The sequence below is a fragment of the Strix aluco genome, chromosome 28 (assembly GCF_031877795.1).
Source record: "Strix aluco isolate bStrAlu1 chromosome 28, bStrAlu1.hap1, whole genome shotgun sequence".
In the NCBI taxonomy this organism is placed as follows: Eukaryota; Metazoa; Chordata; class Aves; order Strigiformes; family Strigidae; genus Strix; species Strix aluco.
Window position 1 is genome coordinate 1,552,959 of NC_133958.1, and position 242,797 is coordinate 1,795,755.

General features: G+C 47.1%; 5 protein-coding genes and 1 long non-coding RNA gene across 31 annotated transcripts; 3 read left to right on the top strand and 3 right to left on the bottom strand.

Annotated features, from left to right (window-relative positions):
* Positions 1–2,761: 2,761 nt before the first annotated feature.
* LOC141915973 (hexokinase-2) lies at positions 2,762–41,027 on the top strand. Of its 3 annotated transcripts, none has more exons than XM_074807961.1 (18): positions 2,762–2,891; positions 18,114–18,276; positions 25,339–25,487; positions 25,866–25,985; positions 27,886–27,981; positions 28,149–28,248; positions 28,494–28,677; positions 29,280–29,435; positions 29,596–29,829; positions 30,042–30,346; positions 31,373–31,521; positions 32,778–32,897; positions 33,237–33,332; positions 33,842–33,941; positions 34,090–34,273; positions 34,525–34,680; positions 35,434–35,667; positions 36,528–41,027. In XM_074807961.1, exons 1-18 carry the CDS (start codon positions 2,841–2,843, stop codon positions 36,670–36,672), a joined length of 2,742 nt encoding a protein of 913 aa, XP_074664062.1. In that variant the 5' UTR covers positions 2,762–2,840; the 3' UTR covers positions 36,673–41,027. The 3 variants fall into 3 exon arrangements, with proteins under 3 accessions (XP_074664062.1, XP_074664063.1, XP_074664060.1); XM_074807962.1 differs by lacking the exon at positions 2,762–2,891 and adding an exon at positions 7,289–7,482; XM_074807959.1 differs by lacking the exon at positions 2,762–2,891 and adding an exon at positions 9,013–9,194.
* Positions 6,845–9,103, bottom strand: LOC141915987 (uncharacterized). The gene is made up of 2 exons (XR_012621049.1): positions 8,965–9,103; positions 6,845–7,461 (listed from the first exon to the last, which is right to left on the bottom strand). It is a non-coding gene; the product is annotated as an uncharacterized LOC141915987 (long non-coding RNA).
* Positions 41,028–41,834: 807 nt separating the features above from the next.
* Positions 41,835–62,085, bottom strand: GMCL1 (germ cell-less 1, spermatogenesis associated). The gene is made up of 14 exons (XM_074807963.1): positions 61,789–62,085; positions 61,186–61,309; positions 58,298–58,394; positions 57,442–57,539; positions 56,853–56,965; positions 56,078–56,143; positions 55,815–55,899; positions 55,493–55,583; positions 54,829–54,969; positions 50,382–50,451; positions 45,653–45,728; positions 44,644–44,789; positions 44,357–44,444; positions 41,835–43,217 (listed from the first exon to the last, which is right to left on the bottom strand). Exons 1-14 carry the CDS (start codon positions 61,968–61,970, stop codon positions 43,089–43,091), a joined length of 1,506 nt encoding a protein of 501 aa, XP_074664064.1. The 5' UTR covers positions 61,971–62,085; the 3' UTR covers positions 41,835–43,088.
* Positions 62,086–63,299: 1,214 nt separating this feature from the next.
* ANXA4 (annexin A4) lies at positions 63,300–74,688 on the bottom strand. 2 transcript variants are annotated; one of them, XM_074808163.1, is made up of 14 exons: positions 74,477–74,688; positions 74,290–74,385; positions 70,358–70,414; positions 69,345–69,420; positions 68,841–68,935; positions 68,455–68,568; positions 68,188–68,278; positions 67,443–67,522; positions 66,984–67,040; positions 66,460–66,553; positions 65,862–65,957; positions 65,351–65,409; positions 64,936–65,058; positions 63,300–64,668 (listed from the first exon to the last, which is right to left on the bottom strand). In XM_074808163.1, the coding sequence occupies exons 3-14, from the start codon at positions 70,358–70,360 to the stop codon at positions 64,609–64,611; spliced, it is 948 nt and encodes a 315-aa protein (XP_074664264.1). In that variant the 5' UTR covers positions 70,361–70,414; positions 74,290–74,385; positions 74,477–74,688; the 3' UTR covers positions 63,300–64,608. The 2 variants fall into 2 exon arrangements, with proteins under 2 accessions (XP_074664264.1, XP_074664263.1); XM_074808162.1 differs by lacking the exons at positions 74,290–74,385; positions 74,477–74,688 and adding an exon at positions 73,770–74,102.
* An 8,328-nt stretch (positions 74,689–83,016) lies between these two features.
* Positions 83,017–185,368, top strand: LOC141915971 (NFU1 iron-sulfur cluster scaffold homolog, mitochondrial). Of its 20 annotated transcripts, XM_074807947.1 has the most exons (22): positions 83,178–83,855; positions 109,459–109,577; positions 111,640–111,748; positions 113,954–114,096; positions 119,403–119,524; positions 121,004–121,085; positions 123,057–123,189; positions 124,447–124,550; positions 125,549–125,628; positions 127,104–127,258; positions 127,366–127,649; positions 128,436–128,651; positions 131,553–131,782; positions 132,416–132,573; positions 132,968–133,084; positions 175,453–175,588; positions 178,168–178,234; positions 179,099–179,213; positions 180,377–180,440; positions 182,671–182,845; positions 183,596–183,684; positions 184,513–185,368. In XM_074807947.1, the coding sequence occupies exons 1-21, from the start codon at positions 83,693–83,695 to the stop codon at positions 183,641–183,643; spliced, it is 2,820 nt and encodes a 939-aa protein (XP_074664048.1). In that variant the 5' UTR covers positions 83,178–83,692; the 3' UTR covers positions 183,644–183,684; positions 184,513–185,368. The 20 variants fall into 20 exon arrangements, 19 of the variants coding, with proteins under 19 accessions (XP_074664042.1, XP_074664058.1, XP_074664041.1 ...); XM_074807958.1 differs by lacking the exons at positions 175,453–175,588; positions 178,168–178,234; positions 179,099–179,213; ... (2 more) ...; positions 183,596–183,684; positions 184,513–185,368 and adding exons at positions 134,882–134,977; positions 145,839–145,940; positions 147,612–147,713; ... (1 more) ...; positions 151,999–152,103; positions 153,336–155,546 and having other exon boundaries at positions 83,024–83,855; positions 127,372–127,649; XM_074807945.1 differs by lacking the exons at positions 175,453–175,588; positions 178,168–178,234; positions 179,099–179,213; ... (2 more) ...; positions 183,596–183,684; positions 184,513–185,368 and adding exons at positions 134,882–134,977; positions 145,839–145,940; positions 147,612–147,713; ... (1 more) ...; positions 151,999–152,103; positions 153,336–155,546 and having other exon boundaries at positions 83,169–83,855.
* A 3,340-nt stretch (positions 185,369–188,708) lies between these two features.
* GFPT1 (glutamine--fructose-6-phosphate transaminase 1) lies at positions 188,709–233,441 on the top strand. Of its 4 annotated transcripts, none has more exons than XM_074808295.1 (20): positions 188,709–188,787; positions 198,981–199,088; positions 199,505–199,612; positions 201,002–201,127; positions 201,750–201,808; positions 205,603–205,737; positions 206,772–206,833; positions 207,587–207,666; positions 208,574–208,627; positions 211,300–211,405; positions 212,664–212,827; positions 213,408–213,503; positions 213,824–213,921; positions 215,067–215,187; positions 216,743–216,900; positions 219,530–219,644; positions 219,949–220,076; positions 220,823–220,990; positions 221,321–221,482; positions 222,084–226,280. In XM_074808295.1, the coding sequence occupies exons 1-20, from the start codon at positions 188,781–188,783 to the stop codon at positions 222,126–222,128; spliced, it is 2,100 nt and encodes a 699-aa protein (XP_074664396.1). In that variant the 5' UTR covers positions 188,709–188,780; the 3' UTR covers positions 222,129–226,280. The 4 variants fall into 4 exon arrangements, with proteins under 4 accessions (XP_074664396.1, XP_074664393.1, XP_074664392.1 ...); XM_074808292.1 differs by lacking the exons at positions 188,709–188,787; positions 222,084–226,280 and adding exons at positions 197,808–197,889; positions 233,035–233,441; XM_074808291.1 differs by lacking the exon at positions 188,709–188,787 and adding an exon at positions 197,808–197,889.
* The last annotated feature ends 9,356 nt before the right edge of the window (positions 233,442–242,797 follow it).

Sequence of the window (242,797 nt, forward strand, 5' to 3'; positions counted from 1 at the left end):
AAACGGCCGGTGAGGCCTCTTTAAAAGCTTTTGTCCTGCCGTTAAAGCCATAAAATCATCTCTCCTGCTGTCACCAATGCTGCCGGTGATATCGGTATCTGTGTCTCCCGAAAGCCTTATCTTAGCAAAATATCACCGTGCTCTGGCAGGAGGCAGAGAGCTCCGTCTTGGCCAAAGTTTCCCGGCTTGCCTGGCTCTTCAAGCCAGAAATTTGAAGGTGTGTTTGCAAGGGAAAGTCCGGAGGCTGCGTTCGCACCCAGCCGTGGTGTTGACGTCGTGGGAGTTGTGGGCAGGCAGGTTCCCAGCGCAATGCCGGGGGGGCCGGGGGGCATCGCCGTCCTGCCCGCACCCCGCTCCTCCATCGCCTCTTTATCAAGAGGCTTAATGACAAGCAGGAGGTGCCATCCTGCTGGGGAGGTGGGGATGGTCCCTGGCCACCCATCAAGGTCCCCGGGGGGCGGGTCCCATGCTGGGAAGGGGCAAATCTCACCCCTGCCATGTGCTGGATTAATTATACATGAGGCAGGAGGGACAATAACAGGGTTTATCGGCCAGGTCTGGCGCCCGCCATGACGGGGATTTCGGCCGGGACGACGTGAGCGGGGTGGGAACGGCTCAGCACCGCTCGGCTCCCATGGACCCGACCCTTTATTACGGCAGGAGATGAAACGATCCCGACTTGTTTAAACAAAAATAATAATTAAAGCCCTGCTGGAACTGGCAGAGGGGGAACAAATAGCTGCTGGGACACCCAACAATGCCCCTGGCCCCCCAGCCCCCCCAGCTCCCCAGCCCCACGCGCTCCCTGGCACATCTTCCATCACCCAACGCTCGCAGGTCATTTTATTTCCCTTTCCTGGAGATTCCCAGAGTGGACGTGCCAGGAGGTGGATTGTAAAGCTGCCGGCGCCAAGGGCTCGGTGACGTTTCCTCCATGCCGGCAGCAATAGGAGCGGGGACGGAACAAAGGCGGCTCTGTCCTTCCTGGCTTGAAGAAGCCTTTTTGTAAAAGCCGGCGGCCGGCGGAGGGAGGATCCCAGCCTGGAGCAGCCAGAGTTTTCCCCGTCCAAGTGCAGAGGAATTTCTGGAAATAAAAGAAGTTTCCGTCAGCTGAAGGCATTGCCAAACCGCCCCCCCTGGCACGGGGCAGGTGGCTGCTGGGGGGAGCAGCTCTGGCACGGCTGGGAGCGCGGTGGGGTCGGGGTTGTGGCTGCCACTGGCCCCCGGCAGCCGTCCCGGGGTCTGGATTAGTCCTGGGCTGTCACCGTCAGCCACGTGCCCTGGGGATGGGGATGAGATGGGGACAGGATAGGGACAGGGACCAGGATGGGGATGGGGATGAAGGCAAGGATGGGATTGGGACAGGGACCAGGATGGGGATGGGGACGAGGATGGGCCTGGGGATGAGGACAGGGATGAGGATGGGGATGGGGATGAAGGCAAGGATGGGATTGGGACAGGGACCAGGATGGGGATGGGGATGGGACAGGGATGGGGATGGGGATGGGACAGGGATGGGGATGGGGATGAGGACAGGGATGGGACAGGGATGGGGATGGGACAGGGATGGGGATGGGGCCAGGGATGGGACTCAGCTCTGCCCCACTCTCCCCAACCAGTGTACCACCTTGCAAAGGTGCTGAGCTTAGAGGCTGGGCTAAGATTTAGGGCTGAGTTTAACCTTCAGCACATCCAAGTGGTGTCTGAGCCCAGGTGGGGAGCCTGCTTCCCCCAGGAATGAGCCTTGCCCCTTCTCTCGAGCCCCCATCACAGCCCAGCTGCCTGCGACAGGGAAACCTGGGGCTGCAGCCCCGTCCCCCTCCTCCCCGACAGCAGTTTCTGCTTTGCCCGTCCTGGATAACCACCCCAGCGCAGACTGCCAGTGCTGCCCAGCCCTCCAAGCCGGATAATCTCCATTTGATAGAATTAATAATTGCATCAACCTTAAACCTCTTTGGCAGTTCCTTCCCTGCAGTGGGGAGAGGGGACTCGCATGCCCACGGTCACGTAGGGATGGAGCCACGGGGCCACGGGGGTGGGGAGGCTGCCAGGCCACTGCAGCAGCTCTTCCCCCCTCCTTTCCCCCCCCCCCCCCCCATCTGGGTTTTTTGGGGTTCTTCAGGGCCCTCAGAGCTCTGCAGCGGAGGAGCCATTGTGCCAGATGCCCTCAGATCCCGATTAAAGCACTTTGCTGGGTAAGAGCCACATGTCCCTGCCCCACGTGCACACACACACACACGCAACATGCACACACGCAAGATCCCTGGTCTCCAGGGGTGTCACCAGGATTGAGGCCACACAGACCCAGCACAGCTTGGAGCTTCCAGCCCCTGCAAACGCCCCCCCGCAAACACCTCCATCCCGCCCCAGCATTAATTTCCATCATTTTATTTTCCCTCCCCAGGAGAAAGAGGAAAGGATTCATGAGTAAAACTACGCAGAAATTGGGCCAGCGAGTCACCCCTCCGTGGGGATGGGGCATCACGGGGGTCGCCCATGGGCTGGTCCATGATTTATTGCCACGCAAAGGGGGTACGGCACGGAGGGACGCGCTGCGGGGGGGTGTCTGCGGTGCGGGACAGGAGGAGCCCAAACCCCCCAGCACCATGCGCAAAGCACCACATCCCCGGCAGCTCCGTCGGGGTCATCCCACAGCTCCAGGATTACACCGGTGCTGCTAAAATCCCCTATTTATCCCCGCAGTGCCCAGCCAATGACTTCAGGGCTGACGTGCAGGACCTTCCTCCGCAGGGATCAGAGATGATAAAGCTCTCCCGGTCCCAGCTCGCTGCGGGGCACAAGGTTCCAGTCCCAGCAAACCGTTCTTGGATACTCCAAGGATGACGTCTGAGCATGCGGCAGACGGGATGGACGGCCAGGACTTCACCCAGGTAAGGGGATTTTCTCCCTGGATTTGGGATTTTGGGGCTTTTTTGCTCTTTGTACCTGGCTAAGGAGCGGTGATGGCCCTGGTGATGCAAGGCCAATTCACCCGGCTGCCACTCGTTGAAAGGGGAGTAACTGGATCGTGGGATGGGTGCTGGTGAAATAATTCATAGAAGGGTGTAGGAGAGCTGTTTCCCAAACCTCTGGCCCCCAGCCAGGCGGGGTGATGTCAAAGCAAGACAGGATGTAATATTTTTCTGCCTGGTGGAGTGAATTGAAGGAAAAGTATGTGAGCGGGGGCTTTGAGACATGGTCCTCCCTGCAGGGAGAGATGCAAGATGCTGCTTGTGGGTGAACAAGGGTCTAGGAAGAGCCCAGCTCTGCTCCTGCACCCTGGGAAGAGCCGGCCAGGCTGCGGGATGGGGTTAGAGAACACTTTTCTCACCCCAGAAGCGGCCAAGGGAGCAGCAGCAGCACTTGGCAGGATGCACTTGGTATGGGACTGCCCGGCAGTTTCTCCACCAGCAGCATTTAGGAATTTTCCCTGGAAAAGCAGCTTTTCCCCTGTGTCTCGGCAGCTGTTTGCTGTTTCAAAATCATCTTCACTTGAAAATGCACCAAAAAAAGCAGTGTTTTTCATTCCCAACCTCTCCCCATTTCACCCGAGCAGCGGGAAAGGCTGGGAGAAGCGGGAGCCCCTCGGCTGTGGGCTGGGGGTCCCGCCTCGTGCTCCGGTTTTGAAGAGGCTGCCCAGTTCCTGGCTCCCTTGGCGGCTCTGCCAGCACCTCGCCCACACACCGGGGATGGGGCGGGAGGTGCATCCACCCGCATGTGGTTTTGCCGTGGTGATGTGGATGCTGGTCCCTGCCCGCGCGATGGTTTTCCCACGAGCCCGGCTGGGCTAAAGGTGGGATCCTGCTGTAGCCGTGCACCAGGGTCTTCCTTGGCACTGAGTTTTGGCTTATTTCCTCCGATCGTCAGTGCTGGGTGGGATGGATTTTGCAGGAATCGGAGCATGTGGAGGTCCTGGGAGTGGTTTGCGTTTGGGATTTGACCCCAGCTCAGTCCCTGGGCTCCCCCTGAGCCTGCGACTTGCTGCTTCACCTCCGGCTGCTGCCTCCATGACCCTTCCCCCCGGTATCCCGGTGCAGCCGGAGACTTCCCACCTGCTCCCAGCTTCTGGCAGCTGCACTGAGCCTGGGCTGGACACGGCCGTGGCACAGGGGCATCTCGGGGGGATGGCAGGTCAAAAACCAGGGGATCCTTTGAGCATCCAAACTCCTTGGATCAGAAACAGAAACGACATCCACACGTTTAGCGCGGGACGCAAATCCCCCAGGGTTGCTCACACCCAGAGCTCTGGGAGAAAGCCCAGGGGATGCCATGAGGAGGCGAGGGAAAAGTCCTTGGCACCCAGCATCCTCCTGCCTGCTGCTGCCTGCTCCCCCAGCAGCCTGCCTGCTGCCGCTTGCCCCGCTTGTGCCCCAGCCCCAGTTCGGTGGCACTGGGGACGTGCGATTGCCCCACGCCGCGGGACGTGGCGGTGACCCAGCTCTGCCAGTGCCAGGAAAGCGCCTGGGGGACGCTGGAGAAATCTCCTCTTTCCGCTGCGATTGAGAAAGTGCCACATGCAGGAGTTATTCATCCCAGGGCAGCGTGACTCAAGGTCCCGTGTCCTGGCGGGGACTTTTGACCTCAAAGATGTGCCAGGCTTGCACAGTGCCCAGCACAGCCTTTGCCAGCCCTGGGACACCCCAGCTGTCCCTAAGTTTGGCCATGCCAGCTTTTGGGGGCACCATGCTCCTGCCAGCTCTGACACCCCCTTGGGGGTTTGGGGACCTTGCTGAGACTTTGGGGACGCTGCAGCTCACGGACAGGCAAAGGGTTCAGATGTCTCTCCCTGCTGCATCGCAGGGCCAATCCTGGGGCACTCTGGGCTGGTCCCATGGGGGATCCAATGTCCCCTTGGATCAGGAAATGTTTGACAGAGCTGGCAGGATCCTCGGCAGCTGGACAAGGCAAGAGCTTAGGGCTGGCACCGCGACGAGAGAGGTCAGGGCAGGCAGCAGAAAGCAAATGTCAACCTCACGTTGCAGTAATTCAGCAGGAGGCAGAGGGACAGGCGGTGGCAGAAGCTTGGGGTGGATGGGGGAAACTGGACCGGCCCAGTTTGAGAATCCCACTATGAGAATCCTCCTGGGCAGGGGAGTCTGTGCAGGGATGGAGACGCTCCCAAGGTTGAGGATGACCATCAGCAATTGAGGGTGGCCATCAGCAGTGGAGGGTGGCCACTACCAGTGGGGGATGGCCACCACCAGTGGAGGGTGGCCATCAGCAGTGGAGGGTGGCCATCAGCAGTGGAAGGTGGCCATCAGTAGTGGAGCATGGCCATCAGCAGTGGAAGATGGCCATCAGCAGTGGAAGGTGGCCATCAGCACTGGAAGGTGGCCATCAGCAGTGGAGGATGGCCATCAGCAGTGGAGGGTGGCCATCACCACCAGTCCCCTCTTGGGGTCCAGTGACCTCCAGCGCCCACTTGCCCATCACAGGCTCATACTGGCCGCTGGGTACCACTTTCTGGCCAAACCCTGTTTGATTTCCTCCTGTCCTGGCTGGTGGCCCCGTGACTTTGAGGGGAGCGAAGGGCTTGAGGAGAGCAAGGTAAGAGCCAGAGCAGGGCACCTGTGACATGTGAGGAAGCTAAAATTAGGCAGCTACATCTAATCTAATTTAATCTGCCCTTTTCCATCTGTATAACGGAGATTAGCCCGGCTGTTGGGGTGGGGAGGCAAGGCTGCAGAAGCTCGGGGTGGCCCAGCCCAGGGGCACCCCATTTCCCAGTCCCCACCCGACCCATGGGGAATCCCTCTGGCTCTTTTGGGGAGGGCTGGCTGCTTGGGGGAGGATGTTTTTTTGGGATGCAGCTGGACATTTTAGGATAGGTTGAAAGTCAACCGCAGGGTTACGAGCATCCGCAGAGGAACAGCAGTAGGACGGATGGACAGACAGATTCCCCCCAGCCCAGACAGGGCACAATCCTCCCCTCTCCTTCTTGGTGGGGCGGTTTGGGATGGGCGAACCTCATCCCTCGCTGCAGAGCTGGGGAAAGGCTGTTTCACCCAGCTCAGCCCCAAGGTCACGCGCTCCATCCCACAGCTGCTGAAGAAAGAAAAGTTCTCGAACCGGTTTTCTATTCCCAGCCCCGTGCAAGGGCTGGGTCTGGCCAAGTTCAAGGTTTCCGGTGCGTTGGGTGACCAGGCAAAGTAAATAAATGGTCACCGGTGTCATTCTTCTGCCGATGGGTTCGTTTGGGATGTGTGTATGTGTGTGTGTGTGTCAAATGAAACGTTGTTGGAAATTATGTAGAGCACCGATGGAGCGATGACTCACGGGGCAGGTGATCTAAGATGAATTAACGCCTCTCCTGGAGCGGCTCCAGCTCCGGGATCATCCCGGCTGCTCCGGGCCGCGCAGCGGCCTCAAAAAATCGGATGTGCCGGGTCTGGTTCCCAATTCCTCTCTCCCCACCCCAATCCCCGGTATAAAAAGGGGATATTACCCTCGCCCGGTCCGCAGCTCTTGGGGGTCCCCAAACCCCTGGGGCAGCAGCGGTCTGGGGGGCTCTGCCCTGTGCCATGGGGCAGGTTGGCCCCGCTTGCATGCGGAGCCGGTCCCAGGACTCTGGGATGTCCCATCCCTGCTCCGGCCGCTGGGCACGGCCCTTCCTTTCAAGGCCCGACGTTGTCATTACCACAGTCATTCGTCTTTAAAGAATCGCATTAGAGAAATTAGAGCTGGTTGTAACTTCAATCCCTGCAATCAGCCCATTTCCTTTTGCTAAGGAACGCGGCATTAAATGCCGATAGATTATTACAAGCCCATACGAAGCAGCTGGGAGGGACAGCTTGAAAAGATTTAGATTTTGAGGTTTATTACGTGAAAGGAATTACAAAACGTGTCAGGAAAAAACTCATTTTTAATAAAAAAAAAATCACTTTAAAAGCAAGCGCTATTTAGAGATCTGCTCCTCCTGCCGTTTCTGGGCTCGGGTGTCACCCAGCAAATAAATTGACTCTTGGGCAATATGAGTCCCTGAATAAACTGATTTTTCAGAGGTGAACTGAGCTCCCGAGCGGGACAGAAGGACAAGACAGACCCCTCATTTTGCACATACAGTTGCTTCCTTCATCTCCACCCGGGCAGGCAGCAGATGGGGAAGGTGAACAGATGTGCCCGGCTATTTTTAGGCTTAAACGCTGCTTTAATTTCATCTTAACCGCTGAGAATTTGGGTATTTAGCAAAAAAAAAAAAAAAAAGCTGGATGAGAGGGTGAATTGAAATGCAGGCGTACTGAAAAAGATTAAAAAGCATCAGCTCCCGATACGGGGCTTTAACCGAAAGCCTGGCCAAACTCGGGCTGGACGGGCAGGGTCCGGCAGGACTGGATCACCCAGGAAAAGGCGTCTGGCAGCGGGGTTGTCTCGGCTCCGTTTCTCTCCCTCTCTTTTTGTTGCTTCTTCTCCTCTCCTTTGAAATGGAGTTTCAATTCCTTGGAAAACTGATGTAAATGACCCCTTAGAAAGAAATATTACAAGGTAAAGCCGGGAAGAGTTTGAGCTGCTCAGAACTGGTTGGGAAAGCGTGGCGGGGAGCAGGCAGACGGGTTGGGTAACTCCTGCCCCAGGGCTGCTGAGACCGGCTCTTCTGGGAGCCCGGATCGGGGCAGCAGGAGCTGGTCTGGAGGCCCAGGCCGGCCTAGGACGTGCCACGGCCCTCGTAGGGCTCCTTGCAAGGCCTGGCTTTGCCCGGCTTCGGCCCCTGAATTCCCAGACGGAGGCAGGAGAAGGGAGCCGGGATGGAGGAAGGAGGGATGGCGGAGGCAGAGGCTTCCCAAAGCTCGCGGGTGCCCCCAGCACCCCGCGTCAGCCCTTCCCGGGGCGCGGGGAGCGGGTGCGCCCGCGCGGGACGGCCACGGGCTGCGGGCTGACGGGTGCCCACGGACGGATGCCCGCGGACGCGCACGTTAAACGTGCGTGGGATGGCGGGTGCGCGCACACGCGCTCCTGTGCACCGGTGGGGACACGCGCGGGTACGGACACGGGGCGACGCACACGCGTGTGCGCACACACGCGCACGCTGCTGGGTCGCCCCCCGGCGTGTCCCCCACCGTGCACCCCCCAGACCGTGCTATCCCCCCTCCCTGTGCACTTCCCCACGCACACCCCCTCCCAGTTCATGTGCCCCCCCCCCCAGTTCACCCACACTCATCTCCCTTGCACCCCCCCAGCGCCCACCCGAGATCCAGTTCACCCCCCCACCCAGCACCCCACACCAGTTCACCCCAGTACCCCCATTCACCCCCAGTGCATGCACCCCCCAGTGCACCCCCAGCCCCCCCAGTTCACCCACACTCATCTCCCTTACCCCCCCAGTGCTCACCCGAGATCCAGTTTACCCCCCCCACCGCCCAGTACCCCACACCAGTTCACCCCAGTACCACCCCAGTGCACCCCCAGTTCACCCACACTCATCTCCCCCGCACCTCCCAGTTCCCACCCAAGATCCTGTTCATCCCCCCCCACCCCACCCCAGTTCACCCCAGTACCCCCCAGTACCCCCCCAGTGCACGTACCCCTCCAGTGCACCCCCAGCCCCCCCAGTTCACCCACACTCATCTGCCCCGCACCTCCCAGTTCCCACCCGAGATCCCGTTCATCCCCCCCCCCACCCCAGTTCACCCCAGTACCCCCCCAGTGCACATACCCCCCCAGTGAACCCCCAGCCTCCCCAGTTCACCCACACTCATCTCCCTTACCCTCCCAGTGCCCACCCGAGATACTCTTCACCCCCCCACCCCACCTCAGTTCACCCCAGTACCCCCCAGTACCCTCCCAGTGCACCCCCAGCCTCCCCAGTTCACCCACACTCATCTCCCTTACCCCCCCCAGCGCCCACCCGAGATCCTGTTCACCCCCCCACCGCCCACCACCCCACCCCAGTTCACCCCAGTACCCCCCCATTGCCCCCTCCCTCGGGCGCCCCCTAGCGGCGCGCGCCCCGCACCGCCCCGCACACACCCTCGCGGCTCAGCCAATCAGAAGCCGCCGCGGCGCCGCGTCACTCGTGGGCAGGGGAACCTCCTCAATGAGCCACATTGTCGCGGGCGAGTACCGCGGCGCGCGCTGCTCCGGGGCCGCCTCCGCTCCGCTCCGCTCCGCTCCGCTCCGCACCCCTCCGCGCAGAGATGATCGCCTCCCACCTGCTCGCCTACTTCTTCACCGAGCTCAACCATGACCAGGCGCAGAAGGTGGGGGGGGGCGCCGGGGGAAGGGGGGGAGATGCGCGGGACAAAGGGGCCGGCGAGGAGAAATGGGGAGGGGGGGGGGGAAGGAAGAAAAAAAAAAGGAGGGGGAAAAGGAGAGGGGAGAAAGGAAAAGGAAAAAGGAAAAGGGGGGGAAAAGGGAAAAAAAGTAAAAAGGAGAAAGAAGGAAAAAAGTAAAAAGGAAAAAGAGGGGAAAAAAAGAAAAAAGGAAAAAGGGGGGAAAAAGAAAAAAGGAAAAAGGAGAAAAAAAGAAAAAAGAAAAATAGGAAAAAAGGAAAAAAGAAAGAAAAGAAAAAAGGAGAGGGGAAAAAGTAAAAAAAAAAAAAGAAAAAAGCAAAAGGAGAAAAGAGGAAAAGAAAACCCCAGGAAAAAAGGGGCAATGGGGGAAGGCGGCGGGCAGGGGAGGGGGCGGGCGGGAGGCGCCGTTGTCGCCCCGCGGGCCCGTGCGCTGCTCCGCCGGGGCCGCCGTGCGGTACGTGCCGCGGCGGGCGGCTGCGGGACCCCGCGTGGCCGGGCGCCCCCCGCGGGCCGGCGGCGCGGAGCAGGAGGAGGAGGAGGAGGAGGAGGAGGAGGAGGAAGGGGCTGCGTGTGTGTGTGTGTGTGTGTGTGTGTGTGTGTGTCTCCGCTCCCCTCCCCGGCCGCCCCCACCCCCCCCCGCGGGACCCCCGCCGCGGCCCGGCCGCCCCGCGCAGCACGTGTCGCCGCTTCCTGCCGCCCGCGCGGAGCATCCGCGGGCGCGGAGCATCCCCCGGAGGCGGGACACCCCCTTTCCCCCCCGCCCCCCACCCCTCCAACCTCCCCGGGGCGACGAGCCGAGGCCCCTGCGGGGAGCGGGGCCGAGCCCTCCGCTCCCGGTCAGCCCGGGGCACGGCGGGGGAGGCCCGGGGGGGTGGCTCCGAGCTGGGAGGCAAATGCAGCACCTCGGGCTCCCCTTCCCCAGGCTCTGCCCCTCCCCAGACTGTCCCCCCACGCCGGTCTCCTGCACTGACTGCGACGGAAAACATCTTCTTGCCTTCCCCCTCCCTTAATTTACGGGTCCTGAACGACCAGAGCCTGTTCCTGGACCGCAAATGCAAGTCGAAGCGTCCCGTTGGGATGCACGGAGGGTTTGTCACCAGTAATTCATGAGTTCAGGCACTTGAAAAATGCAAGTGTCTCTGCTCTCCTGTGGCTGGTGGAAAGCAGCCGGCCTTTGTTTGGCCAGGACAGCGCTTGGGCTCTAAACAGTGCGAAATAAATGATTCCTAGAAAAAAAATGCTGGCTGGGAGACTGGGTGTGAAGGCTCAGGCTCTTCCCTCAGCCCTCCGCCAGCGTTTGGGGCATCTAAGGATATGTCAGAGAGGGTTTTGGCTCCGAGTCCTGAGGTCGTGCAGCGGTTCCTATTCCTGGGGTTACAGTGCCCGGGTGTGGGTGGTCGGGATTTGCAAAAAAAAAAAAAAATGCAAAATGCACGGCTGCAGAGAGCCCCGGCTCGCTCCATCGGATAACGCTGGGGACGCTGACAGAGAAACAAAACTTGCCACGTTGGCCCTTCGCCTGCATTAAATAGGAAGTAAAACAAGAGAGAACATTGAAAAAAAAAAACCCAACAAAAACCCCAAACAAAGTGCATAGAAATATCTTCCCAATGCAAGGTGATCTGTAAGGAAATACGGGCTCAGCTTCTCCCTCCGCTCGCGAGTGTCCTGGGGTTGTGCAACAGCCAAATCCACGGGAAAGGGGTTGTGTAACCCGACGGCAGAAATAGGCCAGCGGCTCGGCCCGGCTTCTGCCTCTCGGGCTCCCAGCTCCTTATCGGGAGCTGGAAATAATGGAGAGGGCAGGTTTGGGTTTAAGGTATCCAACTTCATTACCCACCGGGAAAAGGGTGTGCGAAGCCCCGGGAACCGGCTCCGTTCTCCTCCCGGCTCCGAAGCCCAAACGAAAAAGCTTGCTGAGATGTGTGTGTGTGGGAAAAATATCCAGGAACCATCGGCCGGGGCTCCGGGTGGGAGATGGCTCTGCCCTCCCAGCCCCAAACAGCCGTCTCCACCACTGGATTTCTGTGGGTTATTTTTAAACAAATGCTTGTGAATGCTCCCGGTAAGGCAAAGCTGGTGTCGGCGCAGCACGGAGCTCGGCTTCGCTGCGGGGGAAGGGGGAGAAGGGGGGAAGCAGCCGCGTTCCCGAGCTGGATGCTTCCACCATGAATGCAAAAATTATTCCTGGCTTATAAATATTCCCAGGCAAAGAGTGGGGTGAAGTCCCCAGCACTGGGAGATGTAAGGGCTGAAATTCTTGGAAAGCTGTGATTTATTTTTTTGTCAAACCCAAAGACTTTACCCAGAATTTGAGGCTATATTTGGGTTTTAGGACAGTAGCCTGGGGTGTGTTCGAGTCATGCGCCTTTTTTGCTTTGGATCAGGCAGAAAAGGGGCTCTGCCGTGGGAAGAAAGTGCTCTTTCCCACAGCTCTGGTTTGTGTCCACATGAGGGCCTTGAAAATAGCCCCGAAAATAGGATTTTTCTCCCCATTCTTGACACGGAGCAGCTTTACCTGCTCTGCTGCTCATCTGGGGGGCTGTCACGTACATCCCCAAACTCCTCCTGCCCTTTGCTTTGCCCAGCTGGAAAGTGGGTTGCACTACTAACTTATCTAACCCCCAAGGGATTGTGCAAACTTTAATTAACCTCAGCAGCGTCCTTTGAGATCCTGGCTTGAAAGTTTGCCGCGGATGAACCACGTTCCCTTCGGATGTGCCGGCTCACGCTGGGTTTCCTGGTCCCCGAACCTCAGCCTCGTCATGCGACGGGAGGAGGGGGGAGGCGAACGAGCTAAATAACCGGGCTGGCAGCTCTTCTTCCCCATCACTCCTTTGAAAGGAGGAAAAACTAGTGATGGAGTTAATTTTCCTATATTTGTGGTGGTTCCCAGGCAGGGGCAGGTTTTCCTCTGGTTTTTTTTTTTATTTTATTTTTCCTTTGCTACGGGGATTAGTTTTATCTAGCTGGTTCCTCCCGGCTGCCTCTCACAGGCTCCGCTGTGGCTGTGGGAGGGACACCTGATTGCAAATTCCTGGAAACCAACTTAACAGCTTCTCTTAAGCCCGCCAAGGTCAGCGGCAGGACAGCTTCTCCCATCCTTGGCATCTTCGGGGAACCATCTCGTATCGCCTCGCTCCTCGACTTCTCATCAGAGCTGCCGTGGGGAGCCTGGCGCAGCCTCAGTTTCCCCGACCGTGGGGGGATGCTCCCAGCATCCGAGGGGGGGTCTCGGCGCCAGAGAGGCTTTCTGCTCATCCGAGGGGGGTGGTGCTGCCTCTAATATCTGCCCCAGAGACCTTCAGGGTTTAAAACGGGAGAGGAGGAGGAGGACGCGTGGGCAGGGAGGCGTCTCGAAGTCCGGCTGGGGCTGCTCAGGGCTGGTGGGAACTGGGAGCAGTTTGACGTCTCCGACTCCTGAGCTGGAAACCAGAAGGTTTTCCCGGTTGAATTGGGCTTTTTGTGGGGCCACGGAGCGCTGGGGTCACCCGAGGACGGGTCCCCGGCCTCCGCTGATGCTCTGCAGCGTGATTTTTTTGCAATGGGTGCCTGGCTCCACCTCCGGCGTGGGGTTCAGCTGCCGTCCCAGGGGGGGGCGAGGATGGGGAGGAACCGGCCGAGCAGGAAACCATCTGACTCACTCGGGTTCAGGATGACTCCGGGCGTGTGTCATCAGAGGCTTGGCTGTGGCGGGGAGGGCACGTGGGGTTTAATTCAGCGCGGAGCCCTCAATAGCAGCCAAGGACGTGGGTGCTGCCGGGGTCAGGGCTGGAGGAGGGTGGGTGCAGCCCAGCATCAGTCCTGTGTCACCGAAGGCGGGGAGGTTGGGGAAGGGGACGAGCCGGTTCCCCACGCTGACTCAGCCCACGCTGGGTAACGGCGCGGCGACACGGGGACGGGGAGCGCTGGTTTTCCGGGTGCTGAGGACGCGGCCCGGGGTCTGTCCCCTGCTGCGGTGCCCATCCCCGATCCGATAGTAAAAGTTGCAAAGTGCGTGCCAGGTCACGGTCCCGAGCCAGGAAATAAAACACTCTCGGTGCTGGATGTTTTCCCGGCTTCACCCTGCGACCTCGGTAACTGCTGCCGCTCCCTCTGCCTCGGTTTCCCCGGATCTGTCGCTGCCTGATCCGGGCACGGCTGCGGGCTCGCCCTGGCAGCTGCTGGGTGCTCGCACAGCATCATCCCCCTCTGAAAGAAGCAGGGAGAGGGTTGGTATTCTGAAAAACTTCAGTGATTTTTAAAACAGCATGTTTGAAGTTAAAAACCGGGAGAGGGAGGGAAGTAATTTAAAGAAAAAATAATTTCAGGCAGAGGCTACCCTGGAGGGAGGATTGACTACACACTTGTGGGTTAGGAGTGCTTAAACCTTCCCCAAATTTGAACATCTCTCTGTTGTTCTTGTACACAAATATTTGACTTTCTGTTGCCGAAAAGAATCCAGCCCAGAAGCCAGCTAACCTTCCCCAATGTTACGCTTTTTCCCAAAACGCTGCTGTAATTAGGCACATCCAGCTGAAAACCACAGTGGGGAGATACTGGGGGGCTGGAAACATTCACTCCCAGTCTGGTTCTCATCAGACACGTGGCTTTGGAGAGAGATCCGGAGCAAAACTAAAACTAAAGACGTGCAGCTTCCCCTTCCCAGAGCTTGGGATGGTTAATGGGAAAGATGTGGCCGAGACCTTATTGCACGAGAATAAACTGCCCCGAGTCCTTCCCCTTCCCCGCTGCCATTTGCTGGGCAGGAAACGGTTGCGCTTCGCCGGAAGCCGCTGTCACGCTGTAATTTCCATCACCGACAGCAATCCTGGCCCACGTCCCCAGCGAGCCAGGGGAAGAGCATCCTTCATCCTCTCTGCTTCAGACCTCTCGAGCCTCTCGTAGCACCGCCCGTGCATCCCCCCGCCGAGGGGCTCAGCGATACAGGGGAGAGCTGGCGGGGAGGGTTTTTCCACTCTTGCAAGTAGCTGCGTTGATGGGACCTTCCTGCAAACATACAAGCCAAGGAATTAATTTTTTTCGCCGTGGATGGTGACGCTGAATTGGAATGAAGTTATTTGCAGGCTAATATGTTTGTAGCACTGACCCCTTAGGGTCTACCTCGATGGGAGCATTAAGAGATGTCTTCAGGCAAAAGAACGTCTAGCTGTGGTGCTGGTACTAGAGCCATGAGTTATTACCATCATTGCAAAGAAAAACCTGGCTTTTGGGGTACTTTAAGCTGGGCTCAGCATGGCACAGGTCACCCAGCTTCCAGCTGGTGGCAAAAATTGGGCAGCTTGAGGTTTCTTCAGCCTTGGGGCGGATGGGCCTTGCCCAGCGGTGGCCTTGCAGCTGAGAAGGGCGATGCCAGGCACTTCCCCAGCACTCAGTAGAAATTAGCAGAGCAGTTGGAGACAGCCCTGAGCTAGGAGGTGGGGATTTGCTTGGTTTTCCTTCAAAAAAATTGCATCAAACTTGTTATGTTCTCAGTGGCTCCAATGATCCGGTTCTTTAACAAAGTGTCCTGCCCTGTGTGCGACTGTCCTGGGCTGGGAGCACGCCAGCACTTCCTAGCTTAAATCTGTGCCTCCTCCATTCAGTTTATTTAGATTTCCTCAGGGAAACACTATTATTTATGATGGAAGCTTTCCAGAAATTATATTGCCCCGTTCCGGATCCTAACCTAGTGACTTTATTTATTTAGAATTGGCAATGATCTTAAAAAAAAGGTTAAACAACTGAGAAGGTTGTTTGTCTTGAAAGATATTCGTGCTTTGGTGCTGCAGACTAATCCCCCTGTCTTACCCAATCTTTGCTACAACTCAAGGTGTGCTTGGGCGCAGGGGGCTTAATTGGAGTAACGAACCGGGCCGTGGGGCTGGGAAGTCTTGGCCCTTCCTTGGTGGGGGTCAAGTGCACGCCAAGGTGGTCTCGCTTGGGAGGGAGCTGAGCTGCTGCTGCCCTGGAGCCCGTCTGCAGGACGCCCTGACCTGCCTTAGCTGCCAAGTGGGACGACGTCTATGTCTGTAGGAGAAGATGATCCAGGTTTTAAAGGGCTTTGGAGATTAGAAGAAGGTCACCCTGTTTCTCATGCTGCTGATTATTCCTGGTGCAGCGGAGCCTGGAGGACATGGGGAACATGCTGAGCAGGGCCTGTCCTGGAGAAAGGAGATGAAACCTCCACGTTGTTTCCCCGTGCTGGGATTTTGGGGGCTGGTGGGTTGTGCAGGCAGTGTCTTCACTGCCCCGTGCCTCTGGCGGGAGTCAAGGCGCAAACAGCGATGGCTTCTTGTTCATCCCAGCTTCCAGAGCACCCACCTGCTCTGGGACGAGGTCTTCATCGTGCCAGTCTAGGAGGAAAAGCAAACAAAGTCAGGGTGGTGGACAGGAGAGAAACACCAGCAGCATGCGGTTCATGCAGTGGTGAAGCTCTGCTCTGATCCCTACTGGTGTGGTACCCCAGCACTGGGATGGGGATACCTTGTTGGGACCCCGTTCCCCACTCACTGTGGTCTCACCAGGCCCCCTTGACCACCGTAGGCTGCCAGAGAAGTCCAGCGGAGGAAGGTCTCAGGGGTGAGAGGCTGCTGGGAGGCAGAGCACCCAGTCTTGGCTGGGTTTGTCTCTAATTATCACCAACACCCCAGGTCAGATGCTGCTGGAGAGGAGAAGGAGTCTGGCTGAGGTTCTCTCCGTGGTTCCTGAGGAGGTTGTGAAAGGTCCCTGCCCGCCAGGATAACACTACCTTCCTGGCACACAGCTAAGAAATGGGGTTGGGCTGTCTGTCCTGGCTGGCGGCACTGACTGATAACCCTCGGGGCAGCAAAACGGGACGTTTCCTACCCTGGGGCTGGGGTGGAGGTGGGCTCCGGGCCCCTCTTGAAGCTGGAAGAGGAGGGAGAGGGTGGAGGTGAGCTGGGGCAGCAGCCACCTTCCCTGTGCCAGTAACTGGAGCCTGGGTACGTGGGTGGCAATTTTCAGCAAGCGAAAGCAAATAGGAGGGGAAGGAGGGGAGTGTTAGACTTCCTGCTGCTGGGGTGGGTAAACAGCCGGCACCAGGAAACCTCCAGTTTTCCTTATCCTCATCCTTATCCTTATCTTTTCCTCACACTTGCCTGGTCGCCCAGCTGGCGGGCGCTCGCTCTCCACTCCCAATTAATGGGAAACAGGTGATTAGTGACAGAACAAGAGGGAACGGCTTCAAGTTGCAACAGGGGAGGTTCAGACTGGACAGGAGGGAAAAATGTTTCGCCGCCAGAGTGGTCAGAGAGTGGAATAGGCTGCCCAGGGAGGGGGTGGAGTCCCCACCCCTGGGGGTGTTTAAGGGCCGTTTGGATGAGCTGTGGGGGGATGTGGGGTAGGGGAGAACTTTGTAGAGTCGGGTTGAGGGTTGGATCGATGATCCCGAGGGGCTTTTCCAACCTGAGTGATTCTGGGATTCTATTCTATGATTCTATGAAAGCACCAAGAGGAATCGGGAGGAGGTTTCACCCATCACACCGCTGAGGATGCCGCTGCCAGGGAATAAAGTGTCTCTCACGGAGGGTGCTCGTCCGGGCTTCCCTCCACCCTCCAACCCTCACAAGCAGAGCAACTGGGGACTTGGCTTCCAAGTTTCCAGCAGAGCTGGTGTGGGGGTGGAGGGAAGGATACGCCAGAGCATCCCCAGCCTGAAACGCACCAGCCAAAACCACAGCAGAGCTGTTTTGTTCAGCCCAGGGTCCGAGCGGCTGCATCCGTGAGCGAGGTCACGCTGGGGCGGATGGCTATTACTCGCCCACAAAATGCCCATTTCCTATAGCGTAGCCCTATAAAAAAAAAATTCATGCTTGATTTCTGATGACCTTATGTTACGTGCCTACAGACAGGTGAGCTAACTGGGTGGAGTTTTCCTCTTGACTTCGCAGGGCTTGCAGCTGCCCTTTAATTAATTTTAAGTGAAGTTAATTGAAACAGGGCATAGTTTGGGAGCTGGCAGTCTGTCCACCTCTCCGTTTCCCTTCCCTGCTCCGGCCAGGCTGCAGAGACATGCACGGTGCTAATGGATGGGTCGGGGAGGAGTTTTTCCCTGCCTTTCCCGGGGAGATGCTTTGATGCCACGTGTAGAAGGAGCTGAGCATCTTCATAGCCTCAGCAGAAGGGTATAAAGGGTTGCCAGGAGCAGGGGGGTGGATTTCTTTCCTTCCTGGCCACAGCACCCACTTGTGTCACACCAGCGTTGTTTGCTCAAGGGGGTTGAGTAGCTCTTGGCACCGTAACCTTTGTAGGGGTGATCTCAGCAGGGAAGAAATGAATGGGCAGTGGATTCCTGCCGAGCATCCTTCGTGTAGGAAGAGGCCCTGGGGGTCAAGGTCGAGGCACGTTGCCGCCTTGGCGTAGGAAGGGCTCTGCAGCTGGAAAACCTCCGGCACCGACCTCCTGACTCACAGCCCAGGCCGGGAAGGTTGTCGAGTTTAGGTCCTACTGCTGTCGCAACCTGTTTGGGTGCCCGTAGGTGAATGAGTGGAGAAGATGCTGCGGAGTGTCGGGAACTCCTCAGGGTTCAGCGTTCCCAAGCTGGGAACCGTCCGGGCAAGGGGATGATGCTGAGGAGGGCAGGGGGTGGCATTTGATGAGCTCCTTGGAAAGCGGCCCCGGATGCTCCGTAAGAGGTGGAACGGCGGTGGGGGTTATCAGCGTGCCTGGGGACAGGCTGTTGCGGCACTGCTGGCGCTGCCGTGTTGGTAACGTGCTGGCACAGCCCTGTCCTGCCCTTTGGGGTGGGTCACGACCTGCTCCTGCTTCTTGCATTAGCCCCAGGAGACATGAAGGGGGCTGAACGCTGTCCTGAACGTGTCACGGGGGTTGTGCCCATCTCCCCAACCCTCCCGCTGACTTTTTGGCCTTATGTCAACCTTTCAGATCGACAAGTACCTCTACCACATGCGGCTCTCCGAGGAGACCCTCCAGGAGGTGTCCCAGCGTTTCAGGAAGGAGATGGAGAAGGGGCTGGGAGCAGACACCAACCCCACTGCCTCGGTGAAGATGCTGCCCACCTTCGTGAGATCCACCCCGGATGGGACAGGTACCGTGAGACGGGAGAGTGTGGTGGGGAGGTCTCGGTAGGTGGGGAGGGCTGGGGCCACGCATCCTCTTGGCACTACCAAAACGGGGGTGGCACCCATGGCCACCTTCACTCCTGGTCCTTGCGGCTTCATCCTGCTTCTGTGTGGGGACAGGTCTTGTTCCCCTCTCTGTGCTGCGACTGGAGGGGCTCCCAGTTCCCGCTGGTGGAAGGGAGGGTGGGAACCAGCTCTCGCGTGCCCTTCCTGGCAGGACGGAGACAGTCACGGGTCCGGCTCATCAAATTTCATTAGCGCTGAAGCGGGCAGCGGTGCCAGCCACTGTCTGAATGCCATGAGGGCCACGGGAGGAGAAGGGGGCTCTCCAGACTCGGCTGCTCACAATGTGGCCTTTCTGCCTGCTCCGGCCAGACGCATCCCCATCACATCCCCGTTTCAGGCTCTGACTTGCTTCTCTCAACCCAAAAATCTGCTTCCTCAAGCATCCATACGGGAAATGTCCTTGTGCCTCCTTCTCCTAGCTTGATGTTTTGGGAAGGAGCTTTGTGATGGTCCCTGCAGCATCGCCCCTTGCCCGCCAGCACGCAGCGGGGTGCAGATGCACCCAGGACCTGCTGAGTGTCCCTGTGCTCAAAGCTGGTGGAGCAGACCTGGCTGCTGAAGGGCAGGGAGGGAGGCAGAGCCCCCAGCAGCTGGACCTGCCCCTGGCTCCACATCTGGGCTGGCAGCAGCTCCGGGGAAACTCCCTGGGCTGGTCGGTCCCACTGGCTGGAGTTGCTCAGAGTTGGGGTGGCTCCAGCGTCGGCACCTTCGTGAGGGTCCCTGCAAAACCTCGGTGGCAGAGATAGCCAGCAGGAAAGGTGGATAAAGGGGAAGGGAGCTGATGGAAGGACTTGTCTGCCCTTCCCTCCCCATCCCCATCTGTTTCTGCCACTGTTGTATTTTCAAACCTGACTTCTGGAGGGGAGCGGGTCCCAGCAGATGCTGTGGCTGGAATCTCAAGTGACCTGGCCTCAGTGGGCAGCCACTGGGTAGACTGGAGTTTCCTCTCCCGAGAAGCACACCAAGCCGGTGTGAGCCTGCTGGTTGAGTGATGGTGTTAAACAGGGGGTACCCGAGAGGGAGTCCTGCTCAAACAGCCAAAAAACCCCACCCCATGGCTGCTGTCCGGTCTCTTGAGGCAAGGACCAAGGTGATGAGCTGAAGTTCTGCATCACTGGCCAGCTTTGGGTGGGTGTTTGCTGGTAACATTTTGGTGAGGTCTGAGGGGACAAGTCCCTGGGGAGTCACAGGCATCACAGGGACCTTTAAATGACATCTAGTCCCTCTGCCATGAGCAGGGACATCATCAGCTAGATCAGGTTGCTCAGAGCCGTCCAACCTGGGCTCGAATGTTTCCAGGGATGGGGCATCTATCACCGCTCTGAGCAACCTGTGCCAGTGTCTCACCACTGAAAAATTTCTTCCTTCGTAGTCTGAGTCTACTCTGTTTTAGTTTAAAACCATTACCCCTTGTCCTACTGCTACAGGCCCTGCTAAAAAGTCGATCCCCATCTTTCTTATAAGCCCCCTTTAAGTGCTGAAGCACCCAGAGCCATCCTGCCTGCTGCACCCCTGCTCGCCCCCCCCAGTGCACGTACACCAAAAGCTGGACCTGGCTGCCTGCCCCGGGATTGAGATTTCAATCTATTTAAATGTTTAAGAATATTTTTAATTACAGGGATAGCCAGAATGCCGCCCCTGGGCATGGGAACTATTGCAGCCGAAGGTGCTGGGTGCTGGCGGAGCGTGTGTCAGAGCTCCCGAGAGGCAGGAGCAGAGCTCTCAGCACCCTGACCCATGTTGGGGAGAAGGTGTAATCCCTCTCCTTGCCCTTACAAGACCGAGCCTTGGCTTCCTTCACCGTATCCTCCCGGTCTGTAGCTTCTCCAGTGTCCCAGCTGGCATTTCTCACCCAAAGCAAGCTCAGAGCGGGGGGAGAAGGAGCACAGCAGCATGGAAAATGTTATGCAAAAGGGATGTTGGGGCAGTCACGGGGCTGCAGCCGCCCAGGGACTGGAAAGTGGGAGGTTTTCGAGCAAGTCCTGGGAAGCCAAGAGCTGGGATTCCCTGTACGGCTCCAGCTGGATCCAGGCTGTGAGCGGCATCGGTGTCTCTGCTCTGGGTTTTGGAGGCGGTGGCTGGAAGGTGGCACGTTGGGGCTGCGGGGGTGAGCCGAGGCCAGCCTGTGGTGGGGCTCACTGCCAGCTCCCCGGGCACGTCACTTCGTGTTGAGATGCTGTGACAGCAGCTCAGGAAGAGCTCAACGTCCAGGGGTGCGTCCTTTCTTCTTCCACGTTTGTTTTTTTTAAATTTCTGGGCAAAGTCTGACTTCAGCTGGGCACGAAGTCCTGCTCTCACCCATCCTGGGTGTCAGCAGCTGCCTCCCACCCGAAAGACACGTTATCCCTCTGCTCCGGCCCTGCTTGTGGCCGCGCTGTATCCACGTGCTGCGCCAGCTTCAGGGGCTCCACACCTTCCTCCTGCAAAGCATCCCTGCCCTTCCTGCCCCTCCTTGCTATAGCACGAGTTGTCTCTGCTTTCGGATTATGCCCTGTTTAATGCGCAGCCGGCAGCTCCCTGGGATCCAGGCGGATGAGAGGCGCTTAGAGAAATACAAGGTCACATCTGCGGGTTGAAGTCAAAACCCAGACCCGGCTCCCAACCGCTCCACCCTCCTCTGTGCCGCGTGGCTTTGGCTCTTGGTGGCTTCGGCTCTTGGTGGCTTCGCTGTTCCTAAGGCAGCGTGATAAGATAAGGGATTTCTGCTTCTGATATGGGATCTCTCCTAAAAGCAACTTTTCTTGCTTTGCCTGGCCCCAGCACCCACCAAAACGCCGCTGGGCTGCGCCTGCAGCGAGGGGGTGGGCGTCCCACTGCAGGCTGGCGGGGGGGGAAACCAGACCCCAGATAAGCTTTTCCTTGGCGCCCCAGTGACTCTGAACAAGGGCTCTCCTCGCTTTGTGCAATCACCACCTTTCTCCCTGCTCCTTTCCTGGTTTTCCAGGCTTTGCTGGCGTTACTGCGTTTCCTCCTCCGTGCTGATGTTGACACAAGGATCTTCTGGTGCATCCTCCGTTAAGCCCCAGCAGCTGATACCCACGGCCTGGGGTTTTCGGGATGCTGCTGCAGGACTTTGGTGATCAAATCCCTGGAAATTCAAAGGATGGTTCTTTGCAACACCCTTCCCTTGGCCCGTGGGCTCAGTTCCTGCCAATAACCAGCCGTTTCTCCAAGAAAACCAGCTTCCACGGCCTGTGGTCTTGAAAGGCTTTAAAGAAAATGCTGCATTCACACCCTTGCCCAGTGCTTTACCGCACTGCCCAGCAAGGAATCGTGTTGGGGAATTGCTGCCAGGGAACTCTCGCTGTGCTCAGGGTGAATTGCTCTTTGCTGGACCCGATTCTGTCCAAAACAGGCCACCAGGTTAATCCCGGATCTTTTGTTGCTGCAAACCCAGTATTTCATGCCCGATACATCATAAGCCCCTTTACTGCTCTCCAGCGCTAATTCGGTGGAGATACTGATGTGAGCATCGTGGCTTTTATATATATTCCTTCTGCTTGGAGCCTCTCAGCTGGCTGAAAGGAGGCAGGGTAGGGCTGGCAGGGGCGTCCGCAGACGGGGGTGGCAGTGGGAAACGCTGGGGTCTGTGCCTCCACCTTCTGCATCTCCCTGGGGGGCAAGAGCCTCGACCTGCTCCAGCTCTTTCTCTTCCTCTTATTTTTTATTAAGCCGATTTGACCGAGGATTCCTACAAAATGGGATTGTAGTTGGTTGGAAGCCTTGAGTCCTGAGGTGGGAGGTGTGGGGTGACTGACCTCTGAGATGCAGGGGCATGATCCTGCACACGATGCTCCGGCCCCCTGGTCCCGGCTGTATTTCTAAGGATGGCAGAGCTTTGCCCTGAGCTTTCATCCAGCGAGCACAGGCATTTTTAAAGGCACTAAACACTCACCCTTAGGTGGTTTGCTGAGAGCAGGCAGTCCCTTCAATCAGAGCTCTGTGTTTGCCCTTGCTGTGGTTTGTGAGCTCAGCGTTGCAGCCTCTATCTTATCACATAACGAGGGAGCCCTAATCAGAGGGAGGACCCAGACATGGTATCGGCCAGTGGAGCCCAGCATGCAACCAGAGTGCTTCAGCCTGGGAATTTTTCAAGAGAGATTATGCTGCCTTTTTGCTCCTGCAAAGCTGATCACCTGGGAATCTACCCCTTGACTTCAGCAGTCGCCACTCAAACCACTTGTACCTCTCCCGTGGCCGTTGAGCAGCTCATAAGGGGGATTTTTGGTTGTTAGGTTGGGTCCTGCTGCTGCTTCGTGCTGGGTCGGTGGGCAGCAGGTCAAGGGAAACCCTCACAGGGGTGGTTTAGGCGGAACACCGGGCGTGGGGAGGGCTGGGCAGGATGGGAGGACAGCCCTGTCCCCGGCTCCTTGGCCTTTTCTTTTTTGGGGATGTCTGTTCCTCCTGGGTTCCCCACGTTATCTCCAAAGAGCAGAGAAACCTGTGACCCTCTTGGCTCCAGCATCCTTAGCCCTGGTGTATTTATCAGCCCCCTGAGGTATTTTTCATGCTCTGCTAGCAAGCAGAATGGCATTGTGCCAACAACAAGGGAAGCAGGAGTACGGCTTGACCCGTGTTTGGGGCAGGACACGATGCCAGCGGTGCCCAACCAGGCACCGTGTCCAGCTCTGCCCATCCCTAGCTGAGGCTGAATCCCCATGGTGGGTTTACTGGTGACATCAGGACAGCGAGGAGCTTCGCTGAGGGTTTTCCTGGTGCATGTTCAGCATCCGTGTAAAGAGACCTGGCCAAGGCATGCCCTGTGGCTGGCAGACAGTGTGCAAAACGAGCTGCCAAACTGGTTTAAACCTCATCCCTGCGAAGGGTCAACGCGGGCATGAGGCGAGGAGGAGAAATGAATATTCCGGGCTTTGACTGCCCCAACGCATGAGCTCGGGCACTCTGGTGCTCCGCCAGCTCCCGCGCTGTTCTCTGAGCCTGTAAGCGCTGAATTGGACATCTCTTGGCTACGCTGCCTCACTCAGAGCTATGCCGAGGGTGCTATTTGAGGAGGGATGAGTTGCAAAGCGTTGGTGGGCTCCAGGTTTGAAGTGCTCCGTGGTTCTGGGTTAACGGCTCTTGCAGGGGGTGTGTGTGTAGCTCCAGAGATGACGTGAGGGTTGGCCAGAGCCTGTGCAGGGACTCGGCTGAACTTCAGCATTTGTTAAAATAATGGTGGAGCTGCCTTGTTCCGATGGGTGGTTGGTTTTGGGGTGTGACCTCAACGGGAGTGCAGCTGGAGCATCGCAGCCTGCGCAGGGGGGCTTGGCGTGGGCTGGTACCACCCAGAGCCGGGGCCCGACCTGCCCTGCATCACCCCTGGGGTGAGGCACAGACCCCCCTGGGGTGAGGCACAGACCTGCCCCTGGGGTGATGCACTGACCCCCCGGGGGTGATGCACTGACCCCTCTGGGGTGATGCACAGACCCCCCTGGGGTGATGCACAGACCCCCCTGGAGTGATGCACTGACCCCTCTGGGGTGATACACAGACCCCCCCGGGGGTGATGCACAGACCCCCCAGCGCTCCCCAAATTTTCCATCCCGAGCTGCAAGGCTGTGGAACGCTGCTCAAGACCTCTGAACCCCTCTTATTCCTCATCTCGTTTCCTCAGAGCACGAGGTTTTAATAGACCTTTTCAGCCACAGAGGGACTTTATAAAGCTGCTCTCAGCCCGGGCTGCCAGTCTGTCACCGTCCCCAGTTCCCTCGCCCCGAGTCCTCCGAGGGTCAGCCCCAGGAAAGACGCCAGGACAGATGGACGCCCCGCAGGCTTGGACGGCGAGCTGCCTTTTCAGCTGGAGTCACTGGAGATGCTGGCTGGCCTGGTGTCATTTGAATACTAATAAACCACACTTTTTGTTTCAACTGTAGCCCCTTTGTAAAAGCATCGGCGGGCACAATGCGGCCCCCGGGCGCTGTAATCTGCCCGGGGGAGCCAGCACAGCACATTTAATGCATTCAGAAATCAAACTGTGCTGATAGAGGGCTTTCCCCCATCCCTCTCCCCACACTGCTAGGTATTTAAAACAGCCAGCTTGGCGCTTTTCCCGCATCCCAGGTCTCAGTTGGTCCGAAATTCAGCGAGCTGCCTTGGTGCCTCGTACAATAAAAACAAACAGGAGGTGAAACCAAGCTTAGCCCTTGGGTCTTGGAGGCAGCAGGACCCGGGTCTCCTCTCGGCCAACACCAACGGAGAAACTCTGCTTCTCACGTCTGCCTGGGGAAGGCAGCAACGAGTCCCTGGAAGCTCTTTTGGATTTTTTTTTCCTCACTGGTTTCCTGCTTACACCTTTCAATCTTGCCTTCGGCGAGAAACCACATGCCAGGAGTGCGCGGGATTCCTGGAGCAGGGCAGGGGAGGTTGTCCTGGACTGCAGCAGCCAAGCCTGAACATGAGGGTTTTTTTTTTTTTTCCATATATCAAACGTTTAGTCAAACTCCGGTGTTTCGACAGCTGGCTAGCAGGGTTTTAACCTCCTGGGCTGGAGATTTAGGAGCTTTCACCAGCATCCTGTATCAAATAGGGTCAGAAACGGCTCTGCCGCCTTCTTCCTCATGGAGCATGAGGCTGGAACTCTTCTTCTCTGGGAGTGCCGTCGATTTGGGCACAGGCTCGTCTCTGAATGGGGCCAGTGGGATCCGTCCTTGGGCCAGCAGACGCGCTCCTAGCACAGCCACCGCCTCTGCACACCCAGGGCATCAGGATATGTCTCAAAGATGGGGCTTTGATCCCCCATCAGCTATGGGGGTGCCAGGCGTGCAGAGGAGGGGCAGGGAATACAGCCGCAGCTCTGATAAAATAGAAAAAAAAAAAAGATAAAATATTAAAAAAATCATACCTTACCCTCATACGTGGGCTGGTTACTTCCTCTCCTGCTCCTGGGCTGCCTGGTGCAGGCACTGATGCTGCCAGGAGGGACCCCCTGAGTTAAAGGGTTGTTCTTGTCTGGGCTCCCGCAGAGGACGGAGATTTCCTGGCGCTGGATCTCGGTGGCACCAATTTCCGCGTGCTGAGAGTGAAGGTGTCCGACAACGGCCTGCAGAAGGTCGAAATGGAGAATCAGATCTACGCCATCCCCGAGGAGCTAATGCGAGGCAGTGGGGTGCAGGTGGGTTCAACCCCTTTCTCCCCCCATCCCCGCTCTCCAGAAAGCCCCACAACCGCAGGGCTTCTCCCCATGGGGGCAGCTCTCCTGCCTGAAGGGAGGGCGGGTGTCACCCCAACACCCTGAGCTGTGGAATGGGGTTGGAGCAGCATCCTATTGCTGCCCTGCCCAGCAGGATCTGGGTAGATCCTTGCCTTCCTTTGCCTGGAGCTATTAATTCCTGGCACCAAGCACAGTGACAGGTGAGGACCACGGATGTGTGACATGGGTGACAGGCCACCGGTCCCTCTGGTAGGCAGGGATGCAGGTGCTGCTCTGGAGCATCATCTCGGTTGGGGCAGCCAGGCGAGGGCTCACTCCTCTTTGCCTTTTTTTTTCCAGCTCTTTGACCACATCGCTGAGTGCTTGGCCAACTTCATGGAGAAGCTGAAAATCAAAGACAAGAAGCTCCCCCTTGGGTTCACCTTCTCCTTCCCGTGTCACCAGACCAAGCTGGATGAGGTGAGTGAAGGTCTCACCTCCTCACCAGGGTTGTGGCTGAGCCTGGGATGCAGCGGGAGGGGGGTGAGATCTTGCTGGGAACAACAGCTGACCTGCACCAATTACCTGAGCGTGTCCAGAGAAGGGCAACGGAGCTGGTGCAGGGTCTGGAGCACAGGTCTGATGGGGAGCGGCTGAGGGAACTGGGGGGGTTTAGTGTGGAGAAGAGGAGGCTGAGGGGAGACCTCCTGGCCCTCTGCAACTCCCTGAAAGGAGGGTGCAGAGAGGGGGGATGAGTCTCTTGAGCCAAGGAACCAGCGCCAGGACAAGAGGGAATGGCCTCAAGCTGCACCAGGGCAGGGTCAGACTGGCTCTTAGGAAGGATTTCTTTGCAGAAGGGGCTGTTGGGCGTTGGAATGGGCTGCCCAGGGCAGGGGGGGAGTCCCCATCCCTGGAGGGGTTGAAGAGTCGGGTTGAGCCAGCGCTGAGGGATCTGGTGGAGTTGGGAACGGTCAGGGTGAGGTTCATGGTGGGACTGGAGGAGCTTCAAGGGCTTTTCCAACCCAGATGATTCTGGGATTCTGTGATTTAACTTGTGCTTTTAATTAGGCTCGTTGGGTTTGGGTAGTGTGTGAGGTCTTGGTGCTGATGGGAGCACAGGATACATCCTCGGGCTTGCAGGGGTCCGGGAGGTGATGTGGAACGTGCTGGCTGCTCCGCTCTGCACAGACGCCTCCCTGGAAAGCGGCTTTTCCCCCTCTGCAGCCAGAGCTCAAGGAGAGCAGCTGCGGCGGGGAGAGCAGCTCCAGCCGCCCGCAGCCAAAGGCAGCCCAGACGTGCCGAGCATCACATCCCCCGTCATGCAGCCGGCGCGGGGAGGGGGGGTCACCCACCCCGGCTGCTCGCCGTGCCCTGGGCAAGCTGGAATCGATGGCTGTCAGCTCCGCTCAGCCGCGCTGGCTCTCCGCTGGGAGCTGGTGACCTCGCTGGGAGACTAAACACCTCGGCGAGCAGAGCCTGGCCGAGGCACGTGGCCCCTCTCCTGCCACCCACGGCCTCTGCCGGGCTCTTGATCGTGGTGGGGGGGCAAGGGGGGGGGCTGGTGCTTTCCTTGCCCTTATCTCACCCAGCTTCGCAGGCAGGATTGGAAAGGAGGGCGGCTCCATGGCGCGCTGGCAATCCAGCACGTCCTCCCTAGGCGGGAACGCGGCGGCAACGACATTTTGTACCAGGGATGGGGCAAGTCGTGCTCTTGTGCCTGAGCGATTTGGCAAAAGTAATGAGGAAGAAGATTAACGCTTTCCTCGTGGTAGAAGTGGGGGCTGCAAAAAAAAAAAACCCACAAAAAAATGTAGCTGGGAGAGGAAGTGTCTGTCCCCAGTGACCTCGACCGGTTTGCTTCTCTCTCTGCCTCAGCTTCCCCATCTGTAAGGCAGGGCGGGTGTTTGCCTTGCGAAGGCATCCGGAGCTCTGGGGCTGGGGATTTCAGATGGAATTGAGTCCTTTGCCTTCCCCCAAGGCTCAGCTCAGCCTCCGTCAGGTGACTGGTGGCTGCCCTGGATGGGGACCCAGCTGGTGCCTCTGGCCACAGGGGACAGTGAGACCCCCCCATCCCGCAGGGGTGGGTCAAGGAGCTCTCCATGCACTTGGGAACAGGTTTTGCTCCGGGGCTCCATAAAACCCAGTCACGGGAATCACGGTCTCTCCTGCCGACAGAAGCAACGAGCGATTTGTGTGCTGTTTCGCAGCCATAAACTTTATCTGCGCAGAGATGCGGAAATCATTGGTGATACCACAAGCTGATAACAGGGAGGGACTTGCCTGTGTGTCCTTCCAGCCCTCGCCTTGCACCGAGGACCCTTGAGATACGTGGCTTGGTGGGTCTGTCCTCCAAGCATTCCTTCTTGCTGTTTCTCCGTAGAGCATCCTCGTTACATGGACGAAGGGATTCAAATGCAGCAGCGTGGAGGGGAAAGACGTGGTGTCGATGCTGCGCAAGTCCATCAAGAAAAGAGGGGTAAGAGCTTGGGCAGGTCTGTCACCTCCTTGGGTGGTGGGACAGGGCACACGGTTCCCTGGGACAGGATACTTAAGACTCCGTACCTTGGCTCCCCCGTGACAGCAGAGATGTTTTGGTTTGTTTTGGCCACGTTGACTCAATCTCTCTCCTCTCCACCATCTCAGGACTTTGACATTGACATTGTGGCCGTGGTGAACGACACCGTTGGGACCATGATGACCTGTGGCTACGATGATCATAACTGTGAAGTTGGCCTCATTGTTGGTGAGCTGCAGCAGGGGGGGAGAATTGGGGTCCATCTCTCCATGAACTCCAGAAGGAGATGTTTCTTGCAGGTTTCAGGGTCTTTTGGGTGAAAAAGAAAGGGGATAGTGACGTTAGAAAACCAGCGTTGTCCAGTGTTTGTTTTTTTCCATCTTCACTTTCTATGGTGCATTTCACTGTTGCTAATTGTGGGGAATAAGGGAGAGGCAGCATCCTCTCTCACCGTGTCCCCACGCTTGGTTCAGGTACTGGCACCAACGCCTGTTACATGGAGGAGATGAGGCACATTGACCTGGTGGAAGGGGACGAAGGTCGGATGTGCATCAACATGGAGTGGGGGGCCTTCGGCGACGACGGCGTGCTCAACGACATCCGGACGGAGTTCGACCAAGAGATAGACATGGGCTCGCTCAACCCTGGCAAACAATTGTAAGCAGATTCTTGGCTTTGGCTCAGGCTCGGGGTTTGCTCTGCATTGTCCGTCCTCCCATTGCGCTGGCGTTAGTGGGACTGAAGAGGTCGTTCTAGTTAACTAGGTCACCGCGTCCTCCACCGTGCCAGCTGCACCAACGCACATAGGGGCTGTATCACAAATTTGGGTTGATACACCCAACTGAACCACTCAACTCCCGCTTCCCTCTTGAGCCTTTCACTTGAAGGGGTTGATTTCTGTTTCTTTCCGTGGCCAGTGAAGTTTTCTGCCAGCCAGGGCAAACATCACCACCTAATGTCCACATCCAAGTCCTACAGACCTCCCATTCCCCAGATGGCTTCTGGCAGGATGGGTGGGATTTGGTGGGGGGTGCCTCAGCAAGCTAACAGATCCCCTTCAGGTAGCCATAAGTTCTCCTTGCAGAATGATGGTTATGTCAACATGGCTTTATTTTCTCAGTGATGGGATAAACTACTCTGGAAAGAGATTACCTAGATTGCATTTGGGCCTGGAAGGCTGCCAAGTGTTTTTAAGGTCAACCGGTGGCCACCTCGGAGCACGCGCAGCCAAACACATCTTGTGCTTCCCCTGTCGGCAGGTTCGAGAAGATGATCAGCGGGATGTACATGGGAGAGCTGGTCAGACTCATCCTGGTGAAGATGGCCAAGGAAGGGCTCTTGTTTGGAGGAAATCTCACACCAGATCTGCTCACTACCGGCCACTTTGAGACCAGATACGTCTCTGCTATTGAGAAGTAAGTAGGATCGGGATGGTTTCCTGGGGTCCCAGCCCATCTCCTGACATCTGTGCTGAGGGAGAACAGGACCCATCACAGGGCTGAGCAAACCAGGACACTTCAGATGGCAAAAGTTGGATTTCCGGGCATGAATCCTTTTTTGTTCTTTGATGTGCAGGGAGAAAGAAGGTCTGCAGAAAGCCCACGAGATCCTCACCAAGCTGGGCCTGGAGCCATCTCATGAAGACTGTGTGGCCACCCTCCGCATCTGCCAGATCGTCTCCACCCGCTCGGCCAACCTGTGCGGGGCCACCCTGGCAGCCGTGCTGCGACGCATCAAGGAGAACAAGGGGGTGGAGCGGCTGCGCTCCACGGTCGGCGTGGATGGCTCCGTCTACAAGAAGCATCCTCAGTGAGTCCATGAGGATAGGCAAGGCTGGGGGGGAGAGAGGGTGAGAGCACAAATCTGTTCCTGCCAGCAGCAAAGCTTGGCACAAGCAGAGCATCTCCAAATATTCCCCTGGGCCCCTCTGTTTGGATCCCAAAGGTGCCCCAGTCATTTACAACCCCGGAGGGTCCCATCACCTGTGGTGGCAGACTCAAGTCCTCTTTCTTCCTCCGTAGCTTTGCCCGGCGCCTCCATAAGACGGTGCGAAAGCTGCTGCCGGACTGCGAGATCCGTTTCACGAGGTCAGAAGATGGAAGCGGCAAAGGGGCAGCCATGGTGACAGCAGTGGCCTACAGACTGGCCGCCCAGCACAAGGCACGGCAGAAGATTCTGGAGGCCCTCAAGCTGAGCCACGAGCAGCTCCTGGAGGTGAAGCAAAGGATGAGGATAGAGATGGAGAACGGCCTGGGCAAGGAGACGCACGCAGAGGCAACGGTGAAAATGCTGCCCACCTACGTGTGCTCAACTCCAGATGGGACAGGTGATGTACCATGTGTGTTTTTGGTCCCCTCACTCCAAAAAGGCCATTGAATGACTCGAGCGTGTCCAGAGAAGGGCAACGGAGCTGGTGCAGGGTCTGGAGCACAGGTCTGATGGGGAGCGGCTGAGGGAACTGGGGGGGTTTAGTCTGGAGAAGAGGAGGCTGAGGGGAGACCTCCTGGCCCTCTGCAACTCCCTGAAAGGAGGGTGCAGAGAGGGGGGATGAGTCTCTTGAGCCAAGGAACCAGCGCCAGGACAAGAGGGAATGGCCTCAAGCTGCGCCAGGGCAGGGTCAGACTGGCTCTTAGGAAGGATTTCTTTGCAGAAGGGGCTGTTGGGCGTTGGAATGGGCTGCCCAGGGCAGGGGGGGAGTCCCCATCCCTGGAGGGGTTGAAGAGTCGGGTTGAGCCAGTGCTGAGGGATCTGGTGGAGTTGGGAACGGTCAGGGTGAGGTTCATGGTTGGACTGGAGGAGCTTCAAGGGCTTTTCGAACCCAGATGGTTCTGGGATTGATTCTGTGATAAGCCCACGTGTGTCCTGCACGGGGCAAAGAGCCACCGTCCCTGCTCCTGACACCTGCACCACTTAGGGAAGGGCTGGGGCCTTTGCCACGGCCAGTTGCCTCTTTGTGGTGGGAGTGGCACAAAGCTTTTTAACCTCCAGTATGATACTGGGAAAAGCAGCTGAGCCTCCAGGACGTTCTGCACTTGACTTAACACAAAGCCTGGCTTTCACTGTGGTTTTTGCTGCCGCAGGTTTCTCACCACCATTGTCCTGGGTTGTGCTCCCAGTTCTGTTGGTGGCTTGGGCGTGCCCCTGACCCTTGGCTCGAAGCCCTGTGACCTCCCTGAGTCTGGATCAAATGTCTCCATCACCTTCCTGCCTGCGCCTGCTGCTCTCCATTCCCAGCCACATCTTGGTTCCTGGTCCTCTCGCAGGAAGAGGGCAGATTCGGATCAGCTTTGTGCCACGTTCAGGATGCCCCTTGTCGGGATCTCTCTCTTAACGATTCTGTCTTGGGTTTCAGAAAAAGGAGATTTCCTCGCCCTGGACCTGGGAGGTACCAATTTCCGTGTGCTGCTGGTGCGTGTGAGGAACGGGATGAGGCGCGGTGTCGAGATGCACAACAAGATCTACTCCATCCCGGTGGAGATCATGCAGGGGACGGGAGAGGAGGTGAGGATGGGCAGCTGGAGCTGGAAAACTGAGGCGTCTTCGCTGGGGTGGCAGCAGAAGTGGCAGTTGTTAGTGGTGACCACGGGAGCTGGTTTTGCCTTGCTGTGCTTTTCAGCGTGCAAAACCAGGAGCGGAGGAGGCTGGTGCTCTCCTGCCTTTAGAGCAAGGCTCTGGAGTTTGAAATGTGCTTTAGGAAGCTTGAGGCTGGTTTTTAGGTTAGAAATTGTGTTATTCTCAGACATCGCTGAACCTCCCCGAATCCCACACACTCCACAAGGGCAGATAAGCATCATCCCCATTTCCCAGATGGAGAAACCACAACACAAGCAGTAAGCGACGTCTCCAGAGTCTTATTTGCAGATGGAAAGAGTTTTGCAAACCACTCCAGGCAGTGCTCGGGGACTGGGAGTATTTCTACAGGCGGACTCTGGGGATACCTTGCAGAGGGACCGGATCCCCGTGTCACCCCTGGGAAGCTGGTCACCTCCCCACTAGCTCCTCCATCCCTCCTGGGTGCAGTATGGGACCTGTAAGGATCACAGTGATACGACCACTGGGCACCTCGATACGAGAGAGATCTCGAGGGGCTGGAGCGAGGGCAGAGGAGGGCAACGAGGCTGGGGAAGGGCCTGGAGAATAAATCCTGTGAGGAGCGACTGAAGGAGCTGGGACTGTTCAGTGTGAGGAGGAGAAGGGGAGGGGAGACCTCATCACTCTCTGCAGCTCCCTGAAAGGACGTTGTGGAGAGGTTGGTGCTGGTCTCTGCTCCCAGGGAATTAGTGACAGAACGAGAGGGAACGGCTTTAAACTGCAACAGGGGAGGGTCAGACTGGACAGGAGGGAAAAATGTTTCCCTGACAGAGTGGTCAGAGAGTGGAATAGGCTGCCCAGGGAGGGGGTGGAGTCCCCACCCCTGGGGGTGTTTAAGGGCCGTTTGGATGAGCTGTGGGGGGATGTGGGGTAGGGGAGAACTTTGTAGAGTCGGGCTGAGGGTTGGACTCGATGATCCCGAGGGTCTTCTCCAACCTGAATGGTTCTGGGATTCTGTGACCACATTGTTGGTGGGGAAGAGGATGAAAGAGGAGCTGTTTTGGACTTGCTCACCTCACATAGCGCAGCTGAGCAGCATCCTGGTCTGTTCAAAGCCCTGTTGGCTTGGGAATGGATCAACATCTCCAGCGGGTCAGGCAGGCTGGCATCCAGCTGAGTTCCTTGCTGTGATGGTAACTTCTTCTTTTGGCTTTGCGCACTCACAGCTCTTTGACCACATTGTCCACTGCATCTCCGACTTCCTGGAATACATGGGAATGAAGGGCGTATCGCTCCCACTCGGATTCACATTCTCCTTCCCTTGCCAGCAAACCAACCTGGATGAGGTAACCCTAACCCACCTGGTAGCACACGTGTCCGGTACCCAGGGCTGGCTGGAAACTCTATGTACCAGCATCAGTGACCATGTGGCGGGTCAGATAGAGACCCAAGAGAGGGGGGAGGCAGGAGCTCAGAGCTGCCGGTGTTTCTGAAAAGGCCCTTTGCTGCCTCAAAGCAAATTCAGATCCCTTGAGCTCTGGAGACCACCCAGTTGAGGCATCCTCCATGCCTGAGGATCTGACCTCCACGTGCCGGGCAGTGCCCGCCGAGGGCTGGTGGTGTGGGGTTGCTGTCCCTCCTGCTCAGCCGCCTGGGTGATTCACCGTGGGCTATTTCCACAACAGGGGATTCTCCTGAAGTGGACAAAAGGTTTCAAGGCAACCGGCTGTGAAGGAGAAGATGTGGTGAACCTGCTGAAGGAGGCAATTCACAGGAGAGAGGTCAGTGTCCATGTAGCTGTGAGAAGCTGGCTGCTTGCTCCCACATCCCAGCTGTCTTTTCCATCTTTAATTGGCCTGTAAAGCAAATTAATGGGCTGAGCGCAGGGCTAATGAGTGTCTGAATTTTAACAGCCGCTCTTAGTCATCACTAGAGGTTGGATTTTCTGACCCCGGAGCTAAAAGTTGGCTTCTGGCCAGGGCTGGAGCAGACTTGTCTCGCCGTGAGTTAGGGAGACACCACGCTCGTTTCCTCACGCAGACCACCCAAAGCTCCCACCCTGGGAGCTGTTCCTGGCAGGGCTGTCCCAGCATGCCAGCTCCTCTGCAGTTGTCTAGCTGGAGGTGTTCTGAGGTTTGAGCATCCACCTGCAGACACGTGGGGCTGCAGGAAGTCTGTGCATGCCTGGAGGACTCCCACGCTCAGCAGACAGGTCCTTTCCCAGTGGTGGGAGCAGATGTAGCAAGCTGTGTCCTCCAGGAATAACCCACACGATCCTATTCCTCTGCAGGAATTCGACCTGGACGTGGTTGCGGTGGTAAATGACACAGTTGGCACCATGATGACCTGTGGGTACGAAGATCCCTATTGCGAAGTTGGGCTGATAGTTGGTGAGGACTGAAACTTTCTCATGGAGTTCCTCTGCCTGCGGTTCCAAACCTGCCCCCGTGGGGTGCAGGAGGTGTCCGAGGGCTTTTCTCTTGGGTAGGCGCCCAGTTTCTCTGAGAAGCCCGTTGAAAGATGCTTCTCTCTCTGCAGGCACAGGCAGCAACGCCTGTTACATGGAGGAGATGAGGAACGTGGAGCTGGTGGAAGGGGAGGAGGGCAGGATGTGCGTCAACATGGAGTGGGGGGCGTTTGGTGACAACGGGTGCTTGGATGACATTCGGACAGAGTTTGACTTGGCAGTGGATGAGCTGTCTCTCAACCCTGGGAAGCAAAGGTGCGTGGTGGCTCTGGGGGGCTGGCACCAGCCTCTTGGTGGAGCGTCAGGGGATGATGAGCAGGGTAGAGTCTGGCTTTGCAACGCACTGATGTGTCCCTTGTCCCCTGCCCGCGGGGTGGGGACCATGCTGCTGGACTTGCTCCAGGGTGTCAGGCCAGGGGTCAAAGGCATCTGGCAGACCTGGGATCCCGTTCCAGACCCTGTGTCCCTTCTTGTCCTGATGTCCAGCCTTGCCCTCTCCTTCCCAGGTTTGAGAAGATGATCAGCGGGATGTACCTGGGGGAGATTGTCCGAAACATCCTGATGGATTTCACCAAGCGAGGGCTGCTCTTCCGGGGACGGATCTCGGAGAGGCTGAAGACCAGAGGGATCTTTGAGACCAAGTTCCTGTCCCAGATAGAAAGGTGAGGTCCGACAGGCGGGGTGGGCACCAACTCTGGCCTTACAGCTGCAGATCAGACCAGAGATGTAGTTTGGGGAAAGCGTTCCCAGGGCTTGTAGGATCAGTCCCAAGCACTCAGTCTGGAGCCAGGATGATGTAGGGTGGTGCAATGCAGATAAGTCAGCCAAATCCACGTGGTTCTGACAGTGCCAGTGTTCACAGAATCATCTGGGTTGGAAAAGCTCTTGAAGCTCCTCCAGCCCCACCATGAACCTCACCCTGACCGTTCCCAACTCCACCAGATCCCTCAGCACTGGCTCAACCCGACTCTTCAACCCCTCCAGGGATGGGGACTCCCCCCCTGCCCTGGGCAGCCCATTCCAACGCCCAACAGCCCCTTCTGCAAAGAAATCCTTCCTAAGAGCCAGTCTAAAAGTGATAATAGGCAAGTGTTGAGCGACAAGGAAACTGTCTGGGGGTGGGAACACAAATGCCTCTTTACCCTCTGCCTAGATAGAGAGGGAGCACAGGTTAAATAGCTGTCATGCTCCAAGTCAATGGCTTTGTCCTGAGGAAGCCTCATGGATTAGGATGTGACCTCAGAGCCACACCCAGGTCTGGACGCTGAGGTTAGAGGGGAGCTGTAGAGTCCCTCCAGTCTGTGTCACCCAAGCCACGAGTCCCTGGGCTCTGCAGGATCCAGTTAAGAAAGGGGAAATCACACATCCAAGTTGCTCTTTCTCCTAATGCTGCCTGGCCCTCGTGTCCTCCCCAGTGACTGCCTGGCCCTGCTCCAAGTCCGCTCCATTCTCCAGCATCTCGGCCTGGAGTCCACGTGCGACGACAGCATCATCGTGAAGGAGGTGTGCGCGGTGGTGGCGCGGCGGGCAGCTCAGCTCTGCGGGGCCGGCATGGCAGCTGTGGTGGACAAGATCCGGGAGAACCGCGGGCTGGACTTCCTCAAGGTCACGGTCGGCGTGGATGGGACGCTCTACAAGCTGCACCCTCAGTGAGTTGCTCCGTGGTGTGCGGTTGTTCTCCAGGGGGGCTCGTGCTGGTGCATTTGCCTGTCTTGGGCAGACTGGGTGCTAAGTAAGAGCCAGTGTGGAAAGTTTCAGGGGGTGGTTGGAGAGGAGAGGAGGTGTTTCAGGGTCTCAAGGGCTGCCAGTAGCTCACAGATCTAAACTCTCAAGGCAGAGCAAAAACCAGCTGCTCCCTAAAGGTTGGGATGCCAAGACAGATCACACAGCAGGGACCACGCACCAGCCAGGAGCCAGTCCCACAGCACCTGAGGCCAGGTTGGCCCAGAGATAGTGACCAGGTTCAACCAGGAGTCCAGATCATCAGACAAAGTCATGGGGACGAGGCAGGTCTAAACCAAGAAGTCAGTCCATGACCTGGACCAAGAAGGCCCCTGGCCAACGAAAACGTGACTATGCCTGAGCTGAAGGCTGGTGCTCCTGGGACAGTGTTGCTGAGACAGGAACTAAAGGCGCTAGGCTGAGCTTGAATGGGACTTAGGAGCCCATGGGTGAGGGGAGGGCTCTGAAGATCCCCCCAGGGGAGGCTGGTCAGAGCTGTGAAGGTGCATTAGTGCTCTCAGGGCTTGGTGGGAGTGGAGAAGGGGCCAGATTTAGTCCTGAGTGGAGGGAGAGCACGGATATGTTGTGCTGACTGTGGAGGCTTGTGCTTTCCAGTGCCTCCTACCTGGCAGGTCTCTCTCCTTCCACCTTTCTCCTGTCTCTGTAGCACTGTTTGAGGCTCTGCTGAAGGCAGCTACGATGATAGGTGTGGTTTGTTCCTTGTGGGACTGGCACCTTCAGCCCCAGGCGAGTTAAACCAGCAGCTCTTCCTTCCTGTGCCCTACAGCTTCTCCACCATCATGCACGAAACAGTGAAGCAGTTGTCTCCGAAGTGCGAAGTGACCTTCCTCCAGTCGGAAGACGGCAGCGGCAAGGGCGCAGCGCTCATCACGGCGGTGGCCTGCCGGATCCGGGAGGCTGGCCAGCGGTAGAAGGAAGGAGGTTTGCCGAAGAGCTTGGTTTCAGCAAAACAAGACGTTTCCCCACCCGGTCCCTCCCTCCCTCCCTCCCTCCGTACACACACACACACACATACGTGGCCTCCCCTTGCAAGCAGACTCTTAGCTTTACTTGTTCTCTTGAGATACCACCAGTGGGACTGGAGATGCTGTGTGCTTTGTATAAAGTGTTGTCTTAGGAGTTCTATTGCATGCCATAAAACCGCGTATCAAGTAAAGCTAAAAGTGTCTTTTGGCTGTCTACCTACATTTCCAGTTAGAGCTGGACCTGTTCCTCTTGCAGCCTCCGTCAAACACCAGCTCTCCGCCCCACATCTCCTAACCGCTCTCACATCTTCCCTAACAGCAGAAAGGATAATGCTAGAATAATTAAGACACTGCATTGTCACTTTACAGTAACTGGTATCTATTTATGTATGTGAGTTGTAGCGTGTCCGTGCTGTAGAAAGCAAACCTCTTTAAGATTGGGCTAAAGACCTCCATTAGTCTTTTACCCTGATCAAGGCTGTATTATTTCCATGAAAGTCATGGTAACTCTTAAAGCACAGGGTGCAGAATCTCAACCGGGGTGTTCAGAGTCTGCACTGAGAGATACCAAGTATCTCTGTTGGTGAGCAATATTAAAGAACCTGCTGGAGCCACGTTAGAGGCGCCCTTTGACTGCTCCAGCAGAGCACGTGCCTGGAAATAATTGGGGACTCAGGGTCAAATCCCATTTCCCGACCTCTCACCCGCACCCCAAGTAGAGTGTAGGAACGTGGTGTGCTACGTACAGTTGTGTTACACCCCCTGGAAACCACTGGCACCCTTCCCTGGTGCATGTGCGGATACAAGGAACCACCACCCAGAGGGGTCGGTCCTTTGCCTGCAAATACCCGCCCCCCCCCCCCCCCCCCCCCCCCAAACGTCGTGGTTGTGTGTCTACACTTGGCGCGGTGAGTTTGGTTTGCTTTTTGTCTGTGAAATAGTTTTGTGTCTCAGCCTTTTAGGTGACACCTGGATTTATACACTGTATATTTATGTTTCAAGAGATCTTACGTCTTTTTATGTACATAGTCTCGGCGGGGGGTTATATTGCTTAGTTTTGACTTCACCTTTTAATGTCATTTAAGAACAGTCCAGAGTACTTATTTTTTTTTTTTCTTGTGTTGTTTTTTTAATTTAAAATTTTCTTGGGGTAGACTGGAGAAAGAGACCCAAATTCCTGAGGACAGGTGTACGAGAGGTTTGGGCATTCTGAATTTATCACCAGAACAAAAGGGAAACCCGAAAGCCGGGGACGCGATGCACGGGGAGCAGTGGGGCACTGCAGTGAAGCTGTCAGGATTAGGCTGGATTTAACCTAAGGAGAGGTTTTATTTTGTCCCCCGTGCCCTCCCCAGCCTGCTTCGCTCTGCGAGGTCCCATCGCTTCCTCTTGCAGCGCGTGGTGAGGTGACCCCGGATCCCTCACGCCCCTGTCCCGGCCCAACAAACTCTCGGCCCGGGCGCGCGCGGGCTCGCGGCGAGGCGCCGGCGAAGGCAATCTCGACTCGTTGGGTGAAGTTAGCAGCAATAATTGGCGTCACCTCCTTTCCATTCGGCATCCTCAGGGCTGTCTGCGAGCGTTCCCAGGGACGTGCGTGCCCGTAGCATCACTTTGTGTGCCATGGTGAAAAGCAGTGATTAATTTTTGCCTACGGATGAACTAAATGCTGCAGTTCTCTGCCTGAGCGAGCAGAGGCATACAGGTGGGGGTGGGTGTGTTTCTGTAAATATTTAGCAGAAGATAATGAAATTCCAGTGATGTACAAAAAAAAAAAAAGAATTAATAATTCCCACAAAGAGACCTTCGATTTGGAGGATAGAGTTTTTGTCTATTTTTATGTATATTTTTATACTGCTTGGGGTAACCTCATTACCAAAAGTATCTCTTCTATGTTGGGGGTCAAGTTCAGTAGCACAATTTTAAAGCAAAATTACACTTTGGGCATTTTAAATGCTTATTTTTTTATAAGCCTCAAGACAATTATAACAAAATCTGACTGTGTATAGAAATGATGTAAGAAACAAAGTTTAGTGGAAGTTTTAGAAGATGTTAAATAAATTTCTGAAAGATGATACAGAAATCCTCTAATACAGTACCAAGCAGTTGTGTGTGATTCTTTCCTGAGAAGACCAGCCTTTTGCCTACTGAAAAATTGAAAAGAGAAATGTTTTTACCTGCTGCACGGTGCAGAAGGTTGCATTAGTGGCTGTATTTTTAAACTCTTATCCAGCTGTACCCCTTTTGAAATATGTAGTGTTTTCATCAGTGAGCTAAATTTTATACAACTGTAGTTTGGGGGGGTGGGGGGAGAGTGGGAAAGATATGGACTATGGGGCAGCCCTGCTCTTGTAGCCGATTCAGGCTCCAGTTCAGCAAATTGTTGGCGAGGGCGACTGAAAGGGTGAGAAGAAAACGTGGGTAGTTAAGTACCTGGTTAGCAAGGACAGGCGGAGCAGGGTAACCTTGCTCCCCTTGCAGCAAAGGATGGGCTGTAGCTTTACAGCAACAGGAAGGATTAGCCCTGAGCCCGCAGGGTGGTGGTGAATTGCTGAGCACTTTCTCTTCTCCTGGAAGAGAGGAAGTAAAGGCAGGACAAGTTACCTGGAGCTACAGCTGCTTTCGGTCTGTCCTGCAGTATCTGGTCTGGGGGGAGCGGTAGCCGCAGCTCTGCGGGGCTGACAAATGGAGGGAGCCACGTGCTTGAGGGTACAGATCTAAACTTTCTGTGAGGTCAGGGAGGATTTTTGGCTGGGCTCGGACAGATGGATAGCCACCCGGATATCCACGAGGCTCCCGTAATGCTTGAAAGCTTTTGCTTCCCCTTTGACTCCGAATAAAGCAGGGTCTGAAATGTTCCCAGGTAAAAAGCAATACTTGAAGCGTTACAAGACACCTGTGTTAACCACAGATATGCCCTTGGCCCTGGCTGTAAGAAAGGTTTTTAATAAAAGGTGCTCCTTTTTGTCTCAAAAGGGGATGAGCACCAGAGATGTTTGCTGTACAGTCTGATTGGAACTTCAGCGGGACTGTAACCTCACACCAAAATGTTGCCATGGGATGTTACGTGAATGTCTTTAAAAATGAAGAAGGGAAGATTAAATTGTAACTATTGATATGAAGGGAAGATCAAATTATTCTGTGTAGGGAGAGATGGACAGACTGATCAACTGGAGTTGCCCAGTCTGGCTCTTTCCTCGAGTAAGAAGCGCTGCTCTGTGGATTTAGGATGGCTTTTGTTTTGCTTGCTTGTTCCCCTTAGGATGCATTTTCTTTGCACTCCTGGTGTTGTGCTGGCACCTTCTCTGGCCCTGCCAGCAGCAGAACAGGGTCTTCACTGTGTCAGCTGCTCCCTGGCAGTTCTCTCCTTGTTGGTACTTTAGACAGGGTTTTATTGTTACTGCTTTTTTCAAAATATATACACACACAAGCAGCAGATTATTGAGCCTTGCAAGAGGAATTTGCCTCTTCCCTTCTTGGACTCAAAGGCCGCGTAGCGAGAAGAATCATATCCAGCCCCCCAAAGTGTAGGAGGAGTACCTGAGACACACGCATCTCTGGCCTGGACGCAGCTCTGAGGTCGTTTGATCCGAGAGAACTTGGTGCCTGTGTGCTGCACTGTCTCTTATCAGGCAATCCAAGCGTGCCCAGGCTATCTGACAGAGATAAGAGGGTGAAAAGGTCAAGTGCACGGGAGGGAGCGGGGACAGGTGTAACAGTGACAAAAACCACAGGGCCCCATACAACCAGTGATGAGGTACAAGACAGCAACAAAAATCAATTAGGATGGGGGGTGCCTTGGTCCCCACCTCAGCACAATCTCCCAGCAGATAAAGAGAGGAAAATACCTGCTTTTGACAGATCATTTTGCTTGCTCTGGTAGAAGAGCAGTCACTGAAGGCAAAAGAGGCAATTCCTGGTCACAAGGTAATCTGGAGTAAGAGGGAGTCAAATTCTTGTGACACCCCTCACAAGTCTGGAGTCTTTCTGGTCTGAGGCAAAGAAAATGCATCTTAATGTGGGTGTTGGCTCCGTGTGGGGCAGGGGGAGTTAAATAAAGCCAAAGACTGTTCAGCTGCTAGCAGAAATGAGTGATTGTAGATTCACCTGATGTTGTTATTTCGTGTTTACAATATTTATTTTTAGTAATTGACTGCAATTATATTATATATAGGCTTCCTTATTTTTGTACTTTTCATACCGTTTTTCCCGAGTGTGGTGTTGTACTTCTCATCTCCCCTTTGCCACGATTGCTGCTCCTAGTCAGTGACAAATAAAAGAGAGAAAAAAAAAAAAAAAAACAACCAACCACCCATTTTCTGGGGTAAGTTGTGATGTGTTTGGGTTTCTGTGCTCCCCTCACTCCTGCCCCCTGCGCTGAGCCACTCCTTAGCAATCCCTCAGGAAGGGCACCTGCACCACTGCCCCATCCCAAATCCCTGATCCTGTCCACTGGGAAGAAGGACCAAAGCTGGGAAGGGATTTGTTTCATTGCACTGACAGTCCCTGCACAAGCAGGAGGGTGAGGGAGGGCACAGGTAGGACCAGGACACCCAGAGATCAAAGGAAGGAGCCCTTAATGTCTGGAAAAAAAAAAAATCATCAAGCTGAGGCTCCTGTCAGCTCTTTCTCCACATCCCACATCCTCACCACAGTGCAGGTGTCCTGGGTGAGCAGGGGCAGCCCTAGGAACCAGAGGGGTGCAAGGGCAGAGCAGGATCTGGACCTCAGCGGGCAGTGCTAAGCCCTCAGCACAAAGCAGGAGCCCTGTGGCAGCTCAACCCACCACCAAAGCTTAGACCTCAGCCCTGGCATTACAGAAACCCCAGGTTTTGATGTTTGTGTTCTCTTCTGCCCTTACCAAGCAGCCCACTTTTCTTTCCACTTAATCTATGACAGTTTTAAAGTCTTGGTACTTCTAAGTTAAAAAAAGAAAACCTGCTTTCTTAAGTATCTAAACACCAAGTTCGATGATGTAGCAGATGAACACCTCAAAATGCTTCTGCTTTCTGCTTCCAAAGAGGTATGACACAACGCAAGATTACAGAGGCACGTCCACGGGCTGAATCTGATAGCAAAAGCTATTCATGGCAGAAAAGGGTAGAGACTGGTGAGTATTCCACTTGAAATCATTTATTGACAATTTGCCACATCTTTCCATCTTGCCTAACATATTTTTATCCTTGTTATAAAGTACAAATGGTTTTATACTTTTCTGACAACATTAAAAAAATAGGCTACTAAAGAGGCAAAATTCCCACTTTGAATCCAAAAATCCTGCTGTAAGAATTCAAAATTGCAATAGACAAACATAAAACCCAACACATACAAAGAACAAGTATGGTGAACCTCTTAACGCTTGACTCAGTCGTCAAACCAACTGAAAAGGAATCTGTTGTTCCCAGCTCTTACTTTGGATCCTGTGACCTTGCTTAACTGATGTGAAGTTTGTGTTAACACATACAACTCAAAAGGCACTCAAAGGTCACAAGTTCCTGAGCTAATAGGGGATATATTCCCAATGTAACAGTTAAAACAAGTCACAAAAAAACAATGTTTAAAAACTGGTATTTGGTTCATGTGAGTAGAGTAAGCATTCAGTAGAATCCTAGCTGAAAGCTGCTGCTTGTAACAGACTCAAATGATGGCGAGTACATGAGAGCATTTTCAGTACGTGGAAAAAAAATAATTCACTTGTGAGCATCCTTATAGCAAAATTCACATGCTAAAAAAAGAGAAATATTTGCTGCAACGTTAAAAAAAGCCCAAGAACAAGAAAGAAATGTATGTATATGAGATGCAATAAAGGCTTAGAACCAAGCAGGTTTGAAAGTCTGTACAGTTAAATAACTAACAGAAGTTGACAGGCAAAATTTACACAGATGTATTTGGCCCTGGGGGAAAAGGACCACAAAAGAAAGCACACTATTGATCTGGTATTTACAGATCAGTTAAAAAAAAAAAACCAAACCAAAACACACACTAAAAAAATTCACACGTCCTACAATGTGTGCTCAGAATATGACAGGTAAGCTTGTAAGATGTTGTTCACACAAATTCCCTATTTCAAATTTGGCTCAGTTTTCGCCCAGGAAAAAAAAAAAAAAAAAAGTAACATTTCTCAAAAGACGGAATGGCTACTGTCTGAAGATGCAGAACAGAAATAAAAAAATATGGGATAACTAGTTTTGGCCTGTATAATTTCTGATCTTCTCTTCAGAGATGCATAGGAGTATACTAAGGCCATATATATTTGCTACAGTGTAAGGCCTTTTGTTGTCAAAGCTCTGTGCGTCAGCAGGGCATTTAAGTTAAAGCAGGCATACGGAGTTCCAGAAGTGCTGCTGTATCCCACGGAAGAGGTCTCAGCTTTCCAAATTATCCAGCAGTGCCTCACTCTCAGCCTTCTTCTCTGGCGATGTGTACAAGAAGTTACAGCAGATATAGAGCGGGAAGATCAGGAATCTACTGTCCAAATTCATCACCACCTGCTCCTGCAAAGCAAACACAGCGGACGCTTGCAGAGGAAGCGATGCCATCAGAGGGAAGTACAGCTAAAAGCACCCAAGACTGATACTAACAGCCATTCCATACATTTTAATTATTATGTACTAAAAAGCAGAAGATAAAAAAACAAGATTCACCTTCACCTTACGCAGATGTTTTATAATATTAACACAGATAAGACACTCTCAGAATGCTCACAAGCCTTTGACCCAGTGCTGCCAACCCTTCTGCATCAAAGATAACAGAACCGTAAGAAAAGCCTGAGCAGAGTTGACCTTCATTTGTGCTGGGAGACTTTTCTGCCACTATCAGTTTCAGGAGATTTAATCAACCAGGCAATCCGTAACAGCCTACGCCTCAAAGCAAATTACAGTTTGTTGGTAGGAATGTTTTGCTTTTACTCTAGGAACTGGTTTTGGGGTAGCAAAAGTGAAACTTTATCCTAAGAGTAAGGAGGGCATTTACAAGGAAGTTTTCTATGTACTCACCATCTACATATCACTGCTGATTAGGATTTAAGAAACTTGATGATCAAGTCACATTCCTTACTAAATTCTGCTGTCACAGATGGGTGGAAATGGGCACATTCTCTTAAGAAAACAACACTCCTCTCTCAGGCTTTTATTTATTTTTTTTAATACACTCCTCTCTCAGGCTTTTACTTATTTTTTTAACAGACTAATAAATACCACCCTCGAACAATATGCAGACATGCTTTTAACACTTCAGCTTACAATACAAGAGAGTCTTCAAACAAACTCCAAATCTGGCTCTAAATAAGCAGGAGGCTGTTGGCCATATTATTCAGACAGGTAATCTCACCAGGGCTGGGAGTTTGGGGAAGCAAGCAGTCGTCCAGCAGAACGCTACACGAACAGCTTCAGCAGCACCACGGGAACTATTTTCACTATTATCAACACTAATGAGATCCACACTATCCTACCCTAGTTACACTTCACAAATTAGCTTAATCTTCCACTACCTATAAAAGGAACGCTTGAAATTCCACATAAGCAATGACAACAAGAACAGCTCCTCTTCAAAAGCACTGTTGACCTCTCAGCATTTTTTTCATGCCTTGGACTCCACAATTCAAGTTCAACTGCTCAAAAATCCACAAACATACCTGGTCCTTCTCAAGGGTCAGGATCTGATATCCCGTCGTTCGACTGCAAATAATTTTCCCACTGCTGTCAAAGGAGGCCAGACGTAACCTAGGGATATAACAACAGTTAAACTACTTAGTGTCCCATAACTTAGTTTTTCCAGCACAAAGAGTTTCTCCCAAGAATAACATTTTCAAATGTAAATAATTTGGTGGCAACAAAATTTAATGCAAGCACAGATGGAAAGACAGTTACAGTGAACATTTTAGCATACACCACAGGGTCTGCCTTCTTGGTTAGTGTTTACCTGAAGGCTATGTTCCTCCGAGGCTGCAGACTGACTGATCCACTGCACGGCTGATTCAACGTATTCCGTTTGAAAATGATGTAACGATTGGTGTAAGTAACAAGAAGGTCAAAGCCAAAGTTGAACCCCGTCCACCGCCAGCAGTACTGAAGAACATAAGTGAAAAAACCAAACAAACCAGTCTGAGTAGTGGCTACAACACGAAAGATAAGTGCCAACAAATCGAACTCGGGAATGGAATTCTTGGCTACAGAGATGGATGGTGGATTCAAGGATCCTTCCCAACACCTGTCTGAAACATAAGACATCTTGGTAGGCAACCACTTGCTTTAGTGGCCAACCCCTGCCGACAGATGACTGCACGAGACAAGCTCAGTATCAGCTGCCTTCCAAACAAAACTACATTTAACACAAGTAGAACTAAAATCCTTTTGCATTCTGGTAACCGGTGCTGTATTCCCGAGTAGCACTTAACTACAGGTCCCATTCATGCCCAAAGCACTCCCTGGAGTACAACATCCTTAGGTTAAGTGACTTCAGGGGGAAAAAAATTCACATTTACTGTTTTTTCACAAGACCTGTTACCTAAAGACACATACAGGTATGTGGAATACACAGGGGTTCTGGCTGTCACTATTACACATTTTAGCTAGAAAGCTTCCTTTTCCAGTTAAGAAGAAAGAGACACCAGTGATCAGAGCTGTATTTTAACTGCATGTATTTTACAAGTCTCAAATGACAAGTCATGGCTACATTCCCTCCTTTCACACACTGGAAGTTTTTCCAAAAATGGGCTTGCTTGCAGCACAAGAGCACAATTAAAACACTAATCCCTTATTCATCGCAAAGACAGCAAGCGCTTCCATCCTTCTGGGGAGAACAAAATAATTTCTTTAACGTACCATCTCCATTACCTCTTTTTGATGCAGTTTGACAATTAAGACCTACATGTTTTGAAAATACCTAACATGTCTGAGACATGTCAGACTTAGCCACATGCCATACTTACATCACCATCCTTTGCAAGTTTTCGACCACACCTCATGCTGTTTCCTTCCAGTTCCTCTTTATTTATTTCTTGAGGCCTACAAAAAAAGTACATCTTTAAAGACACTTAAACAGCTTTGTATGGTACATTAACGTGGGAAAGATGAACAGACCTGCGTAAACTGGTCTGACCACACAACTGACCCTTCTCTGAGCAGAGGTTAGACTAGATGACCTCCCAGGATCCCCTCCAACCCAAACTGTCCCATGAACATCCAACTGCTCTATGAAACTGCAACATAAACCAGGTTGTGACACCTCAGTTCAGCAGGACTTATACAACAGGATCTTTCCAGATAAGAAAATAATAGCTGTTGCAATGAAATACATTCTCCAGTCCTCCTAAAAAAACCAAAGTCCTTTCTAAATGCAGTAGTCTGACTTACTAGGCACAAGCACAAATGAGCGCTACTGCTAAGGAACAGCGGCAGGACTCTGCAGAAGAGCAGCACTACGAAGAAGCACCCACAGAGTCATTGTGAAAGGTTTCTCAAGTGGCTGGTTGTGCAACTTGTCTAAAAAAAGTTTACCAGCAGAGATCGTGAAGTGCCACAAGCCTCCTGCTTCTGTCATCCTATACCAACATGAACTTGTTTCACCCAACAGTTTTCACTGGCGCTTCAACACGTAGAAAAACCTTGCAGAGCCAGCACAAGTAAGATCAGTCCCAGTTTTCCAGAGGTATGTTACTCGCTTAACTTTAGACACGATTACATCATTAATCAAACAAGCAACCAGTGCCAGAAAGTCTTCAAGTTACACTGAGGACAAATGCTTAAAGTGAGTATTATAAATCACAACGAAAGGCAACAACCCCCCAGTTCTAAACCTGCAACACCAAATAATGTGTTTCAAGCTACATAAGCAAGAAAAAACACAGCAGTTGTTCTCTTCCTACTGTGCACACACACCACAAGAATTTGCGGCTACGGCTTTTATGAACAAAGTCTGTGGTCTTTTTGCCCCATTTCTATAAAAACCAATCCTGTAAGATGAAGTATTTTATGAATAAGTTAAGCAAATAAGCTAATCATGCTAACCAAATCCATCCAAGAACCTCCCGTGTACTTTTCCCACATCTTCTAGTTGAACTGGTTATGTAGCTGACCTAAATTCAGTAATGGTGATAAAAGATTTATTTCTGTTTAATTAGTGACAAATTTCACAAACATTAGTACATAATGTTCAGACAGACATTAGTATTCCCCCCTCTCAAATCCTCAAGCAGCCTCAGAAGATGCAAAACTTTTGGCTTTAACCACTTACACTGGTCTACCATATGCTTAGTGAACAGTCAAGTTATTCTATTTCATTCTTAAACACTGCCAAAGAGACTATTAGAGTAGAAATTATTTCAGTCATGGACTCAAAAAGATCTGTCTTGCATCTGCCACTGAACAAATGTTTAATTAAAAAAAAAGTGATCCACTTGAGCACAAGTAAACCTTGAGCAGCTACAGTTCAAAGTCACAAACTCCAGTATTACACTAAAAAATTCTCAAATTCTGAAGAATGAATAAAATGTTTGGTCCTTTTAAATGCAAACTACATAAAGCAGAAGAGAAACATTTTCTTCTCCTCTCTAAAGTTATCAAAAGAGCAAACCACATCACACATTTCAAAGGAATGTAATTTCCACGTTGGCAGTCTTAGAATAAGCAGGTGTAATTATGCTGTGCACCAGGTGGGATATGAAAATAGAGCCTTACTACAGCTCACTGGCAGTCAGACTTCACATTTTGTTCAGCTTAAACTTTACATCCTTATCTCTAAGGGACAAAAAATGTGTTAATGTACTGATAAGTGTGAGAGGAAGGGCAGCAGATCCGGATAAAAGGATGGTCTTATAAAATCTTAATTCTTTCAGCTACAGGTTGGTCGAATGTCCAAAAATATTTGCTTTAATGGAAAGGAACAGTTGCACGTCTTCCCTTCTAAGACATAAGTTATGAACCAGAGGCATCTCCCTGCAGGGTGGCACTACAGCTTGCCAGTAGAAGACAGAGAAGTGATCTCAGGGCTTCAGATAACATTTATCTCCCCGGAGACTGCGTACTATGGACGAGTGACACTGCAGCACGTAACTACAGGGAAGCACCCCACGCACACACGCGTGCGCACCCCCCACCATCTCCCTCCCACACAACTCCAGAGAACAGCATGTGCAGAGACAATTAGTCCATTATTGGCTATTAAACAAACAGGAACCTGGATGCCACCTTGAAGCATTAAGTCTGTAAATTACTAAAGTCAGAAGTTAAGACATATTGAGAAGAAACATTATATTTCACCCATTTCTTACCATTGCCATTAATGAAAGACCTTGGCGATGACTGCCAGAATAAGAGATTTGGACAGATGTCTACTCTTAAGTAAAACTTCTGCCTGAGATCTTTGGTTTTAGCTGTCTTAAAAAAAAAATCCCATACTGCAAAAGAGAAAACTAGACAAGCAAGAAAAACGTGGAAAAATACTCTGCTCTTTCCAAGAGCCACTGAAATCATCAGCACTGCAGTTGAACATGAAAGCTGCTCATTTTAAAGCTGGTATGATCCCCACCACCTTCAGCTTGTATGAGAGCTTACTTTTCCAGAAGCATGTATATCTGATGGCTGACAATTAAAGTATTTTCACTGTATTACAGTGAACTGCCAAAAGACATAAAAAAATAAGCAAATGCATGGTCTTATGTTGTGTCAGAATTTTGATGACTATGGTAATACTCCCTTTCATATTAACTGTGATTCCCATAGGAGCTAGAAGGTAACTCCCAATGTACGATTGCCTACTGTTGGATACATCAACAACAGCGTTACAAGAGAAGTTTTCCCAAGAAAACAATAGTATGAGAAACAAGCTATGACCACCTGACATTAATCTTTAGGAGCTGAAATGGTGAGATTCACAATTACATACGTTACCTCTACCATCTTCTAAAGCACTGCTATTGGCAAAAAGAACCACTTCTTGAGAATCTTGGCTATTCTTAAGACCAAAAATCAGAGTTTGGGCAATTTTTTACACTATTACATGATACCATCAAAAGAAAGTAATTAAGGAAGTAGTTCCTATATAAAACACAATTAAGCCATGGAAGCCACTGCCACGGGGTGTTGGGGCTAAAGCATAAGCTGTTTCAAAACAGAACTGTACATATTTGGTCTATTGGTGGTTGGTTATTCAGTAACGATGGAGCTAAAACCTCCAGCTGGAAAATCCTTAACTACTCGCTGCCGGAGAAGTCCATCAAGAGAACACTCACTCTTCACTTTAAAGGAAGGTGGGAGATTTGTAACTCTCCCGCTGAACGCTGCCACAGCCTGCACGGCCTTTGGTTCAAATCAGGACAGTGGTTCTTATGCTTTTCAGATTGCAATTAATAAGTGAAGCCTACCATTGCAATTGAACATGCTCATCTTCTGAACGGCAAATGCTGGGCTAACAGGACTGATGGAAGAAAATAAAGAAGTTGGTTTATTGGTTTTTGAAAGGTAACAAACATTTTGCAGCTTCCTGATCTGACATTTATTCTCCACAAAGCACACCAAGAACTAGGAGAGAAGACAAAGGCAGGAACAACTCCTGCACTTGCATTTTGCCATAGTTTAGGTATTTACAAAGAGATTAAGGGACCTGGCTCAATGCAACATGGCAAAAAGCAAGCAGAAGGAAGGGAGACAGCTGGTGATCATGCATACATCTAACATACATGAAAACATGCCTCGCTGCCCAAGCCACCACCACTGACAACCCCTGTTAGGCACAGGCTCAAGAAACCCAACTACACATCACACGCAGACACCAGTCAGGGTGTTACACGAAGTACAGCTACATGCAGGTCTTTGAAAGGGCACAGAAACGTGGTAGTTGTCATGGAATTTCCTCAACAGCAGTGCAACGCCAGCACAGTGCAGCATGTGGTCTAGGAAGGAGAAGAGATAGGCTATAAGATAGGAGGATTAGAGAGGAGGGGGTCTTAGCAGTGGAGAAGGATGCACTGCCTGGGAAAAGCTGGAGGTGCTGGCAGAGGAGAACTATCAAACATAAACACTGGGTGGGGGAAAGGCTGTGAAATTAGAAGGAAATGAGGCAAACGGGTCACGGGATGCCAAGCCCTGCTGGGTGCTGGGCCCTCGCTCGCTGCCTGGGAGGCTAGGATGGGAGAGGCAGGAACAAAGGTTAGTGTGGAGTTATCCCTGCATAAACAAAAAATGACAAATTGCCTTCTACACCAATACAGTTACATCACACAACCACCTCTTGCCCACCGAGCCCAGGGAGGAAGGAAGCAGGACAGAAAAGGCTTCTTCTCCATCTGCAGTACTGTTCCTAAAGTCGTCCTTAATGGAAGGCTGATAAGTTACTCTTTCACAGCCTCAACACATTCAAGGCAAAGTACCAGTGAGAAGCATTAACCAACATAAAAGAAAGCACAGAACATCCCTCCCCAGCACCTACCCCCGGCCGCATTATACAAGTTTTCTAGAGTTCTACTGTTTAAAGGACAGGAGATAAGCCAGCCCAAGGGAACAGACGGCTCCACAGAGAACAGAGTTTAAAACCACTGAAGTTACTTTCCCCCCCCCCGGCTCTTCTTAATGTAAACTCCAAAAGTTAATCACGACAGAATTTATATGAGGAAGGTTTCTAGTTAAAAAAAGAAATAAAAGGAAAGCCTGTAATATACCTACCCAATATCATTGTCTTGTTCTGCTCTGAGCATGGCAAACCACTGCTGTTTGTAAACAGAGGACAGCCATTCTAAAATTAAAAAAAAATAAATAAGCTTGGTGTTGTCTTTGGAGCTGGGAATGGGGATGTTCATAAACATTTGAAATATAGAAATAAAATTACATTGAAATAATAAGGTCACACTTATTAACTGGAAGGCCTATGCAAACCCACCACCTGATAATGCACTTGTGTTATTCATCTCCAGGCCTCCACTACAGAAGCAGCGGTACAGATAAACATCAACAACTAACACTAAATAACTCAGTACTATATTCATCTGATCAAGCATTCACAATTGCCAGAAGTGATGCAACTCAACGCATTTTCCTCGGCACACAAAGTTTTGTTAAGCCAAGCAGCTTGTTAACAAGCTCTTGGGAGAAGATGTTGTTTTCTGAATCCCCAAAAGAATTCTACACAAGTTAAACAAGAAGAAAACAGAATCAAAGGATACAGAAAACAGTGACTTATCATGGATATGGTAAAAATACACGGAAATTGTCCCCTACCAGGAATAAACATAAATCATTTCTTCCTCTGAGAACACCATGAAGATTTTATCAGCTGTATTAATTTAACAGATGCAACCAAGAGATAAAACAGAACAAAAACTAATAGCTTGCAAGTCAGCTACGCAAAAGGGATCAGAGGCACCTAAAAGCACAGTATATAAGTTGTTCTTAGTCAAGATAACGAACAGGGGCACGTATGCAAGGTCACGGATGAGAACAAACTCTGGGGGGGAACGGCCTGGGATGGTAGGAACAGCGAGAACCACTGTTACCGCAAAAACAAAACAGGTAGTTGATGAAGATGATAGAAGGGAGAAGTGAGATCAGAGTGCTGAGATCGTCTTAGAAGTCCCAGATGCAAAAATTAAAACCAGCCCTTGCTCCACTAACTCTAGAGTTAAGATTCAGACTGTGATAGAACCAAAATGGGAATTAACCAAAGTACAACAGAAAGTATAAAAATGATTTAAGGAAAACTACACAGATACGGAACAGAGAATGGAAGGAAAAAAAACATAAATCAGGAGATAGAGCATCTTCTCTAGTTCTGTATATGCACGTATCTATTTCATACGTGATATTTCGACTGTAGTTGAACAACAAACACTTCGCTTACAGACACTGCATATTTCTCGTACATCTTTTCTCTGCAAACAAGAACAGCCTCTCTGTTGTGAGCTCCTAATACATCATTTCAGTTTTCTCCTGCAGGTCCTACACACATACAGCGTATAAAAAAAAAATCCCCACACAATTATACCTTTTCTTTCAACTATGCAACATGATTTCCTTCTTTACCTCCTTGAGAACAATTTAATCTAGAATAATCTAAAAGGTTTACACCACAATACAAACTACCCAGCAATTTCCACGCTTGTAGACTCTCTCAGGTACGATGCAATCACCTCAAATACCGGAGGTTGGCAGCCAATAACCTGTGTGAAAGTGCACCACCAATATTTATCTAAGCCTCCTTTCACATGACGAGCAAAAGTTCCTCGTCCTAACACCATTTTTGGCTACAAACTGGTATCAACAGATGACAGGGGCTATCAAGTATTAAACTCTAACAGCACTTCATTACACACACGGAGGTCTCCACATTATGCTCTTCTCTACCTGCTCTCCCAGTTCTCTTGGAATTCAAGTTTTTTTTTTTTAATTAGTCATTAGTGGTAGAGTGTAAACATCAGATACTCTTCCTGCACTAACCACACACTCGCTGTCATCACGCTACCTTTCCCACTGTACGACTACAAAGCCATCAGGCCTATTTCAGCATTTATCACAGCTTATGAACTGTTTAACTACGAAAGAGTAAACATTTTGCTCTCTAATACCTTGTGAGCTATGCAAAAACGACACATTCTTTTTCAATAAGCACAAGCAAACCAGCCTCAAAGTCACAATTAATCTTGTAACAATTTAAGAAACATTCTTCCTCTGACATAAATAGATAGAAGGCTTCTGGGTTCAAGTACAGACACAAGATTTATCCACTGAAGAACACTTGAGAAAAGACAGTTCTGGTAAGTGGTAACAACGGCAACATTAAGATAAGGAAATCAAGTGTAGTACTGGCAAATTTCTGGTTTGCAACATCTCATTCACATGCTGACAAAGCCACTTGACAAGGAAATAATCCACAGTTCTCCTGTGTCATCATTAAATTAAGGAGCCAAAGGGTCATTCATGCAAGTTATCTTATTTTTTTATTACAGAACGAAGATGCCTTTGCACTTTCATTATGATCTGTACCAGTATCAGTCTTAAGTAGGATGGATTGTATTTACTTTACACATGACTTAAGCATATAAAATATCACATATCAAAGATCAGATCTGTTCTTCTGGGATTTTTATGCATAATATAAAACGTTATCACTTCCTTGAGATCAAGAACTGCCCCATCTACCGGACATAACGACCAGACCATTCACCCAAAGTGCACCTCGGCTGGGAGCTCTGTCACGCACTGCCTCCACCTGCTGTTCGAAGAACACTTTTAAATAGACATTTGAGCACAGGATAACCGAGTTCCTTCGTATTTTACTTCGTCAGAACTAGTGCAGAAGACAGTCTCTTCTCCATCTATTAAGGTTCTAATTTAAATCAGAACCGGGAGAAGGGAAAGCCAGCACATTTAAGCAGTAGTAATTGTCCACTTTCACTCGAGGGACTGGCAGATTAATAGCGAGGAAAGGACCCTACCCCCTCCCCACAGGTACCCCCTGTCACAGAGAGTCATAGTTCAGCTTCCGATAGCTGCGCTCTTTGAACATCTCAAAGCATGAGAAAAAGGTAACTCAAGGTTATTCACACAGCAACTAAAACATTACTTCTGGCAGAGACAGGACACAACAGTACAAGACAGACAAACTGAGCAAAGTGATGCTCACTACATCATCTCAATGGCAAGGAAAGTGTTTTAGAAGCATCTAACAATTTGATCAGGCTAGCAGGCTTCAAAAGAAATATCCCGACAAGTCTGGTTTGGCATTATACCATCACTGTGTTGACATCTATGGCAGCAAGAAGGAAAAAGCCAATATGAGATGAAAAAAATGGTTTTAATTTTACAGGAAGACAGGAGTGTAACTCAAGAACAGGTTAAATAATTATGTATGGCAAGAGTCCAAAGCGACGTCCAAGGCTACAAGTATGGACAGATGACAAAAGCCACAGATGTCAAGAAGTTACAAATAAGAGTGATAAACAGCTCAATAAAAGCAGTCTTAATTGACATTTGGCAATTACACCTATAAATAGACATCACAGCCACAGATGATTGGATAGTTATAGTGTGGACAGATATAAAAAAAAAATATCAAAGGTGGGTACATGAGAGCTAGGAAAAAAACCTGTCAGAGTTAAGATGCAAAATTGAATGCTAAGATTCAGCTCTAATGAGGGAACACTGAACAGTGAAACATGGATCAAGGACACCAGGAGCCAGAATCGTAAGTGCCAACACTGTTAGAAGGAGCACAACTAACTCGGGGGGAGGGGGGCAGAAAAGAGGGACCAAAAGAAAGCAAAACAAATTAAAAAGAAAGAGGAGCAGGTGTTTCACATGATAAAAGATATGAATGATGGTGGAGAAACATTTTCAAGTGAGAGCCCAACTTGGTAACACTTTTCCAATCCTACTCCTCTATCAGCAGGCAGTTTACAGAGCTTTCAAGAAAAGAACAAAGCCTATCTGTGAACTCAGACTTCAGCAGCAAGATGAGAACGGGGCTTCTTATTTTCCAGTGATAATGTGATATTAATAGCAGTAATCTATAACAACATTAAATGGCATTTCGCTCTATGGGCTTCAAAAAGCACCAGGACCTAGAACGAGGATGTATTTTATACAAGTCAAAATGCAAATAAAAGGACAAGAGCAGAATACTTGAATATCCCATCTCCTCCAATTCATCCTAAATATCTGTTAGTAAATAACACTTGTCTTTGAAGATGGGAGAAGAGTTCACAGCATCTTGTGCTTTTGGTTTTCGTTTTCAGGTATTATTCCAACTCCTATCAAAACCCAGCTTTTTTTAGAAAGATAATGGCTAGAAAATAGTTGAGTCCCATCAAGTTTTGCGCTCTCAAAGTTTTTTTGTCGTGTCTGGGACTCTGGGGTTATTTAAACACTGATAATGTAGTATGCACTGATTACAGAGCTGATCAGTCAGTTTATCAAAATACACTTGTGTGTGTCTTTTAAGGCTTTTATGCATGTAAATTTAATATTCAACTTCTGCTGAATCTTCAGCCACAATTTAGACATTGGAGAGAAACACGTGAGTGCCAAGACCAGTAAATGCACCTGGATCTTCCAATTATCTCGAGCAGGACAGGCTAGGAAAGGCACACGGAACTGGATCAGCTGAGTGCTCACTCACCTGAGGGTATTAGGGAATCTCTCTCAATAATTCTGGCTGATGCCAAGTCACTGATGATGTACTGTAACCTCAAGTGTGTGAACACCGACAGGAACGCGTTCCCCTGTTCCGATTCCAGGAATGCAATGTCATCCTCAAAATCTGCAAGATACAGCACCTGCATTACAATTTGTTTTCCTAAATATTTTCTCGATCCTATTTATATTTGAGATTGTTTTAACTTATTGATCAGAGAAAGTTATTATGGCAGGCAAATCAGGTTTTGCAGCTAAAATTAAGAAACTACTTGTATTCAAATCCTTTCAGCAGAAATGTTAGCCCAAACTTTTCCTCTTTTGAAATCCACTAGTGCCTTCTAGTGAGAAGGCAACAAAAGCTTATCCTAACTGAACAATAGCAAAAGCAACAAAGCAAAAACAGCGACCATGTCTGCTCACTTGAAAACATGTGGACAAAACAGTGACAAAGCTATGTGCTCACTTGAAAACACGTGGACAAAACAGTGAAAAAAGCTATCGGTGTTGAGAACCTGATGCCGGGGACTGTTGGCAGAGGGAAGCCTTCCCAGAGAAAACAGGAGAAAGTTTGGAAGTGGAGGAAGACTATCGTATTTTACTTCTAACCCGCGTCCTCCCCAATCCAAGGCCATGCCAATTAATCCTACCTTTCCTACGCTTGGCAAACCAGGCATCAGCTTCAGTGAGGAGTTGTTTCAAAGACCCATTCCAGGAAGGCACTAGCTGAAGGAACATCCACTAGGTAAAATAAACAAACCAGGGAGTTAATTGAAGAAGTTTTCAAACAAGTAATACTTGCGTTATTAAAAAGAACATCTTCATAATGTATTCATTCCTACAAAGACTCTGGTGCTCTATTAAATACTTTAATTAAATACTAAAAAGGCTGAAATTTTCATTGCATTGCAAATCAGCTATTCCTCAGGAGTTCAACTTCATGAAGCCCCAGCCAGCCCCTTTGCTAAGTACCTTTTTGAGAGCAGTGTACACATCCATTTCCACTTGCATTACAAATAGGTTAGAAGAGCTAATCAGCTGTTTCATGAGGTTTATGCTGAAAAAAAAAAATTAAAAAAAAAAATAAAAAAATCACAGTTTTATGAGACAGTATAGACAAGAAAGCAAGCTAGGTAACAAGCAACTGCCAGTAGCCTAGAAAGTTATTTGTGGTGAGCTATACACTTTGGGAGAAACTGTACTTCATCACTCAAAGTTAACTGAAGCCTGAATACCTGAGTTCTTTGAAGAGTTCAACACTCTGGTGAGTCATCAGGTTATTCAAGAGCCATTCAAGGCACCTAGATTAAAAGCAAGGAATTAGTACCTTCATTTTTCTCTTATATATGCCAACATTCCTGCAACAGTTGCTCAGGCTCACAAAGTCTGGTTGTGTACCACATGATTTTGAAATACTGCTTTAACCCGAGACATGAATGCATAAAAATACGAAAAAGTTATTTCAAAACCATGAAAATTTTCCAAAGTTTTCTGAAACTCTTATAAAGTAGCATTTAGTTTCTCTCAGGGTACGGTGAAAGCTAAATTCAAAGTACTATTCATGTCACAAAAAGCTGTGAGAACACACCAATTCACAGCAGAAGGACGCAGTGAGCACTAACCTCAGCATTCTGATCCCAAATGTGTAATTATCCCTCCTAATTAAGATAAAGTTAAGCTTAAATTCGGAATATTAAAGCAGCTTTGCGATAAAACAGTCAGTGATCACAAGTATTATTTCATCGTCACACTGAAGACCAAAGATATTGTCTTTATTAATACACTTTAGTAATTAATTAATTCACAGCACGGGACAACCATTCTACCATAATCTACACCAATTTTAAAAGTAATTGATTATAGTACAAACTCAAAACTAAATAGGACAAACAGAGACCAAGTCAGATAGCTTTAAAAAAAAATAAATTAACTTGGGTATTATTTTACTGTGTGTAAATTCACACTTTTAATTAGCAGTGTACAAAGCAGCTTGGAGAAAGTAATTCTTACTTTTTCTTCACGGAGTCTAACCCGTATGTCCCCGCTGAATTATAATAACCACACACAGTTTTTGCATTAATGGTTTCCTTCATTGTTTCACCACATTGCTGGATTAAGCCATCCTGTGGGGAGGAAAAAAACCCACAAATATTCAAAGTTTTATTTTCTCAACAGGAAATGTCAAAGATTGTGCAGTTTATACAAATTTTCATGCCTGAAAAATTACCAAAGTCACACGCGCTAGTGACCTATGCTATGACATGCAGAAAATTTAAACCAACGTTCTTCAGAAAAATAGATTGTTCTTAAGAATCTATCACGTGAAAGAAAAGCTTAATGAATACCTTCAGGGTAGAACAAATGATCTGTTAGAACATATTTTAATCTACTTCTAGATATGACTCTCAAAGCAGCACACGACTGAATCTTACTCATAGCATTTTTAAATAAAACCACTGCAACATGTTTGGGTTTTTTCCCCACGTAATCTGAAAAGATGATTCATTTCTCTGGGGGAAACAGTACAAGCGTGTGAGCATATTATGAACTGTTACCTTTAGCTGAAAAGAAACAAAAATATTGCATATCTCTTACTTACAAGCTGCAGCATGCAGGCTGCTGCTAAAAGTGCAACTACTCGACTGGGTTTTATTAACACATCATCTCTATACAGTGAGCCAAAAGCCACCTGTAGAGCTGAAAAGAGTGTAAGTGTTAAAAAAGATGGGACATTGAGCATGGATAACTAAATGAATCCTTAAATATAACCAAACCTCTTGGGCGCACACATTCTCTACAATCGTATTTGCCCACGTACACACATAAACAGACAACACAAAACAGGGCATTAACCAACAAAATACATCCTTTTCACTGTTTAAGCAAAATATTCATCTTAAACAGCCTCCAAGTCACACCATGGAGCAACGAGGAGAGCAGTCAAACTAGATAAAAAGAAGTTAAGCCTCAGGATTCTTCCCTGCAATTGATCACTAGCATAACGTTGAGATATTACAAGTTTCTTTAATTCTTCTGAAAACGCTACTTCCTCACTCCGTGGTGCTTGGAACCACAGCAACACCCTCTGTCAGCTCACACAGGTCCCCTGCGAGCGCTCCACTCGGTAGCTTTTCAGACCAGACAAAGACTTGATTCACACTCCAGCACTCGGGTCCCCACAAGAGCTGCAGACACCGATCTCAGGAGCCCCGATGCCGAAACAAGACAAGCGGCTGCTTTTCAGCTGCGCTTCCCACCTCAGAGGTACCAAAATGAATTCAGTTCTACTGCTGACCTGAGCTGAGCTCAAAACTGAATGAGCACAGAACATTCTCTCAAGTTTCTTATTTACTAGTTTGAAAATTATTCTTAAAAAAATTTAGTATTTTCAGGTTTTTTTGTCAGGTTCAACTTAACCTCTACCTCGAGAATTTATATTAAAGGTTCCCACTTACCTTCTATATCAATATTTTGGTCAGGAATCTCCAACTCTATGATGTTCATGCTAGACTCTTTCCAAGATCCACTGAACATACTGGAAAAGTAGCCCGACTATATGAGGGAAGAGGAGAGAAAAAGAACTCGAGTAAGAAATTTCATTCAAATTAAAACTGTTCAAAGCAGCACGTGGAACGAAAAATTGTTAATATTTACCTTTATGCAGAACAAAATGTATTAAGGGAACTTTTCACAAGCTAAAACATTCTGACATACTGGAGAAAGGGCTAATTGTATTTGCTTTGTTTCTGAAAGTGAAAGCGTGTACAGAAAATTTGGACTATGTGTCTGTAATCATAGTAAGTAAAGAGCTTTACAGGGCCAGAGAAAACACATAAGCTCTTTTTTCCTACAAACCACACTACCAATGGATATATAATTAGTCCAAGAACTAAGTCCTTAATGCTACTGGCAGACAACAAATCCTGCGGGTGTTAGGGAATGCCAGTTTGGGTATGGGGAGGAAAAAAAAAAAGCAGCATGCAAGACATACAAATTAATGTACAAGGTTGTAGTCTCATACCAAGAACACATACACATACACCATTTATGTAAATATACCTTTTATTATAAAGTGTAAGGCATATAAAACTAGAATTTGATAGGTTTCCATCCAAATGAAGTGAAATACACTGCTCTACTAGGATTCATGATTTTCCTTCTCAGCAGCAGATGTGCCCATTATGAGATGCTATCACTCACTGAAGTTTACCTGAGAGATCAAAAAAATAAAGTCTATTTGTACAGCACCATATTCCCTGACCTCTTAACTCAGCATTTCAACTCAGGGCAGCAAACGACACAAAATCCAATTTTGATTTTTATCTGATTACATAAATATTTCCATACCTTCGGCATATCCCCTAACTATGATGACATACAACTCTCAAAACCAGAGCCTTATTCAGCTTACCAATCCTCGTGAGGCTACCTGAGCTTTGCCACGTAGATCAACTCAATTTCACAAGAATTTATTATTTCAGCATCAGAAAAAGGAAATCCTCCATTTCTCAGATCTGCCCTTAACAGGTAGAGCGGCACCTTACTGTCATTCATCAAACTAAATGCAGAAACTTGAGAGACTAGGGAAACAGAGCCATTCAGACTGAGATAAGCTGCTCAAGGAGGCAGAGGAGGAGCCATGATTTCATTAAGAGTAATTTACAGAGGGAGTTGTGTTTAACCTCCCAACGTATTTTCCCTACAGGAACAAAATGCCAATGAGAGCATGAATTGAAACAGAAACCCCACTTACGAGAATGGTTAACTTGACCACAAAATTTCATCTCACAAGAACATCACTTGTACAAGGCCTCTACAGAACAAAAATCACAATTTCCAAAGTCTGTTTTGTGATTTAATATTCAATTTTAGTCATCAACCCACACTAAGTTTTAAGGAGCAGATTCATGAACTTGAGACGTAGCAACAACAGAATCACAGCGATTAAAAACACCATCACCAACGACAGCCTAAGGACGAACCAGAATGTGCCCACCCTGTTTATGCTGCACAACCTAAGTCTGACTGTCCAACCCACTTACATCCTCCCTTTGTTACAGAGTCAGCAGTGAGCAGACAATTCCAGCTGTGTCTGCCAGCTGTCCTCCCCGGCCAAACACACCCCCTGCTCTACCAAGAGACGGCTGCCACTGGTCAGTCTTTGGCTATACACAAATTACTTTCCTGCCCTCATTTTATGCTCTTTAAAAGGTTGTAACGCATGTTAAATAAAAGGTGTTTTCCTAAAAGAAAGTAATGAGAATTTCCCTCGTTGTGGCCAACTAAAGTAACTGCTGTACCTGCACTGGAGTCATGGCATTAACGTAACAACCACAAAAAAATAAATAAGCAAGAACTCGCTTCTACCATCACTTGTTACACCAGAGAAACTGCATTCAGCCTGCTGAGCACCTCAGTGACATCTTCACCTCCTAACACAAACCCACTTTGTGTTTGGCTACAGCTGACAAAGAAGCTCACACCTTTTCAGGTATAGTACCTGACGTTGCTTTCTCTTCTCACTTCAAGTAAATTGCTTCCAAGGTTAGACTCCGACTTTAAAGTTAACGGCACAACTGAATTACATATTTCAAGACAAAGCCATGGTTTCTCCCCATTTCTGTCACAGGAAAAGTAATAAAGAGGACAGACAGTAAAGATAACAGTACCTCTTCACTACCAAAACACAAGAAGTAACACAAAGAACTTCACCTTAATACAAGCCCAAAATAAAATGGCTTGTAGAAACAGCATGGTTTTTGCAGGTGCACACTAAGATTTATTCCTTTTTAGAGTTTCTGTGCATACCTTCCTCATGCACCTGCAAGAGAGCCTTCACCCAGCGATGAAGGCTGCGTAACAAATACAGAGACTCAACTCCAGCAATTTCACTTCAGGTTCCTATACCCGAGCCCCAGTGAACACTAAAATTGAGCCGTGCTTTACAAACCCACTCCGGAAGCGCTGTCTTTGCTCTGCAATAATATTAACATCGCAGGAGACTCTCAGCCATTCGTTTACCAAACAAGAACACGTTCCCAGGACATCAAAAGACAATTTTTAGGACTGTTTTCACAAAGGATGTGCCAAGGTTAAGATGAGATTAAAAAAATTAAACAGCAAAAGACAGAACTGAAGAAACTTTTCAAACACGAAGCTACAGCTACGCTTCCTAACAGTACTACCAAAAGCACAAGTTTTTTAACTGTCTGCATCCACAGAAAGAGTGGTAAGTCTGAAATATAAGGAAAAAAAACCCCAACAAACTCAAGTCACACTTAACATTTACCAGATATTCCTTTATTAAAAATACAGCTTCTATTGCCAGTAAGAAGTCGCTTACCTGACACAAATAGATCTTGTGCAAGTTCCACTCCTCTCCCAGAGCACAGATTTTGATATCACTGTTCTCCCCATTCAAAAACAGAGTCTGATAAATATACTTAGAAGTGCTTTTCAATTTTTTCCTATACAAAAAGGCAAACAGAGACACACTCCTTCAACTTTTTCTGTTACGGCACCAACACTAAATATAAACTACTCGACAGGGCTTTTTTCCTGCCCAGAGGGACTGACCACCCCCTCCTCGCTCACTCCCGCTCTCTCGTTTACTGCAGCCGCTGCTGGGCCCTTTCCAAGGCACACAAGGCACTAACCGCCCCCCAAGCGCCCCACCAACCCCACCCCAAAACCCTCTGCCCTCCATCGCCCCCTCCCCTCCTTCCTGCACAACAAGCCCCTGGAGGCCAGGCTCTGTCCTCGGCTGACCCAAACCCCCCCCCCGCCCTTGCCAGGCCCCGCAGCCCCACACGGCCCCTCCCTCTTGCCTCACGGCCCCAGGCCCACAGCGACCGCCCTGCGGCCCCTTCCCGCCACCGGACAGACCCACGGACCCCCCTGAGACGGCGACCACCCCCCCGCTCCCAGCCGGCCGCGCAGCGCGGACCTGCGGGGGGTGTTGAGCAGCCGCTCCTCCCGCTCGGCCTCGCCGTCGCTGTCGCTGTCACCGGGCCCCTCGGCCCCGCCGCGCTTCCTCTTGCCGCCCCGGCCGCCCCCGTCCCCGGCCGCCCCGTCGCCGCGCGGGAGGCCCACCCGCCGCCTCAGCACCCGGCTGCTCAGCGAGCCCATCGCCGCTCCGCCGTCGCCTCCTCATGAGGCCGCCCGGAGCGGAGCGGGGACGGAGCGAGGACGGCACCGCCGGGCAACGGCAGCGCCTCAACAACGGCCGGCGGCGGCCATTGCCCGCGCGGCTCTGCGCGTGCGCCGGGGGAGGTGCAACGCTCTGCGCATGCGCCGGCGGCGGGGCTCCGCACGGCTCCACGTGGCCGCCGGGGGGGCCCTGGGGGGGTCCCGCAGTGCTGCGGGAAAAAGCGCTGGCGGAACCCAGCGCAGCTCTTGATGAGGGAGGGGATTCTCCCCCCTACTCAGCGCTCGTCAGACCCCCCTGCAGTGCTGGGTTCAGCTCTGGGGGCACCAACAGGACACGGACGTGCTCGAGCGGGGCCAGAGGAGGCCACGAAGATGCTCGGGGGGCTGGAGCACCCCCCTGTGAGGACAGGCTGAGAGAGTTGGGGGGTTCAGCTGGAGAAGAGAAGGCTCAGGGGAGACCTTAGAGCGGCCTCCCAGGGCTTAAAGGGGCTACAGGAAAGGGGGGAGGGACTCTTGATCAGGGGGGTAGGGATAGGATGAGGGGTAACGGGTTTAAACTGGAAGAGGGGAGATTTAGATGAGATCTAAGGAAGAAATTCTTCCCTGTGAGGGGGTGAGGCCCTGGCACAGGTTGCCCAGAGAAGCTGTGGCTGCCCCCTCCCTGGAAGGGTTCAAGGCCAGGTTGGACGGGGCTTTGGGCAACCTGGGCTAGTGGAAGGTGTCCCTGCCCATGGCAGGGGGTGGGACTGGATGGGCTTTAAGGTCCCTTCCAACCCAAACCAGTCTGTGATTCGATGATTCTTGCTTGGCAGTGGATGACCAAGAGGAACTCTCCATCCCAGATCGAGGTCCAGGTTACTGAGTGGGAGCAGCAGCAGCAATGCAACTGCAGGAGCTGGGGGGTGCACAGCTGCACCCCCAAATCTGTGTGTGTTGCCCCCCCCCCCCCCCCCCCGCAGTTCACCCAGACACAGCATGGAGATGGGATTTTATAAACCATTTCTCAAAGCGCTGCTGGAGGGGGATTTACAGCATCCCCATGTGCTGGGCAGACAGAGATGGGACAAGAGATTTGCCTCTTTCTAAGGAGCAGGAGATGTCCCCCCCCCCCAGTGGTATTGCACCCGAGTGGACCATGGGCACCCCACTCAGCTGAGGAGCTGAAAGACCTCTCCCTGCAGCCTCTCCCCACTGAGCTGGTCCACGCTTAGGAGAAAACACACCTGTGGAGCACAGAAGATGCTGAAAAAACAAGGACACAGTTCTTTCACCACTACCTCTCCCAGAATACACCATCATGGCAGAATGTACAGAAATGAATTGTTTATTCATTTGTAAAAAGTCAGCAACATAACACGAGTCATTTAAACACAAAACCAAGCCTGGGTGCATCTGTTAGTCTGTTGTACCGGGCAAGACAATTTTTCTTTCACTGAGCAGAAGGCTTCACTTGAACTAGAAAGAGCTCTGCCTCCTCTCCCACCAAAACAAGGAATGTATCTCCAATTACAGCACAGAGAGCAAGAAAGAAAAGTATTTTATTTGAGGCCACAGAAGTATCTCCTATTCAAGCCAACAGTAGCCTTATTTAGAATAAAATGAGAGACAGAATTGGGTTAGACCATATCAGTACTTGTGCCTTCAAATTCTAACCTCAGCCTGATGCCTTCAGGATTATATACCAACAGCTAAAAAAAATTAAACTGCTAAGCCAAACAAGAATGACATTTTAACCGCATTTTTGTAGTGAAAACGCTCATCTTAACAGGCAGTTGTGTAGTGTTTGGGGGAAAAGTCTCTTCCAGAGGTTGGAAGCCCAAGTCAGGCAGAGGCACAAGAACTGGGCCCTCTAACAGTAGTGTTAGCGAGTGAGATGCGGTGAGCTACCCCGGTACAGGGCATCCCAGCCTAAGGCATCACGTAGTGCTGATGAGATGGGGACAGGTCATTCCTTAAAAGGCACCGTTCTAATGACATCACTTTATCCAGAGGAAGGGTTTGTGATATAATCCTGGTGATTTATACTCCCACGAGCCAAGGAAGGGAGACCAACAGTACGGGGCTGCCCTGTAACCAGGGCAGCAAGAGTTTTTTCTGATGTCACCAGTGACATCTTCCCTACCTACGTATCTACAGGCAACATATACATAAAGTGCAGCAAGGCTGTTAATGCTCCACACTAACAGAGGGCAAGTTAAGATCTAAACGTGTTTGTATTTGGGATGATTGTGTTTTAATTATCTTGCAAAACCTGAAGCAAGCCTGCATTCTGCGCTCTCCCTGTATTGACGAGGTTAATTTTTCCCTGTACAGCCAAGTTTGCTTCAGTTGGTAAGTTTTGCTGCTGAACGCAACAGCAAAGGGACAGCTTGTCAGGAAATAATTTAGCTTTTATATATTTGGTTACAGCATTCTGTTTAAGATGGGCTTTGCTAGCCCAAATGGGTATTCCAAGCATAAAAGCGTATCAAGAGGTTCAACCGGAACAGCCATTATCTAACCAGAGCATTAACTAAGTCAATACTCATTGCAATTAATAAGATATTTGGGAAAAATAAAGCAAGAAATCCTTATGATTAGCTGCTTCCCATCACCCAGGCAGTACACCAGGCATCCTTTAATCCTCCCCACCACAGAGTCTGAGCAGGACTTTCCTGTAGTCTCCTGAGCAGTCTCCCTAGAGAGAAAAGAAAAAAGGAACACAATTAGTTTTACAGCTCCATACAAGGCTGGATTCTTTCCAGCACATACGATTTGTGGTAGGGTTTGTACCCTCTTCGACAATTTAAGAACTAAGAACTTTCAGGAACATTTTCAGTACCTAAATGTAAAGTCTCCTTAATTCCACCTCTTCTAAACCAGCCAGTAGGTGTCAGGTGGGGACCTCTCTCCTTTGAGCTGCTTAGCAAATACAGGTCTTTGTTTCTAACACTGAAAAGCTTACCTTAATGAAGGAGTGGAGCGATTTCCCATACATGGTCAGGAATTCCCTCCTGATATCCAGCATATCTATTTCAGAGCGGGACACCATCACCCGGATCAGCGTGTTGTCATCTGTTCCCAAGCCCTAAAGAAAAAAACCAACCATCTACAGCTACAAAGCGTGACAGATCAGTGACAGACAAAGGTTTTATCCCTTGGTTTTCTGTGGGATCTGTTCCTAATTAGAGCATTTTTGCATTAATGGAGTGATCCACTAGCAGCTTGCTGCCAAGGAAGCATATTGCTCTGAGCTTCCTGAGGGAAAAGGGGTCCATATAAAACCTCAAACTTATTTTTTCCACCCGCATTTAGCAGCAGAGTTTATCTAATGCTACTGACTTGAGCATGGAAGGGCAAGGGGAAAAAAAGCTCTTTACCTTCATGGATTTATACAATCTTTCAGCAAAATATGCAGGTTTATTTCGCATGCACTTTACTGTAAGGGAGACAATAACAAGAGAATTAAGGTCAATAAAAACTGAAGGTCTTCCCAACCTTTACAGCACTTTCTCAGTGAAGGTGTTTATTCTGTAAAGATGCAATTCAGGGCCAAGAAACAGCAAGTACAATGCAGACATCCACAGTCAGTGACCTGCTGTAAATGGATGTCTCCATGCCCAGTGCACAGTAATATTTTCTTTAAGGCTTTAATGCTTCCTGACAGCAAATGTCAGCTACCAAAGCATCACTTGGGAAAGCAAATGATATCATCAAGCACTGAGTTTTCTCACCTCTGACTATATCTGCAAAGATAAAAGCACTGTGGCTTGCAAAAAAGACAAACAGTATCTGCCTCCTGAAGCTACGCAAACAGCCAGCCAGGGCAAGATACAATATCTCTAATTATTGAATTACTTTGGAGATGAAGTTTAAAAGCAGGGAACTCACCCACAGCTAACAAAGCATCTTCGAGGTCTCCCGACATCTCAGATTTAATGCTGTCTGTTATGTCCTTATTAGCAATCCCTCTGTATGCATCAAAAACTAGGAGGAAGAGTCAGTGATAAAAAGAGCGAGTGAGATGCTTCAGGGCATAGCGTGTAAACCACCAAGGATCACTTTGCAAGATCAAACTCCTCATACTCTGTATGAACATTGTACCACTACTGTGACATTGTAAGCTAAATCAGGGCTGTCCCACAGAAATCATTCATTTTAATTATCAACTGTCTTGCTAATTGGCCTGCCACTGCTGCTAGCATTTTCAAGAACTGCTAGTTAATGATGGCAGTTAAATGCTTAGCTCTGCCCCAATGGGAGTCACACTTCATTAGCTCCAATTTACAGGCTGGAGCAAGTTGTACTGATGTTTTTCTCAAGTCCCTTTTTGTCTCAGGAGGGAATAAAATGGTCTTAAAGAATCGAATATGACTGGGTTTTAGGATACCTGCTGTCTCCAGAAGAGTTCACAATCAGCTAATGAACAAGTACAAAAGTATTGTCCTCAGACAAGGCAAAAAATCCAGGACACTACAGAGGGTCCTACCTCTTAGTAGGTGGGATCTGTTCCGTGTACAGAGGATGGCCATAAATTGTACCTCATCTGTTCCCCATTTCTTCTCCCCAGCTTCATACAGGCACTTGAAGACATCATGAATGGACAAAGTAAGGTTAATTGAGAAGACAAGGTGTACATAACATGAGATTTTTACTTTCTTGGTGCTTCATATCACAGATATTACGCAACAAATACTACCTAAGCACAGCAACCTTCAAATGAAACGTCATCCCCCCTCCCAAATACCCAGCCTGTCTAGAGACCTCTCACCAGAGTTGCAAAGGAGGCTAGAAACGTTATCCCCATTTCACCGGCTGAGTCGGAACAGTGAAGAGGCTTCTCTAAGGGTCAAAACTGAGAATAGAGCCCAGGTCTCCACCTAGGGAGCTGCTGTCTAGCATAGCTTCAGGCTTCCTGTTCTACCGTCAAAAAAAATGAGGTCTGGAAAAATCCATCATGCATCACGTGTACAAGAACAGACAGTTCGTGCAAGGAAGCAAATTGCTACACACCTGAGCATCTTGTTGAGCCAGGGCAGCATCCACATACGTTCCCTCATCTCTATTACCCTGTGGAGATACAAGGATGAAACTCATTTCGCCAGAGCAACTAATGGAAGCAAGTCCTGCAAATTCCCCATTCAAACAAGTTACTGGAGATGCATAATGGGATCCTTAAAATTGAATAGTAGCTTACAAATACAGCAAAATATGGCTCAGATGTGATTTGTACTTCCTTTTGAAATGAGCAGCAATCCACTTTACCTGGGCCATTTTAAAAAGAGCACAGGGCATTAAAGCATACCCAGAGTCGGACTCCTCTCCCTGCAGAAGCTGGGTGTGAAATGCAGGCAAGGTGAAATGCAAGATAAGTGAAATAAAAGCCATCCTGAAACACCTCATCACTGAAGTGAGAGGCGTGTCCACTGGCAATGAGAAGATTCACCCCCATTTCCCTTAACCTGAACTTACCGTCGCGAGGGAAACAAGGACTCTTCGAAACATGGAAGATGTGTCAGAGACAATGTCCTCCTCAAGGGTACAGCCATATTCTAGCAAGAGCACACACACACGACATCTGTTAGGAACAGGTCCACCACCTGGACAGTGTTTGTCCACAACATTTGCCAGTCATAAGCTAGGTAAATATATAACTCTGCTCAGGGCTCTAAATATCATAAAATCATTTAGGTTGGAAAGGACCTTTAAGATCATCAAGTCCAGCTGTTATCCCAGCACTGCCAAGCCCACCACTAAACCACGTCCCTTAGTGCCACATCTACACGTCTCTCAAATACCTCCAGGAATGGCAACTCAACCACCTCCCCGGGCAGCCTGTTCCAGGGCCTGACAACCCTTTTAATGAAGAAATTTTTCCTAATATCCAACATAAACCTTCCCTGGCACAACCTGAGGCCATTTCCTCTGGTCCTGCCGCTGGTTCCTTGGCTCAAGAGACTCATCCCCCCTCTCTGCACCCTCCTTTCAGGGAGTTGCAGAGGGCCATGAGGTCTCCCCTCAGCCTCCTCTTCTCCAGACTAAACCCCCCCAGTTCCCTCAGCTGCTCCCCTGAGGTTCTCTCTGGACAAATGGCAATAGTTGTATTGGCTGATTTGCCACATTTAAAGGCTAACAGACCCCCTCTTCACATGGCCAAGCATACACACAAGTGACTTTTCAGACAGTATGATAATGGCTTGCAGTTTGCACTACGTACGACATTTGTAGTTCTCATTAATGCGCCGAATCTCTTCGTTTGTGCGAGAAGCCAGAATTTCAATCAGGCAACCTTCATCTGTTCCTGCACCCTAGGGAATTGCAAAGACAAGATCCAAGATTATAATGACAACTGTTTTGATGTGCAACTAGGATTTTTTTAATTATATGTAAGTTAATAATAATGAATTAATAATAAATGTATAATTATGCCATATCATACTAAATAGACAAGAACTTAAGCGACATAAAAGGAAGATTTCAGAACCTTCATAGCCCTCCTCAGCTCATGCACGTCGTACATGGTGGTAGGAGTCATCATACCAACGATCACCCTTTCAAAATTCCCACTCAGCTCAGACTTCAAGTCATCAATCAAATCCTAGAAGACAGAGAGAGGAGGAAAGGAGTTGACAGAAGATACAGCCTTTGAGACCAGAACGAACTCATTCCCTACTCTTCTTCATGCTTCAGCCCTCCTTGGATGAACCGTTGCTCTGAAGTGAACAAGACCAAAATAAACTTGGCCAGGGGAAGCTTGTGCTAACCTTACTGTGGTGGAGACTAGGATGTTGTTCACATTTCACCCATAACCCCAAAATGTCTGCATCTCCCAGTTAAAGCCACAGTCACTAATCTCTGAAGACCACCTACCCTGCCAATACTGCTTTTATAGGTGATCAGAACTTGCTGACGTTGGGAAACGTTTAGTTTGGTCAAGATCTCAATGATGGCATCTTCATCTGTGCCTGGAAGAAACCAGTGGAAACCAGTCAGGCTGCTTGCACAAGAACCAGAAGCCTGCTCTGGTCTTGTCCAGGTTGTGCCATTAGCCATCTTCTGTTCCTTACACAACCTGGTTCTCAACAGCACTGGGGACTAGATCAACGTACAGAAGTGCCTCGACCCAGCCGGCGGCATGGCAGTGCCACACCGCAGGACAGACGAGACAAGAGGATGTTTTTGTGGCCAAGACTTGGATTTCCAGTTGTGTTCAAGTCTCAGCCTGATCAAGTCGCTTGATTCCTTTCAGTGCCCTCACAGGGAGTGGGGCAATGTGAAGGGCCAGACTTCCCCTCTAACAAACCACCAGACAAAACATTCCCAGTGCTCGGGGGGGAAAAAAGAGGGTTTAACGGTGGAGGGAGATCAACTTACCAAATCCTTTCATAGCCTTCCTTAGTGCCTGTGCTTCTTGCTCAGCACTGAAACTTGAGACCCCCTTGATTGTTGCCTAAACCCACAGGAGAGGAGTTATGAAAGGCAGACTCAAAGCGATACGTACATACGGTAGAGTTGAATTACAAAAAAAAGAGAATTCAGAAGATGCAAACACCATGACAGCAAGTAAAGTCCACCCACCAAACAGGAGTGATTTTATACCAGGCTTCCATCCTATACTAAAGAGAAACTGTTCTAGAGGGACTTCCCAGCCACATAAGAAGTAAACCACAGGGACACAACTAAAAGGAGAAAATATCTTCATATAGCTGCCCATGGAGTATCCGGTTTCCAATTAATAATGGCAAGCAGCCTGACATCTCAGTTCAGTCCAGCTGGGGCTTCTTCCCAGCAGTTTTCCATGTAAATCACAGAAGAAGCTGTTCCCATCAAAACCCTATTCCTAACTTCTCTAAGAGCAGTCAAGGACCATAATTTTGTAAAATAATGCACCAGGAAGTGCAGTGTTTTACTCAGAATGGTGGTTCACAAACAAGTTTCTCCTGCCTCCTGTCCAGTGCCATTTCTGTGGGACTACACTCTCTCTTACAAAGCTCTCCCTGTTCCATCAAAATCAGCAGCAAAACCACTGCTTAACATTTGTGTAGGTGAGACTTTCTGAAACGGGCATAGGGACAACTACCACATAGATGGCTACTTTGCAGGTTGAACCTGGAAAGAATAAAATGCCCAGGAAGTTTATCTGGAGAAATCCATGCTCTTTGAACTAATATCTGATCAGATAACTCCCAAAATGGAAAAGCCTGTATGTGTGGGTCATTCTCCTCTAGCACGAGGAAGCAGAGAGAAGTGATAAACTCACCCCCCACAAAGAGACAGACAGTGACAGTGTTCTTCCTGCTGTGTCCTTATCTGAGCTACACGCCCCTCGTTTATCTGATCAGAGCAAAGGCTTGGCACAGCGTGGTACAGAAAACACACACACTCACCATCACTCTCGTATTGGGTCAATCTGTTGTTGTCTGGGTACCCAGGCAGTTAGACAACTGTAATAAAAAAAGAGGGAGTGTTAGTTTTCTTGCAAATAATTAATAGAATATACCTACCCTTACCAGTTAATGAGGCTGGTTAAGTAACCATCTAATTTCTCTGAGGACTAAAAGCCACACTTGAACAGCCCTACTGAACGCCCGTAGCAGCATCCCTGAGTTTCCAGTCCTGCTTTGCACCGAACAAACAGAGGCTGCTTGCAACAGCACAGGGCCTGTCTGAAAGAGGGATGTGGTGCACAAGCAGATGGATAGCACTAGTAATTTAAGAAATTTCTTTTCTACTAGTGTGACAGCCTGGCTGAGGCTACAAGGAGAGGCAGACTGTGTTGTCCTGGGAGCAAAGAAAGTAGACTTGATTCCCATGCCCTTCAAAACACACAGCTTTGACCCTGCCAGGTGAGACCCTGAGGGTGGATTAGGGTGAGGGCGCCTGCACGGTCCTAACAGCCTTCACAGATACTCCCTGGGAGGCAGAGACAACAACAAGGTGCAGATGAGCATGCAAACGATAACCTCACTTGAGGACTGGGACAGGAGACTTATTCTCCCTCTTACTTATAATCTGCTGTGTTCCACATCTCCTCAGTTTGGTACAATGTGTAATTCCTTGCAGTTTTAACCGACTGTTAAAGCCCTCAGGAGAAAAAAATATAGCTTATTTGCCATCTCCCCAGTGTTATTTTTTCTGCTCATAATTCTATTTTCATGCATAGAACCTATACATGAACATACACAAAGTATTTTCCCGTGTCCCTGGTCAGTTGACAAGATGTCAGGTACTAGGAAAAGGTTCACTTCCCTGCAACTCAAGTTCAACACAGCATGAACTGAGGTTCAAGCATTAAAGCCCTTAAGTAGAAGCAGTGATGCCAGCGGCTGACAACATCTCTCCTTATGCTGCTCGTGGGGCTTAATAGCTGCTATCAATGAGCCCAGACAGTTGTGCAAGAACAGGAGTGTCTTTGCTCATGCTTCACATGACTCTTACAAATCTGGAATACTATCAGAGGGTGCTGTTCAGGCAAGTTAAGTCTCAGTGTGACATTTGCCATAGGTGTGTTACGCACAGGCACTCCCGAGTGCTCTGCAGGTCATCTGTGCCTTATTATACCCCGTGAAATCAGGCAACATATAGAAAATTATTAGTGTTTGCTTTCTTTCATTTGATTATAGATTTCAGTGGCCAAATTATGACCTAGACCTCAGAAAAGTCATCTTTGCTTCTCTCTAATGTTTTACAGAAATATCGAGCCAACTTTACTTGCTTTAGCCAGACATTAAATAATGGCTTTGAATTTCACAGATGTTTTTCTGATGCAGTATTATCGTTCAGTTGGAATATTAGACAGGCTGGTCTAGCAAGTCAATTAGAGGGCAAAAGAAAGGTCAATAAAGAAGGAAAAGTGGGTGGGAGGCAGAAGAATTCTGAGTGCAAGTGAGCTGGCAGAGAGAAACCAAAACATGAGGAAAGGATGCGTGTACTGGATTCAGGGCAAAAGCTCCTGCAATATCAAATTACAACAGAAATGTCACATTGGATATTGACTGTAAGATTCCGATTTCTTCATCCAGTTTAAACATCACTGGGAACATAAAGAGTAGAGCACTGCAGAAGACAGCAGTGCTAACCCCACTGCGCCATCTGCAAACGCTCTTTTGTTCCCAGTATATTTCTGTGTGTGGTGCCACAAGAAACGAGCCACTGAAGTTACAGGTGGAAGCACTTGGGAGTTCAACCAGGTTCTTCAGCAACGGTCCCTGCCTCTGTAACCCTTTCACAGGTGAAGGTGTCTCCATGAACTGCTCAGGCTGGGAAATTAGATGAATAAAACTCTTCCAGCCACCCCCTTTGCTAGTAGAGAGAGAGAAAGGAATTGCTCAGTCAGGTTTGCCAGCGCTCTGCAGCTTGACACAATTCCTGGCCTGCAGCTCAAAGGGGGAAAAACAGCTTCAGGATGGGAACAACTCTTAACTCCATGTTTTGAAGAGTTTAACTATGCACGCAAAGAGTCAGCTAGCAAGTGCTAGGTGCCCTGGCTAATCACTGTCCTGATGTTATTTGCTTCATCCCCGAATAAAGGCCTGAGCTAGCTGGTACAGTAAACCTGGCTTAGGACAGGCTCAAAACACTGTGGCCAGATGACAGAGTGCAGGTGTACGAGGCATCCCTCTCATTATTCAAATTTTTTCCATGGATGACCTGTTCCTGCCAGGCTTTATCAGCTAATCAGGCAGTTATAAGTCCACATCAATGTCCTCCAAAAGCTGAATCCAGAATAAACTTCATTTATCAGAAAACAGCTGAAACTATCGTGTGTGCTGGCCAATTCAAATCGAGGCTTGCTCTGAATCAAGTTTTCCTGACTGTGCACAGAGCACACAGCTCCCAGCAAGCAAAGCTCCCAACAGCTTAACAGGATATAAACCCCGGGTTGTTTTGTTTTTTTTTTTTTTTTTTTTCTTTTTCCACCCAAGTTTGAGCTCATAGACATGTTGCCAGTCCTACACTTAGGATCTGGAATGGAAAACCACCGCTTTGCGACCCGTCCCCTTGCAAGGCAAACATGGGACTTGTTTGACTAGTTCTTTCATTCCGTGCACGTTTACTCGAACACAAACCCACACCCTGCGCCAGATCAGCTTTTCCATGGCTCTGCCACCGCCAGCTGTTTCCAGGATAGAGCCTGCTCCCTCCGCAGCTGGATGTGCTTCAGGGAGGCAGAGTGCCCCAGGGGGTAGGTCTGGGGCTTGTAGCAGGGCGACTGACTCTGATCCCAGCCCAATTTGCAGCTCAGGACAGGATCTCCCTTCTGCTGGCAAGCCCCGAGCCAGCTGAAACAGCCCAGCACCTCCCACACTATGACCTTTGCGTGGCCACTGCCCTCAAAAGGAATAAAAATATAATACTGAGTTAGCAGAGCCTTGTACTCCTCGCTTCAGGCTGTGCACCCACCCAAAGCCGCTTCCCCAGGCCTCGGCCATGCCCTCCACACCCCAGCATCCAGCGGGGAGGACGTGCCAGCTTGGCCACGGGGCACGGCAGAAATAGGAAGCCAAACCTGCACTCCTTGTGCCTGGGAAGAGGCAGCCATCTTCCTCCTTCCCACAACCCACCTTCCCGTCCTTCCTCACCCCAGGCCTGTGCCCTCCAGGGCTGCCCTAATGCCTTGACATCGTGGGCCCGACGGGGCATCCGCCCAGCCAAGGGCTGTCCCGCTCCGTCACAGCCGCACCACCAGCCCCCGCTCTCTGGCAAGCAGGGACGGCATTTGGCATCTTCCCAGGCACCTCTACCCACGCAACCCCTTCCCCATGCCAAAGGGGACCCCCCAGTCCATTTGGCACTCACCTGCTGTCCCAAGCGGGTGCCTTGGCAGGGATGGGGAGATCTTTGCTCAGCTTGCCTTGGATGGCAAAGTCCCCGCCCTGGAGCGGGGTGGGACTCGGCGGCGCAAAGCAGCTTTTCTTGCACGCCTGACAGGAAGGCAATCCAGCCCTGCTCCCCTCCTTGGCCCTTCCGTAAACAGTTGGTTGTAATCCAGAGCAGGGAGAGATTCCCCAGGGAGCCTCACGCACATTTAGGAAATGCACATTTGGGGTTACACCGGCAGCCTTTGCAAGTGAAGGTGGCCTGGCAGGCTCGGATGGCTTCCACCCTCCCCTGTGTTGCCTGTAAAATTCTCTGGGAACTGAGGGGGGTCTCTGACCGCAGCCCAGCGCACAGCCAGCATCTGATTCCTCACTTTATGCTGTGGTGTAAAAGGGCATACCCAAGGGGGGAGCGAGGGGGACGACAGTGTGGAGCACACAGGCAGCAACAGCCTTGAAGTCCTGTTCCTCCCCCTGTGGTGTTTGTGGGGATTTCTTACCTGTATCGTGCCTCCTTTGCTCCCACAGCACCTCTCCATGTCTTCAGTATCGTTCCTCCTCACCTAGGAACTCTGCATCACAATCAGCTGTGATTTCTGTAAAAGCGATTATTTTCATAAAGATTATTATTTTTGCCCCCACTGCCCTCAAGACAAAACACTTCAGGCAAAGGGACTTTAGTTTTACCCCGATGTGACACTGCCAGGGTCAGCCTTAGGCAAGATCATGACGCTGACAGAGGGAAAGCAACCTTCCAGTAATACATATCGTGTCTTCACTGTGTTTATCCTCAGGGACCTTGGTCTCCTCTGATGCCAAAAGTACAGTTATTATAATGGGTAAGTCAACCCTCTCAGGTTCTCTTTTCCAGCTCATATGACAGTTATATCTCATCCCTATGCCTCTCTGCACATGCTCTTTTGCTGGAAGAGACCTAAATTTAGCAGCTCGGATGAATGCAGGCTGTGCTCCAGTGAGCATGTCTGTGCAGCTGGCTTATTACAGCTCCCACTGCAGCTCAGTGTCCCAAAAACAACCCCAGAGAGGCCAGCCAGGCAGCATCTACTCACTCCCTGCTGAGGCAGGGGGACATTGAACAGAGGGTAACAGAAGAACAGGGTTCAAAGCCACGAGCACTCTCCTTTTCCATTGCAGAGTCTCTTTCCTTGCAAAATCTGGCACTTTACCCTGACCAGGATTGAGTGTGGGACTAGTACGTATTATCAACAGTCACTAAGGAGAAACTCTTCTCTTTCCTACATCTGTTAAAGTTTCCATTCTCATCCCTTCCTCTCACGTCAGCTGTCTCCTGCTCTGGGCCCATACCCGCTCATTTTAATCCACCAGCAGGAGAACTGCTGTGTTTCTCCATCTCATGTTGCCTGTGATTTTTTTTAGCCTATGTATTTTCAAAAGCTTCATTCTTCTCTTTGCTTTCCAGCCTCTTCAACCCCGAGGACTGGACGGCTCCGACACTGCAGTCAATGGTATATGCAACAGTAATTATTTAAGACCACAAGTTATTAATCTTATTTGGAAGTAATTTATCCTTTAAATATTGCACCAATCCTGCCATTCATGATTTGCATAATTTAACCTTTTCTTTCCCCCTGGGAAAGGCTCCAAGTAGAGAGGAATATTTGAAGATGCAAAGTGTTTGTGTAGATGTTTTTAGCCACCCAGAATTAGTCATGGAATTAGTCATGTAAGTGTAGTCCATTCAGAAGCCGGATCCTGACCCAACACACGGCTGAGTTCCCTATAATCTTGGCTGGTTATGGATGTTGGCTCTGTAGCTATCCGATTCAGACAATCACAATTATTTGGACCAGAAAGGAAAAAAAAATAAAGTACAAAGGTTTCTGATCATGCTGAGAGTTATCTGACCTCCTCTGGAAGGTGGATGGAAGGTCAGGGGATTTAGGGCAATGGTTGTCTGCACCCTGTTGTACCTTGCTACAGGAGCTGCCCCCTTCAGGAAGGTGAGGGGTTGTTGCTGTAGGAGAAATTTCCTATATAAGGTTCAGGAGACAAAGCTTTATCTCTCCAGGAGCCCTTTGCCTAGGGTCTGCTCAGCTTTCAGCATGTTGTCGCCATCTCTTAAAGGATGGAAGGGCTATGGCTGTCCTTAAATATCGCCAGCCTGAAGCACTGTCTAGCATAGCTTTGCTGTCCTCGCATCAGAAGAGGGACAGTTAACGGACAAGCCCACAGTTCCTATCAGTGTCGTAACACAGTGCATTGCCTTTCTTTTCACTGATATTTCCTGTTTGTCCCATCAATTATTTTAAAATCCCATGTTAAAAAGCTCTCCAAATCCCCAGGCTTTACTCGGTTGCATACCTGTTCTGTATTCCCTCTCCATCCTGCTGTTTTCCCATCTCTACAAAAGACATAATAAAAATTAAAGGTCACAGCAAGACAGGGCAGTGTGCTTTAAGTAAATAAATAGAGCTCAAGCAGCCAGCTTGTTAAGCAGGAGGTATTTATTCTAGGTCCCACAATGAGAACATAGCTGAACCTCTTGGAAAATGGCAGCATTTGTGTTTTTGCCCTAAGGACCTGGCCTTTTAAATTTACACCTGAAAGGATAGAGGAGCCTGGTGCTGGAAGAAGAGATTTTCAGTGTGTCATTTGATTAACAGGTACCTTTAGCTTTAGAGAAACAGCCTCACTTCATTCACAGAGGTCCAAGTCCTGGCACTAACGAAGTCTTTAGCCAGTCTCCCACAGATTTAAGTGGGGACCAGAATTTGGGCCTTTGGGGATTGTGCAGGTGTTTTGAGGAAGTTTATAAGGGAATGCTCATTTTTATACCTGAGCACTAGCAGCTTGCAATTGGCAACCCTTGAAAATGGGGTTATTTAGCTGTTGTGCAAGTGCTGCCGGAGCTATGTTGTGATGCTGGAGCTCGGTTAGACGACTGTCTCCATAGCAGCGGGTAGCTGAGGTTAGGGTGGAGGCTGAAAACCAGCACTTGCTTTTCTAACGCACCAATTTTCACGTGCTTGTAAGAGGGTAAAGAATTCTCATTCTGCCTATTAATATCAGATTAATCACGAAGTTAACTGCAGATTTTAGGACTCGCTGCAGAGATGCAGGGGTACTTTTGAGACTTAAAGCAAGGATGTCTCCTTAGCTCCAGTTCAGCACTGTGTAAGATGAAACCTCCATTTCCACAAGTCAGAGGTAGCTTTGGTGTAGAAACAGTGGTGTTTTGGGGAAGACACAGCCCGAAGATCCTATTCTATTATTTGAGCAAAGCCCTTTTAACACAAAGATAAGAAGGAAGGTGACAAACACCCTCCCAGAAATATGTAAGCAGTGCTTATTTGAGGTGGGCAGACCGAAATGTTCCAATTCGTGTAAGAAATGAAAGTGTTCTTAGCTTTCATTGCTTGCCATAACCATAGAAACCCTGTTTCTACAGAGTCAGTATTACCAGGGGAATGTGCAGCACTCCACCTCTAGGCAATTCAGACAGGATTTCACAAAGCCCTGAGCACAGCACACCAGTACTGCTACGCAAGTCAAGGGCTCTCTGGATAGACCTGGGTTGATTACATCAACCTACATGTCACAAAGCCAAGAAGGAACAGGGGAGCGGAACTGATTTGAGACAATCCCTGTAACCTGAAGTGCCTTTAAAACAAGATACCACTTAGATGTGATGGTCTACACAGCTTAGAAAATAAACTATAAGGCGAGACAGCAATGAGCAGCTGTATGAAAAAGCCAGGAGTCAAACTCCCCATTTCAAGTGTGCTTCAATTACAAGATTTTTAAGACTTGCTTGCAGATAAAGAAGAGATCCTGGATGCTATTACAATTTATAACAGTGATAACTATAACAGTGTCTTAGGTGCTACTGCACTCAGTGCTTTCCACGCTGCTATCCCGCAGCATATGTTGTGTTGACGCTGTCTCAGAAATACCCACACACTCTGCTTTTCTCTTACAGAGGAACTTAAGGCTGCACTTGGCCACGAGCCCAGTCTACTGTTTTCTTTTAACTAAAGCTTTTTTTTTTTTTTTAATTTTAACAGCATGGAAGACAACCAGTCCTGGGCCATTGGCTGTTTGACAGCTTCATCCAGAGGGGGACTAGAGTCAGCAAGCACCTCGATAGTGGGGTTGTGAAGATGGTTAGGCACTTGTGGGGTGACACTTCTACCTTCTAAAGAGCCCTTTGCAGTCATACAAGTTGTCGCTTGCTCTTGATCCTAGTTGTGTTGTCTCACCTTCCATGGTTCAAACTGAACTGGTGAAACGGGTCTGCTTCAGCATCCCCAGCAGAGCTCAAGGCACAGACTGTGGCAGAAGATGCAGAGGAGTCTTCACATGCTCCAGGGTTGCCCGGCCTTGATAAGCCCATTCGCATCACTTGCTGGGAAAACATCACCTCGTGTGGGTGCAGTGCAATCAGAATTACACTGCTTGTCGGGGTAGAGCCTATTTACATTAAGGACAAGAGAGGGTTCAAGCCACCAACACTCTTCTTTGTCATTGCAAAGTCTCTCTCCTTGTAAAATCTGGGCTAGACCACTATAATTGCATTCACGTTACAGTTTGTACAGATATAATAATTGTCTCAACCCCCCACTATCAAAACTAATTGATACCATTTAATCCCCACACTTTAGGGCATTTTCCAGCTCTGCGGAGAGACATTCAGTCAGGAAAACTCCTGATGCCCCTGTGGAAGCTCTGTATTATTTGTGGTACAACCTAAACCTTCCTCCCCCAAAGCTGCAGGCTATGAAATGCTACACCATCGCTTCCAGCAGCCTTAAATGCATTATCAGACCTAAATTTCATTTAATGGGCTTAATGAATGTTTACTTCAATTAGCATACATATAGTTCTGAAGAGGAAATGAGTAGCTTTCATTTTTTTCTTAATTAATATCTGCCTTTATATAGCTTTATCTTAGCTGCTCTGTAATTTGGCTATAACCCAGCTCTAGGGGGTGGAATCAGAGCTGTGACTGCCCAGCTAAGGGGGACTTCCAAGGCACACATGTGTTCATTCCTTCATGGAAATAGGATAGAAACTCCCTGGCTGATGCAGTGCTTGGAGTGGGGAAAACACGTTAAGCATCCTAACATGACATATCTAGTGCTAAAAAGCAACAAGAGCAGGGCTGCTCCACAAGAAAAAGCAAGCAAGGAGCAAAGGATGCTGACAGCACTGCAGGTGAGCCTGCAAACAGGACTCAGTCCTACCACGTGTAAAGACGGTGGTAACCAGCTTCATCAGCCACCCAGCGATGATGAGGCAAAGTAAGGAAGCAAGTCTCTAGTCTCCCCAGGAAACAAGGTAGAAACACTAAGAAACTGCATAACACAAGCCCAGAGCTTACCCAGCAAAGTCAAAAGACAAAACCACAGCCAAAACTACTCTACAACTGCCTGAAAGAGGGAGAAAGTCTCCTGATCCTGCGCTTAAATGGAGGTGCTGGCCGATGAGCAAAGGGTGCTGGGGAGAGACCCAGGTGAGACTGTTTGGGGCAATTAAAGCCTGAGGGTGCACTCAGGACCCTGGCACTTGAAAAACAGTTGGTAAATCCCTTCTCAGTGAGAACCTGATCTGCAAATTTCTCCTCATGCAATGATACCTGCTTTCAACAACAGCATATATTTATAGTGCAAAGTCATGCTCCTTGAGAAACACGGCTCTTTTGGACTTGGTGGTCAATCCTATGAGCCACGCAGTATCAATCCGGGCTATGCGTAGTATTGCATCGAACATGCATCAGCCTAAAGATCTCAATCAACTCAATTATTTCCTTCTGTGCCTGCTATAAATACATATATATAGGCCATGAGTGCCATTACTACTGATGGAAGATGTTGGCTTCTAGCTGCAGGAAGCGTAGCTCTTGTTGGAGCTAGTCACTATATCTTACAAGGGCAAACAGGAGCATGTAAGAGGTAAAAACTTTTAGTTTTTAAGCAGGTAAAGTACAGATATGAGTTCTGGAGTATTTTTGCTCCTCTACAGAACTCTAAAGCTAGTCAAATTCCCAGCTACATGACAGTGTGCTTTTCTTGGGGGTGGTAAAGAAAAGCAATGGCTTTCCTGGTCGTAGTGTTTGTGGGCTACTGATATGTACTTAAAAGAAATTCTTGGGTTCCAGAACATCCTGGGCAGAAAGAGAGATGGATAGAATAGTGGCTCTACTACTCTTTAGCTGGTGAGAAGTTTGTTAGAAATTTTTGCAGCAAAGGTGTGTGGTTAAGGGGGCGTCCTCATCAAGATAAAAAGAATTGGATGAGAAGAGTTAATTATTATGGACTGAATACAGGGAAGTCTGTTACTTTGTCGCCCCTCGATAGTTAGGTATAACCAAACACAGAAATCTGTGCAGCCTCTTTTCTACCTTGGTGCCACTTCTCGAAATGTCCAGAAGAGGCCAGTGTGCCCTTGCTTTTAGGTTGCTTGCATGAAACCTTTCCAAATGTATGTTTTTATTTAGAAAACGCTGAGCTGTCTGGAAAGTTTGATCAAGAGGGATGCAGCTGTATTAATGTGCTTCTTCCTGGGGATTTGAATGCATTTTCTTAGCAGTACAGGGGAACCAGGGATCAGGGAGACAATATGCAGGCAAACAGCTCTGCTGACCACATCATCAGGACTCGAATATTTTAAAACCAGCATCATGGGATTTTAACAGCTAAAATTTGGTGTTTAGGATTGACCGTATTAGTCAGACTGAGGTTTTTTTCTGCAGTGGGACAAATCTGTGAGCACCCTGGAGCTGCTCCAGGCTAACACAAGAGAAGTACTAGACCATGTCTCTGCTGGCAATCACTGATTAGCTTTTTCACTTAAAGCTTTCAGGCTCAGTTCTCTCTGATCCCTCTGAAGGTCACTGGGATTGCAGCAGTGCAGCCGAGCCTCGTGCCTTCTGGAATAAAGAATATCATCAGCATCTGCAACTGAGGATTGGCTTTTGCTGTGCTTTTGCTCCCCAAAATGGTCACCGACAGAGTTTGGGTGCCTGCGGCCAGAACATCAGGGCCCCATATTGTACATGGGTCTGACATTGTGTTATACCTCAGCACTCCCAGGTACACTTAAAAAAAAGTGCTTCTCAGTGCCTGCATCCTCAGTTAGGATGTTCAGCAGTGCATCTGCAAGCTCTCTGCATGGCAGTAGGCTTTATCTCCTTTAGTTGGAAATGAGTCATTTCCCTGTACTGTACAGAGATGCCCAATTTCCTTGGAAATTGTTCAGTTCTGCAGAGTCCCCAGAAATCACTGATTATTAGACTCTTTTTGCACTGGGTATTTTACCTCAGTCTTAATAGATGCCTGGGGGTGCTTCACAGGTGGGAGTAATTAAAGAAAGAAATAAAAAATGGATAGAAGCAACTGAGGCTTCATATTTAATCTGAAGGGCAAGTGAATCTTCTATACTGACCACTGGCAACTCATCATATCACGGCTGAGAAAGGTTTATTGAAGATTAAAGCCTGTTAATGAAAAAGGACTGCTTTCACTCTTGTGTAAGTTGACTGGCTGAAATGATTGCAGTTCCAGCTGTGTGCATTTAGGGGGTCTTGTGTGTGACACTTGGAAAGGAGGTGCAGGTAGGAGCCACCCCGCAGCACCCTACAAACTACAGATGAATGACGGTGGTCAAGGAGGACTTTGAGGTCTGCAGGGGGGACTTGTAGACCCTTACCTACAAGAACTGCTGGGAAGGAGGATGATGAAGAGGTGTAGCACTAACCGTAATGGAGAGGCACAGTGGCTCAGCACAAGAGCAACTGTACAGGCGACACGCTTTTACATCTGTGCATACAACATGCTAAATATTACCACCAGCAATTTTACTTGCCTATTTTGAGAGCTGCATGCATCTTAAAAGTCTTCAGACGCCGGGTGGAAAAAACAATTAGGTCTGTTTACAACATGCTGATCTAGTCTCAGTGGCATTGCTGGAAGCCCATATCCAAAAGCGATGCAGGAAAAAGAAAAAGGGCTGTGCAAAGGGTAAACATTTTTGCCATCCCACAGTAACCAGGGCCTGCCCAGCCTATCCACTTGGGACAGGAGCTTGTCAGCAGGATGGCTGTAGTTATTACCATAATACAGGAAATAATAGTCATCGGGAAAATGTGAGTGTGCTCTGGTTTCCTCTTCTGCTCCAGTCAGAGGGGAGGAAGGAGAGCGGTGCTGTCATGGAGGCATCCCTCGGTCAGCCACGTGGTTCTAGGGGCTCTGTATTCTGCGTCACAGGCGGGGAAAACCATTTTTTTGCCATTTTAATATTTCTGCTCTTTGAAATCCTAGCTCTGGCCTTCCCTGTTAATGCATGTGGAAAGAAGAGGAGCCAGCTACTGTGGATGCCGTAGGCTGGAAAAATCTCCGGATTTCTGAGGAAAAAAAGCAGAAAAGAACCCAAAGTGCATTTAAAGGAAATTTCACAACATTCAAGCTAAACTAAATTTCTCTGAAGCTTGACTCAAGGGCTTTGGGCTCTTTGGATGAGTCACATTGCTGCTTGTGAGCATCTTGCTGCAAGCTGAGGTACTGGAGTGGGGAGGAGAAAGATGCAATTTAATAGTAAATCAAAGGTGCAGGCTTTACAAAACCAACTGCTAGGTTTAAAGCATTCAAGGAGTTCTGAGGGCTGGGGATATCTAGTTTATTTCTAGTTTTATTTAAGGCTCTTGAACCAGGCGCTAGCAGGGCCTGGTTGAAGACAGGCCTTGTACTTCAGGTCAAGTCCAAGATGCCACAGTAGGGGGCTTTTATTATTATGACACGAAAACATCAAATTTAAGTGCCCTGCTTCGAATACCAATGTGAAGAGCTGTCACCAGGTACGGGCCGTGGCTCCTCGCTGACAGGATCATCCCTCCTGGTGGGGGCAAGGAATGGCTCCGGGGCACCCTCCGCTCTCCCTGGGGCCGCTGAGGTCCCATCCCCGCCGGCCAAGCAGCGGAGAAGCCGCCGCACTGGGGTCGTTCTCCACAGCCGCCGCACCGGGGTCTCTCTCCCTCCACAGCCCCCTCACGGCCCCGCCAAAACACCGCCCACCCCGCGCCCCCTCCTCTTCCCCCCCCGCCCTGGCGGTGCCGCGGTGCTTGCTGGGAGTTGTAGTCCCCGTCGCCGCTCGGTGAGCCGGAACTACCGCTCCCAGGGTGCCGCGCGGCGGGGCCGCTGCCGCCATTCCACCTCTCCCGCCCCACGCCAAAGGGCACTCGCCCCTCCGCCGCGCTGTGGGGCGGGGGGTGACGGCCGCGCTCCCGGGTGGCTCTGCCGCCGGTGGTCGTGGGGGCATCCTGTGGCAGCGGGGCCCGGCCGAGCCCTCCGGGCTGGCGGAGGCGCGGGGGCGGTGCTCCCGCCGGCAGCCGGGACTTCCTGTGACAGCCCATTTCCTGGTCGGATGGGGCCGGCGGGGGGCGGCGGCGGGGTCGGTCCCTGACGGGCTCGGTGGCCGCCGGGAGCTCCGCCAGGCAGCGATGCGGGCCCCGGGCCCTGCCGGCAGGCGGCCCCCGCCGTGACCCGCCGCGGGCAGCCGGTGGGGCTGCGGCAGGCCGGCCCTGGGCGCCGCTGCGGGGTGCATGGAGGCACCCCCCGCCCGCGGAGAGGTACCGGGCGGGGGGCCCTGTCAGGGGCCCTGTCAGTCAGGGCTCCCCTGAGGGGGCTGCGGTGGCCCGGGCCGTGCTGCGGGGATAACCGCCTTTCCCCTCCCGCTATCCCCCCCTGTGGTTTTGCAGGTGTGACTCCCCCGGAGGACAGCGCGCCTGCTCTGCTTGGCCCCACAAGGCGAGCGGCCCCGGGTCCCCCCTCGCCGGCCTCGGCCGGGCTGCGGGAGGAACAAGGAGGGGGCTTAGGACCTTAAAAATAGCATCGCCCCCATAACCAGGCAGCTGCTGCCTCCTGAGAAATGAAGAAGTTTTTCGACTCGCGTCGGGAGCAGGGTGGCTCTGGCCCTGGATCGGGAGCCAGCGGCGGCGGCGGCGGCAGCGGTGGCCCGGGCAGCGGGTACATCGGGAGGGTGTTCAGCATCGGCCGGCACCAGGTGACGGTGGACGAGGTGCTGGCGGAAGGTAAGACCCCCTGTGCCTTCTGCAGAGCGCCCTGCCTTTGCTTCTTTCCCTCCCCCTTTTCCCTCACAAAGCTGGAAGGGGAGGCTTTGGCCTTTCCCATGCACTCCGCCTCCCCCTCTATCCCTCGCTCCCCCTAATATTTCATTGTCCTTGACAGACTTGCAACCCAGTGGCATCTGCAAGCTGACATTTCAGGTCTTCCCATGGGTAAACCCAGTGTGGGTTTGTTGGATTTGGTTTGTGTTTTTTTTTTTTTTAAAATGCTTCAGAAACTGAGAGTATTTCAGAAGTTAATTGTTTCCCACTTTCCCTAAACTGGGAGTTTGTTAACAAAAAAAAACAAACCCAAAATTGTTTTGATGCAGAACAAGTTGCTGTAAATAAAAAGCAGTGGCCTTCACTCTTAACTTTCTTCAGCTGGTTGCCTCCTCTCCTACCTTAAGCAAAGAGGAATAACACTGGAGTGAATTCCTTATAGATATGTCATGCACATTGATAGGCTGAGTAGAGGTAGCTGTAATCTGGGATGAGGGATTTCTGTTTGTGTGGGGTTTCTACAGGGGAAGCAGTAATCCCAGTTGCATTTTTTTTCAAAACAAAGAACTAAAAAGGAACAGTAGGGATTATAAAACTCTTTACGTGTACAGTCCTTGCAGTGCAGCAAGCTGCTGGTGGTATTTTTTTAATTGTAACCAGCAGTACTGCTTTAACTATCATTTTACATTTCATTTGTTTGGGCTATAAGGAACCTTATGAATGGCTCTGGTAACCTTAGCCTCGACCTTCAGAGAGATGTTGGCCTCCTTAGACCTGCTCCTGGTCCATCTCCTCCTTTGCAATTTCAGTCAAAACAGTGTTTTGTTTTGATCTTGTAATTGCGAAGGAGAGGGTAGCTGCTGTGTGAGAGCTGAGTGGGAGGACCTGTGTTGGCTTTTACAGGAAGAACCCTAAAATGGAAAAGGGACTCTGTGTACGCTGTGTGTTCAGGTTTGTAAAAAGTCACCACAGTGTACAAGAAAATAGATCTGTGACCATCTTTCAGATATGGTTTCCGATATGTTCTGCTGCATGCTGAGCTGAGTGGAGCCCCCAAACCAGTCCTTCAATTAGTAACTAGAATGGGGGTTTTTTTCCTGACTCGAAATTTGCAGTATAGGTTTGCCTTGGCTGATATTTCCAAGGCCCTTTTGGCCCTCAGAGCTTAGGAACTGTAGGAGCTAAACCTGAGAAGCTGTCACAGTCTTTTTTTTTTTTTTTTTTTTTTAACGCAGCCTGGCCTCATCCTGGTAACGTGGGAAAACAGAGGCTTTTTTTGCTGATGAATAATCTGTTGGCAGGTTCTGCCCCGGTGCTGACAGCACCAGGAAGCGAGGCTGTGTGTCACTGGGCGCTCTCCCGCTCGGCAGGCTGAGGCTACAGCCACCAAGGGTGCAAGGTGGTGGCACAGATTGCGCCGGAGAAGTGTCCTCCCTCCGTCCCTCGCTGTCCTGGAGGAGCTGCTGCTTGGGAGGGCTTTTCCCTGTGACTCCTGGTTTGTTGGCTGGCCTCTGGGATGGAGCGTGGCCTAGGGTTGGCTACAAGGCTGAGATCTGCACGCCCAGGCCAGGCGAGGTGCAGCAGGCCTGTGAAATAGGTGCTACGTTCTCTTCCTGCCTACGCTCTAAGGCAAAGGAAGTTCTTTGGGTGAAATGTGCTACGCAGGTGTTTTCCTCGCAGTTAGACTCCTGGTGCGGGCATTCCCAAAATCCTGCTGTGTGGGGAGTGAAGTCTTCAAGGACAAGAGCTTGTAGGGTGGCTTGTAGGTTTGCAGGTTGTTGCCTTTTGATGGGAACAGAGGGGTGAAAATGTGATTTACTTTATAGGAAAGGTAGGTCATCTGGGGAGTCAGCGTGGGTCAGAAGTGTTGCAGCTTCGCGTGCTTATGGCCTTTTGGTGTAGCTGCGTGCGCTCCCCAAATGCTGGTGAACAGCATTTTTTCACTGACTCAGCTGGAGACCTGGGCAGCTCTCTGGCAACCTGGTCCCTGCACTACTGACATCTGAATCTTCAGCTGGAGAACTTCTTTGTATCTGCAGTGAATTTTGGTGGTTCAGCAGTGTTGAAAAGGCAACTTGTGAATTCTTGGCTGTTTCTGCTAAAAGGAAAAGTCCCTTGGGAAGCACTTTGTAGGAGGAGTATCCTGTCTGGGAAAGAAACATCTCTCATCCCCGTTGCTTTAGAAGGGAGAGGAGGCCTGTGTTTTGGTGCAGCATGCGAAGCCTAGAAAATAGATGTGAAAGCAGCTTAAGAGTCTCTGAAATGATGATGGATGGTGTGGGGGAGACTTGAGTTGCAAGCCTGAGGAACTGGTTGAACCAGAACTTTTGGCGTTAAAGTGTTGGGATTTACCTCTTATCTGTCAAAGCTGTGACTGGTCACCCTCAATTCTGCTGAGCAACCCTGCTGAAGATGACTGCTCCCTGGCCCGGGATGGGAGTCCTTAACGCAGGCTCTGTGCAGTGTGCCAGATGGCAGATGTCTCCACGTGCTCGCAGTCTCTTGCGTAGATCCCCCAAAATATCCGCTGTGGTTGGGTACACCCCCCACCCCCTTAAAAATAGTTGTGTCTGGATACTTGCTTTCCTGGGCGGGGAGGAACATTCTTTCCTTTTGGAAGGAAGTAGATGGGAGTAATATAGAAGGAATTTCAGTGGTTGTTTGTGGTGTTATAATACCGGTGAATCAGTATTTTTTTTACAAAGAGTATATTGCAATAGGTGATTCTTAGTTGAGTCTTTGTAGTCGTATTGCTCTAATCCATATAATAGCATGAAAAATCTCTTGAAAAATTCCCCTCAAAGTTTGCATGAGGATTAACTGCTGTGGGAGGTCAGCACTGCTGGCCTTGGAGTTCTGCAAGGCCGGGGCTAAAGCCAGTGGCATCATCCAGTCTGGGCTGAGGGGGGTTGTTGCTGACTTTGAGGTGACTGGTGTTTCACAGAGCTGAGGTGAATGCCCGGCAGGCATTTGAGTGTGTGGGTGAGTCAGGCTACTACTATCTTACTGTTTTGTTTATGAAAAGAATCCTAAACAGTGTGATCAGATTGGTTGCTGCTTTTTGTTTCTGCCTGTGTGTAGAGGGGGGGGGGGAAAAAACCCAAACCAACAAACCACCCCAAAAGCCCCCACTGGAGCTGTAGGGAGGACGGTGTTTCTCTGATGAGGACCAGAGCAGCAGAAATATTTATAAGGATGTTGCCAGAAATGAGAAATTTGCTAAGGAGTTTGTGAAATGTGCATGTGTGGCGAAGCACCACAAGCCACATGTACTTCTCTGTGCTAAAACAAACAAGGTGGGGATTGCTCCAGTGTCCAGGTTTCAGGGGCTGTTTTGTGTTACTCTCTGTATTTGCAATATGGTAAGAGAGTGCTGAATGGGGTGGCTGTTTGTTTGTCTTGGTCTACTTCTAGCAAAAGATACAGGCTGTGTTTCCTCAGGTCTGTGAAGAATTACTTTTTCAATTAGCAGTATTTTTCTGAAGGTGCTACTTGCAGTCTTTTCCCCTTAAAATGTGTAGGTTAGGGTATTCAGGTTTAACTGTCAGATATTTCACTGAAATTTTTTTAGATATATGCCTGTGTGTGTGCTGCTAGTTAATGTGTATTTCAAAGCATTTAATGGTAGTCATTATAAACCAATGCAAAATCAGCTTAAACTTGCCAGCTATATTTTTTTACTCTGTTTTGGAAAGATGGACATTGTGGGAAGGTTTCATTGTGATTTTCTTTAGCAGACCTGCAGGCCAGCACCTGTACGAAGAGCTTGGTAAGGCTGTGAACGCGCAACCTGTGCCCGGTGGGGGCAGGTGGTCCCCTGAGCTGCCTAATGTGTGGTTGGGCTAATGGTAGAGGACTTCTGCTGACCCCTGCCTGGCTTGCCCTCAGTGCTTCCTTTCCCTGGAGCATGCAGCACCGTAACCTGCAGTCGCTAAGAGTACATGTGAGCTTCTTCTGAAATAACCTCACTTTAAAACAAACCCTATCTGAGGTAAATTTGATCCTCAACCCAATTCTAGTGTGGTTGGGTTCAAGACATCACTTTGAAATGTATTTTGTTAGTTATTGCCTTCTAGGTTCTGCCAAGTGCCAGCTGCTGATCAGCTGACTAGTGACATTTGGATTAGGAATTAAACTATTTCTCCTCTTGGAATGGGACATGTGATTTTTTTTTTTTTTTTTTTTTTTTTTTAATTTTCCTCATTGCTTTTCCTGTGTACCTTGTGAGGCAGGGCATGTACACTGCACTCTGCACTGCTAGGCAGGATACTGGCTCCTCTGTGTTTTCATAGTCTGTTTTTTTTGAGTGTACAAGCCAGGCAAACTGGTGAAGAATCCCAAGTGAGTTATTTGGTAAATGTCAAGGTATCCCAAGTGCTTTGGTGCTTTTAGCAGCGCGGATTTTGCTGGGGCAGAGTATGTGCCATGTCCCTAGCTGTAATCAGGAAGGAGAAGAAGGTGTTAGTGGATTTAACTGTGTAAGAAGTTGTATAGCCCAGAGACTCACATCACCAGCCTCACTTGTAAGCTTTACGCAATGTGTCAGAGAACAGGTCAGGGATTGTACCAGGGGTGGCTGGTTTCTTACGTAACAGCTACATTAGCTAGAAGCATATGTAATGGTGGTGTTAGCCCCGTGCGCTCACAGGAGGACGAGTTTTTTGCAGTTGTCTTCCCAGGAAAGAATGTTAAAACAGTTTCTAATGCAAACAGTCCTGCAACAGCCTTATGAAGTCGTCAGTTACTTAGTATAAAAAGCTTAGTTTTGGGATTCTGGCTGGGAAAAACACAGGGTTTAACTATCCAACTCGGGTCTTGCCGACGTGTTCTAGGAATTATATATGAACAGGTTACTAACCTCTGGTTTTGACACCAGCAATGACATTTTGGATCCAAGAAGAACATGTACTGCCATTATGTTTCTATTGTGTCATGGGCCTTCTCCCCTTTGTACAGGAGCTTGTCAGCAGTTGAAGAGAGCAGGTGGTAAGTTATAAATGTGCTGAAGACAGGCTGGAATCCACTCTGGGTTTAGCACTTGCTGCCTTCCAAGCTCACCCACCTGCATTAATCATGGCTAATAAGGGGTCAGAACTGACTAGGTGCGGCACACTTGCCTTAAGACTGGAAGCTGCTTCCTTTGAAGGTGACTTTTTTTCAGTGGCAATAGTGATTTGGACAGGCTGAGGCTGTGCCTGTTGGAACAGCAGCTTGCCAGCTGCAGGACTCGCTGCTGCTCTTCTGGAAAGTCGCAACCGATTTGCCTTCATTTGTACTAAGTAAGTGTTTACTTGCGTTTCACGTGTGGAAGGAGACAGCAAGTCTCTGAGGAGAAACATGCCATAAGCAACCTCAGTTTATGGAGGAGTTCTCTTTTGGTAACGAGAGGTAACTGAATAAGTAAGTTTCCCAGGAAATGATGCCTTCTTTCTTGGATGGGGAGGGAGTTACAGGATGTCCTTGTGGCGGTATCGTGCTGGAAACATACTTTCCTAAATCAGATACTGGCTGCTGTACTTTTTTCAATGTACGAACAATACTGACAGTGATTTACAAGCACAAGGAAAAGATTTGGAAAGGCTTAAGTGAAACACAGTTGCAAGGTAATTCTCTCTCATTTGTGGCTTTTTATCGTTATGGAAACTTTCCTTTTCTCCTTTTGTAGGAGGTCCAGGAATTGCCACTCAATGAAATGAAGGTTATTGTTAGCTGCCTACAGTATGATGCAGTAGAATGAAAGCAGAGAGCAGCTGCTGCAGCTCCTCTAATGTGAGGAGCTCTCACTACCCTGTTGCCAGAGTATCTGAGCCCTGGCACAGTCCATGAAAATGTCCTTCCGTTTCTTTTAGGGCTGCTGGGAAATAATATACTGAGATATGAAGGTGAAGCAATGCAGAGTATGTGTGGCCAAGTCAGGAACTGATCTCTGGCCTTCCAGATTAAGTGCTTTAATTGCAGTCTGTGTTTTTTCTCAAATGCTGCCTCTATGTGTTTTAAATGGGCGTGCTCTTGGCACACATGTGATCTGGGCATAAATTTACGCTTGCTCTGTGGCAGAACCCATGCTGACATCAGGACCCCGGGCCATGTGTCACAGGATTGGATTAAAGACTTTTTTGGAACAAGATGCTCATAGCATCTGGTTTGCTTCATGATTTTGCAGAAACAAATTACGTACCAGTGACGGGTGATCTCATAGATTAAAAATAAAAAAAGCCATCAGCAGCTGAATTCCCCGAGCAGAGACTTTGCTTGCGTGTACATCCACCCCACAGTTGAGCTGGAAGCTAACTGGTGCTGTCAGGAGGACAGGTAGATCCTGATCTTCATTCGCTGTTAGGAACATGCTGGTTTTACTTCCTGGTTGGTGTTTGTAGGGCTGCAACAGGGAGGTGACCCCAAAATGTGCCTGTGTGAACTTAAAAAGCAATCTGGCGTGCTGTTCTCAAGGGTGTGATAGCAAAATGCATGGTCTTCTGAAGCTGTCTAAATGCACAGCTGTTATTACTTTATTTCTGTAAGCTAAATGATGCTTGCAAGGTTGACATGTGCTTTTGCTGCACAGCTCTGATGGCAGCAGTAAAATAAGCTCAGAACTTGTCTCTTAAATGCGGAATGCTCCTTGAGGAGCACGATGTGGCCTGCTTGGTGCGGGCTTTCCCCGAACATCACTTTCTGTTCGAAGCACCATCGCAAGCAAGAGGAACCCTTGGTTTGGTGTGGTATACCTGTTTTTTGTGACTTCACTGCTCTCCTGGGTTGTAGGTGGAAGCTATTCAGATATTGCGGGAGTGACAAATATAAAAGTCAGACTTTAAAGTGTTTTTAAATACTTAAAATGAATACAAATAATCAGTGCTAATGCGAGAGGAGCACAGAAGTGCAGACCCATTGCTTTATGTGCCTTCTCTGTGCGACCTATCTGCTAAGTCAGAGATACTTTAGTTACCTGTCATGAGCCTCTGAAGGATTAATTGCTTCTGGCTTGAAGTATTTCAGAAATAAAGACCTTCTCCCCAGCGTTTAGCTGCTGTTTCAGAGGAGTGAGCTGGATCGATAGGAAATCCTTGCCTTATGACTGCGGTGTGTTCACATGAAGATATTTGTGGCTGCTGTTGACCCTTGGGCTCTGGTCTAATAACTCTCTTTGTGACCTTTGGCAAGAAGTGTCTAATGCCAGGGGATATGCAAATGATTGGTGGCATGAAAGATAGGGTGAAATTCTTAAAGAAAATATCATTTTAAGTTAGGAGAAGGGTCTGTAAAAGTACTTGTGTGCGTGCATACAGTCACGCACTGGCACACCTGCCTCTTCTACCCAGATACTGTAGCACCTCTCTAGGCAGGCCCCTGCGTGGTGTGTAGAGAGTAGATGAATAACAAGGAATAACCAGCCCTCTGGGGTTCAGCACAAGTAGGCAGGAGACATTGGCTGGAGGGAAGAGGCAGTGCCATGTCTCTTTGGGAAGAGAGTTGGGGTGAGGGCAGGAGACAAGCAAGGGCGGCTCAGTGGCTGGGATGGAAAAGTTCTCTCTTGATATAATCCCTGTTGCTTTGACTGGAGTTCTTCAAATGTCCCCTTAGGCAACTTAGATGCTTGAGAGGTATCTGCTAAACTCCTCCAACGTCTTTGTGCCTTATTTCCTTCCCCTTGCAGTGCAGGTAGGGTCAGCAGGATGCTCGTGACCGTGTTGGGAAGCAGGTGGTGTGGACGCTAGCTGAGGTGCACTGAATTGAATATTCCCTGGGAATTTCAGCAAGCGCTGCTCGCGAAGTTGAGCGTGCTGTGGCTTCAGCTCTTCGACTGCATGTTCATTACAGCCCTTTCACAAGTCAGTGAGCGTAAGCTGACACAAGAAGCCAGCCCCAATTGTCAACTGGTGAGATCCTGCTGGTTCTTATGTTCTTTTTAATTGGTTATGTTTGTAAGGAAATAAAATGCATCGCGGAGCACTGATGTGTGGATTGTGGGGTGGCAAAGGATGGAGGAGGGACAGTATGGCGGAGAGAAAGGGAAGGGGCAGTACAGACTTGGGTCAGACTCTGTCCTGGGGTGCCTTGAGTGCATTTTTGTCAAGAAAAATTCTGCTGAAAGTCAGAGTCACTCCTTTGGCCTTAACCTGTTGCTTTTGAGTTAGAAGGTGTACTTAGATAGGTGAGTATGAGTTTACCCTTCTGTTCTGTACCTGATTACCAGCTGTAGTTTGATCTGTTTTGCTGTCTCCGCTCTTCAGCAAACATAAAGACCCTTGTGTGCATACAACAAGGTGTTGTACAACTTGTGGCTCTGTGTGAGGTTGTTTTCCTTCCCCTCACTGCAAAGTAGACAATGCATGGTCGAAGAAAGGCTCATCAAATTATTTTACAAATGAGAAACTGAAGCCCATGAAGATGCAGCGATTTGATAAGGGCTATGTAGGAAAGCAGTGACGAAGCCTTGTATTAAATGCAAATGTAACTCCTTGTCTGGTGTTTTAACCACAGTGTCATTAATATTCATGTCACCATAGTATCGAGGAACTTTCATCGTGGAGTGGAGCCCTGTGTCACATAATGCACGAGCAGAACAAAGACTGTCCATACTCCTGGGAGATGCTTGGCTGCCCTTGTCTGTGCCTGCTGAGACTCAGCAGTTGCGTTTGGTACCAAAATACGCTCGTGTGCTGCCGCCTTAGGGGACGTACTCAGAAAGACACATCACTAGGTGCAAGCACTGTAATCTTACAGCTGATCATGACATGATAATTAACACACAGTATCTTCTAAAGATCTGATGTTACTCAGAGACCACAGGAAACACACAAACTCAACCTTGCTCACACAGTGTTCAACAGAACATGTGACAGGATTAAACATGTATTGGGTTTTTTTTTAAAATTAAAATGATGCTATTTTTGGAGTGGGACAGATGGTGGTTTTCTACCTTTTGCTTTTATTTTAAACTTAACAACATAAGAAGCACTTGTGTTGTACCTTTGAAGCTTTTTCTGCTACTGACCAGGCTAGAAATGTGTATATATGTAAGTTGGGATTCTCAGGCAATTATGTAAGTTCATTTGAGCTGATGAATTAAACCCCTAGTAATTACGGGGCTTGTGAGTAACAGTCACAAGACTGCAGGTTCTGGACCCCTGCAACCCTTTCCTGTTTCTGGACATGTGACAAATGAACAGACAGGCATATGCCTGTTCATATCTCTCTCCTTCCTCACTTGTGTATATGTGGAAAAACTCAAAACCCTGCTTCATGTAGGGGTCATTTTAAAAATTTTTTAAATTATTTTAAAAAATATTTTTAAAAATTTTTTCCCTGTGCTGAATGATGGATACTGTGTGCTCCTGACTGTGGTTTGAATTCCCTGAGAGCTGCCTGGTGGGATAGTAGATACCTCTCTCCATGCTTGACATGTACCGAGGAGTTGAAAAGTTCATTGCTGTCTTCAGGGTTCGATTAGCATATACTCTTCTAGAGGAATATTATGTAGTCCTTAAGTTGTATTTTCCTGTTACTTAGTGAGATGGTACTTCTGTGGCTCAAGAGTATACCTGTAGTGATATGGGAGATCTGAAAAGGTTGAAATCTGGATTCCTGGGTTTAAGCAGAAGAAACTTGTTTGAGACAAACCTCCATGCCCTGTTGTGAAGCTCTTACAGTATCCTGTTAACTGTAAGCTTGAGCTTTTCCTAGAATGTATGTATTAGGGTTTCTCTTGTGGTTTTCATCCTGCTTTGCTCAGTAGGGATGTCAGAGTGCTACCATAGTAATCAAAATTCCTAAATGTCTAACTTGTCTGTTGCCATGAGCTCTCTTTAGATCCTTGCATAATTGCTTCCCAAATGGAGTTTGCTGTTACCATAGCACTTAAGGTCTCTGGTAAACCCACTCTGGCTGGCCCTTGCAAGCGAGTCCAGTTAAAAACCAGTCCCAGCCCTGACCAGCTTAGTCTTGCTTTCTCCTTCCTCTGTACCTCCAGCTCCAACCTGCTTTCTGCTCAACTAGTTTTGTTTTTTCTCTCCTCTCCTGTCGACGTGATTCACTGCTTCCTTGCCTTTCCAATGAAGCTTTTCAGCTGCATGCAATTGCTGCAGCTTCTTGCTGGCTTTGCAGTTCCAGTCATGTTCACTCAAAACCAGTCGTGCTCTGCAGCATGTTTATGCCATTACTAATTTCACTTGGAGATGAACAAGGTCTCAGATGCTATTAGCAGCTGCTTGGGATAATAGCAGCAAAAATGTGCTTTTTAGAGGGCTGACTGATAACTAAACAAATGATTTTTTTTTTTTTAAGCTGTGAGTTATTCATAACCCATTAATTTTTTTTTTTTTTTCCAGTCTTACAGTGGAAGTTCAAGGACTAAAATTGTCACAACAGAGAGGGACTGAGTCTGCTTTGCCAAGTAATCTACTTGGAGGCAGTGTGTCTTGCTGCATAGTAATAAAACAGTGCTCCATCAGCTTTGGGTTTCCAAGTCTGCCTGTCAGGGAGGAATTGAGTGGATGCACAAGACTGTAAAGCGGGGCACATGCTTAGCAAATCTACCCACGTGAACATCTAAACGTGCTTCCTGCTGTGAAGGCCAGTACAGTTCCATAGCCTTTAGTGAGCTGCTATTTGTTATGAAATTGCTGTCACAAATACTGTGAGACTTTAATACCGCTAAATTAAGGTGTCCGGGCTGTGTTCCGACTGTGTTCTTGGAGGATGGGTAGTGTGACAAACTATTGCTGCCCTTGGACTAGAGCTTTTGAAAAGGGAATGCAGAGTTAATGCACAGGATGAATCTGCCCACTGATTATTTTAGGCTTCTAATATGCTGTTACATGGCAGAGATTAATTTCCTTCCCCCTCCCCTTTTTTTTCCTCCCCTCCTTTCTCTGCTCTGTTATGAATTACAACTTCCTTTTTAACTTTCTCTGTGGAACTGGCTGGGAGTTGAAGGGGTATCATCTAGGGGAGAGGAGTGGCTCTTAAAGATCTGTAATGAGACAGAGTCCTGAAAAATGCAAACAAATGAAGCTTAAGCTTTAAATGAAATCAAAATAAACCCCAGAGAAGTGAGGAAGAGGCAGTTAAGTTTTTTTCCATGTCATCAATGCAGTGAAAATGCTTGTGACTATAGAATATTTTGTGGCTGTTTGCAGTTGTGTCATGGGTAATAACCTAAATGTGTACCCCCCAAAAATGCAACAATCGCTAGCCAACCAGTCTTACACTCCTAAAATTAGGAGAGCTAAAGACCATGCTGCTGTTCTGTGTTGGATGACATTTCTGGTTGTATTATTTTGCACAATTTAGGCACTCGTGGCTGTGACTGCCACACTAACATTAAGTATGACGTTCTGCCTATTTAAAAAGCCCCCAGAAGAGGGTGGAGCCTGTAAATCTAAATCTGTCTTGTCATGGCCTAGATATTGCAGCAATGACACTAAGCGAGGGCCCTATAATTACGTTGGTAATATTGGATAATCACATTAGGATTCTCAGCTGTGGTAAATCTGTATGGGGCTAACTATGTCCCTGCTTTACTCTTGCTGAGAATCCAAACCACAAGCTCTACATAAGCTTGAGCCTTTGTTTTACCTGGGGAGAAGTCCTGTGCTCTGTTAGATATGCTAGATGTTCTATTAAAGTTTGTCTAGTAGTATTTAAAGACTAGAGCTTAAGCAGTGCTACAGCTGGAGCCATGAGAACTCCTGCTTTCTTGAGTTGGTACTGAGAGGAGTTTCTAAAGAGCTGGGCTTTGCCTGCACACCTTGGGCTTTTCTGCAGTATCGGATGCAAGGCTTTGCCTTGATGGTGTGTGTTGTCTAATGGATGTGCGTGACTCTGGAGATATTTTTTCCCCTTCCCCCCCCCCATCCCACTAAATCAGTTGTGCAGCAGTTGCATTTTATATCCAGCACAAAGCTGACAGAGTGCTGGGCTTTCTGTGCCCAGCGAACTTGCTCAGCACGAAGCTGCCTAACAGATTGTTGCCGGCCAGCAGTGGAAGCTCCTCTTCTTTTAAGCCAATAGAACATGGAGACTATATTGCTCATATGTGCAAATTTACTTTGTGTAGACCAAATTCTTTCCAGCTCAGATATGAGTGGCGTGGATAATTTCTTGCAGTTATCGTTGGTGGAAGAGTGCAGAGCCTCACACCTAAACCTTAAGATCTCTGGAGCTGTAGGGCTGTGTGTGTCATTCTCTCTGCCACGGGCTGTGTGAAACAGATGACTGACTGTGAGTTTATGACCTGCTCTGCTCAGAACTGGTGTTGATATGAATATGAACCAGGTGAACACAGAATCTACCTTGATTTCCCAACACCTCTTTCCTCTGGCAGTAGGACCAAACCTGTGAAGCCCCAGCCTTTGCTAGGAGGAAGCGAGTTGTGTACGTGCTTGTTCTGAAGGTGGGTTGGTGATTTTATGGGACTGCTGCCCAGCAAAGTTTGAATATTCTTCATGAGTTGGTCCTATGCCAGGTGGATGCCATCCTTGGGTAGCTTGACATGCAACCTGTGTCCCTGTTCCTTGTATAGTTTCTTTAGTTAAAGTATCACTAAAAATATTTATAAAATGAGAAGCTGCATTTCCTGTATGTTCAGCTTAACTCGGAGCTCTCTTGACTTCTTACAGTTGTGTCACTGTTACGATCTTCTTTTGAGTATGATCACTATTAAAGCCCTAATCTTCTTGCAACCATACCTGCTTAGCTAATTTTCCATTTGCTTAGTATTTCATCTGGGGAGATGCAGGTTTCAGCTGATTCTCCTGATATTTGTGCTTGTTTCAGGTTTCTTGTTTTGAAATACTAGGTGTCCTTTATGCTTTATCTAGGTGCTCCTTACTTTCCCTGCAGCTCTGATGCTCTGATTTGCTCCTACAGCCACTTAAAATGGTCAGAACGTGGATGAAATTTGAGAGATTTTGACCGTTGCTACTTACACATATGAAGCTCTTTCAGCTGTTAGTGGTTTGCTTTTTTTCTTTGCCCTCAAGATAACTCTTAAATGTTCAGACTATTTAATTGGCGGTTGATGTTTCAAGATCTGATTTGATAAGTTTCCCAGAGCAGTTCTATCTCCACTCCAGTGTGGAGCCTTTTAAAGTGCTGTTTAGGGGCAATGGAAGCAGCTCAAAGGAACAGACTAACCCACAACTGAAAGCTCAGTAAACCAACCAGAATCTACGCTGATTTTTTTGTTTAATGGTGTCTAACTCTGTACAGGTGAATATGGTGAGATAAGACACTGAGAACTCTGTCTTTCCTCTTGAAAGTGAGCATGGAGCTTCCCAGGGACTGCTCCTGTGCATGAAAGGAAGCGTGGTACTTTGTTTTCTGTGGTCTCATTTGCTTCATAGCTATTAGGCCTGCACAGACTATAAGGACTTGTATCTCTGTGTTTTAGAGCCCTTGTAGCTGAAGAAGCCCTGCAGCACTCTGCAGAGACCCTACTTTCTACCCTGCAGAGGCCAGTGGTTTGTATTCCTGATATGTAAAGTTCACCTTAAGAGCTTGCTCCAAATACTGCTCTAGGAGATGCTGGGGCAGGCCTTTTAGACTGAAGTAGTCCCTTAAACTTGGCACTGTTATGCTTTAGCATAAATCAAGTGACTTAAATAAAATAAAACAAAAAACAACTAAGTAAAGCTTGTTATTTCCTCTGAGGTAGAAAACCTCAGCTGAGAGTGGACCTGTTTAGTTTAGCATTATTATCTGCTTTTCTCAGCTGGAGAGTCTGTTGGCAGGGGATAAGGGGTTTTGTTTTATTCTTGCTCAGAACTGGACTCTGGTTTGTAACACACATGTACCCACACAAACGTGCGCTGGTTGGAGTTAGAGGAACTTGGGTGTAGTAAAATCAGGAGATCCATATTCAGGCCTTCCTGGTTCTGCAGAGACTACTGCCTGGTCTGTGCGGCGTGTCCTGCGTTTCACCTCTCTTCTCACTGCGACTTGAATGACTTTCTGAAGGTGGCACTTACAGCTGTGGGTTCTGGGTATGAGCCTGTTCTGCTGTGGCTGAGCACACGCTGTCGCTACCCTGTGCTTGGGCTTGCAAGCTGTTGACACAGCTTAGCCTAGGTAAAGAAAATCCTAATTTTGTAGCCTGGATCGTGGGAAACAAACATCAATTATGTCCATGTACTCCTGAGACATGATGGAAGCCTGTGCCCCTAGGATAGGCTCTGTGTTTTCTGTGCATGCAACTTGTGGGTCAATAATCTTTGCTTATATGGATATAAAATAACATGTAAATACCCTAATGTAACCAGAGGATTATGGAATTGGGTGGGAGAGTGAGTCATAGGCATTAATTAAATCCCAAACCCTGTGTGTCATGATGAAGGCTCCAACATGTAGTAATAAAACAGCAAAATACAAACACAAAGGAGAGCATTAGTACAACCACCACTGTTTCAAGTCTTTTTAGTCTTTTTGTGTTAGGTGATCTGGAAAAGACACTCTGGATAGCAGAGCTCCAGCTGTGCAGGAGGCTGTGGAGAAAAGACTGGCAGTAGCTTGTTGATGTCTGTGGCATGCAGGGTAAGAATCTGGGGTTGAAATCAAGTCAATGGAGAGTTTGGCGAGACTTCCTGACGGTAGGGATAACAACACCCCAGGAATAAACCACTCAAGAGCATGCGGAGAATGTGTGAGTAGAATAGTTAAAGAACAGGTTAGACAGACGTGTCAGGAGTGACTGTGGGCATTGTCAGTCCTGCCTGTAAGCGAGAGGCTGAGTCAGGTGAAATCCTGTGGCAGTGATGCGGTGACACAGGGCCACGCTTTCTCAGTGAGACAGTCCTGCGTCGCTTACCTCTTGAAGTTTGGAGAGGGTGAAATGAGGCTGGAGAAAGCCTCCATCTGTCCGCTAATCTTGTCATCCTTGACCTTCCTCCTTTCAACTCCACTGAGGCAAGAATAAAATTGTCTTTTATTTTTTTATGCAGTTTTTGTATGTTAGTTATAAAGCTATAAAACCACTGGGGAGAGAGAGAGAGAGAAGTTTGAAGGCCCCAAAGCTCACCTTTTGGGATGCTGCTTGTGTGGAGACGACCATGAAAAAGGAAGAAAATACCAGAGGCCATGCTAGTGATCCTGCAGTTATCTGTTTAACTGCAGCCACTCGGGTGTCTTCGCTCAGGGAAAACTGAAGTGCCCCTTTGCCTGCAGGCTTTAGAGTAGCAGACTACCTCCTACTGCCTTCCAAAAAAGCAGAGGATGTAGGAAATGCTGTTCGACTGTATCAGTGATTAATCTTTCACCAGACCAAAGCAAGCTTGTGAGTAAGAGATCTTATGTTCACTTTTAAGACTGGATTCCTGGCGACACTTAGGGCTCTTTGATACCTGGCAATATTGGGCGACCTCTAAAAATGTTTCTTCCTATTGGAAGTATGTTGTGCCATATCCAGAATGTAATGAGAGGGGTTTCTGGGTGAACCTTCAGTCCCATCCTGTTAGGATGACTCGCTACTGGCTCTTACTATGAGATGCTGTGGTTTGAGGGGTCTTTTCTGGACTTTCCCTTGTTGGACACCTGACGGTGCCCTTCCAGCACAAATTTCCTTTCTGGAGACAGCCTGCAGAGCTCATGTCTGCAAAACAGAGCTCAGGGACGTGAGCTGTGTAGGCAGGGCCTTTGCTTCGTACTGCTGCTGTGAGTAGTATGTTGTCCCACTGACCCACGTGTTCTTTGATCAGGTGCTTAATTTTTTGCCTTTTTTGTTAATCGCAGGTTTTCCTACACTAGTAGCATCGTTTTTAAGACTTATAGAACAGAGGATTTATTTGCAAATTGATTGCGTTTCTGACAATCTCCATCTCAAGGAAGCAGAAGCAGAGATGATGTTCCAGGTTGAACTCAGTCAATCACAGATTGTACCAGTGTTGTCTTTGATATAGCTGTGATCTTGGATGTTACAGCCCTAATGCAAAGTCTGCCTCATTACTGTGGCTTCTTAATTAAATCTCAAACAGCTTTACAACAACTCCCTCAAGATTTGTTTTTATTTTTCTTTAAAGGTGTTAATGCTGACATCTCTGTCGTAGCTTTAAAAGTGTTGTAGATGCTTCATAAAGCAGAAAAAACAACATGTAGTGATCCTGACTGTTCCAATTCCTTGTTATGTGTCAAAGCAGAACACTTCACAATACTGATCCCCGTTTGTGGGCACGTTTGGTAGTAAAAAGGGGTAATATTGGAACAGAAAACTTATTTTGGAGTGAAATATGCTGCCCTGGAAACAAAGAGCTCAGAAGTGATGGAGAAGTTGCATCAAAAGGGAAAATGGGATTTGAAATCATACGTTTCTTAGCAAGTATACTGCAGTAATACCCTCCTGCTGGGCAAGGGAGTAGTAAAATAGAAGATAGCAGACAGAATATATTAGTGCAGATTATAGTTCTATTTTTGTCAGTATTAATCCTAGTACCCATCATAGTTGACTAGTGGAGCTATAATTAAAGTAAAAAGCCCATATAAAAATTAACCAGTAATTATTTGTCTGTGTGGAGGGTAATACAAGATCATCACACGTGAGACAGGATCAGTCAGGGACTGTTGCCCTTTGCTTTCCTCCCCGTTATTGCTGTGTTCTTGGGACTGAGCGTGGTGCTTTTTATAGGAGCTGCTGGGCGAGTCTCCTCTTGACAGCACCACTCACGTTGTGATACACAGTAACGCCTTCTAGCAGTAACAGGAAGTTTTTCTGAAGGTTTCTGCAGGTCAGCAGCTCCAGTGAGGTCTGAGGAGGGAATCCCCAGGGCACCTTGGTGTTTTTTCCCTGTCTTACAGATGAGTCACTTGTCCATCTTCATCCTTGGTTATAGGTGGGGAGAACAGTCTTTCACCTTTGTTGAAAACTGGCACTAAGAGCTGTAGGAGAGAAGCACTGGCACATCTGAGTGCTTTTCCCTGATGTGCTTGCAGACCTTGATGTTAACGTTAGCTGAACTTGGCCATTGTCTAAAATAATTACAGATGATTGTATTGCTCAACTCTGCCCAAAGTGTTTTCCTTGGCCTTTTTTCTTTGTGCTGAAGCGTAAGTGACTCCAAAGTTGAGGTTTGCTGAAGCCATCTCTGTTCCTGGAAAAGATGTCCTGATACTTTGGTGCTTTATAATCAAGAATCATATCATAGAATCTTAGAATAGTTTGGGTTGGAAGTATACACAGCTAGGGAAAAACTTTTTTTTGTTAAATGACCGTATGTTATGCGAGCTGGAGAGAGGTGTCGGGGTGCAGGATGGCTTTCTCAGTACAGCAGCAGAGAGAAAATGGTTCTGGTGTTGCCAAGTGGTGATGTCCAGTGATGGGTAATGTGCAGTGTCTGTGTGTCAGCTGGTTGTGGCTATGACTTTGGGAAAAATAAGCGCTGGGAACTATTTTTTAGTAAAGCTGTGGGAATGGTGAGCTGCAAACACCCTGTGCAAGGGAGCTGATGTGATTTTCCTCTAACTGAATCACTGCATCCTGACTTGGGGGTAATTAAAAAAAATTGAGTGAGCCTGCCCCTTGTACTTACAAAAGTAAATGCTAAGGAAGTTCTTCTGACTTGTGAGGTAAGGCAAACATGACATAATTATTGATGGATAAGAATGGGTAAGTATTTGGATTGTGCAAATGAGGAGTGGCTTTGTGCCTGATTCAGCAAAGCACTTAAAATTAAGTGCCTGCTAGCACAACCGGAGCTTAAAACTCCTTGCTGGCTGTCCCTGGAGGCTAAATATTCCTAGGGCAGTTGTTGGGGACATCTGAAAAGCACTTGGCTGTCCCCTCAGCCTCGGTGCTAAAGCACGGTGGGCTGTCTGGCATGCAGAGCTTTGAGGTGGATGAGATAGAGCTAAAATACTGAAAGCTGGAAACAATTCAGTGGAAAACCACATGCGTTGTTTGTCCAGCTCAGAAAAGAATTTCACCCTTGAACAATAAAGTTTTTAGTGGCATCCAGAACGTTTATCAGGAACTATGGTAATCTAGATATTGTTTGTTTGTAGAAGGGTGATGGAGAAAATCCAAAATGAAGCAGTGGTTTATTTTTTTTTAAGTGGGAATTAATGATTTGATAGTTGGCTCTTTCAAGCCCAATAATTTGACTAATTTAACTGAAAAGAGGAGTGATTCCTCCTGCTCAAACCTAGCTGCTTTTGGGTTATCCAGCATGGCCTTGGGAAAAAAAAATGAGAGATGTCATCTAAGACAAAACTTGGAAAACGCTTGCAGAAGGAAGACACATCCATGCGGTGGAGATGTTTTTGTAGCTGTTATTGCAGAGCTCAAACACACAGCTGGGAGATCATCATGCTACAGGTCTCCTTTGCTCCTGTGCAGATGGCACTTAACGTCTCTGGGAGGTACTTTCAGCATGGATTTTCAAAGGAGGTGTTCTGCCTAATTGTGTTTGGATGAAGCTGTTTCTATGTTGTTAGTGTACCTGCTGCTGCTTGCAGAGGGTGGTGGATCAGCATAGCAGGGTAACACAGAAAAGGCAGTGTGTTTTGGGAACACTAATGGCTTGTGAAAAGGCCTTTGGTCCTGCAGATCCTGTGAAATCTAACCTGCTTTACTTTGTGTGTAGAGGGCAGAGTCCAGCCAGTCCTGTTCTGGACTATGATTAACTCAGGTGAAGTGGTCTGTTGAGTTGTGCTTCAAGCACTGTCTGGCTGTGGTTGAATTTGCTTTATTTTGGCTCTGCATGAACAAAACAGGATTTTTGTGGGGACCTGTTGTCTGGCAGGCACAAAACCTGCCTGCAGTAACACCTTGTTTTCTTCTCTGCTGTTTAAATAGGTGTCTGATAAGGTGTGGTTGAAGATCTGGAGCAGAACTTAAATGCAGCTCAAACAGCTGAATAAGTGATTGTGTGGGAAGGTCCAGTAATCATGTTGGTAGAAAGGGGGTTCTCAGGACAAGCCGTTTCTGATGGTTTCCCCATCCCAGCAGGACAAGGTGGCTCTGTTGCTCCGGAATACCTGGGCTGTGCCGGAGGGCAGTTGTGTCCATCGAGGGCAGGGTGTCGGTGTTCTGTTGTAGCAGCATGTACTGAATTTTGCTAATTTATACGTTCACCAGTGAAAGGGAGCTCTGGAAGAGCTTATCACAAAGAGGTGACAGAAGGAGCAACCTATTTCTCTGTAAACTTTCTCACTATAATGTTAGTTAGTGCAGCTTTCTTGGAAGCAGCATCCTGTGTGTGTTTGCAGATTGGCAGTGCTGGCTGCCTCTGACTTACTGGTTGCAAGAGGATTCCAGGCTTGCAGTACACGTGAATCACTTAAATGCAGCAGAGCACTATCTTCTTACCTTGAGAGGAGCTAAGAGGGGGATCACGTGCAGCTTTGTGTGGCTGGTTTTACCTAGTTCAGAAGTGCTTGCCTGGCTCTGAAGAGTTCTGCATCCTGCTGAAATTACAGAAGGGCTGAAAATATAAGTACCAGTGCTGGAAACTGGCCAGCTCACTGACACAAACCTGCATGGAAAATTGCTCTGGCATCTGTATTGACTGGAGATAATTGGAACTTCCTTTTTTTTTTTCTTTTTTTCCCCAGCTTATCCTAAAACCAGTTAGCAAGAACAAGTCAGGCCAGAAGCGTGTAGCAAGATAACCGTGTTCCCATGCTGTTGTAGAGGTAGATGCAGGCCTCGGTGCAAAAGACAGTGATGTTTCCCAAGAGACATATGGCTGTTGCTGGCTCGAAGCTGATGGTGATCGCAGTACTGACTGCGTTCTTACCTGTTCAACAGTGTTAATATGTCTTAAGGATGAGCATATAAATAACACTTTATGTCTTTGAATGAGAGCGGTATTTTAGCTTCTGCTGGCTTGCGTAGAAAGAGTTGAATTTTCTTCAGAACTTTAAATCACAGGCTCTTGTTTATGAATGCAAGGGAGAAGTGTCCTCTAAGCTGACTCTCAGGACTATTTCTTGCTTCTCTCCCTTCTGGTGCTTGCAAAGTCTCTGGATTTATTTGCTCTGTTGAATCTGAAGCCTGGGCTGGTATCTTGCCTTTAGCTTTCCATACGTGTACTGGAAAAAAGGTTCACTGGCAAAGACATGAGGATGTTCCTAGTGCCTGGATTACTAAACTCTGCCTTGTGTGTGACCCGCCCTCCCTGGTCACTTGTGGCACAGCTATCTAACTTCACTTGAGGCAGTGCAGGCTCTTGAGCTGACCTTGGCTGGCTTGGAGTCACCCAAATCCTGGCGTGTCTGTCTATTGTATTGGAGCTGACATAGTGCACTAGAGCTGGCAATTTCTGGCCGTTGGAAGGGTTGTCTTGCTTGCCGTTCACTGAAAATAGAGGTAAATGGTTCTGTAATGTGCATCTGGCAGTGCTTCGTAATAATTGCGTGTCAATTTGTCTTTGATCTATTTCCTTTCAACTTTGCCCAGATCTAGCAAAATTGGGGGTTGGACTGGGATAAGGAGGGAGAAATTGGTTGTGGTTCCAGGCTCTGGAGGCTGAAAGTAGTCCTTGAGGCTGACGAGGTGGTAATGTTGTAGATATGTAGTGTGCAAGGAGGAGGGGTTAACCAGTGGGGAGCAGCTGTTAGCAAGATAGTTAAAAGCTAAAATAAGTACATTAATTTCAGCATGATGCTGTGAAAAACCATCAGAGTTCAGATGAGTGCTGGGTGACTTGTCTAAGCAAATCCTGCTTGTTCAGGGCATCGATGACCAGGCAGACAGCGAGAGCTGGGCAGCACCCGACCTTACTGCTGCAACCTGGAGAAGACACCCATCGGGTTCTGTGGATGGGCCCCTGTTCTACTGTGTAATGTTGCATGGTAGGTGAAAGAAAACTTAAATCCATTAGAAGGTCTCCGTTAAGCAGTGTTGGCTGCAGTCCTGGTGCTTGATAGCTTGGTCCCTTCCTGGGCTGTGCTGAACAGTGTTCTGGGCTGTCAGATGCTGCCAAGTGAAAATTTCAGTCATCTATTGGGTCCTCCTTCCCCTCTTCTCTGTCATAATTTGCTGAAAAATGTGAACTGTATTTTCTGTCTGCTGCTTACCAACAAAGTTGCTGCTTTTGAGGTAGCTGTGGGAGTACAGGTCCTTCTGAAACTGCTCTTTTAGCATGAATCTGAAGTATTGGCCACAGTTGCCAAGAGAAAGGTTTCAAGTGCTTCAGAATGCTTCAAGTGTATTAGCTGGTAACCTGCTTCTGCACCTGAACCCCTAACCTTCAGACCATGATGTGGTGGTATTGTTAATGTTTTTTGCAATGCAACAGTTTCAGGCAAGTGCCATTTTCTTTAGCAGGATGGGCAGTTCATGAGCAGTCAGTAATAAATGCGCGAGGGACTTGGGAGGTGAAGGATAGACCAAAGCTCCAAAATCATCTCTTGTGCACGAGGGACTTAAAAGGAAATATCTCTAGGTCCAGGTACAGACCACTAAAGGCATCCCTGCCATTTCCAGACTTTCAGGCATACAGCAGTTGTTGCACGAGAAACCTATAAGCAGATTTTGACCTCAGCCTGGAAAGACCTACAGCTCCTGCAAGGAGCAGGATTCCTGTTGTAGCTCTGATTTGCTCTGGCACATGGAATGGGATCAAGCCCCGTTTCTGCAAATACGTGTGCGATGCATGAAAGCCGGTGGCCTGATTTTTCCCTGCCCTGTCTCTGCACCTGCTGCTTCCTCTGGAAGCCAATTTTCAGGTTTAGGTTCTTGGTATTCTTAAAATTGACCCCTATATCCTGCTAATGGTTTTTGATCTTGTATTTCTAGAGCTATTTATGTATGAGGAGTGTGGCAAGAAGCTGCTGTTCTTTGTGCTCTTTATCCCTTTCCACTTCCCTCCTCCTGCTGTTTTACTGAGAGTTTGCAGTCCCGCTCTCTGCATGCAGAACTGGGAGTGCTGAAGCCAATTAGCAGTGGAAGGTATAATAAATGCAGAGAAATTCAAATTAGGGTGGTATTTTTCACACCTTTTCTGATTTGAATGTGAAATGGCTACCTGAGGCAAGTTAGATATTCTTGATTATGTTGTGCCTTTCTGGACTAAATCCTGGATACAGTCAAAACCCGGGCTCAGCCAAGGGTAGTTTGGAAGGAATATTTGTGGTCTGTTTTAGCTGAGGCAATCAGACCACATGACGTAGAGTTGTTTAGAAGGTAAGACTTTGCATCCTCACTCGAATGGATGTGGATCATCAAATTTTGCTTCTCTGATGGCAAAGTCGCTTACTCTAGATTGCTGTGTAAAAATTGCTGTATGTACCCTGATTAAATCAATACTTGTTTTCTCTGGAGAGAAGCATGCTGCTTTTACTAGTAGCAAAATTGTCATGCTTTAATCTGCAGTCAGTGGGAGTTTAATAATAAAGTACCCAAATTGGTAGGTGTATTTGCAGACAAAGTAAGTTAATGGTTTTGCACAGCTTCCATGTGTGGTGTCGTCAGCTGAAGTTTGCAGGGGTTAAAGGTAAGGGAGAGAAGGACATGAGGATGTAATTTTCCTCTGTGTGTAAGCACTGTGACACCTCTGCAAATGTTGCAGGATTCCTCTTGGATGCGGCTCCACCTGATGTATTTGTGTCTCGCTGCTCCATTTGGAAGATGCTTTGGGCCATATTTCTGTCATGTGTTCATGTTGCAGTCCTCTATCAGAAAGCATTAACTTAATTTTTATTTATTTTTTTCTTAGATTCTAAATTTCTCTTTCCTTTGAGCCCTCAGGATGGTTTAGCTATGTTATCCGTTGCATAGACTGTAGTTTTCTTTGCCAGTTGACCCTGGTTGCTTGTAAGCAAACCAGCATGATGTACATATTCTAGCAAGGGTGCTCAAGGAGTGACTTAGCTAATTAGCACCAGGTCCAGACCAGAGGAAAGGTACCTTGCCCAAAACTTTGCTAATGAGACAGTTAGCAGTTGGTGTGAAGAGGTACCAGTCCCACTTCAGCTGAAGCAAATATTTAGAAGGAGGAGGTCCTTGAATTTAGTGGATCTGCTTCTTTTTTTTTTTTTTTTTTTTTAAAGTTTAATTGATCTATTTTTGCTGCTCAGCTCGTGTTTCTTTCTGCTGAGCATAGCACTGTAAACAGAGATAGGGTATCCTGCTGGCCTCCAGGCCTGGCGGGAGGAGCTGTGGGAAGGGAACTGAACCCCTGGAGAGGAGGGGAGGCTTCTGATGGACAACTTCTGACTTTGTCATTTGGGGAAAATTAAAAAAAAAAAAAAAAAAATTGTGATTCACCAAAAGTTTTGATGATGACTGAGACTCTGCAATAAAAAAAAAAAGAAAAACTTTTTTTGTTTAATGTTTTCTCTAGATTTTATCTGTGGTCCATGGAAGTACTGCACAGAAGAAAAAAAAAAAGTCCAAACCTGATCTCTCCCAATGATTTAACAGAGCATAATGTGTTAAGGAATTGGGGAAGTTGTGCTGCTTATAGGTCCCTTGTTTCTTTCTGGCTCCATTGTGGGTTATAAGAGGGGGGGAGAAAAATCGGTAGAGCGCTGTCTTGCTTTTTTCAACATAGACATCCTTTGGGCTAAGTGGGATGTGCAGATTTGTTCTCCAGAAATGAGACGAATGTGGCTAGGGTAGAACAATAAGGCTACCGCTGTGGATTTAGGAGTCCTTAGAAATGACTTGTAACTTGAGATCCTCAACTTGAAGCAGCATAAGGGTTATTTTTGTTTCTGAATTTGAGCATTATGAAGAAATGAGGCCCTTCAGAACTACAAGGGTTTTAAAATCTTCTGTCAGGAACGAACAGCATCTGTATGGCCTGCTGTATCCCAGGGCCATGTCCCATTTTTCTGCATTTGAATATCCATTTTGCAGCCTGGTTATAGGTTTTAAGACCTTTAATTGGAGTCTTGACACCTTTTTCCGTTTTTTTCTTCCTCTTCTTTCTGTTGCATCTTTCTGCAACTGCTCCGAGGCTGCTACCGCTTAGTTCTGCTCCTGAAAGTCAGTGGGGCTTCCGTGGAAAACCTGGTCTAGTTTCTGTGGCAGACTATGATGTGTAAAAGTAAGGTTTTTGCATGCTAAGAGAGATTTTTGTTTAACAGCTCTGGTGCTGACAGGCATGTTATTTGCATGTGTAACTTCTGTGGTTGTTTTGGAAGATGGGCTGTAATGGGTGCTATAAAAGCTGTTTGATAACAAATGGGGAGGGTTATACTTTGAACACAGCAGCGTTGTCTGATCACTTGCTCTTTTTCAATCTCAGTGAAAATAAATCCCAGTTTTAGTAAAAGCTTCAGTGGGCCTTTTGGCTGTGGTGTTCGATTTGTTAACAGCTTGTAAGCACCAGTTGTTGCAAGACTGGAGTTGTCAAATGCAACCTATTTTAACACTAAATTTTACCCAAATGTGGCTTTCTTGCTTGTCACATTTTACATGATGGGGAGGAACTCATGTAAGTGCTAAATAGCCATTAGTAATAATTATGTACAAACATGTCATATACGTGTTGTTGATCTGATGGTTTCTGGCAGCTTGTAAAGATTGGGATTCACCAAAGGGCTCAAACTTTTAAAATGAGAATTCTCTGGGATGTGAGTAGCTTTTTACAGCGTGTAACTACAGCTCTTGGCGTCGTGGGACTTCTGAAGGCTACGGCAGCCCCAAATCATAATTTACTATCGAGCTGATTCTTTAGAAGTCCTTAAGCATAAAAGAAGTATGTGCGGTAATGGAAGGTAACAGAGAGCAAATGAAGTGCTGTTAGGTTGTGGCATCGACAGTGTTGTCATACTTCCCTTTTTACCATTGTGCAGCACTTCTTGGCTACTTGGATCCGTGGACTCTTTATTCGGATTCATTCTGATCTCTGGGAACCAGGTGTGAAACTTTGATGCCTATATACCTCCATCCTCAATCAGCTTCCTATTTCTGTCCAGGACTACAAATGTAAAACCCATCTATTTTGATGCATTGCTAAGAGAGATGAAAGGCTTTCATCCTACACAAGTCAAGTATGTCCTGGGAGTCCTGACCTTGCTAATAGCAATGACCACAAAATGAATTGTGGTTTGGTTTTATTTTCCTTGTTCTTGTGTCCTTTTTAAAAGTACTAACATCAAACCACATGTGGGAGATGGGTTTCTTCTGCTTCTTGCAAAAATCAGCTTTGTAATGTAACTTAGATGCTTCAAGAGTTGGGAAGCCTTTTAAGTTCAGGCCTTTAGTTGTAATTCAGTGGATGAGCTGTAGCTCTAATTTCTGTCCAAGGCGACGTTGCTGTTTATACTTCAGCTTTCTTCTTCATAATGGAAATTAATGGAGCAATGAAGGACTGTCTGGCAGGACAAGTAACTGGTGTCATTTCTTGTTTTTATGGAGATGTTAATGTTAACTTAGCTTCTGTTAATTGAAGATTTGCCCCCTTGGATTCCTTTTAGTTCCCAGAAATAACTGTCTAGGCAGAGTTGGAAGCTCTGGAGCTGAACATGTGTAAGGGACGCTCCCACCGTGGCTCTGTTGGTAGCTGCTGAGTGCCCTCCCTCTTCTGACTGTACTCTGAAGGCAGATGGAGGCAGGGACAGGGTTGGAAGCAAGGACCAAGAGGTTTCTTGGTAAATGAACAGGGTGATTTTGTGTCTTCTGCAGGTGGATTTGCGATAGTGTTTCTTGTGAGGACTAACAATGGGATGAAATGTGCCCTGAAGCGGATGTACGTCAATAACGAGTATGACTTGCAAGTCTGCAAAAGAGAAATCCAAATCATGGTAAGTCACCACTTTGTGTTGGGGCCCCTTTGTATTGGGAGTGGAATAGTGCGGGAGCCTGATCCCCTTCTGCCTGTGATCTGTGTAGCATCACGTCGCCAACTGTGGGCTTTCTTAGCAAAGCTGTCTTTTGCAAAGACCTGACTCCTGGAGTTATGTGACTATGTAAAAAACCTCGTGCTGAATTATTTAAAATGTAAATAGCTTCAGTGGACAAGAAAAACAGGGGAGCTGTGGAAAAGCAGAGGGAACCTCAGGAAAATGAGGGGAGGAAAACATTCCTATGTCAACCCCATGACTTAATGGGAAAGGGAAGAGCTGAAGAGGTGAGCATCGTTGGGGGTGTTAGACTTCAAAGTCTAACTATCTTCAGGGCTAAAGTCTTAATTAAGCCTTTTAGACTCCATCAGAAAAGGCTAATGATTGTGATCTAACTGAATTCAAATCAGTTAATGAATGGAAGACCTCCATCCTGAGATGAATTTTGTATCAACAGCTTCTAATCTTTTGTATTGGGATGAAGGCTATCTCTGTATTGGTGAGGTTGGTAGAGTAAAACCAGTATTTGTGGGGCAGTTACTGCCTGAAGTTTTGAAATAGGGAAGTGTTTATATAATAAGCACTGGGATACTTCTCTAAATTATTAGATAACGAGTTACATGATAGGATGGCTATTTTTAATAGCTGTTTTAAACTTAATGTCTCTAAACAACAAAACATTGAGGTGATCCAAATGAATTTGATTAGTCTTGTTTGGAACCTGGTAAGCCTAGAAAGTGCCACTTTTGAAGTTGCATGAAAGGTATTGATGAACATTTAGGGCAACTGCGAGGTGGGGAAGGAAATAGTAAAATCCTTATCCTGCTAATTTACAACATGAGATACAAGTTTGGAGTAGATGATCTTCATATCAGAGGCTCTTAACTGTAGCAGTGCTGGGTGTGTTTTTTGAAGTAGCTTTTAATTAGGTTAATAACTTTAAAGTTAACTTCTGGAGTTTGTGTGATAGTGCAGTGAAGCTTGTGGGCATGCTTTGTCATCACCGTAGCTAATGCTACATGGGAAAAGTTGAGATTAGATCTTACATCAAAGGTTTTAGCTGTGCTCACAAAGCTTGTTTACTTGGATCTTACTTGCTGGTGCTCTCCATTGTCTCCATGTCCTTGGTGCCTCTCTGAAATGTGTGGCTAACCTGGAAAGTGAGGGCAAGGAGTATCCTCACTTGACAGGCCCACTTGCTCCTGTACTAAGTCTTATCATAAGCCCCGAGTCTTATCTTTTGCCCTGAAGAACCAGTACATCACTAAAAGGCCATATTTTCTTATCTCCTAGCTTTTGTGCAATAAAGAAGTATTTTAAACTTAACTGCACTAACTGCAGCATTACAACAGAATGTGACTAGCAGAATCTCGATTTCTTTTACTGGTGAGGCTGAACGTTGAACTGGACTGGCTATCGCACCTGGGCATGTGTGTGAAGCTAGCAGTCCCAAAAAATTACTTTCCCTGCAGGTTTAGCATGCATCGCAGATAAGTCATTGATATGAGAACTTGTGCTTTAATCCATCGAGTTACTTAAAATAAGGTACTTCTAAAAGCAAGGTGAAAATTTGCTTTATTACCTTAGTGGGGTTTTTGAGCATGCAAAGATTTGAGATACCGTTTGCCAGCAGAAGAGTGGAAGGAGATGAGAAAAGTAAGCACAACATGTACTGTGCGTGGCCACCACAAAACATCTGCCTTGTTCTCTTCTCTCGGTAAAGGAGGAGCAGCTCCAGGTAGCTTGGCCTGGGCCATCTAAGGAAACATGCAGAAATCTGGACTGATCCCTGGGCAGGTTAGTCCAACAGGTTGGCTGTTTCTCTGCTGTTTGTCTCACATCCTTCTGGAAGGTAGAGACAGACCTAAGGTTTGTTCAAGTTTTGCGTGACGATTAATCCAAAAGTGACAGAAGCTTGTGCCTAGACAGGAGAAGAGCTAGGAAGGCTTTGCACTGTAGAACCACCAGATGAGAATGTTGCTCACTCTATACGGCTGGTTTATGCTTTGACTTTACCTTACAGCGGGACCTGTCTGGCCACAAGAACATTGTCGGATACATCGATTCCAGTATAAACTCCGTAAGCAGTGGCGATGTGTGGGAAGTGCTGATACTAATGGACTTCTGTCGAGGTGAGTGTGGGCTCAATGTACTGTTCATTGGTAGATTTGTCCCTTTTCAGTGCTTACAGGAAACTTGCACAACATCTGTCCTTGAAAAAAACAACTAATTCCTAGGCCTGGCCCTTCCTTGGCTACCAAGGAACTGTTCTGAACAAAGCACAGCCAAAACTAAGTGTGGAGAAGTAGATGATACGTGAGGCTATGTTGACCCTGTTAATGGGACTGGTACCACCTTTGCCCATGCCCATGGTGGTCCTAGATCCTTTCTGTTGTGAAGAAGAATCCTTAAATATATATTGCTGTTTTCCCTAGGCTGGTCCACACAAGAAGTGGCTCTTCTAAAGCTGCCAGGCTGTGGAATGAAATTCTTCTTCACTTTATGTTGTATTGCAAGCTTTTTCCACTTCAGCCTGACTTAGGATTGTTCTGGAAGAAGCATGAAATGGATAATGTGAAGCTGAAAAGTATTCATTTTACCTCTGACCTTTTTATTTGGCTGTCTCTAGCCAGACAGGCTCTTCCAGTCTTTTCCAGCTGTCCCAAAGCTTTGATCTTTTGTGGCTAGGATGTGGTGTTTGGAAGATGACGCATGTGCTGTGCACAAATGCCTCTCACAGGAATAGTGTTAAGCAAAAAGATTGTTTTGGCCAGGTGACTTCAGAAGTCTGTGGCTGTTTTGGATGGTGGCAGCTGATGGAGAAAGGTATTCTTGGGGGGTGTTTGGCTTTTAACTGAAGCCAGGTGCGTTGTAGCAAGAGCAACTAGATGCTAAAATACCTTTAAACATGTACAGTACAGCTTTCTGTTCTGCTGTGCTGGCTTTGCTGCTTTGTTTTGATGCAGGAATCTTGACGAACTTGCATTCTGTTTGTTTGCTGGTAAGAGGAAGAACCTTAAGTGTACTTTTGCTGAAGGAATCGTTATGTAAGCTCTCTGTAAGCTTAAACCTAAAGATCACAAGGAGCGTTGTAAGAAATAGGCCTGACAGTGCTAGTCAATCCATACTCAGCTCCATGTTGCAGACCCCACTGTGTAGGGAAGTGCAAACCATAGCAATCCAGAATGCACTCCCTCCAGCTGCATTAGCCTCCCCCCTGTGCCAAATTTTGGGCTGGTGAAGTAAAATCCATCTTTCTAAGGTGCTTCCTTCCATCTGAAAGGAGGAGAGCTGCAAGGTGGTATTTCTCACGTGGCTTGCTTTTGCCAGATGCTCAGCACACACCTGTCTGTCTCCAACATTCAGACTGAAGCACAGGAATTGCTGTTACGTGTTGGATTTTCCCTTGTTACTTTCCTTTTGTGTCGAACAGTTTCCAGACCAAATCAGTGTGTCTTTGTGTGCAGAACCGCGCTCGCTTTCAGTGCGAAATGTTCACAGCTGCATTATTTATTAAGCTGAGCTTTTCTTTTGTGCCATGAAAATAAAGTTTTCCAGCACTTGTGATATGAAATGATACAGTTTTGCTTTGCCAAAGGTTCGGAAAGGAGTTTTTTCTGTGTATATAGGGTGTTTTGAGGGGGGGAAGAACCTCAGTGTGGGTTGTTTTGGAAAGGCCTTGACAGCAACAAAACCTCAAAGTTGAGGCAAATTCAGGAATCATTCATGAAAACTTGCTTTTGTTTGTCTGGAGTTCCCCTTGTTACAGAGGGACTTTTAATTTTTTTTTGCCAATCTGTGAATTTAGCCAAGCCACTTAGTAGTGTATGGGCTTTCTGAGTGTCTCCCTTTTCCCCTCCTCTTGCTTACATGTGGCAAACTATTTTGTGGACTGTGGGTGCCCCAAATTCCGCCTTTTATTCCTCTAGTCGTCTTCTTTTGAAGAAGAAAGAAAAAGATGTGGCTTAGTCAGAGTTAGATTTGAGTGTTAACACAGCCAGGTGAACGTGGGCCTTAGAAGTTAACGTGCTGCTCTTGAAGCATTGTTCAAAGACAAGATGAGATGTAGTGCCTGCTGGCGGATATGCGAAACCCCCTGGGATTTAGGCGAGGAAATGAGAATGAAACAAGATGAGTAAGCAGATTACAAAAAGCTTCTGGGGAAGGCTTGGTGTGAATTTTGAATTTGAACTTGTGGACTTCTTGTGTGCTGACTGTACAGCCACAGTTTGGAGGGGAGCAGACTGAGACAAATTAGGTCTGGTAAGATGGGAGTTTAGGCCAAGCCAGGCCTCATTTTGCATATCTGCTCTGATTCTTCATGTTTTTCTCCTCAGGAGGTCAAGTGGTGAACCTCATGAACCAACGCCTGCAGACAGGGTTCACGGAGAATGAGGTCCTGCAGATCTTCTGTGACACCTGCGAAGCCGTAGCCAGGTTGCATCAGTGTAAAACGCCAATAATCCACAGGGATTTGAAGGTGAGTTGTGGACTCCAGTAATACAGCAGGGAGCGTGCGTCCTCCTTAACGTGTCTGTTTGCTGCCTACGCCGTGGCAGACGGGCTTTGAATACCGGTACTGTGTTTCTGTTGTTAGTAATGAGGAAAAGTGGGCATAAATACCTCTCTCTATTGGAAGATAAAAAAAGAAATGAGCCTCTCATTGCTGCTTACCATATGTTTACCATCTATAGATCTACTTAAAAAACACAAATGTTTGTGAATAATTCTGTTTTGCACAGGAGATGTGCCAGAATGTGTCTGATGAATTATTCACGGTGACTTTCTACCACCTGAAACATTATTGATTTTATAAGGTAGTTCACAAAAAGCATGCTGTAAATTTGGTTCCTGGACCCACATTAAAAGGATCCTGCCAGAGATGTTGGCCTTGGGGCGGGAGTTGTTAGAAGCTTTTGAAACTGGCCTCTAACTCTCTGCTGACCATGAAAGTGCATTGTAAAACTCTGTGTGCTTAGCTGGGAGCAGAGCTAGGCCAGCGGGGAGAGCTTTTGAAAAATCCCATGCCTATAATCAAACAAACAAACAAAAAGATCTTCCCCTTCCTCTCAACTAGCTTGTAAAATGCCTGAATAATCTATTCAGCCAAGAAGGAGGCTCCTGTGTACATTTGAAATTCAGATGTGCTTTGTGGGTCAGGTTCTGTTTTCAGAGCCTGCAACAGATGTTTGTTTTGTGTCGCTGGCCATTATGTTATAGGAGCAGAAGATGCCACGTGTGCCAACGAGAGCGCAGGGGAAACAAATCCTCAGGGATTGGTATGCTTTAGCATGTTTCAAATGATTGTGACCCCACTGCTCGGTCGCTTTGAATATATGAAACAAGTCTGATGTCTGTTTTTTCTAGAGTGAAATGGGTGGAGTCTTATAAATTTGAGGCCTGGATTTAAAGCTGGTAAGGTCTGCGGGCATCTCGCAGGAGTGTGTATAGGCAAGGAAAATTGGGATGAGAGGATGAGGCTTAGGAACAGGAACCTCTCCAGTTGATATTAACCCCTGCTGTTACCTTTTTGGCAAATCCATGGGGTTTTTTAATAAAGAACAAACTCATTGTGTGGCATGTGAATAAAATCTGGGACATCTGTGATGGATTAGGGAGTTGATCTGGAGCGTTACTTCTACACCGAGTTGCAGTTGAAATGGACTGTTATGGTCTGATGTCCAGCCCACTGCTGCATGTGTGGATCAGTAAAGTGTTTGCAAGGCCTGGCTCTTGGTTGGTAAGCTGTGCCCAAGGTCAGAGTTGGCTCTTCTCTGCTTTGAGACATGTTTCTCAGTTGACTGTTGTATTGTTTCTGTGGTGATGACCTCTGGAGCTCCAGTCACAACTGGGGATCTGAGTACTAACACAGAATGAATAATTTGGGTATGTTTTGACTTTGAGTTCAAATTTAATAATGCCAAAGGGGAGCTGCAATTCCAGAGAGATTAAGGGCCAGAGAAGTTTTGTACAAGTTCTGAGTGTAAGGAAAGGCATCCATCGGTAGGTGTTTTGTTGGGGTGAACATAACGCTGCTGAAGAGTGGGCAGATGTTGACTTTGCAGGCAGCTGCATGGGGACTGGAGGCTTTTTTTGCCTTCCAGCACTTTGAAGTTGCTCTGATGCTGGAGGTTCCTGCCCAGAGAGCTCTGCCAGCAGAAGGGATCGTGTGAATTGTCTTTAAGCCCTTTCAGACAAACGCAGCTGGATTGGTTTCAGCGGCCTGTGGCTGTGATTTTTTTTTTTTTTTTTAATTAGCCCAACAGGCTTTGCCAGAAGCAAGAGCAACCTCCTGTTGGCACAGTCTCCAACTGGTGGGAAGTGACCAACAGCTGGAGACAACAGCACCTTTAAGCAGTGTGCCTGTAGGCAAAAGTGGACATCTCAGTGGGAATAAAGGCCACAAAAAAGATACTATGTCATCCCTGTGTTTGTTTATTACGGTTTGCCTTCCCAATCTGACGGTTAACTCTCAGGTGCTGTGTCTGTCCCTGTGCTCTTACAGCTGCCTGATGTGTTGTACAGGGTGCGATGTTTAATTTCACGTGCTCTGATTGACTGCCACAAAGACAGGCGTATATCGATGCTGCTTTTTCCTAAAAATTAGGAAGCTCCTCATGTGCTGCCTCTGTGCTGGTCAGGACCCCTGACCTACAGAGGCGGTGTAAGCCTACTGGCAGTGGGCTTGCCATGTGTGGTTACCTTTGCTTGTTCTTGCAGATATTTTCCTCACCCTCAGGGTTCAAAGGCCATTGCTGCTGCAGGGCATTCCCTAAAAACTTAGTTTTTGTCCTCCTCTCTGGAGTAAGAACACTTCCTAGATCTTTAGGTTAGGCTTTTTAACAGTGAAGAACAAGAGGCCAAATCTTCTTATGGCTATGGGTTATATCACCCTGGCTGTGAAGTCTCTGCTTCTAAGTTGGACTTTATGCAGAGAAACTGTAACTGTCAGACCCCAGAGGAGTAGGGTTTAGTGAGGTGGAGGGAGGGGAAAATCTATCCAGGGCTGCTGATAATCATTTACACAACTACCCTATACCTAGTGGCAGATGTCGGCATAACTTGCTTTACAGTTAACCTTGTCTTTCCAGTCTCATGTCCTGTAACGTGTGTTGTTCAAAGCACCAGCTTAGAGCCAAGTTTGATTTCTACATCTCGGAGCTTTGTGCGCTGAGAGGTCTCCCATTTCTACCTGTGATGCTTCTGCTAGTCTGAACCCATCTGGTTCCAGGACTAGATGACTAGTTTGCACATGAGTGGCTGAATTTTTTTGTAGCAGACACACAGCAGGATACAGCAAAATACTGTCAGTCAACCCAGAGGATTCTGATGATCAAAACATTTTTCTCCTTTCCTTTCTCTACTTTCTGAAATAACCAGAAGGTTGTGCTCTCATGTTAAGGATTTAGTTTCTTCTGCTTTCTTTTTAGCAGGAGTCCTCACTGTGTTGCGCTTCTCTGTGGCGTGATAAGACAGTCACGCTGTGCTGTTGTTATCTCTGTGCCTTCTTCCATCGTGCTTCTTTGTAATGCCAAGCCTTGCCCTGATGCCGACAACAAGCCTTTGCCTGGAATTTGTTTGGACAAATCTGTGTTCAGTGTGTGATATGTAAAATTGTTCAGTCCTCTAATGGTAAACCCTTGTATCGACCGTGTTAAGAAATATGCCTGTGCCAAAATCAGTTAGTGGTCTTAGCTGTCACGTTGCATTCATTTCTTTGCTATGAAATACTAAACAAACTTTCAGAAGTAAATAGTGAATGGTGCTAGGGGAGGAAGGGAAGTTGAAACATCTCTAGAGAGACCTGAAGGTGCTGGAAAGCAGTCAGGAAGTGTACCTTGGTCGTGCATCCCTCCCAAATTGCTGCCTGAACTTAGAAATACCGGCCTTAGAAGCCATTGCTCTCACGAGAGGATAACGTGTGGTGACTTTGCTAGTTAAAGCCTCGTTCCTTATCCCTTGCCAGTGTGTGCCTGTGCCGTGCTTTTGCGGCTTTACTTCTGGTTTTAGCAAAGAAAGGCATTTGCTTCAGAGGGTAAAGACAGAAGCTAGCTACATTCCATAACGAACAGAACTTACAGCAACTCATAGATTCCCTTAAAGATTCCTGTTTGGGGTCTAAATCTGATTTTTAAGTGTTGGGCATGTCAGAGACTGCAGCCAGAGTTGTGGGTACTCAGCAATGCTGAAAAGTGGATTGCAGCTGAGTGTTTGACTGGAAGAAGGCACCTCCATACTATTTTTAAAAGACAGTTTTTTTCTCTCCTGACAGTCAGTAGCAGTAATTTAAATACTTTGTTTCGCTGTGTGGTTTTTTCTTTCTTTCTGGAAGTTACTGAACAAGCCTGGTTGCTGGATAGTCCAGTGCTGATATTTAATAAAACTTGCAGGATGTTTCAGTGAGCAGTCATGTCAGACTTCTCAGCCAGATAAAGTGGAAGGATTCTTCTGGAAATGTTTGAATATTTGCAGGGAATAGGGAATAATGCTGTCAGTGTTGATCTGCTAGGGAGAACATCTGTGTGCAATGCTTTATTCAAAGCAGATGGATAGCAGAGGGGGGAAGGGGTGTTGTTTAACCCTTGGTTTCAAGCCAGCGTTTCCCTCCTCAGCTGCTCTAATTTGGCTGCATTTTCTGATGCTTAAAATGCTGACTACTTCTTTTTCTTTCCTTCTTGTAAAGATCATCCTTGATGGGGAAGTCTACTTCCAAAAGATTTTGTTAGCGAGCACTTATGTGGTGATTTTTTGGAAATATATGAGCAGTATGTTTTATCTTGTTATATCTGAGCATTTGACATTGATTGAAGATAAATATGTTAAAAATTGTGTGTGTTCCCTTGAGAGAACATGCTGTTAATGCCACTGTACAGATGAGGAACTGGAATACCAGGGATGCTCTGCCAAAGCAAAGAACTGAACCCAGGTTTGTCCACATCTTATGTCGGTGTTGAAACATTTAGACAGCTTGCTTAAGTGGATGCAAGCTAGATTTTTGTTAATGCATGATTAAGTGTCAGTATTTAGGGAAAGGCAGTGACTGCTGATTTTTATTTTTGTAGCTATCCCAGGTGTTAGTTTCAGCATTTGTTTCAGTTGTGTGATTCAAATTACCAAATACTTGAAAGAAAGGGCTCATCTTCTCGGCGGCCTGGAGGAACCTCTGCTGATACAACCACTGTTGAGGGATTACAGGGTACCCAACACTTCCTGATAACAAGCAACTAAAGTGTGAGCATAAGCTGAAGCTTGTTTTGAATGAGACCCTAAGTGACAGGTGAAATGCAGGCAAAGAACTGGAGATGTATTACAGTTTCATAAAGGATAAAGTGTGTGTGCTTTCATTCATTTGTCTCCTCTCTGCCCCTCTGGACAGCAAGGGGGTATAGCCCTTTATAAAGCTGTGGACATCTTGTATTAGCTGGCTCAAGTTCAGATGCCAGACTGTGGGTCAGTAGCTCAGGGAACTTGAACACGAAAGACGCTGAGACACAGTTCCTGTCCCGAAGCACATAGCAGTCTTAGTAGAGGCAAGGTGATGTGCTTGCAAAAGGAAAAAGGAGAGGTGGCAGGATGGAAGGCAGTGTTACAACTATGCTTCCACGATTTGACTTCTATTTTAGAAGATGTGACACAGTTTTGATGCGTATTTTCTTTGCTGTCATGTTATGCTTTCATGTCAGACATGTCTGATATGTCTTCAGGCACTAAAAACCCTGGCTCATGGAAAGAAAACTAATGTTTTTTTTGTCTGAGTGATTCTGTATTTCTCTGTGATGCTCATAGGTTGAGAACATCCTGCTCCACGATCGTGGCCACTATGTCCTGTGTGACTTCGGAAGTGCTACTAACAAATTCCAGAACCCTCAAACAGAAGGGGTGAACGCGGTAGAGGAGGAGATCAAAAAGTAAGTGTGCTTTTCCTTTTCAACTTGGACATAGTTTGTGCTTGGAGGGTAATATTTTCTTCTACTGGGGACTAAATTTTACTCAGTCCCGTTGCAGCAGATTGGCTGCTGCTGCATAGAAGTGTCTGCTGCAGGTAAATAAGCGCCTGGGGGAAGGTGAAACAATAAATTGAGCTTGATGTAATTGCTTTAGACCTGAAAGACTGAGTGTGCTAATGCAGAGAAGGTGCCCACCTTGACGAGGTAGTGACATGTTCTGTTATCTATGGGGTCAGTCTATCTCTGTCCTTCATCTCTCTTGGCTTCTTTGGACTGCAGTACAGCAGATGACAAAATCCCTGTCCTCCACGAGCAACTCGTCATAAATCCTTGCAGTGACTAAGGGAATGTATGGCCTAACTCCTCAGCTCTTCGCAGAAAATCTAAGGACCTTGAGGTGTTTAATCTGGCTCCTTCTCTCGCCCCGTGCACAGCCAGCTATAGTGGTGGCAACTAGGTGCAGCTTGATGCTTTTAAAAAGGGAACTTAACTGGCAGTTTGGTAGGACCTAGACCAGGAATGGAGCAGACTCCAGCTTCTTGGTCTTGCTTTGGTTTTAACATCACTGCTGCAAACTTTACAGTTCTGTTAATATAGTATTCTGGCTAGAAAACAGCATGTCAGAAATGTGTGCAAATGCCTTCTTTTTGTTAGGATTCAGTTACACCTGCATGGATTTCCTAGACTTGTTTGACTGAAGTTTTAGAGCGCTCCTAGTCTGGCTTTGCGGTCCCTTTGGAATGCCCTATTTGTACACTTATTAACAAGCCTACAAAAACTTTGCCTTTAGCAATGCTTTCTTGTGATCAAGATAAATAGCATGCAAGGTGCCGTGGCAGAAATTATAGAGCTACTGATAGGAAATCTTATCGTAAGAGTCTCTTAAACTGTGGCGCAGTTTCCAGCTATTCTATTTGTAGTGATTTGTTAAAATGAGGCAGATTCTAGCTATAGTTTGAGATATGAAATAACCTTTCCCTTGTTTACAATGACTCTGAGCAGGAGTCCTGGTATGGAAGTCTGTCTATTAGGAGCCGCGTATCTGGTTACAATCTTTGTAATACAGTTGGCCGAAGCCCCAGCAGTGAGGACATTGCAGAGGACATCTGACTACTGACCTTGTTACTCTGAATCCTTGAATATTTCTCTTCTAGTTCTTAAAATGACCGTACTGTTTTGTGAGTAAATTGCTTGGTTTAGAAAAGATCTTGGTTCCTGCTTTGGTTTCACAGGGCAGTTTGCAGTGGTTAGTATTTTATTGTTAGAGGTACGTAGCAGATGCTGCTGTTAAAAGATTTTTTTCAATAGATGATCTTTTTTAGTATCCCTTCCCCCAAAATGAATAGGGAAGGAGTGAATTTTTAATAATTTGGAAAGGTGACATGGTGAAAATGCATCTGATGCCCATTTTGAACTCACTGATAGATCTTTCTGCTACAGGTACACTACGTTATCCTACAGAGCACCAGAAATGGTCAACCTCTATAGTGGCAAACTTATTACTACAAAAGCAGACATATGGGTACGTATAAAAACCACTTAACATCGTAGAGCCAGACTGCAGCTTGCTTTCATTACTGTAATGAGAGGGTAACTTTCTGGCTGGGGCTAACCTAGTTTCCTTAAGAGGCTGGACAGTTTCTGAATAAAGAGTTCCTCTGCTTGATGTTTCTGATGAGTTACTGCTGAGCAGGGTGGTTTATGGATAAAACATGCGTGCTTCTTCACGTTACCTCCCGTGTGGTTTTAATTTAGAGATGTATGGAATTCCAGGGTTGAACAGCACAAACCTGGTTTTGTATCTTAAGAGTTAAAACAGAAAATTCAGAGTATCGTGACTTCTTGTGCCTGGGTTGGGTTGTAAGGATGTGAAATGAAAGTTACTGGTCAGAATTTAGTAGAAAACTGAGAAAACAGACCTTCCCCAGGAGCAATAGTATGCTTATCCTGGACAGTGTAACACAGGTCCGGGTTGTCAAACCTGGCCAAAGACCAAGCTTTTGCACTGCTGTTTCTAATGACCAGTGCAGTCTTGCCATGCTTTTCATGTTGAGAGCAAAATGCAACTGTAGTGTAATCCATTACTGGCTAACCTGATCAAGGATGGAAGGCTTCCCTTTCCTTGGGATGGAGATGAAAAAAAGTCTGTGCTGTTTGTAGTGTAGTGGCAATTTAGCAAATGGGATGCGTTTAAAATGCTAATTCAGAGCATGTTTGTTTGGTTTCTGGAGCCCTGAGCTAGGAAGAAGGCAGAAGCAGCATAAGGAGAGTTCTAATGTGTTCTCAATAGCTCTGCATCTGCATATACAAGAGGGAAAATTGCTGGCGTGACATCTGCTGGGAAGAGTCCTCTGTCCTCTCTGAGCTCGGCTCGGAGTGGGGAAAGCAGCAGCTCCTGTGGGGCTCTTTCTCTGCTGAGTTCAGCAGGATGTTTGTAGGCCTTGTACCAGCACCGGCTCACTCGCCTGGGTGTTAGAGACCTGGAGAGGGAAGGTCACAGCTGTAACAGCACGAAAAGATTGTCAGGGCCTCCAAGGCAGCCAGAGAACTTAGGATTTGCACTCCTTCCTGTGATAATGTGGAAGGGCAGAGACCCAAAGGCTCTCCTCTTCCTGGCACGGAAGGAATTTTGTTGTAGTGACCTGCTGAGCGTTTCCAAACGAGCCTGTGGTGGTGTGCACAGTGGGACCTTGGCTTCAAGGCCTGTTGCAGCGTTTGTCCAGCTGGAAACCTCCCCTTCCTTAAATCTTATCGAGGTTATTTTAAACTAGAGTGTGACTGAATTGTGAAATCCTATGACAAAAGAGAAGCTGATGATGACTTGCTTAGGATTAGGAAATGTCTCCCCCTCTCCCCTCTGAGATGGTGGGAGTGTTTCATAATTAGCCCTTTGTGCAAAACTTGTATTTTCTTTTGAAATAGGTGGTGGTTTTTGCTGTCAAAAGCAGCACAGAAATAGATGGAAGGGTGATATAACCTAGCAGCCTGCAGACTTATCTGTATATCTCTCCCTGGTACATATTTATAACGATTGAAAGGTTGTTTGAACTTAAGCTTGGAAACAGTTTAGATTTTTCTTTGCCAGAATAAATGTATTAAGGATGATGGTTACCATTTATTTTTGCTATTACTTTGCTTTTTCCTCCCGGTATGTGGTGGAAACAGGCTTTGCCTGTTTAATGACATGAAGGGTCACTCGACGTGTAGTGGTATGTGGAGCTGTGGGGGGTGTGTGATGATACTGGCACAGTCCCCCAGGTGACAGTACTTCAGCCTACAAGGGGAAGCTCTTCATGTATTTATCTTCCCATGTAACTGTGCTGGTTTTCAAGTCAATCCCAAGGACATTAAAATGCAGGCCTGACGTCATGCGGGACCCGTATCGTAGAGCAAGCTAGAGCACTTTCCCTGTTATCTACAGTGGTATTTGAATTGTACCGTCCCCTGCTTTTCCTCAGTTTGTTGAATCCTTTGCTCTGTTCTCTCTCTTTAGGCCCTTGGCTGTTTACTGTACAAGCTGTGTTACTTCACCTTGCCGTTTGGGGAGAGTCAGGTGGCAATCTGTGATGGCAATTTCACCATTCCAGATAATTCTCGACACTCGCAAGACATGCACTGCCTCATCCGTGAGTGTCTGACAGTGGCGTAATCTACTTCCACAGAACTAAAAAAACCCAGCAGAAGTGTTTTGTCCTTACGTTCCCTGTTCCTACAGTAAAACTGTTGGTGTTTCTCTTCTTTTAAGAGACTTGCTTGCACACAGGGGTAGTTAAAGTGATCTTGTAGTAGCTTAGGAGATCACTCTTTGAAAGACAGTTGTGACAAAGAGATTTCTATTTGGCTAGGCTGTAGTGAACTCTGTGGAAAGGCAGGAAAACAGACAACCATTTGGTTTAAGAGTCCTACAGAAACTTGCACAATAAGCCTATTTATGCAGAAACGTATTTCTCCAGTAATAAATCTATTTGGATAAGGAACTGAAAAGAACCACAGTGACTTTAGACGAGCGATAAGAATTCATCTTCTGTGAATTGAGAAACAGAACTGAAATGATTTATAAATAACCCACTGACTAGAGTGAATGTGTAATTAAGGGTACAATGCACTACTCTTGGCAAAGCTGGGGCAGCTCTCTTGTTTTCAGCACAGCATTGGATTTTTTTTTTTCCTTAGCCACAATCTTGACTAACACAGAGTTGGATGTGTTTGCAGAGCAGCCTGGTATTTTTTTTTTTTGCTTATGTGGTTGTATATGTGCAGCGATATATGTGGCTGGCCTGTGTTCCTGCCCCACTGGCACACCAGGGTTGGATCAAGCTCCTTTCCTGTGGGTTCACTTGGAAATGCAAAGTCGAAACCAATGCTGTCCCCTGACCAAGCAGGCTGCATTTCCCCCTCCTGGCCCTTGAGCCTTCAATAGCAGCTACAAATTTTCATAGCTGCCCTGGAAAATATGCCCTAGTCCATCGTGAGTGGCTGTCTTGCCCCTCTCTCAGCTGACCCAGATGATCAGCTCAGCCCTGCTGGCCACCGACCGGGTGCTTTGAAAGAGGCATGGCACCCTGTTAGCATCTGGTTATAGAAATGTGGAATCCTAGAATGGTTTGGGTTGGAAGGGACCTTTAAAGCTCATCTAGTCCAACCCCCCTGCCTTGAGCAGGGACATCTTCAGCTAGACCAGGTGGCTCAGAGCCCTGTCTGGCCTGACCTTGAGTGTTTCCAGGGATGGGGCATCTACCACCTCTCTGGGCAACCTGTGCCAGTGTTTTACCACCCTCATCATAAAAAATTTCTTCCCTATATCTTCTGATACACTGCCACAAATGGCTCACGTCAATCTGTCTGTTCTATTGCTCTGATATTAGCATCTCTGTCTTTTAAAGGGTATATGCTTGAGCCAGACCCTGATAAGAGACCTGATATTTATCAGGTTTCCTACTTTGCATTCAAATTGGCAAAGAAGGAATGCCCAGTCCAGAACGTCCAGGTGAGTGGCAAAGGAGTGGACTGATGTAGAGCTTTGTGGGAGGAGACTGGGGGTGGCAATTGCTGAATATTGAGCATTCTGCCGTATTCTGTCGGTTGTTCCTCAGTTCTGTAATTAGGAGGGTCTGTCTTCCCCCCCCCCCTTTTTTTTTTTTTTGTAACTATCACTGTTTGGGTTGGGTTTTTTTGGGAGGTGGGGACAAGAATCATGGTCTTGTTTCATATGTCTTTTATTTCTGTTTGTCCCTGCCTTACCTCCTTACCCAGTTGCCATGTGAGGCCAACCAAGAGATCTTGTGCATGTGAACATGAAAAATTAGGCCATGCTTGTGAAACCAATTTGATCTCCCGGCACATTCATCATAGCGTGTGTAATTTGTGCTGCAGTGGGTTTTAAACATAGCAGTTTTGTGTCTGCCGTCTGGCTGGGACTGCGTTTGAACTCCGTCAGGCCTTACACAACCATCTGCCCCTTCTTAGTGTATCTTTATAGACTTCAGTTGAAAAATAGTTGACAAGTATTTTTTTTATGGTGTTACAGACATCTGTGACATGACATTTTATTTTATTGTTTCCAGGTAAGAAGAAACCTATTTTTTCCCCCATGTTCAGGTGGTTTTTTATGGTCTTTATGAATAAGACATGGTTTTAGTACTATTATGTCTGTATTTTTTTTACAGCAGTATTAATATGTATTGCTGCTGTTGTCCCAGGTTGTCTTTTAAAAATACCCCAGTTGTGCTGTGGAGCTTTGTGTTCAGATCCCACGTGTAGCAAATGGTCAAAAAGCTGAACTGTATTTTTCCCTTGTGAAGACTCTCCCAAACTACTGTCTTCTCGTGACATTAATATTGAGGGGTTTGTCCTGTGTCCAGCATGACGCATAATTGTTTTGGGGATCCCCCAATTTCCCCGTTTCACTGCGATGCTTTTGCGAATTAGTTCTGGCTCTGTCTTCTGCCCTCAAAATACAAAATTTGTTGGTTTTGGGATCTGCAGAATTCTCCAATCCCCGCTAAACTCCCAGACCCGGTTAAAGCAAGTGAAGCTGCTGCAAAGAAGAGTCAACCAAAGGCCAGGTAACCACATCTGCATTATGCTCAGCCCTCTATTGTCTGTTGTCTTTCTGCTGTTTGTTAGGAAGGATGCTTGGTATATTTAGGTGCTTCCTCCTGGGCTTCCATTTACACGTGGAGACGAGACACTGCAGTCCTGAGGCTTCTGCTTCAATGACATAAATAACCATCGATCTCATTGATCTGAAAGGCAGAAAATGCAGATATTTGGGGAAGTTTTTCTGCTTGGGGGGGGTGGGGGTGGGACTTGGGCGGTGCTCTGCATGACTCAACAGCCAGGCTTTTTGTGCTGAAGACATTGCTTGACAGCAGCACTTGAAGTTCGTGCACTTAGATGAATCTAGTGTGTCATCCATCCGGAGGCAGAACCCACAGTACCTGGGAGCAAAGTCAGGAGAGAGACTGCAGCTGGGCTGCAGTGGGCCTGGAATTGGCCCAAAGAACACGAGTCTGCTGAGAAACCGCATCGGGGACTCGCTGTTTGAGTTTGACCCTCAGCAGATGATAACCTGACGCAGTAATTACTGTATGAAATTGCTGTGATTTCTGCAAGAGTCCTATAATTTCTTCTGGGGGGACATGAAAGCCCAAGCAGTCTCCATCTGAAGAGCCCAATTAGTGGGGACACCACTGTACTGCTGTGGTTTTTCTCCTCTCCTGCTGCTGCTTGCTCTGCTTCTGATACTGTAATGGAGACTTGTAAATTCTGTTGGACAAACCTTGTACCTTATTTCACTGCAACGTGAGCAGTACAGCAGTGGGCACTCTAAACCCAGCAGTTTTCTTCAGACTTTAAAATAGGGTGTCGTCTTCTGTCTGTCAATCCCAGGAGTCTGCTTTGTTTGTTTTTATAATTGAATGCAGTTACTCTCACATTAGTAGAACAACATGATATCTAACAAGCAAATGCATCCACAGAAGGGCAGGGTGGTGTCTGGCTGCTTGGCTCTGTTGCTATGCATTTTTGGAGCTTAGTAAATATTGAGCAGAGATCAGGAGAGGTCCAATCACCTGATTCTGGGGTAGATGTACTAAAGTTAAGGTACTTCTAAAGATGACAGTTTAGACAACTCTGCCCAAAGGTACCAGCTGCTCTTCAGCTAATTTATGTCCTTCATCTGCTCATTCAGAACTCTAAGTGGATTTAAACAATATGTTGTAGGAAATATTTGAATGAGTTGAATGATTTTGACAAGTTCCAGCTGTCCAACAGAAGATGATGCCACAATTAGCAAAATTACAGTCCTTGGATTAATTGTTGTGAGTGCATCCATTAAGTTTTACTGTGCTTGCAGTTTTCTGGAAGGAGTCGGTGTGGGTGTCTGGATGCCCACAAGTGTTTCACCTTTATCAGTCACGTACTGCTGAAGTAGGGATCAGTTTTTAAACCCCTGCAGTGTGTTCCATGCACCCACTATCGGGTTTACAAAGGCTGTGCTCTTACTGCTCTTCCTTTTATTCCTTACCTTATTTTGCAGGCTGACAGATCCCATCCCTACAACAGAAACTTCCATAGCACCCCGCCAGAGACCGAAAGCAGGACAGACACAGCCCAACCCTGGAATTTTACCCATTCAGCCAGCCCTGACGCCGAGGAAGAGACCCACGGCTCAAGCAGCCATTCAGCCGCAAGGTGAGACGACGTTCTCTGTGCGGTGCCTTCCTGCCGCCGGCCTGTGGTGCGTGTTGATCTAATGGATCTGTTGTGGGTTTTTTTTTTTCTTTCTTTCTATCTACCAGTTGCAGGACCTGCTGCCCTGGGCAGTGGTCAGCCTTCGCTCCCTGCAAGCGTCCCCCAGCAAAAAGCAGCACCTCCACAGACTCCGGCACAGCCGCAAGCCAAGCAGGCGCCGGCTCCGCAGCAGGCCTCGCAGGCGCAGCCCCAGGTCCCTTCTACTCAGCCACAAGCCACACCTCAGCATCAGCAGCAGCTTTTCTTGAAGCAGCAGCTTCTGCAACAGCAGCAGCAGCAGCAGCAACAGGCTGCGTATTACCAGCAGCAGCAGATGATGCAGGCTCAGCAGGTAGGTGTGCGTGCTCATGTTTGTTGCAGGCTTCCTGTGCTAGAGGCCTGCAGGGCTGTATCTTTGCGTTTATGGCAAGACTCCTGCTTTTTTGGGGCATAGGTACAGTTTTTAGGCATTTTCCAATGCGTCTCCAGTTCTCTAGCAACGTTTTTTGCTATGCAAGGCTGTCAACGTGGAAAGCCTTGAGATAGTTTTGTCATGTACAAACAAAATAAGCAGTGCTGGTTAAGATTTTACAGCTCCAAGTGTTTCAGGGTCTTGAGGTGAATGCTCAGCTGATGAGCAGAGGGGCACAGTTTCCCTTCTGCTCTTTGTGACACGAGAAGCCTGGGTGCCTCTTCAACGGTGAGATTCAGGTCTGGTTTTGTGGTAGACTGCAGTGATAAGGAGGCCTGTGAACACATGATGTGTTAGACGGGGTGTGTCTAGATGACAGACTTGTGTGCTAAACTGAGGTGTTTCTAGCAGCACAGATCTCTGCTAAAACATATTTAATAGTGGAAGCAAAGGGACAGTAAATCTTCCTATCCTGGGGAAAGGTTTAGAATTAATAAAAATGCAGAAAGACAGGAGCTCCGTGCGGGCAGGTGTAACACCAGACAGATTTAACGTTAGACCAGGAGGCCGTTTTCCAGCAGTCTTTTGCAGATAGTCTCCAAGCCATCGCAGCCATTTACTCCTTTGCTGCTTGCAGTGGCTGTAACTGTTCCCGTGGCTGGCCCTGAGTTCTGGTGGTGGTACCCCAGTTCCCAGCAAGCAGCTCAACAACGGGTTGTTTCCCAGTTCCCAGTGATGCAGCAAGGAGCGCCAGCACAGCAGCAGCTGATGCAGAACTATTACCAGCAGCAGCAACAGCAGCAGCAGATGATGGCCCAGCAGGCAGCGATGCAGCAGAAGACAGCAGTAGCAGCAGTCCAGCAAAAGCAGCAAGCCCCAGCACCGCCGCAGCCCCAGGCCCAGCCGAGCGCGGCCCAGCCGGCGCAGCCGCAGGAGCAAGTGGTAAGAGCCTTGCGGGAAGGAGCGGAGCAGCGGGTCTGGGGCGCTGGCACGTGCTCTCCTGCCTGGCCCTGTACGCCGGGAACACCCCAGCACAGCGACTGGTTTTTCAGACCCACGGAACCCAGGTAGTTGGGGCTCTAGGACCTGCTGGCCCCTGGTGAGTTATTACTGAGTCGCAGAGGTCAGCACTAAACTCGCTGCGTCAGAGACACGTGCAGTTGTTTGGACTGCTCTTCCCAACAGGATGCTGGGCTCTGGAGTTGTGCTCTGGGTCCATAGGAGGAAGATGAGTAGGCGATGAGTAGAAAGCAGACAGGAAGATATAAGTAGCTGCTTAATGCAGCTTCTCTCTATCCCTCCCCTGTCACGTTGCCTTAGAAGTCATGTCATAAACTCTTTTTAAAATTCTTTGTGCTTAATGCATCAGGTTGGGCACCAGGCAACAGAACTGTTGCTGCTTGTTTGGAAAACTTCTATCTCGTGTTCAGGGCTCTGATGCAGAGGAAGGTGCAAGCAGCCTTTCCAGTTGTTTCTGGCATCGGGGTAACTTTTTTTCTTTAATACTATGGAGAGGAGACTTTTCAAAGTACTGTATCTAAAAATAAATAAATAAATCATCCACTTTACTAATCATCTGAATGTGTGTCCAAAATAAATGCTCTTTACTTAATGGAAAATGTGGCTGTCTGCAACAGGGAAGTAGCCAGCTGTCCGCAGTGTTCAAGGCAGGGGAGCTGTGCCAGAGGGCAGGATCCCCGTTGCCAAAGTGTCTCTGCAGTACATATGGGAGGAAGCTGTGCCTTTTGCTTTTATTCCTGCGCAATCCCATCCCCTCTTGCTTGGTTTTGGGAGTGCAAAGGGGTGTCCCTAACTCTAGTTGTGTGTTGGAAAGAAAGCACGTGCAGGAGGAAGCTGCCTGTTACTTTGCTGTACCAGGTTGCACATATGCAAAGCAAACAGTATCTGATAACAAACCCCTTCAGGTGCACAATGTTTGAGTCCAAACTAAGGGTCAGTTTGTGTTTGCTTGTTCCTGAGTTGCCAGTTATTCAGGACCTAATTCATCTCTTGAGAGTGCTTCCTTTGAAGTGACATCAGGAATTAATTTGACTAATAGACTCCATAAGCCAGTGACCTGAGCAATGCTGGGGAAGTATTGTTTGTTTTACTCTGATGTGTCTCAAGGCTCTGTCATATTCATCCCCTTCGGTTTTATATTAATTTTCAGCACGAAGCTGGTTGTTAGGGTGGGTGACAAGCTTGGAGCTGTTGTGTTCCTGGTCTTGTTATTGTTTTGCTCAATGACCTGGGGCAAGTCAGTTTGAAATCGGTGGGAGATTTTCAGTACCTGCGGACAGGTTTTGGATGAGGCCATTATTACCCAGTTCCTTTTCGAGGAGAAATGCCTGAAATGTATTGAAGTGCATCTCTAAAGAGCTTTGCTGTGATTCACTAGCGCAAAACCAGTCTTAATTTTATTAAATCAGCTAGATTGAGAATTAGCCTTATCCCCCTGGATGGTTGATCAGAATGGACGCATCTGGACACTTCTCCACTCCTGCAGGAGGGGAAAAGCAGCGGTCGGCTCATTTAAAAAATGATAGTGAGACATGGTCTCTGCAGAGCAGAGTCTCTGAGCAGAAGGTACCAAGCCAGGACCCATCAAAACCTTTTCACATGGCGAGACTTCAGCTTAATAAGCTCTGCATTCATTTCTGTGGCGATTTCAGCACTGCCCTTTTATTTCTCAGCACCAAATGTACTTTCTGCAGTGACCTATATAGCGAGATGTAAGGTGGGTGCATCAGAAGCAGTCAGGTCAGTTTGCTTCTCAGCCGCAGTGAATTAGTCTGCCTGAAAATGCCAGATGAAGAACGAGACAGCTAACCACTTGTTTGCCTTGCCCCACTGGAGTTAAGCACCACACTGGGGAGGTAACTCTTTTTCTCATTGCCCTCTCTTAGGTCTTTCCAAGTTTTTCATCTGTCTTCCTTGGTTGAAAATGGCCTGGGATGATCCAGGGCAGGGAACAGGGAGCTAGTACCCAGGCAGTGGAGGTGACATGCACAGCTTTCTGCTCTTTGCATTCTATTTTTCCTGCTTTAAATCCAGCCATAATATCTCACTGACAAACAGATTTTGAAAAAAACAGATAATCGGAAGTGACACTGTTGTTTATCGCTACAAAACAGTATTTCAAATATTTATGGGTTTGTGAGTTTAATGCAAGACTGAGGTAATGGAAAAATGAGATCAGTTTGAGGAAAGCCCTTGAAGTTTCCAAAGGGTTTGTAGCTGCGCTATCTTGGCTTACACCTAAACCAATCATGCTGTTTTCCTCCTGCAGATTCTAATGACAAATGTTGCTCCTGTGATCCTTGCTTTTCTCTTTTTTAACGTAAGAGAAAGCTAAGAAAGCTTCTTGCACAAGATTTCTGCGGAAGACCTGTACTCCATTAGGGGTTTGACCCCAATCACACGTTATCTACTGGAAGGAGCACTGCTCTTTACCTTACCCCCACTCCTCGTGTCCCTGTGACGAGAGTCCTGCATACTGTGATCTGATTTCTTTTTTTACCTCTGCCCTGGATCTCAGCCTCTTTACCCATGAGCAAGTTTCTGAGACCAGCTAGCCTTTAATGACATGTGCTAATAGAGGTTTTGTGTCCAGAGCTGCACCATAGAAAGGGGAGAAAGTCTCTGCTTGTACAATTGTAGTTATCCTGAAATACTATAGATCAGTGAATTCCCCCCTGCTCCCAATTCTTTTGTTTTTGCTTTTTCCCCTTCAGACTGTCCCTAATTCATGACATGAAGGTCAGATCCTCCAGCATTGAGCTGGTTTTGTCATCGTGGCTGTTGTTCATGAACAAGGACACACCATTTAACTTTCTCTCCTAGATGCAGGCACAAATGAGGCAACAGCAAAAACCTCAAACCACACCCCCCCCAGCAGTGCAAGGACAGAAGCTGGGCTCTCTCACCCCTCCGTCCTCCCCCAAGACGCAGCGTGCAGGACACAGGAGGATTCTGAGTGACGTGACCCACAGTGCAGTTTTTGGGGTTCCAGCCAGCAAGTCTACGCAGCTCCTGCAGGCAGCTGCTGCTGAAGCCAGTCTCAACAAGTCCAAGTAGGTGGCTGGTCACTTGGTGTCTGAGGGTATGGAGGGAGGGGATTGATGGGGCTCTTCAGAGATTTCCTAGGCGAAGTGCTGAGATGAATGTAGGCAGCAAACTCTGAGGTCTAAATAAGTCTTTGCCTTCCCAAGACCATAGTTTAGGGCTTGGCAGAAGGTTGCTGAAAAAATTCCCCAGGGGCAGAAGTCCTCCTGAGTTCTTCCGTGCTCCCCAAAAGCCGAGCAAATGAGGCCTTCCTCTGGATTACAAAAGCCAGCATCATTTCAGCCCTGGTGCGTGTTTCACGCTTGCTGCTTAGCATCAGTGCTTCCCCAGGAGTACTTGCTAGCTCACTTTTATAGTGTCTACAGGCAGGAAGCCTCCACGTGGGCATTGCAGAAAATTGTTTCAAACAGGATGTTTATAATGCTTGTTTTAATCCCTGACACCAGGATGCTCAACCAGATTGTGCGTAGATAAGGCTAACTGGTCCCAGCTTTCCGGGCATGCAAATACAATAATTTGTGCTGAGTGTTTTAAGTAGGAAGTAATTATAATGCAGTAGCTTTGACCAGCTCATAGTGCTGGCCAGAGGATTTCAGATAGGTTATTAATGACTGTTGTTTGGTTGGGATGATCACATCCAGATCTGCTTCCACCACACCCTCGGGTTCCCCAAGGACCTCACAGCAGAATGTCTATAACCCGCCCGATGTCTCCACGTGGAATCCATTTGATGATGATAACTTCTCCAAACTCACAGCTGAGGAGCTGCTGAACAAGGACTTTGCAAAGCTAAGTGATGGTAGGTTTATGGAGGTGGTTTAAGACCAGCCTGCCCTCAAAGCAGAAGATGGCATGGAAGTATGGTGCTTCTGGTCAGATGTTGCTGGGGTGCTCCCATATTATCATGGTTCTCTGTGCCTGTATGAGCTAAATCCTTCCAATTTCCCATCTCAGTCCCTGTCCTCTTTGCTGAGCAATTGCAATAAGCATGATCCTCAGAGGTATTAACTGCTTTTAAAGTAGCCTTGATCAGTTGGTTGTAGAAGCTACAGTTTAAACTTTGCTTTATCTGCAAGTTATGATTTGCGAGAACAGGGTTAAGTCACATACTGAAATAGTGTCCTAAAAATCTAGGTAAGCAACTTACCTTCAGAATGGATGTTTTCCCCCTAAATCTGTGTCTGGCATTTCAGGGAAAGCTCCAGAAAAGATGGGCAGTTCCACAGAGAACTTGATTCCAGGTTTCCAGCCAGCTTCATCTGCAACCCAGGCAGATGCATTTGGTGGCTCTTCCTTCACTGCTGGATCAGGTAAGTTTGTGAATGTCCTACAGGGCAATGCCCTGGGCAGCACTGCAGAAAAATGGCAACTCTTTGTCAAGGCCTCTTTGAAAGGAAGGTAAAACTGGTATAAATTGAGCTGGGCCTTGGCACTAAGAACTATAGGATGGAGTTGGCACCCCTGTAAAGAAGGGAAGGTAGGAAAGGCCCATGTCCCTGTCACAGTTGGGTTACAGAGGCAGGAGGTGTACAGGCAGAGCTGAGGCTTTTGGTGAGACCCTTAAAATCACAAGAAAACTTCTTCACATGCTGAAGTTCCATGCAGCTCAAAATTAGAAGTAAAATATGTAGTGTGCAATGAGGGAATTGGACTCAGACATCGGTCAGACATGCTGGAGGATATTCCTTGCTTGCAGCTGTTAGGCTGTATGAAGGAGAGGAGCAGGGATAATAATGTCTCTGCCACAGAATGAGGAGAACAGCAGAGACAGGGGTGAGCAGGGAGAACCCTCAGAGGAAGGCACAGTTAGTCTCATAATTTACATGTTAAATGGTGAAGGTAAGAAGTCTTTCACTGGCTGCTCTGTCTGGGTCCAGAGGCCAGGAGTCCTTGGCTGGTTGAAGGAGCTTTTCTGCAGAGGCCTCTGCGTGTGTGACCTTGTCTGGTGTCTCCTTTGGTACTTGAGTACCAAGGTTTTGCCGTGAGCAGCCCGTTCTATGCCAAAAAAACTTGGTGAGTGCTGTTGCTTGTTTCTGGTTCTTCAGCACCATGCTGAATACAGCAGAGACCTGCCAAGTGCTGTGTTGGAAAACTGCTTCCAGGAGCCCTAAATGCGAGTAATCCTCTCCCCCATCTTGGGCAGTCATTGTTACGGGTGACAAATGCAACTGTTTGATGCTTCCCCACGGAAGTGCACCAACCCTTGGTGAGAGGAGTCCTGGGAAGAGACCGAAGAATCCTTTGTGGGGCAAGAAGTGACAAATCCATTTATGCTTATTTCTATTTATAAAAGGAGATTTAGAGGAGCTTATAACTGAGCTTGGTATTGTTGGCTCTTACCTGAGAATTAAGGAGTTGAAGTCCACGACACGAGAGTGCTCTAGGGGGTTGCTTTCTGAGTTTGTTCAGCTGTTCAGTGCCCTGTGAACGGTTTACAATGTTCCATCAGCCTTTGTGGAGTGCTGTTGAGTAGCAGCAGCTCCAGATTCAGCTGTAATGTACCTTCTGCAAAGCTTGAGAAGGATCTGCATGTTCTGGGCTTTCTGGCTGCTGTAGCATGTTCATTTTGTATAGTAGTTGTCTTTAAAATGTGCCCCTGGACTCTCCTGTCCTGCGGTTTGGCATAGGAAGGTGTCTTGGAAATTCTCTTGGTGCTGGCACTGGGCTGGGCACTTCTAGCCCTTTTCTTTTTCTTTCCTCATAGATACAAGTCTGTCTAAGCCTGTCTGATGCAAGATGCTTTATCTTTTATTTCAGACAAAGAGGCCCAACATGGGGGCTGGCCTGCTGCGTGTCCTTTGTTAAGGCATTTCACCTTTTGTGCCACTGTAAAATGAGATAATAGTACTTCCTTTTCAAGGAATGTTTTGAGATCTGTGGGTTAAATTGTGTTGGAGAGCTATGTGGTAATAGTGGTTTTTTGTTTTGTTTTTTTCTTCTTTTCACTAGCAATATAAACTTGTTCTGTGTGTGTGTGTTGTTCTTGTCAGGCTGTAGCTTGGACTCTGTAATATTGAGCTGTGCCTGTGCTGAGGTTTTGTTTGATGCTTTCTGCTTTTCTCTCTTCTTCTCTGTTTCACTCTGCCTTTTCTCTTCCTGGTTACCAGCTGAAAAAACGAAAGACATTCTGAGTTTGGACACTAGCCCTCCTCTTCTGGCTGTGCCTGATCCTTTCATTCCTCTCCCGTTATCCGACACGCCAGGTAACCGGAACTGACTTTATGGAGGGGGGGCAGATTCTTCTTGTTTGTTTTGTATTCCTGATCTTCTGGTTCTGTTTCTAGGCACACCTGAAATCCTGGGCCTCAGTCAGTGGTGCTGAGTGCTGACAAACTGCTGAGCTCGGTGGTAGTAACGATGTGTAGTGCTTTCTGCCACTGGGTGGTGGTGGGAGCGGTGCTGAGCACAAGAGCCCTTCCTTTTCATGGCATACCCTACGGTTATCCCATTGTTTCTAATGCCAACAGTGTTGGTGTCTTTAACGGTTCAGTATTCAAAGCCAAAAATAATCACTGGGTAATTACCTGTTCTGATCTAAGCCATTTTCAAGTTGGTCTCCAACTTTGAAACTATTTTTTATTATTGTTAATCTTTCTTTCCCGTAAGAGTCTTGGCTTCCAAGGTCTATTGCAAATTCCTGCTTCGTGTGCAGCGCAAGTTAAGATGTAACCTTTTCTGAATTGGCAAAATTTTCTAGTGCAGTTGGTAGCTATTTCCATTTACTTTGCAGTACTACTTAAAAGTCTTTCCTGTGTGCACATTTCTGACTGCAGCAGCCAACACTTTTTAGCACAAGATTATGTAATTTCTTAGGAGCTTATTTGCAAATCAGTGGGATTTGGAATATGGGAATGTTTTTTATCTTGGAGTTTCTCTGAGCCCTCTGGTGAATGTGTGTGACGGGTTCCTTGTCAGCTAGCTCCAGAGGACAAGTGCTTGTTACAGCTCTTACCCTTGTCCTTAGCTCAAGCTGTGGATCACTGGTGGCTTGACAGTAGAAGACCCAAGCTTCAAAATTACGTGCTTGTAAATTTGGCATCTCTGTGGAAAGTTAAGCAATTCAGGGGGGGAAAAAAAAAATCAATTTTTTTTCCATAACTGTGGAACTTGCTTCCTTCTGGTTGATGCTCAAAGAGCATGAGAAATGTGTTTTGGTTCAGAAGGGATTTTACTCATAAATGCTGCAGTTTGAGAAAAGAAGCAGAACTTACAGGCTTTCTCCCCCAGTGTGAGCGCTTGCCAGGAGCTGACCTGCCCAGCTATAGTTTGAAAAGAACCTACAGAAGGCAGATGACTGCCTGTTTTTCTTCGCCCCCCAAATCCTACTGGAAGCGTTGGCTTTCCTGACTTGAAGTCTGGCAGCCCAGACTACTATTTAATTCTCCGCCAGCGTGCTCAACGCGTGCAGTTGCACACAGAGGTGGTTGTTTTCCTGATTGCCTATTGCATTTTGATATAGCACAACCATACGAAGCAGCAGTTGCAGCCTTAGCTACAGGAGCTCTGAAATACTTTATAGTAGAAACCACTGCGGAGAAATTGCCTTTCAGCCCTGCCCTTGGGTGCAAATAATCAGAGCAGCAGTTGCCTGCAGTTTTGTGGGGCCTGGTTGCTTGTCCCACAGATCTGTCCCTGATGGGCTGTGTATCTTTGCAGGCAGGTGCTAAACCTTCTTTTGCTAATCTGTGTCCCTGCATGTGTCTGCTCCTGTTGAGTTCGGTGGATCTCCTTCTGTGGGGGCAAAGTGGGGGCAAGGACATGCAGGAGACCTGGCTTTGTTGGCTTCCTGCAGGTTCCTGCAAAGACATTTCTGATGTTTGGGGTTTTTTTACCATAAAACTTCAGGCCAAGAGTTCATTAATGTTTTTAAGGACCAGAGCTACAGACTTATTCTTAGCTTTGAAAACTGAGAGGGCTTGTCTGTGCTTGTAAATTCAACAGAAAAGATAAAAATCCTGGGTTTGGACTCAGGTTTTCAATCTATGTGTCTATCATGCAGAACAGAGTCATCTTTGTTCTTCTGTCTGCATTACCTGTGCAGAAACATCCCCACAGCAAGCAGAGAGGTCTTGGACGAGAGGGATGTGCTGACTTGGATGGGAAAGGCGTTTTTAGGTGTGCCCCTTGGGTCAGCAGAGCTGGGATTGACTTCAGTCTCTTAACACGTCAGCATCTCCAGTTGCACATCTCCAAGCTGCCTTAGTTTTGTGCAGAAGCAGCTGAATTTGTTTGAATGCTTGCTAAATATTTGCTTTCTGCTTGGAATATTTTTATTTCTGAGAAGAACCTTGATAGTGAATCTCATTGCTTTGAAAACATTTTACGTTGGTCTTTTTATAGACTGGGAGCATGCATAGCCCTTTGAGAAGTAAAAGCGTCAGCCTTTACCCCTTGGTTACAAGAGCAGTGTTGTTCAGGAAGGCTTTCAGTACAGGCATAAGTGAGGCTTTGATTTGGTATTTTCACTATTTGTCATACAGAGCCAGTTTTGTCGACTTTCTGTGCTCTAAACCTGTGACAGCTGAGGGTCTGCCTGAGAGCTCAGCTGCTTTTTTTTTTTTGCTTTAGCCACAAACTTGCTGCCTTTGGCACCTGAGGGTGCAGGTGGCATCACTTGAATGTTGGCCAGAGACCTCCTTGGGCTTTTCCACCTTTCCTCTATATGCTCAGAAGGACAGATGCGCCTTTCTATCGCAGATTCCTGAGAAATAAGTAGATGATGCTTAACAAATCGCCATAGGGTGCATCCCCAGACAGCCTAAATCTGTTCAGATGGAGGAGCGCACTGCCGTGGAGCTACAAGCCAGGAGATGTGGCTTTAAGTGTGACGGCTCGCTTGTGGGTTTAGCGAGATCACGCTTCTGGTTCTGTGTCGTCAGTTAAATGTGTACAGTAAAGACAAACCTCGGACTGCAGGTTCTGGCAGCCTACCCTGTTTGTGTGGGTCACGGCGCTGGAGGTGTGTGATATCTTAGAGGAGGTTGGTTGTCATTTGTTGTGGGTAACAAGCTGCTCAGTAATTGCTTCTAGAGAAGAGGTAACGTAGCACCATATAGAAGGCAGCTCTGGACAATAATCAAGTGGAAGTAGAATGGCTTTCAGTATATTCCTCCTTCTCCAATGTGTAATGGCTGCAATTCTTAATGGAATTGTAACTAGTGAGAGGAGCTGGCAAGAGGGACGTAAAAATATGACAAAACATCTGTTAAAATAAGGGAGAATTAAATATTCATGCTGAAAACATTTTTCCTTGTGCATGTGCAGGAAAGTGAGCCAAGTTCTTCTTAATAAGCTTATTGCAGGCTTCACTGCTGATTAATCATAATGGAGTATTTGATCAGAATGTTAATTTTTCTGCTCTGTGTGGCTACTTAATGTCTACCAGTATGAATTTAGCTTGGGCGAGCATGGGAGGTTAAATTTTGCACAATGTATTCTGGAGACCTGAAATTAAACTGTAGTTATGAAGCTTCAAGATAGATCTTTCCCTTTGTCATTGAGGCTCTGTTCTGTGAATAGTCCCGAGTTTAGGGTTTTTAAACCTGCTTTGCAGAAGTATTTAATGAGAGGTTTGACCCAGAGCATGTGAATACATCTGCTTTAGCCCATGTTCCTTGTTCACTGCTGAAATGGAAATGCCTGGTGCCACCTTGACACAGTTACCTGCACTCTTCAGACATCCGTTAGGGTCAGGAAGGGTTTTGGACGTATCTTCTTTAGAAACATCTGCTCAGATAAACAAGCTTTTGAGTTAAGTGAAGGGTAAACCCAGTGAAATGCCCTCTAAGATATGCTAAAAATATTTTTTTTCCAATTGTTTGAGGGTGGGTTGGTTTGGGATGGGAGGGGGGTGTCTCCTCCTTGCTCCAGTTGCAGATAAATGTTCTTTCCCAGGTACCCGGTGCTTTCAGCAGGCCTGGCTTATTCTCCCCTCTCTGCAGAAGAGGAGAGAGATGAGGTGGTGGGTGTGGGTCCTTGGCAGCAGAGCAAGCAAGGAGTTGTGGAGCAGCAGCACTGAGGTGTGAGAGCTGAGAAGCAGCAGTTCTGCTCCTCCCTGTGACTGGACGGAGGACAAACTCCCCCCTCCGCGGATCGCACCGCGTGTCCGTGTGTGTGTGCAGGGTGGGGGTACTGACCGCCTCTCTGCATCAGTACCAAGTACAATACTGTCTTTGCACAATGAGTCAATCTTTTTTACCCCCTTTCAAAAGAGAATGGATCATTCTTTGCGAATTTACACAACCATTTACTCCCTGCAGTAATTCAGCATCTTGGCTGCAGCTGGGAGACAAGTGTCTCTTTAGTGTTAGTTATTTGTGTGAAGAACAGCAACACCAAGCGGCCTCTTCAACATTGTGTTGCCCATAACAGAGATAAGAGAGATTCCATGTCCGGCACAGCTAAGTAAACATGCAGACATAGCTGGGGAAGGAAACCCAGGCCAAGAAAGCACGCCTGTGCCATCTGGGCACACGCCGGGTTCTCATTTTTGATGAAAAGGCAAACGGCATTGCTTATTAAAGAGTCATTGTCATGTTGAAATTCTCCAAAGCTTTTAAATAGCGCTTTAAGGATGACTTTTTGCCTTTTTATTTCCTTCATATACTCACAGACATTAGCCTGGGAGGGTGCTTATCAGGGCTGAGGAAGTAGATACCTTGCAGTGCAATTTCAAAACAAAACGTGTCCACGCCCCTGGCCTGTTTCTCGAGCTAGCTATCAAAAATGTGTGGCCCCGATAACCATTCCTGCTCAAAACACAATTGGCTTCAAAAATAAGAGTTTTAAGCAGAACTGGCTTTTTCTCATTGTGTTCTGACGTGTGGCCACCAGGAGCTGGGTTTCCCAGCGGCCTCTGCAGGGTGCTGAAGCAGCGTTGGGAGCTGAGGTGAGTCGCAGGCTGTTGCAACGTTTGAAGGACTGGAAATGGGAACAAATTGTGAAGCGTTCAGATCAGATTGCTGAAGCTGGCAGTTTCTAGCACCTGGAAACATGAGCTGGGACTCAAACCACTGACATCCTTGTCAAAACACACAAGTTCAGCTGCTTTAATGGGGCCACTAATGTAGGAGGGCTCTTATTTTTCGGCACAAAATACTTGATAAAATGTTTTTAATCAGCATAACTCTCTCTACCCCAGGCCCATAAATTCTGAGAAGATAACTGTATGCCCACCTATGTCAGGGTGTTTATAACAACTGTAAAAGAAAAACTCTTATTTCTAATGAGAACTTGTATTTGTACCAAGATGACACATTGAGGTAAAGTAATTGCAGATGTGCACAAATGCGTATTGATGTGTACTAATGATTTGAGTTTACATCTTGAGTGGGGAAAATGCAAAAGGGGAACTACTCATCTAGTAACTTGATGAATTAATTGCTCTATTATTCACTGAGAGTACAATATGGTGTTTTGATGGTTTGGAGACACCAAAGCCAATGGACCACTGGAATCCCAACTACATGAGTGTAAATAGTATCTAGTGTTGCTTCTGTCTGGGTTTTTGAGTTTGATCCAAAGGGGTATTATTTTACAAATATTTGAGATCCTGAAAGTGAAACTAACATTGTTTGATTTTGATCTTTTAAGGAGCCACTGTTAAATGTTGTCCTACTATTCTCTGTGGTGTTTACAAAGTCCTATGCGTGTGTATTTAAAGCATGCCAGTTGCTTTTTTCTCTCTTCTCTTTCTATTTGTGCTATATAAGAAACAGCTCCACTTCACAGAAACTCCATTAGGAAAATTAAAGTCTAGTGTCTTCCCTTGATTAGTCCTCTGTTGCTGAATGATGTGCAGGGCTTCCTTTGATCTTTAATTCTTGATTAATCAATAGGCAGGAATCTTCCTGAGTGACTAATCTAGACCTACCTTGGTAATTTGCCCTCCTGCTCGCAGCACAGTTGCCTTGACAGGATTTTTACAACCTTGTCTTTCTTTCTCAGTTGACATCCGAAGAAAAGATCTCTGCTGTGTGCTCTATTGAGTTATCTTTCTTTTTGCTATTCCTCCGTGGTACATGAGTGAGTAACGTTCTTACTGTGTGCAGTGCCTGGCTGGTGGACGACTTTGGCTTTGAGATGTTGCATCTTGATTGTTCGGGGTGTTACCAACTTATGACAGATTTTTGCCCTCTGTTCCCTGTTTAACTTGCAATTTTCTGAGGAATCTTTATTCTTTCTAATAGCCTGCTCTAACTAAAAACCCGTTTGCCTCCCTGGTCTCTTGATTTATATTTTTTTTTTCTTAACTCTAGTCCTTCTTAAAATGCTTTCTGCACATACTTTGTCGCTTAGCGGGTATTTTGCCAAGTATAAATGCAGCATGCCAACTTACAGTCTTTGGCAGTGGTGATGTTGCAGATGCAAAGTCTGTGCAAATTGACTAATCGTGAATCTCAAAAATCAGATTTGTGCATGTGTTAGAAAAGAAGGGACCTGAAGAAAAAGGTCAAAATTTTCTCACTGGATTGTCCAAAGCTGTGCTTCTCAACCTATGCATGGGGTTTGAACTTGCTTTCTTGTCCCATGATATAAATCCATAGTTAAGTCTGCTGATGCTAAATGGCATTACTTCCACTTCGGTGCAAATCAGAGGAAAGGCTCTTGCTTTCATTCCCAGAGGAAGTGATTTGGTTTTCCAGTCTCTGAAGCTACCAACATCTGCCATTTGGGGATGCCTCTGAGAGCTGTTAGCTGTAGGCTCTTACTTTGCATTTTCTGCAATGTGTTCTGCTTACTCTGGCTGTGATGGGAAACAATCAGTAATTTCTTATTGTGAGGAACTGTCAATTTAGGAAGAATGTGAGTGGGCCTGAGCTCTGGAAAGGGTTGATAGGACACATTTTAATCCCCTCTGCATGCTTTTAAGCTTAGACACCTTCTTAAGACTTGCTAATGAATCTTGCTACTCAGCCAGCATCCTTACTAGCTGATGCAAAGCCATAGCAAACTGCTGCCATCCTGTCAGGACTGAAAATGGGCAAAGTAGAAAATCCAACAGAAAATGAAATACCAATGGTCAGATCAATCCTGCACCTGAATCAAGCTTGTTTTCCCTGTGACCTGGAAAGCATCTGGCAGATTTTCGGTAGGCTGTCTGGGGAAGAGGATCCCTCCAAGAGGCAACCTCATGTGGGAGCACAGTTATGGAGTAAAGCACACATTTCCCAGCTGGAGTTTGATAAAAGCCCTTCCTGAGAGCCCTTCAGGAGTTGTGTGATATAAAATATCTTTTTATTGGGTCACACTTTCTTAACCTTGTTTATCCTCGCGCTTGTTCATATGTCTACATATAAATAATCTGGATATGTGTTGGATCTGAGGCAGAAGGACCTGTGATACTGTAGAATCCTGAATTTAACTGCATGGTGATTGATACAGAATGTTTTGTGCTGTCACACTCCAGTCTGAGCTCTATACATGCACAAGATTAGTTGCAGTGGGCCCTGAAACTGCAGCATAGAAGAAGTTTCTATTTATTGATTTCTTGTTCCGTTGCTGTTTGCTGCATAACTGATCTTTGACATCACGACCACATCTAAAATGCAGCTTGTGATTGTGTGCCCAGTCACAAGAAACTGGTACTGTAGTGGCAAAACATCTCTCTTGGTTTTCTTCCAGTAGATCTTTGCTAAGGGGATGGCAGATGGGAGAGGGTGTTCTGGAGAAGTCCATACCCGAGGCTGTAGCCTTCATTTCTTTCTGCCAATGGCAGATACATGCTGCATTGGTGGAGTCTGTTCTGCAACTGATGATTACTTCGTATAGGTGTGACTTGGAACTGTTAGTCTTGTACAGGTAACAAAAACAAGGCTAGTAATCCCAGTTTTTCCTCCTCTTGCACTGTTGTATTTCTTATTCATTCAAATTACTTAACATTGCTGGCTTCTCACCATCTCAGCCATGGCTTTGCTTGCAGGTGAAGCAGCTTTTCTCTTGGAAATGAAAACGAAACTTCTGCTAGAGAATTCCCTCGGTAGCAGCACCCAAGTGCATTTCAGTATCATGAGAGAGCCAGTTTTTTCTTTCTAGGCCTGCATATATTTAAACTGCAGCTGCCTGATGTTCATGTGCAGAGAAACAGTCTAGAGCACAGAGGATACCCTCCTTGAGTTACTGCTTTGATCATCGGAGCTCTGGTGAAGCAGAGGCTTAAGAGCTGGGTTTATTTGCCACTGCAAAGGCATGCAGTGTTCTTGGACTTGAATGCCTGATGGAGATTCAGAAAAACATCCTTTAGCAACATGCATTTTTAGTAAGTGTGGTGTGCTAAAGAGAACAAAGCTAACTCTTGTAGAGGAGATATTCCTGCTAACTAATGCAGAACCATGGATTGTGCCGGGCCTTCACTAACTTTTCCTTTGCTCCTAGTTGAATGTGAATTTCCCACCACTTTAAAGCGCCTGCTGTTCCTTTATCTCTTATTCCTACAGGTTAGTACAAGATGCAGCACAAAACACCAGGGAAATGAACTGCCAAGCCTCAAAGTAGAATGAGGCATCTGATTTTTGTTACTTTTCGTATCTCCTTTCCCATTCTTCCTGACACCTTCTGTTGAACTTCTCAGCCTCACTCAAAAGGGATAAAGTTCCTTTTAATCATGCCCTAAGAGATACAGTGGCTACCTGTAGCAGCACTGGCAGAGCAGCACCAAGAATGAAGGGAACCAGAAAGGAGATCTCATGAGACAAGTAACAAAATAAGACAAAGAACCACTGACAAAAAACAGTGTCTAAAGCTTTGCGTAAGCCAGTTGAGCTCAGGTGCCAGGAGAGAAAACTAACATGTAGGGAGAAGAACACCGTGTTTATTCTCATAATTTTTGTGTTTAAAAAGCGTGGCTGAGCTCAATAGGCAACTTCCTGGTACCTGCCCGAGAGGCAGTTCCACTGTGTTAAATGGAAAATCTGCAGTAATGGAAAAGGAGGAAACTGTTTTGGAAAGGTAAGGTTGAAGGAGGGAGACTTCAAGGAGCAAGACACTTGGAAATGGGACTGTAAAAGGAATGATGACTGTAGATACAGCTTTGAAGATACAGGTTGGTGCAAGTGTGGTGAGAAGAGCTGGGCATTGGCAGACAGGCCTTCTGTAGGAGCCTGCTTTGGAAGGAGAATCTTGGGCCTGAATCTCTAAAATGTGGGTACATTCACCGTGTACGTACATGTCACTTCATAGCTTACAAACTTCATCTCAAAGTAGAAGCCAAACCCAGTCTGAAACTGCCTGGCTCTGAGACAATCCACGATTTCTCCCACAATTGTGTCCTGTGGATTAATAAATTAGCTGTATTCTGGGTGGATACCTGTTACCTTACTGCTTCCCTTCTGGGAGAAGGAATTGAGCATGTTCCCTGTCATCTTGTCCCCAGGTCTCTCTCCTGTGTTGTGTTACATTTTCCCAACACGCTGTAATCAATTCCATCCTCCTTCGCCCCCTTTTTTATAGCGTCCACACCTCTTCTTGTTGCCAAGCCCCTGCTCCCAGCCCCTTCATTCATCCAAGGAGAAATCCCCTCTTAGTGCAGCTGAGAAGCCAAGGGTGATACCTCTGCAGCTGGGGTGCATTTTATTTGGCAAAACTGACTTTTAAAACTGAGTATTCCTTAGAGGTGGGAAGGTTTCAAGTCCATTCAAAGCTGCTGTTCCCATCAGGTTTTTCCTTTCAGTTGACCTTCTTCAAGTTTTTAATGGTGGAACAGCTGCCTCTTGGGTTGCTTTTTAGGTTTCCTTGCCCTCCTGGTTGCTTTAATGTGTTAGCTTGTGAAGTTTTTCACAAGGGAGTAGAATTTGTCCTGCTTTGAATAAGTAGTTCCAAAGCCACTAGGCTATTTTATTATTTATATAGGGCAATAAAAAAGATCGATATTATCACCACGTATGTAACAGTGCACGTTAAGCTTTTCTTTGGCTTTCTCAGCGTGGTAAGTCTTTTATACAGCAGTATTGCAGAGTCTGTGCTCTTGTGCAGTTACGAGCATGTTTTCTTTGGATAATAAATAATAACAGCAGCCTTTGAACTCAAAACATAAACCACAGATATAAAAATGTTGTAAAGGTATAGCTGTGGCAGGGCCACAGCTCATTCTAGTGCTAGATTATAAACGCAGTCATTCCAACAAGTTGAAATGGCCCAATTTGTCAGTGCGGAGCAAATTCATCAGTGCTGTTCTGCTGAAGGTGATTACTTCTAGCAAATCCGGAAAATGTTGTTCTTCATCTTGTTCTGTGGAGAAATCCTTGTGAAAGCTAAATAATTAAGCTCATTATTGAAAACCTGGTTAGTATGATTGTGAAATCACTCATCCACCAGATTAATAATTGAGATTAACTTTTTGCCCTGGCTATTTAAATTTCTTTGTGTGAAGGATAATGGGAACCACAGGAATTGTACTGCTGAGAATGACATGTCTGATTTAAAACCTGATATTTGAAATAATTGGTAACTAGACAGCTGTTTAACCCAAGGGGAAGTTCTGATGTCGGGCACTGCAGTGTCTCAATGATTTCTAGTTTTGCTTAAGCTCTTAAGGGCTGTAAGTATTCCATTCTTGAGCAAATTAATAGGAGTTGTATACCTAGCTCCAGCATCGTGAGCTTCTGATCATTTCTTCCATTTCTTCATACAAAGACTAACAAAGACCTCCCCAGCATGAGGGGAAAGGTGAGAGAGGAAGAATTGCAGGGTGGGGTTTTTTTTGTTTGTTTTGTATTGTTTTGGTTTTTTAAACTTGATTTTCAGTGGGTCATGTTAAGCTTTTGTGCTTTGACTAGGAGTGAAAGAACAGCTTGCTGTTTTACAGTGGCTCCTTAGGGAGAGCAACACGCGGTGGGTGCGAATGTCCTCGGTTGTCTTAATTGACCGTGGCCAGCTGGTGAATAGCTGCCCTCTAATATCTCTAAGTGACAGTGTTATTTGCACACAAAACCGTGCAGATGCTCTTCTGAGGCTGTCACACTGGACTGTGAGCCACTGAACTGAGCACCTGATTAATGTTGTCTTGTATTTTTTTTGCTTTTTTTTTTTCTCTGTTGCCTGCCTTCCTCCTTTTCCCGCTTAACCCAGAAAAACTGATTGAGGGACTCAAATCTCCTGAGACTGCGCTTCTGCTCCCTGATATCCTGCCTCTCACTGACCCCTTCGGTAGCACGTCAGACGCTGTGAATGGTAAAAATAAACTCAGGGTGCCTCCTCCCCTCTGTCTTACGTGGCATGTCTTGTCCCGCATGATAACTCTGCGTGTTTACCCCCACTGGGCGCTCAGAACAGCCGCTGATGTTGGTGAAACGCAGTGTAATAGGAAGATAATGGATTATGCTGAGACAGATCTGCCTCTTCTCCATGAGACTAGCATCTGAACAGCGAAGACTTGGTATTTGCATTTAAAATCTAGGCTTACTGATTTGGCACAATAACACGGCGTGGTTGTGCCTTGTGTGTTCTTCTGGTCTTCGTAGAAGAAAGTTAATTGACTGAAGGAAAAGATGCAAAAAAATTCCTGCACTTCTGTTCAGGACTTTGTGGACCATGGCCCAGGCACTGAGCCTGTCTGTGTCTCCATCCACCCTCAGCAGGATGAGGAGGACAGAATTGCCTTTGACCTGGGTCATTATGGGGGATAAACGTGCTAGGCTCCATAAGCCCAGATGCAACAGGCTCCAGGCAGTATAAAGATTTCAGAGTGTTGCAGAATTGTGTTTTGATCTACTTGCCAAATGTACTAAAGACTAATAATTGCAGGCTGTAGTTAGTTGCAATCAGCTGCTTTTGTGGTTTTGGGTCCCAGCCAGGGTCCCCTGGCTAGCTGGTTGCAACCGTGTAGCTTTGAATAGCAAGTTAGGAAATGAGTCACCTTAATAGTAAGACTTTTTCTCCCTTTTGCAGTTTCTGGCAGTTGTCTGAATACTTGCAATAATGATCCTGCAAATCAGACACACACGCTGGTCCACAAACAGAAATATTCATTAATCTCTTCTAGGTTGACCAGTCAGACCATTTTGGGTCCTGGCATTTCAGTGCATCCTTGTTCTTCAGTTTAACTTCTTGGTCATTACCCTGATGCTGGTCCTTGAGGAAGAGACACAGACAAGCATTAATACCTGGCTGATGTGACTGTGGTAGTTATCTTCTGTGTCTCCCCCTGCCTTTTATGGTTTCTATAAAAACAAATCTTTATATCCAGCCTTTGTAACATCTCCTTTTGTATGCACATAACGGACATCAACATTAGATGATACTGGGGACTGGTGTTATCAATAAGACGTTGAGTTCCAAAACTTTTCACGTCTGTGTAGGGTCTGCAATCTTTGCTCCACTGGGCACTCAAAGTGGAAAAGAAAATCCCATGTCTTGGGTTTTTACGAGCTTAACTGGGGATATGCTAAGGGTTCCACAGTAGGTATTTTGATGATCTGTTACTTGTAATGCAAGGGGACTCCTTAAAGGTCAGTGTTTTCCTTTTGCTGAAAAAGGATCTTGCAAAAGCTTGTAGCTGTTTGCCCAGCCCCAGGCCTGCTGCTTAGCTGCAGGGCAGGGATTATTAACCTCTCGTCCCACCCTCTGGATGTTTGAAATTGGGCTTGCACAAATTAAAATAAATTAAAAAAGCAACATAAAAAAAACTTCAAACCCAACAAACGCTAATGTGTTACAGTCTTCCCTCGTGATTAATTTAATATTGGTCTAACTTCAGCCTCCTGTTGCTGCCAGCATAGCTGACACGTGTTAAAGGGTGACTAAAGGATTCAGACAACTGCTGCCTTAGTTCCTATTTATGCTGTGTCTTGCAAACTAACCTCTGGCTTCTTCTCTGCTCTGGTATTTTGCACATTTGGAAAGGAAAACCTGACGTAGCTGTTGAGAGTCTCATACCGGGCCTCGAGGCTCCCTTGCCCCAACGCCTTGTGTCACAGACCGAGTCGGTTGCCTCCAACAGAACAGGTTGGTGAGGCAGGAGGGTGCTGGGGGGCAGGGGTGCAGCGTACCGCTGTGGGCTGTGTTCAGTCGGAAAGCACCAGCTGCTTGCACATAAGCAACTCGGCTGCTTTTCCCACCAATGTGAACTGGGCTTGCTTGCGTGTGTTGTAAGCGGATGCTGTGTGGTTCCTGGGAGGTCAATGTTACTTGTCTCCTCGTGAAGATGGGCACAGTGTTCCTTCAGCCCACCGTTACGGATCTGTAGGTGTCAGAGTATTGCTCTGATGAAGTGCTTTTGCAGTCTGGAGCAGTCACTGGTTTTTGTCTGTTCCACTGGGGTGTGGTAGTAAGGAATTCACGGCCCTTTCTTACTGTGAAGGCCTTGATCTGGCCACTTTCGCAGCAGATGGACTCGACATCTTTTCAGAGCTCTCTTGTGAAATAGCCAGTGCACTCGGTTTTGCCAGAGTGTCCTTGCAATTCTTTCCCTCCTCATGCTCCCCTTTGCTCCCCCTCCTTTAACCTGTCACTTGGGTGGAATTTCATTGTTGTATACTCAGCTTTAGAGGGTATTTAGCTCCATAGGATGTGTTATGTTGCTAAAGGTGTTGGAAATCCCTCTGCCCTCACTGCAGAGCAGTAAGAAATGTTTTCCATCACAGAAAATAGGGGCTTTTGTGCTGCTTTGCATCAAGCCTCTGTTTGTACGCTAAGCGGGCGGGAACAGGAATGTGAGAATATGAGTTTAACAGTGTTTGTGTCCTGTTTACTGCTACCTTGCGGCCTCTGGATGCTAACCTGGATTCAGACTCTCTCACTGGGGAAGACTCTCTGCTTGACTGTTCTCTGCTTTCTAACCCTGCTGCTGACCTCTTGGACGAGTTTGCTCCCGTAGCTTTCGCAGCTCAGCCTCACAAAGGTAAACTGTCCCCTTGTCCCTAACACCTCATCGGGCCTGGGACGCGGTCTTTAGCTTTTGTGAAGTGAAGCTGATACCGGTGTACACCAGCAGATGCTCTGACCCCTGTTGTGGTGGTGGTTTGTTTGGTTTTTTTTCTTTTTCTCCCAAAGCCATTGTTTTGTTTTCTTCCCAAGCTGGTGTAACTTGGAATGTACATTGAAGTACTAAGGGGAAAATAGAGATAAAAGTGTTCAGTTTGACTTGTAAAGACAAGATTTGTCAAGACAGGTGACATCTTCCACGAAACAAGGATAGAGCAGAAGGGATACAGTAGGCTTTTGTATGCAGCCCTCCTTCAGGTTTGTAAGTGAATGCACTCTGGTTTTGCTTTTTGCACATGGGATTTAAGACCTGCTTTTCTGCTGCATTATTAATTCTGGAAGGGAGCCTGATAATCATCTATACTGATGTGCCAGGTTTTTGAAACAAAAAGAATTGTTTTTTTGGTTTGTTAGTGTCAGAGGCATGCGAGTGAGCTTTTCCAGATCTAGAGAATGTTTTCATGTTCAGAGGTTGTCATGAGAAGGTTCTTGAGTCAAACTGCAGTGCCACAGCAAATATGAATGAAAATCTAAGGGCAGTATCCAACTGAAAAATGGAATAGTTTCATAGTAACACGAAAAAGCAGAGCTAAGGAGAAGCAGACCCCGTGTGCTCTGAAGAGCTGCAGATCAGCCCTTGCGGTACCTCAGTATTTGAGTGGAATTGTGGAAATGCTGTGCAGTGATCAGAGTTCTGTTCTCTTTCCACTAACAAGCGGGAGTAGAGGACCCTGGGAAGCTGGGTCCTGGCTCAGATGGCTTTTTTTTTTTTTCCAACCTGCAGAGCATCAAGCTGAAATCTGGCCCCTCTCCATGCAGTGTGGCTGGAGCAGTGGCAGTGGAATAGTTTGAAGAGCTGAAGTGCAAATTGCATGGTGAACTTTTTCTGCTCTGTTCTGGCACATCCCTGTTTCGGGGTAAAGCAGTCGTGAGCAGCGCACGTGTCCCTGGGGGAAGTGCCAGATGTTAGTGAATGACTCTCACATAAACCAAGCTTGTAGTGAATATTGGGTAGTAACACATCCACCCGGGTGGGAGGGGAAGACCAGGACTTCCGTGCTATTTATTGCCTTGAAAAGAGAGGCCCAGAGCACAAATGCTAACTACTGGGTGCCCCTTGACGATGAGTTTTGCTTAGCTCGTTTGCTGAGTATCCCTATAGCAACAGAAAATGATCTGTCCTCAGAGGAATCGCTGTAAAAACAGTCTGTAATCAATTTTTACACTTGATGGCACTTCAAAATGAGTTTGTGCTTTTCATAGAGCTTTTGGGTTTAAACAAGCCGTTGTTCTAATTGCTCATTGCTATAATACACTTCCATGCCACTTTATTTTGAGTAAATGGCTTGAAATGTATGTCGAGCAGTTATTACTCCATGTCTGGAACATAGCAAAGCCAAAACATTGTTGGTGTGACTTAATGAGAAAATGAATTAACAGACTCCTGCATGACTTCTCCCAGGCTGCCCTGCTGTTCCCTCTGGGATGAGAGGGGCTCACATTTGACAAGGAAAGCGAGACTTCTATTAGCAGGGTGGGGGCAAAATATTAAAATCTTCCAAAACTTGTTTGTGGATTCTTCTCTAACCCTGCTTTTATAGCTGTGGGTGGGGTCATTAACTGTACATCTGTCTCAGATCTTTGGGTTTTGTTTGCTTTGTTTATCCAATCCTGGCTTTGGAGATGCAAAGCACCTGTGGGGCAGATGCTGCTGTCTGTGGGCATCATCAGCTTGTGGAGCTGCAGCGTTGCGACCAGGAGGCCCTGACAAAGCAGCCACGGCCTGGGCATGGACTGATGCTCCAACCACACCATAGTACCCTTCCCTTTGTCCTTTACTAGGCTGTTTTCTGGCCTCTCAGGATTCCTTAATTTGTGTTTGCTGAATACAGCACCAACCTGCATATATGCGAGAGGGGAGAATTTTTCTACTTACGGTGATATATAGTCACTGGGGTGAGCTCAAACACTTTTGAAGGAGTTTTGCCTGAACACTTGCCAGCCTTCCCCTCTCCTTAGGAAGGATAGTCCATAATTGAGCAGTGCTCCTTCAGTAGCTTCTTGTACAGCAAACGCCAGAGCTGTGAGCAGTTGTGAGGTGAATAAATGAGGTGAAGTGGAAATAGGATGCTTGCAAAGGCTCCCAGGTAGGTTGAGAAGAGCCACAAATAAATAACTCCAGAGACAGAGTGATGACAAGATGAGACTTTCCGTTGAGATGAAACGTCTTTGTGGTTTTGACACTTTACAGGCTAGTCTTCTACAAAATTTGTGGGGCTTTTTTCTGAGTCTGATCCTCCAGAGGACAGTGTATTTCCACAAGTGGTTTCTTGCATAATCTCACCCAAAACCTTGTCAGCATCTGTGTCAGCTTTAGGTAGAGAGCTTTTATTCTTGATAGGAGTCAAACAGGAATTTTCTTGTTCCTTGGAAACCGTTGACTTGTACATGTCCTTGCTAGGTTTCAGAAATATTTCATGTAGTAATTGAGGACCAGATTTTGGAAGGTATTTTAGGTGTCTGAAGTAACAAGTAGTGATGCACAGCGAGAGTGCAGAAGTCCCTAAAGGTATGTAATTGCCTGATAAGGCAGATAAATGTCTTGTCTACTGTGGAGATTGTTGAAAGTGCCTCCCACCAAGTGTCTAACTGCAGCTGACGTGGTTTGAAATCAATGGAATTACGTGCCAGAACAGCTTTAGGGGCTTTTAAAAAATCTCTCTCTGTATCTAGTTACGTCTTCAGGCATTTTAAACTCCTTGGAAGTCTGACTTCATATTGCACTTCTTGTTTTACCACTGTAGGTGAAAGCTCAGGGGTTTTGCCTCACGTAGATGACTGGAATTTCTTCTGTGTGTTTTTTCCCAGCCCTTTTCTTCTCCCTGTGCATGAGAGCTGGTAACCAGAGAGCCAGACTGTGCTCTCAAACTGTACTAATATCTGACAGCCACTGGATGATGACAAAGAATACCTTCAGTCCTTGGGAGCTTAAGCCCCAGGCCTTTACCACAGCTTTGAACTGTGTCAATTGTTAAGCCTTCAGATTGGCCAAGTTTTATTTTGGTTCTCATGACTTGCCTTGCGTTTTGTTTTGTGTTTTTCCTCTCTACTTTTATATTTAATTGGCTCTCTTACTTCTTACCTTCTTTACCAAAGACTTACCAACTTTATTTCACCTTTAAATGAAACTGCTGCTTCTAAACCCTGTCTGTGAAAACATAAAGATGTTCTAACACTTTTTAGCAATTCTAACCAGCCTTCTCTGCTATCTTTGCTTCTTTACCTCTGTTTCTCCTTTATGCTGCAGAAGATACTAACCTGATATCAGGCTTTGATGCTCCTGAGGGCTCTGAAAAAGTGACAGAAGATGAATTTGACCCAATTCCAGTGTTGATATCCAAAAATTCACAAGGTAAGCCAGGATTCGGGGTGAAAAAGGGAAGGAAAAAAGAAAAAGTTCTGGGGCAGTGGTGCTGCAGCCCATGTGAAGTAGGATGATAATCCGTTATAACTCTGAAACTCCTGCTGAAAGTGAGTTTTTTTCACTTCTGACTGATGTCTTTCAAAGGTGCTTGTGGGAACTGAATATGAGAAGCTTGGTGGACAGTACCCACCTCCTTTGAAGAGCTTTGAGCAGTCAGAGTCCTTGGGACAGAGACTGGAAAGCTTCTCGGTTTGCAGCATTCCTGTCACCTAGATCCCATTACTGTGATCTTTGCAAACAGTTTCAGCCTTATGCCAGGTTAAGTATAAGAAGCAGCACTGTTTCCTTAAGAGAAATAATTCTGTAGCTCTTGTAGGGGCAGAAGTAGGCAGCGTTTTGCAGTCTGGTCAGTCAAATAGCTCTTCTCTCTGCAGTCACACTGCTGAAAAGTTTTGATTACAGCTGTCAATATGCTAGCATAGGTTTAAAGACATACTCCAGGGCTCCCCCTTTTTTTTTTTTTTTCCCTCCGGGTTTTTTTTTATTTGGATCGTAGAACTTTTTTAACTTCCCTAACTCCCATTTTTGTTCACAGCAGGAATGTGCTGTACGCCTCCTCTGCATCTGATGCTAGCTTTCAAAGACTGACACTCATTAGAAAAATTTCTTGGACATAGAAACTCTGCTCCTGCTGAAAGTCAGAGATTTCTACTAAAGTTGGGCCAAGATAGGCTACCTTGAATAAAGAGGAGCATCTTTCCTTCAGTATCAAAGTACCAGTTATAGAAAGCTCAGCTCTCCTTAAAGTAGCTGGCAACTCAAAGATGCTCTTAAAACAGCAACTGATTTCAAGATTTAAAACTCTGAACAATCCTTTCTCTAGGCTGTGGGAGTTCTTGTAATTGCTTTATAGATCCTTTAGTAAGGACAGAATTCTGCTGCTTGGGTGTAAACCTTGGGAAAAAGAAATGGTTTGTAGAGATTTATTGGCTGCCGTGATGTTTTTCCATCCAGTGAGCTAGGCTGGGGCGGGGGGGGGGAGAGGGTGGACGAGCAAGCAGGGGAATGCTGTTACTATTGTGATGTGAGTAATGAGAAGAGCTTGAGCAAATTTTCTGTTTTGCTTTGACTTTTTTCTTTCTTGCTTGCTCTTGAACATCTGAAACTGTCGTGTGTGTGTGTCCTGTTCAATACTGAATTCCTATCTCTCACACTTTCAGGTGGGCATTCTAGAAACAACAGTGGAAGCTCTGAGTCCAGTCTTCCCAACATAGCCAGGTCTTTACTGCTGGTGGATCAGCTCATAGACCTGTAGCAGTGACACAGTAGCAGACGCAGTTTCTGTAACGTACCTAATCCTCCGTTTTCATTTCCAGAAGAGTTACCTTCAGTTGTGGTTCTTTTGGGCTTTTTTTTTTTTTTTTTTGGCTCCTTAATTGAAAGAAAAACAAATCTGCCTACAGGAGACAGTCATCCACCTTTCTCCCTGTCTTCCCATGCCCTGGGAAAGATTCTGTCTCAGTTCTCCAGGTAGTCCTCTCTAAAGCTGGTAAAAACCTGTTGTGGTTCCTTCTGCACCTGTCTCTAATAGCCTGTGTCTCAAGGGAGCACTGTCCTTAGCCGCCCTGCTGAGATGAACACATAGCACCATGGAAAGCCTAACTGTAAATGAATTAGATCATTGTAGCTGATGTATGATCCCTGCGTACAACAGACTCCTTTCTCCTTAGAGTAGTGCGTGAACAACTGTGTTTCAATCTTTGCGTTTGTGTTTTTGGGTTTGGTTTTTGTTTTGTTCCTGTTTTCTGATGAATGGGCAGGAGGAAGGGGACAGGTGAAATCGGTAGGGACGTCCCTCTCCTGCAGAATACAGGTTAGGAGAGCTGATGTTTCTAAATTGCCAGTTTATGCTTCAGAGGAGGAGAAAGCACCGAATTCCTCTGAAGTAGTCTTGCCTAGTACCTCTGGTGATGGTGCATATGAAGAGAGTTTTCCGGACTGCCCCCAGCTAATGGTTTGCTGTTTAACAATCCTGCTTGTGAATGAACTGCGCTTCCTTGGGGAAGGGGAAAAAAAAGAAAAAAAAAAAAACAACAAAAAAAACCAAAAAAACCCCAAAAAACAAAAAAAAAAAAAAGAAAAAAACAAAACCGATTGTTAAAGCTGCAGAAATGACCCTAAGTGAAATATAACAAGTTTTTGAACCAAATACATGTGAGTATGGCTGTGACTAGCGTTTTGTTCACCTTTTTGGGATGAAAAGGGCATTGTGGCAGCAGCAGATGTATTTTCTGTGACTTCTTTTCTGTGTTTGACTGGAAAAAAGAAAATCCCCCCAACCTACTGTAAATTGTGTATGAAACAAATTGTCCTACGGTTGTTTGTCTATTTTTAATCCTGGTTTTAGTCAAGCATCTGGTATCTGTTCTGGGTTCCCCGTTTTCTCTTGTAACTGCATATAGTGCAAACCAGTTAAGTATGGAACCATTCGTTTCAGTAGACAAAGATTACTGTGGACTTTATGCCACTCTTCAGTCTTTGTGGAACAAGCATGCACTTGATTCAGATGGTTTGAAATAAGTGCTGCTACAACTTGATGGGTTTTTACCTTTTCTTTTTCCCTTCACATGCTTAGTTTGTCAACTAGCTGGATACGCTAAACTTGTTTTCATTGGCTTATGGTCATGAAGTCCGGAATTTCTATCTTGTATTTGAAAGCTCTTTCTGAACAGAAGGACTCTTCCTCTGTAGTGGAATAATTAATAGCTTACTGCTAACCTTGTGTATGTGTATGTAGCTGTATTAGTAAAAGTGCAGTTTCCCATGTGCGAAAGTATGAACGACTGAAATATGTATGTACTGCCCTCGCTAAGAAGGAAAGAAATCAAAGTTCGTGACTACTCCTTTCCTATCTCCAGTCTCTCCGCTACTCCCCCACCCCAACACTTAGTTTAACAAATTCTGTAAATAGAACTACCATCGATTGTGTCTGCTCTACATTACTCTTCTTTTAAAACCTACACTTAATAATAAAAGTATTGCTTAAGTGTGTTGTATCATTACATGTGTATACTGCACTTTCCAAGAGAAGCTTTACATGAGAACTATGGAAATGACCTTAGTAAAATTGTGGATAGAACTTTATTATTTTTTTGTTTTATATTCCTAAAGCACAGGCAAGCTGGACTGGAAAACATGAAGACGCTATAGATAGAAAGTTATTGTATAGTCAGATACTGAGATTATATGAAAAGAGAATGGATTTTAAAAAGTAACCATCTACTGTATATTAGAAACAAAGATTTCTGTGAATTAAAGTACTTTTAAAGAATGTTTAAGATTTTAAATCTAATGGCGCTTGTTCAAGGGTTCTGGAAAAAATTATAAATGCACTGGGATGTTAATAATGCTATTAAATAAGCAGATGTGAATGTTTATTTTATTGCTTTTTCAAGTAGCTATTCATGGATCTGGGTGGGAAATACGATGCAATGGAAGCGTACATTTTTAGAGATGTCTATTATCTAGACCTCCTTCAGAAAATACTCACTACTTATTCACAGAATGAATGGAAAATGCAAGAGATGAAATGAGTGGATATTTGGGATTCATTTTAAGCACTCCAGAAAAGGTGACTGTCCTGCAGGTGTTGGGTTAGTGTTGGTATGCTGCTCAAAAGTCGGAGTTTGTGTGAAAGCTGCTGCTGTGAAGGAACACATTGAACTTTCATCCCGTGTCTGCATGGGAGACGTTTGGTACCCAGCATTCCCAAAATCCCCTAAGAATGATTCTCTCCTATAGCTATGGTTGGAGCCTGGTTTGAAGCCATGGGAGATGTTTCTGTCCCTTTTTAAGGGTCGTAGGGTCAGGTGTTGTTACATAACGTCATACAAACCTACAGCAATTTCCTTTTGAGTTAAGGTTGCGCTCTAGAAGCAAACTCTGGTTTTGGGGTGGAAGATGTACAGAGGAAGAGTTGGGTCTCGCTTACTCTGAGGGGTCTTGGGTTTTGAACTGCCCCTGCTTTTGGGAATCTCCCCAGTTTTAATGGATGAGCACAAGTGTCGCACCCACAATTCAGAGATCAGCAAGTTCATGTTGTATCTGACAACATTCACTGTATTGGGAGCATCTGTCCCAAACCCAGAAGGTGCTGCAGCTTCCTGATTTCTGGCTGTCCAAGTCTTCATGGGCTTCCTTGGGACTTGGCCCAAGAGTGAAGGTGCTGTGCAACCTGCTGGAGAAGCCTGAGAGATGGGTGGAAGAATCGGGGCACTGTTGGCTTTGTGGCAGACCCGAATCCTCTTAACAGCCCGTTTATCACCAGGGAATGGTGCTTGTGTGAATCTCTGGGTAGAGCAAAATTATTTTTAGAGGGGGCTTCTTGTAAGTGAATGATGATGGCATTCTTCAGCATGAAAGCTCACAGGATATTGCCTCCAGTGACTTTCCAAACGCACTGTGTTAAAAAATTGTTTTTTTCAAAAAAATTTGTTATTACACTGAAAGATGAGATGCGAGTCAGACCAAAAACAGAGTTCAGCAGGTGTTGGGGTATCCAAGCAAACATAAAACGTGGAGCATGTGGGCCTCTGACTACAGAAAATGTCATCAGGCACATACTGTGCTGCAGTGACATCTGAAGCGTGTGCGTGTCTGTGTGGAGTAAGTTATTTTCTTTTTAGCCAATACATTTTTCTAGTTCAGGAACATGGGAATCAGTCGGAATTGGGGAGTAGCTGGCATGGATGTGGGGGAAGCGTGACTGCTGCAGGGGAGGGCGTTGATGAATGAGCCTTATCGGTCAACTTGGTTACCAGTAGTCGGGTGAGATGAGTTCCCCTGATTTCTTTGCTGAGGTGTGTGGGCACTGCACATGAAAACTGCATCACTCCAGCAGGAAACATAGACTTGGGGGGGGGGGGGAAGGTGGTTTTTGTATTTATCTTTTTTGTTCCTGTGTAGTCTTTTTCTGTAACTGAGAAAAAGAAGCTGTGCTCTGGGGACGGCCGTGCCTACACACAAGAGCGCAGACTCCAGCGCAGCTTCAGATCTGTTGTTCCTGGGGAGGAAGGGTGGGTTGCTTGCCTGGGGTTGTTTTAGGGACAGTGCTGATGTGTGAGACTTGTGCTCCTGCCCTGCACGGGAGGGAGTTTAACCCCTAGAAATTCGCCTTCGTTTTTTTTTTTTTAATGGTCACAGACTGCATCTTAAAAATGACTTGCATACATAACCCTTGGCTTGTGCACGGTACAAATGAGGGGAAAACCAAGTGATGCCGTTAGGCTCCGGGTGGTCAGTCTTGTTCATGAACTGCTGGAATATGGTGTGTGAGGTCAGTGCATTTAACGTGGGTCCTGTCTCACTTTGCATGGTGCGAATGACTGTACGAGTGTGCCAAAACTGGAATGTTAAATTCCTTATCAGGAACTGAAGAACCCCGGATTTGTTCCCAGATCTGCCGCTGTGCAGAAATGCATAATTGTGCTGTCCAGATTGTCCAGTGACATCGTAACAGTGATGCTGACCTTTGGTGTTCTGGTTGATATCCCCTCACTGAAAGCACTCTGAGGGGGTAGTTCTGTGTTGTTACTGAACAACATTGCTTCTAGGAATCGGAATACAAGGAGAAACTCCACCGTTTCAAGACCAAAGGAATAAGAAGTCTTCTGACCCTTTTAAAATGTCAAGCCAGTAATCTTGCATACTAGTATGTTGATTTTTAGCTACACGTTACCATATCTTGAGACCTTCCTGACTTTGGCTGGATGAAATCAGGAGAGTTATTTAGTGGAAGAGTAGCTTTAGACTCTAGAAATGCCTTTGTCTCTCCTGACTTCCTTGTTTTGGGCTCTGCCCCAGCGATGAGATCATCATCTTGGTGACTGCTCTGCCTCCTCGCAGCCCCCTGTAATAGGGAGAATAAATCTTTTATAGCTTTCCTGTCTGTTATTTCAGTCCTGTGCCACTTCAATGCACCTTTTCTTTAAAAGATGGGGGAGCTCCATGTGTCAGTGCTGTAACTCAGGAGTAAATGGTCTTTTCTTCAGGTTGCTATCTGAATACACGCAGGGTGTATTCCTGGGGTACCACCTGATAAGGGTTTTTATTACTGAGGTTCTTCCTGCAGAAAGGGAGCCAGGGTATAGTTTAGGAATTGGTTATTTAGTGTGTATAGCTGATCCTGGAATAAAAAATTACACATGAATGTTGTACGTGGGTAGGGAGAAACCTTATCTATAAACTCAAGCTTCTGGCAAGATTTTATGCTGTAAAGCTTGCAGCTGTTAAGAGCGTGCATGCGTCAAAACCTGAACATTAATTGAAAACACAAGGGAATGCTTCCCCATGAAGTAACACACAGATCTCTGCGGTCCGGAGGAGGAGGGGACGAAAGAGGCAGCTGCCCATTGACAGGGTCCATCTTGGCACAGGCAGATGTTGGGAAATGCTGCCTCTGGAAAAGAGGCCTCTCTTCTTGCACGAGGGGTTGTGGCTGCTTTGTGTGTTGATTCAAGCAGATCATCTGCCTGTATCTTTTCAGGCCTCTTGCATAGTGCGCCCTGGGTGTGACTGAGAGCCGAGTCGTCCCAGAGAAGGGGCAGGGCTTCCAACAAAAAGGCACTGTCTTAGTTTCAGGAGATTTGTCCTTTACCCTCACGCTGTTACCAGCTCGTGGAGTGACCCTTTCTCTCCTTTACTGTAACACAGAACAAAACTACCCTGCCTTTTCATGTGAAACTGTCCCTCGAGCGCTTCAGTCTTGCTGGTCTCTGCTCTCAGACCTGCCCAAGCATCCATCGGCACTGGCTGACTTAAATTCTCTATCGTCCTAAAAGTTACGCAGCACGCGCCTCTGGAACATTTCTCTGCAAAGCCCGTAGCTATGGCTGCTCATGCCAATGCACTGACCTTGTCTCGTTAGCTCTAACCTGACCTTTACACAAAGGGGTTTGGGTTTTTTTGGTTCAGTGGCACATTTCAGTGTCTAAGCGTAGCTCAGACCTTTTTTAACACAGGTGATTAACAACTCTGAGACGTCTAAGCCGTTGGCTAGTTAGACACGCACCCAGATGTTGGCTAAAGTAAAAAGCTGGCATGATGTTGTCTTCCTTGTGGTGATGCTGCCATAGCTCCTTCTGGGACTGTCCCTTTGCTTTCTACCAAAGGAAACAAACTGGGGGAACCCAAGAAACGGGGGAAGGAAAGAGATTGGTTCCTGTGGGATGGTGTCTGGAAGCCAGGTCTTCCTCCTTCAACGTCAGAAAAATAGAACGTGGGAGTGTAGATGGTGCTTCTCTCTTGTCAGTAAATCCCCAAACTTCTCAGGTAACTGCATTTTACTATTGCTGTGCCTATTTTTGTTGTTTTCAAATTGTCAGGGCCCTTCCCTTCTTGCTCTTACTGCCTAGCAGCTTTGCCTGAAACCAGCTCCAAACTGAAGGCTGGAACAAGCTCCTACCTAATTATCGCTTCATTTTTTCCTCCCAGAGTAATTCACAACTCCTGTACTGGCCTTAGCAAGGGAGAAAACTGCTTCCAAGCATTCAGTGCCCTTCTCACTTATGATGGGCAGAGAGAGCGAGAAAGCATTGGAAAAAGTAGTTTTTCCAAAAATAGTGCTTCCAAGTTCAGAGACACATGCTGCTCCTGTCCTAAGCAAACGGACTTACATCCTGTCAACCTTCTCTTACTCTGTCCTCAGGGTCATCGCTTACATGAACGTAGACACCTACTAACTCTTTAAAAAGAAAATTCTGATCAAATGACTTGTTGTGCTGTTCTTGTGAAAAGCGGGTCACTGGTTTGCATTGGCATAATGTTCACCCTGATAAATGCCTTTTTCCTTTCCTTGTTTTCCTGTACGCTATACTCCAGTGAGGAGTGGGTAATTCAGAGGCATTTGCATGACGTGGCAACTGGTCTTGCTCTGCTCCAGCCTGTATTCTCGAAATCTCACAATAATACCTGGTAAATATATAACCCGCCTCTTGGAAGAGAACAACACCATAGACGTACCGTTCCTGTAATCTGGTTAAACCATCTCTAAGGTTAAACCATGGCTGACAGCATAGGCTTCAGGAAAGATAGATAGTATTTTTGTAGCGTAACTTATAAAATGTTCACATATCTACACTGTCTTTATTTAGCAGTGTAATGTATCTAAGTGAATAGTTTCCTAATAAACACCGATTTTGATGCCTAATGACTGACTACTGTGTCTTTAATGGTGAGCAGTGACTAAGGACGGGTTAACTTGCATACGTCTACTGACTTGATCAAGAAACACTGCCTCAGGGGCTGCGATGGGTGTGCAAATGTGAACGATTAACCCGGGCAATGATGCTATCTTGTCACAGCAGGGTGGGTTGGTTACTACCTCGCTTGTCCATTGGTCAGTGGATACCAAACAACCTCCTTACCCTCCTCGTTGTTCCTTCAATTCATACTGCTTAGTTTTCATGTGCCTTTTTCCTATCCTCTTGCTAACATGAGTCCAATGACATACTCCTAACCTGCCAATAGTTCTTTGAAGGTAAGATATCTTCTGTTCTGTCTGTGTGAGTCGTAAGGCAAAACCAACCCCCTCTTGGGCTCTTGTAGCTGGAGAAGAGCAGAACAGCGAGCCTCTCCCCACAAGGTCGTGTACACTACCACAGAAGCAAGCCAGATGGTTATAGTTATGTTAGATACTTGATTTGAAGTCATGGTATGGAGTGTTGAAAATCATGTGTCTTGCAGTGGTTTAAAATAATGCTGCTGTAGTTACCAGGATTCTTTAAAAGCCGTAGGCTGACCTTCATTCGTTGAAATGTGTATGTTATTTTAGCAGATTGTAGGACATCCCTGTGTATTTTACATGCCTGACTGTAATTCCACGTATCCGTGGGATGGCTTACAGAAATAGAGGCTGTGCCGAGCTACAGATCTGCTTGTAGGGAGTCAATAAGTAACAGCACAGAATGAAATGACAAAACTTGTCTGTTTGCTGGAGCTTCACTCCGGGCAGCAGTGTCACAAAGTGAAAAACCTCTGATGGTGGTCGTCGTCACGGGGGGCAGAGGAAACCTGGTGGAATGGCGCTGAGAGAGTGCTGGGTGTGCCCATTTGTGTGTCAAACATCTTCCATCTCTTTCTGAAAATTGGTACTTGTGGTGTCCCCGAGCTGTGAGGCAGTGCCGAGTTATGTGTCAGTTTGTGTGTTGTAAATACCTTCCCTGGTGTTTTTTATTTTCTTTTACTTGCCCTCCCTCCTTCCCATTTTCCATGTGTGATGGTGGTTTAAATCTGAACAGCATGACATTTCTTGTGTAAGAAGTATCCTTCGTTCATGTTTATGACTAAAGAGATGGAGCTTGTTCTGTAACACTCTTCCCTTGCATTTTTAGGTCTGCAGAGGGATCCGGCCCTATTCCCTGTTGTAGCTCTTGAACTCTGTAAAGGACCTTCTGGCAGTGATGGACTTGCTTTGTATAAGGGTCAGTCTGAGATAATGGAAGTGAAAATGCAGCCCAACTCGGAGTCAGACTATTTAACAAGAGATGGTCCTTCAAGCAACAGCTCCTTCTACAGCAGCGAAGGAGAGGGGACAGACCATGAAGGAGATATTTTGGATTGCAGCGGGTCCAGGCCTTTACTGATGGATTCGGAAGAGGAGGAGGATACCTGCAAGCTGTGCACAGGGTTCCTGCAGTCTGCGCCCAGGGAAAGACATGAGGCCTCCAAAGAAGATCCCCACTCCCAGTCTTCCCAGACTAGAGCAGGGGAGATGCTGTTCCCTGCCTTCCAGTCGCACACCGGGGAGGTTTTTAACGAACCGGATGTTTTTGCCACGGCTCCTTTTCGAAGCTCGAGAAAAGTGCCTGATGAGGTGGATGTCTTTACCAAAGCTCCTTTTATCTCCAAGGGTAACGTGGCTCTTAGACATCCAGAAGAAGCAGATGTATTTCTGAGAGCCCCTTTCACTAAAAAGAAAAGCATGGAAGAGTTGACTTCCCACAGTATGTCTAAGGAACTGTTCGCACCGTCCATTTTCTTAAGTCAAGGAGGTGATGTCCAACACAGAGCTAACCAGCTGTTCCCAAGCATGGATTCGGCGATGCGTGGGTCCACGGCCTCGGTAAGATCTCAGTATCCCTCTGCCGGGTTTACACAGCCAAGCAATCTTCATCCCTCTTCTGTAAGAGCCGTGGAGACCCAGGACAACCCCCCTTCGAAAGGTGTGCTGCAGGAGCAGGGTGGCATTGCTGGTGAGAGGAACCAAGGAGGACCCGCGCTGCCCCAGGAAGGCGTGCTGGGCTCCGTGGTTAACAAGCCTTTCCGTCCACAATCCTTGTCAAAATATTCCCGTCACTACAGTCCAGAAGATGGGCAGGGTCTCGAAGTCAAGCCCATAGCTGCTTACAAAGTGGTTTCTCAGACCAACAGACAGGCGATAGCAGGATCTGTCTCTGTTGCCCCTCTGTCTTCCAGGACTACAGAGCTCTCCGGCGGGGATCCGTTTGCTTCAGCACCCTTTCCTTCCAAAGCAGGAAAGCAAAAGCCTTAATCTGCTGTGAGCTGGGAGGTGTGCTTCTCGTAGGACCACCTCTCCCAGGACCTTGAACCTCTTAGTTGAAATGAATGACATAGCAATATATATATATAAAAAATAATTATTATTTTTTGGTCAGAACTCTATTTGCAGTGATATATAGTTGAACCATTTTAAGTTATGTTAGTTAGTCTGAATGCCTGGCTCTCAGGATCTTCATATCCTTTTCAGTTGCTTCTTACCTTCCTGCTCTCACTGTCTTTCCCCCCATTTATTTTTTAGATGCTTTTCCAAACCAGTAATATTCCGTATTTTCTGGTCCTGGCTAGGGAAATGCATTATAAGACGAATGAAAAGGTTTCTTAATTACAGAGTAAGTCAAGCGGGACTTGCTAGTGCTCTGGAAAGAGATTTCCCAGGTTAAAGGGTTACTGCGACTTCTTTCGTGTCGGTGGGGGCTTGTGGAAGAGAGCAGGGTCGTACGTTCCTGCTGCAATGGCAAACGTGGCAGCCGTGGCTCCTGCGATCGTCGTCTGCGTTGGTGGGTGACGCGCACACCGAGCGAGAGCCGTGCCATCGCACGGGCAGCATCGCTTTGCTCGCTGTGACAGGTAACGTGGGGAAGTGCTTCTGCCCGGGGGCCTGTGCCAGAGCCCGGAGGAGTTGGTGGAAGGACTCACAGTGCCTTCAGTCCCTCGTCTTGTAAACTCTCAGATGCACGAACTTCAGCAAAGCAATCTGTCAGGCTGTTACTATTGCTGTTGTTTGGAAAATGGAACGATCAGGCAAAGCTTTAGTTTTACATATGTATTTCCTGTCTGGTTTATGCCAAAGTGTAGGACCCAGAAATTTGCTTATGGTGTTGTGAAGGAGAGAGCCGTGCATTTTTACAGTATTAAAAATAAGCCTTACGAAAAAAATTATTATGCAAACAACTCGATAGATGTCCTGATCTATAAATACCTCTTTTGGTGTAATTCAGCATTGGCTGCAATCCGGTGAGACTGATTTATACTGTCTATAGTATAGTGACTTTATATTTGTAAATTCTGCCTTTTTTGTTTTCCTGTAGATCAAGGATGAACCTAAACAAAATCCATTCACACTCCTTTGGTAACGTTTGCTCTACTTCCAAAATACTGTGCTTTCTACCATATTCCCGCAGGAAAAAGAGCGTCTTGTTGTTTGTTCAGTCATTGATGTGGTGAATCCCAAGATAGTGTTTGGAGGAAAAATCGCCTGGGCTGGCAGCTGGGCAGAAACAAAGCAGACTTTGCTCCCCTCTCTTTTCAGTAATATAAGACAGAGGTAAGAGTGAAACCTCCTGTCTTTATTTTGCAAAATGCCTGGTTGCATAAGTTGTCTTGGATCTGCTGGTTTTGGCCCGTAAAGGCTATTTGTAAGCGTGGACTGGCTTTCAAAATATCCAGTTATAGGAACTCTTCAGGCTCAAAGTCGCTGACGAATCTTTGTGGTGCAGTAATCCTTCCTCCTAACAGGTGTTGCTGCAGAATGTCTCCCAAGAAAAAAATTTGGTGGTTTTAAGGACTTGACATCTATGGAAAAAATCCCCATTGACTCCAGTAGCGTCTGGCCAAGTCTCTGAAGAGCCTTGTGGTGGCCGTTTCCAAAGGGAGTTTGTTCATTATCATGTGAGCTGGAGCATGGTGCTGAGGGTAAAGGACGTATTTTGTGTTTGGGGGTTTCCCACAAGTGGCTTTGAGATCTTTGTGCGTTTGCAGGGGACTTGGAGCGATGGGTAGGTTGCTGAGATCAGGACTGGCTGTATGTGGAGCAGGTGCCTGCTCTGCCTGCTTTCTGATGTGTTTGTACTCAGAGAGAAAGTACTGCGAGTGCTGTCACTCATGAGAGGGGAGGATCAGCCGTAGCTCCTCCTAAGTCACTGGGATTGCACCTGGGAGAGCTTCTGCGGCTGCAAATAGATGTCAGTCTAGTTTTGTGGGGGGAAAAAAACCCGAGACCACCTGCGGTACGTAGCTTTGTCCAATGTCCAAATAATAAGTGTTAAAGGAATGCAACAGGCTTATTAAAGATGCATGTGAAAGCTGCTCAAACCCAGCAGAACATCGCCCGGTCCGGGGCTGGCTCGCTGCTGACTTTAGGGCCAACAGCGTAAGGGGAGGATGGATGGAAAAACCCTGAATGCCAGGAGCTGACTAGCGAAGCATCTGCAAATAGGAGTCACCGCCTGCTCCGGGTTTCCTTTCCCCTCCCTGAATTCAGTTTCCCTCCAAAATATCTCCACTTGCAACAGATGAGCCAAATGTTCTGCTGGACGTGCTCGGCGTGGGGATTGCCTGGAAGGGAGAAGCTTGGGTTGAGGTCTCAAAGCCCTGGGGTGGGGATGGACAATACTTGAAAGCAGGGAGGTTATGTTGGCTTGCACAGCCCAGCTGCTGGCAAATAGTGACTTGCCAAGCCCAGGTCAGGTCGTGTTGTGTGGAGCTGGAAACCTTCTGCCCTGTTCTGCTACGCTTGGAGTTAAGTAATATTGGTGCATACTGGTGGTTTAGGTTTTTTTCTGTCCTCTGTCACCTCTTGAAAACAGAAGTACTGTAAAGAAATTTCTGGATTTCCCTTGAGATGTTTCTTCAGCAAAACTGAGGCTGTTGCTTATTGTTGTCGTTTTCTGTTTAAATATATACCCAAAAGGCGGTTGTTGGTTTTGTTTTAAATATATACCCCCCCCTAAATCAGTTGTTGCTGGATTGGATCAGTGAGAGATGCCAAGAATGACTGTGGCAGCAAACTGTGAATTCAAGGGATACCAAGGAGACTGAGCGTCGAGGGCCCGGATTTGCTTCAGCACGCAGCCTGTGTCACGGCCGTGCGTGCAGCCAGGAGGCTGAATTTGGCCTCGAGCTGTTAAATTCGCTCGGGAAGCTGCTGGAAAGGGAGGTCAGGCCTTGGCAGCGCTGGGATGAATCTGTGGGACAGGGAGATGCTTTGCTGGAGCGAGCGAGTGCGTATAAATAAGATGTATGTTCAAGGTGTTACCTCTGCTAACTGGATTCAGGTTCTCCTTCCTTTCCTTCATTTTTACTTGAAAAATTGCTTTTGGGTAATTCTGTGAAACTTCCTTCAACGCCACATCCAGGTCTCACTGAGCTGATGCTGGTGAAGCATTAGCCTGTTCCCCTTCACGCTCGGACCGGAGCCCCTCGCGTGCGTGTTCGTGTCGGCGAGGTGGAGATGAGCTGCCGGTGGTTCAGACCTTGCTATCCTGCACTGCCAGCCAAGGGAGAAAGGGAAAATGCACCGAGGCACAGCGAGCTGTGGGGGCTTGTTTACAGCCCTGATTCAGGTCGGGTCAGGCTGAATTTCCAGCTAGCATTTTGGCAGCTTTTATGTTCTTCAAGCACTTTACACAAAGAGCAAGCTAAGGGTGCCCCAGAAGCTAATGATCCTGCCAGCATACATCCAGTGCTTAAATGGTTTTAAATCTCTTTTGGGGGGTCGAGGCAGCTTGTTTGTATCTCTGCATGTGACCTATAAAGTAATGGGACTTTTGGTTATGGTCAGAAAACTGTATTTCAATGCCTGTTAGTCTGATATCCTTTGCATTTCCAGCTTGTGTTCCTCCTAATCCTGCACTGCCAGTACTGCAGCTTCAGCGTGATTGATTGTAAGTGGAATTTCATTTCCATAGTCTCTGAAGCTTACTGTTTTTAATGAATGTGGAAGAATAATGCTAATTGTTTTCTTTCCTACACAACCAGTGATCTTAGTGAAATAAGACCGGTACGGCCTCAATGCAGCTTTTTGAAGTCAGTTTTCTGAACAGAACCACTGGTTTCATCTTTTTTTAAAGCTGTAGTAAATCCTGTTAACTGCCCTGGGTCCTCATGCCCAGCAAGAGGGCCGCAGTTATCGCCACAGTCCTGCGACAATCTTAGATTCGTGCTGCGAAAGGGACTGGTTCTTACCCGTTGCCAACTTCAGCTTGAATGCACTTAAAGTCTCTCTTCAAAGTGATTAATCAGTTTCTGCATTAAAAAAAAAAAAAAAAAAAAAGCAGTTGCTTGGCTCTCTGTGCCTCACTGCCATGACGTTTATACAGCGCGTGTCACGGGACCAGCTGCCGTGGTGGTAACCTGTGCGTTCCGCAGCCTGCTGCAGTATTTTTGGGACTTTCCCCGTATCTCCTCTCCCTTCCAGCCAGCTCAGCACTAGTCAGACGTGGTGTTCAGTTTACAGCCTTAGTCTCCTGAAGCCAGCGCCCACTCAATCTGTAATGCACACTATGCATGGAGCACACGGGCGACGTTAACAGCAAACCCACGTAAGCAGTCGTGACACACAGCGCCTGAAGCGTGTCTTCAGTGGGACTTAAAGCAAGACTGAGCGAGATCTCTTTAATTGCTGAACTCTTAATCACTCCAAAGTGGTAATCGGTTACTTTAACTCAGCTTCCACCAAAGACTCTTGTGTTGGGGAGTTGAATTTTTGCGGTTGTTTGGTTTTTTTTCCTCATGGTGTTAAATCAAGGCCTTTCAGTACATGGAAAGACTCCAAAGCATTTTTACAGTAGTATCTTGACAGTGAAATCTTGTTCCAGTTCTGAAACACATTCCTGAAACCTGATCAGCTGTGTTAGTGTTTCTAAAAATAAGCCACGGCCTGTAGTTCCCATTGTAGGTAGGGTAAATACCCTCACACTCACCTAGAAATACTCCCCTGTGAAGTTAGAGGGATAATGATGATCCCCTGTTCCCCGATCCCTCCCCTCCAAAGGGAGAACTTGCTCGCAGGGGTGGGGAGGGTCGGGGCTTGTTCATGGCCGGGAGCTCTGATGTAGGATGCAGCTGGCAGAGCATCACTTCACGTCGAGTCCCCGGCAGTGAAAAACTCCCCTTGTTTCTGCACGGAGCGGGAAGCCGGAGCTGGAAGCATCCATGGTCTCCGCTAACTGTGACAAACAATCTGTGACTCATGTCCTAAGAGCAGTGTTTCGTTTGCACCGCACTCTTAATAAGGTGATTCTTGGCGGTCTTGGAAGTACCTCTGACTTGCAGATTTGATGGAGTCAAGTTTTGCACTCCGGGTGTGATCATCTGTGTTTCTGGTAATCATGAAGAAATGTTCGAGTTGTAAACTTATGTACATTTTATTAAAACTGTATCTGATTACAATACATCTTCTCTGCTGTGCATTCCTTCTCCCCTCCCTATGCAAAATATTTTTGCTGGATATAAAGAATCTGGATTTTAATGAGTTTTTCCTCCTGAGGTACTGACCTCTGTCTGTCCCTACTATTTTATCTGGCAGTTGGAAAGTCGAACTGATCTCACTGCTTTAAGCAGTGGATACTCCCGTTTACTGGAGAGAAACCTTCATGTCTAGGGCGGTGCTACAAGACAGCGCAGAGCTATTGAGCCTTCCTTGCAAACCCGGGAGCTGCTGCTGCAAGAGAAGAAGTGCAGGATGAACCCATCCCCGAAGAGGATCCACCATCTGCAAGCGAAATGGTCCGTGACCGCTCGCTGCCATGCACATGTGTTGGGAGGAAACATGGGGGTAACCCAGAATGGGTTTTGGCACAAAGCTCGGGGAAAACGTGCTTTCTTCGCTGGATAAAAAACTGGCTGATGGCCGGGCCCAAAGAGTTGTGGTGAATGGAGTTAAATCCAGTTGGCGGCCAGTCACGAGTGGTGTCCCCCAGGGCTCGGTTTTGGGGCCACTCCTGTTTAACATCTTTATTGATGATCTAGACGAGGGGATCGAGTGCCCCCTCAGTCAGTTTGCAGACGACACCGAGTTGGGTGGGAGTGTTGATCTGCTCGAGGGTAGGGAGGCTCTGCAGAGAGACCTGGCCAGGCTGGAGTGATGGGCTGAGCCCAGCTGGGGGAGTTTCACTAAGGCCAAAGGCCGGGTGCTGCTCTTGGGCCACAACAACCCCCAGCAACGCTACAGGCTTGGGGAGGAATGGCTGGAGAGCTGCCAGTCAGAGAGGGACCTGGGGGGGAATTGATAATGAGCCAGCAGTGTGCCCAGGTGGCCAAGAAGGCCAATGGCATCCTGGCTTGTATCAGCACTAGCGTGGCCAGCAGGGACAGGGAAGGGATCTGACCCCTGTGCTCGGCACTGGTGAGGCCGCCCCTCGATGAGTGGGTTCAGTTTTGGGCCCCTCACTCCAAAAAGGCCATTGAATGACTCGAGCGTGTCCAGAGAAGGGCAACGGAGCTGGTGCAGGGTCTGGAGCACAGGTCTGATGGGGAGCGGCTGAGGGAACTGGGGTTGTTTAGTCTGGAGAAGAGGAGGCTGAGGGGAGACCTCCTGGCCCTCTGCAACTCCCTGAAAGGAGGGTGCAGAGAGGGGGGAGGAGTCTCTTGAGCCAAGGAACCAGCGCCAGGACAAGAGGGAATGGCCTCAAGCTGCGCCAGGGCAGGGTCAGACTGGCTCTTAGGAAGGATTTCTTTGCAGAAGGGGTTGTTGGGCGTTGGAATGGGCTGCCCAGGGCAGGGGGGGAGTCCCCATCCCTGGAGGGGTTGAAGAGTCGGGTTGAGCCAGCGCTGAGAGATCTGGTGGAGTTGGGAATGGTTGGTGTGAGGTTAACAGTTGGACTGGATGATCTTCAAGGTTCTTTCCAACCCAGATGATTCTGTGATTCTGTGAGCGCAGCTGCGTGCCAAGGTACAGCGCATCTAGCGAGGAATGACTGAACTGAAGGGCTGAAAGTTTGTTTAAAGAACTTTGTTGGATTTTTAGGTTGTGTTAGTTAACTGTAGGAGAATAAGCAGGTGTGATCGGCCTAATGTAAGTGACTTTCTGGTCCAAAATCATCAGGACTATAATCATACTGACCGGGGCAGGCAACCATGGCCCAGACATGAACTGGAACCTCTTCATCTTGCTGAAATTGCAAGTGTGTCTCCTTCCTCCCCAGGGAGACTCTTCCTCCTCTTGTTCCTCCTGCAACAGCCCTGAATGGCGGCAGCTGCCATCTGCAAAATCGAGAGCTTCCTTCTCCAACATATTTTGATCAAAACCACCCTGTCACCTCTAGCTTTATCTGCACCCCCCAATCTCTGGAAGGTTACTGGGCTAAATTTGCAATTTCTTGATGGCTTGTGAGACTTGTCAGGGGGGAGTTTTTTGTGTGTTACTGGTCTCTGGTGAACTGGTCTGGAGGGTCTGGTTTAAGCGCTGTGTGTGGTAACCGAGGCTGCTCCTCCCAGGGACTGGGAAGGTAAGAGGAAAGTAGCTGTTTAAAAAAAAATAAAGTGTTCCCTGTGTTTGGGGGTGTTGCTTTGGTTTTATTTCTATATTATATTTTTAGCAATTTCTAGCCATCCCCTGGGCGGCCGGGCCTGCTCCGCTCCGTTCCCGCCAAGCGCCGCCAGGGGCCGCCGCCGCGCCTCGGGCGGGGCGGGAACGGGGCGGGGCGGCCGCGGCCCTGAGGAGCGCCAAGATGGCGGCTGCGCGGTGGCTCGGCGCGGCTGCGGGGCTGGGCGGCCGGTAGGTGACGGCCGGGCTCCCTTAGCTCCTGGCGGCCCCGGCCCGGAGGAGGGAGCCCGGCTTTTTCCCCAGAGGGGTTCCCTCTCGCCCCTTCCCCGCGCGGCTGGAGGGGGGCGGCCGCGTCGCAGCGAGCGGCACCGCGACCTCCTGGGCTGCGCCAGACTCTCCTCGCTCTTTCCCTTTTCCTTCCCCGCTGCAGCGGGCTGAACGAGGGTGAAGTTATTTCTTCCTTCTCCTCGCTACAGGCGGGCAGCGAGAGGCTGTTTCTTCCCCCAGCCCCGTTACAACAGCGAGGCGGTAATTTCCCCCCACACGCAGGTGCTGAGGGCCTTCCCCTGAGGGACTGTTCACCCCCCCGCGCACATAGGTGTGAGTAATGAGGGGGAATTTCCCCAACATATGCTCAGCACCGTGCAACGAGGAGTAATTCCCCCTGCCCCCCATGTGCACAGGATCATGCAGAGAGGGGCAGTTACCTGCCCCACATATTTATACTTGGGTCCAAACAATAAGGGGAAATTCCTCCCCCCCCCCCGAAGTTGCTAATGCAGTAAGGGGAAATTCAAAGGACGGTGTGGCTCACCTCCTACCTTGTGGACTGTATTCCCCAAAACTAAAGGGAGAAAGAACTTTTTTATTGGGGGAGCTTCCTCACACACCCCTCTGTGGTCTACCTGTTACCATGACCACAAAAGTAAGAAAATAACATGATTTTAGACCTTTTCTGTGTTCATGTCTCCCTCTCTCGCAGCTGGGAGGTCCATTTCATGAGAGTGAGCTTTTCTCCTGTCCCACGTGTGAGGAATCTGGGCCTAAGTGTAGTGCTTGTGTGCTCATTTATGACCCCAGAGGGAATCAGCCTCCTCTCTTAATAACAGCTCCTGCAGATGTAATTTATTTAGTTTACCTGCTTTCCCCTCTCAGTACCTGATGAGGAGAGAAACCAGATAATAATTAATCCTCTGTATGTAATACTTATCTGTGACATGAGGTGGGTTTTGGTTTCATTTTCTGATTTTCACTTTGCTGTGAAATACCAGGTTGCTGTTGGCCGTGCATACGGTCACAGAAATCCGTTGTGCGTTTACGCTCTTGAAAGATAGGCCTGTGAGTCCATCACTCTGCCTTGCTTTTTCTCTTAATGTTTTGTTTGCTTTTTCCCTTCTGCTCTCCCCTCTTTTAGCTTCAGCTGAGCAGCTGACACCACCCCTATTTTGACTGCTAGTGCGAGTTTATGTGGCCAGGATGGAGCAGGGCCTCTGTAACTGCTCTGGTTTAATTCTGGAACAGTATTTGTACGGGAATATACTGAATTTCTTTATTGCCCAAAGGGAAGAAATACATAGAGATGGACAGGGGTGAGGTATGGCTTGGTACATGGAGCTAACAGAATTTTTATGTTTTATCCAAACGTTGTCCTGGTATTTTTTTCTTACAAGAATTGCTTGTGTAAGAGTAGCCATTGCATTACCTTTTTAGCCTGTCTTTTATTTTCTAAGAGTCATATAGGGGAGTCTTATGTTTAACCAGCTAAACCCACAGAATACAGGAGTCAATTCTGGCCTTGATTTGGCCTCAGGTGCTTGGGGTTGGATTCATCTCAGCTGTCTGTTGTCTTCTGAAAATTAGGTAGTTAGTCCAAGCTAGATTTCCAGGTGCTCACTACTGTCAAAAGGAAGACAAAAAGCTCCCTTAGGGTGATTTATCCTCTTTTGTTGTAAGTAAGTAGGGTGGTTTACCTGTTTGTAGCAACTGTAAAGGAGTGTAGATTAATTTTTTAGGTGACTAAAATTGGAGAGTTATGTCTGTTTTGTTATGAAATGAGAGGGAACACAAAAGGGGAAAAAGTAAGGGATGTTTTGTGATCTAGGCTGTGAGCTTGCTACAGTACCTGAGAGGTTTAAGGCAGGTGTGTGTCTTGCTGAGTTCTGGGGTTGCTAGAAACATGTGAAATACTCTTGGAGTGCAAACTTGTAATTTGGAAATTGTTAGTGAAATGATTTTTCTCTAGGTTCTGTCGCACGATGTTAAAAGATCATAACTTGACAACTCAACAGTCTTTCCACCAACTTGTGCAAAAGAAACCATTTCTTCCATCTGCAGTATGGCATAATGCAGGTAAATACTAGTTAAAAATGATTAGATGAGTGTGTTGAGAGTTTTTATGTATTGTGGTAATAATGAAAGCCTGCTCTTCTTCCTGAAATCTGAGTGTGATAACATTTCCTAGGTGGTTTTTAGTGAAGCGATAGTGCATTTGGACACCAGGGAGATGATGTGGATGGCTCACTACGTGCTTGATTATACATTTTTTTCCTGTATCATTTAGCTGCCAAGACTTACAGGGGGCTCTGTTAGTGTAAAATATTATTTGGGCTTTGCTGCACTTCTTAATTTAATTTCTATCTCGGTGTAAATGTATCCCTTGTGAAAGACTTTGTGTTGCCTTCTGTCCTGCTCCAGCTGCTGAGCTCTGCCAGATGAAATTGCAGAGCCTTTCATTCTTAGAGCTGCAATTTTTTTTTTGTTTGTTTAATTTTCCCCCTCTTGAACATGCATCCATGTATGGTGCATTAATGGCATTCTCCATTAATATTATCTGCAGCTTGGTGTTACCCTGGAAAAGCAATGTTTAAGATTTAGTTTGTTGTACCTACCATTTTTTTTAGGAGGCTGTAATGCTGAGAAAAGGAAAAAAAATGAAAAAAAAAATGTGAAACTTGCACCACAGAAAAGCATTTTGCTTTTGCACCTGCCTGAGGGATTTAGCTACTGCTCTCCAATGCTGCAGCAGAGTCTTAAGATAGAAAAATTCTGCAGGTGCCATTGCATGGAATTAGTCATAAAAGGAAATCTTACTTAGGTGAGTCTGCTCAGGCAGAAGTTTCTTTTTACTTCTGGTTTCAGAGAAGTCCAATCTCATCTGGTCCAACACCATTTTTTCCATTTCAGTTCTAATCAACAGGCAGACTCTGACGAGTAGACTTAGTATTACCTGCTTCTGCAGGTGTCCTACTAAAGTCGGCCTCTGTTTGGGATCTTCCTCTTACCTTGAGCAGATGCAGAACAGAATAATAAGCAGCTATACGCAGCGTTCCGTAGAGGGTTGGAAGAAATCGTGTAGATATTTGATGTAAATACAGCCAGTACCAACTACTGAATAATAACTTCCAAGCAAGTTATTCACAGCTATGGAAAGAACTCTGCAGGCTGATTAATGACTGAAAAACCTGGTTTTAGGAAGGCAGATCTTCAACTGCAGAAGACCCTTTTAAAATACAGAGGCTAACCCACATGGACAACTTTTCTGAGAGCTGATGGAGCCAGTTGTGTTTTAGGGTGTTAGAGGTGCTAGATGAACAATGTCGGGTAGCTGTTAGTGACCCATTGCTTTCAGAAAAACAGGCTGAGTGTACTCGGCTCACGCCAGCCCAATCCCCCGGTGTTGGTTATTTGTAAACTAGATGGTTACACTGGGTGTGATTTTGGATGCTGGCTGGAGCTGGAAGATGAGTTCTTCCATCCCCATGGATAAAGCTGACTAGTTGCTTGCTTTATCAGAATTATTCTTTTTATGTTAAAACTAAGTATTTCTGTCCTAAGTCTTTTTTCCTTTAAAAAAAAAAAGAATCAAAAAACCCTGTAGTCTGTGCATACTTTGCCATTGTGTATGTTCAAGTCAAAGGGGTTGTCACCACGACAGACACATGCAGTAACAATTTGGCAATTTATAAATAGTGTGATTTGTCCTCTAATACTAGGGAGTCATGGGCAAAATGGCAGTTTATGAAAATGAAAATGTCACCTCTTCTTGCTGCTTTAAATCCCTCTATTGCATATTTTTTGAAGTTATGTGAGCTTGTTTCTCAAGTATAATTTATTTATAAATATTAGTTCCTAGAGGTTTTTGCTTTTAAAACGCATTTTTTCTTTCCTGAATTTTCGTATATCGTTGTGTTATTTGATGTACAGGGAGAGTTAGAAAGAAGAAGAACTAGAAAAAAAATTAGAACATGGGAAACTGTCCCTCACTGTTGTTCAGCTTCAGTGAGACATCAGGCATATGCTGGACATGTGGACATGTCTGCAAGAAAATACACTATTAAATGTACACCATTAAATGTAGAATATGAAATTTTAGTCCAGATCAGTTTTTTTTACACTATTCTAGTGAAAGAAAGACACTGCAAAAGGAACTTAAGTGAAAATTTATCTTTGAAACATCTTTACCAGTGAACCGTAAATAATTTTATTTTGAATTGTTTGGTCAGTTCAGTTTCTGGAAGATAAGCAATAGCTTACAGTAATTTTTCCCTCTGTGGAAAATATTTTAAGCAGGGTGTGGTTCACTGTAACTGCTGTTACACTTGTTTTTCTTTTTTTATAATCCTGAAAAATGATTCATAGAATCATCGAATACCAAGTTGGAAGGGGCCTCGGGGATCATCTGGGCCAACCTTTCTGGCAAGAGCCTGGTCTAGACAAGGAGGCCAGTCCCCTGTCCAGCTGTATCTTAAAAGTGCCCAATGTTGGGGAATCCACCACTTCCCTGGGGAGATTATCCCAATGGCTGATTGTTCCCATTGAGAAAAATTTTCCTTCTGTGTCCAGTTGGAATCTCCCCAGGAGTAACTTGTGCCTGTTACCCCTTGTCTTTTCCACGTGACTGCTTGCAAAAAGGGAGTCTCCATCTTCTTTGTGACCACCCTTTAAACACTGGAACGTGGTGATAAGGTCTCCCCGGAGCCTTCTCTTCCCAAGGCTGAACAAACCCAGCTCTCTCGGCCTTTCCTCATGTGGCAGGCTGCCCAGTCCATGAGATAAAAACCAAACCCCATAAACCATGTGTATCTTCAAGAGAAGGTTAGTAATTCTGATAATGCTTTGAACAGGAAGTGATAATGCTGGAAGATGGACTAAACGGCGTTTGAAGATCGTAAAATAAAAAAACCCCTAAACACAACAGAGAAATGAAGGTTGCATCTCTCGGCCTCATGTAGAAAGTGAGGAGTTTGATGCTGTTGCAGTAGGATGCTTTTTAGTAAATAAAAGTTAGCAAAAGAAGCAAAGACGAGGTTCCATTTATCATCTTGTTCCCTGTGGGATAACATGCCTGTGTTTATCACTCTTCATGTCAGTCTGGAGGCTTCCATGGAACCCCTTGCATTGTGGTTTCGAAGTACCGTTGCTGCATGGGCTGCTGTTTGCTGTAGCACAGTGATCGCCCTGGTCTTGGCTTGCTAAGTAGTCAGGATCTTTGACTTTCATTTAAGCTACTTACATTTGCTTACATTATTGTTCTTCTTTTCCTTTTTAATTTCCAGTAAGAGGCATGTTTATTCAAACTCAGGACACACCAAATCCAAATAGTTTGAAGTTTATTCCAGGCAAGGAAGTGCTGGAGTCGAGGACCATGGAGTTTTCCACACCAGCTGCAGCATTTTGCTCACCTTTAGCAAGGTATTTTTAAACACATCATCATTTGTTTGGGGGACCAATATGGGCTGTCTCTCTACAACTGATGTTTTTAAGCACAGCTTCTGATCGTTCTGCTTGCTCCTCCTTGCAACTCAGGCATAGCTTGGTTGGATTTAAGTTTTTAATGCTGCTTTACTTGTGTGTATAACTAAAGCTGGGAAGATTGTCATTACTAAAGTAGTCTTTCTGTGTGTCTGTACTCCCCATGGCTGTATCGTAGCAGAATGTGTCAAGGTCTAGTTTATGCAACTGGATTGAGTAGTATTATAAATCAGTATTCTTGAACAGTTGCTGCATCACTGGTGAGACCTCTGGCCCTGATTTCACAAAATCATTCCCATCAGAAGACTCTTAATTGAAGTAGTTACTTGGAAATCATGCAGCTCTGCAGAATTGGGAAATAGATGGCATAAGGAAGTAAATAGTCCCCACATACCACGAATTAAATGTAGTAGCTTGCCTGCTTTGGCAGCTGTTGGTGCTAACCGGAACTTCAAAGCCGACAGATTTTTCTTTCACAAAAGGCTTAGAATGTTTTGGTCAAAGGAAAGTCAGTTTGGGTCCATTCTTTCAGGCCAGATCTGTAACAGGTCTTGGGAGTTGCAGTTCTCAATACCAAAATGCATAATCTGGAGTGAGAATTGCTGAGCAGAAAATCGATTTGTGCCATCTTGTATAGAAGGGGTTTGGAGCACCATCACAAGCCTCTCTGGGAATCTTTAGAAGAATCCTTTTTTGCATGTTTGTCGTTGCTTTCACATTAGGTACTGAAAAGAAACTTTATCTGTTACTTGGGTGGAAGGGTTTCAGTTTGAGGGTGAGATGCAGAAATGCTGCAATAGGTTACCTCCGGAGATCCCAGCTGAGGTCATCTTTGTGCATGTTGGAAAAATTCTGTGCAAAAGCAGGAGTTGTCTCATGTGACATTCTCTCCAGGAACTGTAGGGTTATCAAACAAGCAGCGCTGACGTTTCCAAAGGTCTCTTGCAGAGTTGTTTGAGAGCAAACAGGATCTTTACACGCAAAGCTTTGTGACTTAAAGTAATAAATCCAATGTGAAAGGTTTTTGAGGATATCAGAACGTGTTAGTGGAACGCTGAAGCTGTAGGATCTGATTATGCCAAAGTGCATCAGGTTGCAGAATGCAATCAACTGTCAGAAAGTGGCTTTTTGTTGTCAAATATCTGCAAATAGACGTTTTCATCGAAGAAGATGTGAGTGTGTACTGTGGCAAAACAGCTTGATTATGCGTCTTGTGCAGGTTAATGGAAAAAAATGTCTCCTATATATTGTTAAACCCCAGCTTATGGTTCTTCTAAATGAAATACTCATTTATTTTAAAAGAGAATATTAATTTTCCAGTATAGAAGTAATAAAAGCTTCCTGAAGGGGAGGGAGAGGGGGAGAGAATTATTTAATTGATCTAGGATGGTTTGGTGCACTTGCATAATTTAAGTAACTTTAAAATCCAGTTGGTTTAGTGATATAAAAGCCTGATACACGTAGAACTGTTTCATGTGTAGAAATTCTTTCAAATGGGTGTTGTGAAATCTCTTCTGTCACTTTTCATCATGCATACCTTTGTGATAAGACTTCCAGTTCCTTCATTCATTGTATTTTTGACATTTTCCAGTGTTTCAGGATAATTTTTTCTTTCTTAATCATAAAAACACGCTTACAGTCTTATGCTGTATTTAACTCTGGGTGCTACCTACTTTTAATGATTTTTTTTTTTTATTTTATTTTTTTACTCTTCAGGAGTAGCGTTATTTATTCCGTAGATGAACTTGGGTCTTATTTAACCATTTGTGGAAACTGGTCTTACATTCTCATTCTGCTTTGTATACTTAAAATACTGTCGGAAATATGCTTTTTCCTGCCGTCTAAGTTCTTGTGTTGCTTTGGATGTGTGCTAATTTACCACCTGGTTGTTGGGTGCTGTGTGGGCCATCTCAAGCAGTTTAGTATGAATCCTGAGCCTTTACTAGATCTTCAATATTTTTAGTCATTTGTATGGCACATGAAAAATTTGAAGATTGCTCACAAAGTGAGTCAGTGTGTTAAAGCCTTGTGGACTGCTTGGCACTGATCCTTTTATTTAATGGCAACAGAATTGAAGACTGTTTTTATTGAGCACAATTACTTTAAATAACTTGCTTTGATCTAAGGAACATCCCTTGTATTTGTACTACTCCTACTTGAAACAATAGGTACCCACTGGTTTTGATGCTGAACAAATACCTTTTTATATACAGAACATAATTTTGCCTCCAAAGAAGAACTGGAGAGAAACTCTTTCACACATCTTGTGGAAAAGTCGTGTAAGAAGTGTTCAGTTTTACTATGTACACTGCTTCACAGCAGGAAGTCCTGGCTCTTAGTAAAATGTAGGTGAAGTAACTCTGAGTTTCCTCTAAAGGTTCTGGTTTTGGTGCTTATTTTTGTCTGGAAGTGTATTCTAGAACTGTTTTTCTGTAACAGATTAAATAAATCTTTAGGAGTTTGCCTGAAATGTGTGTGCATTTTTTTGTTGGTTTCTTTTTTTTTTTTTTTCCTAACAGACAGTTATTCAAAATTGAAGGAGTTAAAAGTATTTTCTTTGGGCCAGACTTCATCACGATCACCAAGGTAAGCAGAACAGCGATTCAGATGTACTAAAAGCCGCGCTGGGATTCAGCTGTCTAACAGATGGTCCATAGGGGAGATCCAGTCAGACTCAGACGTGCACAGTGAAAGTACCAGAGGCAATGGTCACAAGTGCCATCAAGGAAAATGCCTTTAATATAAAGAAAAAAAAAAAAAGACAGTGTGTGGATAAGCACTGGGAGGAATAGGTTGCCCAGTGAAATTGTAGATTCTTTGATCTTGGAAACAGTCGACGCTGGGCTGGACGAGGCCCTGTTGGTCAGCTTGGCCGCTGGCTCCGTGTCGGGTGGGATGCAGGACTCGATAGCCTCCAGAGGTTCCTCCTCCTCTTCCTCCTCCTTCCAAAGGAGACGACTGCGCGGCTGGGGCGCAGCGCCTCGCAGGCAGTGTGCTGTTTGCCCAAGGTGTACAGCTCCTGTCAGCAGAGATAAGGTGTCGCGTGGTAACCGTGCAGTTATACTCTTACTGTGTGAAGAGCACAGGGCAATTCAGTGAATGGTAATTTGGCTTAAAATTAAATGGAACCAAACAATCTTGAGTCTGTGAAACAGTTGGTAAAAATATGTGTCAATGTATTTAGGAGTCTTTTTCACCTCTTTTTAAGCTAAGATTTTAATAGCATTTGGCTTGCAAACAAGGAAACCTTTCTGTTGACTATTATACATTGAGTCTTACTAAACTTTTTTGGCAAAGCTGGACTTGACAAAACTATGAAATCAAATTCATGCATCCAGCGTGAGAGCCCGTTGTGGTATTTTTTAACATAAAAAGAATCTCTGCGTAACTTATTATTAGGAGGCAGATACTCTGGTTTTTATTATGTTTTTTTCCTTCTGATTCGCATAGGAGAGTGAAGACCTGGATTGGAACTTACTGAAACCAGATATTTATGCAACTATAATGGATTTCTTTGCCTCTGGCTTACCTGTAGTTACTGACGAGGCACCTAGGACAGATACAGGTAAACCGAACTCTTCAGGAAGTGGCCAGTATCTGCCTTTGGGGTTTAAGTTTTTGTGACATCCAGAAGAGCCTCCTCTTTCTCTCAGAAAAGCGTGCAAGAGAATTTAAAATGAAAACTGCTAAAATGAACACAGGAGGGAATTTGCAGGATGCGTATGCTCTAGCGGAAGCAATGCTGCGCTGTCTAAAGGAGTTGCTTACCCGTGAACGTAAAGTCTGGCTGTCCTCTGCTGTGGTAGGAGGGCTGTATCTTCACCAGAGCTGTGCTGAACTATGTGTCTTGGCAGAGTGGACCGTGATCTGTTACACTTTGTGTGTGTGAAATGTTTTTGGAAGTGCTGAGGCTGTGTTTGGAAAGCTGTGGGGTGTTGCTGCATATCCTTTTTGTATGGGCACCTACAAAGGGTTTTTATTTCCCTCCTTAAATCAAAAAAGAATGCCCAGGCTTAATGTGCGTGTCTTAATGATAGGTTTATGGTCTTAAATGAACAAGAAATAGCAAGAAGTCTTTTCCAAACTGTAATAGAAAGTAACTGAGACTAACTTACAATTTAACTCAAGGGCAGTATTTTGCCTTTTATTTTCTCATTTGCAACTTACTGACTTAAACCATTTTTCCAGAGTTTTAAGGAAGATTATGATTATTGAATTTCTCCCTGCTCTCTTACATCTGGATTTAATTTTAATATTAACATAGACTTTATTTTATTTGAAAAAGTTGTCTTTGAAAATGCTTCCGTGAGAGTAACACTGAGCTTAAAATTGCATCCAGAGCTGCTAAACCCAGGCACATTCATAATTCTTCTCCTGCTGAATTTTTTAGGTTGCGAAAACTTTCCTTCTGAGGACCCTGCCTTAACCCATGCATCCTCACTGAATGTTAGTTGTTGCTCCCTCTAAAAGATGGCGCTGCTGTTGTCTGTTAAGGCCTTTGCCAGTTGAGAAGAACTCTGAATGAATACTGGTTGTTGTCGATGAAAGCCTGGGATGTAAATAAGGATAATGCAGAAAAAGATACAGAATTAAGACCTCTGCTTTTTGGTTTCAGCCATCTCGGCAACGCTTTTATGCTGTTTCATTCTGCTGTTATGGATATATGGTGTTAGTAATCATAGCGGAATCCTCTCCAAGTTCTGATTTGCACATTTTTCTTTTCCCAAGCTGCATCAGAAGAAGATGATGAAGTTGTACTGATGATTAAAGAACTGCTGGATACAAGAATAAGGTAAACTGGGAACATTACTGCTAGATGGAGCGAGTTAGTCTTGGGGTTTGGATTTATTTAGGGAACAGTGCATTTGTCTTTGGGTATGTGTGATTTCATGGTTCATATCACGTGTGGGGGTTTAAAGTGCAGGTCTGGCTAGAGTTGAGAGTGGTGTTTCCTCTGATTGAAAACTTTCTGTCTCATTTTCCTGTTTAAGCAAACTATGTGCTGAACAGTCGTTATTGCTGAGTGATTTTAGAACGGTGTATAGCCTTACCCTCCATAATGCATTTAAGCAGGTCCATTGGGTTTAACCTGGCTATTTTGAAATGGTGAAAGCAACGCAATCTTTGCTTTTACAGTAACTTTTTTTTTCCTCTGTTGTATTAACCTCTGTCTTAACTGTACTCTTGTATCGTACTCTGAAGGAAAATGTCCTAGTGGGTTTCCCTCGCTGTCTGGGCTTCAGTGGATGTTGTCCTTGCATTCTGTTGCGATTTTATTGGTATTTTAACACAGCTTGAATTTAGAAACTGGTGGTAACTAATGAAGTCTCAAGAGTGGCTATGGATCATGCTGTTTACCTGAAGTACATTTTTATGCTCATTAGTTGCCTTCCAGAAGTGAACTGAAAGGAATAAGCAACTTGACATTTTAAATGCAGGGGAAAATGTCTGATGTGCTTCTGAAGCTGTGGTATCTGATAGCGACATCTTCCCCAGCTCACAAATTACAGGAACCAGAAGCTTGTATGTGGGTCAAAATAATGGAATTCAGTTGAATTTTTCCAGAAGTTATGACGAACTTTTTTATTTAATTTCTTTTTAGATGCTGCGTTTTAAAAGTGATATATAAAAATACTGTTTTGGTTATCTCACAGCTGACACATGGTACTGGTTAATTTTCCTGAAAGGAAAGAGGGAGAAAAGCAGAAATAAGCTGGAACATTTTTCCCAAGCATATGTACTAAACGTTAAAAACGTGTAACCCAAGTTACGGTTGTATGAAGCTGTGACAGCCACATTTGGGAGGCCCTGCTCTTGCTGGCTGTGTGGCCATTTAAGCTCCCCCTGGTATGTTAGTCCTTGATTTCCCAGTGGCCTTTCATAGCAGTCACAGAATTTCTGCCCAAATTTCTGGTTTTGCCCACCTTTTCCTTTCTTTTCTTTTCCTTTCCCCTGTACCCCTTGGTGGACCAAGAAGCTGTTGATGAGAATATTAGTAGTAGTGTGTCTTCATTTTATAGCAGGATAGTTTACAGAAGCTATATATAAACCAGTGGTACATACAGAGCATTTATTGTTTAGTCGATATAAAATACATGCAATAAGTTGTCAGAAGGTGCAGGATGGAGGGAATGTACATATGAAATGTCCTGTAGTGTGTTAAAAAAGTTAATTTCAAGTAAGAAAAATGGAATTTTTAGTTATGTTCTTTGGCTTTCTGTAATGGAGATAATTTGCTATGGTGAGTTGTTAATAAATATGTTAGATTCATAGATTATTCTCTTAGGAGTGTGGTTCTCAAAAGAGTTATTTTGGAAATCAGTATAAAGAGCTTCTGTTAGAGTAACTTGGTGGTTTTAGCTTGGTCTGGAAAAATGTTGCTATGGGGATACAGTTACAATGCTGGGCATTTGTTGCTTGCAAAAGGAGACCAGGCTGCAGAAATGCTAGTAGTACTGGGATGTGATCTTATCAAATGGTGGTTTCTTCACCCGTTAGCAGGATTAAGCTTTTATAGCTGGAGCTTTTCTCTCTCCTGTGTAAACTATGGTGAACTGCGTATTTATTTATGGAAGCACTTAAGGACTTGTTATCGCTGTCCCTAGGCAGGTAGCAGATGCACAGGCATCATATGGTGGGCACACGCCTATTGGCACCTAACTGAGGCAATCGCTGTTCCACGTGGAGAGGGCCTCAAAGCCAACCGGTGTGTCTACAGGCTGTCAGGCTTCACTCTAAGGTGCTCACCCCAAGAATTTCAATGATTCCTTCGTGTGCTGCTGCGTTCATTGCAAATCTGTTTTACTTAACGTCCTACAGAAAAACAGTAGCTGTCAATGTGAGAGAGTCCAGCAAAGTATGAGTTGTTGGAAATATGAACCAGGTGGTTGTAGAGGAAGAGGACTTTAGTTACTATATCTTGACAGTCCTTTGTGTGTATTAAATCTAGCTTTACTCAAGATATCTGGAAGGCAACATATTTCAGCCAGATTTGCTTTTAATTGAGTATTGTGTTCCATCAGGCCGACAGTGCAAGAAGATGGTGGTGATGTTATTTATAAAGGCTTTGAGGATGGGATCGTGCAGCTGAAGTTGCAGGGTTCATGCACCAGCTGTCCCAGTTCCATCATCACCCTGAAGAATGGGATACAGAACATGCTGCAGTTCTACATCCCTGAAGTGGAAGGCGTGGAACAGGTGGGTTGGTGAGAGAGATTGGCTGTTTTCAATGGAGAAGAAGGGCTTTGTCCCTTTCCAGCCTGGAGAGGTTGGCAATTTAAGCAAAAGTACAGGATGTATAGATGCAGTTTTTGCAAGTCAGAAGCTGTACAGAAGCAAATGATACAGAGCTCTGCAAAGTCCTGCACAACCCCACGTACCAAAGTGCGTTGGGCGCTGCCTGGCTGGAAGCAGCTGCGCAGGAGGGGACCTGGCGTCCTGGCGCGTGCCGGGCTGAGCCTTTACGGCCAAGGTGCCTGACGATGTCCCGGGCTGCGTTCAGGGCAGCTCTGCCAGCAGGCTGAGGGAGGGGATCCCTCGCTGGACGCTCTCCAGTAAGCCCACGACCCTCTTCTACTGAGGAGCCCAGGACTGGACACTCTGTGTTTGCCAGTGATTGTTACCTTTGTGCTTTGGTGACTTTGTGTGATAATAAGGGACAAGTTTTTCTCCCCTAAAATGCAGATTCTTTTGCTTTCTCGTTAAAAGTCTGATATGCTGTAGTGATTGTTCTAGTGGCCTTTGTAATAACTTGAACAGCTCCTATTATTTCAGCTACGTTGCAAGTTTTTCTTACCTTCTTCGTGTGACCATTGTCATTCAGTGGTATGGAATAACTGCTGTTCTCCTTGGGTCTGGCAAGGATTTAGTGTAATAAATTCTCTGTGCAATCCTATGGGACTCAGAGTTTAAACTGTTCACCTCAGCTACTTCTGGATTTGATTTCAGGTTGTTGATGACGATGATGATATGGAGAAAGAAGCAAATTCTACTTGAGCCGACATCATCTATGGCCAAACAAGTATTTACCTCTTGGCGTACGTAAACTATCTTTGTGCTGAGGAACAACCAAATTTGCCTTTCTTTTCAGAAGAACAGTTGCACTTATATCTGTGAAAATGTATCATCAGTTTAAGCAGTTTGTCGACTAATTTATTAAATGCCCTGCATTCGAAAAAGAATTCTTTTGCTCTACTTTGTACTGTGTCTTAAGAAAGAAATGGTGGGCTTTAAAAACGGTGATGTGTTTCCATTGTTCTTTCATACAAAAAATTCAAGACCTAAAAGAAGAGAAGGCAGAAGTAAAGTTCCTTGATTGGTTTTTGTGCAATAGAAATATTAAATGTTTATTCTCCCAAACCTACTTATGGGGCTTGCAGGACTATCTGCCCGTGCTCTACAACTGGGAAGTTCAGGAATGTTCATTTTATCAAGTCTGGTTAAAAAGGTTTTAATTCATATCAATTTTTTGTGTGAAAAATAACCCAAACTTCAACTGTTTGTTTTGATTGCCATCACTTCTGGAAAGTTACCTACTTGCTCACTAGCACTTTGCAAACAATAGCAACAGAAAGAAAAAGAAATCTGAGTTGTTTGTTATAAAAATCATATCTTTTAAAATAAATCTTAGAAGAAGATGATCCTTATCAGCTTTAGTAAGTAGAGAGACTAATTGGCTTATTTAGAAGTAAAATTGTTCAGCCACCATTCGTGGTCTGTTTAAACTTGCAAAAGATTATTTCTCAACATAATACTCCAACATCAAGATGAATGTGCAGTGCTTAAGGGCACAAATTACATTTGTAGGATAGCAAAGAAAATGAATGTGTTTACTTTATACCATATCCTGTTTGTTCCTTCTGCAGAGCCAAAGAGTGTAGTGTATGTGTAACGTGGCTGCCCTGGCTGAGCGAGGGAAGACGTGGCAGAGCAGAACACACGTTCCAGTTTTAGAGACTATGGGAAGAGAAATATTTATTGTTCTGAAATTGAAATACGTAAATCAGGCTTTGCAAGTACTTCTGTTTACTTGTGTGTGTAGGACTTAATTTCTTCCTGGTGCCTAGCTTTAGCAGATGGCTTTGCTAATGGAAATACTGCTGCTTCTTTGTGCTGCCACAGTCGAGCTGCGTTTGTGGTCATTATTTGGCTTATGGTTATAGTCAGGTTCCCTGTGTGCAAGGATTTGACAGCCTCCGGTATGTTCCCCTCTTTCACTCCTGGCCAGTGTAATTCCACTGAGTCCCTGAACAGGATCAATTAAGTCAGTTTTATGTAGCATACAGATCAGCATATGGTCAGCATAAACTTCATATTACTTGTTAGAAATCTGAAAATAAATATTTTAGCAAAATATTTCTTCAGCTTTCATGGAGATTAATAACCTACAGTCATTTAAATAACCCACTCAGGATTTGGAAATTGGTTTGAAATTACCATGTTTTCTTTACCCTATTATGAGTATGTAGTGCCTGATCTTACAAGTACATTGATGACAAAATTCCCCTCGAGGTAGGCTCAGACTATCCAAAAGAGAGCTTGTGCAAATGTTACCACCATGTCCTTCTTTGTCAGCAAACCATAGAATGGTGACTAATGTTTCTGGTTTCTCAGAAATAGAGCTTTTTAGGCCTAATTTGTCAATTTAAGGCACTATACAAGCCAAAACTTAAACAGCAAAGTAGCTGTTTCGCATGTTAAATAAAATGTATCTCTCAAAAATGTGGTCTTTATTCTTCAGTTAAGCAGTACTAATTTCTTCCAGGTACAGTAGGGATCCAGTTCTGCTGCTGTCTTGGTATTTCCAGTCTTGTTTTTAATGGGGTTTTGACTTGTACAAATAGGACCAAGTTAAGCCTGCATGTACTGAGGGTGAAGATTAAGCATCTTGTGACTGAAGAGGTTCCATGTCTGGCCTGTGTCCTGTGTGTCCTCAAGTTCCTCAAGCTCCGTTGTGGAGAGAGAAGTGCATAACGCTCACATCCCAGCTTTTATCTGTTGAGTCCCACTACAAAGTAAGCTCTTCAGGGCAGTGGTTGCATTTCTACGGCATAAAGCAGTGGGGGGCTTTCCAACTCTGGATAAACGAAAGCAGAGGGAGGTGGTTACGTGCCAATTCTCACTTGGGGAACAAAACAAACCCCAGCTGTATTGACAGCATTAACAATAACTGTAAACTCTAATACTGTGATGGCCCAGTGTGGTAAAATCGTCCGCCCAAATCATTAGGAGTTTGTGTGACCCTTCCAGGCTCTGTCTGGAACAGCTTCGTTCATGGAAGGGATCCCTGTTAGTGAGAGGTATCCCGTCTGCTGCTCTCACCCACGTTCACGAACACTGAGGCAAGGAGGGCAACGTAGTAATGACTGCTCGAGGTTTAGCTTCGGAGCTCGCGCGGGGGCAGCGTCCTCGGCGGTACTCCCGTGTGTGGTGCGAGGGGCCCGCAGCTCTTGTTCTGAAGAGAGCTCCTCGGCTGGGGGCTGGGAAGCTGAGCTCTACCCTAACGCTCAGGTCAGCAGGGGGGATTTTTGACTCCAGAGTGTTTCTATAAATTGCAGTGGTTATGTTTAAAATAGTAATGACTGCTTGAAATTATTCTGGTATTTTTTAAAGAAAAAAAGTACTTTGGTATTTTTGCTGTGCCATAGATAAGTGCAAAATTACAGTCTGCCATTCAGCCTTTTTTGTTTTCACCCATCAGAGAGAGAAAACACACAAAATCCATTCGTGTTTCCTAAGCACTGTTCTTGCACTCTTTCACAGGCAAAGTTGATTATAGCTCTTCAAACTCTCATCTTAAAACTGTTCACAGGTGGACGTGTGCTTTTTGTCAGGATGTGACTCATTCCACGCTTCTAGGAGGAATTAGCCTGTTTGTCTAGAAGGCAGGCTGCTGATAACGCTGGGGCGTACGGCGTGAAGCAATCCACAGCCACAGCATTTTTGGAGCAGGTACTTTCAGCTTAGCAGCAGGAAGAAATGGCTCATGTTACCTGATGTTAATATTCAAAATGCGTTCTGTCAGGGATCACAAAACTTACTCTTTTCCAGGAGGTGATAGTTTGCAGTCTGTCTAAAATTCAGGACTTTAGCCAGAACTTCTATTTCAAGTGAACTATGTTGAGCGTAGAGGAGAAGGAAGTGGGCATTTTTTTTTCCCAACTGTGACCCCTTCCTGTTAATTTTATGAAAGGCTCACCTGTGAGAGCCAGCTTGGGAGGCTGTTTTCACATTTCTCCATTTGGTTGTAAGTTGTACATCTACGTCCGCGTGAACTATATATGGCAGTAAAACTGTGTACTGTACATACAGCAAACCTCGGAATGAAGGAACAGGTTACATAGGGGGTAAATACTGGCTTTTATGGGGAAAAATTTAAATAGCCACTTTGAGACTAAACACATGGAGCTAAATTTCAGTATGTGTAAAAATCTGAGGAATCTGCTCCAGATTACTACATGATTGATGGATGAGTTGGCCTCAGTTTGAGGATTCCTATTTATAACATCAAGCACGCTACAAGTTTAAGTTGTAAAGTCTGGTATTTGCTGTGAATCTGACATAACTACGTATTTTGGGAGTGCTTGTAAGGCCTGTCCATGCTCCTTCAGGTCTGGGCATCCCTCGTTCTAAGTAGGGTCCTTTCGATTTGTCTTCAGGCAACGCTATAGATTATTTTAGGTTTGTAATGAATACTTCAAGAAATTCCGTGAGTGGTAAGAAGTCACGAACTGGGAGCTCCCGCAGGGCAGCAAAGAAACCCCCAGTGTAGAGGTGAAGCAGCAGGTGACTGGGGTGTGCCTGGTAGATCAGTAACAGAGAGTTTGAACGGTGGCCAGAGCGAGGAGAGCTCTGTGCCAGTGTGTATTGTGTGTATTTCTGGTGATCCCCTTTCAGATTTGCACTATTACAGCGGATTAGGAGTTCCCTTCTCATCTGGGAAATCAACTTCCACTGCCACAAGGCATTCAGCTTCCTAATTAAAGATGTGGAAGTGAAAAAACAAAAATCAGAGTTTGAAGTCAGCCCTGCTCCACCTTCACGACTGGCAAAGGAGAAATGAAGCATCAAGCAGCTTGGTTGGAGTTGCTGCTCTGCACAAGCCAGGCCTAAGGACTGGACTAACCACCTTGGGCTGTTCCTGTGATGTCCTCACCAAAAGCAGAGGTGGCCGTCTGCGCTGGCTGCGAACTTTTAATGTTTCTTAGACCGGTGACCTCCTGCTCTTTGTGTTCAGCTGGGTTCTTCCAGCAGCAAGTTCAAAACCTACTGCTATCCCGTTTTTTTTTTTTTTTTTTTTTTTAATGTACACTAATGTGTTGGTTGTATCTGGGCTTTTTAAGGAAATCTTTATTGAGTTTTCAGTGTCAGGATTAAGTGAACAGCGTTTTTCTCAGGAAGGGGTTGCTGTCTTTTTGTAGCCTTAGGCTGTTAGTAAGTTACTCAAGGAGGATTCGATGGGGGTAGCTCTGGACAGCTAACTGGGCCAGCCAGCTGCATGAACAAGTATACAGCTCCTCTGTCAGCCCTGCCCGGCCCAGTTGGCTTTGCAGATTCATCTTAATGGTTTATCTCGCTTCTAAAGGTGCAGTTCTGGGGCAGTTCCAGTCGAAAACGAGAAGAAAGGCCACGTGGAGTTGGGGGGGGGGGGGATGTGTAGCGCCGTGTCGTGGGGGTACCGGACTCTGAGGGTGCTGCTCGTTCACCACCGAGCTCGGGAAGGCCCTGGGGTGTTGGCGACTCGTGCTCCCCCCGCGCTGCTCAAGGGCCGGGGCTCACTGCCCGTTCGCGCTGTGGTACGGGGGGGAGAGGGGGGTCCCGCCGCCGCAGGGCGCGGGCTGTGCGCGGAGCCGGAAAGCCGCCCGGGGGAGGAGGCCCCGTCCCCGCAGGCCCAGGCGCGGCGCTCGTTGCGGCGGGCAGCGCCCGGTGCCCCGGGGCCGGGAGCCCTTTGTCCGCCGCCGCGGGCTCGTCCCGCTGCCACGTCCCGGGGGCGGGGCCGGGGGGGCGGGGCCTAGGGGTAGCGACCAATGGCGGCGCGGGCGGCGCGCCTGCGCCCTGGGCCCCGCCGCGGGGGGCGGGCGGGCGGCGCGGCCCCGGCGCGCAGAGGCAGCGCGGCCGCGGACCGGGGCGCACCATGTGCGGTAAGGACGGGGCAGGGCAGGGTGGAGCGGCCCCGCGGAGCAGCGCGGAGGGGCGGGCAGGCAGCGCATCCTGTGGGAGCGGGCGCCCGGGCGGCGTGGGCTGGGTCCTGCCCTGCTCCCCCCGCCCTCCGCCGGAGGAGCCGCGCTAGGCCGGCCGGTGCCGCGGCGGAACAGCGCGGCCCCGGGACACCCCCGGCAGTTTGGGCGGAAAAAAGGGGGCCGGCCGCTTCTGCGTTGCCTCGGTTATAGCGAGAAGGGGCCCCGTCTCCGTTATCTGAAAATGTCATCTTGTCCGCGGTCCGCGTACGTTTCTCCGCGGGAGGCGTCTTGCCGCGTATTAATAACTCGAAAGGGCAAATTCTCCCGAAATTATGTGCAAATGCGGCCAGAGCGTACAAAAGGCCAGCGCCCTCCGTCTGCCTGAGACACGACAGTACTAAAAATACACGGTTTCCTCGGTGCTGAAGCTGTCAGGGTGATGGTGGTGGGTTTCGGTTCGGCGGGTGGTGCTGAGGGTGGGGACGCTCCCGGGCTGTGGCGGGAGGGATTCACCGGTTGTAGTTCTCGAAAGCAACGGAGTGACTGAGGAACCGAAGCCCCGGTGACCGTCGGTAACATGTACAGTGTAGGAGTGGGGTACAGGTTTCACCGGTAGCGTTTCTAAACGTGGCTCTGGTGGTCACAGAATAACCACTCCCACTTTTAGGTGAAAAGTGGTGCTTGTGTTGTTATTTTTTAGGCGTTACAACTTCTGATGTGGATACTCGTGCGTTGCTTCAAGTTTACTCAACGTAGGTGTGAGGCAGACAGGTAAATGGGTTTAGAAGTGTCCGTGGCAGGGTCATGCGCCAGCTCACCTCGGGCTGTTCGTACCCGCTCCCTGTGCCGAGCACAGGCCACCGAGGGTTGTTCTCCAGTCACCGAGGTACTTCCCCTCCCGTTTGCTGTATTAGTACAATTGCTCTACCTCATCTCTTAGACACAGGAATAAAATTTATCCTTTCTTTTCCTCTTTCAATCACATCACCTTCATGTTTTTCCATGGAAATTTATGCAACAGTGAGCTGTTGGCTCTTCTTATTTCTCTTTCCACACTTCCTTCTTTTTAAATTTTTATTTCTGTCTTTTTATGTGCAAAATTCAAACAATGTTTTAAGCAAGATAATGGTTTTTATAACTCAATATGCAAGTTGACATTTCTTTCATTGTTTTTGTGAGATTGAAGCGGTATCACCTTCAAACTGTCAAGTCTGTGGAGTGCCACAAAGAGGCAATCAGAAATTCATAGCTTACGTTTAACACTATGTTAATTTGTGTTAAAAGTTCAAAGTGGAGCAAAGCTAAGAATAGAAGGGGTAATTACATTATTATAAATAGCTTGCTGCAAGAATAGGGATGGTTTTGGTGCCTTGTGCTTGCCTTATTTGAGGTCCAGGCTTTGAAATGTGCAATATTAACATTCTGCTCTTTGTCTTTTCAACTGCGATAAGCCTTGGAAGTGCTGTTGGTAGTTACTTAGTTACATTCAAAATTTAATGTGTTTCTTCCCTTTTTGATACAAGCAGAGTTCTTGGATATTGAAACATTCTACGAAACGGTGAGAAGAGTGTTAAGGATTATTGGCTCTGTTGTTGAGTCTTTTCTGGGAGGCAGAGGTATATCCTCTAGTGAAAAACAAGAAGAGGAGAGCATTAACTCAGCACGTTAATACGGGAAAATAAGCCGTGGAAGTTGAGGAGCTTCTGAATGCAGGAAGTGCGTGGCTGAAGACAGTGAAGGTTTTTGTAGGGAACAGGAGGAGAACTGTTTGGAGTCTGAGGGTGCTACCACATGAACTCTTATGACTTGTGGTTAAGCGCAGTTGGCAGAAACTAAGGAATACGGTCTCCTCTGCTGCTGCCGCTGGTGGTCCGGCTGGTGAGCGCCAGGCAGAACCGACGGGGGTCTCGGCTCCTGTTAGGAACTGTCAGCTGCAGTGGCCCTTTGGGCTTTTCTCCGTGCAGCAGCAGTAGACTCCAGCAAAGGAACAAGGTGAACAAACGGAGGCGTTGCCCTCTTGGATAGTCCTGCAAGTGTCATAAACGGGCAGAGCTGTCTTGTAGGTGCTCCTGAGTGCTTACACGAAAAGACTTAATTGTGTCTCCTAACTGAAGGGACAGTGTCTACATCTTGGAGTAGAGGGCTCTGATTTCTCATGCTGTGGTCTCTACAAGGTCTGAGTAGCCATGTTACGCAGCGTAGCGATGCTGTGCAGGCCTGGTTGCTTGTACAAACCCTCAAGACAATGTTTCTGTAACAGAATTGTAGGTCAGGATATACGTTGCTTTATCTTGCCACACTATCTGATGGTCCACGTTCAGATTTTTATCCAATTCATCTCAGATACAGTGGTAGTTATTAGGATGAGTTTTTTTTAAAAAAAAGGTCATAATTGTTATCTCATGTAGTGGTTTACGCGCATGTAACCTTACGCAGTCCTGTGGTCTGATGTGCTTATACTGCCTGATGGGTAAAGGAAAGTAGCCCCCAAATTCAGGTCCTTGATGCCTAGCCTAAATGACAGGCCTACGGTGTAGATGTGCTGGGTTTTTGTTCTTAATAGCGTTAGTGAAAAATAGGTTTTGTTGTTGGTGTGTATTACAAACTCGCAGTTTGAAGACCTAGCCAGGTATAACTTGGTGTGCTTTGGTGTGAATGCACCAAACCAGTTCAATGGCATCTATGAAATAGTTTGGAAAACAGGTTTTTCAAGGTAGCCAGGCTTGATAGACTGTTCTGTAAATAAGTAAACCTGTCCTATGCCATGACTGTTTTTAACAACAAAAGGGATTGTAGAATTTAGGTCTTATATTACTAGTGATTATTGAAGATAAAAACAGGCTTAAGAGAAACTCAAGTTTCAAGTGTCAGGGCTGCACATACATCAGTGGGGACTGCCCTCCCACCTGCCGAAATGCCATTTGTACACCTAGGTGTAGGCCTTCTGTGACGCGCAGAGTAGTGGCTCTTGCCCAGAACGAGTCCTTCGAACTGTGCGCTGGTTGTTTGCTCCATGGGCGGTAAAAGAAGCATCCAGTGGACAAACTGAGTGGATGTTTTTCTGCTTTGCTTTTTTCCCAGCGTGGACTTGATGAATTGAATGTAAACTCTCCCATACACAGCTAGCAGACGTAATAACGATAGCCTGCTTGTTTCTGACCTTACACTCATTCAAACTGTGCAGAATTAGCGTTGTTTCGGTACACAGGGGTTGGCACAGCGTTTTACCAAACCGCTAGGCAGCAAATAATAGGACCCCAGAGCAAATAATAGGAGCTCACTCCAGCAGGTTTTGAGCATCAGTCCTGCAACTTTGCTCCATGCTATGATGAGTATCTGTGTTACAACTTGCTGTTACTGCCTAGTGTCTCCCCTGCTGTAGTTTGAAGAAAAATATTTTTATCGCTTTTCTGAGTCTGTAATGTATATTATGTATGTGATATTTAGTAGCCTGCATCTCATTTGTTGAAGACTTGAGGCCTAATAATCGTCACCGGGATAAAGGATTCTTTGGAATTGCCAAGTGGATGTTCTGATAACATCATCTGTTGAAATGGTTTTAACAGCAGACGGTATGGTGTAAAGGACTTTGTAAATCCGACAGTAAACCTAGCCTGAAGGCTTTTGTACTTCCATAGGAAAGGATTAGGAGAAGCTATTCCTGAGTAACTTCACGTATTCAAGACACTGCAGAAGATCATTTATTCTTACCTGGGAGTGGTGATTCATTTCATTTGCCTGTGAACTTCCCATGAAATAAAGGAACATGAGCACCGAAAAGGTCACAGGAAAATGAAGTTCTGGGGAAAAGTATTTCAGTGACTATCAGCAGTAGAAGTAATAAGGGTCCATTTGGTGAAAATGCTATTCTGTTGAAATCTGTCAGCTGTTTATCAGGAATTCTTTACGTAGCTGTCATTAAGAAAGCCTAGGTTTTGTGCTTGAATATTAAAAACTGGTTCTAAGAGAGAGTTGTTTCACAGCAGCTGACTGGTGGTTCACCAGGTAAGGTTTTTAAGACAAACCTACAAGAAAGGAAATGTTTTATGTTCTAAAATATATTGTTTGAGATATTTCTCTTAAGAGAAATATATACAGGACTTCTCACTACAGCGGGTCTCAGTGTGATTCCAGAATTGTATGATAAGCTGACGTGCTTTGAACAAGTCTTTTCAGTCCGTATGTGCAAAGTTCTGTGTCAAGTTACTAGTTGAAATGTTTTATTATGTTGTAAAGTGTGACTACTGTTCTAATCCTGAAGTATATTAGTGTCAAGTCCTGAAGTATATTAGTGTATTCCAGACAGGGGTGTTGTGTTTTCAGAGCCTGTCAAATATAAATTCCTATAGTATGCTTGCTGCTGTCTTATTTTAGCTGGAATTCACAATTATAAACAGTGCTGGACTAGAATGAAGTTCACAGGGGTGTTTTTTTTTGCTTTCACTAGCGTGTATTTCACCTCAAATAATGCCAACTCCAGGCTTGTCAAGGTAGCGTAATTAAATGTCATTCAGATATCCTGGTTTTCTGTAATACTTCCTCTTTCTGGGTTGTTCCGGAGCGTGACTTACGGAGGGCAGATGTGGCATTATTACTGAAAAACGCTTGTGTTGGATGGGGTCTAAATACGTAGGTTGAGCTGAAACTGAAACTACTCTTTTCAGGTCTGCTAGGGACCCGAAATTCACGGTGGGTTGGTTTCAGGAACGTTCTGCTTGGATTTCTACATTTTCAGCACCTGGCATCTAGGCTGGCAAGGGGGATAAGCTGGTGGTGCGCCAGATGGGACCCTGATGGAAACTTGCTAGATTTGCGTTGGAATTTCATCAAAACCAACATGTTTCCATTGACTGTTGTGATTTAAATGAATTGTCACTTTGACAGAAAAATTGGCGCTTTGTGACAGAGCGCTGCTCACGGAAGCCTTCCAGCCGCTGTAAAGATCTGCGCAGTTGATATCTTTTCATCTTTTGAATCGTGTAGATTGATTTGAATATAAGCACAGGGAGGGAGAGAACAAGGCTCTAACAAGGCATTGTGATTTGGAGAAAAACATGTCTGTGACGGGTGAGTGGAAGAAAGGTCTTTTATAGTCTCAACTGCAAGGTGGAGTTGCTGTGCGCCATCCCACATCTGCCGCGTTCCACCTCAGAGAAGGCTGTGTTTTGTAGCTGGATGAAGTGATGCTTTGTTTAGCTTTTGAGTAAAAAGAGGCTCTTTTCTTGAACGGCCAGGGCTTTGCGTCATGCTGGGACCTAAGTATCACCTGAGTGTCCTTTGACTCAGCACCACCGCGTTCCGCTGTACATTTACACAGACAGGACTGAAGGATTGAGGTCTAACTAACTCCAGAGCAGAATTTTATCTGCAGAGCCCCTTTTGGTGGCTGCTAGGAGAAATAAACATTTTTCAAAAATACACTTAGATAGTGAAGCATGACAAGCATTTAATGCTTTGGGTCTTTTTTTTTTTTCCTCATTGGCATTTCTGTCGAGGGCAGTGGAGTGGTACTTAAAAATGGAAGTGATTACAAGATGTGATTGCTCATATATCCCTGAATAATCCAATAGTTAGGGTAGAGAAAATGTTGTTTTCTAAATGTGGATTGAAACTTTCTTCAGCTATGAAGAATCACTTCATTATGGGATGTTCGAAAAGGGGAAAATGAAATGCATTTGAAAATACTTCTAGTAAATGAAACTGTTATTTACACATAATTCATTGTGATCAAGTGTCATAAATGGGTGATAAGCCTTCAAATATTTGATTTTAGCTTGCAGGTTAGTAAGTCATGCATTTAGGAAGACAAATGTTCATTTTCAGCAGCCTTATTGTCCCATTTTTTACTTTAATTATGCATCATTTTTACATATTATTCTATTTATTTTTATTTCACTTTTTCCTGTTCAAGGTGAATTTTAAAACTTGCCTTCTCATCTGTAAAATGTGTTGATTACAGGTGAGTTCTTAGAATTTTATTCTCATAGTGACATCTCCGTTATCACTCCAGCTCTTTTTCCTGTCAAGATCTAGAAGCTGAACTGAATCAAAACTGAATCTCCTAATGTTTACATGGCCGTCTTTTTTGAAGAGTATGTCCGCATATTTTGCAGCATCAATACTGTATTTGCATTTCTTTTAGTTGGCTGGTTTTCAGTCTCTGTGTTTTCTGATAAGAAGCACTGAATTCCTTGGGTTGGTCTGTTGGGTGTTGGGGGTTTTTTTGTGCTTAGTCTTAGGTTCAGGTCTTTTTTTGCAGTCCTCATGAATAATCTTAATATAATTGTTCTGTAATTAGTAGGGTTTTTTTTTTCAATGCCTGAGACAAATGCCAAGTTGGCTCCTTTCTAGATAGATGTTTTCTGTTTGTTTACAGTATGAGTAGAAATAAGCACTGCTGTTTTTCAGTCTCATTCCAGATGAGCCATCCCTTCCTGGAGGGAGTTGATTTCCCCTTTGTGCCCATTCAGTACATGGCATTTTGTTGTACACTGCTAGCAGTCGTGATCTGTGACAAGGAAACAGGTTTTGGGTGGTTGTTTTTTTTGTTTTTGTTCAGTTCAGGTGTGACTGAAGTTGTTAAAATGTGCAGGGAAAATAACTTTCCAAGCCACTGTCTGATTTGGGTTCAGATTTAACAAAGATGTCCAGAGTCAGCCCTGCCTAGATGGACATAGTTCTGATTTTAAGCCATTTTTTTGGTTCAGAATAAGTTGCAATCCTTGTCCAGAAGCAGGATGGAGACTAAAATGATCAATTCACATTTACGTTTTATGAAAGGAAACCAAGTTTCTGCCTAGATAATTGTGCCCATCTATTGAGTTAGACTTTTTGTCACGTGGAGGACTTCATTTTAGTGGCCTTGCTGGGGCACCAGGCGTCTGTGAGGAAAGTGCTGTGCAAAGTGATCTTCACCGGGCCTTGAGCAGGAGGAGGCTGTGGTGTTTCCTTGGTGTCCCCCCACCCTCCGGCTGTGCCCGTTGTGTCGTTACTGACGTGTTGGGGAGGTGTTTGGGAGGGGATGCGCGCTCTGGGCTTTCTGCAGGACCATGAGGTGACTGCCTGCCTTGGGCCCCCCAGTCTGCTTCGATGGAAAATACCCTCTTAAAATGCAACGTCACGGCCTGGGAACAAGTTGGGGGTTTTGTAGCTGCGTGCCTGATGGCGTTACGCTGCCCCTGGGGCACGGGGGAGCGCTGTAAGCATGCTGCCCTGCTCCACGCTGCTTCCCCTCTGCCTTTCCTACAGTCCTCTTTTCTTCTCCCCCCTTGGCCCGTACGTATCGTACCTTTTGCACGCAGGCCCTTCCCCAGACCTTACAGTGCTCTGTTCCACCCTCTGCGTGCCAGCTTCACCCCCTGCTCCGTTTTCACCGCCGTCGCTCCGCGCGATGCCCTGCCAGAGGAGAAGGCCTCCTCTGTGCTCCCGTCAATGAGGCTCTTGTGCCTCTCGCGCTGCTGCTGATCACTGGAAAGGGCTTCCAGGAGCTGTCTCGCTGTGGCCAGCCTGGCGTTCAGACTCCAGAGCACCTTAATGCTTCTCATCAGTCCCTGTTCGCTCAAAAGAGCATCTTCCACTCGAGTGGCCTTTGGTGTGGTGGAATAATTTACTGGGTAGCTGTGTGCCCGAGTGGGACTAGTTATGCTGGAGCAAGATAGCCGAGATGCACCGAGGGAGATGCAGAGATGCTTCTGGGAGAGCTCTTTGATGGGCCTGGCTAACGGCAGAGCTGCCCGGCTCCACCAAAAAGAGGTGTAAGGCTTTGGGTGGGAGTGGGACCCTTAGCGTGTGCTTCCAAGCTGCATAAACACGGAGAGAGGTTTCAACTCTGAAATGAGTTAGCTCATTTGGAAGAATCTAAGCAGCGTTCATGTTTCCGTAATTACTCGTGCTGGTTATAATTATGCCTTCTGAAGTAGCTTTGGATGCCATGGTAGGTGGCTTTGGGGTAAAGGGGAATGTCAGGAACTGCTGGAACCCAGCCTGCCTTTTTAAAGACATCTCGTGTGCTTGTTTTCTCTGCTTTATGGCACACACTTGTTATTTTTATGTGGAATGCTACCGCTGCACGGGGCGTCTGGGAGGTTTCTGGTGAATATGGAGAGAGGGGCTTTTCCAGCTGTCTGCTAGTAAAGCAGTCTGCTTTGTACTCCTGTTGTAAGACCTGGAAGTCATTTAAAGAAATTTATGCTTCCAGGATATACCTGAAACCTGCCGTCCTTCAGCCTGGATGACAGCTCTTTGGAGTCAGTTCGCTTGTAAACAGGGAGGTTGCTGTTTGCCTGGAGAATGCAATTTTTAGAACCAGAGTGAACTAAGTATCTCAAATTGGAAAACACTTTTTTTGCCAGAAGGGTGGGGAGGAAGGTTTGGAGATTGAGAGCATGCGGGAAGTATCCTTCAGAGGCAGCTTTTGAAATCCAGCAGAGCTTGTTAACTGCTGCTGTGTTTTATCTGTTGGGCTTTTCGCTGTGAACTCCGAGGGTTGTGGAGGAGGACCTCACCCTGTCCGTGTAGTTACTGGAACCAACATTCAAGTTGAACAAATGCCATCAGGAGATGGCAGCAGCAGGCCTGTGTGTGTGATTGCTTTGGGGTGTCAGGAGCAATGGAAGTGAAACTGCAAATTTGTGTAAACTTGGTCCTGATAGTCTTGCAAGTGGTTATCAGAAAAGGCTTTGGGTTTTGGGAAAATGAAGGTAGAAGCTAAAGAAACCAAGTGTAAAGCTGCTTTTTTTTTTTTTTTTTCATCTGACTAGGTGGTTTAAGAAAGGAACGACAGAATGTGCATCTAATTTTTTCTAACAATATGGAAGAAAATAAGCGAGACATGGAGACATTCTTTTTGCAGCAGAACTGCAGGGAGCTGTAATTTCTAATGCTCGTGCTCTGGGAATGGGAGGGTGAAGCTTATGACAAACTGAGACCTTGTAGCTGAAGTCCATGGAAAAGGGAGAAGGAATGGGAGAGCATCAGAATGGTACATGGCTGCGTATGCCCTTGGCCCTGCTCAGGCTAAAAAGTCCCTTGGAAATGTTTCAGCACTTTGCTGTGTGGTGTTCGGTGCATTCATCAACTCTGAGTAGCCCATATTTCTACTTATAAAATAAATTAACACATCAAAAGGCTTTGAATTATTTAATTCTAAAACACAAACAGTTTAAAAATGCAGTTTTTCAAATGTCCTTTAAAATAATCTGTGGGTAAACATAAAGATATATGTTCCAAAAATCATCTTGGGAGTAAAATTTTCCACATGAATAAAAGTTTGGGAACTGTGAGGCTGGCTGTATGGCAGTTCTGTCAGGAAGAAATCAAAGATTTGGGATGCCTTTAAAAGGACTTTGTTTTTGCACGACTGAACTCTGCTCTCCTCAAGAGGTTTCAACAAAGTTTCTCAAATTACAAACCTTAAAATACAGATATTTGTGTGAATCCTGGCTTGCTTCTATTCCATGCAGATATTTTTCTCCTTTAAAATGTTAGGGTGAAATGGTAGATTTCAAGTACAGATATTTCTAGCATCCAATAGATGTCTTCTCGTGCTACTGCTTTATGATGGCACCAAAGGAAATCTTTCTGAAATGGAGCCATAGTTGGCATTAGAGATCTAGGAATTTGTGTGTCCCCATCACTGCTTAAAAATAGAAGCAACAATTTATCTTCCTTTGAAACCTACAGGAAAAATAGCTCCATTAGTTTGAGGGTGTTAGTTTGCATGAGTTAAATATTTTTTCTCTTAGTCTGTGGGAGGAACTTAGAGCTATTCAAGGAAGAATTCCTTTTGAAGATGGTTCTTCAGGATGCAAAGCTCAGTGTTAGTGCACCCCGAATTTTTCATCTGGAGTGATTAGTTTCCTGTCCCCTGCATTGTCTCCTGACAGCTCACATGGAAATTCTTCCTCCCATCGTGCCCAGGCTTGTCCTGTTTAGTCTCTCTCAGTGTCTTGAGAAGGATGCTGGCGTTCGGTGGTTAGTTTTGATCTCTTACACGTGTTGGCAACGGTGGGGGAAGGAAGAGCTGCGAACGCGGCGGTACCTTCCTGCAGGAGTTCTTGTTTGAGTTTAACTTAGTGCACACTAAGCAGATGGCACGTACAGAGTTTCCTCAGCTGTGATTTTGTGGTAAGATTATGCTCTTTTCCCCCATACAGGCATCTTTGCTTACCTGAACTACCATGTTCCCCGGACAAGACGGGAGATCCTGGAGACCCTTATCAAAGGGCTCCAGCGGCTGGAGTACAGGGGCTATGATTCTGCAGGTAGCCATCTCCGAGCAAGTGTGGTTCTTTTTTGAATTTTGGCTTGTAAATGATGATTTTTTGTGGTATGTTTGTGAATGGTTTCTACTGTCTTCTGCTTTGGAAGAAAGCTGGAGCACAAATTGGATGTGATGTGCTTGTGAGCATATGGTCAGAGGTTTGGATTAATTTTCAATATACAGATTTCTATAAACATTCTCGAGGCCTGTTATCTAAGGCTTTAAAAATACCTGCAAGGTGACAAAGGGAAAACTCACTTCTAAGGGGTTTTTTTGCCTTTATTTGGAGGGTCAGCTGTGGGAAGAAAGGGCACTGTAAAAAAAAAAAAAAAATTGGCAGTATTTGCTTACATAAAATACTGTAATATACTTTCTGCACTTCACACTCTTTTTTTTATATTCCATGGTGGTGCTTAGGTGTGGGATTTGATGGCGGAAACGACAAAGACTGGGAAGCTAACGCCTGCAAAATCCAGCTTATCAAACAGAAGGGGAAAGTGAAGGCTCTGGACGAAGAGGTTCACAGTGTGTATTGCCCTTTCGTTCTTTGCCTGCTCTCTTTCCTTGAAATGTCCTCTCGTCTCATCTCTGTTTTGAATATCACCTGCTTTCCCCAGAAACGCTGTATTTCCCAATAACTTGTATATAAAGTGCCAGAAATGTAAACAGTCACAGGTGTGCTGTGAAGAACCCAGTGATCCTGTGGACGTTGTCATGAAGTTACAGAGAAGTCCTGATTTCTCAAGGCAAATGAATCACATCCTGTTAAAGGAAAACAGAACCTGAAATACATTTTAGAAAACAGACCAAAAAAAACCCCCAAATGGAAAACTCCTTAAACTGGGGAAAGGAGAATTACTGGGAGATAATTATCAGAGACCTAGAGCTTGAGTCAAAAAGAGAAATTCTCTGATAACTTCACCAGTTGAATGTATATTTTGATACGTAATACTTGTCCCAGCTAAAGTGTCCATCCCAGTAGGCATCTGAGCAGTGGGCTTCCAGAAAGCACTCATGGATGTGTGCAGCTGTCAAATTGATGAGTGGGGTCTTCTGCATCTGTTTCTGCCTCTTTATGTTCCCTTGATTTAAGCATTAAGTTCATTAAATCTCTGCACAGCGCAAAGACTCTCACAGTTTTGGGGTGTGAATACAGGTGAGCTGTGTGAGAGCGGGAAGATGCTTTTCAGAGGAGTCAAGATCTCGAGTTTGCGTTCAAGAGCTGCTGGGTTGTTGTAACTTACCCTTTTCTAACCCATGCTAGAGTGAACCTCACGGAGCGGAGTGCTGTTTATCCAAAAGGAAGAGAAGTAGATCTAATCTTAGGGTAGAGAAAACCAGGAACCGAAAAGGCCAGGCGAGGTGGTATGTGTATAACTGAAGTAGAAGATATACAAAATATTTCCAAAGAAATGTTTGCCTGATCAAGACAATTGCAGGATATACAGTTTTAAAGAGATTGTGGAGACATGTGTGGAACAAAAGGAGTATTTTTTTTCCAAAGAAATATTAATGCTAATGGAATGCTTTCTGGAGACAAGTTTAGTGATGATTACCCATCTATAACCATACATAGTGGTATGTAACCAGGAAAGGGGCTGGTTCGGTCACAGCTGACAGAGTATGGCAGGCGACAGGATGACAAGGTGCATCCCTGAGAGATAAAATTGAGGTGGATTCTTTCTTAAAAGTTGATTTTCCTGTTGGTGGGGTGAGGAGTGCAGGGGGGTTGCCTGAGTGCATCTGCACGCTGAATCCCCTGAAAACACTCTCGACGTTGTGTTGGATTTGCCGATTGTTTCCCTGTCAGCGTCGCTGTCCTGTGGACCCCGGAGGCCTGGTTGAGACTCCCACGTTGCCTTTGGGGTAGGGACAGCCTCTCAGAACTAAAAACTTCTCCTACTTCTGCTGCAGAGCAACAGGACATGGACCTCGACATCGAGTTTGATGTGCACCTTGGAATCGCCCACACGCGCTGGGCTACCCACGGCGAGCCCAGTCCCATCAACAGCCACCCACAGCGCTCGGACAAAAACAACGGTAAGTGTGTGCGCTCGAGGAGCCGCCTCTGGAAACGCTTGCTGGCCCCCGGGGAGGCGATGGGCCCGGGGCAGTGGGGTTGTTGCAGGCCGTGATGCTGAGCCCGGTTCCTGCGAAGCCAGAGGGGTTTAGATTCGATTTCTGGCTGCGGGGTCTGTTCGCAGCAGTGAATGATCTCGGGAGGAATTGGGGTTGGTGCCCAGGGGTTCGGTGGGTGCCTGGGCATGGTGCAGGGAGGAGGTGACACAGAATGCAATCGGGTGATAAGAATTTTCATGGCTATACTTTGGAATGGAATTTTGTATTCTTTTTTCCTATATATTCCTGTTTTTATATCATCCCCGCCGTACGGAAGGGGGTTGTTGTGCTCTGTGCTGCAGCGGCGTGCAGCTCGGTCCGTGGTGGGTACCGGGGAGGGGCAGGATCCCGGGAGCCCCGGGCCCACCGGACCCTTGTCATCTCCTGCCACCACCAGTGCTGCTGGCCGGGGCAGAGCAAGGCAGGGTCACACCGGGAGGTGAAGCTCTTCCCTCCATCCCACCCAGCGTGGGGTTTCCCACCCGGCGGGCACCGCTGCCTGGCCAGGGGCTGGGGCTGAGTGGGACCTTTCCTCTGCCTCCAGAGTTCATCGTCATCCACAACGGCATCATCACCAACTACAAGGACCTGCGCAAGTTCCTGGTGAGTGACCCCCACCCCGTGTGTGTGACACTCACTCACTCGCCCACTCACTTGTGCTCTCACACACTTCCCCGCTTGCTCCCCACTTGTATTCTCACACTCACATTCCCCCTCCCACACTCCCCCACTCCTCTTCACTCTTCCCCATTCATGTTCCCCCACTCATATTTTTACACTCTCCCGCTCATATTTACACTCACACTCCTCCACATACACTCTCACGCTGACTCCCCTACTCTGTGAGTACATTCTCACACTTACATCCCCCCCATTCTCTCCTTACCTCAGTCAAACTCCCCCAGTCACTCTCACTCCCCCTCCCACTCACATTCCTCCTCACTCCCTCACTCACACTCCCCACATTCCCCCACTTGTATTCTCGCATTCACACTCACTACCCTACTCACACACCTCAGCTTACGCTCTCCCCAATCCCTCACACTCACTCTCCTCCATTCACACTCCTCCACTCTTAATTCTCCCGCTCATGCTTCCCCCTTGCACTTGCACACTTAAACTCCCTCCCTTCCTCCCACCCCCACTCTCACTCCCACTCCTGATTCCCGTCATGTCACACTCACTCTGTTCACATTCCCCCACTCACACCCTTCTCTTTCCACTCCCTCCCCCTCACACTCATCCATTCACACTCTTCCTCGCTCTCCCACTCTCCCTCCTCCTCACTCTCCCATTCCCCCACTCATATTCGCACTCACTCCTTTACTCTCACCCCCCACTCACACTCACTCTCCCATTTCACACACACTCCGCTCACCCTCCTTCACTCACACCCCCACTCACTGCCCCATTCCCCCACTCACATTCTCACACTCACATTCAGCACTCTCCTCCACTCCCACTCACCCGCTCCCTGACTCATGTTCTCACTCACTCTGTAACAAACTCTCCCACTCGCACACACTCCCCTGACTCTCCTTGCTGCACACCTCTGCTCATTCCCCCACTCACACTCACCCTCCCACTTACACTCCTCCTCACTCCCCCATACTTCTCCCTCACACTCTCTCCCACTCTAATTCACCGTTCCACTCCTACTCCCCTACTCACTACCCTATTCCCCCACTCATTCTCACACTCGATTCACTACTCACACCCCCGCAAACCTTGTCCCTCACACTCACCCTCCTCCACTCACACTCACCCTCCCACCACCCCACTAACACTCCTCATGCTCTCGCTCACTACCCCATTCCCCACACTCCACTTAATCCACTCACACTCTCTCCCCCCACTCATCTCACACTCCTCTTACACTCCCCACTCCCTCTCACCCCATTCATATTCTTGTACTCACTCCCCCACTTACCCTTCTACCCACGCTCCTCCACTCACTCCACCACTCACACTCAACTTCCTCATTCCCCCACTCATTCGCACACTCACTCCCACTCCTCCCCCACTTAGACTTGCCCTCATTCCACTACTCATTCTCATGTTCACTCTCCCACTTACACACACCCCCAGACTCATGCCTCTCTCACTTCACACTCACTTCTCATTCCCCCACTCACACTCACCCTCCACTCCTCACTCCCCCATTCCTACTCTCTCATCCTATTCACACTCTCCCACTCACACACTCCCCCACTCTCACTCACATACCGCCTCTTATTCCTCACACGCCCCTACTCACACTGTCTCACACTCACCCCTCTCATATTCTCACTCACACACACCCCTCCTCAGTGCCCTGCTCATTCTCACACTCCTTTACTCTCACTCCCACACTTCCCCACTCACATTCACCTCCACACTCCCACCTCCTTCCCCCAGCTCATTTCCCCACTCACACTCTGCTCCTTGTATTCTCACTCATTCTCCCACTCACGCTCCCCCACGTGTTTCACTCCTGCACTCACCCCCACTCACCCCACCCCTTGCACCGCCGTTCCCCACTCACTCCTGCACTCACACTCATTCCCCCATTTCGTAGTCAGGTGCACACCCCAGCTCACACTCAGGGGAGCACTCGCACACACACTCACTCCACATTTGCACTCAAACGCCCACCCTCACTCACGCTTAAACTGACTTCCTCACTCACCCTCACTTTCTTGCACTGAACCCTCAATTTGCCACTTGCACATTCTCACACTCTCCATCTTACGCACGCTCCCCACTCTGCTCGCACTCACTCTCACCCTCTCTGTGCACACTCAGTCCCCACTCACATCACTGTCGCCCTCACACGCTCACCCCCTCCCTTGTGCACTATCGTGTGCACGCTCCCATGCACGCTCACTCCCCCGCTTCGCGCTTACCCTTCCACTCGCACTCACACCCCCACTCTGATCCTCGCTCTCCTGGACGCTCACGCTCACTCTGGTACTTCCCCTCGCGCACTAAGGGAGTGGGGAGGCAGGAGGGAAGGAGAAGGAGAAGAGGGAAAAGGAAGGAAGCACATCCAGATGGAGGAGAGAGATGGAAGGAAAAGGGAAGGAGGGATGAAAGGAAAGGAAATGAAAAGGAGGGGAAGGAAATGAAGGAAAGGGGAAGGAAAATGGGAAAGGAAAGGTAGGGAGGAAATGGGGGGCAAGAAAAGGAAAAGAATGGAAAGGAAGTGGGAGGAAGGAAAAGGAGTCCAAGGGAAGGAAGGAAGGGAGGGAAGGAGGAAGGAAGGAAGAAAAAAAGAAGGGGAAAAAAAGAGAAAGGAAAAGGGAGGAAATGCAGGAAGAGAAGGAGAAAATTAAGGAGGAAAGGAAGAAGGATGGGTGAGGGAAAAGGGAGGCCAGGAAAGAAGGCAGGGAGGAGGGAAAGAAAAAGGAAAGCAGGAGAAAAGGAAAGAAGGCGAAAAGGGAAAGTCAGGAGAGAAGAAAAGAGAAGAAGGAAGGACTAAGGCAGGAAAGAAAGGAAGGGCAAAAAAGGGAAAGGAAAAAAGGAAGGAAGACAACATGCAGGAGGGAAGGAGGAAAGGGGAAAGAAAGCAAAAAAGGGAAGGCAGGAAAAAAGAAAGGAAAGGAAGAAAAGAAGAGGAAAAGGCAGGAAAGGAGGATGAAAGGGAAAGTATGAAGGAAGAGGAAAGGAAGGATAGAAACAGGAAAGGCAGGAAAGAAGACGGTAAAAAAGTAAAAGCAGGAAAGAGGAAATGGCAGGAGGAAAGGGAAAAAGGAAGAAGTGCAGGAGAGAAGGAAAAGAAAAGGCAGAAAGGTTAAAAAGGAAAGGCAGGGAAGAAGAAAAGCAGAAGAGGAAATGCAGGAGGGGAAAGGCAGGAAATAAGGGGGAAAGGCAGGAGGGAAGAAGGAAGGAAGAGGAAATGTAGGGAGAGAAAAGGAAAGGAAGGAGGGAAGAGAATAAAAAGGAAGAGGAAAGGCAGGAAAGAAGGATGAAAGGAAAATGAGGGAAGGAAGAGGAGGGGAAAGAAGGAAAAAGGAAGGCAAGAAGGATAAAACAGGAAGGATGGAAGAAAGGAGAGGAAGAAAAAGGAAGAAATGCAGCATGGAAGGATGAAAATAAGAAAAGGCAGGAAGGTAAAAGGGAAGGAAAAGGAAAGGTGGGGAGGAAGGCAGGAGCAAAGAAAAGAAAAAGAGGGAAGGAAAAGGAGAAAAAAAGGAATGGGAGGAATGAAAGAAAAGGGAAAAAGAAGAGGTAGGAGAGAAGAAAAAAGGCTGGAGAAAGGAAGGAAAAGGAAATGCAGGAACAAAAGAATGGGAAAGGGAGGAGGGAAAGGGAAGGAAAAGCAGAGAGAGAAGAAGAGAGAGAAGGAAGGAAGAAAGGAAAAGCAAGGTGGGAAGGGCAGGCAGGGGCCGGTTCCCCATGGGACGCTGTCGCTGCAGGAGAGCAAGGGCTACGACTTCGAGTCGGAGACGGACACGGAGAGCATCGCCAAACTGGTCAAGTACATGTACGACAACCGGGACAGCGACGACATCAGCTTCACCACGCTGGTGGAGAGAGTCATCCAGCAGCTGGTAGTGCCGGGAGCGGGGCGGGGACGGGGGGACACACACCAGGACAGACACACAGACGCACAAAAAAATAACAACTGTGCTCCTGCATTGCCCAGGCTGTGCCACAGGACGTTCTGTGACACGTGTTAGGAGGGGTTTTGTCTTTCCTACTTCTAACAGTTCATCTCAGAAGTACATTTGGGAGCAATCAGTGTGAGGTTGATGGTTGGACTGGGTGATCTTCAAGGTCTTTTCCAACCGAGATGATTCTGTACAATCATTTTTCTTTAACATTACTCAATACTCATGTGAAAAATGTCTACGTTTGGGGGCACAACAGCATCTGGAGGCAGCCAGTCCCCGATGTGCTGGCTGGTGAGCAGGCAGGGGGTGGGAGCTGGCCTGGGGCAGGGAGAAAATAAATCTGTGCTTCAGAGGTTGCCTGCAACCGTGTGGAAGAGCTGCTGACCCCTTGCGGGAGCTCAGCACACAGCCCACAGCTCCGCGGCGCCCAGCTGTGCCCAGGAGCAGGATCCATCCACAATTCCCTCACGCCCCAGAGCCCCTTGCTCAGGACACGTTTTTTTCAGTGATTTGCCCAGCAGGAGCTGTGATAGCAACAGACCAAGAGCACCTTTTGCTGGCAGATGGCAGTGGCTCACCTGTACATTCGGTGACGCTGCACCTGAGCAAACGCCCCAAAGTTCTGGCGCTTCTTTTACCAGATCTTGGCCTTTGTCAGCTCCCTCGCGGCACTCTGGGCTAACACAGGAGCGCTTGCACGGGGAGCCAGCGCTGTCCGAGGGCAGAGTCTGTCTGGGAGTCCAGAAGACTCATTAAATGGTTGAGGAGGAGCCACCTGGGCTCAGGGGAGGGACGTCCTTCCAGAATGAGGTGCCTGCAGCTTCTGGTGGTGCTGGAGACGGCTGCGAAGCCGCTTGTGCGGGATCTCTCGTTCGCAGAAACACGGGTGCAGCTTCTGTGCTGGGACCCCTGCGGTGGTGGCCCAGGCCTCGAGTGAAGGGTTAAGCAGTTTTTTATTTCTCTTGTTCCAGGAAGGTGCTTTCGCCCTTGTGTTCAAAAGTGTTCATTATCCTGGTCAGGCTGTCGGTACCAGGTAAGTATTGCTGTGGGAAGGAATCTTCTTGTTGTACCCTATTTTTTCTGTCCCCCCAGGTTAGAACGCAGTGGAGTAAAGGTTGTTCTCATCATGCTGTATCTGCTGGGGTGAGGGTGGTGGCTGTTTTTTCATTTCCTTTCTTTTGTTTTCCATTTATTGTAACAGAAAAGTCCTAAAAATGTTTGGAAAATTTGCTAGCGACCACCTGTATCACAACTGGTCTGGAATGGCTTTTTTTTTTTTGTAGACTCTGGTTGCGAGATGTGAAAGGAGGCAGTTTTATCTTTTCCTTTGTGTTTACCACTGTGGCAGCATTCGGCCAAGTCCTCCGTTTGACTTGCTGCTGGGCCAGCCCGGTGTTCAGGTTTTCTGCTCCACTTTTAAACATCAGTCGGGCTGGTTTAACCATTCACGTGCCTCACACAGGTGTTGAATTCCAGTGCTGTAGCTGTTTGATATACACAGCAACAGCCAGTGTGTTTCTGGTTCAAGTGTCCGTGGGATCACAGTTACTCTCTCAGAGTTTTGGCTAAACTTGAGATAGATTCTTCGTGTCCTTGCGTTGTGTTTATTCAGAGATTCTTTCTCTCTGTCTTGTGGCCTCCGGTGTTTGCAGCACCAACAACTGATCTGGCAGCAGCTCGCTGTTTTTCAGTTCAATTCAGTTGCTGTGCTGGAGAATAACACAGGGTCGGATGTCAGGGTGATGAATCTTGGGGCGCTGAGGGCTGTGACTCTGTCTCCTTGCAGGCGAGGCAGCCCCCTGCTCATCGGAGTGCGCAGCGAGCACAAGCTCTCCACCGACCACATCCCGATACTCTACCGGACGGGTGAGTGTGAGACCCCCCTCCCCAGAGGAGCCGCGTTCCGGTCACAGTCGGACCAACGTACAAGCGTAGAGTTTCACGGTTGCCTGCTTTGGGATGCATATTGCACTTTTAAACTTTCATTTATAAACCATTAAAAAAAGAGATATTTTTTTTTTTAAAGTAAGTTTTTAACCACCGTATACCTCCAGCTAGTCTGTAGTTTTATAATCAAAGCTTTAAATGTCCAGTGGTTGCAAGGAAAACACATCTTAATGTGGTAGAATAGAATAAAATAGAATAGTTCAGTATAGTAAAGTTAATAATATAGTGAAACTTAGATACTTAAGTTTATATTTTACTGAAGTTTATATCTGATCCGTGGCATGTTGACATTTGTGGACTTTGTTGCTTTCAAGAAGAAAAATGACTCTATTGAAGGCTTTTCACTATCACCTCCCCCCCCCTCCCCCCAATTTTTAAAAAGTACAATTCTGTTACCCTGCATGTGGCAATCTATGTTGTCTGTCCATCTTTCTCTCACACGTGTGTTTTACCACTATGTGTAGACACATAGTTGCGCCCTTGAAAATGAAAAGTGCCTAAGAATTATCCCATAATTAACTGTTGTCAGAGGGGTGTGAACCCGTGTGGTCCCTGGGCACTGGCCTAGGTCTCTAAGCCCTGCAGTGATCAGAGGGACTCCCTGTCACCCTGGGTCTTGCTACTTCCTAACGGTGTTGCTAACCAGAGCTTCTGCCACGTAACGTGAAGAACCAGTCCCAGTAAGCTTTGTCTGTGCTTACCCTTGGTTGATGTTGGATAATTAGCAGTAATCCTTAATGTATGTATGTAATAATTAATTTTTTTCACTGATCATCTGAAGTTTGCTGTTTGTTTGTTGTTTTTTTTTTCCCAATTACCCTTTCAGCTGTACAATCTATGGATCATTCTTTTGATGGAATATCCATAAAAATGGAGGAAGGTGCCTACCGGAGAAAATCTAATACTTGAAATTTCAGACAAATCCTCCAGTTCCTTAGGAAAGGAATCAATAAATGAGACAAATATGCATTGTCTCTTTAATATGTGGTTATTGCTTTCTGTGTAGTGTAGTGAAACAAGTGGGATAATGAGAATTCCTTCTTGATCAGAAACACCATGAGCGACACAGAGGAGAATCCACCCATCCCATTTCAAATATTCTGCCAATGCTCAGCAGATGTGCAAGATTGATGACTTAGTGCAGGTTGCGCTGCGTGCTCCCTGCAGCTCCTATTACAGAAGGAAATAGTAAATTACCTTAAAAAACCACCACAAAACAATAGACTGAGACCCTGTTAGGAGGCTGCTAATAAACCTCGTGCAAGCGTTCTCCAGAACTCCTTGTAGAGCTCAGACTGACAAAGAGCTACGTCCTTCCTGATCGTAGTGTGAACCTGCCTTGCAGCAGCGAGGTTGACTTGAGGCTGGAACTTGCTGCCCTTGGTGCCTTTATCAGGGTGAACCGTTTTTAATTCATGTCAAGTAATTCTTTTAAAGGCTAACCCATCGTATGTGATGTGATGAACTAAGTTCCAATCTGAAGCAGGAGAGTGCTTTTCTGTAAGAGGAAAGGATCTGATTCTTGGCTCTGTAAATAAATGAGATTCCACCCTCAGCAGACAATGGCCTCAGGCACTGACACTCTGTGGGTGAACTCGCTGCTCTTTTGCTGGAGGAGAAACAAACCTCAGTCTGTTGAAAGGTGAACTACGTTTGTTCTCTCTCAGGAGCTGGTTTACCTGAATCCAAACATGAGGCGAGGTTTTGTTTCTTATTACCAAACATATCTCTCCTAAGTCAGTGTAAAGTGTTTAGAGTAAAATTCTGAAGTCAGGTTAACCTTAATTCCCAGGGGCTTTAAGAACCAAAAGCCCTCAGCTTTCAGAGGCACTAAGGCTTTTCTGAAAAATTGACCCCCCTGCCCATTTTTTTACTATACTTGTGTTAATTCTTTGTGATGTCTCTTTCCATTCTTTGATTTAGAAGGGAAAAGATTAAAAGATTACTTCTGTGTTGCTTCTAAATTCTAGTAAACAGCAGGTAGGTGCTGTAGAGCAACAGTCCAGGTTATTTGTAGATAAATGGACCATCTATGGACAAATCCATAGGTAACATAACAACCACAATTGGCTGGTAATACTCACTGTAACTTTTTAACCACATCCAGGAAAGCAATGCAACATAATAAAGTCAATGCAGGGAAATGTTCTATTTTGAGAAACAAAATTTGCATGTTTTGATCAAGTGTGGGTGGTTCTGTTGGAGAACGGCCGCTAACACCTTTGCTCTGTCCTTTCTCAACAACAAATCAGTCTGTCCTGTCTCAACACGACAACAAAGCAGTTGTTTTCCTCATTTACTGACTTAATAACTGGAGGGCTCTAAATTGTTGGCTGAGTGGAACCTTCTTATTGAGTATCAACATGAAAGCAGTATTTTTTCTTTACATTTTCATTTACAGAAGTATAAATCTAAACATCATCTACTTACATCACTGAGTAGGCGAAACACAACATCAGAGCTTATGGAATAAATATTATAATAGAGTAACTTCAGCATTGTTGTTCTTCAGCAGTAGTCACATTTTGCTAGATAAGCTGATTAATCCACCCCCTTACCATACCGTGCACAATGACTGGCAAATAATTTTGTTTGAGGTCAGTGCTGAGCAGTAGGTGTTTTGGTCCTCATCTGCATTCCTGATGAGCCTCGCGACTGAGAAGTATTTTCTGCAGTGAAAGAGGAGGCGGAGGATTGGAGAGTATTGGGAATTGCCAGAACACTTCAGAAAGGGTCCCTGGTGAAACACTGAACCTTTTCAAAGGCTTAGCACAGGTTTTTCAGAAGCCGACTCTTAGCCCTACACCCTTTGGTACACCTAGAGACTTCCCTGGCAATAGCATACGACTCGCAGCAGCTTCCCAGCTGTACAGTTTTTGGATCAGAGTGAGGTGGTTGTACGTGGTAGCTCAGGAACAAGGCCGAGTACTTAATCATGGATTTCCTGATCTGTGCCTGAACTAGCTCAGCCAGACAAAAACAGGTTTGGGTTGCATCTGCCGGTGCTCAGTGGAGCAGTGTGGTTGCACAGGTGGCAGCTCTGAAAGAATTTCCCCAGTGCTGAGAATAACTGACAAAGAAAGAGCAATTCTGCTTGATTTCTGAAAGCCTCGGGAAAGTTAGTGAAATGGGAGCACAGGAGAAACTTAAAATGATAAAAAGGTCAGATTCAACCAGGCAGATGTTGGTAGAAGTGGCTGCTTATAAAGCAGCTTGAATTCTCTTCTCCTAGTGGAGCCACACATAAACTTTAACTTGAATTTTTACTGGCATTTTCCCCTAAACTTAAAACTCTGGACTAACATTACACTTGCAGACTTAATTCGAAAGCCCATAAAAACCTTGCAAGCAAACTGAGAAAGGGCACAATAATACGAGTGCTGGTACGCTGCCCTCTTCCATTGTGGCTGTTAAATTTACTGTGACCACTCACAGTGATGAAAATAGTGCTTCATGTTGGTACGGTGCCTGGGGACCTCGGGGTGAGTCTGACACTGCCGCCGCGCTCCGCGTTCGCCAGCGGGTGCCGTACCTGATCCTCGTGTCTTCTAGGTAAAGACAAGAAGGGAAGTTGCAACCTGTCCCGCGTTGACAGTACCACCTGCCTTTTCCCTGTGGAGGAGAAAGCTGTGGAGTACTACTTTGCTTCTGATGCTAGGTAATGTTTTCCAGTATCATTTAGCATGTATAAAAACACGCTGTTTAAAGCTGAGGCCTTGAATGAGAGATGGGGGGGCTGGGGTTTCTTTCTGAATAAAGTGAGTTATGTGTACGTGGCCATTACCTTACCAACATTAACGAGTTACCATACGTGGCCCTGAGAGAGATGGAGGTGGATTAGAAGAGAGTTTCTGTTAAATGAACGCTCGCTTTGGAATAGTGGTGTTACCCTTCTTGAAGCACATCTGCTGATAAGATTTCTGAGGTGAGTGATAGGAAACCTGAGAGAGTACTGACCTAAATTAACAGGATAGATGCTAATTATCAGGAGAATTGTGTTGATTCTCCAGGGATCTCAGCACTTCTGCAATTCCTTTATCATCAAAGGTGGCTTATTTGAATCCCAGTGGAGGGAGGAAACACTAACTTGACAGCAGCATATTTACCAGAGCTTTTGGTTTTCTCTGTATTAGGGAGCTGAATGCTTGTTCCAGAAATGTAAAAATACTGCTGTGGTTGACTTCTGCAGCTCTTCTAATCAGAGCATTTTGGGGAGTCTAAGGATACCCTGATGTGTTTTGATTTTAGAGAGTTTTTCAGAACAAAAGCTACTAAAGTAGGGACCTGATTTCAGTACAGGTTACTGTTCAACTAAGAGAGAGTACAGACTAAAACCTGGCCAGAAATTTTAAACCCTACTGGTAATTCCAATATTGACATTCCCCAAGTAAATGGTGGGCAGGGAAGGTATTCAATATTCAATAGTGCTTAATTCTTGGAGTGCTCCTAAGCAGATCTCAGAGTACTTTAACAGGTGGCCAAGCTGTCCCCAGTTCCCAGATGGAGAAAATGAGATGCAGGGAGGGACAACGGCCCATCACTGGGAGAACCAAGAAGGGAATCTGCACCTGTAGTTGAGCACGCGGTGTGCTGGGGCAGATCACTGTCTTCCTGACTTCCACTCTCTAGCTTCGAACGGTTAGATCACACTGCTGCACTCCCTGCTTTGTCTGAGGAATTCATAGTTTCTTCTTAAAGCAGGCACTGAAATTAATAATGAGGTAGGTGGAAAAAATCCAGTTATATTGGCAGTGTGGAAATGTACTTTACAGTACTCCTCTTATTTTAAAAGAAATTCCATTGAAATGAGTAACTTTCTTGAATCAAAAGCTGTATGTTGGATTATAAATAGGGCTGTAGCCCTCATCTTTCTCTGAAGAATAATGTCTTATGGCAAATGGTGTATGCTTTTATAGTGCTGTCATTGAGCATACCAACAGAGTGATTTTCCTTGAAGATGATGATGTAGCAGCTGTGGTCGACGGTCGTCTTTCCATCCACCGGATTAAACGCACAGCAGGCGATCACCCCGGACGCGCCGTCCAGACCCTGCAGATGGAACTTCAGCAAATCATGAAGGGTAAAATCTTCTGGATGTCACCTGTGTAGATGTACGGGTCCTCCTGGAGTCATAGAATAAGGTTGAAAAAGACCTCTGGAGGTCACTGGTCGAATCCCTGTGTTAAAAGCAGGGCCAAGAGTGTTAAAGGGCCTTGATCAGTCGAGCCTGGAGTGTCTCCAAGGACAGAAATCCCACAGCCTGTCTGAGCGCCTGTTCCAGTGCTCTACTACCCTCATGGTGAAAAAAGTTGTCCTTACATCTGCTGGGACTTGCCCTCTGGCTGCTAACACCATCATGAGGAGAACTCTGGGGCTGAGGATTCTGCCTCCTGCTGGGAGGCATCCTTTTGTTCCAAGATTGATCCCTAGCAGGTTTGCTGTTCCAGATCTGACCCTCCTTTGACACATTTTAGTAATTTGAATCTAGCTTTCATGATGAGCTGATGCTTTGGCAGAAAAAAAAGTATCATCAGCTTAATAACTTTTGTCTGTTAGTGACTCTGGTCCAAGCTCTTCCCTGTATACACAGGAAAAATGTAAATTACCAGGAGGTAATTTAAAATGTTCTCATTTGGTTTGTTTGTTTCTTTCTTTTATAGGTAACTTCAGCTCGTTTATGCAGAAGGAAATTTTTGAACAGCCAGAATCTGTCGTTAATACGATGAGAGGAAGGGTCAACTTTGATGACTACACTGGTAATTGAGATTAAGCCTCCTTTATTTTTGACAGCTCAGTATCTAGCAGTTATTCACAGCAGTTATAGAGGAGGAAGTAGGTGATGACATGGGAGATTAAACCACGCTGGTGTAAGACGATGTGTGTGTCTCGCAGGGAGCGCTTCCAGAATTACATGCGCTGGTGGTGAGATTGCCAAAAAAAAAAAAAAAAAAAAAAAAAAATCTCAAAAAGTAAAGCGGTTGATGGAGATTGTAACGTGCTGTGTGTTAGCACCACTAATCCTGAGAATTTCTGCTACGTGGCCACCCTAATTTTTCTCTTGGAATCTCGTTCACAGTCAATCTCGGTGGGTTGAAGGATCACATTAAGGAGATTCAGAGGTGTCGTCGGTTGATCCTTATTGCCTGTGGGACAAGTTACCACGCTGGCGTTGCGGTAAGTGCTCAGTCTCTGTGAGCTGTAGAACTGAACAGTGGGCACAGGATCGCCTGTGTCGAGCAGGTTAAGGATTGATGCAGGTTAAGACTGAGCAAGTGCCCGCTGATGAATGAAGCTTTTGAAAGCTGCGTACAACCACACTTTCACCGCCAAGAGCAGTAGGAAATAAAAGCTGAGAACTCGAAAATTTCTGAAAACGTTGCCTGTGACTTTCATTGCTATGGAAGGCTTTAAAAAACAAAACCTGCTCTGCCATAAAAGACATTTGGCGGGAGAAGAGACAATGCGAGAGCAGAATGCAAGTGCTGCAGCAAGGTAGGGGCTGCCGTGAGCCAGACAGGATTTCCTCCTCTGCTCTTTACGCAGACAGCGGTGCCTGCTCGGAGCGAAGAGGCTCCACTTCGTACCTTACAGAGGTACTGGCTGTGCCTACAGCCAGCGTGTGGGTTTGTTTTGTCAAGGCTCGGCCTAATCACTGGTTAAAACACGATGGCTGTAGATGAAGCCTTTTTAGATTGTAGCTTGGCAGCCCGTAATGTTGCAACTAAAAGCACTCTGCAGCTTCGCAGAGGAATCCTCTAGCTTCTCTCAGAAGCGCTGCAGAACGCAGCTATGTTTGCTGATTTACAAGGACCAGTAAAGAAAATTTTTGTTCATCTTGGCTAGCTCTTTAAGATAATGTTAACAGTAATCCTTCGACTAGCCAAAACGAGTCACTGGCTTGGCCTGGATACAGGTGGTGGTTTTTGAGTTCTTCAGTAGTCCAAGTTACAGTCTGACAGAAGGACACCCTGTATTATATAATATATACGTAGTATTATATAATAAGCGAGACTGACTTAAGAATAATCCACGTGTGAGGGAGGAGTTGGCCTCAGGCTTTTCATGGTGCCAAAAGCAGGGTCGCTTTTCGCAGGGGCGTTGTGCGACTCGAGTGTGGGTATACTGAGTAATTAAAATACAACCCAGCACTAATTTTCACACAGTATTAATTAAAATACAACCCAGCACTAATTTTCACACAGTATTTTGATAGTAATATTTTCCAGTGTGTGGCAACTAGAAGGCTTTTTTGTACTCCAAACACTTGTTTTTTTTAAACACGATGTAATATGTAACTTTCTGACATCTCCTTTTACCAGACCCGTCAGGTTCTGGAAGAACTGACCGAATTACCCGTTATGGTTGAACTTGCCAGTGACTTCTTGGACAGAAACACCCCTGTCTTCAGAGATGATGTTTGCTTTTTCCTCAGCCAGTCAGGTATGGTCTCGTTTTGCCACCTCCCACTCCCCTCTTTCCTGTAAATGTTAGCTTGGGAGGGAAAAGGCAGCAGGGCCTGATTCTTGCACGTGGTACGTGTGAGAGAAGGAATTGGCACACATGTACTAGAGATGGGGGAGAAATAGAGTGGTTTCTGTCCATCTGCCTGCTGGGGCAGGATTTGGTTTGGCTGAGTCTTGCATACGGTAACAGTAGTTTTGTTTCCTTTCTCTGTGAGGAAATATTCCATCCGTCTAAGAAAATGCTACTGAGCTCTGGGTAATGGCAACTTGATAGTTTCTTCTGAATAGTTTTAGTTCTCTAGTGAAAGCACTACCAGATACTGAGCTATACGGTGGCTTGGATCCATAAAAGAAATGACTACACACAAGTATCAAAAAATACAACAACCTGGGAGTGGAATATGAGAGAAAAGACACACTTAAGCATTAAAAAACAAAATAGGGATGTGTGTCGCATTCAAAATATTTTCAAGGACAGCTGCAATACAAAACTACATTTTTTTTTTTTCCTCTTAGTTGTATTTACTATTGCAGATTTCCATAACTGATCTTTGGCTTTGATACTAAAACTAGTTGTTACTTTTTCTCCATAGGTTAAAATATCCTTCTGGTAGCAATTTTTTCTTCTCAGGATCAAGTAACTCAGAATATCCGCTCTTTGCAGGGGGCTGACATTCAGGTTTTCTCTGGGTTTTTTGAATACATGTGCAGATGCTGCACTGTCCCCCCTACCAGGGCACACGATTGAGGGCACACCAGGGGATGCACCTTTCCCCTGAAGTGTTGGATGTGGCAATGAACAAAGATTTGCCTGGAACCTGAGCTTGGTCACTGGGCAATAGAAAACCAAATACTGAACTCAAATAACCCCAGTTGCCCCCACCCATCATGTTCCTTTAAACCAGCTTTTTCTGCTTCCTTTATATCTCGAGTTTTTGAATCAACACATGAAGTCCCACCTAAGCCAGCTTGTGTTTACAATTTTGAACGGGGATAATTAGTTTTAGACGTAACCTCTTTGGTGACAGATTTTGCAAGCTCTTGTGTTGTTGGTAAGCGCCAGCAGCCCAACAGTGCCCCGAGTTTCAGTGGCAGGAAGGTGGGGGGGGGCTCAGAAGGCTGTAACTTAGTGCCACTGCAGCCCCAGCGGGGTTATGTCCAGTGATCCCTAATACTTGTCTTCCCCCCACCCCACCCTGCCCCAGGTGAATTTTTATTAACCAGGAAAAGGAAGAAAATTGGTTTTGTTAAAGAAGATATACTTGAACTGCCTCTTTTTTTTAACCATAGGAGAATACCAACTTTTTCTTACCCCAACTACTGTTGTGAGGTTTTGTGTTTTTCTAGATTTCACTGTTCTCTTTTTAGGCTTAAAACACAGTGTGCTGGGTCTGAAATAACCTCGAACTCCTTTGACTCGCAGGCAAATGCAAACCTTTCAGATTCTGTTTGGGAAGTCGCTGCAATTTTCTGTCTGCAGTGCCAGCAGTGACCGACACCGACCATGGCACTGTCAATACTTGTCTTTTCAGGTGAGACAGCAGATACGCTGATGGGTCTCCGGTACTGCAAGGAGAGAGGAGCCTTAACCGTCGGCATAACTAACACGGTCGGCAGCTCCATATCGCGAGAGACGGACTGTGGAGTCCACATCAATGCCGGACCAGAGATCGGCGTTGCCAGTACCAAGGTGAGTCACAAGCTTATAGACCTCACTGATCATTATTATTATTGTTACTGAAACTCCTCCTGAAGGTGCTGGCTGTAGCACTGGTCCTCTTCCAAATGCTTCTGGTTCCATTTTTAAAGGTTGCTGTTGATGATTGTGTCGTTAACGACCATGTGCCCAGCAAGACTCTTTATTTTCTTTTTCTTCTATCTTGCAAAGGGCTTCTTTTTTTTTCTTGTAACTGAAATATTATAAGGAAGCAATATTAAACATTGAAAACAAAAGGGTCTCAGAGGAAAGAATTCCCTAAAAGGCAAGAATTCCCTCCTCTCTGCCATCATTTGTCTTGAGGTTCAGACTCAGTTTAAGGTCTAAAGATGAAAAAGGAAATTAAAAGACAAGATTATGAAAACTTTGACCACATGTAACTGCCCTTAATGGTGCTGCTTTGCTAAAGAAAGTGTGATATTAGAACTATACTTTTGGCAAATGAGGGAATGGGCTTTTAGAGAAAACCTGTATTAATGTCCACCTAACAGAATTATTCTGTGGTTGATGCATCTGGCCATGCATGATACAGTATAAAACAACTTGCTTTGCTGCATTTCATTTTGATGAAGTGCTTTGCATGGTGAAATCTGCTTTGATTTAGTTATATTTAGAGGCGAGATGATGTCAATCTGTTACATAAATTCAGCCAAAAACCACATTCGAGTTTAATAGTTCATTGGGGAATTTGATCATGGAAAATTCGTGAGTCTCTTACAAGAAACTCTTGAACGAGTTGTTTGTCCCTGGGTTGTTTTCACATAGCCAACATTATTATGTTGGAGATAACTGAAAATGGCATTTTCTCTCTGGTGATGTGGGGAGTTACCAAAGTTGTGCGTATATGAAATACAAACTTGAAAAAGTTCTGCCCTAAGGTTGTCCAGAACTTAATTTTGGGAACACACTATAAACAACCCCAGGCATTGTTAGCGTGACTGGTGCTGTTTACTTCTCTAACCTTCAACTGCACCAAAACAAAGTAGATCACATTCCATATCAAACTCTGTTAGTCAGCGTAACTGAAGCTTTTCTAGATTCCTTCAGAGCTATTTAAATCTTCTCCAGTACAGCAACATGAAAGGTTGTTTGATCACTGTTTAGGAAGGGACAGAAATACTGCGAACCTTAATCTTATTTCTAAGCACTTTCAATCCCAGGTTGGCACCACAGAACATTTCGTAACATTTGTCTTATAGGGAATTCAGAGGCTAGGCTTTGCAATAGCTGTTTGATACTGTGCCTCAAATGTTTTTGTGAAAAGAATTGCCTCAGCTTGAGCACTAATTTCACTTGTCTGTGCAGATGATTTTTCTCCAAAGTCAGTGACACCAGCCACTATGGTCTTTTAGACAAATATGGAACCTTACCAAGGTGAAGAGTTCAGAATCTGTTCTTAAAGAAGCGGGGTGGCAAATCACTTACCTTTGCAGCTGCCTTTGTGTTCCTTGAATGCGGTCCAAAAAAATTTCAGCTAGCTGTCCTGTTGTGATGGCCAGATGTCAGTGGTGGGCTTCCACTGGACATCTCCAGTCAGTGGGGCTGCCTGTCTTCAGTGTTTTCAGCATTTACTTGTAGTAAAGAAGGACACAGGTATGCTCACAAAATACGATTTAATAATCACCAGACAATACTCTGTTTTGCTTGTTGTATCTTAATCTCTTGCAGTATAAGGAGATTGTGTCAATGCACACCTCCATTTGAGGTTTGCTCAAATGAGATTTGCCCTGTGAATTTCATCAAATCACAGACTGGTTTGGGTTGGAAGGGATCTTAAACACCATCCAGTCCCACCCCCCTGCCACAGGCAGGGACACCTTCCACTAGCCCAGGTTGCCCAAAGCCCTGTCCAACCTGGCCTTGAACCCTTCCAGGGAGGGGGCAGCCACAGCTTCTCTGGGCAACCTGTGCCAGGGCCTCCCCACCCTCACAGGGAAGAATTTCTTCCTTATATCTAATCTAAATCTCCCCTCTTTCAGTTTAAACCCATTACCCCTCATCCTATCCCTACGCCCCTGATCAAGAGTCCCTCCCCCCTTTCCTGTAGCCCCTTTAAGCCCTGGGAGGCCGCTCTAAGGTCTCCCCAGAGCCTTCTCTTCTCCAGCTGAACCCCCCCAACTCTCTCAGCCTGTCCTCACAGGGGGGTGCTCCAGCCCCCCGAGCATCTCCGTGGTCTCCTCTGGCCCCGCTCGAGCAGGTCCGTGTCCTTCTGCTGTTGGTGCCCCCAGAGCTGGACCCAGCACTGCAGGGGGGTCTGATGAGAGCGAAGCAGAGGGGGAGAATCCCCCCCTCGCCCTGCTGCCCACACTGCTCTGGGTGCAGCCCAGCACACGGGTGGCTTTCTGGGCTGCGAGCACACGTTGCTGGCTCACAGTCAGTTTTGCATCCACTAACACCCCTAAGCCCTTCTCCTTGGGGCTGCTCTCAATCTCAATCTCAATTCCACGTTCATTTTTGCTAGTTAGTTGGAATGAAAGCTGCTGTTTGGTACCATGTTAAAAATAAAGTCAACAGCTAGTCTAAGGATTTTACACAGTAGGTGACAACTGTTTGGTTACTTTTGTAATGATGTGTTTTCCCTCTCTCTCCCCCTCCTTATTAGGCCTACACCAGCCAGTTTGTCTCTTTGGTGATGTTTGCTCTGATGATGTGTGATGACAGAATTTCCATGCAGGAAAGGCGCAAGGAAATCATGCGTGGGCTAAAGGGACTGCCAGGTAGGAAACTGCTGCATTTACTGCACCTCACCCAGTGAAACTCAGTAGCACAGATGAACTTCAGCAACGCCTGAACTTTGCTTTGAAATACTGAGGGGATCAGATAGATGCAACGTGGCTGTCAGCATTAACTTTCACAACCATGTTCTAATGTCTTCAGACTACTACATTGGACTGTTAAAACACTGAGTCCACTTTTTACACGTCACTGTTATCTGTGTGTATGAAGTGTGAAGGGTATTTGTTGTTTGAGGGGCACAGGCATAGGAGCACAGACAACTTGAATTCTTCTCTTTCCTTCTAGACTTAATTAAAGAAGTGCTGAGTATGGATGATGAGATCCAGAAGCTAGCCACTGAGCTCTACCATCAGAAGTCTGTTCTCATCATGGGACGTGGCTACCATTATGCCACATGCCTTGAGGGAGCTTTGGTAAGAGATTTCTTTATTTAAAGATGGTTCAAACACACTTCGCCGTGGATTTCAGATTTCCACACAGGAAGTGACACGTGGCTACAAGTTGGTTTAGACGCAGGTACCAGCTGTGGCGTGTTGGCTGATGTACTGGGTCCGATAGTGAAAAGTCACGGTAACGCTGCTCAGGCTGCTGCTTGCAGGTACCCACAGGCCACAGGGGTTGAAAGGGTGGGTGTATTTTCTGCATTCTCACTGGGAATGCTTTACTGTGACAGACTGGGCACCCCAGTCAAATCAGTTCTTTGAACTGTTGGGGTGGCCTTTCCAGGAGTGCTCAGCATCCAAAACTGAGCGTGTACGTTCTAAAAACCGTATGTTGCAGTTCTTACATTCGAGGAGATCCCTGTCGTTCTGAGTGCTGTCACCCGCTGCCATACAAACGCATCCTCTTGGCGTTTGCCTGCCCAGTTCAAGACCACGATGACAGATGTGTTGGCTGCTGCCAGGCCACGAGGCCTGCGCTGGGCTTGGCGTGACAACTCTAAAGCGGGGATGGTCTGCGGGCAGCTCAGCCCTCGTGCACTGCTTTGGTCTCGGTTTTCAGGCTGGCTTTCTACATACTGGATCTGAGGAGAGCCAGAACGCGCTTTTACAAAGTTACAAAGACAGTGGAAGAAGCCAGAGAGGTGGTTAAAAAAAAAAATTACAAGTTTGCCCAAAGCTTTATGAGTGATTTTTTTTTTTTTCCCCCCCCTATCTAGAAAATTAAAGAAATTACCTACATGCACTCTGAGGGGATACTGGCAGGTGAGCTGAAGCACGGTCCTCTCGCGCTGGTGGACAAACTCATGCCCGTTATCATGATCATCATGAGAGACCACACGTATGCCAAGTGCCAGAACGCTCTCCAGCAGGTCATTGCACGGCAGGTAAGTACCTGTAGAAGTTTACAGTGTGTCGGAAATGTTGCTTTTAATGTACAAGCAGTTTACAGGGCACCCAAACTATTTGCTTTCGTGTCACTGCCTAAAATGTGAATTCAGTAGATATTCTGGGCGCTTCGAGTGCAGTTTTTGCAGCAGGCTGCAGAAGCCTGATGTGGTTTGTTTACCCCTTAAACTGTGCTACAGGGATGCTCGTGGGATGCTAAACTGTTTTGTTCTGAACTAAGTAAAAAGGTCTTGCCACTGGTGCTCTGAACAGAAGTGAGAGAAGAACCTTCCAGACCCGTTTGTCTTCAACATTTTCCTTTCTTGCAGGGGCGACCTGTTGTGATTTGTGATAAGGAAGACATCGAGACAATTAAGAACAATAAAAGAACAATCAAGGTTCCCCATTCCGTGGACTGTCTGCAGGGGATCCTGAGCGTTATTCCCCTTCAGCTTCTGGCTTTCCACCTTGCGGTTCTCCGAGGATACGATGTAAGTAGAACATTCCTTCCCTTTGCGCTCGCCTTTGCTGTCTGCGGACCTGGAACAGATGCGTGGGGTGCTGGTGGCAGTCTGTGGGGTTTGTCTGTCTAATTGCTTGAGCTACTAGAACGACCCCGTTAAATGGTAGACCTGGCAATTACAGAAGCTTGTCGTGAACAAAACTGGAAGGCAGGCTAGCACACCTGGCCCGGTCTTGTGCAGTTTGGGTTTGGACACGTGTCTGTTTTCTAGTACGAGCGTTCAGTTTGTGGAGGGCTGGTAGGAGCTAAAAGGAAGGTAACAATCCACAGAAGGGTGTCTGACAGAGTCTGTTTGTGCTAGGTGTTTGATCTTAATACAGACACTGGCCTCGACCTTTTATCGTTTGAGCACTGTAACAACACAGACTAAAGGGTCTGACTCCTTAGTTCTTGACAGAGGAGTCATAACTATTGAGGTTTATGGACGTTTTCTGCGCCGATTAACACAAAAAATATGTTCAGTCGTTTTCAGTTTAAACACAGAACAAACGTTCCACACGTTACAAAGTTATACACAAACAAAGTGTGTAAATACTCACAAGCGTGTTCTTTCTCCTCCCTCTCTGCAGGTTGATTTTCCAAGAAATCTGGCCAAGTCCGTAACTGTAGAGTGAAAGATCATCTGAATCATAGGGGCAAAGGGGAATTAAATGAAAGACTTTTTTTGGTACCAAAATAACTTGATTTTAAAGTCCCCTAGGTAAATCTTATTTTGGTAAATCATTGTTTGTGTATAAGATCACCGTAATTCCATTACATTAGTGATTGTCAAACTGATTCCACATGCTATGTCGATAGCTTTGGGGTTTTTTGAACAGTAGCCTTCCATGAAAGATGTTAAATGGTTTTCTTTAAAGATTACTGAGTCTTCTAGGTAAGGGGCCCTCCACTTTACTTTCAGATAATGTCATTGTTTCTTACCCAGTGTGGCTCATTCCAATTGCTGATGAGAAACCATTGAATGAATTACCTGGCGTGCTCTCAGGCAGTGAAGCAGGATACCAGGATATACAACTGGAACAAGAGCTGTTACTGGTCATGCTTGTGCAGATACTTTAACAGTGAATGAAACTGTAAACAAGCGTTTGGGGTAAATTTCTGCCTCGTGTACAAAAGGGAATTAAACTGACCTGTCACAACCTCCTAAATTTTAGGCACGTGGTAAACGTGCTAAGAAAATAATGTTGCTTCAGAAGGGTTTTTTTTCTATACCAAATACCTAGCAAGTGACAATCTGGTAGATTCGGTGGGCCACAACGTGCTGACACACCAGCACAGGCCTGTCGTGCCCACCAAGAGAGGGGAACTCACGCCTTCGAGCGTGAAGGGAAGCAGTGGCTGACGTGGGAGGGGTGCTTACCAAAGGCGGGGAAGAGAGGGATAGGAGCAGTGCTCAGTTCATGCTGGGGCTTTGTTACTGCTGCTCTTTGGTTCTTTACACAAGTAGAAGTCTTCCTGTGTTGAGGATTTTTCCCTTTGAACTGAGCACTGTGGCACTATAAACACATCCCAGGGAACCAGCTTTATGCTGCTGCAGGTCACTTACTAGTCTGAATGCGTAGAAGTTTCTACCTTGTGTCTCTCTGGCAGAGAAATGGCACAAAAGGTCCCTTTCTGAGGCTTACGACGTTAGCCGGAGTCCCTTAATGAAAGCATGGGTTTGGGTTTATTTAGGAGCAGTTCGTATGTGACTTGTGTCAAATTCAGCTGGTTTAAAATTGGAGGGGATAAAAGAGGCTCGACGGACAAGACAGAAATATATACCTTGGTAAATGGTTTTATAACAAGCATGCAGAGAATCAGAAACGACTCAGAAAACACGCCTTCAAGACTTAACACTGACTTTTTCAGTCATTAAAGGGCAGATAGCCACATAGTTCCTAATGCAAGAAGGTCGGTTTCCTACCAGCTTGGTGGGTTTTGAAGTAGCTTTACACACGCACCATAAAAAGAAAAACGCGCTGCAAGGCGTAGAGCAATGCTTGCCGAGTGCTGGGGGCTGTCCCAGCCCGCTCACTGCCCCCCAGGAGCTGCTCTAACAAGTGCAGCACTTGGGGACTGGCCACCACCCTTTAAAAGCGAGTTCTCCTCGCACGGGATGGCTGTTGCTAAGTAGCAGGAATCCAGGCTCTCGTACAAGCTCAGACCGAGGCGTTTCCAGAGACTCTGTAGCAATTCTCCTTTAGATAAAACCGCAGCAACTATTTAACTTCAGTTCAGTATCAGCTCAAGGCTTAGTTTTATTATGAGAATGAAATGCTGCGTGCCTGGAAACAGCTTCTCAAAACCAATGTATGTGTGTTTATTAATACATGAACTCACTGTGCTGCCAGTGTCTGTTTAAGAACAAAGTAGTAAATACTGCATTTTATTTAGACAGCATTTCTTAGGAGGCACTGACTCCTGCCAGTTCTGTGCCTCTGCCTAAACATGACCAGTAGACTTCCCTGCTTCATCTGCTGGTGATACTCGTCCTTAAGGAAAAACACCACGTGTTCAGTGCTGACAGCTTGAGGACAGTTCCTCTTCCTCCTCCTCCCACTCAGCTTCCCTAAGAGAAGAGAAACTGTGCAAACCTCTCCCGTGGAGGGGTGGAACCAGGGCAGGTTTCCCCCCTGGATCCCCCCCCCAAGCACAACGACCCAAGGACTTGCAGTATCACACCCTGTGTTCTCGTTAGCGCGGGGTCTCACGGGAAAGAACCCTGCAAGAGAATTATTTTGAGATCTTTTTCTCCTAGTCTGCCCAGAAGAAAAGCAGCAAGCATTGCTTTTATCTACCCTCCTACAGGTGATTGTCCGCTAGCTTACCGAGTCTCCTAGCAAACGGGATGGTAGACATCCCTGTTAAAGTACAAGTTGCTATTCAGTCAAAGTCCGATAATGCAGGCTGTTAAATATTTATGAAAGTAAGTTGTATACAAAGAGGACCAAAGAACAGGAGTCTAAGTTAGAAATGTAAGGCTGACGCTCTGATGTCAGGTGTAACTGTACAGATATCGCTGAGCTATTTGGTTTTCTGCTGTGATAGACAAATCCTTGTGTGTAATTTAAGGCATTAAAACGACAGATTCTTCATTGTCAGAAGCAAAGGTAGTTTTCACCCCCTGCATTCTGCCAGTTGCCAGCAAACTGCCTGAAGTGTATAAAACTCTGCCTGCCAAAACAGAGGTGTAGTTGCTGCTTGCAGCTTAGGCTGTCGGATATCAAAGAATGCTGTGGAGCACACTTGCTATGAAGAATTTCTCTGATGAGCATGGTAGGGAATCTGTTAAGCATCTCGTTGTTGTTAATTGCCATGCCTGTGTGAAGTGAGAATGTATAAAGGACTCTCCTTAGCTTTCCTTACCTCATTTTGTCTAGATGTGTTGCATTTTGATGAACAGATGACGTTTCTCTTTTCCTTAGAAAACTTTTAGAATGTCTTGTGATATTTATTAACAGCCAGTCAGTCTTCTGCTCTCCAGAATGAATGTTTTGCTTACTGAGCCAGTAAAATTCCCTCCTTCCTAATTGAGGTGTTTAAAAATTCAGTAGCCCTGTCACTAAAATTGAGCCACAGGTAAATACAGATAAAGGCCTTTGTCATTTGGAATAGCAGCTGCCTATTACTGCGTAGTTTTGTCAGAATTTATTTTGATTTACCTGTCTAAAGAGGCTTAAAGGGAAGCACATGCCCATAGGTCTTAGGATTTTTTAACTACCAGAGAACTTCAGGCTCAGCACATGTTGTTTCTGCCCAACAGATCTCAGACAAATTCCACACCACTACACACACAATAGCAGATTAAGTTGTACATGGAATATGCTTCTGTCAGAAAGGTTTCCCCCCCTGGCCCTACTGAGGAAAGGCTCCAGTTCTTCCCTGAATTTGTCAGAGGAGTAAGTACCGTCTGCGTGCATATCCTTATAAAGAGCCCAAGCCTGTATCAGGGTGGCCCTGGCCCCGTAGGGTGCCCCCATGACATGGCAAACGCCGTCTCCTCTTCGGCGTGGTCGTACTGACTTGGGGGTAACGATGTCCCACACCCCTATTTGTGAGGGTTCAACCCCTCCGTCCTGGAAGAGCTGAAAGCTTCACGCAGCCCATTTCCCAGTCGAGTGGGAGGGAGCTCGTGGACATGACACAACGCATAATCATGCTCGGTTAGGAGCCTTAAGACTAGCCTAGACACACCAGGTTTGGTTAAGCTGCAGATTGAAATATCTAAAGGCATAAGGAAGACCAACACTTCAGTGCAAAATGAGGCTTTTCTCCTCTCCAGCCCTCACTGACAGTCCTTGGCACCACAAGCAGGTGCCTGGCAGCAGCGTGTCGGGTGGAGGGAGGGATTGAAATTCAGCGCTTGAAGTAGCACGTCGGTGTTTAGCTGTGGCTAATTTTAGATCCTACCTGAATGTACCAAACTTGTCTCAAAGCGTGGAGACCCTCCTCTGCATCAGAAACAGGAAGAAGAAGAAACAAAGAAGTATTTGGTTTGAACAAAAGGAAAGAAAACTATTTGCCTTCAATTCAGTTTATGTAAATAGACATCGGAAGTGGCAAACGCCACCACTTCTTCCCTTCTAGATCTGTTTGCCTCTGCCTGTACATATCCAGCTGGCTTGGTTTGTGGGGACCAGTCTGTATCTTGTTTCCTGTTGTGTGCTGTACGCAGAAGATGTCTTTCTTTTGTCTGTAGTGTTTTACAATTTGGGTTTTGTCTTTTTGCTTACTTTTTTGTATCTCACCCTTTGAATAAAATCAAGTGCCCTACATTAAACAAACGGAATTACTGGTCTTTAGTTAAATCCCTTTAAGAATAGGTAACCCCTGTGAAAGTTAAGGGCAGTATGTACAAAGCAGAAAACCACAGGGCTTAACTCCCCTCTCTCCTAACCGGCCAGGCTTTTTTTCATGTCTGAGTACAGAATGTATTTCAGCTGCCCCTTCCTAACCAGGATTTTGCCACTAACCAAGAAGAAATCCCATAAAATCCCCCTAAGGCAGAACAGTCGGTATCACCTTCCGTACCTTAATTCTCATTTAACTGACACTTTTCTAGCACCGGGTGAGACAAATCGTGGTCAGCACAGCCCATACGTGACCCACGCTTAGCAAATATTACTTGGGGTTTCTTTTTCAAGAAAGAAACGTATTTGGGTAACGTGCAGACAGGCTCTTTGCAAACCCAGCAGTGCAGGACTATGACACAGATGCTGAGAGAGTACAATTAAGTGCACATTCTTGTAAGACAATAGCTGGGGGCTTAGAGATTGTTCATACCTAAAAAATGCCTTTGTAGGCGAAGTCCACAATGACAAAAAAACTGTCTGAAATTCCACCGCTCCTCCAGTCAGAGCCATTCATGGATTAATTTCCTCAGGGACCTTCACCTCTCCAGGGGAAGAACATCAAATGCGATCATTTAATTTCCTGGATAACATGAGCAGCTTGGACTTGCTCTTCTCACAAATACCTTTCTTATACAAGTACCAGTATAAAAGGTCACAAGGCTGCTTTTTAGGGCTTATTGTCTTGAAACAGCGCACGTACGTCCTTAGTATCACAATAAAAGTCGGTGCCTACGCAGACATTGGGAGCGAGGCTGTCCGCTTTTGCTTGCTCTGAGCTGCAAAAATCAACGGCAGGTCTAGTGTGTGTGACAGTCGTACACAAAACCGGGTCCAACAGCTCAGAGCTCGAGGCTTTCATTGTCGTAGCGGTAGGTCACATCTGTGCAGGACCCTAAAGGAGCCGGGGAGGATCTTCCCAAAGTGACCCCAGGGCTGCACCACCCTCAGCCTCATTTCTCGGCCTGACCCGCCCAGCAGAGCTGAGGTTCTGGGCAGCTGCTGTCACAGGGCTCCTGCGCTTCCAGTCACCGCGCAGGGGACTCGGCACCCCCCTTCTCTAATGCGTTCCAAGTACTGTACTCCAAAGAGCAAGGGAGTTGTATCGTAATGGGTAACTACAAGACACTGCCAGGAGAAACTCCTCGTTTCTCCATCTGGGCCATCTGAGCACACACATTATACAGCACATTTAATTTAAGCTAATAAAAATGGCAGTGAGAAGACAAATGCAAAGGGACACATCCAGGGTCCTGAGCAAGTCAGTCCTGAGCTCTGGCTGCGAGAAAGCCGTTTCCTTAACTCCTGATGGGGCTAAAAGCAGCAAGACAAGGCGCAAAGGACCTGCAGCTCTTTGCACAGAACTCCTCAGTCCCACGTAGAGTTCATCTCCTACAATATGGCATTTGAAGGGAAATAAGCTCCCAGAAGCTAAGTGAGATTTACAGAAGGGGGTAAGCATTTGGTCTGTATAAATTAGAATAGATTGCCTGCTCCAAACTGCTCCTAGGCCCCTCTGGAGCAACCTGCTTCCTGCCATTTACCCTGCGCACGCTTCCACAGGGCCTGGACCTTCAGCACAGCTGCAGGGCTGAGCCTCAAGCTGCTGGCTGGACGCATTCATGCAAGCTTCTTTACCTATATTTACCTTTTCTGCTATAAAGCAGCGCTCACCCTTGCTTGCAGGAGTCCCGTGCATAGCCAAGAGCCTGGAAACGGTGTTCATTCATCACCTTATTCTCCTCGTGCTCTCTGGCAAACTGTTTTGCACCGCTACGGAGCTCACCTGTAGCCCTGTACAATAACTGCTTGCACAGAAAACACCCATGGAATGCCTGGGATCAGGGAAATGCCACCTGCCCCTGCAACAAAAGCCAGTTCTCAGGTCGCTGTAAGATGCTCAATGAGGAAGCAGCAGTCCATAGGATATGCTATGGGCAATTCTTGAACAAGTTTGGAAAGAAAGCGGTAGGCAGCTGGACACAGGCAGAACAAGGAGGGGATGTTTTACCTGGAAAATTGCCTCCCTGTTCCCAGGGTGCTGTTTCACCACGACACTGAGTAGTGGTGGAGCCGTTCTTGCACACTGGCTCAATCTGCTGCCCAGGGCTGGCTGGTGTTCATAGGCGGCGCTTCTCGCTTTGAGAAGAGCGACCTCAGAAAGGGGTAACAGCAATTTTCTGGTTTTTTGCCCCTCAGAAAGCAGCCAGCCACACTCATGGTGGAGGTGTGAAGATACACGAAGCGAATGAACTACTCCTCCTTTGCACACACAAAGCCTTCAGGGCAGCACAGTGTTACCGAGAGGACAGCCCGGCCCGTTGAGCTTGTATCTCCTGGTGGTTTCGCACTGTGCGGTGCCAGAGCAGCACCCCCGGGGTGTTCAGAGCACTAATGAGCAGGATTTAAGGGCCTTTGCTTAGTGACAGCTGGCAGGATTTGTTGGGAGACAGTAAAAAACGCTGTAGGGGGATGGCCATTCATCTCGGTGGCCAGTTCCACTGCTGAGTAGCTCCTTCCCCATTGCCCACACACCCTCTTTGCTGGGCTGCTCTTCCAGCATCTCTTTGCTGCTGTTACATCTCTGTGGGTCGCCACATCTCCAGCTCCTACAGCTTGGAAGGTCCAACAAGCAACACGCTGCAGCAGCGCGGCTTCATCTCCCATCTCTGCTACAAGCCCATGTGCAATCTCTGCCCACGCTGCTCCCGAGGCCACCCCAACCTTCCCGTCAGAGGACTAACAGCACCCCAGATTGCTCTGCGCTGCCTTACGCATTTCAGTTATCAGACAGGAGACTGTCACTGTCCTTTCCCAAACAGTGATAAGGCAAATCCTTAGGTCCTGCTTTAGAGGCACAAACGCAGAGGGGGGGAGTGCAGAGACAGCCGAGCTCACTCCCTGCCATCCAAGGCACATCCTGCACTTGAACTTCTTCAGTGCCAGCTCAGACACAAAAACAGAGTTTCTGAACTACTGCAAGCCTGACCCAAGAGCTGGCCTGTGTGCTTAAAAAGAGGCTATTTCTGACCTATTTCTATGCATTTATCAGCTGATTGGAATACGTTGCAGGCATTTGAAAAAACAAAGGAGAAGAACCAAGCAAGCTGACTTGCCAAGATGGTCCATTCAGTGCTGAAGAGGTTACCCAGCTAAGAGAAAAATCAGACCCACAAATCAGATGTGACGGGACTCATTCCCCTCTCCTCAGTCTCATTCTTTATTGTTTAGGTCAAATAAAATATGTTCCCATGGTCCTTACAAATTCCTATGGAAACAAGTTTAAACAAACAAGCTGCTCGCCTGTGTCTGGACAGGGAGCAGCAGCAGTTCTTTAGCGCAGGATCCTGCGAGCGGCGGTGAGCCCAGACACGCTGGAGACGCTCACAATCCCACCGCAGCCCCGAGCAAAGAGCCAATTAGGCTCCCAAGGGCTCCCCAGCATCGGGAGATGCGTTGGGACCATACGCAGGCCGAGTGGCAGCACAGGGGGCCTGGCCAGCTCCTTCCGAGAGGTAGGAGGGCGCCCAAAGACCTTATTAAGGAGAAAATGACTCTGCCCAGGCAAACGCCACACCTCGGCTGTACCGAAGTGACGCTGCGGCTCCTGCTAAGAGGAACAATCAGCAAACCTGCATGGGATGCAGCTAAAACCTCTCTGCTCCTCTCAGTTCTGTCTCTGCCCAGAATTAACCTGCGCTGGACGAGCGTGTGCCTGGGGGCAGGGGATGCGCGGGAGCCTCCCGGCTGGAGCAGGCTGCGGGGGGACACACCAGCTCTGCCCCGCCAGCTCTCTGCATCCCCAGTGGCGCGGGACCCGCGAGCGCTGCGGGGGGTGGGATGCTCCAGCAGCCTCTTCACTTTGGTGGCACCACAGGCACCAGTGGGTCACTGCCAGGAAGGCGACGCTGCCTCTCCTCCCTTCTGATGCCAGCTGCCACCTGAACAAGCCTTCCACAAGCAGGTGCTTTCTAGCACCCAATACTGGGCGAGACGCTGCCGGCCTGCACAGGATGACTCGTGTCGCGTTGGCAAACCCTAAGGATGTGCCTGAGGTTGGTTTCATAACCAAAGGAACCCTTCAGGGCCATCAGCGTATGGCCACTGGCACGCCCACACTGGGAAAACCCCGCGTGAGCTACAAAACCTCCAGTGGGTGACCAGTGCAAGAGCACTCCCAGGACAGACAGAATGGCCCCTGTGGTCACTGGCCGGACCACTCTGCTGTAAACTGTGGTAGAGACTCACATTCCTTCTCGCATTTTCTGCAGCATCTCCCATCGTCAGCAAGATGTGCTTTTCCAAGCCCAGCCAGAAACACTGCTGAAAATTGGAATTCTCTTCTATCCAAACAGCCCCAACTGGGCCACCTTGAGAAAACTCAAGACACACGTGCCCCATGCCACGACAGAATGTTTGTGTTCAGAGGACGACCTCCGTGGTAACGTAACATCAAGCCTGTGCTGCCAGTCATCACCAGGTGGAATTTAGGGAGGATTTCACAGTTGCACAAAACTGGGAATTACACAGACAGGAAAAACTCCCACAGAACCACACCACGAGGAGTCACAGGTTTCTGTGTCCCAGTGAATGCTGATCATGTTGCTAAAGGAGATCAACAGTCCTCATCCCCCTCCTCTCCATAGGTCAGACCTGAGCCCACAGAACAGTCACGTCATCTCCCTTGGCATAACTGGCAGACGGCCTTCAGGAAGGGCTCCCGACAGGGCTTAAAACGTAGGGTGAATTAATTGCCGAGGACTGACCCTGCAGGACCACATCCAAGAAAGGCAGGGGGCAAGTGGTCTAGAGACCAACGTGAGCTAACCCAGAAAGGCACCTGCTGGCGAGTGGAGTGGCTGGGGTTAGGGAGGAATTTTTGCTGCAGGTCTGTATTGATGCAGGAGTTGGGGTAAGGAGCAGCAGGGACTGAAGCCATCTGCCCCTCATGCCCCTCCAGGTGCTGCCAGCCAGGAACAAGGGCTTCTGATAGTCCCAAGCTCCAGCCCAGGCTTTGCTAGCCTAGCTGGGAGGGGGCAGGAATGGATAAAGCTTCAGGACAGTTACCCGCCCTGAAAGGGGAAGGAGACAGAGGCCTGGGGGAAATTGTCTCTCCTCCAGGCACGGCTGGATCCCAAAAAGGACATCTGTCCCCTCCTAATCTAGATTTGAAGGTTATTGTTCAGTCACTAGATGCCACTTTGTGCAGTGTAAGGTGCCACTGAAAGGACAGCACGGCTCCTGGTGAGCTGGCGAGACAAAGCAAGAGCTCAAACCTGCTCCTAAACCTGTTGCAGCTTAAAATCTGTCGCCTCTCTCTAAGAAGCTTTCTGTACCTCAACACTTTACCCCTCCCACTTGGGTTACAACGTGTCTAAGTGGTATGGTGGCCAATGCCTACATGGAAAAGCAATAAAGCAAGTAATTTATTTGTAGCTGTCTTCAATTTAAAGCACCAGCTGGTTTGTAGCAGGCCGGCAGCCAGGGGGCTGTGGATAACTGGAGGTACACTGGTCACAGCTCTGAGAAAAACTGTTCTTGAGTAATGTGGGTGGTTGCTGTTAGCATAGGAAAAAAAAAAAACAAACCCACAACCACAAAAAAAAAAAAAAAAAAAAAAAAGAACTGCAGCAAGACCTGGGCTTTGACACTGTGGAAACATCAGCTAAGAAACACTTTTCTCATCAGTAGGAACAAGCAGGGAAATGTTCAGCTGGGACAACAGCTCACCAGCCTGGGAACACTGCAGTATTTGACATTTTCTGCTTGCTTCAGTGACTATGGAAAGCACTATATAAAGTCCTGTTCCAAAGGGAAATATCTGCCATTATTCTATGGCTGGAAAAAATAAAGGAAGAACTACAGCTGCTCCTAAGACCACGTAGCCTATGTGGATGCTGCTTCCCAGAATGGAAACAGGTAGAAAAGCCCACAGCGAGGGGTCCTGCGTGACCCACGGGCAGTTTCAAAGCAGCGCCCGACCTGGCACAGAGCCTGTAGTAATTAGCCACTGCTAATTACGCTGCGGGTACCTGCCTTCCCCCAAATGAGTTGGGGAGTTCTTGCCCCAGAGTCTTGGTCCCTGCAGAGCCACAGCTTTACCAGAGGCCCAAGCGTGAGGCTGTTTCACAAACAGCAGCCAAGACCAGACCAGTTTCAGTGCTGGATTTGCAGCGAATGACCCAGTTTCCAGTTTGCCCAGCATGTTTCAACAGTAACTGTACCTCAGTGTCCCAAAACTATAATCTCTGGTTCCCAAACACCCGACTCCCCCCTAGGGCTGCACAGCTATTTAATGCAGACTCCCAGCGCGGTGCCAGCGGCGGTGGCGTTGGCCTCCACAGATAGGCAAGAAAGAGAAGCGGAGCTACACTACATCACAGGTCCCTCGAGAGCAAGGATTAACCCCCCCAACGTGCCCAGTTTTTCCTGTAGTATCTCAGTTACAGTGAGTAATCCCATCTAGGCTGGATTGTTATCCTGCACGCACAAAGTCCTTCTTTGTTTAAGCCCAGAATTAACACCGCAGCAAGCAGATATCCTTATCTCTGGGGTTTTTCAAACCCCACTCTACTTTTCCTGCAGCTGACAGGGCTGAACGGCGGCGGTGCCCCCGTTTCTGGGTGCCGTTACCGCACCTCCCTGCTCAAAGGGCTGTTCTTTTTATGGCTGCCTGTCCTTTTTGCAGGTGGACCGCATTGCCGCCGCCAGAGACTGAACACCAGCGCCGCTTCGCCGCTGCGTGAGCAACTCGCCTCCTGTGCAGCGGTCGGAGAGCCTCGAGGAGGAGGAGGAGTGAGAGGGGTGAGCTGCAGGCAGCCAAAACCACGTCCCTGGGCTGTCACCTTCTCTGCCCACACCCGAGGGCCCTCCGAGGCGGCAACGAGCATCGGCCAGGTCCTGGCTGCTCTGCGCGGCGCAGGCTGGCAGCCCCAGATTGGAGTGTTTTGCACTGAGGAAGGCCTAGAAAACCCCCCCCTAGATAAGTGACAGTCACAGATTACTTGCTGGTTGCATTTTGCACTGAAGTTCTTGCCTTGGTTTTAGGTTTTAAACAATAAAAGTCACCAAAGATGTCTTGATTTTTAAAGCAAATGTCAAAAGCAGAGCATTCTGCTTTACAGATGCCACTTTGTCTTTGCTTCTGCAGCCCAAGAGACAAAGCCGAGTTTATGACATCCCCCTGCACCCCCTTCTTTCCCTGCTCAATGACAGTTGGATGGCTCAAGCCTGCGTTGCTTTGACTTGAGTTTCTAGCCTGCGTGCTAGCGTGGTGAGGATGTGTCATACAGACAGCTCCTGAAGCCTGGACCTTTGGTCCTTGTGATGCTTGTGTCACAAGAATGTGGCTGGACAGTCCTGCACGTTGCTTCAAATGTTTAACACACCAGTCCCATGCAGACAAGAACAGCTAGCCAAAAAAACCCACCCAAACCAAAAATCTGCTGAAATGTCTATGGCAGGCTGCTGGGAGGGGAGAAAACCCATCACCTTCCATATGATTAGATTAGAAAACTACAAAAATGGTACAAGATGCAGAGGAGCGGTGGCTTGGTGTTAACACCGTGGGGCTGGGATGTTGAGAAACGCCTCTTGGCCCGGGGGGGACCATTGCTTACAGTGACCATGTGCCAGACAGGCTGAGGACACAGCAAGGAAGAGGCGATGGGTCTGAATTGCAGCAGCATGAAGCTCCATTGCTGTAAACCCCGCAGGTTACAAACTCCCAAAGGTATCAAGCACCAAGCCAGCCAGAATAACCCCAGATCCCACTTGGTCCCTGGTGACAGATCAGAGATCATCACTATTTGGCAGTTATTACCCCAGAAACAACCAGGATTCACCCAAACTATTTGGCTGTGACAGTTACCAGCACTTTGCACGTGCAGTGTCCACACGGGTGCCGATACTCTTACGCAAAGTGCTTTGATAACACAGATCTCGGCGAGGAAGTGAAGGAGGTGTTGGTGAGATCATCGAATCACAGAGTGGTTTGTCTTGGAAGGGACCTTGAAAACCATCTAGTTCCAACCCCCCTGCCACGGGCAGGGACACCTTCCACTAGCCCAGGTTGCCCAAAGCCCCGTCCAACCTGGCCTTGAACCCTTCCAGGGAGGGGGCAGCCACAGCTTCTCTGGGCAACCTGTGCCAGGGCCTCCCCACCCTCACAGGGAAGAATTTCTTCCTTAGATCTGATCTAAATCTCCCCTCTTCCAGTTTAAACCCATTACCCCTCATCCTATCCCTACGCCCCTGATCAAGAGTCCCTCCCCCCTTTCCTGTAGCCCCTTTCAGTCCTGGGAGGCCGCTCTAAGGCTAGGAAGCTGCACAGGCAGTTGTGCCTCCAGAACAAGGGCACATGATTAAATTAAAAGACATGCAGACAAAAGCTCATTCTTCTGGCAGAGAGCAGCCTATTGCAAACAGGAGGAAATATTAATTACAGCGGCATTGCAGAGGTAAATCTGCTGAAGACAGTAGATGAGTTTTCTGCCTGAGTCATAACACCAATTTGTACAGGCACCCAACAGCAGCAGATGCTGAGGGTCTGATGTAAGACACTGCAGTCAGGGGGAAATATTTCCAGTTGCTTCCACAAGCTTTGGATCAGGCTGTGCCGGGGGGGATGCAGGACTGGAAGAGATCTTGTGCCTTTAAATCTGGGGTCACCATGCCACCTAATCCCACCCTCAAATCACACGCTTACTCCTAGACCAGGACAGTGTGCTCCTGCGTGGGCAGTGTTCCACGTCAGCCCTGGAAAATCCTCACTTTTCCTGCCATCTGAACAAGAACGTGGCTGCTGTTTGCCAGAACCACATTTTAGGATAATAAAGGACAGTTGCGTGCATGTGAAAGTAAATTTGTCCTTTCCTCCTTGCACTGTTTTCAAATGCCTCGCACACAGGCCTAAATAAACTGCCCTCTGCACACTTGCATCGGTCACCGTTGCACAAGGTGCTCAAATCCAGCACAAATCTGCTCCTTTGATTGAAATGCATTTAAAAAAATTAATATAGAGCAAAAATGTTTCCAGACTGTACCAGCCTGAATTAGACTGACAAAGCAAAGGTGGAAAAATCCTTGATGCTTCCCCATGAACCTGAAGCAGCAGCGGTGCAGAAGCGTGTCCCAAGGCTGCCGGAGTCCCTCCCGCTCGGGTTTGTCTGCGGCCGAACAGCGTAACCAGCAGATCCACTCCTGCTGCAAACCTCTGCAGCTGAGCAAGAAATTGCTACTTGAGACAACATCCCCCCCTCTTTCATGGCCTAAACATCCTCTAGACTCCTCCAGCAGCCTGAATATGTTCCTGTCTTCCCTGGAGCATGGGAAGCGACTGTGAAATCCTGCAGTATTTATGCATTAGCAAACTGCAGCATTTGTAACTCGCCAGCACACAGAGTGTCCCACCCCCCAGCTGCAAACCCTTCAGAGGAAGGGGGGGAGTGTGGAAATGGCTTTCAGCACAGCTCATCTCTTTCATGTCTTCTCTTCTACAGAAAGGGAGGCAGAGGGGATAAAAACCAAAAAAACCAAACCACCATCCTGAGCTTGCAGTGAAGTGATTTATCACCAGGCTGGCTGCACACAGGCAGACACACATCACCATTGCAAACGAGTCCTGCCTAAGTGTCTCCCCAGTGGAGTTAGCTGCGAATAAATCATATTTTAGCAACAGTAGAAAGGGAGGAAGAAAGAAGTCAGGAATTTTTGGACAGGAAATGCATGGGAAGAGGAGGGGAAAGGATTAAACAGCAGCAGCATATCAAGTGTGAAAGACACGACCTGTTTAGTGCTCTCTGGTGCAGTTTCTGTCCAAGGGCCAGGACCACTCGCGGTGGCAGCAACGTTCTGTCTCCCTTGCAGGAGGAGCACGCCATGACACGACACGCAGCTGTCCCCAGTTGACACTGGCCTAACTGGTGGGGGGGAACCACTCAGAGAAACTATCCCACAGCCTCTAGCCACGAGCACCCATCAGATGAGTATTCTAGAGAAGGGATCCATAAGGCTGTATGAAAATTACTTGGCTCTGCCTAGTCCAACATGTTTTAGACATGTGCATTAGAGCCTACGGTAACATTTGTCAGTTTAAAAAATACATTCAATCTTAAAAAGGCCTCTAGTAAAAAGAGAAAAAAAAGGGGGAAAAAAAGATTTTTCATTTTTAGCCACGCCACAGTTTTCAGTAAATATTATTTTTCAGATAAATAATTTGTTGCTGTTGTTTTTAAACAAATAAAATAAATAAAGCTTGCTTGTTAAAGCCCGGATCTGAATTACTTTTTAGGGAAATGAAAACATTTCCCTTGGGCTTTTCATCAGCATTCCCCTCCCCCCTAAATACTGCAGTAAACGCAGACAAGTAAAGATTTCCATGAAAAAACTCCTGCCCCTGTGCAGACAACTCTACCCTGCAAAATATCAGCGGTCATCACCGGTGGGTTTTGCAGCTCCGCGTCGTGCCCTCGTGCCCTGTCTCCCACGCGGGCTCTGCTCCGGGAGCGCGGCCCCAGCTCACCACCGACCTTTGGAGCCACCGGGAAGTTTTGCTTCCTCCTTGGCAATCCTACACGGTCATTTGTTTAAACTGATTTGCCCCCACCACCACTCTCAAGAGTTCTGCTGCTGCTGGCGCTCAGAGCTGTCAGTGTTTGCAACGGTACAGTTTTTTCTTTGAATCTAGATTATTGTGTCCTCATGACCTTCGCCTGCTAACACCGAAGTATTAAAAAATCCCCTAAGCTAATGGGATACCTACCTACCGTCCTGATCAAGAGCTGTGTTTATCCTACTGAATCAATGGATTCTCTGACGGGTTTCCAGCAGTTTGTGCCTTCTTTTTTGTTTCTCACATTCTGGTCTGTTTCTTATTTATTTAATTTTATGTTGTGGGAATGTAAAAATGTGCCACAGTGGATTAGGCCGGTGGCCTGGGTGGTCCAGCACTTGGCCTCAGCTGGTGTCTGTTTCGGCCAAATTGTTTCAGTAAGAAATCATTTTGAAGAGGTATAAAGCAAAGGCCAAATCCTACAACCCTTATTCAGGCAAAAATCCCTACAGACCAGCGAGGGGCAGGATGCCCCAGCACTTACAGCATCAGCAGCCTTCTCCAGACACCAAGTCCCTTCTCTTCTCCAGCTCACTGCAATGCAGGCACCTGTGCTGGCATGGGACAAACTCCCTCCAGTCAGGAGTCACGTAACTCTGCCCACTCTAGCCATGGGCATGAACAAACTCAGCAAACAGGAAAATCCGTGCTAGAAAAAGGCACAGCCGATGCTGCAGGACCCCTCTGATTGATGCCACCCAGCCCCTGCGGGGACTTAGCCCTAAGACCACAGGCTACAGGAGTGTGTGTGAGGAGATCGTGTTCCGCTGCACCACGGCGGGTGGGGAGGATCTGCAAATACATCTCCCAGCGGGGTGACAGTGCAGGCTGGGTGGAGCCCCTCTGCATTTCCCTGGTGCTTTTTGACTGTCTAAACAGCACAAAAAAACCCCCCTCTCACTCTGGAGGTGAAGAGCCACGCATTGCTGGAAGAACAGGAGAGAAACACTGGACACAAAACTGCTCTGTTGCTACTTACAGCCGGCTCGCAGCAGCTCCTTTGTAGAAGATGGACAGCACAAACGTGGCATTGCTCTGGCATTCACGCGCATGCTTCTCTCAGCTGTCTGGTATACGTGACACATGAGGCCCTTCTGGTTTATGAGGAAGTTTGTTACTGAAGGCCAGGCTTGGAAGGCTCTAAGCATGGCTATGGAGTCACAGCTGGAACAGGCATGAGATCAATATATCTGGAGACAAAGGGAAGGTCTTGCCAAGAGAAAAATCAAAAGTTGTTTTGCAAGAGGAGCCAAATTCCCTTCTAAGGCATCCTATAGATCAAGGCCTAAATCCTGGAGTGCTAGTCTTGGCCCAAGTCCTACTGTACCAACCTCACAAATATACATCAGTGCTACCTGGAAGACAACCAGCCCCTCTGCAAAGCTCCGCATGCTGCTGTGGTGGAAACATCACACCCGTGGCTGCAATGGTGCCCAGTGAAATGAGACTCCATGAGATCCATTAGTGCATGAAGATAAGTCTGTACCATCACTTCACACTGTGTCCCAGACTAGTAAGAAGTTTGGGGAGTTTTCATGGTTTGATCCTTCAGATCATAGGATACAATTACTGATGCTGGTCCTCCCATTTCCAAGATTCTTCTCAGGAATGTCTGAAAAGCTTTTGGCTTTGGGAAGAAAACCCAAGCCCTCACTCCCCTTTAACATTTGCCTTTCATTTGTTCCCACATGTCAGACAGAACAGCCCCACACAGGGAACTCCTTTGTCTGCTTGGCCTTTGTATGGAAACAAGACGGGATGAGGTACTGATAGCATCCAGTCACGATTAGCAGCCAGAGCAGGGCTTTCTTAGTCACTATCTCTGATGTCTTCCATTTATAATGGGCACTCTTTAAAACCTTGCCAATTTGGCCTCAGATAAGTAGATAGAGTTACCTCCGTATTTGCAGCATTACCTAAACTTTCCCCTGCCTGCTATAGAGAATGTTTGGATATTTAAAGAACCAGCAATCCGTTAACAGGAACTAATCATGGGTTTCTTTTTCAAAAAGCCCCCAAAACTACGCAGTCATGCCAGTCCTAACCGAGATGGAGCTATAGGGGCTGGCTCCAGGTCCTACTGCAAGGCTGAAGGACACGGGCACCACGAGGGATGCCCAGGCTCTTGCACAAAGCCAGCACCAGCCCTGGGGGCAGAAGCACAAACCTCTCGAGTGTACACGTGCAGCGCCTGATTTAAGTCATTAACCGTAAAGGCCGAAGGAATGTGTGCACCAGCTGGAAACAGCTTGTGCGGTAGCAAATGGCCAGGTTTTAACTATTAAAGAAAAAAAAGAAGGCTTTCGTTGTAACCTGTTATTCCAGTCACCTGAGCTCCAATTTTATTTCTGAAGCAACAAGTGCCACCAACAGTTCTGCTTCAGGAGCTTCCTCCCTATATGCCCCAAATCTGGCTTTTCCCAAGCCCAGGGGATGCTCCTACCCAAGCAGGGCTGTCCCTTGGGCTCACACCGGTCGCTGCTGCCGGGAACGGGGTGGCATCACCACTTGCTGGATAGAAATGGTTCCTCTTGCTGTGGCCATGCCTCCAGACTGGTTTGTACACACAGCAAGAAACCGCACAGGAACCTGATTTCATAACGTCACTGACCTCGGCCGGGGGAGCCCTATTGCTCTGAAAAGCCGGAGGGACTGGGAACAAAATTACCGAGGTCTTAGTCTGGTTTTGTTGCCTCTGAAGACTGACAATGCCATGTGTACTCTCAGTTCACCCAGTGTCATGGTCAAGAATTAAAACTGTATTTCTAACTCACTGCATTATTTGGGTCGATGCAAATGACTCAGTCTCCTAAAAAAGCAGCTTATTAGATCTCCTGCAACTGAAAAGGAGAAAACAATAGTTTGCTGTCATATTTTGAGGACAGACTATTGTCATAGGAGTCTAAGCACCTTAGATACAAGTAACAGCTCTGCCAACAGCTACCTCTTTCATCCTTGACAGGTTATTTACCTCCACATTATTCTCTAGCATAAAAACCCAATACTTATTTTATTTTGCAAGCCACTCTGAGCCAATTATTTTCACCAGATTATCTCAAGCAGGTTGGGGGAGGAGTCTGGACCAAGCCATCCACATCCCTACCCAGACAGGAACAGAGTCAGAGGCAGACAAGTGAGAATGACTTCAGAATTTGACCTTCTGAGCTGGACTGTTAAAAAAACAAACAAAAAACTGTCTGATGCTACTACAGTCATTTCAATACATTTTTAGCAACTGCAAATCTCTCCAGTTTCCATGACAGCCTGTGAAATAGGCATCTGTAATCGCTATTACTTTAAGCCAAGAGCGTATCACATACACACACACAGAAAGACACTGGTCTTACCCTAAAAAAAAGTAACTACCGTCAAATTCACACTGTATCACATCAAAATAGAAATTCCCAAGTTCTGCCCTGTGGGCTCTTTCTGGGAGTCAATGGAAATGCTGCCCATATACCTCATGCTGGCTCCCTTGGCTCCCTGCTGCTGAACTGCATTAGACACAGCTAAAAATACCTTCGATCCCTTCCTAGTATTTTTTCCACATCTGCTGTTGCTGTAGTTACCAGAGAGCCTGCTATGCCATTCTGAATGGGGAGGGTGAGGCACTATGCACAGCCACGGATGGTGAAGGAACCGTCCAGAAATACAATCTCTTTATTAAATGCACCCTGTGGAACACACCCAGCAGCTCCTCTGAGCGCAGGCAGGATTTGCTGTGGGTTCCCAGGAGCAGAGGCAAACCTGGAATGAGGCTCCATTAGCAGCAGAGGCTCTTCCCAAACCAGCAGCCGCTGCCCCTTGGCTCTCCCCAAGAAATACCCCTTTGCCAACGCACAGCTTGATCCCTGACCCTGCTCTCGGCAACCCCAGGTCTGCCCCACAGCTCTGGTCCCCACCCCATGCCAACGGCCTGGGTAAACATTTGAACATCGGGGCCAAACCAGGATGCAAGCAGCTGAGTGCAAGAAAAGGAACACTGATTTCAGATTTTCATTTGAAAACGATAATATTGCAGCCCATCAGGATGCTTGTGAGCCCTCTCTTAAATAAAACCTGGAAAACAAAACCAGCATTCTCCTCAGCCAGTCTGGAGCATTTGCAATGTACAGAAATTTTAATGTTATCTGAACTCTGGCACTGCAGAGCCAAGATGAGTCAAAAAAATCTCACTTCCCCAGAGGATTTTTCCCAGCTTTTCTTTAAAACAGTTCAAGGTTTGCCTACACAGGTCATAGCAACGGCAAGATAGGGTATTACATGGCAATGCTGACAGGCAGATAAACATTTCTAAGGCCAAAGATGCTCACATTTCACATGTCACCCATGACCAAAAACAGATTTAAGGAATGCAGACATACTCTATTTCTGCCTGGCTTTCAGTTTCCCAGAGACTTTCCATTGAGTAAGAAATACTTAGAAAAAGGATCCTGACAGCCCCATTCCCAGTTGTCTGCTAGTGAGCCCTGGATGTACCAAGAGACCACAAGATCTCACATGCAAGAAGAAATAAGCACTAAGCATCTTCTAGAAGCAGCTAAAGACATACACACCCAGAGGCACACAGCAGCAGGCCTCAGGGATGTGCCAGGAAGGATTTTAAATGGGAATGGAAAGTGGAATATAGAAATCCCCAGCTTTCTTGCAAGCAAAAGTTACCTCATCTGCTAAGCTGAGTTTTCCACTCTCTGTGGTATTTTTGCATACTATAGTTTCTCCATCCCTATTAATTCCTCCAGTTCTGGAAAAGGCCCCACGATTTAATGTCTGTGAAGAACTAGAAAAATTCCTGTTCAGGCTGCAGCGTGAGATTGTACGAGATCGCGGCTGAAGGCAGCACAGCACAGATCACAGCTCCAGGCCACAGCCAGCGTGAGCCAGGAAATCCCCTCAGTGGAGGGGACAGTCCTTCGCTGTCAGGGACACGGTACTTTGGCCAACATCTACACTGACCTAGTGGCATGAGAAAACACCTTCCCTGATGCTCTGGACCTCTTGAAGTTATTTTACCTTCCCTTGCTAGCAGGAAGGGCCTTTGAACGCATTTAAATATTAAAAGATATTTAAGTAATCTTAAGAAGTTTGTTCTGGCAACGTGCTATGGACTTTCAGCCACTGTCTGTGTCCAACATGATTTATTCTGTAGCTGATGTTATTTTTACAAGTTATTTTATAGCTGTTTCTTCAAAAAAGTGCCTTACACTCTCCAGCAACACTAACAACAAAAAGAGGATCCTACTATGCTTTGAGTTGGACTGGTGTTTCCATCAGCCCCCATAAAAAAGCCTTATCTATGACTCAGAAGGGACTTTCTCTGCCAGAATTAGAAAAACCAGTAATTTCTTTCCATGCCAAGCGAGGAACTCCTCAGCTGCCCAAAGCCAGATGAGCCTTTGGAGGAACAGGCAGGCTTCACCTGCAAGGAGAGCCCTGCGAGCAGACCCTGCACAGACGACCCCAGTTCAGGAAAGGGGCTGCCCTCTGCACCCCACGTGTGTAGCTGTGGGCTAAGGCAGGGATTGCTGAGCACCGCCTATCCCAGCACAGCCTCCAGCCAGAGGTGCAAAACCCAGGAGAAAGCAGCCCCTCTTCCTTGCAGCCTCCACACAAAAATAAAAGAAATTGCTGGCAACAGCCCAGCCAGAACTCACTATTTTGGCTTCTTCCAGCTGCTGTAAGCACTGCCCTGGTCTCCTTTACTTTCCCGCTCTGTGGACAAGCCAGGTCCCAAGGTACTCTGTCACCAACCACTCCAGAATCACCTCGTACAGCCACAAAGCCACCCGTTCCCTCCCTCCCTCCCTCGGCAGCCCAGGCTCTGGAGCCCAGACCTGCT

Excerpts from the sequence above, each read along its gene's own strand:
- LOC141915973 (XM_074807959.1), top strand. The coding sequence starts at position 9,132 with ATGATCGCCTCCCACCTGCTCGCCTACTTCTTCACCGAGCTCAACCAT. Across the intron at positions 25,488-25,865 it reads TGCGAGGCAGTGGGGTGCAG|CTCTTTGACCACATCGCTGA; the intron begins GTGGGTTCAACC and ends TTTTTTTTCCAG. Across the intron at positions 30,347-31,372 it reads CTCAACTCCAGATGGGACAG|AAAAAGGAGATTTCCTCGCC; the intron begins GTGATGTACCAT and ends CTTGGGTTTCAG.
- GMCL1 (XM_074807963.1), bottom strand. The coding sequence starts at position 61,970 with ATGGGCTCGCTGAGCAGCCGGGTGCTGAGGCGGCGGGTGGGCCTCCCG. Across the intron at positions 55,900-56,077 it reads GAACTCTTCAAAGAACTCAG|CATAAACCTCATGAAACAGC; the intron begins GTATTCAGGCTT and ends TTTTTTTTTCAG. Across the intron at positions 44,445-44,643 it reads CGGAGGAACATAGCCTTCAG|GTTACGTCTGGCCTCCTTTG; the intron begins GTAAACACTAAC and ends TTATATCCCTAG.
- ANXA4 (XM_074808163.1), bottom strand. Across the intron at positions 68,279-68,454 it reads AGCTGAGGAGGGCTATGAAG|GGTGCAGGAACAGATGAAGG; the intron begins GTTCTGAAATCT and ends GCAATTCCCTAG. Across the intron at positions 65,958-66,459 it reads CAGATCCCACCTACTAAGAG|TTTTTGATGCATACAGAGGG; the intron begins GTAGGACCCTCT and ends TCTTCCTCCTAG.
- LOC141915971 (XM_074807939.1), top strand. The coding sequence starts at position 83,693 with ATGAAGAAGTTTTTCGACTCGCGTCGGGAGCAGGGTGGCTCTGGCCCT. Across the intron at positions 131,783-132,415 it reads GCCAGTCTCAACAAGTCCAA|ATCTGCTTCCACCACACCCT; the intron begins GTAGGTGGCTGG and ends GATCACATCCAG. Across the intron at positions 134,978-161,504 it reads CCCGTTATCCGACACGCCAG|GTCTGCAGAGGGATCCGGCC; the intron begins GTAACCGGAACT and ends TTGCATTTTTAG.
- GFPT1 (XM_074808291.1), top strand. The coding sequence starts at position 197,811 with ATGGCTGCGTATGCCCTTGGCCCTGCTCAGGCTAAAAAGTCCCTTGGA. Across the intron at positions 197,890-198,980 it reads ACTTTGCTGTGTGGTGTTCG|GCATCTTTGCTTACCTGAAC; the intron begins GTGCATTCATCA and ends TCCCCCATACAG. Across the intron at positions 216,901-219,529 it reads TCGGCGTTGCCAGTACCAAG|GCCTACACCAGCCAGTTTGT; the intron begins GTGAGTCACAAG and ends CCTCCTTATTAG.